General features: G+C 37.8%; 1 protein-coding gene and 1 long non-coding RNA gene across 2 annotated transcripts; one reads left to right on the top strand and one right to left on the bottom strand.

The window, feature by feature from the left end:
* Positions 1–87,692: 87,692 nt before the first annotated feature.
* Tll1 (tolloid like 1) lies at positions 87,693–260,754 on the bottom strand. Its single transcript, XM_040742235.1, is given in 22 exon segments — positions 87,693–88,917; positions 90,168–90,418; positions 96,730–96,943; positions 102,540–102,667; positions 105,022–105,147; positions 110,919–111,099; positions 113,599–113,759; positions 117,403–117,528; positions 119,306–119,501; positions 129,291–129,436; positions 130,539–130,655; positions 133,357–133,459; positions 146,854–146,969; positions 152,311–152,435; positions 156,630–156,735; positions 159,846–160,024; positions 170,943–171,060; positions 172,254–172,406; positions 173,708–173,788; positions 177,330–177,440; positions 260,220–260,322; positions 260,324–260,754. Coding segments are annotated over 22 exon segments (3,042 nt in total). The 5' UTR covers positions 260,390–260,754; the 3' UTR covers positions 87,693–88,782.
* Positions 260,755–260,957: 203 nt separating this feature from the next.
* LOC121139169 lies at positions 260,958–264,535 on the top strand. Its single transcript, XR_005876012.1, has 3 exons — positions 260,958–261,842; positions 263,372–263,495; positions 264,372–264,535. It is a non-coding gene; the product is annotated as an uncharacterized LOC121139169 (long non-coding RNA).
* The last annotated feature ends 23,823 nt before the right edge of the window (positions 264,536–288,358 follow it).

Here is a 288,358-nt window from a genome sequence, read left to right as displayed (position 1 = left end):
TTATCTTTCATGCTTCTGAATTTTAAAAAATAAAGAGCTACTTAAACAATTTTGTGCAGTGAGTCTGGTTGCCTAAATAAGAATTTTGAAATGTTATTCTGGGAAGATGGTTATAATCTCACAGCTGAGGATACAGGCACAAGAAGATCGCTAGAACAGCTAATCTTCATATCTAGCTAAATCAGCGAGCTCTGTGTTAAATCAGAGACCTTGTCTCAAAAGAACTTAGGGTAAATAGCAATTAAGGAAAATTCCTAAGCTCGACCTCTCAAAGACTTTTTCTTGCCTCCTCTAATTCCTGTTTAGATTCAGTACAGGATAGAGGTTTGAAAAGCAGAGTGTACCAGAGTTAAACGCGGGCATCAGGAAACACAAAATCGGAATTTTCAGCTGGATTGAATGTCTAATAATGAGAAATGGTAATAAGCCTGTGGAGTGTCTGGGATGGTCTTAAAGGGTTTAAATTAGAGATTTGACAGAGCACCACTGAAAGATGTGATGGGAAGAGATAAAAGTTTAGACTCCTCTATTATCCTGTTACATTTATGTGATAGGTGATATGAAATGTAATAAATCTTCCACCTGTGCTCCTTCCTGAATAAACCATACAAAACAAACCCAGAGGATAAATACAAAATTTATGTTCTCAGGCAATTGAACTCTGAAGATTTCACAGATATCATCCTCCAAATTGGTTCATCAAGTACTTTGGTTATAATGTAAGAATTCCTTTTCTAGGCTATGTCTTCAGATAATTAATATCACCATGATGGTTATTCTTTTGTAAACTTGACTACATCTGGAGTTAACTAGAAACCAGAACTGACTGAGCACACCTGTGACAGATTTCTACTTATTTTAGTCATTTAAAGTGAAAGACACTTTTAATCTGGATAAAATGAGAAGATTCACCTTTAACCCAGAACTTTTGTGGTGTGAACCTCCAACTTTTAACTGTATCACAACTTCTCTTAGCAGTCTGTATAAAGAACATGAAAGAAAGAACCTTGTACTTTTTGCCTGCTTGTCTTGCTGGCAAGTCTATTCCTTCACAGGTGTTAGAGCTTTCTTCTTTGGGGTTCTGGTATATAACAAAGAGCAGATATGATATCCAGTCCTTGTACTGAGCAACTACTGGATTCTTGGATCTTCCATTTATAGACAGCAATTGTTGGATTAGATGGACCATACCATACATGACATCCTAACACATCCTACAAATTCTGTTCCTATATAGAACCCTGCTAATGAAATTACTAATTTATTGTTAATAATATCTCATGAATGTACAAGTTTATATCCAATGTCAATAGTTCAGCTTTTAATAATCTTCCTCCTAATAGTTTGCATTTCCTGTTTACTTGGCATATGAAGTTATCAGTGTACATTCTGATAGATTTTAAGTTTTTGCATAAAGTCCTTTTAATGCAACATTAAGATTTTGTGTTATACTGAAAGAAACTGAAAAATTGTATCTGTGAATATCTGATTTACTTCAATATGATATAGGAACTATCTACCAGCTAAACCATTACAGCTTTCTTCTACCTGGTTTACTTTCATTACTATAGCAAATCTCAACAACCATGAAAGTAATTTGTAAAGGCTTCTTATTAAATTTTTATTTGTGAAATTATAACATAATTATGTAATTTTCTTCTCTCTTTCCTTCTTCCAAACTCCCACATAAGCCTGTCCATGCCTTCTCTGAAAATCACAACCTCAACCCTGTATAGAACTACAGGCAACTAAAGAATTCTGTATAAGAAATAGTCTCCCCCAAGAGAAGAGCACATCAATTGTTTATTCAATAGTGAATGGTCAATTCTGAAAACACACATATATATATGTACATATATATATTGAAAAAAGTCCATTTGTGAAGATTTACTTCATAAAAATTATTGAGAAACTGTAATAGTATGTGTCATCCTATAAGGTAAGCCTAATAATTGATGTATAAGCAGGTGATCTCATTGATTAGATTACTAATTACAAGTTAGAAATGAGAGACTGTCAACACAAAAAATACTCTCCATGCATTTCTTAACAACACCAAAAACAATTAGTCTGTCTAATGAACTGTTTCTATGAATACGTCAATATATATCTGGAATAAGTTCAAATTTTGGTTTATACTCATGAATCAACCTGAAGCCCACAAAGAAAATTCACATGTATAGTAACTTTCATAGCCAGAAAGAAAAGGATGGTAGTCATCATATAAAAATATTGTGAGACTCAATAAGAGGGATTTTAGTGGAAATTTAATAAATTTGGATTGTATCAGTTTCAGGTTGAAAACTGCTCTCAAGGGAATCAGATGCTTTTAAATGCAGTATGTATTTACTTCTTGTTGGCCAGTGTGCTCTATGAAGAACAACCGAATATGCTGGATCTCAGAAAAGCCTGATCTCACAGGGTTCTCTGCTCTTCTGAAAGACTTGGACAGGAACAGAGACTGGATTCTGACTACTGGTTAATAGAAGAAAGCAGAAGAGAGCTACAATCAGTACAAGTAGATCAAAGAAAAATAGAGACTTGAATAATTTATTATTTTTCTCATTAATGTGATCAAATGGCCAAAACATGGATTAAGGAAGAAGGGGCATATTTTGAGTAATGACTTAAGTGTAGTCAGGAGGAATGGGGATAGGGGGATAAGACACCTGGTCACTTAGCGTCATCTTTGGGGAGGCAAAGATGGGTGCTGGTGCTCAGCTGGATTCCTTTACCCATCCTGAATGTCTTTACTGCTCTTGAAATGCCCTACCTTACATGCAAATAGGTGGCTCTCCTATGGCAGTCTAAGTCAAACTGTTCAGTGGTGTGATATTCATAAGCAGATTTTAAAAAAAGACATAGTAATAGTTCTGCTTGGCAGTCAAGCTAGTCTAAACTATTCTTATTTTCCCATCAATCATATATATTTGGTTCATGAAGGTGTGACTCATTGAGTGAAGTGATTGATTAGTATTTAAAAAGCCCTAGGGTTCAATTCCAGAGCCACAGAAACCAGATGTGACTGTGCTTATCTATAACCCCCAAACACATAGAAAGGAGAGACAAGAAAATCAGAATTCATCCTAGGCTACATAATAAGTCTAATGCTGGCTTCAAATACATGGAATCCTATCTGAACACAAACAAAAATTCATTAGGATGTGTTTGTAACCCAACAGTGACACACTTCCTCCAACAAGGCCATACCTACTCTAACAAAGCCTTACCTCCTAATAGTGTGACTATATGAGTTTATGGGGACAATTATGTTCAAACTATCACATTTTACTCCATGTCTTCCATAAGCTTGTAAAAATATCACAGTAAAAATGCATTTATTCTATCTTCAAAGTCTGTCACAGTCTTAACAATGTTTAAAGTCCAAAGTTCAACCTGTTCTTAGATGTATGACAATCTCTTAACAGTAATCCCCCTTTAAAAATCACAATAAAAAGGCAGATCACATCCAACATATAATGGCACAAGATAGACATTATCATTCCAAAACTCAGGGAAGAGAGGCTAGCAAGGAAATACAAGACCATTTGGGGGGGGGGCTGGTGGAATGACAAGTACCCCATCCAGGACAGCACAGTCAGCCATACCATCTTTTTATTTCCTTTTTATTTAAATTAGAAACATGCATGATTCAAATGTCAATCCCAGCTCCCCCTTCTCCCCCTAACAGCCCCACCCCCACCCCCAGCCCAATCTGCACATCATTCCCCAGGGAGGGTGAAGCCCTCTGGAGATCTGGTGGGGATCTCCAGAGCTCTGCCATTTCATTCAGGGCAGGACCTAGGCCCTTCCCCATTTGTCCAGCCTGAGACAGCATCCCTCCATGTGGAATGGACTCCTAAAGTTCATTTGTATGCCACGGTGAACACTAATCTACTACCCAAGGTCCCAGAGATTTCTAAGGCCTCCTCACTAACACAAAATTCATGGAGTTTGGATTAGTCCCCTGTTCGTCTCGTAGTCCCCTTGTCCAGTCAGCTGTCTTTATGGGTTTTACCAGCACGGTCTTGATCCCTTTGTTCACCACTTCCTTCATTCTATTTCTTGATCCGTTTATCTCCTTGAACTCAGGATTCAGCTCCATTCCACTTTCTGGTGAACCTTTTCTCATCAAATTATACATTTTGTATTTTTCTTTCTCAGCTATCTCCCTTTCACTATAAATCTTCAATAGAGTTTTAATAACCTCACAACAGAGTCTATTTGAGGTTTTGCGATTTCTCCTACCAACAGAATTAATCCAAATCTCTACATTTGAGCCTAAGGCAGCCTCTTTAGACAACAGCAAAAAATAGCCACGGTCTTCACCAAAACATTACAAGGATAATCTAGGCAACATAATAAAACTGTTCTCCACTGAAACCTCTTGAGCCAGGCCCCACAGTTCAAATGACCCTCAGCACCAGTGTCCTCTATGCTCCTACAGTAGCGCTTAAAGCATACCACCACTTTTCTATGCAAAGGTACCAAAGCCGAAAATCCTCCAAACAAAAACATAGTCAGTCCTACCACAGCAATAGCCCAGTCTCCAGTACCAACTTCTGTTTTAGGGTTTCTATTGTGAAGAGACACACCACGATCATGGTGCCGTTTATAAAGGAAAACATTTAATTGATGTGGCTTGTTTGCAGTTCAGAGGTTTTGTTCATTATCATCATGGTGTTTTGGCAGTGTATAGGCAGACATGGTGCTGGATAAGGAGTTTAGAATTCTACATCTTGTTCTATAGGCAGTATGAAGGAAAGCTAAAGAATTGGAGACCTCAAAACTCACCCTCACAATGACACACATCCTCCAAAAAGAACATACCTATTCATACATAGCCATAAATGTCTTAATACTACCACTTTCTACAAGCTTATGGGGGCCAATTATATTCAACAACTAAGCTAATTAAAAAGAGGATAGAGAGGTAAATGGGGCAGATAGAGAGTGAATTTTATATATTTGTATATCCTCCATATTGTTCATGTTTGTCCTATGATCTTACCTCCTTGTTGATGGGCAGACAAACATAGTCCATGACTTAGATGATCTTACACAACATTTTTAAAAAGCAGCTTACCTGTGTTTAAGAACAGTCAATACAAGTATTTTATCAACAAATGAGCACATGGTGAAACAATAGAGAAATACCAATCATATTTGAATTGAATAATACAATATTTTATATTAAAAACTGTTTAGTGGAATTAAGAAAACTGGCAATAGCAACAAGAGGAAGCAAGGATGACGACAGGACAACATGTACATGCTTTGAGAAGATCAAAATTTAAAAACAACCAATAAATATAACTTTCTGAAGATGACTGAGCTTTCAAATACACACAGAGATCTGGATACACCCCACCTAAATGGGTCATCAGATAGCAGAGCTAGGTACTATATATTCCTCAAGGTGGCTTGGAACTTTGTGTTTACCTTAAAAATCAAGGATTTTGATCCCGCCATTTCTCCAAATAAGAGTATTTTAAAGGGTTTGTGAAATTTTTTACTTTCACTATTTTTATAAAAGCAATAAATTAATCATGATACTATTGATTTCTAACCAGTGAGCATAGCATTCCTCAACTTGGCAAAGCCTTGAATTTTTTTTTTGCAGAGATTTTGTACAGTGGAGCAATCCTTTCTCAGAAGTGTGTCACAAATGTATAGTAGATGTGAACTACTGCTAACTTAACAAAATGCAGCAATTGCCACTTGTTCATTCTTTTTCTGAATGATTTGTGAAAGCAAAGTTCTAGCCGAGCTAATGAGGGACTGAGAAGTTTCATAAAACGTTTCCTGAACTGCACAGCTGGGAAGGGCTAGATCCAGGACTTGCACTCCAGCAAGTCTATGTAATTTCACATATAAATGGTCTCCTAATCCCACAATAATGTTCTCTATAAATTTTCCCCAAACGATCAATGCCACTGTGAACTCTTGCAATGTTTGTGAATGTAAAAAGAGACAATCTCAACTTCTCTCAGGCACACTAATAACATCTAGGATGAGCTTGTTTTAGACAAATGTTTTCTGAGATCTCAGGGTTGACAGCTCCCCAGTTGGACATCCCAGAGAATGTTGTCAGCATGCTTTGCTGTTCATCCTGACTGTGGTATTTGCATCTTTTCCCAGGATTATCTGCCTTGGAATGACACTTAGAAGAAAACATAAAATGTTAAAAATCTTAACGTGAGACAGAACTCACATGTGATCAAAAGGAAACTAGAATAAAGATATTGATGTAAAGTATTCTTACAAAGATTGCATTGTCCTTCCAGTAGTTAACCCAATAATTTCAATACAATAACCCTAAAGATGATAATATAGATAACAGGCATCAAATCAAATTATTTATAATGATATATTTTATATCACATATGTATCATAAATTTCTGATAGTTTCTTTCCATTATTTCCTATGAGATGTTTTATCCCTTGCATATTACATACAGCTGCATATTTTCTTACCTTTCACTTTGTGTCTCATATAAAACATGAAAGAAAAAAGAATTACAACACCAAAGGTAGATTGATATTAAAACACACACACACACACACACACACACACACACACACACACACACACACACACACACTCACAAAACCAGAAAGGCCATGTCTGTTTTTATTCTGTAGCAATAGTACTTTACAGTTTCCAATGATCTACATGAGGCAAACTGTTCACAATGTGAACTACTGTGATTCAAACAAAAGGGACATAAAAATGAGGTTGATGTCAACACAGAAGCATCTCCACAGTTCCATCCTTAAAAAGGAAAATCATGACTTCTGGTGGATTCCAATCACACAATGAAGCTTCAGGTTATAGAATCTACTTCTAAATTTCAAAACTACTCAATGTGTAGATGTATGTGAAAAACTAAACATTTTTAATCAACTATTTAATATTGCCTAGTTGTAAATCTATACTTAAACTTGTTATTCTGGCTACCTTTAGTTGTCAAGCTAACACAGCCTTATATCCCTTGGGAAGAAAATGACATATAGGAAAATGTCACATTGGATAGGCCTATGGCCATGTCTAGGGGTGAATGGAATGTCTTAATTAAGTTCATTCTTCTGGGAAGGCACACAAAACTGTGAGTGGCACTATTCCCGGGCATGGGAACCTTAACTATGTAAGAGTGGAGAAATTCATCTGAGCACATCAAGGAAGCAAGTAAAAATGTGTGCACTCATTTCTATTGCCCTTGTCTGGCTGTAATGTGACTAGCTACTTCAAGTTTCTGCACTGTTGACACTCCTACAATAATGGACTGCTAGGAATTTTGAGCCAAACAAATCCTTTCTCTCCCAAATTGCCTTTTGTTGGGATATTTTAACACAGCAGCAGAATTAAAACTAGAACAAGTTATGTAAGAAATTGGGTAAAATAAAGGTGACCCTCAGAGCAAGACAGAAATGGTAGAGAAATGATCAATTGTACCCTAACAATTTTCATCTTCACCCTTCTGTAAGGACAAAGGTTTCAACAAACAAGGGAACCATTTAAGGTAACACAAAGGGACAAAGATGATAGTTGTGATTCCTGATCCTTCTATTGATTTTGTTATTGTCTTTATGTGTTTGTGTGTGTGAACACACAAGTGTGTGTTTATGTGAGCACATGAAGGCCAGAGGTCAATGTCAGGTGTCATTCCACAGAGACAGGGAAGGAGCGATTATCTTCAAGTGTTTTGTAGAACTGTAGCCTTAAAGAAAATGGTGGCTTTGCTTGTTTTGTTCAATACAGAAGCTCACACACCTAGAATACTGCATAGGGTAGAATTTAAAAGGAGCTATATTAATATAATGATGAATGAGTTTCCAAGGACAATCTCTTAATTCAGTTAAGTGAACAACAAAAACCTTAAACAACTCTGAATCATCCAGGAAGCCAATGGCAATGAAAGGTCACATACACAAGTTGGCAGCGAATGAGTGATTGTCATCAAAAGGACTGTAGAACTTTTTCCCCAGATACCCTGGTGTTCATATGGCTTCCTGTCACCGACAATACTGTTTAAGCATTTCCTTCTGATGCATAACCCCCTTAAAATTGCATTATTCTAACAAGATAATACAGACAAATATATATAAATAATTGTGCAACAGGTGCTACAGGATGGCTTCTTCTGTTGCAATGGTTTCTGCTCATTTGGTTTTCAGGACAAGGTTTTGATTGTGACCCAGGATAGTCTCAGTCTTTAGGCAATAGTGTAGTACCAGGTGGACAGATGCTACCATGTCAATCATGAGCCCAGAATGATTTCTGGAATCTTGGTAATCACTGAATACCTTCTGATTTTTCATACTACGTATCCAAAGACATTGGTGGTTTTATTTGTATTTCAAAGTGACTACTGTGAGCTGAACTACACACCATCACTAGCAAGGTTTTAATGGACATTACTTGATTCTATTTTTTATTTTAATTTCCTCTTGGCATAAGAAAAAGTGTTAAGGATAGTAACTAAGCCAATAGGCACTCAAAGAGAACTAATGGATATATGCCAAAAACTAGCTCAGTAGAAGATTCTGAGTTCAGAATTTTATGTCTGCAGAGTATTCTGAGTGGCAAGCTATGACATCATTCTCTAAACTCCCTGATTTCCGAGGAGGAAAAGGAGCAATGCTGCCACCTGGTGGTCAGAAGCTATAACATCAGGATGACGTTTTCCTTTCAGAGCGAGATTACATGAGGAAAGGAGGATAGATAACACATGGATATCACTGAGGCAGCTAGCAGTCAAAAGGCAATTGAGATACTTGTATGAAACAGATGTGTCTAATGTCTGTGCACTACTATGGAAAGTTTGATGCATTCTGCTATGGATTCTATTTATTCTATCACACAAAATGCAAGCCTTTCTTATCTCACAAATTTCTTCTTTCAGGTTTCGGTTGATATTTGTGGCTACAAACCAATTATCAAGCATGCAGACTTGCAGACTATATCATTCTGAATCAGGTAACATGATCTTAATTCTCCTTCCACATTTCTATTTAGAAATTGCTGGTGTGGTGAGGTAAAGAAAGCTCTGTTCAGGAAAAATAACATTAGTGCCACAGATATAGAAAATGTATCACTGGCAGACAATTATAAAGGTGGTTTTCAATTCACCCAATATCCTTTTCAAATAGCATGGATAATTGGGAAGCAAGTAACTGAAAATGGAGGCGTGTGCCTATGTCCCAACACATGGGAGGCCAAAACAAGAGGATGATAAATGTAAGGCTGTCCTGAACTAACAGAACAACACTACTAAAATGATCAAGAATGAGGACCAGAAGTTGGATGGAGAGGGAGAAAGCAAGGAAGGAGAAGGAAAAAGAAGAAACAAAAGCACTGACCTGAGACAGTCTTACTGGCTCAAGTTGTCATTCTACATTCCCATTGCATCACAAATATTTCACCTTGCTATGACTTGGTTATCATGCCTTCATAAAAGGTGATACTAGTGTTGGCTTCACTGCTGAGTTAGAAACAGTAGCCAATTCTTCCAACAAGTAAAAAAGGGTTATTGCTTAATATAGAAAAATTGTGTTGCCTCAATCAGAGGAATAATTCCCTCTAATGGACACTTTCGTTTAATAAAGTAAATCTTAAGGGTCAGTATATGAATACTTGGGAAAATCAACTACAGGGTAGAGAGCATTTAGGCATCTAACAGCTGCCAGGCCACTCTAATGTGTATACATTAGAAGAAATGTGTTAGGAAGGTTACCAAGACAAGAAATACAAACATATAAGCTAATATGCACATGCACACACACAACACACAGTGACAACTTGACCCAGACAGTATTCACCAGTCAGTGAAATACTGGCTCAGTGAGCATGATGACCCGAGTTCACATGCACATCATCCTCATGTGCTGAATGTGGAGGTACACACCTGTAATCCAGGACTGAGAGTATGAGCATCTCTGAGGCATAAAAATCATTGAGTGTGAGGGTCTCTGAGCCTACTCAAATTGGTGATCTACAGTTTCAGCAAGAAGCCCAGTATCAAAAAATAAGGCTAATGGTGATAAAGGAAGTTGCCAACATAAACATCTGGGCCTCCTCACCAATATGCACACAGCTACAGCCACTTCCATACACATATGTACACACATGCACACCTACTACTCACAATACAAGTATGAAAACATCTCAATGAAGGGGAGAAAATATTAAGATTAAAAATACAAAGTTAGAGTGCCTGGGAATGGCCTGGAGACTGCCACAGTGCTTCCCTTCCCGACGGGAGCCAGGCACCCCAGATCCCAGGTCTTCTCTTCCACCAACTAGACCAAGGGACCAGCAAGTCTAGGTAAACAAGGCCCCACATCCAGGCATGCTTTCCAGTACCCGGGGACTGCCTACTGACTGCCACAGAGCCTCCCATCCTGGCAGGAGCCAAGCAACCCAGATCCCAGGTCTTCTCTTCCACCAACAAGACCAGGGGGACCAGCAGGTCCAGGTAAACAAGGCCCTGCATCCAGGCCTGTGTTCCAGTGCCTGGGGACTGACACAGTGCTTCCCATCCCTGTGGGAGCCAGGCACAACAGATCCCAGGTCTTCTCTTCCACCAATGAGACCTGGAGACCATCAGGTCCAGGTAAACAAGGCCCCACATCCAGGCCTGCCTTCCAGTGACTGGGGACTGCCTACTGACTGCCAAAGAGCCTCCCATCCCAGCAGGAGCCAAGCACCCCAGATCCCAGGTCTTCTCCACCAACAGGACCAGGGGGCCAGGTGGGAGTCTATAGACCCCATATTCCTGCACTTCTTCTCCACCTATGGGATCAGGACTAGGACCAGTAATAGAAGAACTACCATGGCATTGGACTTTTTTCACCCACCGAAAGGGAACTCTGGTTCCCTAACCACCAGACTAGTAAGGGGCTCTTTCTGCACCCACTAGTAGAAGAGATGGGAAAGAGACAAAAAAAAGCACACTCAGCAACAGAAAAACAAATGTGATATCGCCAATTCTAGAGACTCCACACCAGCAAGACTCCAACATTCCAGTGTACATGAAACAGAAGAGAATGACCTTAAAAACAACTTCATGAAAATGATACAGGCCCTAAAAGAGGATATAGGAAAATCCCTCAAAGAAATCAAAGAAAAAACAAACCAAAAATGCAAGAAATGGAACAAAAAAACAAATAAAAAAGCAAGAAATGGAAGAGAAAACAAACCAAAAAATTCATAAAGTGCAACATATGGATGAAAAGACGAAGGAAATATTGCAAAAAAATTCAAACAGTGCAAGGGTTGAAAACTGAAATAGAGACAATTAAAATAAGCACAATCTGAAGAAAGGCTGGATATAGAAAAGCTGGGTAAATGGTCAAGTACTACAGATCAGATATAAGCATAACAAACAGAATACAAGAGACGGAAGAGAGACTCTGAGGTGTTGAACATATACTAGGATAAATTGATTCATCAACTAAAGAAAATCTTAAGTCCAACAAATCCCTAATAAAAAACATCCAGGAAATATGGGATAACATGAAAAGACCAAAACTAAGAATAATAGGTATAGAAGAAGGTGAAGAAAACCACATCAAAAGGGCAGGAAACATATTCAACAAAATCATAGAAGAAAACTTCCCAACATGAAAGATATGCCAATGAAAGTACAAGAAGCTTACAGAACACCAAATAGAGTGGACCACAAAAAACATCCCCTCGCCACATAATAAACAAAACCCCAAATATACAGGATAAAAAAGAATATTAAGAGTAGCTAAGGAAAAAGGCCAAAGAACATATAAAGGCAAAACAATCAAAATTATGCCTGATTTCTCCATGGAAACTCAGAAAGCCAGAAGGTCCTGGATAGATATTCTACCATCACTAAGAGACCATGGATGCCAGCCCAGACTACTATACCCGGAAAAACTCTCAATCACTATAGATAGAGAAAACAAGATATTCCATGACAAAACTAGATTCAAGCAATACATATCCACTAAACCAGCCCTAGAGAAAGTTCTGGAAGGAAAACTCCAACCCAAGGAAGTTAACTACAAGAAGAAAAACATAGGCGTTAGATAATCCCACTTTACCAACAGCCTAAAGAAAAAAAGGGGTAGAATTCCACTCAAAATTCCAACAACAACAACCATTCTAAGTCAAAGAAGAATGAGCAACCAATTGTCATTATTATCCCTCAATATTAATGGCTTTAACCCACCCATAAAAAACACAGGCTAACAGAATGGACTCAAAGACAGAATCCACCCTGCTGCATACAAGAAACACACCTCACCCTCAAAGACAGGCATTACCTGAGAGTTAAAGGTTAGGAAAGATTTTCCAATCAAATGGACTCAAGAAACAAGCAAGGGTAGCAATCCTAATATCAAACAAATTAGACTTTAAAATAAAAGCAATAAAAGGAGATGAGGAGGACATTACCTACACATCACAGGAGAAATCCATCACAATGAAGTTTCAAATCAGAACATGTATGCCCCAAATAAAAAGGCATCCACGTTAGTAAAAGAAACATTACTAAAACTCAAATCACATATAAAGCCCCACACACTTAAAGTGGGAGACTTCAACACCCCACTCTCATCACTAGGCAGGAATACCATACAGAAACTTAACAAAGAAGCAAAGGGTCTGAGAGAGGTTATGACCCAATTGGGATTAACAGACATCTATAGAACATTCCATCCACATAAAAAAGAATATACCTTCTTCTCACCACCACATGGAACTTTCTCAAAAATCGACCACATACTTGGCAACATTTCAAACCACAGCAGGTACAAAAAATTTGGAATAACTCCATGTATCTTATCAGACCACCATGCGTGAAAATTAGAATTCAACAAAAACACAAATTGCAGAAATTCTACAAACTCATGGAAATTGAATAATGTACAACTGCACAATTCCTGGGTCAAAGAAGAAATATAAAAAAAGAAACTAAAGACTTCCTAGAATTCAATGAGAATGAAGACACAACATACTCAAACCTATGGGAAACTTTGAAACCAGTGCCACGAGGGAAGTTCATAGCACTAAGTGCCCACATGAAGAAACTGGAGAATAGTTATACTAGAGAATTAACATCACAGCTGAAAGTTCTAGAACACAAAGAAGAAAACTCCCCCTGGAGGTGTAGAGCCAGGAAATAATCAAATTGAGGGCTGAAATCAATAAAGTAGAAACTAGGAAAACAATACATGGAATCAATGCAACAAAGAGTTGGTTCTTTGAGAAAATCAACAAGATAGACAAATGTTTGTCCAAACTAACCAAACAGCAAAGTGTGAACATGCAAATGAACAAAATCAGAAATGAAAAGGGGGACAGAACAACGAACTCTGAGGAAATTCAGAGAATCATCAGGTCATAATGAAAACCTGTACTCCATAAAAATTCAAAAATTTAAAGGAAATGAACAATTTTCTGGATAGCTATCACTTGCCAAAATTAAATTAAAAACAGATAAGCAATTTAAATAGACTGATAACCCCCACGGAAATAGAAGCAGTCATCAAAAGTCTGCCAACCAAAAAGGCCCAGGTCCAGATGGCCTCAGTGCAGAAATCTACCAGAAATTCAAAGAGCAGCTTATACCAATTCTTCTCAAAGAATTACACGCAATAGAAGCAGAAGGGTCTTTGCCAAACTCTTTCTATGAGGCTTCAATAACCTTGATCTCCAAGACACACAAAGACACAACTAAGAAAGAGAACTTCAGACCAATATCCCTCATGAACATTCATGCAAAAATACTCAATAAAATACTGGCAAATTGGATCAAAGAACACATCAAAACAATCATTCACTACCATCAAGTAGGTTTCATCCCAGGGATGGAGTGATGTTTCAACATATGAAAATCCATCAATGTAATCCAAAATACAAACAAGCTGAAAAAAACAAAAATCACAGGATAATCTCATTAAATAAAGAAAAAGCCTATGCCAAAATCCAAAACTCCTTCATGATAAAGGTCTAGGAGAGATCTGGGATAACAGGAACATACCTAAACATACTAAAAGCTATATACAGCAAACCAACAGCCAGCATCAAACTAAATGGACAGAAACTCAATGCAATTCCACTTAAATCAGGAACAAGGCAGGGCTGTCCACTCTCTCCATACCTCTTCAATATTGTACTTGCAGTTCTAGCCAGAGCCATAAGACAGCAAAAGGAGATTAATGGGATACAAATCGGAAAGGAAGAGGTCAAAGTTTCACTATTTGCAGATGATATGATGGTTTACATAAATGACTCAAAGAACTCTTTCAGGGAACCCTTACAGCTGATTGACACCTTCAGCAAAGTGACAGGCTACAGGATCAACTCAAGAAAATCAGTAGCCATACTATATACATATGATAAAAGAGCTGACAAAGAAATCAGAGAAACATCACCCTTTACAATAGCCACAAACAACATAAAATACCTTGGGGTTACACACAAGTGAAAGACCAGTATTGCAAGAATTTTGAGTCTTTAAAGAAATTAAGGAAGCCCTCAGAAAATGGAAAGATCTCCCATGCTTTTGAATAGGTAGGGTCAATGTAGTAAAAATGGCAATCCTGCCAAAAGCAATCTACATACTCAATGCAATCCCCATTAAAATACCAGTACAATTCTTCACAGACCTTAAAAGAACAATAATCAATTTTGTATGGAAAAACAAAATGCCCAGGATAGGCAAAACAACCTTATTCAACAAAGCAATATCTGGAGGCATCACCATCCCTGACCTCAAGCTCTATTATAGAGCTATAGTACTGAAATCAGTTTGGTATTGGCACAATAAATAGACAGGTAGGCAAATGGAATCGAACTGAACACACTGATATTAACCCATACATGTATGAACATTTGATCTTTGACAAAAAAAGCTAAAAGCATACAATGGAAAATAGAAATCATTTTTAACAAATGGTGCTGGCATAACTGGATGCTGGCATGCAGAAGAATGTGGATTGATCCATGTCTATCACCATATACAAAACTTAAGTCCAAATGGATCGAAAACTTCAACATAAATCTAGCCACAACGAACTCTTAGAAGAGAAGGTGGGTGGTACCCTTGAACGAATTGGTACAGGAGACAGCTTCCTGAGCATAACACCAGTAGCACAGACAGTGAGGTCAACAATTAATAAATGGGACCTCCTGAAACTGAGAAGCTTCTGTAAGGCAAAGGACATAGTCAGCAAGACAAATAGGCAGCCCACATAATGGGAAACGTTATTTCCTAACCCCACATCTGACAAAGGGCTGATCTCCAAAATTTACAAAGAACTTAAGAAGCAAGTCTCCAAAATACCAAATGATTCAATTAAAAAGTGGGTTAGAGAACTAAATAGAGAATTTTTAATAGAGGAGGCTAAAATGGCTGAGAGGCACTTGAGAAAGTGCTCAATATCCTTAGCCATTCGGGAAATGCAAATCAAAACAACTCTGAGATACAATCTCACTCCTGTAAGAATGGCTAAAACCAAAAACACTGAAGACTATGCTGGAGAGGTTGTGGTAAAAGGGGAACACTCCTCCATTGCTGATGGGAGTGCCAACTTGTACAGCCACTTTGGAAATCAGTATGGAGATTCCTCAGAAAAATGGGAATAAGCCTACCACAAGACCCAGCAACTCCACTCTTAGGCATGTATCCAAAAGATGCACATTCATACAGCAAGGACTTCTGTTCCACTATGTTCATAACAGCATTATTTGTAATAGCCAGAACTTGGTAGCAACCTAGATGCCCCTCAGCAGAATAGTGAATAGAGAAAATGTGGTACATTTACACAATGGAGTACTATTCAGCAGAAAAAAACAGTGGAATCTTGAGATTTGCAGGCAAATGGATGGCAGTAGAAAAACCATCCTGAGTGACATAATCCAGTCAAAATAGAGAAACGTGGTATGTACTCTCATATATGGATTTTAGACATAGATCTGGCGAGTTCCACCCTACAATCCCATCACCAGAGAGTCTGGGAAACAACCTTCATTCAGTTGCTGATGGAAGCATAGGCAGCTAAACTCTGATCTTAACTCAAGGAGCCCAGTGACCGAGAAGAAGGACTGATTAGCAAAGGGGTTAAGACTGGTCTGTTTTAACCCCCAGAAACAGCTGACCTGACAAGGGTTAGCTCTTGAATCCCAGACTGATGGCTGGGATTCCAGCATGGGATACCCCTGAACGTGGGTGTTAGTGAGGAGGCCTAGGTAATCTATTGGGCCTTGGGTAGTAGATCAGTATTTATCCCAGGTATACAAATGGACTTTGGGTGCCCATCCAACAATGAGAGATGCACTCTCACCCTAAACTCTGGAGGGAGGGTCTAGGCCCTGCCCTGGATGAAATGACAGACTATGGACACCCCCATGGAGGACCTCACCCTCCCTGGGGAAATGAGGGGATATTGGAGGGGTTGGTGGGAGAGCATGGAAGGAGGGGAGGGAAAGGAAGAGGGACCTAGAATTGATATGTGAAGCAACTTTGTCTCTAATTTAAATTGAAATTTAAAAATAAACATTAAAATTTTAAAAAAGAAAAAATACAATGTTATAAACTTCATGTGAACTATTTCCTCAGGATGCATGAGCAATAAAGTAGTCAATGTCTTAATTGATTTTATGTATAACTTCATGAAACTGGTTATGATTTCTAAAGCATGGAGCCCAGGAAGGAGGAAGAAGGACATTCCATGAGGTCTTCTTTGTACTGAGTGGATTTTTTTTTCATGAAATCAACAGAAACCTTTGCACTACCATATCAAAATGAAGCTAACCACAAAACACAAATGCAATCATAGGTTTAACCTTCCTATTTTGAAATAAGTGTTCTATGATTAAATGAGGTTTGACAGGATTAAACTAGAAATAGATGGAGACCTCAAGTTGAGTCTTTTTTTTCTGCTGAATAAAGGTCAGCACCTTTTCATGAAAAATTAACAACCTAAAAGGGTTTGAAGATATCTCTAAAATAATAAATTTAGTGATAAACTTTTAAAGTTTAAATTAAAACCTTTATATGTGAAATTCACATTTAAATAATAATATAAATTGCCTAGTATACTTTTCATATAAGGAAATTATAACAGCTCTATGCTTTATTTTCAATTGTAGGTGCAGCACTTATGTATTTTTTATACCTTCCATGGAAATAAGGTTTAAAGAATAACATGAAACACAGCAGCTTTGAAAACCCTGGGATACAAATGAGGGTTTCTGGTATGCTTAGAATTTGCCAACCAAGTCTGAATGATCTACATACATTTGCTGTAGGGGCCATAATATCTAAGCACATGTGAATTTGGGACTGTGATCACAAAAGAAATTTTCTGTTGTCTTTTGTTATAAGTTAAACTGTGTATTTTCATATATCCTGATCCCAGTAACTCTGAATACAAGTGTCTATGACAGGGAAGTAGCAGAAGTTATTAGCTGAAGTGAAGCCATACTAGTTCTGATAGACTCTTCACATTGTGCTTTTAAGTACGGCAAATTCACAAGGAACTAGAGAACAAATGTTGAGAGGTCTTGCTGCTGGCCAGAGGTTGCAGCCTATCAAGGGCTGGCAGTTTTCTTCCAAAGCTCTATGACATGGGATTCCTTCCCTCCCGAATAAAGCATCCTGCCTTTACCTGCCCTTATCTGGAGAATGGCTCTGGACCCAGAGAAATGAACTTATCTGAAATTTGTCTCTAAGCCAGATGCCTAATTTATCTTTAGCTTGAACCTAAGTGCAGATCTCTGTTACAAGCCTCCCTTGCCCCATATATGATAACTAGGATTTGTACTTGGAGCTTTATACAAATTAGGGTTTGTCCCCAGGCTTCCAAATCCTATATCCCCTATACTCTGGAATAAAGTTGAGCTGATTCACTGAAGTCTGTCTTCTGGAGGGCTGTCTCTGTCATGTTCATGGGCAACACAGGGATCACCATCATCACTTCTCCACTCTGTCCACATAGACTGATGGCCAACTGACTGTGGGGGCAAAGGTGAACCCCCCAAACCAATACACAGCCAAGGTACATGACAGATTGTAGGCAGCCAATCAGGAGTTAGCAAAAAACAAGTATGGAATCCCTCTGTGATTCAGCAATATTGTCCTAATATCTTTTTGGCTTGGGACTTTTAGCCTACAGAGCAGTGGTTCTCAACTTTCCTAATGTGGTGATTGCCAGCCATAAAATTATTTTTTGTCGCTGCTTCATACCTTTAATTTTGTTACTGTTATGACTGGTAATATAAATATCTGTGTTTTCCAATGGTCTTGGAAAGCTCCTGGGATAGCATCTTTTAACCCTTAAAGGTATTGAGACCCACAGGTTGAGAAACAGTGTCCCTAGTCTTTAGTCTTCTGAGACTCTGTAGTACTTTGAGAGGACATTGGAAGCCCCAGGATGATAGCTAGGAAAGCAGCATAGGACTGTTTCAGACTCCCTGAACATGGATGTCAGTTTGGAGGTCTGGTTAATCTATGGAGCCTCTGGTAGTGGATCGGTATTTATCTCTAGTACATGAATGGCCTTTGGGAGCCAACTCCACATAGAGGGATACTCTCTCAGCCTAAACACATAGGGGATGGTCCATGCCCTGCTCCAAACGATACGACAGACTTTCAGATTCCCCATGAAAGGCCTCACCCTCTCTGGGGTGCAGAAAGGGGATGGTATTGGGAGCTGGTGGGGGTGTAGGGGAGTAGGGGAGGGAGAGGGAACTGGTATTGGCATATAAAACAATCTTGTTCCTCATTTAAATTAAAAAAGGATTAAAAGTTTTAATACTTAGAAAATGACAAGGAACTTTCTGAATATTTATTATAATATTATCAGTTAAAATACCCACACTTAAAGAAAACAGGATTGAACTGGTGTAAGAGATTAACAACAAACATAAATATTTACTGACAAGGAGCATAAATGACTGAAATTCTACTCTAACAGAAACAATTCCATTCTGGGAACCCAGTTGTCAATTATGTATACAGCAGGACTTGAGCATCTAAGGTATTATTAACTTGTATATTTAGACATAAATTCTAAAACTTAGTTTTTCAATAACTGTATTATTTTACTTATTTTGAATATACATACAATCATACATACATGTATATATGTGTGTGTGTGTCTGTGATGGGGGATGTTCTTCTGTATATGTGTTTCTCTTTTTGCTTGATGAATTAAAAACTGATTATTGGTCAAGCAGGAAGTTCAGGCAGGGCTACAAGTGGATGGAGAAAGGAGGCAGAGGAAGGCCATGGAAGAGATGCCAGGCTGCCCAAGGAGTAATATGCCAGATCATGGGTAAGCCACAACCTCATAATAATATCTATAGATGAATAGAAATGTACTAATAATTAAGACAAAGATAGACGATAAGAAGCCCTAGCCATCAGTCAACAGTTGTATAATTAATATAGCATCTGTGTGGTTATTTGGGACAAAACAGCTTTTGGATCTGGCAGGACATAAATCTCCATCTTCATATATGTGTGCGTGTGTATATATAACTCATTCATATATATATATATATACATATATATGCCTAAAGTGTGGAAAGAATTGAAGTGGTGTTGATTTACCTAAAACACTCCCATCTTTGAATGTTATTTAACAATCTTTAATTGTAACCAGGAGACACTGTGTTCCCAAGATCCCAAATTCCACGTCATTCTCTCAACAAGTCTAACTTGTATAATACTCTGAACATCCCATTTTTTTCTAGGGCAAACTGAAGATTCAAAGAGCACTCTTCAGGTATTGCACAACTTACAAGTTCATCTGTGAGACTGGAGAATACATAATATGTGATAGCTAGGGATCACAACACAATCATTGGGCTGTTTTTACATAGCATTTCTATGGAATCCACTTTGCCCAGTCATTTGTTATAAATTATAATGCTACCAATGGAAAAGAAAAATGCCACGGTGAAGGAAAAAAAGCACTAATGAAATGCGAACTTTGCAAGACTGAAAGCTGTCCACACTTAATGAAAGAGTCTTAATGCACTATCTGAGCTTTTACATAATCAAACTGATGGAGGGGAAAGATAAGCAGTTTCTGTGTCTAACCATATTATGTGACTAATAATTTCCATCTATAATGTACCCTTTGGGACACTGGAATCAGACACAGTTGCCTTTTAATATTTGATTTCATCTATAATGGAAAAGACTTAATTAGTTAATTACTTACAAATTGATTTTTCATTTATAAAATGGGCATGTGGCCTATCATACAATACATATATACCTATAGTCAATGCATTCACTAGCATATGTGGCATGTACAGATAATGGTAGGTAGTAATTCCTGTGCTATAGACATGGTACTAAGTTCAGTAAAGGGGCAGAGAGAGAGAGAGTATATAATTCTGCAACAAGATCAATGGGAGCAGAATGTGCAAAGGCCAGCATAGTAGGTAGAGTAAAAATTTGGCTACTTATTATAGATAGATAGATAGATAGATAGATAGATAGATAGATAGATAGATGTGTGTATGTATATGTGTATATACAGACATATATGTATATATTATATGTTGTAGGTCTTTTAATACTTCTTGTTTCATTATGTTTTTGTTATTTTCTTCACTTTATCATCTTGCATTTTCCCAATACACAATCTAATAGAAAAATAGACCTCTATATATTTTTAAGATATTCATACATTGAGAAATATTTTGGCACAATATTTCTGTAAATAGAAATTTATGTCTTTGTATACAATTTACTTTCAAAAGAGGATTAAACTGCACTGATGTTTTGTTTCAATTTTCATCAAAGATGTTAAAGGAATCACTGATTTTCTTGTAGTTGCCCAGAAGAAAAACTCTCAACAACATACAAATAGATACACAAATAGATAAAATGTTAGTACTGGTAATTTATAGAAAAGAAGGTTAAATTCATTTTTCCAATACATTTTTTATTTAAATTACAAATATGTATGCTTCACATATCAATCCCAGCTCCCTCTTCCACCCCTCCCCCCTTGCCCCTCAACCAGTCCCGCAAGACCTACCCAATCCCCACACCATTCCCCAGGGAGAGTGAGGCCCTTCATGGTGGATCTCCAAAGTCTGCCATTTCATCCATGGCATGGCCTAGGTTCTCCTCCATGTGCCAGGCTGAAAGAACATCCCTCCATGTGGAAAGGGATCCCAAAGTTCATTCGTACACCATGGTAAACAATGATCTACTACTCCAGGCCCCAGAGATTGGTGAGACCTCCTCACTGACAGTATATTCATGGAGTCTGGATCAGTCCCCTGCTGGCCTCTCAGCTATCAGTCTGGGGTCCACAAGCTCCCCCTTGTCAGGTCAGCTGTCTATGTGGGTTTCACCAGCATGGTCTTGACCATTTTACTCATCACTCCTCAATCTCTGTCACTGGGTTCCAGGAGTTCAGTTCAGTGTTTAGCTGAAGGTATCTATCTCTGCTTCCATCAGTCACTGAATAAAGGTTCTAGGATGGCATATAAGGTAGTACTTGATCTCATCATCAGGGAGGAGCTGTTAAGTTAGTCTCTCCATCATTGCTTAGTTTGCCAGTTTGTTTCTTCCTTGTAGATCTCTGGAAAACTCACTAGTGCCAGATCTCCCCTCACACCTAGAATGACTTCCTCTATTATGGCGTCTCTTATGCTGCTCTCATCTGTTCTTACCCTGACTCAGTCTTCCTTCTACCCCATGTTTTCCTCCCCTCCTCTTCTTCCCCTCTTTTTTTCTGGTTTCCCCTCCCCCTTACTCAATGTTCCAAATCTAATCAGGAGATCTAGCCTCCTGAGGTACCATGCATATCTCTCTTGGCATTGGGATTGTAGGCTGACCCTCCCATGATCTATGTCTAAAATCCATATATGAGTGAGTACATACCGTGTTTGTCATTTTGTGACTGGATTACCACACTAGGGATATTTTCTTCTAGTACCATCCATTTGCCTGCAAATTTCAAGATTCCATTGTTTTCTTCCATGGAGTAATACTCCATTGTGTAAATGAACCACATTTTCTCTATCCACTCTTCAGTTGTGGGGCATCTAGGTTGCTTCCAGGATCTAGTTATTACAAATAATGCTGATATGAACATAGTGGAACAGACATCCTTGTTGGGTATATGCCTAAGAGTGGAATTGCTGGGTCTTGTGGTAGATTGAGTCTCATTTTCCAGAGGAATCTGCATACTGATTTCCAAAGTGGTTGTACGAGTTGGCACTCCCACCAGCAGTGGAGGAGTGTTCCCCTTTTTCCACATCCTAGCCAGCATAAGCTGTCATTGGTGTTTATTATTTTAGCCATTCTGACAGGAGTAAGATGATATTTCAGAGTTGTTTTCTTTTGCACTTCCCTAATGGCTAAGTATGTTGAGCACTTTCTTAAGTGTCTCTCAGCTATTGTAGACGCCTCTATTGAGATTTCTCTACTTAGTTCTGACCCTCACTTTTTAATTGGATCCTTTGGTGTTTGAAGACTTGCTTCTTGAGTTCTTTGTAAATTTTGCAGCTCTGTCAGATGTGAGGTTATTAAATATCTTTTCCCACTCTGTAGGCTGCCTTTTTTCTTGCTAACTATGTCCTTTGCCTTACAGAGGATTCTCAGTTTCAGGAAATCCCATTTATTAATGGGATCTCAGTGTCTGTGATACTGGAGTTATGCTCAGGAAGCTGTCTCCTTTAACAATCCATTCAAGGGTACCTCCCACTTTATTTCCTAAAAGGTTCAGTATGGCAGGATTTATGTTGAGGTCTTTGATCTCAACATAAGTGTTATGCATGGTGATAGACATGGATCTACCTGCAGTCTTCTACATGCCAATATCCAGTAATGCCAGCAACATTTGTTGAATATGCTTTCCATTGTTGAAAATCAGGTGTTTGTAGGTGTGTGGGTTAATATCAGGGTGTTCAGTTCCATTGGTCTACCTGTTTATTTTTGTGCCAATACCAAGCTGTTTTCAGGACTGTAGCTCCATAGTAGAGCTTGAAGTCGGGGATGGTGATGCCTCTGGATGTTGCTTTGCTTAACAGGGTTGTCTTGGCTAGCCTGGGTATTTTGTTTTTCCATTTAAAGTTGAGAATTTTTCTTTCAAGGTATATGAAGAATTGTGCTGGGATTTTGTTGGGGATTGCATTGAGTATGTAGATTGCTTTTGGCAGGCTTGTCATTTTTACTACATTGATCCTACCTATCCAAGAGCATGGGAAATCTTTTCATTTTTTGGTGTCTTCTTTAATTTCTTTCTTTAAAGACTCAAAGTTCTTGCAATACAAGTGTCTCACTTGTTTGATTAGCATTACTCCATTACTCCAAGGTATTTTATGTTATTTGTGGCTATTGTAAAGGGTGATGTTTCTCTGATTTCTTTCTCAGCCCTTTTATTGTCTGTATATAGTGGGGCTACTGATTATATTGAGTTGATCTTTTATTCAGCCACTTTGCTGAAGGTGTTTATCAGCTGCAAGAGTTCCCTTTTAGAGATATTTTTGGTCACTTATGTAAACTATACTATCATCTGCAAATAATGAAAGTTTGACCTCTTCCTTTCCAAATCATATACCCTTGATCTCCTTTTTGTTGTCTTATTATTCTTGCTAGAACATCAAGTAAAATATTGATGAGGTATGGGGAGAGGGGACAGCCTTGTCTTGTTCCTGATTTTATAGGAATTCTGTTGAGTGTGGCCTGTAGACAGGCCCTGGTCGATTTAGTCTCGTGGGTAGAGCAGGAGACTGGGATGCTTGGATGAATTGGTTCTCACCGCCGGGATTGAAGTCTCAGTGGTAGACCCAAAGCACAGGCAGCTGGCCTGGAAATGAAGAAGGTTAAATTCTTAATTCCTTGTCTTTATATATCACTGTATCAATCTAATGATGTGGTTACAAATCTTCCCTCAAAATAATCCATACTGAAAGTTCATTGTTTTAAATGCATCCCATGTTTCAATTCCTCACAATTTGCTATTGCTAGTGAAAATTAAATTGTCTCAATTTTGGCCAGTGAATAGATACTTGTAATGTCTCCTGCCATTTGAAATGGCCTTAGTGATTTCTTTGATCCTACCTTATTATCTCATTTTCCAAAATGATTCACTTTTGTCTTCTACTTTTCATATATTGTTCAACAGCAGAAAGAATACTTCTCTAAGAATTATTAGAGGTTTTATGTATTTTTAACTGAAGAATGTTTAAATCTGACAATTTCATTCAAACAATTCTGCCAATCTGTTATTTCATGTTCTTTCCAATAGACATCATTAAACAATAACCCATGAAGCCAATCAATATTCCAGCACTGAAGAAGGAGGTTCTCATAAGTCCAAAACCCTTGCTGAGCTGTTGACAGATAATTGCTTCTGAGAAAGGTAGAGTCAGTTTTCTTTGAATGTCCCCTGGTAAATGTGTCATGCCACAGCATTTGGCAATAGACACATAAGTATGTGGACAATGTCATAGTTTATTTTCTGTTGCTGTGGTTGAAAAAGTAGCATGGAGAGGGAAATGTTTATTTGGCTTCAGGGCTCTGATCAAAGTCCATCATGAAAGATCCTCAAGGCAGGAACCTGGAGACAAGAACTTAAACAGAGGCCATGGAGGAGAGATGCTTACTGGCTTTTTCTCCATGACTTGCTCCTCCTGCTTTCTTATCTCACCAAGGATCAAATTCTTCCATCAGCCTGTGCCCTCTCACGTTAATCATTAAACATGAAATGCCCTGCAGACATATCTGCAGGCATTTGGATGGGGGCATTTTTCTCAGCTGAGGTTCCTCTTTCCAGATAACTCTAGATTATGTCAAGTTGACAGAAATCTAAGCAAGACAGGCAGCATGAATCGCATCAGATCTAGTAGTTGTTAGAGAGAATAGTGATAGAATATGCTCAAAATGCATATGTATGCATAACATTTTCAGATAATTAATGAAAATATTATATTTGTATACCTGTGAGACTGTACTTATTTCTAATCCAAATTTAGCACTACAACATGCAATAAGAGCTTTAAAGCACATGTTCTGTAATATCCTCTCTCTCTCTAACTGGTACTAGCACTAAGTAAGGATCCATACTTAGAACAAAGGCAGGATGGGAAAGTACTTCAGTCAGCTAACTAGGATCTGAGTTAGGATACCCGGAACCCATGTTAAGTAAACAAATCTGCAGCAGCAAAAATCTGTAAGCTCATTGCTAGGGATCAGTGCATTGCAGAAATAAGAAAGCAGCTCAGACTCACTAGACACCTAATCTAGTCAGCAGTTTGGTCTCTGGACTCCATACACATATAAACACATATGTGCATACACAGAAAAACACAATCATACTACATAAACATACATACACACTGTGTGCATCCTCCCACACACAGAGTTTTGCATAATTCAGCTATCCTACATTCACTAGGTTGTTTTTAAATTGCAGTATATAGAGAACACACAGTTATCTTTTGCATTTTCCTTCAACTCCTCTTTATTATGTTTCCATTATCACAGTGTTTGATATCCTTTCTTACAGTGTCTCACTTCCTCCCTTATTCATCTTTAAGTCTACAGATAACTATCTAAAGAGCTCTTATAACTACTAACTACATTTGTGAGTCTTGTGTATTTTGGTTACATGAAGCTTCTCCTGTGGTATATTCCATAGAAAGGTCAAGACACCTCTAAGTATGTGCTAGTGGCACTTACCACCAGCTGTCTAACTGAATTACTGAGTAGGGGGAAATGCACCCTTGGTATTCTGAAGCTATCCAACTATGTTAGGCGAGTGAGATCATGGATCTTAGAGGAGCATCTACTACTGTCACATTCCTAAACCGTTATAGTTCCCAACTGCATTATAAATCCCCACCCTTACACTCACAGATAAAGGTAGCTCCTGCTTTTCCTCAAAGAATCTTCGGTTTTCAGGAGATGCTACAGAAAGCAACAACTGTCCAAACTGCAGAGAATAACTGACGCTGGAGTTCCCAAGTCCAATGACACATCTACGATTTAACCCCTTCCACTGAGACTCAGGAAAAAAATGACAGACATTGGGGCGAAGAACTGCGAAATCCAGAGCTCCAAGCTTTCTCCTACAAAATAGTGTTTTCTATACGTGATATGAAATCTCTGCCCATGAAATTTCACTAATGTGGTTGCCTAATTAAGGCCACCTGGACAAGGATAACACCAGGTGATATGTCAACATGGATGAGGGAAATTGCACAGGATCCTATGGTTCAAATGAAGACATTCTGGCCTTTAGTGACACCCAAGAGAAGAAGACTCAGTCTTATCCAGGGATGAAACCTTGATGATCCCAAGTGGTCAGCCCTAAACATATGTACATATGACCAATGCTAACACTCAGCAGGCTGTATTTACACACACACACACACACACACACACACACACACACACACCTTTCATTAAGAAGACAGGAATTCGAGAGGGAGTATGGAGAGCACAGATTGGTTGGTTGTGGGGGAAGGAAGGGATGGAAATGATCTATATATAATACTGACATATAAAATTCTCCAGTTTTTATTTTCAAATGGAAAGAAGATTTGTAAATATTCTTAGCTATTATTCACTAACAGTAATAATATAGAAACCCAGGTCTGGTAGTCCTGTTCTACAAGCTAATTGCCCTAGACTGCACTTTTTTTTTAATTCGAGGATTCGTTTTGTTGAGTATAAATCCTTTTTATTTTTAAAATTTTTTAAATTTAAATTAGAAACAAGCTTGCTTCATATGTCAATCCCAGCTCCCTCTCCCTCCTCACTTCCCCTCCCAGCCCCCCCCCCCAATCCTCAACCTAATCTCACCTCCACTCTCCAGGGAGGGTGAGGCGCTTCATGGAGGATCTCCAAAGTCTGTCATATCATCCCGGGGCAGGGCCTAGGCCCTCCCCCATGTGTACAGGCTGAAAGAACATCCTTCCAGTACAAAACTTTTGTTTCCATTGCCTCCACTGGGAATTGGAAAAACATGTATATCCTTTAATATCATAAAGCAATATTGTGGAAAATACTATTTTAATTGTATTTTATTTCTTTATGAATTACTTATATTTTACCCAGATACACTGAAGATACTTATTAATTTTTTCTTTCCATTCTAGTCATTTTATGGAGTCAGTTTTGGCATTAGTGTTCCATTTAATCCTGTATGATTGCAAATTTAATTTATTTTTTCAGGACAAGTTCTTTTTAACCTGATGACCATTTGTAATAGTATTTATTACTGTGATTACCTTGCCTTTTTTCCTTCAGAGATTAAATTTATCATTATCTTGGAAATTCTATTATTTTTTAAGTATTTGCTATTTTCTTTAAATCCTTAGTGATGCTGTTTTGCTGAAGCTGCTGCGGGCAATGAAACAAGAACCACAAAACTCAACAAGTGCACATGGAGTTTATTGGGAAAGGGAGCGATGGAGGGGTAGGTGTTGGCCAACTGGGAACAGAGATGGAATGGGGAAGGGAAGTGAAAAGAGGTAAAGACACACACAGAGAGAGAGAGAGAGAGAGAGAGAGAGAGAGAGAGAGAGAGAGAGAGAGAGAGAGAGAGAGAGAGAGGAGGAGAGAAGAGGGAGACGGGAAAAGTAAGGGGAACAGCAGGAAAGAGAAGAGAGTGGGAAAGAGAGAGTGGAAAGAGAGGAGTGGGAAAGAGAATAGAGCAGAAAGTGAGGAACAAGGCAAAAAGACTGTTAAGTGGGCAGAGTCTTTCTTTTAAAAGGGTCCTTTGCCTGCATTCTCCATAGAACCCTGGGCTGACCAGGGTATTGCCTGAGTTCATTCTACCAGGTGACAGGGGCAAGCCAGCATAATGCCTGAATCATACTTTATATCATTTTCATTATTTTAAAGTTCTTGGGGTTATTTTTCTATTACTAATTCCATCTTAAGTTTCTCTACAATAATTTTCTCCTTATTTTGTATTTTTCATATCCCCTGGCTTGCTCTGAAAAGGTTTTTTAAAGTTTACATTTTCAATAAAAAGTTATTTCTCCTCTTTTGACATTTTCTTATTGAAGAAACTTTAATTGGTTATGTACTGAATTTTTATATTTTATACAAAGTTCTTGTTTCTGAACTTCATATGGGTTTTGTAGCTTCATATTGTCCATATATAGAGAGTTACAAACATGAAATGCTGCTTTCTCAGTTGCTTTCCGTAGCAACATAAACTGCTCATTGGTCCTAGCCTTGACAGTTCTTATAACATTGGACTATTGGGTGAGTTTCTCCAGAGAGGAATCCACATTCAGTGGATCCAGGACTGTCCTCTTCTCAGATGCCTAGTTATTTTTCCTTGCTTCCTTTTCAGCAGAGGTTCAAAATGCAACCACTACTCGTGGGCTTCTGTTTTCCACCAATTTTAGAAAGATATCTTATCATTTAGATTTATTGCAATTATTCTCACCTGCTCCTGGGTTTTATCCACTGTGTATTTTAACATGAGAGTTCAGGAAAGTACAAAATTCTGCTACCAATAACACTATTACCAGACTCTATCATGTCTCTGTTAAACATTGTTAATGCTTGTTTGTACTCTGAACTACCTTGAGTCTATCTGTTTAGTTTTACTATACCACAGGTATTTTGCAGAAGATAAAGAATGTTTGACAAGGCTTGCACTTAAGCCGTTTAGTTAAGATAATGAATTCTCCTTAAGTATTGGGAAGTTCTTTTTTGTATTCTACCAAAACCTTGTTTTCATTAGTGGATGTGGAATTATGGATCTGAGTGGTCATTGATATACATTTCTGTATTATTGCCTTTGAATGCAATTGATAAAAATACAATAATAGATAATGTGATGTCTCTTTGCAGTATTTTTAACGATTATTGAATCATATAAAAACAGGCTTTAAGAGAAAAACCTTGCTGAACTTGAATTCTGATGGCTTTTTTTAACTTTCATGTTGATTCACCAATTGTCATTGCAAGAATTAAAATGTGAGAAATCTAACAAAGTATAGAAGGAGAAAGCATATTTGCATTACAATGATAAGAAAACAAGTAAACTAAAAATAAATCATGGCTAAGGTTTTGAAATTATGATTTCACTAGTAACAGATTGAATGCAGCATAATAAATGCTTATTCTCAACTGTAGAAACTATCAGTACCCCAATCACAATTAGATAAGCTGATATATTTAGGGCAACATTTCATCAAGGGGAAAACCATCACTTATGAAATATTTCATTTGTGTTGACCTAGAAAAGATAGGAAAACTCCATGGATTGTCCAATTTTTGCAAATATCCATAATGCCCTTCACATGCCCTCTCATTACTTTTTGTTTTGGGTTTGATATTATCTGCTTTTGGTTTCTTTTATTTCAATTCATTTACTTATTGACAAATGTTCATAAGGATATATATATATATATATATGGATATATATATATCCTTATAAGCAAGCCTTAGATGTATGTGACTTAGACTATCATTATATTTTTCATAAACACACTAACAAGATCTCTAGGGTAAAATTCTAATGCTGCTGGTATTTGAGAGATTGGGAAATTTTGAACTATATATTGTGTACCTCATTTGAAAATCATTCACCTTGACTATTTCTCTGTGATCATTTACTCTTTTCTCAGTAAGTTCCCCCTTAGTGCATTTCTCTAAGAGTTATCTTTTGGGCATCCTTACTCATTTATTGATTCTTTACAAAGCTATGTATGTTGTACTTTGTATTACAAGTTCTCTTACAGTCGATGTATGAAGGCTGCTAATTTGTGGCAGAAAGAAGCAGGGTTCAAATAACATGACAAACTGATAGAAAGCAAAATATACAAATTTAAATGCAAGCTTAAATAAAATCTCCACATTATTAAATGATTCTAGGTCATTCAATATTTTTCCCTTTATATTATACATAGTTGTGATTTGTATAGTTAAACTAGATCCGTATTTAGTTATAGTTCAAAGTTAATTATAATTTGCTCTTCTTAATTTTGTATTTGAGTCTAAATAAATGCACAGTATTTGACACAAATAAAATATTCCTGTTGCTATTTTTCTGAACTCCCATCATGCTAAACCTATCAGGCCCCTGCGTACTGTAGTTGCTCAGGACAGTATATCCTCAATTGCTATGTCTACCAATTACAGGACAGACCAAATTGAGAGAGAGGACATGTTTGGTTCACGGTTATATTTTCTGAAATAAATTTTATAATCTCAACATTTCTTGAAGCAGTTTGCTGCACATACAGATGGAAGATTTTCAATTTCTATCCATTTTGACAAATGTAGTATAGAACTATCACAGAACCTGCCGCTGAACATTGTTGGCTGTGAATTCATTCCACAGGACCTTCCACTGAACGATGCATTAGGATGACATGGCAACAAACAGTTCTACAACCTCATGGCACTCTGTATACTCCTTTAACCTCACTGCTCTTTCAGAAGCCAGAGGACTTCCTGAGGGCATGGGGTGCTGCTAGGTTTGGACACAACAGCTTCCTCCCTGGATCTGCTTCCTACCAAAGGAGCCAACTTACTGAAGAAACACTGAATATTAGGAACTGAATCGTTCATTTGCTTCATTTCTAAAATAAGCCAGGACACAGGAAATGCTTTCAATGTACTGAGAGGGAAAGTAAAATCTTAAGAATGCAAGGTTATGTCTTCCAAGTAGAAGAGGCAAAATTTGATCCAAGTTATTTTTTTAAAGACCAAAGAACACTCACTTTCACTTATTCTAAAGGAACAACTCTTTGAAGCCCAGAACAATACCCATCTCCTTCCATGTGTGAGTCCCTCACTCATATTTTTTCTCTCTCTCTCTGTCTCTCTCTCTCTTTCTCTCTCTGTTTCTCATGAGTATGTGTATTTGTCTTTTCTTTCCCTCTCTTATTTCACCTGACACTATACTTCTTTCCACCAATATCTATATTTTCATCCCAGGTTTTTTATTATTATTTATTTTTAAATTTGAATTTAAATTAGAAACAAGGTTGCTTCACAAGTCAGTTCCAGGTCCCTCCTCTACCTTTCCCTTCCTTCCTCCCGTGCCCTCCCCCCAGGCCCCCCCATTATCCCCTCTTTTCCCCAGGGAGGGTAAGGCCCTCCATGGGGGTATCCATAGTCTGTCATTTCATCCAGATAAGGGCCTAGACTCTCCTCCAAGAGTTCAGGGTGAGAGTGCATCTCACATTGTTAGATTGGAGTCCAAAGTCCATGTGTATACTCGGGATAAATACTGATCTACTGCCCAAGGCTCAATAGATTACCTAGGCCTCCTCACTGACACCCATATTCAGGGGCTCTTGATCAGACCCATGCTGGATTCCCAGGCTGATCCCTGGGATTCAAGAGCTAGCCCTTGTCAGGTCAGCTGTTTCTGGGGGTTAAACCAGCCCAGTCTTAATCCCTTTGGTAATCAGTCCTCCCTCTCTGTTACTGGCTTTCTTGAGTTCAGCTCAGTGCTTAGCCGTGGGAGTATGCCTCTTCTTCCATCAGTCACTGAATGAAGTTTCTGTTTCCCAGACTCTTTGGCCATGGAATTGTAGGCTGGCACTCCCCAGATCTATGTCTAAAATCCATATATGAGACAGTACATGCCATGTTTCTCTTTTTGTGACTGCATTACCTCACTCAGGATGGTTTCTTCTAGTGTCATCCATTTGCCTGCAAATCTCAGGATTCCACTGGTTTTTTTTCTGCTGAATAGTACTCCATTGTGTAAATGTACCACATTTTCTATACCTTTAAATATTTTCCCAACCTTTAACTCTCAGGTAATGTCTGTCTTTGAGGGTGAGGTGTGTTTTTTGTATGCAGCAGAAGGATGGGTTCTGTCTTCGAATCCATTCTGCTAGCCTGTGTCTTTCTATGGGTAAGTTAAGGCCATTAATATTGAGGGATATTAATGACCACTGATTGCTCATTCTTCTTTTTTTTGTGATCCAATCTATTAGGTATTCTGTAAGCTTCTTATACCTTCATTGGCATGTCTTTCTTAAGGTTAGGAAAGTTTCCTTCTGTGATTTTGTTGAATATGCCTTCTGCCCCTTTGAGGTGGTTTACTTCACCTTCTTCTATACCTATTATTCTCAGGTTTGGTCTTTTCATGGTGTCCCATATTTTCTGGATGCTTTGTGTTAAGGATTTGTTGGACTTAAGATTTTCTTTAGTTGATGAATCCATTTCTCCAGTGTATCTTCAACACCTAAGATTCTCTCTTCCATCTCTTGTATTCTATTGGTAATGTTTGTATCGGTAGTACCTGACCATTTGCCTAGCTTTTCTATTTCCAGCCTTTCTTCAGATTGTGTTTATTTTTTTTATTGTCTCTATTTCAGTTTTCAACCCCTGCACTGTTTGCATTGTTTCTTGCAATTTTCGGTTTATCTTTTCATCCATTTGTTGCATTTTATGAATTTTTTGGTTTGTTCTTTCTTCCATTTCTTGCATTTTTTGCTTTGTTTCTTCTTCCATTTCCTGCCTTTTTTGGTATGTTTCTTCTTCCATTTCTTTCATTTTTTGCTTTGTTTTTTCTTCCATTTTTTGCATTTTTAGTTTGTTTTTTCTTCCATTTCTTTGAGGGATTTTCCTATATCCTCTTTTAGGGCCTCTATCATTTTCATGAAGGTGGTTTTAAGGTCATTCTCTTCTGCTTCATTTGCATTGGAATGTTGGAGTCTTGCTGGTGTGGAGTCTCTAGAATCTGGTGGTGTCATATTTGTTTTTCTCTTGCTGAGTGTACTTTTGTGTTGTCTCTTTCCTATCTCTTCTACTAGTGGGTGCAGAAAGAGCCCCTTACTGGTCTGGTTGTTATGGGACAAGAGTTCCCTTTTGGTGGGTGCTAGCAAGTCCAATAATCTGGTAGTTCTTCTATTCCTCATCCTAGTTCTGGTCCCGTGGGAGGAGAAGAAGACCAGGAATCTGTGGTGCTTAGCCTCCCCCCTGGTCCCCTGGTCCCTTTGCTGGATCTGCTGGTTTCCTGGTCTCATTGGTGGAAGAGAAGACCTGGAATCTGGGGTCCTTGGCTCCTGCCGGGATTGGAAGCTCTGTGCAGTTCCCAGTCAATACTCAGGCACTGGACCACAGGTCCGAATGCAGGGCTTGTTGTACCTGGTCCCGCTGGAACAGCTGCTCCCCTTGTCTCCCTGGATCCCATCCTAGGTTTAAATCTGTTTAAATATCAGTTCCAAACCTGCTCTATTCTCTGTTCTTTTCATAATCGCATACAGGACAGCTCCCATTTTCTATACATAATCTCTTAATTTCACATATAGAATTCTCAAGAAGCCCACAGAACTGTACAATGGCCCCATAAACATCCTCTACATTGTCCTGTTGTTTCTTCAGGATGAGTGCATCATTTGTAAACAGTCTTGTCATTATGTCTTGCATACAATCAATGGCTTTGCTTCTTGTTTCACAGAGAAAAACAATCATTCCTAATAGATCGCCTCCTTGTCCATCATGTCTAGGAATTACTATTCATTCATTCACAGTGATTTAATTTCTCCCCTGCTAAGATATACATTGGGTCTAGGGAGCTAGATCAATGGTAGAAGTCCTTGCTGTGCAAGTGTGAAAAACTGACCTCAAATCCTCAGAACCTACATAAAAGTCAGACATGCAAACATAAGCATCTGTTATCCCAGTGCTCCTACGGGAAAATGGGAGATTGAGATAGGAGAAACACCAGAAACCCACAGACCAGATTGCATGCTGTACATGGTAACAACAACAACAACAAAAGATATTCTGTCTCAAACAAAATGAGATATGAGAGCCTACATCCAAGGCTGCTCTCGTCTAACATCCACATGTCAGCAGAGGAATACATACTCACCCACACATATAAGTGCTCCTCAGCCAGCAAATGTACACAGATAATAATTTTAAAACTCTTCCAGTGACAACTCATTTGATTGTGCACTGACCATCTTCCCTTACTCCTCTCAGGCACGACCCTAAGGCCTCTGTCCCTACTGTCCCATGTGCTCGGAGTCCAATGACTTCTGTCTAATTGGTTCGATTACTCCCTTCTTGGTCCTCCATTGAATCTGCACTGTCATACTGGCCCTCATTTGTGAAGGCACTTCCCTTTATATATGTATCCCACTTGTCCATTTCCCCCTTTCTCCAAGCCCACTCCCTTCTCTGAATCTTGCATGGGCACATATTTTGGGAAGAATCAGAAAGTGTTTTCAAATTTCCTATTAACACTGCATATTTGATTTTGCTCACTTATGAAGGCATGTATTTTTAGGGTTCCATATCTACTACTCAGAATTTTGGCTCAATTACAGTTCACACAAATGTTATCAGTAACAAACTGAGCATTGCTTCATCCTTAGGGATTCATTTACATTCTAGCCACAAATCGCAATACATATAAAATTGCACAGAGATGTCATTGAACTGTTGACAGACATAAATTATTCAGGTTTCAGAATATGAGGAGGAAAAAAATTCAACATTTTATGGGGGGCATAAAAAAGAAAATGCAGTCACTCTTGAGAAGAGCATGAGAAATTATATCATTTCATGAACTTACACTTCCAAGTACTTCAGTTGAAAACCCATGGGAAATACCCAGTGTCAGGGAATGAGAAAGACAGAATGAGTACAAAGGATATGAGTCCTCCTTCAAGATATTTGAAAGGATTTAAAATTCACCCCCTTTTAAATGAAAAGCATCTCCCCTATTGCACATTAGATATTCTGCCCTTACTTCTGAGACATGCCTTTTATGAGCAAGACAAAAACTCACACTTCAAAGGTCATGGCATTCCTATTTAAGAAAGTTGTTCTATTAAATTTGTGTGTAACATTTGAAAATTAAATCTGAGTTTTACCACATAGTAACATGAGAAAGATTACATGTTTTCTCCTAGTCCTCTTGGAACTTGTGTATTTCTAGCCCCTAGGAGCTGGCCTCCTTCTGAACCTGGCTGGGCAGAGCACAGTTGTGCTCTGCGGCTTGATTGCAGCCCACACACTGACACAGTGTGGATGTGTATTAAATCCATGTTTAATAACTCATTCCCAAGACAGACTCATAAGCCAAACTGGCAAAGGAGGAGCACATAATAGTGCTGAACACAGCTTCAGGCAGACTGTTTGTTCTTCAACAAAGCAAGGGCAGCGCATCATTGCTAACTTTGTTTTCTATTTGTCAGGAGAAACAATTGCTTGAGTTACATAAATATCTGGATAGGGATCATACCTGTTTAAACTATCTGTCAGGAGCTGTACAAGCCCAGGTTGCTTTCTGTTGTCATATAGATCTAACAATTAGAGGTAACTATTACACTGACCAGTTATCACACGCACATGCACACACACACGTGTGAGTGTGTGTTTTATATAAATCATGATCATGTATGTGCACATGTGTGTGTATGTGTGTGTGTGTGTGTGTGTGTGTGTGTGTGTAATTCATTAGAATGGCTTTAAGGCTGTAGTCAAGCTAATCCAACAATGGTAAGCTATGAACAAAAAGCATCCAGAAGTCGCTCAGTCTACGAGGCTGGATGTCTCAGCTGGTCTTCAGTAGATGCTGGAACCTTGAAGAAGTAGGCTCCAATACCACTGAGGAACTGGACTTGCTAACAAGGCTAGAACAAGCAGGAAAAGAGCAAAAGTTTCCTACTTCCATGTCTCTATATAGGCTGGCAGAAGAATGTGTTGTCCAGATCAAAGTCTTGTGTCTTCCTTTCTCAAAGATCTGGACTAGAAATGGATCTACCAAGCAAAATATATTTCATAGGTGTGCCCTTCATTTTCGCATTGAAGTTCATTCTAGATTTAGTCAAGCTGACAGCCAAGAATGACTATCTCAAGCACTAAGAAAGGAGGAGAAGTTATAGGGAAAATAAGCAGTTACTACTAGGACTGATTGTTTTTATACTAATATGCATGATGGTCAATTCGAAAGGGAAAGGGTTATTTCTGCTCCCAGTTTTGGATGTTTAGACCAAGATAATTGGCCTCATTGCTTTGGGACCTGTAGTGAGGCAGTGTGCTATGGTGATGGATGATGGCATGTGGCAAACTATTTACCTAATCATGTAGTGAAAGAAAATCTAGCTCCCCTATGCTCTTCAGTGGCATACCTCCATTGACCTATGCCCTCCCACGCGACCTTATGTCTTAAATATTCTACTCTCTTACCTAAGTGCCTAGTTACAGAGGAAGGCTCTAACATGTGGACTTGAGAATTGCTAGGTCAAAAGTCATCAATACTAATAATGCAATGTGTGAAAAATGATATCTCATTTTGGTTTTAGGATTCTTTCTGCCTTATAATTTTTCCATTATTCTATTGCTTTTACAATTAGCAACTATTTAATTTTCATCACTGACTTATAAGCATTCATAAAGTACTGTGAGTACTGACTTTTCTACCTCACTATGTATTAGATAATATTTCTCAGGCTTTCTGATTCTTATTATGACAGTTTTAGTGAATGACCATCTTTGTGAAAATCATCAGTTAAGTCGGTGGCAAGCTACATAATTCGGGATTTTTTTCATTAATAAAATCTTGTTGGGGCTATGAATCTAAACACACATGCATACTTAGAAATGCCAAATTTCATGTCTAATAATTAAGATATAGGTGTCTGCCTCTGCTTTCATCAGCCACCGGGTGAAGGCTCTAGTTTGGCATATAAAGTAGTCATCAATCTCATTATTTTGGAAGGTGCTTTGCAGCTAAACACTGAACTTAACTCCTGGAACCGAGTTGCAGAAAGGGAGGAGTGACAAACAAAGGGGACAAGACCAGGCTGGTGAAACCCACAGAAATAGCTGACCTGAACAAGGGGGAGTCCATGGACCCCAGACTAATGGCCGAGAGGCCAGCGTAGGACTTATCCAGACCGCCTAAGTTTGGGTGTCAGTGAGGAGGCCTTGGCAATCTATGAGGCCTTGGATATTTATTCCTAGCATACAAATGAACTTTGGGAACCCATTCCACATGGAGGGATGCTCTCTCAGCCTGGACACATTGGGAAGGACGTAGGCCGTGCCCTAGATGATATGACAGACTTTGGAGATCCACCATGGAGGGCCTCACCCTCCCTGGAGAGCAGAGTTGTAATTGGGTGGTGGTTGGGGAGGTTGGTGGGTGGTGGGGGAGGAGGGGAGGCAGTGGGAGCTGGGATTGACATGTGTAGCAAGGTTGTTCTAATTTAAATAAAAAAGCTCATTAAATAAAAAAAGAAAATAGAAAGCACATTTTTAAAATGGTTAATTTTCATTTATTCTTTTGTCTTTGAAATCAGTGCACACAATCACAAAAGAAAATTAGTGAAATTAAATAACAGTATATGTGATTGCATGTACATGTGAATAAAATAATGTTATATAGTTATGCTTTACAATTATTGTGGCAAATATTAAATGCAATGAAATCTTTCACTATAAATATCACAATATAATATATTTCTTTCTAGTTAAAAAAAACTTAAGACATGAATTCTGTATTACTGTCAATTGGCTTCTGAGTTTTTGGGTTTGTATTTTTGCCTTCAGAATTTGAGATAAGCTCATGGTTAAAGACTATGTTATGCTTATAAATGACACAATAATAAATCTAATGAAGAGAACCGAACCCTAATAACTGATGAAAACCAAAATTATACCATATTTCTGAATGACTAGAGACATTATCAACAGAATCCTGACAATCCTTTAGAAATAAACATATTATAATACATACGGGTGATTATGTTTCCAGTTTTCCATAATTGAAATAAAAAACAGGTAAAGAATGAATATTGAAATCATTAAATTAGACTCAAAGCACATAAAATCTACATACAGATAGTGATGTCAAGTGGATCATTCAAACTTATTTTAAATTAAGCCTTGCCTGTAAGCTGTTCCTATTTCACACTTCTTGCTGTTAACAAAGGAATCCAAACCCCAACCACTGTTATCTTCCAGAGTGTCCTCTTCCTCAAAAAACAAACACAGTCCTAAATTTTTCCTGTAGCTTTTCATAAACACACGTCTTTGGCTCAGTGGTTAAGAGCCCTTACTGCACCTACAAAGGTTCCTCTCTTGTATTCCTTAGTCACCTTGCAAATGACAGTTACTAGGGATCTGGCGCCCTCTTCTGGCTTCTACAGGCTCAAGCATGTATGTGGTTCACATAGATCTTTTTGAAAAAGTCGCACATATGCACCTAAATAAATAATAAATGAGAAAAATGTCCGTGGATATTACTAAATTATGTAAACAAATGTCCTGTAATAACTACATACTGAAGTGTGGCTTGGGCAGTCAGTGGATTCTCTGGCAGTGGGACCAGGATTTATCCCTAGTGCTTGAACTGGCTTTTTGGAGCTCAATCTCTTTGAAGGGATACCTTGCTCAATCTAGAAATGGGAGACTGGGTCTTGATCCTGCCTCAAAGTAAGATGACAGAGTTCTTTGATTCCCCATGGGAAGCCTTACTCACTCTGAGGAGCTGATGGTGGTCGGGGTGGGGGAAAAGTGAGTAGCATGAGGAGAGCAGGGAGTGAGAACGAGGTCAGGTATGTAAAATGAGAAAAGATTGTTTTTAAAATAAAAACTGATAAAAAAGAAAGTTCATACACAATAAATCATTTAAAAGAAAAAACAGAAAGCCCCTGTGTGTATCACTGCTTATCCTGGAAACATGACAGTGAAAAGAACGGACTCCCCATGCCCTGGGAGTCGGTTATACCAGAGAGAATTCAAGCATTTATGGCACTGATTGTCTTCAACACCTCTTTGTCCTTCTCTTAAAACTCAGTAATTCTAATAAACCTCATTCCTCCCTATTTTCTCTAAGTTCTATAAGCCATTCACTTAACTAAACCTGTACTATCATTCAAAAAATGACATTTCCCACCTTAAACCAACTCCTTATCTCATTCGCCATAACAGCCTCATGCTCATAAGCAAATAAGTATTTAAATGTGGCCTGCCCCTTTGGCAAAGGAACACTCGACAGAGTTCATTCCTACCAAAGCGTATGGCTATGCCAGGAACAGACAGAGAGAAGATGAGAATCCGCAGAGGACAGATGGCCAGGCAGAGACCTATAGGCAGAGGGACAGTTTTCCTAGATGTGATCAGAGCTCACATGTTCTGTAAGTAAAACAATGGGCGCTCCAGGTTCCTACTTGTGGTAGATGGCAGTGAGATTTTTGATACAGCACAAAAGAAACGTTAAGTTCATGAGAAGTATAAATGCATGTTTGAGTAAATTTCGCCAGCTCTAATGCTGATGAAACATCAGTTAAAAACTTAAGGAAATGGTAATACAGAAGAGTGAAATAGTTTTTGCCCAGCACTACAAAAATAGTTAAAATTGTAAAAAGTCTAATTCTTATAAGTTAACAATTGAGAAACTTTAAATAAGGCACACTTTCAACAATACAGTATGTAGAATACTAAGTTCTACAGAAATGTAGAAAAGTTCAACAAATCACTTAAAATGCCTCAAACTATGTTGAAATGAAAAAGTAATAGTACCAATTTTAATCGTGTTACTCACTGGGGACTTAGGTGGGTACAGAGGACTGGGTAAATCTTAGCCCATTTGTAGCAAGGAGAAGTTTCCCTATTGAGAGATGAAGACTACCCTTATATGTGGGTCTAAGGACAAAAGTTTGTAAACTGCTGTTAGGTATTATGCTGGCTTAGTAAAGTAGTGATTGTAAATTCTTACCAATAACAATGACCTAGCACAAGGCTCTCTAGTGCTAGGCATGATGTCTTTCTGGTTGAGCAGGTCTTAAGTACTTTTAGAGAGCTGTTGATTACATGTGTTTGTGTCATTGCTGAACCCCTAAGGTTCTCATGCTGGTTGTTGATATGATTCATAGATGTCATATTCCTGAAAATATACATCAAAATTATACAGACCTAATCTATGCATATACAGATATGTATATAATAACAATTAATAAAAAAGAGGCCATGAATTTGAAGGAGGGTGGGAAGGGATACATGGGAGAATTTATGGGGAGGGAAAAGAAGGGAGAGATTTCATGATTATAATAAAAAAGTTCTTTCCATTGCCTAAATTTAACACCATTTTCATCCTTCCAATAAATGCCAAGGTCTGAAAACTGTCTTGGGTATTGTTAGAAAGCTGTTAGGTTTGTGGCTTTTGTCTTTTTATAGATTAAAAGATGCCTTCAATTAGTAAATTGTTGCTAGCAAGGTAAGAAACTCAGTAGGTAATTAGTTCCAATTCCAGATTGTATCTCAACACTTTTCCAAGGGAAGCTCTGCTGGCCCCCAATCTTCAGGAAGTAGGACACTATGAGAGCACAGAGTCTGGGACAGTAATACACAGAGAAGATGATCCAAAAACCAGGAATTCTAAGACACAATTGTAACATTTTCTGCTTGGGTTTGACTTGATTTGAGTGTGTCTCCTCACTCTTCCTGATAGGGAAATACAGGGTGGTCAGGGACTGTCAACATTCAAGCATTTCTCTCTCCCATACAGTCTGTTCATTCTTCCACTGTTTCTTCATGCATTTCGTGAAATTGACAGAGGACTGCAGCAGCAAATACTGAGATACTTTTGGAAAAGGTCATTTTGTTACCTGCTTCATAATGTCATAAAGCCTTCAGGGCATCCTCACTGTGCTCTTTAGCATAAACAGCTATTGTATTGTTTTGCTGCTGAGAATATGCTTTGATACCTTTGCGATTTGTTCTCTCAATTATGCTTGAAGTTTGTAAAGAAACATCAACTAATAAGGCTTGAATAGTGTCTTTGTCTTTTGCATAAATAAAAAGACAAGCATCAAATTAGATAGTTCAAATCAAGTTTAGCATTTTATAAATTCTTAGAAATGAACTTTTGTAACAAATTTCACTGTTTTCTCTAACCTTCTGTTATTTTGCCAAATGGACATAATAAACTATCATCTAAGTACTTGCCTCATACCAGTAGTTTAATGTAACTTTTACTCAGAGATGTTTCTGTGTGCAGTGATTTATGGTCAATAAAGAGAACCACAACTGGTCAAACTGCACAGAATAATTTAATTAGTGGCTGTGGAGTGTTATGACATCTTTAACACATTTCCATTGCCCAGGGGCTTAGGGCTCATCATTGAAGAAGGGCTGAAAGACTGCTAGACAATGTTAGAGCAGGACTACTATGACTATTTTCTGGATATGACCAGGACATTGTACCCACAAACTCACAGAAGCTATGGTTTCATACTTACATATGATGGAACAATAAACATTTCAGTACAGGTGGGGGGACTCATTAAACTCACCCCTTGGCATTTGATGGCTTCTGGCGAGGGGATGATGTTTCTTTAGGGATGTGTCATAGTAGGCTACCTATGCTCCAGTGGACGATGGGACATACTGGTAGCAATGAATAGAATGAAAAGGTTATAAAAAAAGAGACCAAAAAGTAATAGAGGTGTAAATGAGGGGTCTCAATGGAGCCAATGTGGGGAGGATCAGGGTTGGATATAATCAAAACACATGGTATAAAGCTTTCATACCAACATGGATGAGGAAAAAAAGTCTTACATGCTCTCACCCTCAGATAAAATGCTACAGGCAACTAATTTCTGAGAGGGAGAGTCAGTCTTCACCAGGGATTCTCCTGGTGGGTATTGTAATCCCAAAAGTGGTCATCCTTAAACACATATATGTATGAGCAACTAGAAAGGGACTCAGCAAGTTATATTCATAAATTCATATGTAATATACAATAACAAAATAATGAGAGGCCATAGATGTGAGAAGGAGTGGTGAGGGACATGGGAGGAGTCCAGGGAGAAGATAAAAGAGGAAAATGCTGTAAATATAGTATTCTTAAATGAAAATCTCAAAAATACAATTAAAATAATTAAAAGGCTAGTCACAAAGTTTTAAATCATCTTTATGGTTTACTGTGCAATAAAATATTCAGAGTACAGAATAGTTCTTCAAAAGAAAGTACTGGGATCTGTTTTCCCTGAGTCACACCATGAGACAGTCAAGCATAATGGGCATCAATCACACTTGCAAATCTCGTTGCTTGGGAAAATTTCTATCATTCAGCAAAAGTTCTAAAAATAAGAGCTCAGCATGATGTGTTCTCTAATGTAAAAAGCGGGATGCCACTTTTATTTAGTTCTTTTGCCAGTCCTCACCAAGAACAAATAATCCAGGGATAAACAAAAATATACTTGTATATGATTATACTTAGACATTCAGAGTTTGGAGTGATTTTGTTTGTTTGGTTGCTTAGTTGTCTTTGTTTATATGTTTGTTTCTTCATTGGTCGGTTAGGTTGATTTTGTCTTTCAGCTTTGTTTCTTGTGTTGGCTCAACGATAGAAAAACAGGAGGGAGAGGAAGGAGGAGGAAATGGACATGAGGTCAAAGCAGAGAAACTAGCGTTGTTGTATTGCCAGTCTTTCTGATTTCTCCCTTTTGCTGAGCTCATCGAATGGAATTCCCAGAATCTCTTCCACCTCTCCTTGTGCTCATGAAAAAATAAGACCTATGAGTCAAAATTGCCAGAAACCTTAGTTACATGCTTTTGGTACGATTGGCTTTGATTCCAGATTGTTTTCTGTCACAGATTTGTTTACACAATGAGCCACAGAGCCTCACCTAGCATTGATATCCTGACACCAAACTCTGCATTCTTAAAAAGAAAGTCTTTTCAAAGAACCACAAAAGCCCGTTCAACACGTGTTGAACTCTTTCCAAGGGGCCCCGTTCTGGAATTAACTAGAAATAGTGCCTGCCCAGATGACCAGATCCGGGAGAATCCACATATTTTGAAAATGTTCAGCAACTCTTCCAAAGCCCTTTCCCCTACTGAATCCTAGGTAGCCAAGAATAATATAAAGACTGTAGACTTTATTTTCTCTGAAGCAAGAAATGAATACATGTTACAGACACAGAAGGCTTCAACTATTACAATAAAATTGTCTCTAATGTAAACAATGAGTCTGCCCCTCTTTGGATTTAGAGGGAAGAAATCAAATAAATGCCACAGTATCAGCTGGAAAGTCTCTTATACCATCTCTTGAAACTTCCATAGAAACCATGTAAATAGGGGAAGGGGGCAGGATCTAGTAAGATATGACTATAGAATCATACTACTTCCTTGTACCATACCAGCATTTCCTAGTAGGAAAGATTCAGTGCTTTTTTTTAACTCAGTTGTTGTGCCAAAAATAAAATTAAGTAAAGCCCTTCTATTGATAATGACATAGTTTTTCTGGTTATTTGACCATCAAGCATGAATTCAAATCTAAAAAAAATACACAAATTAAATTTATTGGCTTAGTACTTTAATATTTGAGATGACTATAAATCTTTACTGACATCTGCCATAACCTCACACAGGAGAATAGGATTTGAATGAAAACCAGGCTTCTAAGCTCTTGGGAAGAGATACTTTATCACATTTATTTGAGAAACACATGAAAATATAATGCCGGGCTATATTGTAATAACCATTTGCGTAAATTTATGAGCCATCTAGCAGATGGGAATAATAACATTTCCTCCATTATACTTAGAAGTATCCAGTTGTCCCATCCTTTTAAACAGTAGCAAATATTACACACTTATATAATGACTGCAAAATACTTATTTAAAACTTTGAATGCATAAAACTTAATTTTGCTGTGTGCTTATTGAAATCATTGTGTGGCTCTGCCAAGTTAATATTGTCTGGCAGGGTTAAAAGAAACCCTCACCAGCTGTGGCCCTGCCTGTGTCTATTGCCTCTCAGGGACCTTCCAAGCTTTGTGGGCCCCATATTCTCCTTAATCATTTTCTTTATGGTGTTCCCGTGAATAATAGCCTAGAAACTAACTAATCCTACATTCTTGGGTCATAGTACACTATCTTTTTGAAAAAAAAATTGCCTGCTTCTAGAATGGAAGCAATTCAATTCCTTTTCATAAGTTAAATCTTGTCTCCAAACTCCATGTTGTCACAAGTCTGAAAAGAACAATTGTTTCTCTTCAGTTTTGTTTTGTTTGTTGTCAATGTCCAGGCAGGTGCAGAAATCCTATCCGCCTTCTCGTTTATTCCAGTTTAGATGCACAGAGTCAGTTTTCTAGTGTGTTCTTTTTAATATTACACTCCATTTCTGAAGTTCCTTCAGCATTTTCTGTATGTTTCTATTTATTTGCTTTCCATGCGAAGTTGCAGAGAGTCTAACAAATAGCTTCTGAGGAAACATTGGTTAGTTTTATTTGAATAACAACCTATTTGGAATAAAATTTCAATATTAGTGTTTTGTGACAAAAGATAAACAAAAAATGTTGCTTTGACAAAGATGTCAACCAGTTTGTTAATATATATATATATATCATTTCTGTGAGCCTAGGTGGAGAGTTTGTCTAATTTAAAAATTAAAAATCTGTTTTTTTGACATAGTGTCTTTGAAAAAGAATTTAAATATGAGCATCATTTTGGGGCAACCACTTTAGAAGTCGAATCGTGTATGTTATTTGAAGAAGGAAAGAAGTATTGTGTTAGACTTAGCATGTCAAAGGTCGCACAATTAACAGCAAGCATAACAATAATAACAATAAAATACAGAGCAAAGTTAATTACTCCACCTTACTTATAGAAGGTAGTTTTAATTTATTAACTATTAATGGTGCGAAAATTTAGAGATCAATGTATGTCTGGGCAAGACAGTAAAACACAGACCTTAAGCAAATTTTGAAAATGGTTTTAACAGAAAAGATAAAGCAAATGCAAAATAGAATCATTAAGACACTGTATTGGTAGCCCTTACTCATGAGGAGGAATGTACTAGGGGTGGGCTAGGGGGAAGGTGAGGAAGTGTGGCAAGAGACCAAAGAGTTAGGTGGGAGAGAAAACTGTGGTTGGAATATGAAATGAAATTAAAAAAATAAAAAGTGATAAAAAGATACCATATTGGAAAGTTTAATGATATTGCCTCTGATGGTTGCAAATATGAACACAGGGAAGTATTTTCACCACTAAGGATAATGTTATAAAGGCATGGCTGAAATTCGAATGTGTCTAAAATATCTTGCCTTGGATTCCATGAAAATTTTCTCATTTTATTCTTCCAATACTACTGGGTTGGAAAATTGTGAGAAGTACTCCTAGTTATAAATAACAAATCTGATACCTAAGCAGTAGGTGTGGATAAATTACAGATGGCCTGACTTGATGATGCTCATACCCAATTGTCAAAATGTAGTTGAGACTAACACTTTATGGAGAGTGGACATTGGGAGTTGAGGTTAATGTTTCATTCATCAAGAGCTGCTGCTATCACTGAGGGCATTGGTGTTGCCTTGTGCTAGAGCATTCTAGCACCTAGATCATTTACATACAGTAAGAGCAGTTCTACATTTTCTTTTAATGACTTACCAAATGGAATGGAAAAATGCAAAGACCTCCCATGCTCTTGGTTAGGTAGGATCAACATAGTAAAAAATGGCAGTCTCAACCAAAGCAATCTACAGATTCAATGCAATTCCTATCAAAATCCCAGGACAATTCTTCACAGACATGAAAGGACAATTCTCAACTTTATATGGAAAAACAAAAGACCTAGGATAACCAAAACAACCCTGTACAATAAAGGAACTTCAGGAGGCATCACCATCCCTGACTTTAAGCTTTACTATAGAGCTATAGTAATGAAAACAGCTTGGTAATGGCACAAAAATAAACAGGTAGATCAATGGAATCCAATTGAAGACCCTCATGTTAACACACACACCCATGAATACCTGATCTTTGACAAAGAAGCTAAATCTATACAATGGGAAAAAGAAGCTTCTTCAACAAATTGTGCTGGCATACCTAGATGTGGACACATAGAAGACTGCAAATAGATCCATACCTATTGCCATACAGAAAATTTAAGTTCAAATGGATCAAAGGCATCAACATAAATCCAGCCACATTGAACCTCTTAGAAGTGAAAGTAGCAGTTACCCTTGAACTAATTGGAGTAGGAGACCACTTCCTGAACATAATACCAATAGCACAGACACTGAGATTGACAATTAATAAATGGGACTGCCTGAAACTGAGAAGCTTCTGTAAGGCAAAAGACACAGTCAACCAGAATAAATGGTAGCCCACGGAATGGGGAAAAGATCTTCACTAATCCTACATCAAACAGAGGGCTGATTTCCAAAATATACACAGAACTCAAGAAGTTAGTCACCAAAACACCAAATATTTCAACTAATATGTGGGGCAGAGAATTCTCAATAGAAGAATCTAAAACAGCTGAAAGATACTTAAGAAAGTGTTCAAATTCCTTAGCCATTAGTGAAAGGCAAATCAAAACAACTATAAGATACCATCTTACACCTGTTAGAATAGCTAAAATCAAAAACACTAATGACAGTTTATGCTGGAGAGTATGTAGAGAAAGGGGAACAAACACTCCTCCACTGCTGGTGGGAGTGCAAACTCATACAGACACTTTGGAAATCAAGATGGCAGTTTCCTGGAAAATGAAAACCAGTCTACCACAAGATCCAGCAATTCCACTCTTAGGCATATACCGAAAGAATGCACATTCATACAACAAGGACATCTGTTCAACCATGTTCATAGCTGCATTATTTGTAACAGCCAGAACCTGGAAGCAACCTAGATGCCCTTCAATGGAAGAATGAATACAGGAAATGTTGTACATTTACATGATGGAGTACTACTCATCAGAAAAAAAAACAAAAACAAAAAACAATGGAATCTTGAAATTTGCTGCCAAATGGATAGAACTAGAAGAAACCATCTGAAGTGAGGTAACTCAGCCACAGAAAGACATGGTAGGCACTCATTCATATATGGATTCTAGACATAGTGAAATGGATTACTAGCCTACAATTCACACCTCCAGAGAAGCTAGGAAACAAAGAGGCCCATAAGAGACACATGCATGGCCCCCCAGTGAAGCAGAAAGGCACAAGATCTCCTGAACAAATGGGGAGTATGGGGGTAAGGAGAGAGAGGTAGGAGAAAGGGGAGGGGAAAAGAGGAAGGGGACGAGAACATGAGGGATTAGGAAGATTGGGTGGTGGGGAGGAATAGAGGAGAGCAAGAAAAGAGAGGCATCAATAGTGGGAGCCACTATAGGTTTAAAGAGAAATCTGGCACTAGGTACAAGATTCACAAGAATGACCCCAACTAGGACCCTAAGCAATAGTGAAGAGGCTACCTTAAATGCCCTTCTCCTATAATGAGAATGATGACTACCTTATATGCCATCCTAGAGCCTTCATTTAGTAATTTATGGAAGTAGAAGCAGATATCCACAGCGTAGCACTGAGCTAAACTCCTGGAATCCAGTTTCAGAGAGGGAGGAGTGACGAACCACACTGGGAAAATCCACAGAAACACCTGACCTGAGTGAGTGGGAACTCATGGACCCCAATCTGACAGCTTTCAAACCAACGTAAGACCAAAGTAGGCCCCCTGAACGTGAGTGTCAGTTTGGAGCACTGGGCAGTCCATGGGACCTCTGGCAGTGGAACTAGAATGTATTCCTAGTGCAGGAACAGACTTTTGGGACCTCATTTCCCATAGAGGGAAACTCTCTTAGACTAGATACACAGGGCGGGCCCTGTCCAAAATGACTAGACAGATTTTAATGATTCCTCATGGAAGGCCTCACCCTCCCTGGGGAAGTTGATGGGAGATGGGATGGGGAGTTCATTGAGGGCGGGTATAGGAGGTTGGGAGGGAGAGGGAACTGGGATTGATATGTTAAATAAGATTGTCTCTAATTTAAATAAAATTTATATATTAAAAAAAGAAAATAATCGCTCAAATAAAGTTTTCACATTTGGAAGTGTTTTAAAATCATTTAAATATCTGTTTTAATATTTAAGGACAAAAAAGGAAAGATGAAAGCTGGTAAATGGGTACCTTTATAATGAGCTCAGAGGGACCTTGGACTATCCATTGAGAACTGTGTACAGCACTTGGCTTCTCTTTGAAATGTTCCAAGGTTTATTCAGAGATTCCCAACTGTTCAAACTGCTTAGAATAAGTGCTTGTGGTGGCTAGGCATATAAGGGCAACTTTTTCAACCTTTCAACCTCAAGTTTCAGGGCGGGAAGAAAGGAAGGGCAGGAGGAATGAGATGAAATGTTTTCTAGACGTGGCATGGCTGCTGAACATACGATTTCACGGGAGCTTTCATTGCCTGTAGAACTTCAAGATGGTTAAATTTCCAGCATGGACTAGAGAGGAACTCCCCAGAGTCCATCACTGACTGAGAAACCATTGGCAGTCTATCGAATACAGATTCATTTTTGTACACTTGTAGCTGTGGCCGTTGGCCGTTTTCCCATACCCCAGTGTTTGTCCCCTGCATATGCACATATGGACAGCATTAATTGGACTCACTGGGATATATACTCTAGATTGAAAAGAAATGAGATTTTGAATGAAAAGAAATGAATGAGAAGAGAGAGGGAGATATGCTGAAGGGTCTGCAGAATTTAAAATGGGAGCATAGGAGGTGTATATGACCAAGATACAGAATACCCATGTGCAGAAAATTTAAAGAATAAAAGTTATTAAAAACAAATGTTCATGGCTTTATTTGTTATTTAAAATGAAATGGTTGAAATGAATATTCTGCGAAGTCCCTTAGCCAGTGAAAAATGATATAATCCTAAGAAGAAATTCATTTCTGAAATATGTTTTTAATTCCTGTATAAAAAATCATTATAAATTTTGAAAGGTGACAAAAATAGAAGGCAACTACATGCTGATTAGGGTAAATTGTCCCTTACATGTTAGAAATAAAGAAGATGGACACAACCAAAATATATCTTGAACAATTAGATATAAATTAATCATTCTTCTTACACTCCCATTACAAAAATAAAATAAATTCATGTGAAGTAAAGCAACTGAAATATCATTTTTACAAACACTTTGAATGCATACTTTACTGCTGCTGTATGTGCTGACAATGAATTAAGAGTCTCTTAGAGCATGTGCCTCCCATATATACACTCTATAAAATTGAGGTACAGTGTTCATTTCAGAAAGATACATTTGGAGGAAGTCATTTCTTTTTTTTTTTTTTTTTTTGGTTTTTTGAGACAGGGTTTCTCTGTATTGTTTTGGAGGTTGTCCTGGAACTAGCTCTGTAGACCAGGCTGGCCTCGAACTCACAGAGATCCGCCTGCCTCTGCCTCCCGAGTGCTGGGATTAAAGGCGTGCGCCACCAACGTCCGGCCAGGAAGTCATTTCAATAACAAAAACTTACTGTTGTTTTCAGAACCCACACAATCCTTTTAACCTCATTTTTCTTCTTTTATTAAGCATCAATCTTCATATCTTTTAATCCCAGACATCTTACCTTTGGTCCTATATCCCTGTGTATCCTGTTTTATTTTCTTGCTTTTGTTCCTCCTTTCAGCTCTGCCTTTGAAATGGTGTCTGTACTGTTCCTATGAAGGTGACATGTATAATGTCTTCACTCTCAAATTCTTACATGGTGTCCTATAGCAAGTGAATGGATCTGCTCTGAAATGACTTAGTAGGAGATACAACTTTTAGGTCATTTTATGCATTAGAATGCCCCATTCGTTTGGAATGAGAAACTGGCTCCTGTCATGTCATAGCCACCCACTGCTTCCTCAGGTGCCTTTCGTCACTAACACAACAGAACTTACAAAGCAGCTAACACATATCATGAACAATTTCAAGTGTTGCAGACCTAGTAGTGAACACCCAGGGTATGGCTGGAGCCAGGACTGCACATCTTATTTAGGATGTCTAGGGAAACCCACCTCTACTTTCTTTCAGCCATGAAGCATACTAGAAGGTAACTAAAACCAAATAAATTTTTGCCCTTTTAAAATGGTTTCCTTTATTCAGTTTTCCTGAATAACTATATTTTCATTCCTGTAAAAATTCTATGTCTCTACTGGTGTGTTCAGTGTCTGCCTTTGAGTTTGCAGATTCACTCATTTCATTTCTGGTTAATTTGTCTGTGACATGTACTCTTCCCGCCAGCCACCTGGGGCCCGCCGCTGTCTCAGTCCCCAAATAACACAGGAGACACTATGTTATTTATGAAGCTGTTGACCATTTGCTGTAGTTTCTCATTGGCTATCTCTGACTTAATTATTAACCCATAATAATTAATATATATGTATATATATTATTTATTTACTATGTATACAGTGTTCTGAGTGTATGCTTGCACACCAGAAGAGGACACCAGATATCATTATAGATGGTTGTGAACTACCATGTGGTTGCTGGGAATTGAACTCATGACCTCTGGAAGAGCAGTCAGTGCTCTTAACCCCTGAGCCATCTCTCCAAGCCTATATATTATTTTTTTAACAAGAACTTATCTTACTGATGACATGGCCTCATGTGTCCTCTCTTCCTGATATACATGCCAACTCCCTCACTTGGCTGTATTTCTCAGAGTCCTCCTTGACTCCTAATCCCACGTATCTTGCTTCCCTATTGGTCAAGAGTACTTTATTTATCAACATATATACAGAAGAACTTCCCCCATCATTTGTCTGTACTGAATTGTCTAATATTTGCCTTAGAGAAAACAATTTTTAATATAAAATTGTGGTATCTGTCTTCCCTTCTAGGTTTGCTTCTTCCCTCTGTCTTCACTGTGATTATCTCAAGTTTTCTTTCTTTTTTTTTCATTTGTAGGAGTGTTTTGTCTGCATGCATTCTAGAGGAGTCATCCAATACCCTGGAACTAGAGTTATGAACAGCTGTAAATGTTAAGAATCAAACCAGGTCCTCTGCGAGAACAGCAGGTGCTCCTAACCACTAAGTCATTGTCCCAGTCCCTTTTCTTCTGTTTGACACTGTAGTGTTTGCTTTAAACTTATTCTCAACTTTGAGATTTTATTACATTTTCACCTTGCTATTTTAGCAGTATGCTGTTTTATCAGATCATTCCTTGTCCTACCATTCATGTGGAATTTTTTAAGCAACACATGTCAGAAGTTCTTATCTCTTGACTCTTTATTTCCTGATTTCTCAGAATTGTTCATCTTCTATTGGTGGGACAGTATGATGCAAATAGCATTGCTACAGTGGGGGTGAGCATCAGATCATGCTCATTGGGAACTAACTGGAGAGGTGAACTGATAATGCCACTGATCTGCTTTTATCCAGAGCGCATTCTTCCTGTGAGAGCCCTTCATAGTTGTTGGGTGGTGGGGGCTCTAGCATAATGTGGGTCTACCTCCATTTGGAATTCTAGAACAAACATTTCTAGTATGATGGGGAAAAGGTAAGAGTAATTTTAAAATATGGATTCAATATAAATCATTATAACTATGGTCAAGCACATCTTTATATATAGAACCACACCAATTAGCACATGCTTGCTATGGGAAATAGGTTTCTGTTTAACCTCATAGTATGAGAATACATGCTTCGGGATTAAAGGTTTTTGTATCTGATGATTGTAGAAGCATTTTCCATGGAAGAAAATTGCCTAGATTCTTGAAAAAGTGGTAATTAGTTGGTGTGTCAATGGTGGATGAGACAAAATTTTAGTCTAGCTTTTTACTTTTGAAGCACGGTTTTATGTGTGGTTGGGCGCTACCACAAAGAAGGTCTATGCCCTTCATGGTGATCAGTGCTGGCTGGTTGCTTAGAAAACATCTAATGATGTGTTTATGCTCATAGACAATTACAAATCCCAGTCTTAACTAGAGTAGTTTTTCTTTCTGGTGTACTACTGTGAACACAGAGACTTATGGCTACACAAGGTCATTAGAATTTAAGACAGTGATGGCTGAACACACAAACTTTAAAAAGACATTTACACCATCCATCCCCTTCAAGGTTCAGGGAGTACAGAGAAGGAAGATGTGTAAAAGATTTAAGAAGTAGGGGATATGGGCTGTGAAATGTCATCTAGTCCATCACAGTCATGCTGAGTATAATATTCAGTGACCAAATACGTCAGGTTCAAACTGCAACTTTTCTCTGTCATGGTGGTTTGGTATTAAATAAGCTACCAATGAGATCATAACACGAGCCAATAACACGAGCCTCTCAGGGCAGAGATAAACATATGAATACACCAAAAGACCTAAAGTGAATGCAACTCTAATGAGATTTGCCAAAGGTCAGTAAGATGTGAAGGTGATTTGCATCAAGCTAATAGGCAACTGTGATGATAAGAAAGGTGATTCTGACATAGAAATCAGTGAGTCTGACATCCGTGGTGTACCTCAGCAGTCATTCAGTTATTATTACCAGCAAGGGTATGCAGAGTGGACTCATGTAAGAGAGGAAAGGACAAAACTGGTCCTGGTTGCCTATGCAATATGAAGAGGAAGATGGCATCATATGCAATACAGAGGTTAGAACGTTATGTAATTCTTAGAGACAAAGTATGTTTTTAAAACTGTAATCCTTAGGGACAAAGAATGTTTTTAAAAAAGAATCAAGTTTAGGGAGGGAGATCTTACCCTCACATTAGACTGAATAAGAGGGGGTTTTGAAATAACAAGCGAAGAAGTCTTTTATGTTCATATCAGGAACATCATGAGACAGGACTGGTCCTATAAAAGTGGAAGTCAACAACTACAGATGAGGCTGAAGCCTGGAGAAGTGATTTTTAAGTGGAAATGGTTGGAGAACAGAGACTGTGGGCATCTCCATTAGCATTGTACCACTAATTGCAATTCTAATACAAACTAACATCCCCACCTTAACTCCTAAAACTTATCTTAACAAAAACTCAGAACAGTAGACAGATAAGCACAAACTAAAAGAACACAGAAAATTTTTCATAACCATGTATCAAAAAAGTCAATATAAAGGTTTTTAAGCATTTATGCACAATACTGAGAAATAGAGTTCTCTCAGTGAGTAATGTGGCAGTATTAGACTGACTGGTTAATGGATTCATAATTTGGTGAGTCACTAATAAAAACATATATTTTTAATTGCTTCTCTTTTTGATTACATGCACATGTAAATTTTTAAATGATTTCTGATTCCTTCAATACTTTCCCTAAGTATACACTGCATCCATTTATAAACCAACTATAATTGATCAATGAATGCCTCTTATGTGCATGTCTTTATGGATCTTCAATGGACAGCATGTTCCAAGTAACAAAAGAAAACAACTTTACGTTGAACAACCATTATAAGAAAACACCTAAAGTATACTCTATGGAAGATTCCTGATGACTAAGAATGAATATGATACTGACTACATGGTATTTTAAATGTACATTTGTACTCATGCATTTATTATGTTTGTAGAAATGCTCTTTCATTACACTGTTTGGAACATTTTGCTTTGTTTCTTTGTTTAGACTTGTATTTGTCCACTGTTCTGTGTTGCTACATATTTCTCTTCATATGAAATAAAATGATTAAAGAAGAGGAGGCTATAATCTTGACAGAGGTGGCTATGATAGATGCAGGAGGGAGAAGATGGAGGGAAATGATGCAATTATATTTTAATTAAACAAAAGAATTATACACTAAAGGCTGTGGTCATCTAATAATACTTAAAGAATATAAACAATAATAGAATCAGATCCCCTTTAAGATCAGCCTGTGCTCTTAACCACTGAGATATCTCTCCAGCCCCTGAAAGAATATAATAAACAAAAGACTGCTAATAGGGCCTAGAGAGATGGCTCAGCACTTTAGAGCACTGGCTGCTCTGCCAGAGGACTTGACTTCAATTCCCAACACCTATATTGTGGCTCACAACCATTGTAACTCTAGTTCAAGGGGATCCAGTGTCCTATTCTGATGTCCATGTGTACAAGACATACACAAGGTACGCAGACATACAGACTGGCAAAATATAGAGGAGAGCAAGAAAAGAATTACCTTAATAGAGAAAGCCATTATAGGCTTAAAGAGAAATCTAGCACTAGGGAAATGTCCAGAGATCTATAAGCATGACTCCAACTAACAATCTAAGCAATAGTAGAGAGGCTACCTTAAATGCCCTTCCCCAATAATGATTGATGACTACCTTATGTGCTATCTGAGAGCATTCATCCAGTAGCTGATGGAAGCAGAAGTATGGACCCATAGCTAAGCACTGAGCCAAATTCCTGTTGTAGAGAGGGAGGAGTGATGAGCAAATGGGTCAAGAGCAAGCTGTGGAAACCCACAGAAACAGCTGACCTGAACAAGCAGAAGTTTGTGGTCCCCAGACTTACAGCTGGGAAATCACCACAGGACCAAACCAAGCCCTCTGAAAGTGGGTATCAGTTAGGAGGCCAAGGCAGTCTATGGGGCCTCTGGTAGTGGTACAGTAATTATCCCTAGTGTATGAATGAACTTTGGGATCTCATTCCCCATAGAGGGATACTTTCTCAGCCTAGATACACTGTGTAGGGCTAGATCCTGCCCCAAATGATGTGGCAGACTTTGAAGATCCCTCATGGAAGGCCTCACCCTTCCTGGGGAGCAGAAAGAACATAGGATGAGGGGTTGGTGGGGGGCATGGGAGGATGGGAGGGACAGGAAACTGGGATTAATATGTAAAATAAGATTGTTTCTAAATAAGAAAATTTAAAAAATAGAAAAAGCATTATAATAAACTATGTGTATTCCAGCATCTAATATTAACATCAAGACCTTTTGAGTCAGGCATGTTGGCATATGCCTCCAAACCTAGCACTACAGTGGCTATTGTAAGAAAACTAGGAGTCTCAGGCCAGGTTGGGCTATACAAGGAAAACTAAAAATTCTAGGCCAGCCTGGACTACACAAGGAGAGCTTTCCCTAACCATCAAAGTAAAGTCTCTTTACCTAGAAAACTAAGATTTGAATACTATATTAAGTCATTTAAAACACTTTAAGCCCTAGTTGAATACATCCTACAATAAAAGTAGGCAGTAATTTAAAACTGTATCTACCAACTATACAGTTTTTAAAAACATTCTAAAGATTTTATTGAATCATTTGAAAAGTAACATGACTTGATAAGCCTTAGGTATCTTCTTCCAGACTGACTATGTTTCAAGATATAATTTCTAATATCTATAGACTACTGAAAAAACTAGAGGAATTGTACAGATGCAACTATGGAAAAAATAAGAAATTCAAAACTAAAAAAGCCTTTCTCTGCCCACCTTGTGCTCATCAGTTTGAACTTAGCTCTTATAGTTTTCAGGGTTAAGTTGCCTCTTTGCTGTAGTAATTACACTTCTTATTTTTCCAAGTTTCTTTTCTGAAAGCCTTTTTCATTACAAAGCACAGCTGGACTGAAATTGTCTTATAACAAGAAACAGCACTTAGCTGTGAATAGTATGCTAACAAAGGCAGTATTTCTCTGATTTCTGCTTGGTTCAGAGTCATTGTAGGTCACAAGATTAGAAAAGGTGAGGGGAAATTGAGAGCACTGGGATCTTGGCTTCATTCCTATTCTGTGTGACACCAGCATGTATTTACTACTGGGAATACTCTTTTATGAGTCCTAAGAGCAACATAAGGTAACTGTTTGCAATCAGTAGTCCAGCCAAAACCATTCTTCCACAATTTTTTAATTGATTAAATCTGAAAATTTAGCACGTTTCCATAATAATGTATTGTTCGCTCTCACTCCCATCCTCTCTCATGTCCTTCCCAGTCCTGTCACCCCACCTCCTTCTGTATTCATACATTTTTACTTTGTTATTCACTAATTTTAACCAGGGACATCCATGTGATCATGGGTTTGAATCCATCCATCGAAGCCTGGTGGGTTCATTTGTATACAACTGAATATCAGCCATTCCCTCAAAATCTGTCAGGAGATAAGTTCATCAGGGAGGATGGAGTCCATGAGTCTCCCCAATTTATAACGGGCTGCTGACACAGTCAGATTGTGCAATTCCAATAAAAGGTACCCATGGTTTCTGGGAAACCATGTTTACAAAGGCTGTACTGTTCTCCTTACCAAATTTTCCAGATCTTACATTCATCTTTACTCATTTATGCAATGTTCCCTAAGCATTAGAGAGAGTTATTTGAATCTCCTGTTTATGGCTGTTTGAGAATGGTAGTTTTGTCCCAGCAGGTCCCACCAGCCCTTCAGCCCCAAATAACCACACAGAGACATAGTAATTATTAATCTGTTGGCCAATGGCTTACACTTCTTATTGGCTAGCTCTGTCTTAACTATTAACCCATTTCTATTAATCTATGTATTGTCAGGAGGCTGTGGCTTTCCTATAATCTTGAATGTTACTCCTTCAGCAGCATGGCATTCTTTGGCATCTCTGACTCTTTCCCCACTCTTCTCTTAGTCTGGTCACCCCACCTATCCTTCCTGACCAAACAGTGTTTTATTCACCAATCAATAAGAAAAACATATATACAGAAGGACATAACTCTTCTGTGATTAAGAATGATGGTAGCATTCATCTGTATGCACATGTTCTGGTATCATAGTCAGTGTTCTTTTGCTGTGAAAAGTTACAGGACCAAGGCAACTCTTATAAATGACAGCATATAATTGGGGCCTTTCCTACATTTTCAGAGAGTCAGTCCATTATCATTATTCCAGAGAATATGGTATCAAGAATGGTATGGGAAGCCCTGCTATATACAGAAGATAAATGGGCTGAGAAAGAAATCAAAGAAACATCACCCTTTACTCAGTTGCCACAAACAACATAAAATACCTTGGGGTAACTCTAACCAAACAAGTGAAACAGTTGTATAAAAAGAATTTTGAATTTTTTTACAGAAGGAAATTAAAGAAGATATCAGAAAATGGAAAGATCTCCCATGCTTTTGGATATGAAGGAACAATGTAGTAAAAATGGAAATCTTGTCAAAAGTAATCCCCATCAAAATACTACCACAATTCTTCAAAGACTTTGAAAGAAAAATTCTCAACTTTATATGGAAAAAAAAGACTTGGGATAGCCAAAACAACCCTGTACAATAAAGGAACTTCAGGAGGCAACACCACCCCTGATTTCAAGCTCTACTATAGAGCAATAGTCCTGAAAACAGCTTTATAGTAGCAAAAAAAATTGACAGGAATCGAATTGATTCCTGACTACAAACACCTGACTTTTGAAAAAGAAGCGAAAATTATACAATGGAAAAAGAAAGCATCTTTAACAAATTGTGCTGACATAACTGGATGGTAGCATGTAGAAGACTGCAGATAGACCCATATCTATCACCACACACAAAACTTAAGTTCAAATGGATCAAAGATCTCAACATAAATCCAGCCAAAATTAACCTCTTAGAATAGAAATTAGTTGACATCTTCAAATGAATTGGTATAGGAGACAGCTTCCTGAACATAATGCCAGTAGCACAGACACTGAGATCAACAATTAATAAATGGGACCTCCTAAAACTGAAATGCTTCTGTAAGGCAAAGAACACAGTTGACAAGAAAAAATGGCAGCCCACAGAATAGGAAAAGATATTAACTAACCCCACATCTGACAGAGGGCTGATTTCCCAAATATACAAAGAACGCAAGAAGTCAGTCACCAAAACACCAAATAATCCAATTAAAATGTGAGGTACAGAACTAAATAGAGAATTCTCAATAGAGGAATCTAAAATGGCTGAAAGACACACAAGAAAGTGCTCAATATCCTTAGCCATCAGGGAAATGCAAATCAAAACTCTGAGATACCATCTTACTCCTGTCATAATCACTAAAGTAAAAAACACCTGTGACAGTTCATGCTGGAGAGGATGTGGAGAAGGAGAACACTCCTCCATTGCTAGTGGGAGTGCAAACTCATACGGTCACTTTGGAAATCATTTTGGCAATTCCTCAGGAAAATGGGAATCAGTCTACCATAAGATCCAAGAATTCCACTCTTAGGTGCATACCCAAAAGAAGAACTTTCATACAATATGTTCAACCATGTTCATGGCAGCATTATTTGTAATATCCAAAATCTAGAAGCTACCTTGATGCCCCTCAACTTAAGAATGGATGAAGAAAATTTGGTACAGTTATACAATGGAGTACTACTCAGTGGAAGAAAAAACAATGGAATCTTGAAATCCGCAGGCAAAAGGATGGAAATAGAAGAAACCATACTGAGTGAGACATCCCAGTCACAACAAGACAAACATGATATGTACTCACTCATATATGGATTTTAGACATAGAGCAAAGGATTGCTAGCCTACAATCCACACTTCCAGATAATCTAGGAAACAAGCAGGACCTTAAGAGAGACATACATGTTCCCCTGGAGAAAGGGACAGGGACATGATCTTATGAGCAAATTGGGAGTATGGGGGAGAGGAAAGAGGGAGTTAGGAGGAAGAGAAGGGGAGAAGAGGATGGGAGAGGAGGACATGAGAGAGCAGGAAAATCAAGTCAGGGGAAGAATAGAGGAGAGCAAGAAAAAGATACCATAAAAGAGAGAGCCATTATAGGTTTAAAGAGAAATCTGGCATTAGGGGAATGTCCAAAGATCTGCAAGTTTGACACCAACTAACAATCTAAGCAATAGTTGAGAGGCTACCTTAAATGCCCTCTGATAATGAGATTGATGACTACCTTACATGCTATCCTAGAGCCTTCATTCAGTAGCTGATGGAATCAGAAACAGACTCCCACAGCTAAACACTAAGCTAAACTCTGTAACACAGTTGCAGAGACAGAGGAGTGATGAGCAAAGGGGTCAAGACCAGGATGGAGAAACCCACAGAAACAGCTGACCTGAACAATGGGGAGATCATGGACTCCAGATTGGTAGTTGGAAAACCAACATAGGACTGACCCAGACACCCTGAATATGGGTGTCAGTTTGGAGGTCTGGTTAATCTATGGGGCCTCTGGTAGTGGATCCATATTTATCCCTAGTACAGAAATGGATTTTGTGAGCCCACTCCACATAGAGGCATACACTCTCAGCCTAGATAAATGTAGGAGCTTCTAGGTCCTGCTCCAAATGATATGGCAGATTTTAAAGATCCCTTATGGAAGGCATCAACCTCCCTGAGGAGAAAAAGAGGATGGGATAGGGGGTTCTTGTGGGACAGTGGAAGAGGGAAGGGAGGAAGAACTGGGATTGACATGTAAAACAAGCTTGTTTCTAATTTAAATTAAAAAAAGAAAAAAGAATGGTACTGGAACAGTAACTGAGAGCTATATTCTGATGTGCAAGCACACACACAGAGAGAGAGAGAAAAAGAGAGAGAGACAGAGAGACAGAGACAGAGAGACAGAGACAGACAGAGAGGGAGATAAAGAGAAAGATAGAGAGAGAATCTGGCAAGGACTTTTGAAAGCTCAGCACCTAACCCCTTGTGGCATACTTCCTCCAATAAGGCTATACCTACTCCAAAAAGGTAACATCTCCTAATAATTCTAATCCTTCTCAAACAGTGCCACTTTCTAATAGTTAAGAATTCAAATATATGAGTCTTTAAGGGATAGGCATTCTTATCCCAACCCTCACAGATAGTTTCACATTACTTTAATTTAAAAATTTGGATTTTTTCTGGAATTTTGCCAAATTGGAGGATGTTATCATGTCACTTTACTGTAAAAACTCAATTAGTGATCCATTTGTAATTTTCGAAAGACATAAATTACTGAAAGCAGGCTTAACAACATTAAATTTGTGCGATCTGGAGACATAACTAAACATTTAAAAGCTCTTGCTGCTCTAGAAGAAGGACTGGAGTTCAATTCCCACAGGAATATGGGTAGCCGTTTAGTTATATGAGCATATATGACTGAAAGGCAGTTGCACCGCCTAAAGCCTATTGAAGCATGGGTAACAGCTTGAGAAACTTGAAAACATGAAATTCATTGCACAAACTCCAGGTAGCTCAACTGGTTGGGAAGGGTCTCTCTCAGACAGGTTGAGACACACTACCTGTACTTTGATCTCTGCCTCTTCTATGAGGCTTATCTTGTCTCAGTCTCTTCCTGGGCATCTCTGATTAACTGAGTCACTTCTATGCACCTCAGTCGGGGTAAGAGGCTCTTTTAGCCTCTTAGTGCTTATATGTGTATGGGGAAGGAGGAGCCTAGGACGGGACTTCCTACAGTTACAGGGTTTTTTATGTGCTAACTTAAAGATCTCCCCTGCAAGGTGTAATCTTTCACCTGTTTATAGACCATCCTGTTATTTCAGCTCGCTTTTAATATTCTTTATCTTAAGGAGATTCCCTTCAGGATGGGATCAGGCCTGGGACTGACTGATACAGTATACATGTCATTCCTACAGACTGATTTACACACACACACACACACACACACACACGCACACACACACACACACACTATCCCACCCCACATACACCCCTGTTAGAACATACTATATCCTAGGGAGCTTTGTCCCAAGATGGAATGTTATCTCTCAAAAAATGTTGGCACACAACAGTATCATGCAGAACTAAAAGTTTCGAAAGTTTTGTCCCATAAAATGAGCAGATGCTTTACAGGGCACATGCAGATTAATATTGAAAAATGCCTAGCTGGTTAAATATCAATGACTGCTTTGTTGACTTAACTTTTGTTTTTAATCTTTCCAACTATAGATAAACTAACAAATTACATTAAAGTACAAGTGACAGTATGACTTATGAATACAATGTGAAATAATTACGTCATGCTAAATAGCATCCACTGTCTTAAATATTTACTTTTGTTTAGACAATGACCTTGTCTTAGTCCTTTTGAAAAGTACATTATTATTCACTATGTTCACTTCATAATGCACTGTGTTCATATTGAATAACTGTATGCTGACACCCATTGATCACGAATTCTGTATTTATTCTTCCAATTATCCTAGCCTCTAATGATTATTGTTCTATTATCTGCCTCGTTGACTTCAATTGTCTAGGATTCCACATATGATTTATAATGCATGGTGTCTTCATGTACCTAGAAGACGTCACTTGATATAATGTTTATTAGTTCAATCTACATTGTCATATTTTAAGCCCATATAACATATAGTATGTATGTATATATGTATGTATGTATGTATGTATGAATGTATGTATGTATGTATATAAAACATTTTTTGCATCCATTCATTGGTTGGTGGACACACATGTTGATTCTATAGCTTGTTTTTATTGAATAATGATAAGGTGACCATGGAACTGTAAACATGTATTTGATATTCCACTTTACACCTGTTTATTAAATAACCAGTTGTGAGTCTCTTGAATCATAGAGTCTGTTTTTAGATTCCTGAGGAAACACTATATATCTCTCTATGATGTCATAATTTATATGCCCCACCAAGTCTTCATGGGACTCTTCTCCAGATTTCTATCAACCTTTGTTATCTTTATATTTCTTCATGGTATTAACCAGTTAATCTGTGTGAAGCACCATCTCAAAGGTGATTTTAATTTAAATTCTCTATTTGTGATATGAGACTAGGTTAGGCTTAGAAGGAATGTATGTCAAAGTTCTAAACATCAGATAATAACACCCCCTGGCTAACAACATATATAATGAATAATTGAAACTCTAGCCTAAGTTTGGAACTAGGATGTTCTCTCTCACCACCTTTATGCAACAAGGCACCACAAATTCAGCTAAAATAACTGAGCCAAAAAGGGGGTTCCAAATAAAACAAGAACAACTGAAGTAAGGACTATTCACCAATTTCATAATTTTTTATATAGTAATGATCATCAAGATTTCACTAACAAAGAAAAGAAACAGATTAATAAATAAGCATGTAATGATCGAGGATACAAAATCAGTAACCAAAAAGCAATAACATGAAGATTTTCATAAAAGAAAGTGATCTTTAAAGTCAGTGCAATCTTTATCAAAATTCTAATGCTATATTGCATATGAATATGAAAAATAAAAATGGATTAGAGCTATCAGTTTTAGAACATATCACATACTCTCTCAAACCTGCTACAAAGTGACAGAGGTCTGACTAAAAGCCTGACAACAATTGGACAAGAATGAAGTACCCATAAGCAAAGCCACATCCATGTGGTCAGTTGGCTATCCACAATGGTTATAAGAATACATAATGGAAAAGGCATCATCTCTTCAACAAACCATTTCAGAGAATCCAGATGTCCACGGAGGGAAATGGACCCTTATCACATACAGGTAGAACAATCAATTCAAAATTGTTTAAAAATTTAAGCAGGCCTGGACTTCTTCTCCACCCACAGGACCAGGCAATTCAGGGCCTGCTTCTGAACCCATGTTCTAGTGCCTGGAGACCACCACTGACCCTCCCCTCTCTGCAGGAGCCTACACCCCCGAGATTCTTGGTAAACCAGACCCTGTATCCTGGCCTGCCTTCCAGTGCTTGTGGACTGCCTGGGGATTGCCACTGAAACTCCCCTCCAGGCAGGACCCTGAACCCCAGTTTCCTGGTCTTCTTCTCCACCCACAAGACAAGTTCAAGGGGACCACCATTGAACCTCCGCTCCTGGTGGGAGTCTATGCACCCCAGTTTCCTGGTCTTCTTCTCCACCCACGGGACCAGGACTAGAACCAGGAAGAGGATAACTACAAGACTATTGGACTTGCTTGCAACCACCAGGCAAGGAAGAGGCTCTTTCTGCACCGACTAGAAGAAGGGAAGGAAAGGAGACAATACAAAAACACACTCAGCAACATAAAAACAAATATGACACTGCCAGATTCTAGAGACTCCACACAAGCAAGTCTCCAACATTTCAATGCAAAGAACTCAAGAAGCAAGTCTCCAAAACATTAAAGGATCCAATTAAAAAGTGTTGTACAGAAACAGAGAATTCTCAATAAAAAAGTCTAAAATGGCTGAGAGGCACTTGTGAAAGAGCTCAATATCCCTAGCCATCGGGGAAATGCAAATCAAAACAACTCTGGGATACCATCTTACTCCTGTCAGAATGGCTAAATTCAAAAATACCAATGACAGTTTATACTGGATGGGATGTAGAGAAAGGGGAACACTCCTCTGCTGTTGGGAGTGCCAACTCATAAAGCCACTTTGGAAATCAGCCTACCACAAGATCCAGCAATTCCACTCTTAGGCGTCTACCCAAAAGATACACATTCATACAACAAGGACATCTGTTCCACTATGTTAATAGCAGCATTATTTGTAACAGCCAGAACCTGGAAGCAACCTAGATGTGCCTCAACTGAAGAGTGGATAGAGAAAATGTGGTACATTTACACAATGGAGTACTATCCAACATAAAAAAAAATCAATGGAATCTTGAAATTTGCTGGCAAATGAATGGCACTAGAAGAAACCATCCTGAGTGAGGTAACCCAGTCACAAAAAGACAAACATGGTATGTATTCACTCATAAATGGAGTGTAGACATGGATGAGGGAGTGCCAGTCTACAATCCCACTGCTAGCGAATCTGGGAAACAGAACCTTCAACCAATGACTGATGGAAGCAGAGGCAGATAGCCACAGCTAAACCGTGAGCAGAACACAAGGAACCCAGAGACAGAGAGGGAGGACTGATGAGCATAGGGGTCAAGACTGGACTTGTTTATCCCACAGAAACAGCTTACCTGAACAAGGGGCCTCACCTTCCCTGGGGAAAGGAGTGAGGATTGAGGAAGGGGGTATGGGGGGGGCTAGTGAGAAGGCATGGGAGGAGGGGAGGGAAAAGGAGAGGGACCTGGGATTGACATGTGAAGCAACCTTGTTTCTAATTTAAGTTTAAAATCAAAAAAGACATAAAAAATTTTAAGCAGAATACATAAAACTGTGAAACTTCTCCAGTAAACAGCACGGAGAAAACCATATGATATTATTAGTTTAATGAGTTGTTGTTATTATTATTACTATTATTATTATACATCAAATATTAGGCAAATATAGAAATAATAGGCAAATAGTATTGTTTTTTTTACAGCAAAGGAAACAATTAGCAGAGTAGAGTCGGTGTACATATGGGGCACCTGTGCTACAAGAAAGTCCAGGGTATCAGGAAAAGAAAGACAAGACATCCAGCTGTTTGTACTAAGAGAATGCATTGATGCCTTTATTGCCAAGATAATGTGTGTGTGTCTTCATTCCAAGTGCTAAGAGCTCTCTCTCTTGTAGGAGAGAACAGTCTTATATAAAGGCTTACAGCACACTGGAAAAACCCCAGGTGGAAGAGAGTGTTTTCCTCCTGCTAGCTGTTGATTTCAGTGGGGCAATGCCGGGGCAGTAAGCCAGAACTAGAAAACAGGATGAACCTGTGGCTATCAGCTGACAAACAACTCAGAGACCCTGTGGGGGCTAGGCCCCAATATCTCCCCCATTCTTGATATATAAATTAGCCCTCTCTCAGGTGACTAGGACGTTAATGCCAACCTTACTTGTCAATGGAGAAATCATCCAGACTGCATGACCCTCCTGTCTTAGGTTGGCTGGCATCTCCTTAGTCACCTGTCATTGGCTGCCTAATATTTCAGTAGGTTCAACCATAGTTGAGCTGAGGGATTCCCTCTGGTCCTCAAGTGACTCGAGCCTGGGCTGGTCTAGCGACGAGGCACCTTAACCAAATGAAGTATATGATAATAAGTCCTATGGCACAAGGCCCAGAGATGGGGACCCAGCCCATTCTTTGATTAAACGGCCTGCCATCTGGGATTCCCTAAAGATGATCTCTCCAGAGGATAGAGGATGGAGGAACCTTGGTCTCATTCATTCTAATAATTTGATTGACAAATTGATGAGTATAAACTTTGGCAGGGGTAACACAAATGTGTACCAAGGTAGGTGAACAGGTTTAATGGTGTAACATGCCTACCTGGACTAAGTTATTTAAGGAGCTCTGAGTGCTGAGAGCCTCTGTTACTTCCCCTGCCAGTTTATCCACTGCACCGGCTGTAGTTACAGACTGTGAGATGGCAGTCCCAGATACAATGGCTGCTGTAGCAGCAACAGCAATAGCTACAATCACCCCAGCAGTGATGCAAAACTCTCTCTTCTGCTGCATTAGGACAAGTTGCATTTCTCCAGAAAAATACACTGGCGTAGGTGCAATTCCAGGAACATGAACCACCAAGGCTGATATTTCAAGTGGCCATGTCCTGTTCAAATCCTGAAAAGGGGCTTTTGTCACTCATCACAGTACATACCAGTGTCCAATTGTTTGAAATGGGTCCTTTTTTCCCCAAAAGGATAAACTGGCAAAATGAATTCTGTGTCTCAAGGTGTGTCAAGGGCAAACAGCTAATGTTCCAGTTCTTCGTCAGCTCTGGGATGAAAATTCATGGATCTCAGATATTGATGCAGCAGGTCTGTTAAGAACCTGGAAATCTCCAACTGACTGTTTTCTTTCTTTTTCGGGCTATAGATTCAATGACATCAAGGGTCAGAAACACTGTTTTAAGAGATCTTACTCAACCTGGCTTGGGCAGGCTCCCATGGTCTCAGGTCCAGTTTTTATATGCTGCATGAATCTCACCAAATATTTTGGCAGCCACTGAGCTTTATTATTTTCCTGCAAAAAAATACAAACATGCCCTCTACCCCAAATTAGGGCAGAAATAGTTCTTCTCCACTGTCTAGCGTCTGGATGTCTCTATTTGACCTGAGCAAAAGTCACTCAAGTTCCACCATGCCAGAATTTGTCTGCAGCAGATTGCTCACTGGCACCCACATTTAAAATTTTAAAATGAGGAGTGCATGATTTAATTAATCATGTGGAGACTGGGGACATTACTCCCCCTTCTTTATTTTGTTTTTGAAATTTTATTTGAACTGTTTGCTACTCTATAGACTCTTCCATATAGATTTCTTGGCTCTCAGACCATGTTGTAGGCATTTGCTATTTTTCCACTGACAGGCTCTGAGGACTCATTTCCTGTTAACACATTGACTGGCTGGATGCTCTTTTTTGCTATATCCAAAGCAATTTAGGTAGCTTTTTAAACTATAACCAAAGCAACTTAAGTATCCTTTTAATTATATCAAAGGAAATTTAAGCAGTTCACAATCACATTTCATACATACAGGTGTGGCCACACCATTCATTCAGAACATACATCCATCATTCAGTCATCCTTTTTCCATAGGTCATGATTAGTTTGTGGAAATGAAACTTCCTTAATTGAAATCTCTATGACAGAACAACTCCAGCCAATCCTTCAATTAAACAAAAGGTTGAAAAAGTCCTATGTGTCCCTCATCATCCCTCCATTTGAGAAGTTCTGAGCTATACTCAGGGGCTACAACCATACCCACTCCTTGTAATTCTGTAGATGCAGGGTGGAAAGGCCAGGCTTTTGGCCAAAAGATTTTAGAGATAACTCACAAAATTCACCTTAAATTTGTATCAATAACCAACCCTGTATAAATGAAAACAAACATTTATAAACAATATTTGGGAATGTAGGTGTCGTTCTTTCCAAACTACTTCCTGCTGCTAGGGGTCGCTGAAATACCAGGGGGGATCATGACAAAAAAACAGAAACCTGTTGAAGTCCTTGTTTTTGTGGTTTGCAAGCCTGCATCATCTCAGCTGTTTTAGATGTTGAATCACCTGGGCTACTGTTTCAGGTGGTCTTGCTTCATCAAACCATATTATTCAAAAGGAACCCACAGCTTTTCATTTTCTGTGGGAAAAAAAGAAATTCTTTTCCCAAGTAAACAGTCCTTATATTTAAATTTAGAAGTCAAAGCATTTTCAAATATATAAGTTGGATTAATTCAGCAGCATTGATAATCAAATGTCTTTTAGCAGTTATTGTTCCTTCCTTAGCAATTAAACAATTCAAAGGAAACACAACAGCACACAGTATCCAGACTCTCCTGAAAAACCTCAATACACCCCCCTTTTTTGAGACTCAGAAGGTCACCTCAGTGGAAAATTCCCCAAGGTCCCCTAGACAGGGAACAAGGTCAGATTGAAAAGAACATCTGGTCCAGAGTTCTGATGCAGGACACCGGCAGGCTGTTAAGATAAGTTTAATTTTGACCTTGTGGTTTCTCCAGGAAGGATGCCCGCTTTTTACAATACCCCTATTGCTTGCCCAGATCTGCACCTGCTGTGGCTCCGCTTTTTACAATACCCCTATTGCTTTGCTTGCCAAGATTATGTATATAAAAAGAAAACTGTCCTAAAGCCCAGCGCGCTCAGCTAGCTAAGGCTGCTGAAACACCCACAGATGCCTGTGTAATCAATAAACCTCTTGCAGTTTGCATCCAACTGTCTGGTTATTGAGCTCAGGACATCATGGGGTATTCAGCCTGATTACTTCAGGTCTTTCACTCCATGTATTTTCCATTCCATATACTTTTATCTTTTCCTTTTCTTTCACTTAATACAGTACCTCATTTACCAACTGTTACCAATTTTCAATTCACCAATTTTCAATACACCCTCCAACCGAGGATGATCCCTCAGGGAAAAGCCTGAATATTTACTCAACCCATCCTCCAACTGAGGGTGATCTCTCGGGTTCCCCCTTCTTTCCCAACCTTGGTGTTGGGCAAAGGCCTTGAGATTTAAGCTGGTACCCCTAATTGGTGCCCCTTTCCAATACACCTTCATAGCCTTACTTGCTGGCCAGTCTTTGAGGGCAATCTCTCAGTTTCCCTTTACTTTCCTGATCTCAGTGGATCAGGCAAAAGGCTGGAGATTAATTCATTACACCTTCTCTTTATAAGGTGATCTCTCAGGCAAAAGCCTGGAGATTTTACCATTCAATTTTACTGTTAGAAGTTGAAGTACATGTTTTTAAATCTTTTCATTTTCGAGTCTCTCCTCTCCCGAGTCTTCTTTCTGGCCAATCTTTCCCAGTCTTTACAAGTCTCTCTGAATCTCAGTGGAAGCTCCAATTGTGGCACCAGTGCCACAAGCAAGTCCAAGGTATCAGGAAAAGAAAGAAAAGATGTGTAGCTGTTTGTACTAAAGAGAATGCATGTACTGCCTTTATTGCCAGGAGTGTGTGTGTGTGTGTGTGTGTGTGTGTGTGTGTTCATTGCAAGTGCTAAGAGCTCTCTCTCTTGTAGGAGGGAGCAGTCTTATATAATGGCTTACAGCACAGTGAAAAAACTCCAGGTGCATGAGAGTGTGTTTTCCTCCTGCTAAATGTTGATGTCAGTGGGGCAATGCGGGGACAGTAAGCCAGGACTAGAAAACAGGATGCACTTGTGGCTATCAGCGGACAAACAACCCAGAGACCCTGTGGGGGCTAGGCCCCAACATACATATATTATGAAAAATCTTGGAAGCTATTTGTCTAAAAAGGAACTGACATAAAAGATACATAAGAAGTTGGATTCTATGGAGGTAATAGTGGTCTTGTTGAAAAATGGACCTTAATGTACATTTGTTAAAGGAAGCATATAATAGCTGTTTAACTTTTTATGATGGGCATATAAATGGCCAGCTCCATTGATATTGTAACACACAGATAATTTGGTCAAACTGATAGTGTCCACTTGGTGTTAAAGTGTTACTGCTTCTAAGTTACCAAGTCTTTCCATTTCCAGACATTATTTTAGTTCTGTCTTTTCATTAGAGTCCAGGGAGCCTGAGAATCCCCTGATACTATTTAAAAGAGGTGGACAAATGCTCTAACATCTATAACAAAGTCATTTCTGGTCTTTTAAAGTTAGAGTAACAATTATTTTTTAAGAACTCAATGTTCTGGTCTTTCCAGATGTTCAGACTTCAGATTTCCCCCGGGATCTTAACCCAATTATTTCCAGGAATAAAATGAATAATTACAAAAGCAAAATGCTTTGGAGCCAAAAACATAAACAAACCTGCAAATTCTGGCTTGTACCTCTGGTTGGCCTGGAATTCTCTGTGTTGTCTACAGGTGGAAGGTGCAGGTGGGAGGAGCCAAATCCTGCCATGATCCTCCTGCCTCTGAATATGGAGACTCTAGGCATGCATATTAAATCCATCCGCAAAAGATTAAATTTTGCAAAAAATATGTATAACTTTAATATCACTCATTGCTAACATCTTGCCAGATCCACAGAGATGCCAGAGTTCCAGATAGCCAGGACTACAATGGAACAACCAGCTACTCCAGATGTGGCAACACTCTAGTTTTTTCAAGTTCTCTCAAAGATGGAAAACACCCCCCAGGTCAGTAGGAAGCAGTCTTAAGAACTCAACGTCCTTGATCCTGAACCTGCCACGTCTAACACCCCCACCTCTTTTTAATCATAAATAAAGGTGGGAATGAAAGGTTCAGGCATTACGCTGGCCTGCCCTGTTACCTGGCAAGATACACTCAGGCAGCACTCTGGCCAGCCCAGAGTTCTGTGAGAACCATGCAGGTGCAAAGGACCCCTTTAAAGGACTGACCCCTGCCCGCTTATGCTCTCTTTACTCTTGTCTTCCTCTCCATCTCATCTTCTCTCTCTCTCTCTCTCTCTCTCTCTCTCTCTCTCTCTCTCTCTCTCTCTCTCTCTCTCATATCTTATCTCCCTCTCCTCTCTCAGCTCTGCATGATTTGGTTACCTCTCACCACCCCCCTTCCTTCCCTGTCAACCAATAAAGCTCCATGTGGGATTGTTGAGTCTCAGTTTGTGTCTCGTTACTGGATAAACCTAGACATTTTAACAACACTCATCTTTTTTTCTTTATGAAATGCTGTAATATTTAGTGGTTATTGGCATAAGCAAGAAACTATGTTAAAAAGTTTGAAAATTCAGCAGTTAAGAATGCTTTCTACAAGTGAGAATGCTAGTTTTCCAAACGATCACCTGGGACAGCTTTTATCAATGTATCTTATAAACTTGTCCTTTTAAAAAGAAATCTAAAAACCAATGACATGACTAGAAAGGACAGAAGTCTCTTCACTTTTAAACAAGATTTCACACCACTGTAGTATAATTAATTAATGAGGTATGGAGCTAGAGGAATAACAGAATCGATCTTTTTTTTTTTTTTTTTTTTTTTTTTTTCATTTTTTTTTTTTTTGTATTTATTTTTTTTTTATTTTAATTTTAAATAGCTTGTTTCACATGTCAATCCCAGTTCCCTCTCCCTCCCCTCCTCCCGCACTCCCCTTCCACCCTCCCTCCCACCCTATTGCCAAATCCCTCCACATAGGGGATGTCTAGAGTCTATCATTTCACTCTTGGTAGGGTCAAGGCACTCCCCTAAGAGTCCAGGCTGAGAGAGCATCTCTCTTTGTGCCATAGGCACATGAAGACAGATTGTATACCAGGGATAGACACTGATCCACAGCTCAGAGCCCCATAGGTTGCCCAGGCCTTCTCACTGACACTCACATTTGGGGGGTCCAGATCAGTCCCATTCTGGCCTCCCCACTGTCGGTCTGGGGTCCAAGAGCACTCCCCTGTTCAGATCAGCCGTCTCTGCTGGTTTTGCCAGCCCATTCCTTGCCAATTTGCTCATCACTCCTCTCTCTCTGTCACTGGGTTCCTTGGGTTCAGTTCAGTGCTTAGTTGTGTGTTTGCCTCTGCTTCCATCAGTCCCAGGATGAAGGCTCCCGGATAGTTATAGACATCAAGTTCATTATCAGGAATGGGCATTCGAGGTGGTCCTTCCACTATTGCTTAGCTTGCCAATTGATGTTATACCTTTAGATCACTCGAGGTCACTCTGGTGCCTGATCTGTCTTCGATCCTATGATTCCCTCTTCCCCCTATTTTACCCCCACCCCCTCAACTTCCTGTTCCCCCATGACCAACTCCCTTCCTCTTTACCCCCTCTACTCTTCCCAGGTCCCACTACCCCCCTCGCCCTGTTCCCCATCCATTCAGAGGATCTTGTCTCCATCCTCTTCTCTTGGGTACTATGCATATATGCATATCTTTTAGGTTCTTTCCTGTTTCCCAGACTCTCTATCTGTGGAAGTGCAGACTGGCACTATCCTGATCCATATTTAAAATCCATATATGAGTGAGTACATACCATGTTTGTCTTTTTGCGACTGGGTTACCTCACTCAGGATGGTTTCTTCCAGTGCTATCCATTTCCCTGCGAATTTCAAGATTCCATTGTTTTTTTCTGCTGAGTAATACTCCATTGTGTAAATGTACCACATTTTCTCTATCCACTCTTCAGTTGAGGGGCATCTAGGTTGCTTCCAGGTTCTGGCTATTACAAACAATGCTGCTATGAACATAGTGGAGCAGATGCCCTTGTTGTATGAACCTGCCTCATTTGGATAAATGCCTAAGAGTGGAATTGCTGGGTCTAGTGGTAGATTAATTCCCATTTTCCTGAGGAATCTCCATACTGATTTCCAAAGAGGCTGTATGAGTCGGCATTCCCACCAGCAATGGAGGAGTGATCCTCTCTCTCCACATCCTCTCCAGCATAAATTGTCTTCGGTGTTTTTGATTCTAGCCATTCTGACAGGAGTAAGATGGTATCTCAGAGTTGTTTTGATTTGCATTTCCCTGATGGCTAAGGATGTTGAGCACTTTCTTAAGTGTCTCTTGGCCATTTTAGCCTCCTCTACTGAGAATTCTCTATTTAGCTCTGTACCCCACCTTTCAAGTGGATCCTTTGGTGTTTTGGAGACTTGTTTCTTGAGTTCTTTGTAAATTTTGGAGATTAGCCCTCTGTCAGATGTAGGGTTAGTGAATATCTTTTCCCATTCTGTGGCCTGCCTTTTTGTCTTTTTGATTGTGTCCTTTGCCTTACAAAAGCTTTTTAGTTTCAGAAGGTCCCATTTGTTAATTGTTGATCTCAGTGCCTGTGCCACTGGTGTTATGTTTAGGAAGTGGTCTCCTGTACCAACTCGTTGAAGAGTATCTCCCACTTTCTCTTCTAAAAGTTTCAGTGTGGCTGGATGTATGTTGAGATCTTTGATCCATTTGGACTTAAGTTTTGTACAAGGCGATAAACATGGATCTATCTGCAGTCTTCTGCATACCATTACCCAGTTATGCCAGCACCATTTGTTGAAGATGCTTTCTTTTTTCCACTGTACAGTTTTAGCTTCTTTGTCAAAAATCAGGTGTTCATAGGTGTGTGGGTTAAAATTAGGGCTTTCGATTCGGTTCCATTGGTCTACCTGCCTATTTTTGTGCCAATACCAAGCTGTTTTCAGGACTATAGCTCTATAATAGAGCTTGAAATCAGGTATGGTGATGCCTCCTGAAGTTCCTTTATTGTATAGGGATGTTTTGGCTATCCTGGGCCTTTTGTTTTTCCATATAAAGTTGATTAATGATCTTTCCAGGTCCTTGAAGAATTGTGATGGAATTTTGATAGGGATTGCATTGAATCTATAGACTGCTTTTGGCAAGATTGCCATTTTTATTATGTTGATCCTACCAATCCAAGAGCATGGGAGATCTTTCCATTTTCTGGTATCTTCTTTGATTTCTTTCTTCAAAGACACAAAGTTTTTGATATACAGGTCTTTCACTTCCTTGGTTAACATTATCCCCAGATATTTGATGCTGTTTTTGGCTATTGTAAAAGGTGATGTTTCTCTGATTTCTTTCTCAGTCACTTCATCATCTGTATATAATAGGGCCACTGATTTTTTTGAGTTTACCTTGTATCCTGCCACTTTGCTGAAGCTGTTTATCAGCTCTAGGAGTAACCTTGCGGAGTTTTTTGGGTCACATATGTAAACTATCATATCATCTGCAAATAATGAAAGCTTGACTTCTTCTTTTCCTATTTGTATCCCCTTTATCTCCTTTTGTTGTCTTATTGCTGTAGCTAGAACTTCAAGTACAATATTGAAGAGATATGGAGAGAGTGGACAGCCTTGTCTTGTTCCTGATTTTAGAGGAATTGCTTTGAGTTTCTCTCCATTTAGTTTGATGTTAGCTGTTGGTTTACTGTATATTGCTTTTATTATGTTCAGGTACGTTCCTGTTATCCCTGATCTCTCTAGGACCTTTATCATGAAGGGGTGCTGGATTTTGTCAAAGGCTTTTTCAGCATCTAGTGAGATAATCATGTGGTTTTTCTTTCGCAGATTGTTAATATGGTGGATTACATTGATAGATTTTCTAATGTTGAACCATCCCTGCATTCCTGGAATGAAGCCTACTTGATCATGGTGGATGATTTTTCTGATGTGTTCTTGAATCCGGTTTGCAAGTATTTTATTGAGTATTTTTGCATCAATGTTCATGAGGGAAATTGGTCTATAGTTCTCTTTCTTAGTTGTGTCTTTGTGTGGCTTGGGTATCAAGGTAATTGTAGCCTCATAGAAAGAGTTTGGCAGTGAGCCTCCTGCTTCTATAGTGTGGAATACTTTGACGAGTATTGGAATGAGCTCTTCTTTGAATTTCTGGTAGAATTCTGCACTGAAGCCATCTGGGCCTGGGCTTTTTTTGTTTGGGAGACTTTTGATGACTGCTTCTATTTCATTAGGGGTTATAGGTCTGTTTAGATTATTTATCTGTTCTTGATTTAGTTTTGGCAAGTGATATCTATCCAGGAAATTGTCCATTTCCTTTAAATTTTCAAATTTTGTGGAGTACAGATTTTCAAAGTATGCCCTGATGATTCTCTTGATTTCCTCAGAGTCCGTTGTTATGTCCCCTTTCTCATCCCTGATTTTGTTAATTAGCATGTTCTCTCTCTGTCTTTTGGTTAGTTTGGACAGAGGTTTGTCTATTTTGTTGATTTTCTCAAAGAACCAACTCTTTGTTTCATTGATTCTTCTCAATGTTTTCCTGGTTTCTACTTGATTGATTTCAGCCCTCAATTTGATTATTTCCTGGCGTCTGCTCCTCCTGGGGGAGTTTGCTTCTTTTTGTTCTAGAACATTCAGCTGTGCTATTAATTCTCTAGTATGACTGTTCTCCAGTTTTTTCATGTGGGCACTTAGTGCTATAAACTTTCCTCTCAGCACTGCTTTCAAAGTGTCCCATAAGTTTGTGTATGTTGTGTCTTCATTCTCATTGAAATCGAGGAAGTCTTTAATTTCTTTTTTTATTTGTTCCTTTACCCAGGGATGGTGCAATTGTGCATTGTTCAATCTCCATGAGTTTGTAGGGTTTCTGCGATTTGTGTTATTGTTGAATTCTAATGTTAATGCATGGTGGTCTGATAAGATGCAGGGGGTTATTCCAATTTTTTTGTATCTGTGGAGATTTGCTATGTTTCCTATTATGTGGTCAATTTTAGAGAAGGTTCCATGTGGTGCCGAGAAGAAGGTATATCCCTTTGTATTTGGGTGGAATGTTCTATAGATGTCTGTTAAACCCAGTTGGGTCATAACTTCTATTAATTCTTTTGTTTCTTTGTTAAGTTTCTGTCTGGAGGTCCTATCTAGCGGTGAGAGCGGAGTGTTGAAGTCTCCTACTATTAGTGTGTGAGATTTTATGTGCATTTTGAGCTTTAGTAATGTTTCTTTCACGAATGTAGGTGCCTTTGTATTTGGGGCGTAGATATTTAAAATCGAGACTTCGTCTTGATGTATTTTTCCTTTGATGAATATGAAGTGCCCTTCTTCATCTCTTTTGATTGATTTTAATTTGAAGTCTAATTTGTTAGATATTAGGATTGCTACGCCCGCTTGTTTCTTGGGGCCGTTTGATTGGAAGATCTTTTCCCAGCCCTTTACTCTGAGATAACGTCTGTCTTTGGTGTTGAGATGTGTTTCTTGTATGCAGCAGAAGGAAGGGTTCTGTCTTCGTATCCATTCTGCTAGTCTGTGTCTTTTTATAGGTAAGTTGAGGCCATTGACATTGAGGGATATTAATGACCATTGATTGGTGATCCTTGTTTGCGCTTGATTTATTGTTAGTGAAGTTATTTTGTGTAGTTTCTCCTCCCTTTTTCTTTTAGTGTTTTGTAAAGTATGATTCTATATTGCCTGTGTCTTTGTGAATGTAGTTATCTTCCTTGGCTCTAGGTTTTCCTTCTAGCATTTTCTGTAGAGCTGGATTCATGGATACGTATTGTTTAAATCTGGCTTTGTCATGGAATATTTTGTTTTCTCCATCTATGGTAATTGAGAGCTTTGCTGGATATAGTAGTCTGGGCTGGCATCCTTGTTCCCTTAGCGTTTGTAGGACATCTGACCAGGATCTTCTGGCTTTCATCGTTTCCATTGAGAAGTCAGGTGTAATTCGGATAGGTCTGCCTTTGTATGTTACTTGGCCTTTTTCTTTAGCTGCTCTTAATATTTTCTCTTTGCTCTGTAGGTTTGATGTTTTGATTATTATATGGCGAGGTGACTTCTTCTTCTGGTCAAGCCTATTTGGTGTTCTGTAAGATTCTTGTACTTTCATAGGCATATCTTTCTTTAGGTTAGGGAAGTTTTCTTCTATGATTTTGTTGAATATGTTTTCTGTACCTTTAAGTTGAAGTTCTTCACCTTCTTCTATACCTATTATTCTCAGGTTTGGCTTCTTCACGGTGTCCCATATTTCCTGGATATTTTGTGTTAAGGATTTGTTGGTTTTGAGATTTTCTTTGGTTGACGATGCTATGTCCTCTAATGAGTCTTCAACACCTGAGATTCTCTCTTCTATCTCTTGTATTCTATTGGTGATGCTTGCATCTGTGATTCCAGACCGTTTACCGAGCTTTTCTATTTCCAGCATCCCTTCATTCTGTGTTTTCTTTATCGTTTCTATTTCAGCTTTCAATCCTTCAACTGTTTGAGCTGTTTCCTTAATTTTCTTGGTTGTTTTTTCTTGGTGCTCTTTAGATTCTTTGAGAGATTTGTTTATTTCTTGAATTTTTCCCCCATTTCATGGATTTTTTTGTTTGTTTTTTCTTCTATTTCTTTAAGGGATTTCCTCGTTTCTTCCTTGAGGCTCTCCATCATCTTCATGAAATAATTTTTAAGGTCTGTCTCCTCTTCTTCATCTATGTAGTGCTTTTCAGGTCTTGCTGGTGTTGGATCCCTGGATTCTGGTGGGGTCGTGTTGGTGTTTCTATTGCTGAGTGATCTCTTATTCTGTCTTCTTCCCATCTCTTCTTCCAGTGGGTGCTGGTGGGGGCTTTCTGTCTCCACTGGTCTCCTTCTTTACTGCAGCTGAAGCTGAAGCTGGCCTCGCTGGGGTTGGGGTCTTGGAGGGGCTGATCTCTTTCCTGTGTGGGTGGCTCTTCTGAAGCTGGGCTCGCTGGGTTGGGGTCTTGGAGGAGCTGATCTCTTTCCTGTGTGGGCGGCTCTTCTGGAAGCCGGGAGCGGCCCCGAAGATGGAGGGGATGGGTGATGGGCGGGTGGTCCCAGCCAGAGACCCAATCTCACCTGAAGCTGGGCTCGCTGGGTTGGGGTCTTGGAGGAGCTGATCTCTTTCCTGTGTGGGCGGCTCTTCTGGAAGCCGGGAGCGGCCCCGAAGATGGAGGGGGATGGGTGATGGGCGGGTGGTCCCAGCCAGAGACCCAATCTCACCTGAAGCTGGGCTCGCTGGGTTGGGGTCTTGGAGGAGCTGATCTCTTTCCTGTGTGGGCGGCTCTTCTGGAAGCCGGGAGCGGCCCCGAAGATGGAGGGGGATGGGTGGTGGGCGGGTGGTCCCAGCCGGGGACCCAATCTCACCTGAAGCTGGGCTCACTGGGTTGGGGTCTTGGAGGAGCTGATCTCTTTCCTGTGTGGGCGGCTCTTCTGGAAGCCGGGAGCGGCCCCGAAGATGGAGGGGGATGGGTGGTGGGCGGGTGGTCCCAGCCAGAGACCCAATCTCACCTGAAGCTGGACTCGCTGGGTTGGGGTCTTGGGGAGCTGATCTCTTTCCTGTGTGGGCGGCTCTTCTGGAAGCCGGGAGCGGCCCCGAAGATGGAGGGGGATGGGTGATGGGCGGGTGGTCCCAGCCAGGGACCCAATCTCACCTGAAGCTGGGCTCGCTGGGTTGGGGTCTTGGAGGAGCTGATCTCTTTCCTGTGTGGGCGGCTCTTCTGGAAGCCGGGAGCGGCCCCGAAGATGGAGGGGATGGGTGGTGGGCGGGTGGTCCCAGCCAGAGACCCAATCTCACCTGAAGCTGGGCTCGCTGGGTTGGGGTCTTGGAGGAGCTGATCTCTTTCCTGTGTGGGCGGCTCTTCTGGAAGCCGGGAGCGGCCCCGAAGATGGAGGGGGATGGGTGGTGGGCGGGTGGTCCCAGCCGGGGACCCAATCTCACCTGAAGCTGGACTCGCTGGGTTGGGGTCTTGGGGAGCTGATCTCTTTCCTGTGTGGGCGGCTCTTCTGGAAGCCGGGAGCGGCCCCGAAGATGGAGGGGGATGGGTGATGGGCGGGTGGTCCCAGCCGGGGACCCAATCTCACCTGAAGCTGGGCTCACTGGGTTGGGGTCTTGGAGGAGCTGATCTCTTTCCTGTGTGGGCGGCTCTTCTGGAAGCCGGGAGCGGCCCCGAAGATGGAGGGGGATGGGTGATGGGCGGGTGGTCCCAGCCGGGGACCCAATCTCACCTGAAGCTGGGCTCACTGGGTTGGGGTCTTGGAGGAGCTGATCTCTTTCCTCGAATCGATCTTATTATAAATAGTTGGTCTCTTCCCATACTAGTCACATCATCTATTAAATTTATGTCAGTGTTATTCAGAAAATACCATAGCTCACATTGGTAATCAGGACTTTATAGGTAACATTTTCTAAAAGGATGATTTTCAATTTATTAAGCTAGTGAAATTCAGTATAATTGAAACCCATTGCATTGTAACTTGACTCGATTCAGTCAGTGTGTTCTATTGTATCTTCTATTCATGAGATTCTTCTGTCTTTTGCATTCTGTTGGTTATGCTTGCCTTTGTAGTTCTGGTTCACATTTCTAAATTTTATATTCCCATTTTCAGGTCTTGAAATTTTGTATTCATTTCCTTCATTTGTTTGTTTTTTCTTAGCTTTTTAAAGGGAAATTAATCATTTCCTTCAGTTTTTTGTCTTTTCCTTGATTTCTGTACAGGACTTATTCAGTTCCTCTTTCAGGGCTTCTATCATCTTCATAAAGTTGGTTTTAAGGTCCTTTTCATGTGCCTCTGCTGTGTTGGAGTGAATATTAAGGGTTTGCAATTGTAGGATAGTGTGGGCCTGATGGTGACACACTGTCCTGTTCCTTGATGACTGTGCTCTTATGATGGTGTCTAGGCATCTGACATTGGGGTAATTATAGGTTTATGTACTGATTTCTAAGTTTGTCTTTGTTGGATGGGAGTTTTCCCCCTTAGTTTCTTTTTTTCTCTGGTCTTCTGACCTTTGTAACCTGAGGTTCTGGTGGCCTCTATGTCCTCTGGTCCAGAAGAATTTCTCTGCCATGATTCTGGTGGCTTGAGAAACCTGGGTGTCAGCATGGCCTCTGCTAAAGCATGGGACTAATGCCAGAGTTGTGGAATGAGAAACAATGACAAGGAGAGGATGCTGTTGGAAGGCTGTGTGTGCTCTGAGCAAGTATTGGTAATCTCTACGTGGGGTCTTACTTGGGTTTGAAAATTATCTGTAGTGCACCACTCACTGTGTTTCAGTTTGTGTACCACAGTTTACATTTCTTAAAATTGCAAAGTATTGGCATAAAAACAGACAGGATGATTAATGGAATATAATTGAAGACCCAGACATGAATTCATATACCAGTGGACACCTGATTTTTTTGATAACGAAGCTATAAATACACAATGGCAAAAATGGACCTTCAGGAAATGATGTTGGTCTAACTGAATGCCAGCATGTAGAAGAATGTAAATTAATCTATATCTGTCACCCTGCCTGCACAAAATTGAAGTCTATGTGAATAAAATGCCTCAACAGAAAACCAGATACACTGAATTTGTTAGAAGTCAAAATGGGGAATATCTTTGGATGCCTTGTACAGGAATCAATTTCCTGAACAGAACACCAATAGTGCAGACATTGAGATCAACAATTGATAAATGTGAGGTCATGAACCTGAAAAGCTTCCGGAAAACAAAGTATACCACCAACAAGACAAAGCAGAAGTCTACAGAAAGTGAAAAAAAAAAGATTTTCATCAATTCTACATCCAACAGAGGCCTAATATGCAAAATATATAGAGAATTCAAGACACTACACATTAACAAATTGAATAATCTGGTTAAAATATTGGGCAAAATCTGGACAGACAATTCTTAACAGGGGAATCTCAAATGGCTGAGGCATACTAAAACAAATGTTCAACATCCTTAGCCATCATGGGAATGCAAATTGAAACTACTTTGAGATTACATCTTATACCTGTCAGAATGCCTAGATAGATAACACAAGTGACAGGTCATGGTGACAAGGATGTGGTGTGAGGAGTCCATTTCTTCATTGCTGGTAGGAGTACAAACTTGTACAGACCCTATGGAAATCAATATGGCAATTTCTCAGAAAATTGGGAATTGATTAACCTCAAGACCCAGCTATAACATTTTGGAGTATATACCTAATAATGCCCCATCCTATAACAAAGACGCTTGTTCAAACATGTTCGTTGCAGCCTTATTCATAAAAGCAAGGAACTTGAAACAACATGGATATCCCTCAGCCAAAGGATGGACAAAGAAAATGTACATTTACACAATGGAGTATTATGCAGCTGTTAAAATATTGACAAGAAGTTTTCAGGCATATGGATGATTCTAGGAAAAAAACATTCTGAATGAGGTAACCCAGACACAGAAAGACAAACATAGTGAGTACTCACTCATAAGTGGGGCATTAGCTATTAAGTAAAGGTCAGTTATGCTGTAATCCACACACTCAGATAGCCTAAGTAACAAAGAGGACTGAAGGAGGGACATATGGATCTCCCTGGGATTGTGAAATGGAATATACTTTGCAGGTAATCGGGAAGCATATGGGAATGGGAACAGGAAAGATCAAGCAGAGGGACTTGGAGGGACATGGGGGTGAGGATACTGGCTGGGAAAGACAACTGGAACTAAGGGGAGACACTTGAGGTTTCTACTTGATGTAGAAACCTAGTTCAGGGGAAACTCTCTGGAATCTACAAGAATGAATCTACAGAAGTCTCCTAGCAATGGGGTATACAGAACACCAACTTACCATCATTTATAACAAGGAAGTCTCCTAGCAGTGGGACTGGGACATCAACCCCATCACAAAATCTTCCACCTGCATTCTGTTCTGGCTGCAATATGGGCTGGGAAAATAATGGAGCAGAGCTTGTAGGTGTGGCCATCCCATGACTGATCTAACTTGAGGCCCAAGCCAGGAGAGTTAGCCTGACACTGCCTGGATGGCCAGGAACCAGAGGCTGGATAGCCCAGAGACTCAAGACAGAACCAAATGCAACTGACAAAAAATAATCAATGAAATGATTTCTCATGATATTCTTATTTGCTCATAAATTGTCTTCAAAGGGGTGTCACCCAGAAATTGTTGGGAGCAGATGCAGAGACCCACATCTAAATTCTAGTTGGAGCCAGTGAAACACTACAGAAGAGAGGGAGGAGAGTTTGTAAGAGTCAGAGAGGTTGTGCACAACATGAGAACATGTGTCACCAAATGAATTAAACAGTGCTCATAGGGACTCACAGAGACTGCAGTGAGAAGCACAGACCCTGTGTGGGCCTGAGCTAGGTCTGCTTTACACACTTTATAGTGTGTAGCTTGGAGTTCTTGTGAGACTCCCAACAATGAGAGTGGGGGTGTCTCTGACTCTTTGCCTGTGCTTGAGACCCTTTTTCTCCTACTGGGTTGACTTATCCAGCTTTGATATGAGTGTTTGTGCCCAGTCTTATTGTATCTTGTTTGGACATATTCAGTGAATATATCCCACGGAGGCCTGCTATATTTTTAAAGAGAAATTAAAGAAGAATTGATCTGAGGGAGAGAAGAGGTAGGGAGGCAGACTGGACTGAGTGGAAGGATGGGACACTGTGGTCAGGATGTAATGTATGAAAGAAAAAATGTTAAAAGCTAAAAACAAATAAAAAGCTGATCTATCATTCTTTGAAAAGCAAAACGGCAGCATAAAATATGCCTTATCTGTGTTCTATTTGGACAAGAGCTAATGAAGTGCTTCATAATTCCTGCTGTCTGGGATGCTTTTCTCTTGTCTTATCCAATATCATCTTGATCTCATTAAGAGTCAATGGAGCAGAAAAATACACATGGGAAAAGAGTGATCCTTAAAATTGTTGTTTTGGTAATACTGTTTCCTGGAAATTTGCACAACTCTGTTTCTTAAAAAAACTGCAACTTGCAATAATTTAAATAGAGTTTAAATTCTGAGTTTTCATCCCTTTTGATGCATAGTTTGCTGACTTCACTAGAGTAGAGCTGCCACATGTTGTCATTGTCAGTCCTCTTCCACAACAATTATAATGGGTCTTCTATTATTTATTCTTAATTTGTTTCTTAGTAACTGTATAACTGTCTTTTTTATTTAAGTAATATTAATATCTTCAGTTTACAAGTTAATTACAATGTACTCAAAAGAGATTTGTTTCAAAATTTCCAACTTCTCTACAGTTGTCACTTTGTAAGTAAGAATTTAAATAAGTCATGGATTTAACACATTGAACTCAAGTGAAGTTTGGGTGGAATCTATCATATTTTGGGTGGAATCTATCAAATTATCAGAAATCTACTGTATCATAATTTTGATGTGGAATGTTCATCTGTGTATATGTTTCTCTTATTGGTTAATGAGTAAAACACTGATTGGCTGATTGGCCAGACAGGAAGTGATGTGGCTGGGTCAAAACAAGATATAAGCTAGGACAAGCAGGAATCACTCTCTTCCCTGCAGAGACACTGAGCAATTATCATGTAGCAGGCAAAGGAGTTGCAGATTGGCATTCCCCCAGTAAGATAAGACCCACGTAGAAATACATGGATTAATAGAAATGGGTTAATTAAGACAGAGGTAGCCAATAAGCAACCATAGCCAACGGCCAACGGTATTATAAATACTACAACATCTGTGTGCTTTTGGGGGCAGAAAAGGGCTGCAGGGCGTGCCAGGCTAGAAAACTCATGCTACATAATTTAAAATAAAAATTCAAACTTTTTAGTCAAATTTTATATCAAAATTCAAAATCAGTTAGTTAATGTAAAATAATTGATTTTGCTTTAATCTTGAACATTTATATTTACATCACGAGTTTCAATATCAAAATTTAAACTTATGGTTATATTTCTATGCTTATATTAAGTTTATATTTAAATTATGTGTAATAATTCTTTGAAAATATCATATACTGTATTTTGATAATATTCACACAGCTCCACCTAGACCTACCCCCTATTCCATAACCACTTTTTAAATTCAATGTGTAAATTGTGATTCTATTCCACTTAAGATGGACTTTCTTCATCACATACACCTTGAGATCTTAGGATCCTAACCCTACTCTATATTTCAGGACACTATCTATAAAATTATAAAAATGTTTATCTCACAAGTCTAGGGCATGTGAAATGCAAGTCTACACAGGTACATATTCTCAAGCAACTGCCTTGTTTAGGGATCCACCAAAACATGGTTTGTAAGTAACAAACCAAAATTCCAGGCTAGAAGATAGAATTGCATCCTTTTTCTTCCCACCTGTTTTGCTTAGTTTTATGATCAACTGACAGGCACAGCTGGAGGTATCGGTGAAGAGGGAACCAGGACTGAGATAATGTCCGTATTAACTTGACCTACAGTCATGTCAGTGGGGTCATTTTCTTGATTGTTAATTGATGTGGAAAGACAGTCCACTGTAAGCAATGCCATCCTTGGATGGGTGGGCCCGTGCCGTGTAAGGAAGCAAACTGATCAAGCCAGAAGGACCAAGCCAGTGATCCATGCCTTCCTGATCTCTGCTTCAGTTCCTGCCCTGACTTTCTTCCCTAACTTCTTTTCACTGCAACTAGAAGCTGAAACAAGCCCTTTTTTACCCCATTTTGCTTTTTGTCATGGTGTTTATCACAATAGTTGAAACCATAGTAAGACATCACCTTAGGTTTTTCTACTTGCAATGTTGGATCCTGTTACTTACAAACCATGTTCTGGTGGATCCCTAAACAAGGCAGATGCTTGAGAATATGTCCCTGCTTAGAATTGCATTTCACATGCCCTAGACTTGTGAGATAAACATATTTATAATTTTATAGATAGTGTCCTGAAATATAGAGTAGGGTTAAGATCCTAAGATCTCAAGGTCATTATAATTTCAATCATCTAAATTGTTTATTCTCAAGCTGGAAAATAGGTGACCTTTGTAAATATAAATCAAAAGTAATGGTGTATAGACTATTGCTCCTGGAATGTTTTCACTAAGATGGGTAATTCTGGTGATTGAAAGTATAATGATTGAAGTGACAATAACTATTTCTGTATGTTAACTGAATTTGGTTAAATGCTTCATTGTAAAATCAAAGCCAAGGAAAGAATACATATATTAATGACGGTCTGCAAATAGGTACCACATTAATTTTGAAATATCACTAAAATGGTAGTAGGGAACACACATAAGTTTTATTCTTTATAATTTTCACCTTGGGCTATTACTTTGTAACAAACACATGTGTCTCTAATTAAAATTTAACTTTGTCAGAGGAAGAATTACAACTTACTTTACCCAAAATAGAAGTAGTCTGTTTAGTGCTTGGCACAGCAGCAAGCATTTAACAAATATTTTTGACCATAAGTAAATAGAAAATATATGAGAAAACAAATATGTGATGTATACATGCCTTTTGTTGTGGAAACAATGTGATTTATTATGCATGATCATTGAATCTCACGAAATTAAAACAGCTAATGAATTAACAGCACAAAAATGTGCTTAGCGTATTAATTAGAACCCTGAAAAAAAACTTTCCTGAAAAGCATTTAAGGTTTTATTGTAGGCCTCCAAGAAATGCCATTCACTCATTTTTAGTTTCTTATTTTTTACAGAGGTAAGGTTTATTGTCTATGATTCTTTCACTTTGCTCGTTTCTAAGCAATCATCCCACTTAGATAGACCTGAAGAAATGTCTTCGTCTTATTAAACCCCTTAAGCCCTCTGGCTTCTGATTTTGTTAAGAATTCATCCTAATATAAAACTACTATGAAGGAGCATACATTCATTTTCTCATCTTTATTGAAAAGGTTCTTTAATTTTCTACAGTTGTTTAGCCAAAACCATTCTAATAGCACTTGGACAGATCCAGTCTTAGATTAGATATGGGGCTAATAATCAATATAATCATCCTTTCAACCAGAGCACCACAAAATGGCTTTTAAAATATGATATACGAAATATACTGAAGGTTGAACATATGCTTAAATTAGTGAATGCCAGTGTGGAATGACCAGCTGTTATTTTTATTTAAGATGAGTATAGACTGAAACTTTGGAATATTAAAACAAATGAAGCTCCCAGTTGTACGGACATTACTGGTAGAGAGAGCAGGGTGAGGTCAGAAAGACTGGAAAAGTCATAACTTGCATTTGTATAAAAATGACACATAACACAAATAATTCCACCACCACACTGTACCCCAGCACCAGAAGGACCATGGTGAGGATTGCATAGCTACATGATCCATTTTGTGCACTGAAATCTTTAGGACAATTTCTTAGGTTCAATTAACTTTAAATTCGCATATATTTCCACAAGTCTTCTAAAGTGATAGATCAGCATATGTCCTGTTCTGTTCATTTCTACTTGAATTATTGAATGAGGGATAGGTTATATTTAGGGCACTATACTCAGAGCCCCATGACTGATTTGAATGTCATGTCTTAGGTCCTGAAGTAGGATATGCCTGGGTCATGATTACCATGGGTTCAGGATCAGTAAATTGGAGGTAAATGAATAATTGCCAGGTTGAAGGAGAGAAGTGAAAACAGTTAGATGCAAGAGAACCCTTAGAGACTATGATATTTCACAGTGCACCAGAGTTAGCCTTCCTAGCATTTGCTCTTATGCTAATGACAAAGTTTCTAAATTATACATAATGATAATCAAAGACCAAAGGTTAATATCTTTGGGAACCATTTACCCTGACTTAAAAAATGAAGGGGTCCCAATAATACATTAGCAGAGCTCTTGTCTTTGTGATAAATTTAGGTTACATATTTGTTGTGGTAAAATAGAAGGAATTTCCACACTTTACTTTGTAAATATTTCGGAGGGAATACATTGTCCTGTTTTCCTTTTTCCCATACTCTTTTAAAAGCAGAACCAAAGGTATTTAAAATTTCCAAATCTTTTCATAACCAATTTGGGTACAAGTTATTGTAATGTAATATGTAGATGTAATAAATAAAAATAAAATTTAGTAGAGATTTTAAAAGTAACTTTCAACATCATGAAAAATAAAATTATTAGACACTATAGAGATTTCTACACAGCAGAAAAACTGACATTTGAAGTTTACTGTAAAATATCCCACAATTAAAATACTCATTAAAACAGAACAAGTTGTTTTTCTAAGAACAAATGTGAACAAAATTTTAATGTAACACCATGCTACATTAAAAGTTGGTACGGGATAGTGCAAAGTCAGCCAGTAGAGGTATAGATACAGAGTTCCTGGCTCTTGTCTATTTATTGCTCTAAAAGTTTTGTAAATATTTATTTATTTGTGTGTGTGCATGTGTGTGTGCGTATTTGTTCATGCATGTGTGCACATATGGGTCCACCCATGATGACGTGTGTGCATGGTGTTAGAGAACAACTCCCAGGACTCATTTTTCTCCTTCTTCCATGTCGTCCTCAGAAGCCAACTCACATCCTCAGTTTTGGTGTCCAGCAATGCTTCCTGCTGACTTATCTGATTAGCCCTCTTTTATTTCTTTTGAAATGTTTTGTGCAATTATTTGAAGTCATGGTTGGATTTCTCTTCTTAATATACATAATAAAATAATATTTTAAAAGGTGATTTTCTTCTGTGTACAATGACAATTATAAGGTATTCAGAACCTTGGAAAATATAAAGCACAACCAACAGCCAGGCGGTGGTGACGCACGCCTTTAATCCCAACACTCGGGAGGCAGAGGCAGGCGGATCTCTGTGAGTTCGAGGCTAGGCTGGACCAATAGCCTCCAAAACAATACAGAGAAACCCTATCTCAAAAAATCAAAAAAAAAAGCACAACCAACATATGGTAGAGGTATAAAATAATTTACAAAATTAATTTAATAAATATCTAAGACAATAATACTTATGAGAAAAACAACAATGATGGTGTCTCTATTTTCATTTAACAAATCATTTAAGGCAAATGTTAAGTTACTTAAAAATATGTGGTATTGTCTTAATTTCTGAAACAAGATACAATAAAAATTAACATATATGCCAATGATCTAAATTATGACAACACAAATTCTATAATTCCTAGTTGTCTCAGCTTAGTTCATTGTGGTTTAGTGGATACCAACTGGAGCTTCTGGGCTATTTCTTAAAATAGCTCTGCTTTCCCCACCATGACACTTAAAATAATATAATATATTCATTTTAATAAAAAACTCACTAACACCAAACTATAGGGTTGTCTTAACTTTTAGTAGTATTTGTGGTTCAGAAGGATGTCTATGTGCAGTTGACGACATTCCAATATTCATGCTGCTGCTTAAAGGGACACACTGCCATCAACTAATATCTATCTAATCATTCCCAAAATTTGCTTGTCATGGAAACTCTTCATAATTTAAAAATTCTATCATTCACTTGTTTTGGGTTTGAGTCTACAGAATGCTGTAGAATAAGCACAGATTTCTGATGGCACACAGACTGAGTTTCTACATCTAACTTCATCTGTTACCCTGGGAAGCCACCTATCAATATTTCTCATTTTCAGCACTTCCTGGTCTAATTTAGCAGTCACTGGAGTGTACCACACATGGCATTGAGGAGCTAATTCACACCTACACAAGGCTCTGAGCAGGGCAAATACTTTTAGGTTGAGTGCCTTCTTTGCTCTCCCTCATTCTGGGCATATCTCGGCTAGTTGAGGATGAGTGACAAAATGCGGTAAGAAGTTACTAGAGCAAGTCATTTCCACTGAGTGGCTCATCTACATTGCGGCTAGCACATATATACATTGAAGGTAATGTTCAATGAGATCCAAACATTGGTTCAAAAACTGTATTTACCCTTTGCAAGTCATAAGTAGAGAAAGATCATTCAAGGGAAAATTGAGAAAAGGAATGAATTGCTATATTTAGATGTAGAGTTTAATTTTGTAAAAATAAAGAAATATAATTCCCTTTTATTTCCCAGACAATGAGTGTTTCTGGGTGATTAAGAGCAAAAAAAAAGCTTCTTTGCACACAGCAACTCATGTTAATATAAAAAAAATTCAAAATCAATTGTCTAAGGGAAAGTGCCTTTCCTTGATGGGGTTGATGATCATTAGATCTCTCCTTTATAAGTCCATGGAACTTCAGTAGGGTAGTACTTCAAACATGGTTCTAGCACAGCTTGGCATGCAAAATTAAACTTGTCAGCCACGCATAGTGCCTCACCTTCTAGCAGACACACTCACTCAAAGTCTCTCATATACATATATTAATATTAAAAACACACAGGGCTATAAAGCAAAAATTCATCCTAAAATTACATTTTCTACAAAAAAAGCATGTTGGGATATACACATGTATATGTATATGTATATGTATATGTCCAATGTCTCTGCTATGGAAATGGATTTTCTTCTTGGACTTGCTGATTAATGTACACTAAGATGGCCAACATCTTAAGAGGCATGTCTTTAAGCAGATTTGTTTGATTATGTGCAATAATTCTAAGGCATTGGAAGGAGTTGTTCCACAGGACAAGCTTTGCCCTTGCTGTGGTACACTCTTGATATATTTAACAAGTCTTCAGTCTTCTTTGCCAGCCACATACAGGGAGGCATTCATAGTATACAGGCATTTGGCTCAAAGGTCAGAAACTTGTTGTTGTTGCTGTTTTGATGTGTATGGAATAGCACCATAGGAAATATTTCAGAAACAAATCTTTTGCCATCCAATATTGTATTTTTTAAAACTGAATCTCCAAATGAGAACAAAAAAGATGTCATGTCTCCCAAACTCTGCTTCCACTTCATGTCATGACCTTTAAATACAGTAACAATATCAATAACAATAACCATAAAAATAATACATCAACACATTAATAATAAAAGAAATATCATAGCAGCAGTAGTAGTAACTGGAGTAAGAACCATCCAGGAAGTCATTTGGAAGACGACTGCACACACCTTGTGAGAGATTTTTTGTAAATGTTCATAAGACATAACGAGTTTTTTTTTACTTGGTGTGACTGTTCAGCACTTTCTCAAAGAGAAATGAATTTACTAGTGAACCTGGTGTTACCCGGTAATTAAATATGATATCAAGGAATTAACTGCACTACAGACATTACAGATATTTCGGGCTTCTCCAGATATAGATTCAATGAAGTGGTCTCAAAATAGTTTATGTGAGGAGGTTAAGCTGGCCTGTACTTGAAAATAATGAAGATGAATATTCCAGTTTCCAAATATAAACACGTACATGTACACACTTACACACTTACACACACACACACACACACACACCTACATTTAAAAGACAAACAACGTTCCAAAGACCATTCACTATTCCACATTACCTTATATGGATTTGGTTACACTGGGTCTGACCTACAAAGTCTAAGCAAACATGCTAAGACACAAGAAGTAGGTGGTTTCCAAGTTATGATCAGTCTGATCATTATATGTCCCCAGATGTTGAAATAAAAAAGTAGTCAAGAAATCACTCCAGAGAATCATAGCCCCTGAAGTAAGCTGTCCAAAGTGTGAAGAATATATTTCAAGCTGATAATCTTCTTTGAAGCATATGGTAGCCTTCCACCACCGTTATTAATCACCAAGCATGAGATTCAAGCATCCTTACAATGTCAATCTGGTTTTCTGAAAAGTTCACTTTCATTCCAGAGAAAACAGGAGCCTTGCTGTTCTCTTCTGTCCAAACTCGTTATATAAAACATTTTAGTAGTATTGTCAATTTTTAAAATGTCTTCTTTCCATGTGCACATTCCTTTCTGTTCTGAAGGAAGGTCTTCATTATTTCTCAGCATGCATGGTTTCTGGGTACCTTATACTTTTATATCTTATATAAAATCCTTTCTTGTTGATAGTATCATCAGTGTGAAAATGAATTAGAACTGAGTCTCCAATTGAATAGATTTCTTCTGGGGGCTGCAAGAAAAAGCAAAGGAAACAGAAACTAAATAAGCAGTAGACTAAGCTACTTTTTCATCAATATCATGTGCATGCCTTCAATCCACTCAATAACCTAGGAAAGAGGTAATGTTGGATTTCTCATCATAAAGATGAGAAAACACGAGATTTAGGGAAGAAATGCAATACTGAAGATCTCATAAAAATATTTTAGTCTACTTATAATTCCAGAATTTTCAATAAGCCTTGGTCTTTTTTTTCTTTCAAAGCCATAATCCAGATTCCTTTGATTTATATGTAAACAAAGGAGATTACAAAACAGTAAAGAGGAGCCGAGCATTGGTGGCGCACGTCTTTAATCCTAGCACTTGGGAGGCAGAGGCAGGCGGATCTCTGTGAGTTCGAGACAAGCCCGGTCTACAAGAGCAAGTTCCAGGACAGCCTCTAAAACAATAGAGAGAAACCCTGTCTCAAAAAAAAACAGTAAAGAGATTCTCATTTCTTCAGTGGTTATTCTGAATTGAGCCATTGTAGAATCTATAACTTCCATTTCTCCCTCTTTTAATAATCAAAAACATTCCAAGAAGTCCCTTTGTTTCAAGTTTTACTTGCATAGACATTTGATATTATTATTTAATTCATAGGTAAATGTTAACAGTCAGAAAGTTGGGGCTATTGTCATCTCACACAAAATAATCATTCAGAATTAATTTCGATTTCAATATAGTGAGACTTGTGGGAAATAAAGAAAACCAGAAGCATTTCTTATTCTAGTTTATCATGTGGTCTTGCCACTGTCTGTCTCTGAACTCCACCTAGGCATGTGTAGTATCATTCGACATGGCTGGGTCCGAGTGAGTACCTGGCCCTGGTTCTCTGACCAGAGTGATCCTTAAGAGGAGAATGCAAACTGGAACTATGGATTTTCTTTTCTCTTATGCTTTGAGTTAGGAAGGAACAACTTTGGCAAGGCCGTGTATTTGGATATATTCTTATCAAATTAGTAAGCATTTAAATATTTACTGCACAATGAAAAGGTAGAATATGGAAAGTGACAAGGAACTAGAACTATGAATCATAATGTAACTTACTAGAAGTGGAGAAATAAAATAGAAGACTCATGTTTATTTCTGTCAAGCCACTGATATCAATGTAGCATGAACATTTTTTCAAGAATGTTTCTAATTCATAAATATTATAACCACAAACCACTAATTAATAGGAATTCAAATTGATTGACTACGGAATCCTGTTGGTGATGTACTTACCCCAGATCCACAGAATCTCCCAAGACCCACAGCTTTTGAATTGAGACCATCAAAGATTTCAACATAATCATAGCCACAGTCGGCCTCTTCTTCTACTTCAAACATCTGGAAGGACAACTCAAGTCTCGAGCCTCGTTCTGACACCAACAGCCATTCACAGTCAACTTGTCCTGGGTAGTTATTATCCCCAAACTGAGCGTGGGAATACAAGTCTCTGGGTTTGGGCTCTGCCTTCAATCGGCCACCACACTCTGCCCAAGAAAAGAAAAAGGAAATGTGTAAGCTTGGTGAGCTTCCACATTCCAGCCTCCATTTCAGTGGGGTCTAACCAACATACCAACATCCAACTCCTGTTTCCACATGCAGTATCTGGGATGTGGTTGTGACTGGGGAGCCAGGAAGTGTCATGTGTACAGGCAGGGGTGCCACACACAGTCAGTCTTGTTTACAAACTCTGCTTAAACATCTAACCAGCTAGGAGACTATGGGCAAACAAGGTCGTACCTCTGACCCTCATTTTTCCCAACAAAATACATATGACAATGGCAACAGTTTCGTGAGTTATCAAGATGTAATACAGGAAAGTCACCTGGAATTTGCTCAGTGGAATTACAGGAGATACAGCTAATACAGTTTTTATTTTCAAATCATTCTTTTTTTACTTAGAATTCTTAGAACTTAGTAACTAAAGGAATAAAAATAGCTTGGAAAAAATAGCAAAACATATAAAACTCATGAGTGTGTTTTTGTATATAGCACTGAACACTATATAATAGTATTGGAAACATCCAATAGTATTTGAGTAGGAATACTATCTCACTTGATCAGCAAAGGAAAGTACAATTCATCATAGAAGCTTTCCAGTTCTGAGCAGTGTATTTGCTATAATAGATTTTAGCTTCATGCTTGAGAGAAATACAAATCGGGTCTTCTGTGTACTACCATCTTCACACATGGAAAATAATCAATGAAATAGAGCTGTGAGAACAAAATCTCCTAGCTTGTCTAACTGAACGAAAGGGTTGTTGTTCTCAAAACTTTTTACTGGTTTATTACTGTCAGAACCCCAAGTTCATTATAATGATGTTAAACAGAAGCATCAGGAGGTTAAAGCGACCTCACAACACATTGATCTGTAAGCACAGTGATAGAGAATGAGGTTGAAAAGGTTGGGGGAAAGCAACGTGTTTGCCAACACCTGAGAGGTTCTCCATCACCCTCAAAGCTAAGAATTTCAAAGCCAAGGCTGGGAAACTAAGCAGAAAACACAGTTTTCTAAGGCATTGGGAATGAAGACACATTCATAACACTGTCATCATTAGTCATAAGATAACCCATATTGAAGATGGACTGGGCAGCAGAAAGGCTTACCATTGGGGTTTTCAGACTAGTGTTGCTTAAAACACAGTGTGCTTTGGCACTTTCATTTTTTTTTTGCCCTTTTTGTTAATTTTTAATTTTAAATTAGAAACAAGGTTGCTTCACATGTCAATCCCAGATCCCTCTTCCTTTCCCTCCTCTCCTCCCACCAACTCTCCCCAATGCCCCCTTATTTCCCCAGGAAGAGTGAGGCCCTCTATGGGGGTGTCCATAGTCTGTCATTTCATCCAGGGCAGGGCCTATACCTTCCCCCAAGAGTCCAGGGTGAGAATTCATCTCTCATTGTGGGATGGGTACCCAAGATCCATTTGTATATGAGGGATAAACACTGATCTACTACCCAAGGCCCCATAGATTGCCTAGGCCTTCTCACTGACACCCACATCAGGGGGTCTTGATCAGTCAGTCCCATGCTGGATTCCCAGCCATCAGTCTGGAATTCAAGAGCTACCCCTTGTCAGGTCAGCTGTTTCTGGATGTTAAATTTTTTATTCACTTTATTTGTATGTGTGAGAAGATGCATGTATGCACACAGCATGGAAGTCAGAGGCAGACACCAGGTGTCTTTCTCAAACATTCTCTGAGTCCTTTTATTCACACAGGGTCTCTCACTGAGCCTGGATCTCGCAATGACTCTATGTCAGGAAGAATTGAGTCACTGGTGGCAGGAGGCATGGAAGTCCTCGGTCACCCTTAGTTTGGAAGGAGAGTTAAGGTAAGAGTGAAATATTAGGACAAAATGTACAAAGGCACTTAAAGGCTTAGGAAACTAAACATAACAAAGTAGTCAACGCCTGTTTGTACTGGAAGTCATATGACTAGGTCTGAGAACAGTCTAGAATACTACAAAATGGATTCATTCTTTCTCAGCAGGGTTAATCATTCCTAAATAAATCTGTCTATACTAATAAGTATAAAAATAATGTTCTTATCATTAAAACCATAGAGGAAAATATGTTCACCAGGTAATAGTTTTAAAATAGACATTGGATAATGTGTATACCAGTGGTGTGAAATTTATATGCCCTGAGAGAAATCCCACATCATAAAATCATATGTAAAATGAGAAAAATTCATTGCTTTTTAAGTTCTCCTGGTTATTCAAACTGAAGCCAACATAGTATTTCACAATTTTGTAGAAAAGACAATTTGTATAGGAAAAATATTATCAATAAATAATTTTTCAATAATTTAAAAAATGTATCAAGCCAAAATATATAAAACCAGTCTCCAGCATGCCAGTATATTTAACAGTACTTATAGGGTTCCAACACTTTATCTATGTTTCTGAGAAATTGAAAATGGAGCTGAGTAAAAGTTAGGAAGAGATATTATGGGGTAGACTTCATTTAAATTTGCAAGGCACATTTGTATGTTTCCTGGTAAGCATTAAATTCCAGAAGACATCCTGTAATTTGACCTTTAAATGCTTTTATTAACACATTCTAATTCAGTTGACCTTGATGTAAATAACTTTCTCTGGAAAGAGGATGATAACATATTATTGGAATTTCAAATGTCACCACCAAACTATAAAATACTTGATACTAGAGAAAAATTATACAAAAAGGTAAAACCATGATTTAATACCATCCTTTCTCTTTTTGGAGACACACAATCTGATAGAAGAAATTTTTTTCTGCAGGTTTGTTTCTTTCAATTACCCGATAAAAGCAAATCAAACTTGAACCAAGTGTCATAGGAAAAGAAATTTATATTCCCAGAAAAGTTCACATCTAAATGGATAGCATCATTTAACAAAACAAAACAAAGGAACATTACAGCAACATTGCTATTGGCTTTTTGACAAACTATTTTGGAAACAAAATTAACATGGTGTATAAAAAATCAGTTTGCTTAGTCAAATTAAAATGGTTAGTTGAGGCCACAAACCTGTGGCATTTGTTTTAGAAAGTGGTAAGCAATACAAAATAAAATGTTTTTACAATATATGAACTTAGCAACGTTATCCTGGCTTGGGCTTCAGTTTAACCTACAATGTGAGCCGTTAACAGAGGGGACTTCCACTCCCTTTCCTCATAAATTCCCCAGGTTGTTTTTTGTTTGTTTGTTTTGTTTTCCTAAAGAATACTAGCCCACCACATTGTTGTGAACAAAGGCTAAACCAAAGCGTTGATGGAAATTTCTGGAACAACTGAAGTAAATGGAGCTGATGCGGCCAGAGGAGATGCACACTGCAGGTGGGTCACGAGGCTAGTTTGTGGATGGTGCAATTCTACAGCAGCACCGAGGAAATACAGCCAGGGAGTGCCACGACCACTCGTTACTTGAAAGTCTAAGTTTGTGAGTAACAGGGAAAGCAAACGTGCACACGCTAGCAGACGTGTTGATCAGAGTAGATGAGCAGAAGTAGGGATTCTAATGACAGCGGCCGCTAACTTCTGTGCTACCTCAATCAGCATTTCACTGTCAGCTCCAGATTTCTCATGTTTGAAGTGACAGGGCCAAATGAGTAATATGCAAAATCCATTTTCTCTCTGATATTTTGAATGAGGTTAGTTGCTGGGATATATGTGCCATCCTATGTGAACTGACAAGAGGAAATAAAGCAGGCCTGCCACTACACTTACATAATTTAAACACCATATTCAGTCTTTAGCTAGCGCTTCAAGCAGTGATGACAGTTCTCATTCATTTCTGTGCTAATTGCAGAGTTTTGAAATGACAAAAATGTCCTATAAGGGAATATATTAGCTTTGGAGATGGTCAAAATGGGAGTGAATCCATGATTGAACGATGTGTTGCAAACCTTTGTAAGTTAATCATCCGCAAAACCAGTTTCTTCTGCACAATGTAGACAATATTGCTAATCTCAGATAGTTTGAGAGATTCAATGAAAATCACATGCATGATAAACAATAAGTAAATAGGGCAAAAGTCACAAACTACACTAGGAGTGCAAGTGTGTGTGTGTGTGTGTGTGTGTGTATACGCACACACTCGCATGTTCCTGTATGTGTGTATGTGTTTAAAACCCACAAACTTCATCATGAAGAAAATTCTAAAGAGGTAATGAGATACCAATTTTGCCACTCCTTGAATATTCAGCAAGTTCACAGGAATATAGCTAAAAGAGTAAATGTGGAGGAAATGTCTATAGTTTGATTTTTCTAAAACCATAATATTAATAACTGTGGGGAAAAACTGAATAGTATTATTGGTAGCAGTCAAATAGCTAATAGTGCATAGCATACCACTGTTTCACCAATGCCCGCTTCTTCACAGGCTAAAGTACAAATCAATTTGCAGTAAACACAGAGTAAAAATTATTGCCCAATGAAGTAGTTAGCACACATAGATTGGTAAAATAAAACTAAATAAAACCAAAGCAATTACCAAGAAAGCATGGCAATATTGCCTTACAATTTTTTCAGGAATATACTCTTACATTGCCCTATGCAGACTTCGGGATTGCCACAAGGTGTCAGCATAAGCTTAGTGAGTTTACAAATAGCTATGATTAACTTTTTTTCCCTAAACTCTAAAAGGAAAAAAGTAATATTCCTTAGATTGTTTTATAGGCTATATATATATATATATAGTCTATATATATATATTTGGCACTATAGTATAAATAATTTAATCTTATCATTTTAACTTTACATATTTATACTTTTCTAAGGTAAACTTTTCCCTAAACAGCTAAAATTCAGAATTAGGGAAAAGAATCATATTGCATATCAAATACAAGTTATGGGGAAGTGGCAATCTGTTGAACAAAGAATAAATCCTAAATTCCCTAACAAAACATCTACTAAGGCAAAAGCTAGGTTAAAAAACAGCTTAGTAGATGAAGTAAAGGTTTTTAATATCAAGATTTAGCCTATTCCTACGTTCTCATTTTACACTGATAACAAACCAAATTGAAGTTTACCATAGTTTTCTTATTGCTGTTGCTTTCTATTTCTTTCACGAATCATCAACTACTACAAAGGCATCAAGGTAGACACTGCGTACTTTATGAACATTCCATAGAACACAGTTCAATGAGATCTTGCTAGCTGTGATGTTTACTTTTTGTTTGTTTGTTTTTGGAGACAGGGGTTTCTCTGTGTAGCTTTGGAGCCTATCCTGGCACTTGCTCTGTAGCCCAGGCTGTCATCAAACTCACAGAGATTCGCCTGTCTCTGCCTCCAGAGTGCTGGGATTAAAGGCATGGGCCACCAACGCCTGGCTGATGTTTAGTTTTAATTGGCAATCTGATGCAAAGTTGAATCACCTGGAAGGGAATCTCAGCTCAGCAAGGGACTCTCTAGATCAAGTTGACTCCTTAGTCTGTCTGTGGGGGATTTCTTGATTACACTAATGAATATGGGAAAACCCAGCCCCTGTAGTTGTACCATAATCTAGATAGGGGATCCTGGCCTGACTAACTGCCGAGAAGAGGTTGTAGGAGAATAATTACTTGTGAATTTATTCTCTCTTTTCTTGAGTGGGAATGTAAGTAGTTACTTCAAGCTCTTGCCTTGACTTCTTAGTATTGATGGACTGCCACCTGGTACTGTGGGCCCAAGTTCTTTCTCATCAAAGTTACTTTTTTTTGTCAAAGCATTTCATCACAGCAACAGAAATGAAGCTAGGGCACCATCTATACTTGTAACATCATGTCATTCTATTCATCAATCACATCTACACACCCAACACAAAAGAGTAATAAAACAGCAAAATATAGTAGTGTGTGCATGTGTGTGGGTGCTCAAACATGTGTACTGAAAATCATTAGCTTATATGCAAATTTAAAAATTAATTTTATCCAGTATTTATTCCTAGTGCAGGAATGGACTTTGGGAGCCTATTCCCCCATGCAGGGATACTCTCACAGCCTAAATACATGGGGGAGGCCCTAGACCCTGCCCCAATTAGGTGACAGATTTTGATGATTTTCCCAAAGAAGGCCTCACCCTCCCTGGGGAGTGGATGTGGGTGTCAGTGGGGGTGGGTGTGGGAAAACGAAAGGGAAAGTCAACTGGGATTAATATGAATATGTAAAATAAGATTGTTTCTAATTTAAATAAAAAATAAGAATCAACTGTGAAATGAAATATCTGCCTTGTTTAAAAAATTCTAAATAAATATAAATCAGTGGTGTGATTCTTCTATTAAAAGATTAGTTCAATAAAAGTATTTTCTTGCAAGGGAAGCATGAAGGCAAACTGCTGACCTGTGGAGTGGGTGGCTTGAAAGCCTCTTCTTTGAACAGAGGCATCAGAAATAAACCTAATAAACATTAGGTTGCCTGTAGCCAGGAGCGGATCTGGTATCTTGCTGCCACATAGTCGGCCAAGGATTGGTGACTTCTCTGTGGCTCCATCAAAAACTTCCAAGTGATCGTAGGCACATTCTTGATGTTGCTCAACCTCAAACTCACTGAAGGCCTATTTAAGAAGAAGAAAACATTTTACTGGCAGCAAGTCATTCAGAAATGTCTTGAAAGGACAAATTGCCTAACAATAAAGTATGTCCATGACAAACACAGGAATTAATCCAGAGAGCTCAGAGTTGAAAAGAGAGGTCACATGGTTCTGACCTACTATAAAAGCATAAGGATAAGCACAAGATGTTCCTGTAATTGCTATGCTGTCCAGAGCTCAGGTATCCTGCAACGGCTTATGTCACAGGTTTTACCCCAGAGACAAAAAATTAGTCTGTGGTGGAGATACTGAAAGATGTTATTCAATGGATGACTTTATGACATTTAGAGACATATAGTTCCTTCACTCCCTCCTGACACATGTTCTTTAAGACCACCATATACCCTTGAATCTTGAACTCCTATCATGAACTTCTCTGTCACAAGCCAAATAATAGAGCAAGTCAGACATGGACTCACACCTCAGTAACCATGGACCAAAACAAACCTTTATCTTTATAAGTTCATTACTCAGTCTTCTGTTAGGGTATGGATAGATGAACCACATGATATGAAATTACTAAACAGGCTAGCAACATATTAAACAACTGTAAATGTTTTTAATTTTAAGAACTTACATAATCAACTTGCAAATAAATAAATAAAAATATCACACTTCAAAAATAACCAGAATAGGAAGTCAGCATGGAAGCTGTGGAGCTTCACATTAAATCTTATTTTTTTCAGTATTGAAGCAGTTTAATAATCTTACTCACCATCACAAACAAACACTCTATGGCAGAATTAGAACTTGAAAAACCATTAACTTTACATCCTTTTTATAACTTGTGACCATTGCCTGCATTTTGTGCTTCTATATCCCTATGTGTTTTCCCCTTTCCTCATTTTATATTTTACCCACATATATATTCTGCAAATACATATGTTATTGACTAGATTCTACATAGAAGAAAGGATGTGTTTTTTTTTCCTTTCTAAGGTTCCGTGATATAGCTTAAATATCCTACACTATACTAGATTCCATTTTCTGCCTTTAGAAGAGAAAATATGAAAGAAGCAATTATATGGAGCAAGAAGTAAAAGAAAGGAATGAAGTTCCTAATAAGATCAATACGAGAAGAGAAGGGGTAATCTTTCTATATGTTATCCCATTGCACCCTGTTGAAAGATTAATAAAAATATGGATGAAACATTACTTGCTATGACCACTATGAGTCAAGACCAGTGTTAACTGCAACCAAAAGCTGGAGAAAATACAAAAATAAAGATTTACTATAATGTAAAAAATCTCACTCGAAATCAGAACCATGTAGGAAAACGTAGTGAGCCAGGAGTCAGTAGCAGAAATTATTTATCCTGGAATGCAGCAAGCAAAGCAGTGAGTCACCGTGAGGGGACATGCTATGCTACGAATTGAACTTAGCAATTTCTATTTCCAGGACTTGAGTACAATAAAGTAGACATAGTGTATTGGATGCAGAACAGCCTCAGTTGGTGTCTAGATGCTTGATTACATCTGTCATTTCGTTCATCTAACCACCATCTCGTGTTTATAGACAATCACACCCTGAAATTCTTTGTTGATGCAGCCAATCATACTTTCTGATTTCATGCCTCTCATGAGACATTATTTAATCAGCATGTTACAACTGGGCAAAGCTACATTTTTAGTATAGGCGTAGAACTGGTAAAAACCACTAAGAGAGAAATTGGCTCAACTATATCCAGATTTTTTATTAAGTGGGAAACTAAGTCTTTGAATTACAAGAACAATGTTACTATAAGAAAATAAAACATTATTTAGAGAAATCGGTGTGTGAAAACCATTCTACTTTGCACTGCTTACTTTTATGTCAACTTGACATAAGCTAAAGTGATTTTAGAAGGACTCTCATTTGAGAAAATGCCTGCATATGACTTCTGGTTTCTTGATTTATGGTCAAGAGATCAGCTTGCCTTGCCTCCTGAATGGTTGGGTTAAAGATGTACTCCATCACCACCCAGATCAACTTACTTTTTATGATGTCAATAACACATAATAAAGCAATTAGCTTCTCTGATATATGATGCCTTAAAAAAGTGAATATGTGCCGGGCAGTGGTGGCGCCTGTCTTTAATCCCAGCACTTGGGAGGCAGAGGCAGGCGGATCGCTGTGAGTTTGAGGCTGGGCTGGACTGACAGCCTCCAAAACAATACAGAGAAACCCTGTCTCATAAAACCAAAAAAAAAAACCCCAAAACTGAATATGTGCATGGACATAGAAACTAAGCCTGTATCTTATTCCAGATACACACACACTCACACACACACACACACATACTGGATCAAAACCAATATAGATTAAATGGATTAACCTGGAACAAAATACAGGAGAAAAAATCCCATGGTAAGTGACATTTTCTCTGGAATTAAGCCAGGTTTGGCAATTTATAGAAAGGACATTTTAAAGTTCACATATCTGGGGTTGACTGAATTTGTAACTTGAATGCTAATAGCCAAAACACACATAAAAGCCAGATGCAGTGACACACACATTATCCTCATGGGGATACAGGAGGCAGAAGCAACACAGTCTCCTGCACCTTGCTTGCCAGCTAGTTCAGCACATATGGCAGCTACGAGCGTCTGTCTCAAAGAAAGCATACAGGCAAAGACCCATAGGTGGTGCTCTGATCTTCACATATGACCTGTGTGGCACACACGCAAATCCATCTCCAAACATGGACAAGCACATACATGTTGTAACAGCACACCAGATATATTATACACACACACACACACACACACACACACACAAACTGTAGCAACAAAAATGTGTGAGGACACATATAAAAAAGGTAGGCATTTGAAAGACAAGAAGACAGGTCAACGAGACACCCACTAGTAGGGTGCCAATTTGACTTTGGACTTTAAGTCTTCATAACTTTGAAGAAATTACATTAATTTTCTATATCTTAAGTTATCTGGTCTGTATTTCATTAGGGCAACCCTACAGAGTAATAGAGATACAAACCACAGTCACCATGAAATATGAGTGCTACAAAAAGTAGGAAAGCAAAGACATAATGCTTAACAATCTTTTCAATAGATCCAGGAGAAATGAAGAAACTATTACTGAAAGTGAGGCTAGCTCAATAGAAATCATTCACACTATACTTATAGGTCAGGGTCTTGCTCAACCATTATCAGAGAGTTTCTCTCTTGCAGTAGATGGGGAAAAATACAGAGATACACAGCTAGAGAGTGTGGACAGAGTGAGAGAACTTGAAGACTTCTCAGTACCCCATGACGTGTCTCTATCAAATCCCTCCCCTCAGGGCTTAGAGAAGACTGAAGAAGAGAAGACACAAAGATTGTAAAAGCTAGAGGGCATGGAGGGCACCAAGGAAGTGAGGCCTTTTAAACAGGACCAACGCACCTGTGATCATGCAGAGACTACAGCAGGATGCACAAGGTCTATACAGGCCTGGGACACATGGGTTCAACCCTGGAGGGAGTGTGGATACATGCCCTGCATCCCTAACCCAGAAGCTATCTCCACTTAACAACTGCTCATAGAGTCTCACTGGCTACTCAAACCATTCTTAAGGGAAGGCTCTTTGCCCAGACAAGGACTAGACTGTCAACACCAAAGTGAATCAGTGGCATTTTGGAGGTTCTTTGTCTCATAATACTTTGTCAAGGCATTTTTTAACTTTACAGGTCTTTTGCATAGATACTATAGTTTCTGGTTCTGTGTTTTTATGGGATCTTCATGTGTGGTAACATGTGTATCTCTACTCCTATATGTGTTGCTTGTGATTTTTTTCCTTTGGTTCCTTTTCTTGTTTGTTTTGTCCCATTCTGGTTTGTTTGTTTGTTTTGGGTTTATCTTATTTTATTGTTATTATTAAATGTCCATTTGTTTTCCACTGAGAAAGGGAAAGGAGCAGTGGATTTGGATTGGAAGGTAAGTCGGAAAAGGTGGAGAAGAGAAAACCATAATCAGAATATATTGTGAAAATATACATTTCCAAGAAAAGAAAAACTATCATTCAAGCTGAAATGTAAAACCAATTAAGCACCAAAAATTCAGGGCATAGAGTGTTGTGGGATAATTTAAATTGTGTCATTTCAACCCCACATAAGGAAACATGGCATTGCAGAAGAGTTAAGTGAATATGAGTGTTTGAATTAAGTGTCAGATGCCACAATGCAGATGAAGAAAATTCAGAGAAATTTGTAGAAGAATAAACACCAAAATATAATACTATTAAACACACTCAAGCAAGATTAGGCATAGTATTTCCAAATTTTTTACTTAGATGAGAACATTTTGAAGGTAACCACAGGAAAAAAAATAGAATTGACAGTTGACCTAGAACTCTATGTCCAACAAAATGTCTTGCAAAGTGAAGCTACATGTATTCTTTGCACAACATGCAACAAGGCAGTTCACAGAGAAAGGTTACCATATCAGAAATAAGAAACAAACATTTGATTTCTATAAATAAATTTTATAAAAAAAAAGCTATATCCCCAACACCGCTAACTGAATGGCTTTCTATGAAGCCCATCTGTGTTCCAAGAAGCATTCTGTCAATCAGCACCTTGGACAGGAGTAGAACACAGTGCTGTGCCATGCTCAGCATCTAGCATCCTTCAATGGAGTGACTGAGGAGTGATTTTTCTGGAAGTTCTCTCATTAGCATGGCAAGTGGAAAGAGCTCCACGATAGGAATATGACTCTTTTGTCAGAGTCTTTGCTTTCATTACAGTGACACAAATCAATAAGGTCATTTTATAGAACACAAAATAGAAAAATACTCATTGACTGCAAGTGTATAAAGAGGTGAGTCCTACAATAAACATTTGGGCTGGATTGGTCTTGTGAGCCATTTCAGATCAGTAGTCTCTTTTGCTTTTTAACCTAGCACCTCCTATATGCGCATGTGTAGGCAGATATTTACACTACCATATACTTCAGTTCTTAGTTTCTGAGTGTTTAGAATATACAGAACTGTATACTATTTCTAAAACATAGCATGTGCTCTCATCAGGTGACCAAGCAAGACTGGAAGAAAACTGGCTAGAAGAGTAACTTACAGTCATTTTTGGTCATACAGAGCAATATTTGATACAATTAAAAAGATAATATAAGATCTAGGAATTCTGTCAAAAGTTAAAGATTGTGTAAATTAATATTCTACAAACTACAAGGCAAAATTAATTTTATTTCTAAAAAGTATTCTTTGTGAAGCAAATAGAATTAATACACTCAGAAGAAACACATTATATGATTTTAGGTAAAAGATGAGCCTAATGATTTCCAGAAGAATTTCTTATTTTTATTCCTTCGTTAATTTTCCCACTTGTAAATATAATTACCAGCAACATTAGGATGCAAACTCTAAAGTTTATAGCAGTTTTAATACCACCTTTTGGGAGAACATGGCTTTCACCTTGACCTGGGAAATCAAACATTTATTTTCTGTAAGTACTAAGGAAAGCCTGGGAAATTAACGCAATTCAGATAAATAAAACATTATTCCTCCCTCTCAGTGGGCTAGCCAGGAAAGACATGGACAATCGGTTGAATAAAAGGAAAGGGGTTACTTACTAATTTGATGCGGTGGCCAGGAATGGCACTGATTTCCCAGGTGCACTCTTTCCTGCTTGGATACTTGTCTGGCCAGTTGGGACTGGTGATGAGGCCACTTGGGCTGTGGATTTTCTGTTCACATTCAGCTGTGCCAAGAACAACAGTGTCAGTTGGTATGGGAATCCAGTGCAGGATTAGACCAGAAAACAAGCAGCTTATTTGTCCCATGCTCTGCTAAAAGAATTCCCCACATGCTAGCAACCATCACACCAATCACTGTTGCCATTTTCATCTGCTTTGGAAAATCTGTTGCTGAACATAAGCAGGCAGTGTATGTAGTTTGAATCACTGGAATTATATGTTTGCCACAAACCACCCAAGTGCCTAGACAAAATGAACTTCTATTTTTTTAAGTACGGGATCAGAAATTTCAGGCTTCAGTAAAGCAAACTACATTCTGGGTCAAAAAATATGTAGTTTGTCACAATAAAGAAAAGTCGATGGACTGTGTCATTTCAGAAACATCACTTATAGATATACTCAACATTATTAAACAGCTCTATGACTCATGCATTTATATTCTGTCTCTCTTCTATAGTTAAATATATACTTGAGTGTCTACACTACCGTTTTAGCTGACAAAATTAATTAACCCCATCATCATTTGGTAGAATGAAGACTAAGGTGAAAAATAAACAAACTGCTGGTAAGCCAAAGGGAGCTTCTAAAGTAACTCTAATAATTGTCTCAGTAAATTTCCATGATATGACAGACATTATGTTTCTCACAACCGGTGTCACATTAGATCAGATCACTTGATATTGGTGAGATTCTTTCTACATAGGTAATACACCTGTGTCTCTGTAGGGCTGTCCTAGAGTCTATCCCCATACTGAATTAAGATAATTTCTGTTGCTGTCATGACAGTTTCCTTCCATCCTAAAAGACCTTGTTCTAGATTACTGTATGTTATCACAGGAAGATTTTGAATTTCAACAGAAGGAGAGAGAGAGAGAGAAAGAGAGAGAGAGACAGAGAGACAGACAGAGACAGAGACAGAGAGAGACAGAGAGAGATGAGGGAGGGAGGGAGAGAGAGAGCAGGCATTATGTAGCAAGAAGGAAGCTTTAACACATTAATGGTAAAGAACATATCTAGCATGCATAAGGCCCATAACTACAAAAAGGTAAGGTTCATGACTGAACCCTCGCTTCTATTGCCCATTTTGAGCCTTGCCCTACGAAGCATGGCATCTGCAGGATCTACAACTGCCCATGGCAAACTTGTATTCTCCCTGCTAAGCAATGTGAGGTGTATATTGTACAGCAAAAGCAGAGGAAAACTCAGCCCCTGTCCAGGCAATACAAAGAACTACAATGGGGGAGTATCTGGAAACCATTCTGGCTAACAGGAAGTTTTCTATAAAATCAGTTCCAGAAAGCTACTGTCAGGATCAGATCTGAACACAGACTCCACACATAATCTGTAAAAGCTGTTTTCCTTTCTTTGAGTTACTTTACATGTCTACAAAAACCACTGGGCCTTTTGTCTCAGTCTTTGATTTAGTAGCATACCCCCACCAAGTTATAAACATCCTGTGCATAATGTGGAGAGCAAAAATCCACATATAATTGCTTGCATGTAATTCTGCACAATGTCTTTATCTTAAAGAAAAAGAAGAAAATATCCCTGATATGTGATTCTGCCTGAAAGGAAGGCCCATACCAATATTAGGTGTGATTCTATATGGTATACAAAAACCTCCTCACGGGACTGTGATTTTAGACAGAATTTTCCAACCTGCACATACTGATGATGACAGTTATAAAAACTGACTTAATAATTTTCCTTTCAAGAGAAGCTGGCTTCTGAGCTAAGTAGCAAATTCCACACCAAAGCCTCTAAGAAGAAAGAAGAACTATATAACTGTCTCTTGTTGCCACTTAACTCACAGTAGCCAAATTAAAATCTTTTAACAAAATCTTAGCGACAAAGAATCTAGTGCAGTATTGTCATACTAGCATGCTCTCCCTCATAACCGCTTGCTTAAAACTACAAATAGCATGGAACCTCCTTCTGATATTTAGAGGAGCATCACTCACATAACAAATGTGTGACATTCAGGGAGGAATATCACACCAAATGTAAACTATTTGGAGGGGTTTAATATGCAGACATTGTAATGAAGTCTCTCTCCAAAAACTTGGAACCATGCGGTGCAATTCTGTCTAGCAGATGGCACTTTAGTAGCTTCTCTATTATATAAAGTTAAATCCAATATCATCTGTGTGTGAGGTGCAAAATTTTGGGGTTATTTAATGAGGCGTCCAATAGCATCATCCTGTGAATCTCTAAACACCACACAGAATTCCTTAGTTGTATTTTTTTTAAACTTGGGGTAATTAGCAGCAAATGATATGACTGACAGCATAGAAGCCGGGCTTTACTCAACCCACATGAGATCTGAGGTGTTGTCAAGGGAGATTATTTCTTCCCATACCTTCCTTGCAATCGTGTTTGTTCTCATGCAATACAAATCCATTCCGGCACTGACACATGTAGCTTCCCATCGTGTTGACACACTCATGCTGACAACCGCCATTATCCTTCGAGCACTCATCTTTATCTACGAAGAAATAAAGCCCACTTTAGGAAGAAGTTTTTGAAACACCAACGCAGATTCAGTTACTTGTGGTGAACTCTGACAAAAAATAAAATGAGCTACACATTTCCTGGTTTCCGACATAAACACAAATACAAATTGATGGCGCCTTAGCTTAACTTATTCCTTGTTTAGCTTGAAGACTTGGGCTATGGACTATGTTTTTGAAACTCCCGGTGCAGGGCATGGACTGAAGTTCACCCTCCCTGGGGAGCAGAGGGGGAATGGAGTGGGGGGTTGGGAGGTTGGAGGGTACAGGTAAGAGAGCTGGGATTGACACATCAAGCAGGCTTGTTTCTAATTTAAATTAAATTAAAAAATGGAAAACAATTGGTCAGTATATCTAAGGTGGTTGTTTTGTTTTCACGAATATATCTATAATTAATTACTTTGTATAATTCATAAAATTCGAAGACAGAAAAAGGCATCCTTAGTCCATTCTAAACAGTGACTAAATTTATGTATTTTAAACAGAGTGCTCTGGCAGATCCATTTACTAATAAGTCATCCTGTAAAGGGATTTTGGGCATGTGAGAAGAAAAACAAAGTTTAGAGTAGAAATGAACAGAAACTTTTAGAAATGGCCGGCACATTCACTGCCGGGAATTAAGCCAAACAGGATTAGCAGGCAGTCAAGGCAGTGAGAGTAGCAGCTATCACAGGGTGTGACTTAGCTGTCATTCCAGGCCCAGCTTATCCATTAAAGTCAAACTGAAAGGTGGTTCCTGACACATCAATAATGACATGTCATCAGATGCTCCTTCCACACATGAGAATAAGAAAGGCACAAAGCACTGTAGTCTCAGGTCAGGCTGAATCCAAAATCTACACTGAGGGCTGCTATTTCCAGCAAGAGCTAGTGAGCTTATGGTAGTGTATACAAGATTCTAGTTTTTCTGGTTTCAGTCTGATCAGTAATTTTTCCTGAAGAAATGGCTGAGAGGAAATGTATTTGTTAATAATCTGAGGGATATTTTAAAATACTTCATTTAATATTCATATACGCATGTACCATTTGGATCAGATGCACCCCATTCCATCCCCTCTTGTTTCTCCTATATCCGATCACCACTTTTCATTCCCAACTTCCTTTGTTCCCTCTCTCTTTTTAAATGCCCTCTGAATCTGCTCAATACCACCAGTGTCTGCATACATCTGCTGGAGTATGGGCAGTCTACCAGGGGCCACACCCTTAAGAAAAGCTGGCTTTCCTTCTCTAGCAGTCATCAGCTGCCAAATGCTCCCTCAAGAGGTGGGGCTTTGGAACCTGCACCCTCCTCTGTGCTGGGACTTTGTCTAGATTGAATTTATACGAGTCTTGTGCACGCTGTCACAGCTGCTGTGAGCTCTGATGGGCAAAGGCACTGCTGTGTGCAGAAAACAGTTTTGCTTAGTTCTGCACTGCCTCTGACTCTGACATGTCCACTCCTTCTTCCTGGATGATCTCTGATCACTGGTGTAGGTGATACAATATAGATGTCTCATGGAAATCAGGAAAGGAGTAAGGACCATGGACATGTGGTTATCTAAGGAAGGGGAGTTAGAATGAAGGTTGCATAAAGAGTGGGGATGGGGAACAATGAGGCAAGAAACTGTAAGTGGGGCGTGAGATGGGAAGGCAGAGTAGAGGAGTGAGTATGAGAAGAGATAATTAATACTAAAGACCCTCGTAAAAGACACAGAAAATCCACTACTATAGACATTTTCTAAAATACGTACACACACACACACAGACACACACACACACAAAAGCAGTTCAAATGGAATTATGCTATAATGGGAAACAATGGCTTTTCTAGACATGCATAGATTTATCAGAGAATATCCATTAACTTACAATTTTTTGTAACTAATTTCTCATAATTACCTAGAATTGATATGTGAAAATGTATTAATTTCTCTAATTTAGCAGTGTCAGAAATCATGGTTGTTAATTTCTCTGGTAAGATTTCTTTATAAAACATACCTTTTATCCTTCACCTTCCATATAAAAGTACACATTTAAAAGCTATGAGTGAAAAGAACTAGAATATCTGTGATTATTTTATTAGGTATATCAGAACTAATATTATGCATGCACTATTTCGCTGCATACATTAAAATTTGAATACATTTGTTACTCTTTACTCCTGATGGATCACTTCTTGCAAGAGAACTAAATTTTTATATTTATATTTATATTTAATTTATATGCATTTATATTTTATTTATATTTGTATTATTCCTTTCTAAAAAGTAAAGAACAACTATTAAAATTTATTTCTCTAGCAACTGTTATTATAAACATAAAAAATAAATGCATATATTATATTCTTGATTAGAATTTCACAATTAAATAACAACTAGTTTTTAAAAGTTTTTTTTAGACTTTGGTGTCTTAGATGTCTTTTTGTATTTTTTTTATTTAAATTAGAAACATGCATGCTTCAAATGTCTATCCCGGCTCCCCCATTCTCCCTCCACTAGCCACACCCCCACTCCCCACCCCCAGCCCAATCCCCACAACATTCCCCAGGGAGGGTAAGGCCCTCCATGGGGGGATCTCCAGAGTCTGTCATTTCATCCAGGGCCAGACCTAGGCCCTTCCCCATGTGTCCAGAGTGGGAGAGCATCCCTCCATGTGGAATGGGCTCCCAAAGTTTTAAGAATAAAAATTTCAAACTAAGCCTTGATAAAAATAACTATCAATATGTATATTAGAGTAGCACACATATTCAATTCCTGTAATTCAAAATTAGTCCAATTATATTTTCATCTTATATCCATATTCAACTAATTAAAGTCTATATAAATAATAAAGTTCTTTCAATTTCAAAAAATTGATATAATACTTTACATATTTAGAAACATTTTGAGTACAGAAGAAATATGTGATTCAAGAGTTTCTCTTCTGACAGTTTTTTTATATTTAATTCAGAGAAATGTTCTATAAGGAAAATTAACAACTTTCAGATCAAAAACTCATTATACAACTTGGGGATACAAAAGATTCAATAATGCACAATTGCTGTCACTTATTTATACTTTATATTATCATACAATTATCTCCATAATGCTACTGTGAATTTTTTTCTAGTTTTGAGATAGTTCATAAAACTGTCTCAACACTGAGGCTTCTGAAACAGAATGTTTTCAATGATTTGATTCCTACAGTCAATTTTTTTCTACAGTATTTGTGAAATTAGTCCAGGGCTATGCTTTAGCAAACCCCTAAATAATGGATTTTCAAATTAAAAGAACTTGCAATTTTATAGAAAGTACAGTATGTCTGTGGTTTTCATACTTATTTTCAATAAATTTCTTGATACTGAAACACTTTACACCATTATATAGTGTGGTAGGTAATGTGCTCAAGACACTATGGGAAATCCAGATATTTTAATGCAAATGCACAGCTATTAAAATGGGCAAGCTCCCATACTTTATAACTCTGCAAGGAAATCAGTCGTCCTTTCATCCCCCTAAATCTTCATCTTCTGCCTTCTCTGATTTGCACCTTATGATAGCAACTATGTCAAATACATCTTTAACTTCCTTCCTGGAACAAACATACTTACTCAGCTAACAGAAAGACTGGAGAATTTAGGTGCACAGTAAATCCAATCATACATAAAAATCCAAAATACATTAAACCCATATCTGACAGATTTATAAGACCTTTCAATGAATCCAAAAGAGAACTTTGGTACATTATTCTCTCTAACAATTATTGAACTTTACCAAGTGGGAACCTATTGAAGAAAATCAAGTGTGTTTTTTCCTTATGCCCTAAAGATGCTTAGTGTAACACATTATCAATGCCAAATGCCAAGGTCATGGCTGACTCTTATGGTCAAGCAAATGGCTGGCAGACGAAGATCAAGTAAGGAGTCAATTCACTGTCACATGGAGTAATGTAATTAACTCCTCAGATGTCTCAATTCACAAATGAACACAATAGCAGAGTTGGCACTTTGGTTGCCTTTTGATCTTAATTATTCAGCACATTTAGCAACACCACTCGGCATAATAATCTTGTATAAACTTTTATCAAAGTTAAGTAAAGTCATATAATTTATATATGCTGTTTTTCACCAGAGGAGTGGCATAAATACTAATATCAGAGTTACTTCCTGAACATGATTGTATTAAGGAATTACTTTATGGCGAATTACTGATTATGGATGCTGCCAAGGGATGCGACCATGTCCCTAAGCTCACAGAGCAAACATATTTGCCTGATCTTGCCCTGTGTGACTTCTTACATCCATGTGGGTAGGGTGAAACAGTGAGATTTTACACGCCAATGCTACTGTTCAGCAGTATAGCTCTCCAATTCACAAAGCATGGCCCGGTCCAAAGTAACATAGTGAATTTTAAACTTACTGAAAATCTGTAGAATTAAAGATACTTTGGAGTCAGGATTTGTTTAATAAATCTTTTAAACAATTTTAGATAAAATGTACATCTAAAGTGATATAAAAGATTGTGGTTGTTTTGGATGGTTTATATAATGCATTTGTTTCATAAATTTGACTTTTAAACTAAATATTTAGACAACACTAAGGCAGGCAGGGTTATCCCACCTAACCACTAGATAACTTACAAACTTCAATATATACAACATTTACTAAATAGATAGGTCTGAAATGTCTTCCTTTTATTAGACTAGAAAATTTAAGTTACACTTTGAATAATATAAATCTTAAATGAATGATTCAAAAATAACATTTAAAAGGTAATTAAATCTGAGTGCGAGGAGGGAAAAAGAACAAGGGAGAAATGATCCCTTGACTTTTGAGTTCACTCTATCTGACTTGGAACTCAATGGAGCTCATAAACCATTAACTTCAGTTACACCGAAAACTACAAGCAAACCCCAGACATTGTAGATCTCATTAATTTTAAGCAGAGAAAAGGTGACATAAATAGACTCAATCCAAATTACCTAATGTTAAAACATAATTGGGTTTCAGTTATGTTAATTTGGTTATTAGCTACATAGGCAGAATAGATTTCTATGGTAAAGTGTATTACAATCTATTTTTGAAGGTCAGAAGAATAGTTATATAAAAAATGAGACTGCAACTGAGAAAATAAGATTCACTCATATATATATGCATAAAGTAAAGCATATTTTTATATTTCAGTTTTTTATATGAAAATGTACTTTTAATTAATTTCAAAGTCTACTCACAGTGACAAACCATAGAATATTAGGTAATGTTATGTCTATATAAAACATAATTTTGATTACATTTCCATATTTCATTTGAAAGCTATATAAAATATATAATATAAATTCATTTTCTATACTTACTATAATGATTTATGTATTAACAAGACAAAACATGACATTGATTTGGGCCTACTATATGAAAGAAATATAAAACAGGGGAAAATTTAGTGCTCAAATGAGATCACATTTTCTCATGCAATAAATATTATTTGGAAAATCTGCCAGTTTAGGCAAGTCTGGTGTCGTTATTAGCAAGCAAACTTAGGAAATAGTATATGAAAATATTGTAGCCCTTGTACCAGTCTTTTATATAATATTTAAACATATATATGATCTACTATTTGGAAACAGCATTTAATCCAAGTCTTTATTATGAAAATACTACTATTTGCATTAATCAAGCTGCTAAACCTAACTCAGACATTTCACATATGCCAACTTACAGGAAGAGAGAGCATTTAAAATCAGTACACACTGAAAGACAGAAATTCACATACAAACATGTCCATATTTATACCTGAGAAAAAATGTGCTTTAAAGCCCTTCTTGGATACAGTGTTGTCCGATTTGAACTCAATCCTCATGTTGTTGAACTGGGAAGTGATCACCTCTGGTATGTCAGCGCCACAGAATTTGCCATGCAGTTTAGACTCGGAGGAAAGACCACTCCAGATTTCCACATAATCATATTTGCAAACCTGAAGAAACACGGTCATGATCACCAATTAGACAGAACCAGAAGATTGACATTTTTGTTAGAGAAACCTGACATGGTTTTTATTCGGTAGTCCTATGGTAGTCCTACTGGGATTGACACAAAAATAAAAAACAAATCCAGCAGTAATCAACTATGAGCAGAAGGTATGAAAGTTCAGGAAGTTTACTGTGGAAACTCTCCTTGAGTGGCACACGCCTGCATCAATTTATTTGTGAGATTCATATCATATATCTTTTTTTTAAAAATACTAAAACATGAGGAAAATTAAGATGAACTTTTGTTCAAAGATATTATCTATGGGAAGAAGATAAGCTATGATTGCTACCTTTGTTTTATTTTTATTTTAAATTTCTGGATGAATTGTGACCGCATTTGCCATGTCTTATCTAACACCGATGACAAAAATCATAAAAATCCATGCTATATTTGTCCTGGAATGACCCCTAACCACAGAAGTCTTCCTTTCCATTTTGGTGAGGAAAATAAAAGCAAAACAACAACAACAACAAAAAAAAACCTATGTTCAGAATATTTTATAAAACATGTACAAAGGTGAACTTATCACATACATGTGCTTGTGGTGGGCTAACAGCCCAGAGTTGTGTTTAGACCAGTGTTGCATCCTGTAATCATGACACTACATATCAAACAGCAACCATGTAACTCCAAGGAATAGATAGACAATGATGTGTCGTAATAAAGTCCTGTATCTAAAGTGTATTAGAAGGCTCCGGTTTCTTCATTTCCTTCAGGGTTAGGTACTGTAAGTTACTCTGTAGGACTTCTATGGGATTGTAAACAAATGCTAAATCTCTTCAGTGGAATAAGCCATGGTTTTGTAACAAAATGAAGTAAGATCATGATTTATTTACCTGGCATCAGGAAAATGCAAGGACCAAACCAAATGCCAAGTATTCTTAAGCAATTTTATGGCCACTAGCAGATGTTTCCACAGTACATTTTTCCCAAACTCTAACAGAGAATATTCTGCAGAATGCATCTTGCATGAACAACTTTACTGTATAAACTTGTAATTAGCAAGGCTTAACAATGCATACGATTGAACCCTGGGGCATGATCTGTACCTTGAAATATGTCAACTCCAATCACTGTTTTTAGGGGGGATATTAATTAGGTGCTAAATAAACAAACTGCTACTGAGAAGAATGAAGTAATTTTTCTGAACACTTTGTTAGACTGTGACATTTGTTGTGAGAGAATCCCATTCTAAAAGAATGCTTCAGATTCTGAAGAGTTTTATTATTGACTTTCTCCTGGGATCTAAGTAGAGAGAATAAAATAATGAAGTTTTGACTAACTTTAATATTCTCTAAGTCAATGTTTTTCTTGGGCCTTTTATTGTAAACAGTTAAGCTATCAAACTATGAAAACACAAAATGCTGATACAGCTTTCCACACAGTAACACCATTTTAAGTCTAAGAACTCTGGCATATGTTAACACGTTTACAGCCAGATGTTCTGTGAATAGTGGCCAATACAATGAGAATAAGGCTTTCTAGAACACAAAGCTGCATTGTATAAAACCACCTCTGCTCCTTCCTCCTTCACACAGCTCCTTTTCTTCTCATACCATGAGTCAATTCAAATGTGTCTCCTAACACAACTGATAACTGCAGCAATAATTATGATAGTAGTAGGGCTAATTCAACACACAATCAATTCCAAGTCTCAGAGTGGGAGAGAAATCTCATTTCTTAAAGTGTGGATCATGTTCAGTTAAATATAAATGCAGAAATAAAAGAAGAAACGAATAAAAAAGGACTTGAATAGAAAAAATGAGACATCAGGCACTTATAAACTTGTCCTTAAAATAACCCAGTGAAACCAAAACTCCAGCTGAGATTTTCTGGCCATCATTCCTAAGCACTGAATTCTACCTGAAACTGGTGTTTGTGCATCACCCACAGACATTTCCAAATAAGTGATTTCACAATTGTCAATGTGGTCATATGTCCAAAACCTGAGCCTTCAGTTCAGCAAGCTATATTTTGAAAAGAAACAATAAGGTCACATAAGTTTGTATTTTCTTAGATTAAAATTAATACTTTGGTATGAAAACCATCAGCACAATTCACAATGAAAAACTACATGCATTTGAAAATACATCAATTTCCAAAAGTGGATTATACTGCATTCTCGTAAGTGGATATTTTTGTTCTGATTCAATTATTGTTTGTTTTTCACTTGTTAAATATGTAAGCATATCCCAAACACTCTATATTTATTTATTGAATTGTGAGAATATAAGATATTATGAAAACCCCTCAGGTAATTTTCAATCTCCCAGACACTTCATCCACCAGCAGTATTATAAGTACTTGACAGAAGGAGCAATGGAGTACAAAAGAGGACATTTACATGAATGCGTCACATTCTTCTTCTTCTGTGAAAATTGCCAGATTGCCTTTGGGGGGATCTCAGAACATGATAAAGATGCTGGAGACCATGCTCACTTACTTCATTGCCTTCCAATTCGAAAAACTCAAACTTCACAGAGATTCTGTACTGACTTGGAGCGATCACTTGCCACACACAGTTTTTGTTTGGAGGGTATTCTTTGGGCCAGCCAGGAGTGGTGATGGTGCCATTGAGCTTTGTCAGAAGTCCTCCACAAGCCGCTGGAAGGGAAGAGGAAACAGTCCCTCTTAATGAAGGTGCCCCCCAAGCGCATCCCCTTCAACACCCACCATATCAGAATTGAATGTGAAACAGCTCCTAGCTATCAACTCAAGAAGACTCATTCTCTGTTTTTAAGTTTTTAGCAAAAGAATTTTATCATCAAATCCCATCCACATGTTGTTACTCAGTGGCTTGGGAATGAAGAAAATTATGGCTGAAGTACATTTAAAATCCCTTCAGAGTTTGAGTGAATAATATGAAACCAGGTCCAAGTTTTCTTCTCTTCTAAATGCATGTAAAATATCTTACAACATCTTATTGATACTGTAAGATGAAAAGTTCAAATAAAATTATTTTTATGATTCCAGGAGTATGACTCAGTGCTTAGCTGTGAGTGCCTGTTTCTGCTTCCATCAGCTACTGGATAAAGGCTGTCCAAGGGACCTGATTTGGTCCAATGTTGGTTCCCCAGCTGTCAGACTGGAGTCCATGATTTCTCACTTTCTCTGGTCCACTGTCTATGCAGGTTTTTCCAGCGTGGTCTTGACCCTTTGTTGGTTACTCCTCCCTCTCTGAAACTGAATTCCAGGAGTTTGGCTCAGTGCTTAGCTGTGGATCTCTGCTTCTGCCTCCATTAGCTACTGAATGAAGGCTCTAATACGGCATTTATGGTAGTCATAATTCTCATTACAGGGGAAGTGCATTTGAGGTAGCCTCTCAGCTATTGCTTAGGTTCCTATCTGGGGTCATCCTTGTGGACCTCTGTACAATTCCCTAGTGCCAGATTACTCTTTAAATCTATAGTGGCACCCACTATTAAGGTCTCTCTTTTCTTGCTCTACTCTATTCCTCTCCCCACTTGCTCTTCCTGATCCCTCATGTTCTCCTCCCCCCTTCCCTTTCTCCTACCTCCTCCCCCTCCCCTTATGCTCCCAATTTGTTCATGGGTTCTTGTCTTTTCCACTTAACTGGGGGACAGTGTATGTCACTCTTATGTTCCTCCTTGTATCCTTGCTTCTCTGGAGGTCATTGGACTGAATGTGGGTGCCAGCAAGGAGGCCTGGGCAGGCTATGGGACCTCTAAGAGTGGAACCAGTATTTATTCCTAGTGCACAAATGGACTTTGGGAGTCCATTCCCCATGGAGGGATACGATATCAGCCCAGATACATGGAGGAGGGCCTAGGCCATGGGAGGATGGAAGGAAGAGGGAATGGGAATGGGAGGGTTGATATGCAAAATGATTGTTTCCAAATTAAAAATGGAAAAATTGTTATTATGAAGTTAATAAAATTGTGGAAACTAAGAAAATATACAGAGACAGATGAGAGATAACTGGTTGATGACAGCTGAGTAGATAACAATAAATAGATGATTGAGAGATCTTTGAAAGATATACACACACGTATACATACACATATAGATACACAGGTGACTGTAAAACAATGATGATAGATGACAGATACTTAGATATAGATATGTAGATAGGTGATAGATAAGTAGATACATAGATAAATAGATGATGGATAGATAGATAGATGAGAGATAAAGAGATGATAGATTTATAGAGAGATATATAGATGATAGTAAGATACAGATAATAGACAGTTAGGTGATAGAGAGATAACATAAAATATTCAGATAAAATAAGACCAAACCCATATTTTAATTTTCCACAATTTTGCCTAAGACAAACAAGACCATTTAACCTAAACTAAAAGAAGTATTAAAAAAGAGAACATATTATTCCAAAGCATTTCATTTAACAAATTATTTTCTTTGATATTTAATTATTTTTTAGAACAGGCACAGTTTATATTTCCTTTCTAGGGTCTGAATGAAATTACCAATGTCAGAGTATCACAAGGCAAGTTGAATAAAGCAAGCACACACTATACATAACTCATAAATGCCCAATAGTTGCCTGAATTAACTGTTTTGTTTACATGCTAATGTAAACATAGGTATGTGTGTATTTGATACCATATTAGTAAATACTTGAAGTGACTGGTTCACTAAATTTACTGTGTTTTTGATTAATGACTACTAAGGAAAATATTTATTTCTAGGAGGAACATGTAAGGAGTAGTCTGGTTAATCTTGGTGACAAAATTAGTGGTACAGCACCTGGCTATGACATGCAGGATTTTGGCTTGAAGTTGCAGATAACAATAAGAATACTTAAATGTCATTTTCCTTCAGGATTGGTATATAATGGTGATCCTTTAAAATACTTCACTCTCTTCTTAACTATATTATTTCCATTTCTGTATCTAGTGCAGAGAGGAGGTTGGGTTAAATATGTAAGATGGAAACTTGAAAGCCAAGTCTGAATTCAGACTATTAAGAAATAAGAAGGCAGTAAATTTAAAAAATTAAGCCAGCAGGGGGCACAGCATCAAACATAAAGCAAGTAGTTTTGCCAGCTTTTGCACTTATATATAATCACAGCCAATAACAAAGGACTCACTTTCAGAAGACTTACATTTTGGCAGTGAAACTCTCAGTTACATGAATATAAATTGTAAATATCTGTGAAGATGAAACTGTGGGGATCTTGAAAGAGAAATGGACTGCAGGGAAGATCAACCAATACACTCTGCATTTACACTGAGGGATGAGGCCTCAGTGAAATGGAGGAAGGGACTTGAGAAATTATTCAGTGCTTAGAGAGCTTATTGCTCTTGCAGAGGACATAGATTGAGTTCCCAGCACTGAGATGGTAGCTCATGATCATGTAAGTCCAGTACCCGAAGACCCAGCTTTCTCATCCATCTGCTGAGGGCACCAGGTATTCATGCAGTGCATATATAAGTATGGAGACAAATATGTACACACATACTATAAAACATTTTTAAATGTAATGAAGAAAGAGGAATTAAAACAAAGCAGCTTTAAGTAACGAAGCAGAGGCTATAGTTCCTGGTAACATAAATCCCCATATGAGATTTCAATGAGTAAATGTTGGTAGCCAGGACAAAATACCATTCCATAAAAAATGTTAACTCATAAAATATATGTTTAGCTTTATGTTAAATGCTTATGTCTGTACCAGGCTGTGAAGATGTGGAGAAGTTCTAGCAAGTGAGCAAGGGTGATCTGTGCATAAAGTATGTGATTAGAAGTCAACACATAGAGAAATGTGTGGCTGAAGATATGTGGGAAGGAGTGAAGCATGTGCAGACACGGGGAGGGCTGAAGAGACAGTTGAGGGGATGATGAGGTTGTGGGTGGAAGGACGCATACAGAGCAAGACATAGGCGAAAGTAGAGTTGGAAACACATGCAGGACCCACAACCAAAGGAGGAATGGGTAGATGCTAGTAACCAGAGACCACATGAGGTTTGTGTCAGCTGTGGTCACTGAAGGAGAAAAGGAAAGCAGACACAGAGACACAGAGAAAGAGTGAGAGACAGAGGTCAGAGGCAGAATGAGAGAGAGAGAGACAGACAGACAGACAGACAGACTCAGAGAGGCAGAGGAGAGAGACAGAGAGATTGAGACAGACAGGAAGAGAAGGAGAGACAGAGAGAGAGAGACAGAGAGAGAGAGAGAGACAGAGAGAGAGAGAGAGAGAGAGAGAGAGAGAGAGAGAGAGAGAGAGAGAGAGAGAGAGAGAGAGAGAGAGAGAAAAGTGTCCCACCTTCACAACTTCTTCTGTCTGGCCCCAGTTCATAGCCAGGCTCACAGGCACACTGGTAGCTGCCCAGTGTGTTGAGGCACCTCTGCTCACAGCCTCCTTGGTCAGGCTTGGCACACTCATCTTCTTCTATAAAGTGAAGAGAGATACAAAACAATTAGAGTGTTTAGTCTCTGTTCATGAGAATGTAAAACCTTTTAAAATACTGTGGTGAATAATGGCTCTGAATAAAACAGACAACTCATTCCTCAACAAAGGGGTTCTATTGAATAAGCCTTTACTGTGTGACCTGTAGAATGCATTGTGTGGCAACCATAAAATAAGACAGAGACTTGAGAGACTAGAAACAAACCTGCTTCAACTAGAGGTCATCTTATCTCACACATAATGTGTACATGTGAATGCGTGTGTGTGTGTGTGTGTGTGTGTGTGTGTGTGTGTGTGTGTGTGTTATTTCTGAACTTAAGGGCAAGTGGAGATTACTAAATCCCAGAGACATTTAGGAATTAAGTTGAAAAAGTGCAGCATCACTTACTGATTTCACAGTATAATTTGTTAAATATACCTCAAAACATGCTTTTAGAAGCTGGAGACACACACAGCTGAATGGCAGAATATGTGATTTGCATATGAGAAACCCTGGGTTTAATTACCAGCACAAGTGCACACACTCACACTCTGTACACACATATACCCCGTGTGTATACACAGCATGCACACAAACACACACCACACAAATGCATTAAACAAATACCAACAATAATAGATTGAAATGATTAGAAATAAAAAATGAACCTTAATAGATGTCCAGATCTTTTAATACTTTGGTGTTTTTTCTATAGATATTAAACTCCAGTCCAATTTTTCTCAGACTCAGATATATATACACATTATTTTAAAATGTACACAGAAAAAAGACAAGGTACTCCATAGTTTTATCCGAATGAAAAAATTTTACTGTGGATTATGCAAATACAAGCACCTTATGGAGACTTGTATCAGCAAAATATTAAGCACTTTGACAACTTAATGCATAATCACAAGAAATAATATGTTTCTAACACTGTGACATATGACAAAGCCAGAAAAAATTTAAGCATGTCAATATATATTTTAATAATAGCTGAAGTGATGCCTTTCTCTGCCTTTCAATTTGCATAGTGAATTTCTGAGTAACTCTTGTTGCTATCAAATAAGACTTCTGTGCATTGTGTGGATATATGTCGCTATGATTGGATTAATAAACAAGCTGACTTGTCAATAACTGAACAGGATGCATTTAGGCAGGAAAGTCAGACAGACTGAGAATGATGGGATAAGGAAGGGCAGGGTCAAGAGTTGCCAGCAAGATGGAGAATGTGTTGGACACACAAAATGGGTTAGAGGTAAAATCCATGAGACTCATGGCAGCACAAAGATTAGTAGAAATGGGTTAAGTTGTAAGAGCTAGTTAATAATAAACCTGAGCTATTGACCAAGTATTTACAATTAATATTAAGTTTCTCAAGAAAACTCTATCTACATCTTGTTGAAAATGAACTGCGCTGTTTAAATAATGAAAACACTTATATACCTATTGGTAAATTTTGGCATATGTAAATTAGGTAATTTATCTTATAAAAGGCATGCAGAGAAAAATTTGTTCATTCTTCCTACTAAAAATTCTTATTCAAATATGATACACTTCAAATAAGTGCCTATAAAATTCCTACATATGAATTTGACGTTACTTTTTGCACTAAAATTAGCTTTCATTTTTCCTAATAATACATGTTAGCTATATAACATGAGAACATACTTCATCTTTCAATTTAATCTTGGCCAGACTCAAAGTTTAACGTCACATCTACCCCTGAGCAACAATAAAACATCAACAAATCTCACATTTGTAAGATTTACAAGTTACCTTTAAAAAAGTTAGCAGCAAACCCTGCCTTGTTCACAGTCCCATCAGAAACAAACTTCATCCACAGAGTGTTGGAAGTAGATCTTATGTCTTCAGGTTTATCATAACCACAGAACCGTCCTATCAAAGGGCTGTTTTCACTGGATCCATCTCGAACTTCTAGGTGGTCATAGGCACAGCTGTCATGTCTTTCAATCTACAATGGGGAATTTATAAAAATAATCTGCTCATTAATACAAATTAGTAAGATATGTGCAATGAGATGGTTAGTCATGTATTCTTCCTGGCACAGCACTGACTTGGTAATATAAAAAGTGACACAATAAAGATACATGAATACAACAACCTAACAGATATACTACAGTTACACTACACACTAAGGAACACAATCTTTTTTTTTAAGTCTATGGATTAGTGCATCAACATAAGCCAGAGGTAACAGAGTTAAATTCATTGACTGACTGACTGACTTACTGATTGGTTGAGTCACACAACCCAGGTTATCTTGGAACTATGCATTCTACTCTGTCCTCAAATTCAACATCCTCATTGCTTCATATTAACAGTCACATAGGTTAAAACTTAGTAAGTTTAAACACAAAGAATTTAATGCTATATTGGCTACTCTTCTCAATATCATAGTACTAACCAGTATGAAAGCAACAGAGGCACTATTGAAATTTTAAAAATAATTGTTTCAGTGCTTAAGAAACAATAATTGATTTTACAATGTTCTTTTAACTTCATATTATAAATTGCTGAATTTTTTGTTTTATAGAAAATTTCCTGTTTTCTTAATTGCAATTGGAAGTTTAAATACTTCTATGTACAAAAGTATATTTCCTGAAAAATGCATAAAATCAATAATTTTATGAAATTCTGATTAGTAATTACTTAAAGATCTGACATTATCTATATATTAAATAATAGGTACCTGGTACTGGCAAATAATCTAGAAATATAAATTGCATTCACACATTGTAAATGTTTGCAGTTGAACTGCTTAGCAAATGGAGTGTTCCTCGTGTATATAAATCTACAGTGTTCAGAAATGCTTCCTCCCTTCCCATCACCAATCTGAGAGACATTATCAGTGAAGGGAATGCTGGTGTTTACATAACATAAATCTGCGTGTAATGCCCATTCAATGAATCTTGTCCACCAATGTTAATTACAACGATACTTCATCAACTTGGGGTAGTAACAACATCAAGGGCAAATGGAAATGCAAAATTTTCCATTTATATCACACATTCAAGATTTTCCAACTCTAAAGGATTATTTTACTGGCTGTTATTTGGGAAGGGTATAAATATGGCCAAAGTTAAAAGTTGAATTAAGAAGATGGAGAGGTGACTCAATGATTAAAAGCACTTGCTGCTCTTGAAAAGAACTCTGGTTCAGCTCCCAGCACCCACACAGTAGTTCACAACTGTCTGTAACTCCAGTTCCAGGGCACTCCAACTCTCATTTTCTAACTGACGTAGGCTCCCACAATCGTGTGGTATACATATATTCACAGGGTCACCACATACATATAAATATCTAAGTCAACTCTACGTATGTTAAACTAATATGTATAAGTTCCTTGAGAGAAGAAAGTCAAGAGGAGGGATGACCAAAGGAAACAAGATCAGGCTGGCAAACCCACAGAGGCAGCTGACCTAAACAAGGGGCAACACATGGACCCCAGACTGATGACTGAGAGGCCAGCATGGGACTGATCTAGACCTCCCTCCCACCGAACCTGGGTGACAGAGAGGAGGACTTGACAATCTGTGGGACCTTGGAGAGTAGAGCAGCATTTATTCCTGGCATACAGATTGACTCTGGGAACCCATACCACATGGAGGGATGCTCTCTCATCCTGGACACATGGGGAAGAACCTAGGCCCTTCCAGGGATGATGTGATGGACTCTGAAAATCCCTCATGGAAGCGCTTGCCCTCCCTGGGGAGCAGAAGGGGGATGGAGTGGGGGTGAAGGGTTGGGAGGATTGAGGAATGGGGGAGGAGAGGAGGGAGAGGGAATAATTATGTCTGTATATTTTCAGGGCTGAATGCTGCATCTAAAATGATTATGGGGGTGAATGTTATATTGTATATATTTTATTATAGTAAAAATATCTCATAAATGTAATAAGTAATTCAAGGTCTAAATATTAGTTCAATGCAATATAATTAAGACTGTTAGTATTTAGGCATTTGTACTGGCCTGCCTTTGGAGTTCTGACAGGATACACCCTCAGTTGTTGCCACTAAGAGTACTATCCTTGCCTATTCACTATGTTCCCTTTTAAAAGGGCACTTCCATTTCTCTCTCTCTCCCTGTCTCCCTGCCTCTCTCTGTCTCTGTCTCTGTCTGTCTCTGTCTCCTCTCTCTTCCTTTCCCACTCCCCACCTCCCTGACTCTGTTTCCTCTCTCCCACTGATATTGTACATGGGGGCCACTCTCCTCCCGCCCTTTCCCTTTTTACATATCTTTTCCCTTAATAAAAACAGCCCTCCACTTTAACTCTGTCCCATGGCGTCTTTCTCTGTCGATCTGCATCTTTTTAAATTACAGCAAACACAACCAAATATTAGTATTGCAATCGAAATGATAAAGTATTATAGACAATATAACATAATGGTATATACTTGGCAAAACATTAAAAGCATTTTTGCTTTTGAGAAACATGGTAAAGAAATCTATGATTGATAATTGGCCAGTTTATATTCTTAATGGAACATCCCCAAAGCAGTAAGCAAATGATAAAAAACATAATCTAATTAACACCTTCCTATCCTGGGTTATAGGTACATTCACAAAGCATTTCTATTTATTGTAAATTAATGAAAAATATTTAAAGAGACAAAATGATTGCTTTCTTCCAGGCACAACAGCAAGGCAAAAACTCACACATACAGTTAAGAATGCTGAAGCTTACTGCAAGGATGGTCAAGCTGTTAAACGTCTGTGGATTACATAAGGACAGTATCAGCCAGCCAGGCTGTAGAGCCATGCTGACAAGTTCCTCAAACTTAATCCCACTTGAATTAATGCATGTGGGGATTTCAATCTAAACAAAGCAAAGCTTGGAGTTTATTTTACTTCTTTCTTTTTTGTTGGCATTTCTTTGAAGCTGTTTCTGTAAACATTTCCAGTCTCCCAATTTATTCCCTGCTATAGTGCTACATGCCAAAAGTTCTCAAATAAAACAGTGCTCAAAGATCTTATACTGATAATACGGCTGACAAAAGGAGTTTAAGTGGTACAAATGAATCCCATATCACATATGAACTTAGTTTATTATGTTGATGTTATGAGGAGCAGTAGCAGAAGAGAAAATTTCCAGTGTTGGTCCATACATATTTTTTAAAAAATATCCACAGACCACAGACTGAGTGTCTGCCTCTTAGACATCAGAACTGTGTTTCTCTTGTGTCTGGAGGCTGACAAGCTCACAATTAAGAAACTGACAGATGCATCAACTGTGATGATGCTCTTCTTAGAGGGTGTGTCCTCACTGAGTCCTCTTCTTACACCTCACTAACAACTCCACTCATGAGATGCCACCCAATCACTCCTAATTACCCCATATTAATATCAACATGGAAGGGATTTCAAGAAGTGTATTCTGAGAGTACAAGCTTACAGAACAGAACACTCACCAAATGGTATGACTCTTGTAAATGGAGTTCTTACCTGGTCTAGATAATAAAAACCCAGAGTCAGATATAGATGGAAATGTTGAGACATTAGAGACAGGGAGCAAGCCACAGCCACACCTTAACTCTTTAGCATCTCAGCAGACAAGAGAGCAAGGTATCACCACAGACCCTCTAACTAACATCTTATTGCAGATTGCTATGTAAAGTTCATTAATAAAGAAACATGCCTAATTGTCTTCTGCATTTACATAATAATAAAGTAGCAAATTGAACACTAAAGTTACGGCACAAATTCACTCCAAAGTACAAATGATGGCCAATTAGTGAGTGCTTTATAGCAGATTTCAATCAAATGTGGCATCATTTTATCTCAACAGGTTTTTATCTGAAGGAAAATTTTTCCATAGATAATGGAACTACAAAACCAGCAGCACTTTTGAAAAGAGGTAAAAGCTAAAGCTAAATGAATTTTAAAATGATTCATAGGACATAACAGCAACAGAAAGTTCAGAACCGATAAGTTTGTTTTCCACCATTACACATTTTCAATATAAAAGACATAATATTTATTGGAAAGTAGAGGAGATAATGAGCAGTCCTGTCTGGTTCCTGATTTTAGTTGGACTGACTTAAGCGTTTCTCTGTTTAAAATGATATTATCTGTTTCACATGCAGCATTACTATGTTGAGGTACATTCCTTCGGATCCAATTCCCTCTAGGAGTTTTATTGGATATTGGAAAAGGTGGTTTCTATATCTATTGAAATGAATGTGTGATTTTTTTGTCTTTAAATACATTTATGTGATTTATTACATTTAGTAACAGTTATATCAAACTTTATCTGCAACTCTTGGATAAGGTCAATTTTTCCTGATACTTATACATGAATTTGATTAATATAGTGTGTATGCATTTTACAGAGGATCTTTGAATCTTTACACATCAGAGATATTGGCCTGCAGTTTTCTCTTTTTTAGTTGGGAGGCAGGTAGAAAAGAAAATACTGAGGTCGAAGAAGATAAGAGTTTGAAAAAAAACATAGGGAAGCATTTATGAGTTTACTTTAGATACATTGTAGATATGCATACATACATGTGCATTGTGTATAAGTTATGTTATATAATATGAAGTTATGGTACTTCTCCCAAACAATATGAACTATTGCCATTGTCCCTGGTTGCCTTTCTGAACCTGAAGTTGAGAGCATATTGCTGAAGACAACACACACTCAGGACTTGAAGGAACTGAACTGAGACTGACTTGAAAGCCTCCTCCTCCTAGAGGACTGTTTTGTTGTTGTTGTTGTTGTTGTTGTTTTGGTTTTTCGAGACAGGGTTTCTCTGTGGCTTTGGAGGCTGTCCTGGAACTTGCTTTTGTAGACCAGGCTGGTCTCGAACTCACAAAGATCCGCCTGCCTCTGCCTCCCAAGTGCTGGGATTAAAGGTGTGTACCACCACCACTCGGTGGAGGACTGGCTCTTATAATCTCAGAGTGTGCTATGCAAGCTACTGACAGAAAGTAATAATCAATATAACAATAATAATAATGCCAGCAAGAAATTCTCAATGGTATCATAGTGGCACTTTTATCTCAGAACAACCAGAAGCCTTCTAGTTGCATTTAAGATCCACTCAATAGAAGGGTATTTAGGCCAGAACCTGTAAAGCTATCCAACTATCTGACTGGAGGGGTCATTATCTTGAGAGGAGAATTGAATACTGTCATATTCCTTAAATCAATACAGTTTCTTAATATATTCTAAATATTTATCTTTATACCCATAGGTAATTGTAGATCTTAGCCCTCATCAAGATTTCTTTTTGCCACGGATAGAGAAAATTACAGAAATCCATAACTGGTCAAAATGCAAAGAACAAGTGATTATGGGGTGCCCAAGTCTAACCTTGATAGTTCAGAATGCAGCCACTACACCTAAGACTAGGAGATTTTACAGAAGAAGAAACAGAAAGATCCTAAGGTCAGAATCCTAGGGTGCCTGTTGCTAGATAGTGTATTTAATACTACAGAAAGAAATCACAACAATTTGGTTATGTAACCAAGACCAGCATAATGACAACACCAGTTGATATGCCAACATGGAAAGGGGACACTCTACATGGTCCCAACCCTTAATGAAGACTATGGTGGCCAATGACAGCTAAGAGAGGAGAATCAGTTTCCTCAAGGGTTGAACTCCCACATAGGTGGCCCAATCCCAAATAGTTATGAAGGGACACATGTTCTTGCAATCAATGCTAAATACCCCTAGAAGGTTGTGTACACATGTGTGCAAATATGTTTGTGTGTGTGTGTGGTGCAACAATAATAATTAAATAAAGATCATGAACGAGGGAGAGAGAAGGAAGAACATTGGAGTAGCTGGGACAAAGAAATGTAGGCATGATATAGCTAGAGTATGAATGAAGTCTTCAAAAACGGAAATGAAATGAATAAAAATTGAAAATAAAAGATATAATCTTTATACTGGAAACATAGTATTTAACTTTTTCCATTTTAAATTTATTTATTTTTGTTTGATGTCATAACTGTTTGCATGTATATAGGACCACATGCATGCCCAGTGCCTGTGGGACTCAGAAATCTGGGGTCCTAGAAAGCTATGATCTACCATGTGGAGTCTACAAACCAAACCGATGTCTAAACTCCATCCCCATAGAAATAATGTTGACATAGCCGGGTGGTGGTGGCACACGCCTTTAATCCCAGCACTCGGGAGGCAGAGGCAGGCGGATCTCTGTGAGTTCGAGGCCGGGCTGGACCGACAGCCTCGAAAACAATACAGAGAAACCCTGCCTCGTAAAAATCAAAAAAAAAAAAAGAAAGAATGTTGACACAAAAATATATCCATACAAATGGGTAATAAGAAAAATTAAACTAAATACCTTCCAGAACAGGTAAGGAAAACATGTACAGTTGATCTTTTTATACTCACAGTATTGTAATTACTTATATTCTATAAAGTTGTTGAAAATATGTGAATTTAAAGTACAGATTGTTCCTTGGCAAATATGGTGTTAGGCTTCTGTGAGATTCTAGTCAAATAATGTTGTATCAACAAATCATTGCACAACCTTGTTTTAAGTGTATTTCTATTTCAGGATACTTTAATTTATATTGCCAATTCATTAACACTGAACTCACAGCCAACAATGCTATGACTCATGTCTAAATGAGGCTTATCTAACACACATTCTCTTAGTAAGGCATATCACTTGTAATGTGCCTTCAAGGTGCTGAGTATGTGCCTGTAAATGATCTAAATAGAATACTGATTAGGGGCTTCCATAATTTTTACTGAGTAGGAAAACTAATAAGTAAATCCCAAATCAACTGTGAGTCAACACCAATGCTGGTCTCATTTTAATAGGTACAGAACTCAGTGAACCCAGGCTTGGGCTCTTCCCCTAGGAGACATGGGGTTTAGCAAGACACTTAAGTCTTTGCCATTTCTGAATGTCTTAGAACTTGAGGTGTCTGGTCTAACTTCAGCCAGAAAGCACACCAAGTCCTCCATAGTCTAAATTTAACTTAGGTATTTATTATTGGGGCCTGTGAACTGAAACTCATGCACTTCTTAAAAAAAACCAAAAAGGTCTATCATTTTAAACCACTGAACACCAGGTACTCACACACTTATATCCATACTTTACATTATCACAGAGCCTTTGGTATTGAAGATGCAGTGACTCATATCACAGGCAAGACCTCTGCTCTTGGTGATATTTTAATGAGAAATATAAAGCAAACCCATAAACATATACAGATTCTTAGGTTAAATTCAACTAGTCATAATCTCAATGAACAAAATTTTGTGATAGTTTAAAGATAAATGTGTGTAAGAGAATGGTTTACACTGAACTGACAGGAATATATATTTTAAGGAAAGAAATAAACAGAGATCTAGATAAAGTGAGAGGGTATAAAGAGGAATGTCTAAAGTGAGAGAATCAGAGGAACACTAAAAGCAAAAGCTGTCATATGGGGAAAAAGTTTCGTATTTGTGTGAAAGGTGAGGAAGATACTGTGATTGACAGGGAAGGAGTGAGAAGGAATAAAGGCATGAAAAGGGAAGGAGGTTGGATCACAGCAACTGAATCCAGATTTTATTTTAGATTCAAAATCCTTTAGTTAAATATAAGTGATGTTACAACCTTACACTGCAGAGTGTAAACCTGATGCTTTCACCAATACTTCCGAGCAAAGAATCATTATGCATTACTGTCTAAGTGAAAGAGTAGAGTTGAAGCCGGGCGGTGGTGGCGCACGCCTTTAATCCCAGCACTCGGGAGGCAGAGGCAGGCGGATCTCTGTGAGTTCGAGGCCAGGCTGGACCGACAGCCTCCAAAACAATACAGAGAAACCCTGTCTTGAAATACCAAAAAAAAAAAAAAAGAGTAGAGTTGAATGTATTATTTGGATGAGTGTTGATATCAAGTGTTGAAATGAATAAGAAAAAAGAGTGGGTTTAGTATGTAATCAAAGTAGCCAGGGGTTTCTGGTTTAGTCACCTAACCTGAGAATTTTATCACATATTTAAATGTGTTTAGCACATAAAAAGGGCTAGAAACAACAGAAATAAGGCAACATGAAGAAAATCATTAGAGATTGATGGGGGAAGTCCTTCTGTGTACCTGTGGCCTTTTTGGTTGAATAAATAAAGCACTGTTGGCCAATAGGGAAGGAAGATAGGTGGGACTAAGAGTCAAGGAGGATTCTGAGAAAGCGGCATGGTCAGTCACGATGTAGGAGGCAGGAGAGGTGAGTGTTCGGGACCCTTTCTCCGCTAAGAGAAGATCACATGGAAATATTCAGATTGCCAGTTATGGGATAATAATTAAGTCAGAGCAAGCCAATAAGAAACCAAGCAAACAGCCAATTTCTTAATAATTAATATAGTATCTTGTGTGTTATTTGGGGGCTGAGACAGCTTGGTCCCAGGCAGCTGTGAGAAGACTACACGTTACAAGAGATAGTAATAAAATGTTATATCACCCAAACTGCTTCTCAAAAGCACACATTGCATTATTCCTCCAATCAACAATAATTGAATGGTAAATGTTGTGAATGCCTGCAATGAGACCATTTATCTTTATACCATCTTTGTTTTGAAGAGTTGGTACTACTAAATTGATACATCATTTAATTGACAAAAATATAAACTCAGAAGAGCTAAGCCACGCACTATCCCCAGATAATCTGTTTTTAGACATAATGTCTGCAATAAGACATTATGCATTATTAATTTCATTAAACACATTGAATTACATGTTTAGTGGCTGTTCATCTCTTAGTACTCAATATATCAGAAAATGGCAATAGGACTCTTATGTATATAATTTGTTTAAGATTCTTTTTAATTTTATGTAGTTCCGAGTTATATATTAACCATCTTTGATTGATAATTCTGACTGGTCTTCAGCATATTCTAAACCTTTACTTTGGGATACAATAATGCTGCTGATGATCTCACTCGAAATTTTTTGCATGTGTATGCATGTGTGGTGTGTATGTTTATCTGTATATGTGTGCACATGTGGATGGACACTTGTGTGTGTTGTGGTGTAGAGGACAGAAGTGTATGACAGTGTCCTTCCCAATGATCTTTTCCACTTTATTTACTGAGGCAGAATCTCTTGCTAATCAGGACTTTAGGGATTCCGGATAGTCCATCGAACCAATATTGTTGGTAGATAATCTCTCTCCTCCAGGAGTGCTGGGATCACAAGTGGCCTCAACACCTGCCTAGCTTTTGTGGGGGTTCTGGTGATCAGAACTCTTGTCCTCAGGCAGATGCTTTATCCAATGAGATATAAGTATTGACAAATAGTTTTTGATGAAGTTAAAAGGTCCTAAAAATGTTTAAATTTTTATGTTTGATATAAATAAGGTTTGTAATCATATAAAAGCAAAAATCATTTTCTCTTTCCTAAAGTAAAAAGAGATCTCTAGAGGGGAAATAAAGGTTCAATGATTTAATGGACCCTCCAAGAAGTCTTACAATAGAAGCGCATGCATTTTCTTAAAAAAAAAATAAAAAGGCTTCAAAAGCTATTGTCAACACTTCAAACATTCTAATCCAAATAGCACAGTTAATGTAAACTCACTTTCATCTTCTTGCAAATGTCTGTAACAAGTGAAAAGGAAAAAAAACTTTTATGCTTGATCTTACATTTTATAGTCTACTCTCTGCTTCTACACTGATTAAAAGGCTGATTCTCTGCTTCTACGCTGACTTAATGAGGAGTCCCGTAAATTCTGCCATCATTTATAGAGCATATGCCCCGTGCAGTTCACTGTAAAGACTTTTTACCTCAAAGGCCTGAAAGGTCAATCCAACATGGTAACCCTCGGACACCATTATTTTCCACACACACTCTTTCATTGGCCGATAGTCATCCGGATAATTGGGAGACTGAATCTGTCCTTCATTTTTCCGTATCTCACCTCCACAGATAGCTGAAGAGAGTAAAAACGAACATGGAAATAAACCTGGACATGCCATTTTATTTCACTTTTCATCAAAGCCAGCATTCAAGGTCAGTTCCTATAAGAAAGTGAGGAGCATGTCATAAAAGAAAAGCAAATCTGGACAGCTGTAGTGTTGTACAGATTAGGGGATAAACGCTGTCACTTGACTGTACTCAGGAGAGGATAACCAGACAAGGAGTTGAGAAGTGATGTCATAATCAGAATTAAAATCAATTGTATTTGTTTTTACTTGTAGGATCATTATGAGTGTTGTCTGAGTTGGCTATGTGATTCCCTGAGACACTTGCTTGGGTTTTCAAACACAAGTAAAACAGCTGATTACCAAAGAAACTTTACTCTAGGCAGAACCCCTGGGGCCTCTGACACCAGCATATGTGCCGTGTGTGCAACATTCGTGGTTCTGCCCAATAATCCTCTCCTCCCCAGCCAGGAGGGGAATCTTTGAAACAAAGTCTTCCCATTGACTTAATGTTTTAAGTGGAGTAGGGACCTCCTGCCCTGAAAACTACTTGATCCCCTGTAGTGGGAAGGGGCTTATCCACCCACATGCTGCCCAGAAAGGCTGTTTTATGGCCTGGAAGCACAGATGCAGGCTCATTGTCTTCAAGAAAACTAGAACAAAGCATGTAATAAATTCTTCCTCACTTGCTGACTCTCCCATTTAAACAAAGCATGCTTTACAACTGTGCACAATCACTCTCTGTGCAATTTCCTAGAATGGAGTGTTTCACAAGGGTCAAACAGATTTTTTTTAAAAATCAGTACAAAGAAAAATACTAATTTTTCTCAACATTTCATAGCATCATAAGCAAACTTCACAATCCCTCCTTGTTTTGTCTCGCCTGTCTCACTACCATTATCACTTACCCTAGAAAACCTGTTGTTCCTGCCTTTTAAATGCATGGAGTTATCTTTATTAAAATCATCCTGTGAACATTAACATATCGGTTCAGAAGATTATGTAACGGAAATATAAGCTTTCCATATTGTTCTCATGAAGCCAAAGAAAGCAGCATTTCTGTTGAGAGGCTAGGGAGTGAAATGATGGCTTAGATTTTATGTGACTTGCCTTCATAGACAGCTGCAAACCCTTTTCCTACCCAGTTACTGCTGCTACGAAACTCAATCCACATTCTGCTGTCTGTAGACGTAAGGACTCCAGCCACTTTGTCTCCACAGAATCTACCTAAAAGAAATAAAAGGGTAAAGAGAAGCTCCTAAATATGAATATACACTCTACTGTATTTGTGCTCCACATGCACGTAAATAGATATACATACATATGTGTGTATATATATATGCATATATACACATACATACGAATGCATTTGGCTCTTATCTCTCGCAATCAAGAGCCACAATTTGACCTAATAAAGTTGAAGAAATAAAGCAGTCTCTTCAGACCCACTTGAAAACCTTTAGGCAACTGACACCAGTATCATTATCGTATAAAGAATTCGCAGTGAAGCCCCAAGATTCATACAAGATCACAGGATGCAAGGAGGCAGTGCGGTGACTCCAAGGGAACCAGAAAAGTTCACAAGCTGTCCTGAGAAATTAGAGCACTTACTATGCTGATCACTCCGACAAGGGCACAGTTTGCTCCAGACACAAAGAAGTTTTTCCCCCTCATCCACATAATGATTCTATCTCAGAACACACAGTGTGAGATGCGCCTGGTGTCTTATATTAACAGACGTTGCATCTCAGATAAAGCTATGATAGTCCATGGTGCTATAAGCAGAAAAGCATTATCGAATTTATTTTGAATGCTGATCATATTCTATATGCACATACATGAGTTATTAAGGAAAAATGAGTAAAATAACAGAACTAGCTCTTCCTTTCCACAAAATCATTGCTCAATTTTTGCTAACTCTGAGATTTTAACATGTTACATAGTAAAATTCTATAATTATACTCTGTTATCACACTAAGTATATTGCAGCTCTATAATCATACTATACTGGACTCCATTCTGATTATTTTTATTGTTAAATTAGCATACAACTATTAAATATCATCATGGAACTTTTGAATATATTGTGTTTAGTAGGTTGCCCTTCTGTCTCACCTTACTCGATCTTACTTGATTTTCCCATATAACCACACTCCCATGTGAGATAGAAGCATATGTTAATGTAACATACCAGAAGCATCTCACACTGTGTGTTCTAAGATATTATCATTACTTTGAGGAGGGGAAAAGCTTCTCTTTGTGTCTGAAGCAAATTGTACCCTTGTAGGAGTGATTAGATTGGTAATTGCTCTTTCTCATAATCTCTGTGTCTTCTGTGCCAAACCCTGTTCTCTTCGATTATCTAGTTTTACCTCCTATTGCTCTCTTTTCTAGTTTCTTAGGCTTTCCTCGTATTTATAACTACAATGTGTAAACATGGATTCACTGTAGGCTGCATAAATACATGAGAAAGTAAAGAAGCTCTCAGCATTGCTATGCATGTTTATATACTAATCATATGTGTAAATTTAAATTTAAAAACTCATAGATATTTTCAAAAAAGAAAATTCATCGTAAGGGCGAATCAGTAAAGGAATATCTTCCATAAGGGCCCATTAAATTTGAAGGATGAGGCAAAGGACAGTACTGTATAAGCTGTCATATGCATGTGAAGTACCAACAAATCTGTTCAAATGTATCCTCCGACTTGAGTTTCTACAAATGTATCCTGACAATCTGACTTTCTACAATTCTAACTCCTTTCCTGTGAGTTCAGTGCTGTCAATCTGAGCTACTCCATTCAGAGTTAAGCCTTTTAAGGAATATTATGGAGAGATTTTGGCAGGTTCTCCAAGTCTCACTGAGTTTGTCTGGTGGAACACTCTGCACTGAGCCAGTGACACAGGGGGTGCCATCACATGAAGTGCTTTTCAGGATGGAGATTCAGATCTGATTCTCCATTGTGAAGCCACTGATGTGCTTTCTGGGATTTCAATGATACATGCAACCATTATTTCATCTGGGTTGAGAAACTAGATGTAGAAAACAGATGTTCTCCTCAACTTAAAGTATCACATCAGTTCAATTCTATTTGATTCTTCTTTTGAATTATTCCAAAGAAGGCTCAGACTTACTCAGGCTGCTTCCATTGTAAGTAAAGCAATGCCGATTTGGCAGGTTTTGGATGTTAATGATCAGTCCTTGATTAAAGCTCAACTGAGCAATGCTATGACTAAAAGTGAAGGAACTGCCACAACTTTCACAACTTTAGAAAAGAAGGAGATGAAGGCTGAGGAGCTGCTGGCCTGTAGTGGGGCCCACAGCACCTCTCATCTCTGAGTAGAAGTTCAGTACTGGGGGCAGACATTCATGAACACCAATCTGAGCTGCAGTTTCAGACTCAAACTCCAAAGGCCTCTTCTTAATCTCAGAAAGATTCTCCAAGAAACAAGTCTGAGATATCAATAGTAGAAGCACATTTTTCTGTCATAATTAAGTAATCTAACAAGCATGTACCTGATGAGTCACTCTGCTGCATTAGGAAAGAGACCACACACACACACACACACACACACACACACCCCACATCCATATGCAATCTATCAAAACTTTTATTCTTAAATTTCAAATGCATAAATAAGTGCTGTGTTGAATCATAAGAAGCATAATCTTTGGGAAGCCACGCTCAATCATTGTTTTCAGATCCAATAATCTATTCCATATTTAAGTTACTGCAAATCAGTCACTCAATCTATTCATCCATTTGTCCTTGAGCAGTTTTGGGTATGATTGAAAAAAAAGTTAAAAATACAAACAAGTACATTCATATGGATTCAAACTCTCAGATAACTCTTGCAAACACCATCTGCCTCTACTCTGGATGAAATATAAATGTAGCCACAGAGGAGATGAGTCATTCGTCTCTTACCAAGGAGAGGTGACTTCCGCCAGTAACCATCTCTTACTTCAATGTAGTCATACCAGCACAAACTGCTCTTGTATAGGTCCATTGTGGTAAAATTTAAGACAATCTGCAAAACACATAGAGTAAAGGTGACTTTTAGTACACAGCTCTTTGATTCCAGGAGATGCAAGGCAATGAGAATAGATTGCAGGCGTGATGACTTTGTCTGAAAGTGCACTCAACTTTGTAGTCTATAAGTCTGAAGTAAAGTGACCACTTTAACAAGCAAGCCATCATCCAGCTGCCTTCCTATCAATATGTAATAACAGCAACAGCAACTCAATGTTAATCTCTGGGAATAGTAAGCATTTCAACAATTAACCTGAAATCCACATCAATTTGAGCAGTCCTAAAACAAATAGAAACATTTGTTCAAAAAGCTTATTTTGAATTTTTCCTAAGATAGATGATTTGAACCATGAATAATTTCAATTTTTTCCACGAATGACTTCTTTTTAATAATTTATTTCAAAGACAACCATCAAGACAACTATAATTACGTTAAAAATAAACATCATGTGTTATATTCCCAGAACATAATATCTTTGTGTGTGTTGAAATGTTTAAATACAGCCCTAACATTCGGATGTATTCCTCTGAGTGTAATTAAAGGCAGATGGCATGGCGGTTCTCCAGATCCAGGAACATACATGCAAACGCTTCTGAGCTGGACGATCTTGTGCATGACCCTTTATTCTCCTCTTTGTTTGGAACGATGTTGCTCTTTATAAGGATAATTGAAGAACAATTCTTGAAAAGATTTTTTTTATTATGGCTTCATAAGAGACTCCAATTTTCAAATCAGATCACCACGTCTTTATTTTCACTTGGTTACATGAAAGGTAGAATGGAATTGACAGGAGACATGTTCTTCCAGGACGCCAAATTCATTTGGAAATCATCTTATATACTCAAAAGCTCGTTTCAACCCTCTTGCACTTTAAATATATCTAATTGGTTTAAGGGTCATACTAATTTTGTCCTTTAGAGACTGAAATGGATGTTGGCCAAAAGCAATAAATTATAAATATTTGAAATGTCTTAGTATAAAACTATGATCTGTAACAATATTCAAAGAACCTTTTAGTGATGGTGGAAAAGCTGCATACAAGAAGATAGGGAAAGAAGAGGAGTAAGAGAGAGAGAGAGAGAGAGAGAGAGAGAGAGAGAGAGAGAGAGAGAGAGAGAGAGAGAGAGATTAACCTTCCTGCATCCATACCTCAGAGCAGCCTGCCAACTCTGAAGAAAGTACATGTGCCTCTCTTTCTGTATGACTATTATTATTAATATTTTAGATGTCTGTTGTACTCTGATGAGAGAGAAAGGGAAAGGTGTGGATATGGGTGGACAGGGAAGTGGCTAGGGTTGGAGAGCTTGACGGAGGAAAAACTTATCAGAATCAATTGTATTTTAAAATCTAATGTCAGTAAAAATAAATAAATATTAGAAATAATAAATAGCAATAATCATCCAAGAAATGCAAATTAAAACCACAGTGAGTTACTGCTTCACACATATTGGAATGATATTTGAGAAAGACAGAAAGATCAAAAGAACAGGTTTGAATGTGGCAAAAAGGAGTCTTTGTATCCTGTAAGTTGCTACAAACATTATGGAAAGTAATAACACTTTCTACAGAAATTGAAATTTGAATGGATCATATTCAAAAATCTTACTTCTGTATATTCAAAGGCAATAAAAATCATTGTTTTCAACAGAAAGAAATAAAGAAAAAATGGAAGAAGTTTGCTCACTGGCCTAGGGGGAATAGCATAGTGCATGAAGGACTTGTATTGAAATTTGGACCCCTGTTCACATTGAATGCCAGGTACTCATGGCAACCCAGCTGTCATGTTATGATTCCCGGGATACAAACACATAGAACATTTTGAACACGCTGACTAGTAAGATTATGCAACTGGTAATCTAGAGAACAATGGAGGAAGACACTTAACATTAACCTTTGGCTTCCACATTCCTGTGCACATATGCATATGCACATGCCTGTTTTCTTGAATATGTGGACACAAATGCACACACCCATACACATTACAAACACAACAAAAAAAAGGAAACACAGAACTACTTACTGTAAGACCCATCCAAGCTCAGACCTTTACTGTGTGAAGGAACAAGGTCCTGCTAAATAAATCTCATGCATCTTATATCTAGGGACCATAATGATCACTGGGGGGGGGAGATTTTACTTCTAAATTGGTTTCAGTTGTCTATGTAGCTAATTTTTGTTGATTAAGCAATAAAGATTGGGGTGGTGGAAACTTGTTTTAAAGCTGTAATCAGTTTTCTGGCATAATTGGCTTTAATAAACCCACCCCTTGTTTTCTAGCCTTCCCAGTTTGTACTTTGCCTCCTTTCCTTCGTTATGCTTTTCCTTTAATCAGTTTTATTATCCCAAGTATTTTAAAAAATACTTTTTAAATTTTTCCAAATGTCAAAGAGCAAAGTCCTGATCATTCTTGTCTTTCTTTCTCAGTTCCGTATTTGATTATAAAATTTCGTTTCTGAAATATAGCAACTTCCCAAATCATTTTCTACACCTACACAGCTTTAGACTAACCTTCAGATACAACTGGAGACTAATTTCTGGATTTTTCACCTTAATTTGTGTTTTTTTTGTGCCTACTAAGAAAATGAGAGCTGACCAATAATTTCATTCTGTTTTATATACAGCAGCCAGCATGGCTTCAATTCGGGTGGTTCATGTGTCAACTCCTCAATGAGGGCAGAGGCAGCAGAAGTAGAATGAAGCCACAAAAGAGATAATGAATGTTCCTGTGTGTGGCCTCTCTTAAATTTAATAGGAAATTTTCTAATCATGTGCAAATAGTTTCAGTTCCCTCCTAGATGAGGAAAACAAATCGGCTAAATTGGAAATACATTTATCATTTGCTTTCACTCCAAATTGATAATAATATGCCTGGACCGTTAACAAACATTTAATACATGAAATTTTAGGACACCCTGTCCCCGCTCCCCCAACACACACATACAGAGCTGGACAGGGGATAATTCCCAACAGAAGAGTTTCCTATCTTGATTTAAATCTTCTAGTTTAAGCGCCAAGCACCGTGGAGGAACAAAACAGGCCTGACTCTAATTTGAAACACAGAATCTTTTAGAAGTAGAAAATGCAATAAAGATAGGTTTTCTAAAATCAAATCTTAGGGCTATGACCATAGAAGTAAAATCTGGGCTTTTGACGAATGCTGCTAGAAGAATCCATGGTAGAATTGCAGAGCAAAAGCACTTGGTAAATAGTGGTTTGTTTTGCATTATGCTAGTTTATGTAAACATATTGCATCCTTCAAAGGATGATAAATGAGTGCTGAATTAGAATAGCTATTTCACTCCTTATGGTAATAAGCATCAATTTGAAATTAATCATAGCTCTGTAGGAACACAGGATGGAGGGAGAAAACCAGAGGAAGTTCTCAGGTTTCCGGGTCTGTGAGGAGTTTCAGTTGCAAAGTTAACACAATACACTTGCAGCTGAGTTTGCTCACTGAAGACTGTGTTTGACAGTGCTGTGGAGTGAAGTCTTGAAGAAAGGCAGATGAGCTGTTCTAGGGTCTTGGTATCTGCGAGTCTCCAGAGCAAGAATGAACGAATTCAGCACACACAAGGCAACACTGACCACTTACACAAATTCCACAACACTGTTAAAAAGCCAATTACAATAGCATGTATACCTTTGAGAGATAAGAAGAGGGAACCTAGCCCATTTGACTGACGTTACTAAATGGCTTTTTGGAGAAAGATATTAGAATCGAAAGCAATGGGATAAAATAGATTACTGAACTCTGGCCAGAGGAAGTCAGGGGAAATCTAATGAATTGTGCTTGTTGACTGCAAGATTTTTCTTAACAATAAAATTCAGAAATCACAGATCAAGTCAATAAACTGTTTTCTATAGGCAATTTCTGTCTGCTGCTTATTTTCATAAATAAATAAACAAATGTAACCATTCTCTACAGTATTATCTGTATCACCTTGGGCACTGTATTGTCAGAAGTGAAAAGTACAACTATCTACTGCATGCCCTTTGTAATTTCAGAAGCTATTGGCCATTAAGATTAAATTCAGAACAAAACTGGCTTTATACTACAGACAGAGGAAAACATTCTTTCTCCTGAAATTAGAAGCTATTCTTCATAGTACTTCAAGTTCAAGGCATTGATTCTCAGATTTTCAGTTTTCATAGTTACAAAGTGTTGAATAAATCTTTTGAATAGGATGTCATCATATCAAATTTGCATTACCATAATTAAATTGCAAAGTTTTAATCGGATGTTGTGAAGGAAAAAGCAACTAGGAAACCCTAAAACACTGTGAAATGTTCATGAGTATAATCATCATCACTGTGAATATCCAAGCAACCATGCTAGCATAAGCTTTCAATATAAGGGTAGAATCAAACACAACTGTTCTAAATAAATACCAATTAAATTATTCCTAATGATATACTGCTATACTCATAGATTGGTAAATTGTTGACTTTGCCTACGTTGTCATCAGAAAGGCTTCCCTCCCTTAGTAGGTGGGAGAGGATGCAAAGATCCACATCCCAAGAGAGAGTCCAAACTGGAGGTCTCCATCAGGTTCTTTCCTTTGGAGATCTGGGAAAGTCAATGAAGTTAGATGAGAAAGATTGCAGCAGTCAGAGCAGATTTAGGACACCAGGAGAATGTATCTCATCAAAGTAAATAAGCAGGGTACATAGGATCTCACAGAGAATGAAGTGGCAAGCACAGGGCCTGCAGGAGTCTTTACCTTGTCTTCTGTGTATAGGCTACTAAAGTGGTGTAGGAGCCATTGTGTCTTTGACTCTTTTGCCTGTTCTTAGGACTCTTTTCCTTCTGTTGGGTTGTCTTGTCCAGACTTGGTGTACATGCTTTTACCCAGTCTTATTGTATTTGTGTGTGTGTGTGTGTGTGTGTGTGTGAGAGAGAGAGAGAGAGAGAGAGACAGAGAGAGACAGAGAGAGACAGAGAGAGAGAGACAGAGAGAGAGAGAGAGAGACAGAGACAGAGACAGAGAAAGAGATGGTTGGTTGTTGTCTCTTGGATACCTATTGATTTCTGAAGAGAGATGGAGGGGAACTAGACCCAGGAGAGAGGGGAATTGCCAGGAGCTGGAAGGATAGTGGGATGGGAAATTGAGGTTGAGATGTATTGTATGAGAAAAGAATCTAATTTCAATAAAAAGAAATGAAGTATAAATAAAGAAAAGTATCAATTCATTCATCATAAACCAACTATACTGAGACTTTTTTTAAAGCATTAATTTTAAAGATTCATAAGAAAACTAACCAGCCGGCGGTGGTGGTGCACGCCTTTAATCCCAGCACTCAGGTGGCAGAGGCAGGCGGATCTCTCTGAGTTCGAGGCTGGGCTGGACCCACAGCCTCGAAAACAATAAAGAGAACCCCACCCCCCTGCGTAAAGCCTCGAACTCACAGAGATCCGCCTGCCTCTGCCTCCCGAGTGCTGGGATTAAAGGCGTGCGCCACCAACGCCCGGCTACTTCAACCTTTTACATGGAAAAATGTTACTCTTTTTTTCCTACTTGACACAGTAGCTTCAGACTTGGATGCCCTTTGGCTTTTACTTTGATGTTTCTCCAGTACTTCCTGTACTCTGTGGCCACATACATTTTAGATAGTCTGACTGCCATCAGTTCATGAGTGTCAGGCATTCAAGATCTTTGATGTCCTTGCTACCTTATATTTATACCTAACCAAAGACATACTGGTTATTAGTAACTTTTGTCCCTGAAAAAGCTGCCCTGTGTTAGCATCCATTCCTCAGAGCACACACAGGTCTCCCTAGATTCCTCTTGCTGCCTCCCATTCCTTGAAAATCTCCCTATCCCTAGTCTTTATGAAAACCTGGCATTGATAAAGTCACCTTCAGACCTCCAATGAAATCTGAGTGCTGCTGTATTCCCACCATAAGTTGCATTTGCTTCGCTCTGTTGTTTTCCAAAATTTATCAATGATATTACTGGGCTACAAGATTTATTGACAGCGAACTTTATTTTACATGCCGTAATATACATCTATTTGAATAGAGTCATAAATGGATGTATATGCAGTCACTAACATTATACGATACCCTTGGCAATATAAATGCTGGATTGTAAATTGTCGTGATGTATAAACCATTAATGAATGGTTAAAAATAAATGTTCGCAAAAAATGGAACGTTGGAATGACAGCTTTTAAATGAGTTATATGGAAAAGGGGGAGACTATTCTAACTCTATTTGAGACATAAGCAATCTGCCCTTGTCCAAAGGTCAATCAATTGTAAGTGACAGACAGATCAATACAATCTTCTGCCTGGTCACCACAGCTACATTCTGAACTCTACATGCTTAACTGTTAAAACACCAAGAATCACCTTAGGCTGCATGGGAATCTCTTTACATGAGGAGACTGGATCCTTAAAACACATAGTTGTGAACTGACGGCATTTGGCTTTTGATTGATGTAAAATGCACATGAAATAATAAAATACAACTTCCCTGAGAATTCTCTTTCATTGTTCTCCCTCTCTGTCCCTCCCTGAACTCTGTCTTTTTGATTCCTGATGTTCCCATCCCACATCCCCTCTCAGGAATCAACAAGGATGACCTCAGCTAAGACCCCTAGCAGTAGTGGAGAGGGTGTCTGAATGGGCCTTCCCATTAATCAGATTAGTGACTACCCTAATTGTCATCATAGATCCTAGATCTAGTAATTGATGGAAGCAGATGCAATGACCCACGGCCAAGCACTGGGCAGAGCTCCTGGAGTTCAGTTGAAGAAGGGAGAAGAGAGATCATATGAACAAGACGGGGTCAAGATCATGATGGGGACACAGAGAGACAGCTGATACGGGCTACTGGGAGCTCATGGACTATGGGCCTGACAGCTGGGGAACCTGCATGGAACTGAATGAGAGTGACAGTCATGTGGTTAGTCTTCTGGCGTGAGGACCCTGACAGTGGCACCAGAGCCTATCCCTGGTGCATGAAGTGGCTTTTTAGAGTCACTTACTCTGTATGCTGGGATACATTGCTTAACACTGATACATTGGGGAGGGGCTTGGTCCTGCCTCAACTTGTTATGCCAGACTTGGTTGACTAAAAAGAAAAGTCTTACCTCCTTTGAGGAGTAAATGGAGAGTGGGATGGGGTTGAGGCAGTAGGGGCAGAAGGAGATGAAGGGGGAACTAAGATTGGTAAGTAAAATGACAAATTATTCCTTAAATAATACACCAACATCAGGTGTGGAGTAAATTTAAAAAAATTTCTTGCAAGGAAAAATACAACTTGCCATCGTACCCACTTTAAGTGTATAATCCTATAATATCATCTTCATATTCTTTCATAATTATGACCTTATTTTAAAATGAATATTTTCCCATTAAAAATGAATGTATAATGTAGAAAACTAAGAAAGGACAAAATAGAATCTATTTATGAGGTCATGTAAAAATACCCATCAGTCTGACAGATATCCATCTATAATGTTTCTGGAGCATGTGATTTAAAAGTTAAGCCATTTAGTTATATGGTGCTCAACTTGGGATTTAATTTTCTCATTAGATTATAAATGTTTTTTTCAAACTCATGTTTTCTTGTTTTATTCCGTTTCTACAGTTTTGCTACCAGAATGCATATAGACCAGAGTCCCAAGCTTTTTTTTATTATGGATAACGCAGGTAATGCATCTTTTAGAATGCAGTACAAGTTGTCAAATATCCCCATAGACATTACTTCAGCTACTTTTTTCTAGAATTTTAACCCTGTCAATGAGTTGATAACACATTCACTCCTATCTGTGACAGTTTGAGAGGTGAGGTGCAAGCCACCACTGTGGGTTCAAAGAGCATTTTCTTCATAGAGTGGCAGCCAGTGAGTTCATTGGATGTGCACAGAGAACTGCAAGTGGAACTCAGAATGCTTTCTGCTGCTTCTGTGGGTTTTAAACAGATTTTACGTCTGAATAACAGTAACATTCTCTTGAGCTCCTGGACTACAAGAGTTCACTTTAATTGATATATATATTCCTTTTTTAAAATTTTTTAATTCAAGTGCTTGATACTTTTCATTTAGAGAATTATATTTTCTTCATAAGAGTGATACATGAGACTGTATAAAATCTTTTTATGCATTCTTATAAATCATTTAAGGGTTATTTATTGAAAAAAATTGAAATTCACTTAAGCATGTTTTTTACTATTATCTATATCATAAATAATCAATGTCATCAGGTATAACTCTGAACTTGTTATTAGTGCATTGATACCACGGGCTCACTTGGCAATGCCAAAAACTCTAGATTCCTGAAGCTTCCTCGTGTTTGTCTGCGAGATTCAGATGCAATTTACTCAGCATCAGTAACACTTTGGCCAGTGTTGACTTGCCTAAGCCTACATTTCACATCTTAAATAAACTTTTAGGCAAAACACTTGGTACCGTTAGCAAACAAAAATCTATTGAAAACCTATTTGGAAATTATTTCACATTTTTACATGAATCTGGAGAAAACTGTACATTTTCAGCCCTTCAGCACCTCACCCTGAACAACTCTGCCCTTCTATTTACTTGAGGTGCATAGCAAGGTCTTATGTTTCTAAATTTAATTACATATTAATAACATTGTAGTTTGAACACCTCCGGAGTTCTGCTTTAATTATTGCCCGATTCTTTTGGATTTTTCTTTAACATGAGAAAAAAGCAGGTATGAGAATATTAAAAGCAGAGCATATACAATGGGACCTAACTGGAAAGAGAGAGTCGTGGCTGGAGAAGAAGAGATCACATGTTATTTAAATCTAATCTTGTAAAGAAAAGAAGGCCAGTGGAATGAAGGTAAGGAATAACAGAATATGGATTTTTAACACTCAAAGCTCTGAGGAGGAAAACCATACAATTCATGTATAAGAAGGAAAAAGAAAGAAAAGAAAAATGGGAGAACACACACATGAGCAGGTAAAGTATGATATCAAAAACAAAAGTATAACTGTAATTAGAATTGCAGGTAAGAGGCAAAAGGTTTATGTGATGGGGGGAGGAGAGAGGCAGCTAGAAGAGAGAGTAGGGGAAAAGAGGAGGGGAGGGGACTACATGAGGAAGCAGGAAGGTTGAGTCGGGGAAGAATAGAGGAGAGCAAGATAAGAGATACCATAATAGAAGGAGCCATTATAGGTTTAAAGAGAAATATGGCACTAGGGAAATTCCCAGAAAACTACAAGGACGGCACCAACTAACAATCTTAGCAATAGTGGAGAGGCTACCTTAAATGCCCTTCACTAGTAATGAGATTGATGACTACCTTATATACCATTCTAGAGCCTTCATCCAGTAGCTGATGGAAGCAGAAGCAGATACCCACAGCTAAACACAGAACTGAACTCTGGGATCCAGTTGCAGAGAGGGAAGAGTGATGAGAAAATGGGTAATGACCAGGCTGGAGAAACACACAAAACAGCTGACCTGAACAAGGGGGACATTAAGAACTACAGTTTGACAGCTGGGAAATGAGCATAGGACCAAACCAGAACCCCTGAGTGTGGGTGTCAGTAAGGAGGCCTACGCAATCTATGGGGCCTCTGGTAATAGATCAGTATTTATCCCTAGCTTAAGAATGGACTCTGGGGGCCAGGCGTTGGTGGTGCATGCCTTTAATCCCAGCATTTGGGAGGCAGAGGCAGGTGGATCTCTGGGAGTTCGAGACTAGGCTGGTCTACAGAATGTGTTCCAGGACAGCCTCCACAACAATACAGAGAAACCCTGTCTTGAAAAACCAAAAAAATAAAAAAATAAAAATAAAAACAGAGAAAGAATGGACTTGGGGAGCCCATTCCACATAGAAGGATACTCTCTCAGCCTAGACACATGAGAGAGGTCCTAGTCCCTTCTCCAAATGATATGAAAGACTTTGAAGACCTCACATGGGAGGCCTCACCCTCCCTCAGAAGAAGAAAGGGGATGGGATAGGGTGTTAGTGGGGACAAGGGAGGAAGGGGGGAGAGGAAACTGTCATTGACATATAAAACAAGCTTGTTTCTAATTTAAATAAAAATAATAATTGCTGTATTTACAAAATGATTGACTACATAAAGCAATACATGTTAATACCAGCAATTAATCAAAAGAACGCATCTGTGTATCAGTATATGACAAGAGGGTTTAAAAATTCTATTTGTTTATTTGTTTGTTTACTTTTTTATTTGGGTTTTGAGACAGGGTATCTTTTTATAACCTGGGCTATCTTAGTACCCAATATGTAGACTAGGTTGGCGTTGATCTCTGCCTCCTAATGCTCGGGTTAAAGTATGCATCATTGTGCCTTATTTCATACAGTTTTAGTAAAATGAGACAAATCTATCACAAAGATATAATCATAAGCATGCATTAGTCTATATATATGTATAATAGTATAACCAAAACATATTCAATAAAAAAATTTGAAATTACTTCACTGGAAGCAAATGAAATAGTAAAAGTTTAAAGTGCAATTAAGACAATTCGAAACAATGATAGAAACTGGCATGACTCATTATTATCAAATATGCTAAAAAAACAAAACCTGTAGAACGTTAGCCATAAGATTTAAAAGACAGATGAATCAAAAATTTTGCATTCATCATCAAACAGAATGTATTTTAAAGCAGAGATTACACTTTATAAATATTTGAGTTGCCCAAAGGCACACCAACAAGAAACTATTCCATTCAATGAAGAATAAAGGAGAAAGTAATAAGAAAAGGATGCCAAAATCATATTTATAAGTAGAAGGAAAATGCTGCATAAAAATTAGGTTGATAAAAATAATGTAGAATTAAGATGATGTAGGTTTGAGAGACACTACAGTCTCCATTGTTTGTACTCAAAAAATATATTCTCAAAATAAATTCCGTTCAGAAAGTGTAAAATTATATATTGTAAGAAAATAGGTATACAAGGTCTGAAAATGAATTAACACTCTTCATTGTCCATTTATGACAATTTAATGTATATAATAATCTTTATAAATAGCATAAAGAAGAATAAGGTATTAGAAATACATTTGTTGGTTTCTCTTGAACATTTTTGAACAATATTATTTTTGGTATTAATGCAAGAACATTGAGTTACTTTTGAGTAATAGTGGCATGAAACCTTTCAACAGGATTTGAGAGGGAAAATGCCAGTTATTCATTATTGTAATTTGATTAATTTTATTACTCTTTTCCAAAACTTCTCAAATTCTATAAGATCTTTTTAAAAACTATAGTCAGTTTGAACACTCGGACACATAATTTCAGCATTTGGGAGATAGAAGAAAGAGGGTTACCATGACGTCAAGTCTAGTCTGTGCTACACAGTGAATGCCAGGCCAGCATAGCTACTTGGCAAAACTATCCCCCAAACCACAAAGAAAATAATTGAAAGCATGTTTTTTTATGACATGGAATGGGGCTTATTAGAATAAAATATACAGAAAATGACCAAAACATATACTCATATTACAACAAACATGTTATTCTTAGAGGACAAATAACTATATGAACTCTGAGTACATTCATGTAACCAATCAGGAACTTTTGTGAGTAAAAATTATTTTAATTCCTTAAGTACTTTTTCAAAGAATTTTTGCTGTTAACTATCACAAGCACCTGGACAGCCCCAAATCCATGTAATTCCTTAAAATTACCAGACATCTCTAGGAAAAACAAAATTTCAACAGTGTTACACTAAAGCAAATGGGATGTTTAAGCAATTTCATGTAAATTAATATTAATTATTATGACAATTATATGCAAGAAGATTTTTTTAACAAATGATCCAGGAATCAATAGGCTCATTGATTCCATTTCTTTCCTATTTTCTAATTTGATGACTTAACAAAGTGAATATAACAAAGAACAATTGTTTTCTTTTTGATTTTTATATACTTATTTTCATTCTTTTGCCTTATTATGCAGGCTATATTTTCCCATTTTTAAAGAAATGGAAGTAAACTATATTTCCATTTTTAACTTATCCAAAAAGAAATAATTATTAAATTTTCTTAATAAGAATGGAATTTACAATAATTAGAAAGTATATTCTCTGCTTTCTTCAGTTGGGATTTACTCTTGATTTAAATTCATTAATAGAATTATTCCTTGGGTCAAGTACACATTTAGCAGGTTGTATCTGCAGAGACGCACAAGTACATATATGTACACACACAAGCATCTGAGTTTGTTTTGGTAACTACAGTGGGACTTTTATACTCTGGTTTCATGTGACTTGGGAGAATGTGAATCCCTTTCTTCACTGTCCATATTAATATTGATGTAAAGGGTTTCCTCCCATGTAGACAGGATATTTTCTTTATCTGTCCTCTGAAAATAACTAGTTGGAGGTTCACAGATGAAGGCCATTTCAACCTAAGGTTTCTTTGTTTAAAAACATAATAAAAGCAATATAAAAATAATCATATTTATACAATTTAAGTATGAATATGAAGTTCCAAATACACATATATGATCATCTTGTTGCCAAATGATGCTTTTATGATAATCTATTTTAAAAGTATTAACCAGTTGTGTTTCTCCATTATCAATTTTTCTTCATCTCTTTCTGTCTATTATCCTTTAAAAAAGCAATCTGTTACTGTTTGGAGATCTGTTCATACTTTCTTCCATTTTATTTTTAATGTTTTCTGTTTCTTTTCTTTCCTTCTCTAATTAAGTTTATTTTATTCTACTTCTCCTTTTCTATACTTTTTTCTAAAGATATTGAGCTGGTTGTATCATGGCTATTCCATTTCCTCTTACAAATATCTAAGCCTGATAACATCCTGCTAATTATTGCATAGGTCCCTTTTCCATGCTTGCTAGCCAGGATCTTTATTAGACTGCAGTTTCAAAAAGTTTCTTGTTTTATTTGCAAGTTCTTTTTGACTAACTTGGACTCTTACAATTTTTTTACATTGTAAACTACAGGAATTAAATTGTCATAGTTTTCAAGTCAATTTCATTGTATTCTGATTATATGACTCATTATATAAACCATTCTAAAGCATTCCTAATACTTTAAATTAAGGTTTTCAAAAGCTTCAAATTTGAGCTATTTCCATTTTAATTGAATATTTGAAAAATGAAGCAAAAATAAAACCAGGCCTGATAATGCAATCCCAGTTGTAATTCAAGCTGTGTGACTGGCTAAAGGCAGCCTGGGCTACAGAGTGAACGTAAAGACAGGTTAGGCAACTTACAAATACCTGGCTCAAAGTCAAACACAAGTCATAGCCTCCCCTCATTGCTAAAGTGTGTGCCTAGCAAGGTTGAGGCTCTGGTAAATAAAATAATAATAATAATAAGCAATAATAGTAAATAAACACAAGCAAAACATAGTTGAAGCCTTGTGAAATGCTTTACTTGGAGGAGACTCAAGGGGAACTCCTGAGGGTATCAACTACCTTTTCTCCCGGTGTCACAGACACTCTCCAGATGCAGTGTGTATAAGAAGGGTAGCCATTTGGGAATCCTGGGGAGGAAAGGTTGCCACTGGACTCTTGTAGGGTTTCTCCACATGCTGAAGGGGAAAAGGCATGAAATTATTTACTAATCATTATAAAAGCCATGAACACAATAAGTAGAGTGTCAGATAGTAATATGTATTTTTCTTTCTTTTCTTTTACTTTCTTATTTCCTTTCTGTAACCAGTGCTGATCTCTAACTCCATTTCTTCACAAACTATAGCCTCCTGAGCCCTGGGAGTTCAGAAATGTGTCACCATGCCCAGATCCAGACTGACTACCCTACTAAATGAATTTCTTTCTCTGTCTCATTTAGAGAACTTCAGTGTGCTCATTGGTGTCACTAAAGATTCCCATAAAACAAGACAAGGGTGATAAATAATTTAGCATATGTGAAGTTGCCTTCATGGGAAACTTTCTTATTTGTTCTTGTGGCAGACAGTTTCAAGGGCATCCATATAAATCAGGCTGGAGAAGATGTACTTCTGTAAGAAAATTTCCATTAATATATTCAATGTGAATGAAGTCTATATTTAACAAAGAAGTGTAGAAATTTAAATAGCAATTACATAGTGAAATTATGTACTGTTATTATTTAAAAATTTTTAAATGAAAACTAATAAATATCTACTAAGGATAACATAAAATTTCATATTTAATAATTCATATTAAAAAAGAATAATATTATGAAGAGGCAGGTAATTAAGTAATTAAGAACACTTGCTACTCTTGCAAAGAACCTAGGCTTAAGCCCCACCACACACACTGTGTGGTTCACAGTCCTCTGAACTCCAGACCAGGGGATCTGATGCCTGAGTACCATGAACTCATACGCATGAACATATATGTGAGCAAAACACTCATACAACTAAAATAAAAATAAATACATCTTTAAGCACCTTTATGAAAAATACCCATTTTCTAGAATGTTCTATACATATTGTTTCTCTGTTTCATTTTTCTTTTTTCACTAACATGTAACTATTTCTAGAAGAGAGACTATATAGTTTTCTCTTTCTAACTTTATATTATTCTTTGGAAATAAGCTATCAATCACTTGAAATTGCATGTTGCCAGCTACATGGTTTTAAGGCTAGCTGTAGGTCAATGAAACAATTCTGTTAGTTTTCCCACAAGTTTTGTAAGGGGCATGCAATGCACGCTGTGATTCTGGGTGGACTTGATGAACTCTTTAAGAATTTCTTCCCCACATCAGCTGGTCATCTTCACAACCTTCATTCAAAAATCTTAGAACACAGGGTCTTCCCTGTGAAGGATACTGCACTCAAAACTGGGAGACATTCCTTGGATCTAAGGCATAACCCTCAGCATGTGAATTCTCATCTCATCAAATACTCAATAAATTATAAATGACTCTGCATATCTTGTGTTAAATAAAGAAAGATAATGACTCTGAAAATGTAAAACAGAACTATGAAAACAGTCCGAGATAACATAAATATTTATATCATGAGCAAAACAGACACAAAGTTTGCACAACAAAGTAGGAGTAAGCAATGCTTATTCTGACGAACAAGACAGATAAAGAGATCATAGAATAAAATGAAAATGTTCAAGGTCAGACGCACATAATTTAACACAGTTACTGAGTGGCTTAGGTTCCTTGAAACATGCCATCTGTTAGCATTACAAGATGTGTTTCTAAGAAAGATGTGTTTATTTGTTAAGTAATAACTGGAGAGTTGAATGTGTTTTATGAAAAAAATAGATTTCTCCACAATTTTATGAAGAAATTCCATGACTAATCAAAGCCTCTCCTAGCCAAATGAAATTGAGGCTGTGTTTTCTACAGTAGGATTAAAATAATAAAATAGCTGATTCACAAATCTACATGAACTATACTCTTCTGACAAGAACTAGCTTTTCCTAAATTAGAAACCAAATTATAGCATAATTTAAAAATTATCACTCTATAAATATGGTCTGATTACAACATAAAAATGTAAAAGCCTTTCAATGGAAGCTTCACTCAGCAATTTGAATTTTTTTTCAATAAGCAGCGCTGTCTCCTGCTCACAGACTCAACCTACCACACCCTTGATTGATTTATGCTCAAATATAAAAATCAAACTTTGGCTGAGTATGGTAGCTCACATCTGCAATCTCAGCTCTCTCTAGCTTAAGGCAGAAAAAGTACCTTGGGTTGGAGGCCAGCCTAAGCTACAGAGTAGGAACTGGGGAGAAAAAAAAACAACAATGACAGATGGCAGGATATACTCATATACTTGTCCACAAATAGCAAATGCAGGGATGAGAGGGCAATTTTAATTACAATCCTGTGCTTAGTAACCTCAAAATAACGCAAATTTCAAAAGCTTTTGATCAGTTTTGTTGACTGAAAAACACCTACTTTGTTAATCAAATTCCATGCTGTTGTTTCATTAGGGTCAAGGATAATGACATGGCATCGAATATCTCAGTAATAGTTTGGAAAATGAAAGCAATTAACTTATCACGAGATAAGTTCTTGTTTGTAGTGCTGTGGCGTGAACTTGGGACATACAAGGCAAACACTCATACCAACGAATGTGCCCTACTTGAGCAGAGAAGTCAAACACTCTTCTAACTTCACTATGTCATTTGGCGCTGTTTCAGAGTACAGTATTTTCTCAAAGGCCCATATGGCAAAGGGTTTACATAGTAATCCAACTAGAAAATGGATCCTGAAGAAGTAAGTCCTCACAGAATTGGGACCCACACCCCTTCTCAGGGCAGTAAGTATGCTCTGTCACACACTTTTGCTAGAAGGAGCTGTCCTGCCACTGTCTCAAAAGCAATGATGCCAATTGACCATGGACTGGAACTTCAATGTATATGTTAGATATTTAATCTTCATTAAATGATTATTTCAAGAGCTTGTTATAGTAACAGAAAGTTCAAACACTTCACAGACTTAAATGAGAAAAATTCTCTGAGAAAATATTAGTGTTAATATTGGTGTAAATGCAAAGTACTTATAGACAACATAGTTACAGAATTATAGAAATAAATGAAGAAAAAATGCATGCAAAGAACAGTGCCTGTAACAGAAAATTTCAATTAATAATTTTAGAAATAAAATAAAATAACCTTAACATTAAAGAAACTAAGATAATATTTCTGAAAATAGGAGAATTGTAAGGCGAGGGATTCAGAATGAGAAACAATTAGAAAATGATGGACAATTTACTAAGATCCGGTATGCTGTAAACCACTTCCCTTATGGATTAATTAGTAAGCACTGGGATAAAGGTAGGATGAAGATTAGCCACAGTGACCCATTTGTTCACCTCCAAGTGAGCAATTTTTATCCTGACAGTTTAGAAGATATAAGGAACAATAATAGTAGTCAACATTATTAGGTGTTCAGTGGATGAGGGTGGGATGGGTAAATGTGGGGAATGGGAGAAGGGGAGAGACGTGGAACTGTGGTTGGTATGAAAATGAAAAAGAAATTAAATAAAAATGTAAAAACAAAAATAATAGGTTATTAGAAAAATAGCAAGCCATCAGGACTTTGGATGGCAAGAGTTCAGATATCTCCCAATCACAGTAGTAATTAGCCCTACACTCCTGTCTCAGGAACCTTATCAGGCTCTATAATATGGCCGAATATAGTGTATTATTTCAGCAGAGTTCCTCGGCTACAAAGAATCACCTTTATTCTTACCATAATACACAAAGAAGATTTTTCACCTGGTTCTAAAACTAAGAGCAAGAAATTTAAGTGAAAGCAATTCAAAACTCTAAGAAACACATCTTTTTAATAGCACCTTAAAAATCAAATTCTGCTATTACATTAAACTTTTCCATGATGAAGAGTCAATGGCTGTAATAGGTAACTGAAGTGTCATGTATTTGTGTGTGTGTGTGTGTGTGTGTGTGTGTGTGTGTGTCTAAATATACATTATAAGGCATGGATTAATATATATTCCTATATATAGTTAATAGTAATTTGAAGAATTTAACAATATATACACTGTGTATACTATTTGAATATTTTAAGCTATTTTCTGTATTCCTAAGAGTTATCACAGGTCTTTGCAGCCAGCTCACTATTAACATGTCCTTTTGGAAGATGGTACTATTATCACAGACAATAAAAGCCACAGTCTGTGTATCCAACTACCCCCATTACCTGATTAATGCTCACTTCAAATTTTTTTAAACTCAAAATTGTTCTATAACATATACACAGACCTAAGAGGTCATTGGAGATAACTGAATGGAAAAAATGTTGGCATAAAAAGTAGCCAGATCATTTTTTATTGGCTTTATTCACCAACACAATTTTAGCCAAAGACTGAGAATAAGCAAATTTGGTAGGATTCTGCAATTTGACACATGTCTTGTCCCTTGTGATGCAAGAGCTGTAAAGAGCAACTCACATTCCACACTACCTTAAAAACCCACAATAGCTTTCTCATGGATCACGAGCGTGCATAAACAATTGACCTTACTTCATTAATAAAAACTATCAGTTATGGCACATAGTGAACTCATAAGAGTGGAAGCTACATCATATTATAATTCATATGAAGTATATGTGAAAATTTGATACACAGACACAAATTATATTTAAAAATATTAGTTTTCTTTCAATGTTGAATAATTAGCATGCATAGGTTTTAAGTACGGCATTAAATTGTAACTATATAAATCTCTTGAACATTTAGTAGGCTTATATTTTAAGAAATCTATTACAATAAAATTTGAAGAAACATTCTTAAAATTTTCCTCTAGAAAATTTGATTTTTACAAATGAATCCTTTCGGCTTAGAAAAGGTCCAATAAAATCTACGATCTCAAATCAGTGAATTAATGTCATCATCTGTACTGAATTATGAACTTTCTAGCCATTCCCTGGGATTATTCAGCCATTTCACTTTTGTACTCTAGATTTATTCACCTTTAATTGTACGCTAGTTTATAATCTCTTCAAAATGTCTATGCTATATGCCCATGACCACATTTTAATTTTTGCAAATGAACCAACTTGCACTCTCTTAAAGAAAATATCCATGACCAACTCCAGAAGTTATGACAGATTTCATGTAAGAGTCCCCCAGTAATTTAGTAATGAATAGTTTTTAAGTAAGTGCCATCTTAAAATTTTGATAGCATATCAAATATGGACAACATCCTCAATTTTCTGCAAAAACTTTTACCATAGAAGGGAACTGAAATTTCTCTAGCTCTGTGACCATTTATGAGTTTAATTCTCAATTCAGTTTCCAGCTAGCCATATTCTAAAGTTCTCTTTATCCTCATTTAAATTGCTGAATTTGATACAGGCAAACATAAAAACAGACAAGAAAACAGTTAAGGAAATCAAGGTCTCATTTTCTGGAGAAGTTCAGGGACACATACAAGTCTTCTGTGTTTATTGTGCAGTACCTGGACAGCGATACAGCTTTCTTGCTTGTGCTATATCTCCTTTGCTTAAACGGGTCCTTTGACCAATTGCAGGACGGATGCCATTATCATCACGGGAAGGGAGAATTGTGTCCAGAAACATCCCCCTGGAAATGCAGAAGTAAACCATACCTAAGTCATCAAATTATAAGTTACATAGTCATAACAAGTATAAGAGTCACTTTTCCTGGAGTCAATCGGCAGTTATAGTAGGCTGAAATTAAGGCAGGATACTAGGCATTCAAAACACTCTCATCAGAGCAAGGATAGGGGGTATAAAGTGTATAAACATGTTTAACTTCCAGAAAGTGAGGAGTAAGTTTTTTCTTAAATGTGTGTGTGTGTTGTTATGTTTTTTAAAATAGGTTTATTTGACAATAACCCACAAAGGGCACTGTGGCTTTTGTTTTATTCCCCCATATTGATCTAAGAATTCCTTAGATCCATCAAATTGCAAAGTAATTCTTACAAAGGAAGAAAAATAAGCACTTGTGCAGGCAATTTTGAGTTTATTAAAAAATGAAAGAGCCAAAAGTTAAGTAAAATTTTAGTTAAACTAACTGAAGCTAGCTGTGCTCGGTTTCCAAATAGTACTGCCAATCATGTTGGAAAAATAAGAGTAAACAGAGTAACCAATTATACTTGACAATATTAACCAAATTCAGGCATTATTTAATTTATTAGGATAAAATCAATAACTGATAAAAAGTTACTGATGGCTTATTAAGCATTAGCCACAGATAGACTTCTTTTAGACTCCAGATTGTGGTATGAACTTGCTATTTTCCTAATATACATAATTTAAAATTCTGACTGCAATGCACTAAAAATAATTCTAACTTTGCAATGCAAATCAAACATTCAGAAGAAATGTTGAATGGACTGGAAAAGTCTTCAAAGGGATAGAAGTCTGGAGTGTATACATGAACTCTTAAGGAAAGAATGAAAAAGAATAGAAGATTTTGCACTTTGTATAAAATCTCTTAAATTAATTAAGGAAAATATAAAATATTTTAAATTGAGATAAGCAAACAGATACTCTATTACAAAATATGAAACTGAACATATTGCATCTGGATTGCTGGTCATAGATTAGCATTTTCAGCTCCACTTATACCTTCTGTTGAAAAAATTTACTAAACACAGTTCTAGGCCTCAATTTATAACAGTAAATTAAACAAACTGGACTTCCACCCTTTGTAAAACAATTCTAGTGAGAGAGGGATGTAAATAAAAATCACAACATAGTGTCCTCACAACCTTGATTAGATTCTTTTTTTTGTTTTTTGTTTGTTTTTTTGTTTTGTTTTACAAGACAGGGTTTCTCTGTATTGTTTTGGAGGCTGTCGGTCCATCCTGGCCTCGAACTCACAGAGATCCACCTGCCTCTGCCTCCCAAGTGCTGGGATTAAAGTCGTGCGCCACCACTGCCGGCTTGATTCTTACTATTAAGACAACACAAACCAAAAGGCACTTGGAAGGCCTTAGAGGATGGAAGTCCGTGCCCACTTGTTGGGACCACACAATGTTGGAAATGAAAAACTTAGATCATACTAATATGTGAACTTGCATGCCAGTTTCTTGGGATAACAGAGAAAGCAATGGAAAGCAACACCTCTCCTATGTATCTGTGTATCCTGTTCATCCCAATGCTACTTAGGTCACCTGAAAATGGGAGAAATTCCAGTGACTAGCAGCCCAACTGTCAACTGATGTGTATGTCTGTGTTCACGCACGCACACACACACACACATACACACAATCACATGGGTACATTCACACACAAACACACAGAGAGATACACATATACACACAATACACATGCAAGCATGTGTACACACAGACACATTCAGAGATACACATGCATATGCACACACACACACAACACACACACACGATAATATCCTTCATCAGCATCATAGAAATGAATCATGCTATGATGAGTGATAAGGAAATAATCCCAAGTGCAACATGCCAGTCACAAATGGAAAATATGTGTGATTTCAATCACAGAAAGTATACAAAATTGTTGAAGTCATAGAATTTGGAAATAAAAGGATACTGAGGGTGCTGGGGAATGAACACAATAAAGAAGCAGAGCTGTCTAATAGGTATGCTCTTTCCATTTTGAAACATAAAATATTCAGGGGATGTGTTTTATAACAATGAATACATTATTAAATCTAGGGAAGCAAACAGCATAAAATGGTAAACATGATAAAATTTTATTTATGTAGTTTTGACATATTAAAAACAGGAACTACAAATACTTTTGAGGTGGCAAATCTGTCATCATCTATAATTATTTGTTTAAATATAGCATTAAGCAAACTCTTTACAGATTCAAACTAAAATATTATGAGTTAATCAACCAGATAACTATCTTTTAATGGCTATATATGTAATATTAAAATGTAGATGTTTAATGAAAATGTATAGAATGGATTTGTTTGAGAATTACATATATGTGTATAATGAGTTTTGACCAATCCCATACCCATTCCCTACCCTCCTATTCCTCTAATACCTTTCCCCACTACACTATTTTTCCTTCTCAATTTCAAGTTCTCAGTACATTCAGTTAATACTCTCAGAATGAATATGGGTTTAGGGCCATTTCTTGTACTAAAAACAACTTATCAGATGCCTCACTCCTGGAGAAAACATGACCATCTTCTCCTAGTAACTATTAGTTGTCAATAGCTCCTCAGGAGTGATAGGATTCCCCTCCATTCCATGCTGGGAATTGGGCTTCTTTGACCTTGTGCAAGTGTGCATACAGTCAAGCGGTTGGGAGATGAATAGATAGTTTTAGTACAGTAAGAATTTCCAAGGCTGATAGACTAAGACAATGTGGGACAAACAGATTGCAGGCAGCGAGAATGTGCTGATTCATGGTGACAGTTTCAAATAATGCATAAAGGACAGACTAAAGGGAGACAGACAATTCAAACTTAAGACACCATCTATGATGACTAGAAAGAGCTTTTGTCCTTTTGGCTTCTCTTCAGTACCTCCCATTTTCCAAAGAACTAAACCTCAGGTTAATTCTAAATAATTCAGAGCCATGACAGAAAAGTCTTGTCTGAAATGAGACCCACACATTAATTCTTACATATTTCTATGGAAAACTTAATTCAATTCCAAGTTCTAACCTAACAATAAAATTTTATAGCTCTAATTGCAGTCCAGATTTCTGGGTGTATTTTTACTGAAACTTAAATTGCAATTCCAGGAACAATAACCATTTGAATGTTGCCCTGTTTGAATAGATATATCTGTGAATAAATGTGTCTATTGTATGTACTTTTAAAAAGAACTATTTTCAAAGGCCTGTTAACACTTGACACCTTTTAAAGTTTAATTTTTTTAAATATAGGCAGCTTTAAAATGTATCCACGTTTTAAGGGATCATCAGCAAACTGCCATTTGAATTTTCATTAAAAAGTGAACCTAGGAATAAAATTGACTTTGTTCTTTCTTTATGACTCTGATTTTTAAAAAACATAAATAGATGCAAATGAAACAGACAAAGGTGAACAACAACAATTTCACAAAACGTGAGTAAATTGGCATTCAATTTCAAAATGAGCATCAGTGACTTGAAAAGGAGATGGTGGAACATGGTGTTTGAATTCCAACTTCCTCACTTGAGATCTACTGACTTGGTAGAATTTTGAGGATGAAAGAGATCAAAACTCCAACTTATAACAATTCAAAATAAGACATTAGTGATTACGGTCACAATCTTATATTGATAAATGGAGTGTAAATATAAATTTTAAACCACATGAAAATAAAATATCTTCCTGAAATAGCCTTTCAGATTTCATCTACTTAAATCAAGTCGCTGGTGTAAGTGATTCATAAAGGGAGTGTACCCAAACAAAAACATAATTCGAGCATATGACATGGAACTTCCATGCAACACAAATCACATATTTGACCTGGGAATTCTCAATTTGTATTAAATAATTCTTTGCCAGTTTAGCATGCTGAGTGGTTAGATAATTGCTTTCCCTGAATATTTAATAACTTGAGGCTATAAAATTGCTTAATCTCTAGCATTCTCAATATCACTTTCAGTTTATACTTTTAATAGGGATGTAAAATTTTTAAATATCTTTTACATGAATATATGCTGTTGGTATGAGTGTTCACCACTGTTTCTTTGCTCCATTTTTTTGCCCAATGCAGTAATATTTGAAAGTGGCTCTCGTTCTAAAGATAAACACAGCTTTTTGGGGAGTCACAAGAAAAAAAGGAATGAAAAGACAAAAGGTATAACCTGAGACTCCAACCTTGAGAAGGTGTTCCTGGCATAGTGCATGATACTGTCAAAATCATATCTTTCCCCGAGAGAGTTCACTTCTCCAGGCTCCATCTTCAGAAAATTGTACTCTTGACCTAAAAGTTCAGGAAAAACAACATCAGAGAAGTCTTGTAAATGAAAGAAAAGGCAACAGAAAGCTGGGACCTACCTCCTTTTTGGGATTTACTAAGTGAACAATGTTATTATTGCTTGTTTTCATACACACATCTATTCATATGTAAAAAACAAAACCATATGTCCTCACTCTAATGTCTAATTGGAACATAATACTCGAGTGGAACAATGACCTAATTTCTACAGAAGGAGATAAAGAAATCCATGCTGTTCTTCTGCATACTATTTATCCATCTCATGGTAGTCTTTAAATTTATATATATATATATATTCATTATATATATGTGTATATATGTGTGTTATATTACATGAATAATGATAATTTAAAATACATATTCACAACTATGGTCTAGCATAAATTCAAATAACCAGGTCTTCACACAAATTTTATTTTTATCATAGTCAAATACTTAATGTGTAAATTTAAAGCCCGAGTTTGTGTGTTTCAGACATTACACTTGAAAAGCCACCTACTCTCAAGCTTCTGAGGCACAACAAGTCATAAATGCACAAACAATTAACCTGAAATGTGGATATTTTCAGTCTGGAATCTTTCCACTGTGGTAGTTCCAGTCAATCAGGAAACTTCATCCAGTAACTGTTCTTTTTCCTGTTAGTCTGAATGTTTAATCAAAAGCAGTATTCAAAGGTATACTTTTCCTATTACTGTTTATATCTCTATTTTGAATCAGAAATACACTCAGGAGAAGAGGCCATTTTCTAATATTGCCTCCCTTATAAGTTTGTTTTGTTTTCTTGGTCCACATGAAAAAACTGATTGACAGACAAAGGACAATACAAAGATGGTAAACAGCAAATCTCTCATGTACTTGGTGCTTGAAAGGAGCTTCAGAAATATCACCTTCTCTTCGTTTTACTCTTAATGTATAATTTTAAGATGAACACTGGAAACTGTTCAAGATCCTAGATATTCCACCTAGCCATATGAATTTTCTTTGGTTTTGGTCTACTGATTATATCATTCAAGAAAAATGATTTGTTCGTTCAGCTTGGATACCATATTCCACTAACTTTGCTCTCATTTCATAGATGTTCCTGCAGTATTTCAGAAGACATTCTCTAAATGTCGTTGAAGTATTGTTGCTGTCCATCTTGTGTATGCAACCTTTTTTGCTGTTCCTCGGATTAAATAGTCAAATACACTACTAAATGTTTACTTCTAGATTCCTCAAAATCCATTCTTATCACTCTTTTGCTACCAAGAAAGATTATCACAGGATTTTCCAATCCAGAATTAGACTAAAAGAAATTAGCATTTGTCTTTTTATTTGTTTTTGTTTATTAGTGTTTGTCCTGTTTATTCCTATTCCACGTTTCTTGTTCCATTTGATAGTGCCATGTTCGTATTGTTGCCTGGAATAAAACTTCTGAAGACTCCCACTCATGGTGCCCTAAAGCCTTGTTGAGACTGCATATCTTCTTCTTGCCCTTTCCTGCTCAAATACTGAGAATCTATTCATCCCACAGAAACTATTTATGCTTCTTCTCCAGGACTTTAACTTCATCTTCCCCACCCCAAGTTAAAGGTCCTACAGCAGATAGAGTTTTTCAAATCTGAGCTGTGTTTACAATCCATGATAGTTTAAATGAGAATGGACCCCATAGGCTCTTACACTTGAACACTTGGTGCTCAGTTAATGGAACTGTTAGAAGAAGTGTGTCATTTGGGGCGGTTTTGGAGGTTCTAAAAGTCTATATCTGTCCCATTTATCTCTTTCTTTTGCCTACTTGCAGATCAAGATGTAAGCTCTCAGCTACAGCTCCATTGCAGTGCCCTTCTGCCTGAAGTCATGCTCTCTGTCATGGCAATCATGTACTACAACTCCAACCCTCTAAAACATTAAGACCCAAATAAACTCTTCTGTAACTCACCTTGGTCAGGATGTCTTACCACAGTGATATAACAGTAATGAGGACAAAATCTTTTAATTATTTCCCAGTATGTGGCTAAACATAAATTCCCTAGACCTATAGAGATGAATCCTATTCTTGGTGATCTAACTTCCCTGGGCAATTAATAATTAATAACCAATTCCCTATTTATAAGTTATCATAAGCAGTAAGACAGAGCTAAAAATTGTTATGAGAGCTGCAGCCTAAATATCCCATCATAATTTTAATTCATTGCTTACTTCATTTCATCTAAAATTTTCTTAATTCTAATTTTTGCCAAAGTAATATTTGCTATGCTTTTCTTAGACTCCATGGTGTTACCAAAGAAGGCCTATTATTCCTTTTTCACACATGCTTATCTGGGTCTATGCACATAATTCATACTAAGCCTAAGCTTTCCATTTTTATAGCAGTTTTCCACAACTAGTGCTGTGGCAACTAGGATGAAGTAGATGAGAATCCAACAAGGATATAAATGGTATTTATTACAGAATATCCTAAGAAATTCAACACAGTCCTTTAATTGGCTATGAATTAAAAAGAGACCCCCTTTGATTTTGTTTGTGCTTAAAATACATACTACACCAAAATGCCAAACAAGACTTGGGAATTTCCTCAAATGAAATATACTCGTATTTCTGAATATGAGAGTTGAAAGAAATACAAAAATTTTACAATAAGTATATTATCTATCACAAGACTCTAAGACAAAATTGTAATTTTCCATAAACTATATTTAAACTAGTGAAAAACATTCTTAAAAATATATCTTAAGTAGAGTCAAGTGTAAGAAGAAAAATCTTCAGGAAACTATTAAGAGTGTCTTGGGAAGGACTCAACTGGAGTTTGCTCCAGAAATTATACCTGACAGCATTGACACCTATACTTATAGTACACAGTGGCAAACCCTGAACCCCTTTAAGTCTATACAGCATGAACCAAAGAACTATGTATAAAAAAGGTTTACTGTCAGCTTATTGCTCAAGATTTCATGCCCATACATGAAATGCATCCATATTTAAAATAAAAGAACTACATCTTAGGAAAGAAAGCCTAGAAATAGCAAGTTTTAATACATTAAAATGTTGACTATACTACACGAAGAAAGGATTGCCTGGTGTAGAAAGGTTAGTTTGCAGGCTCCCAAAGCTCTCACCTGGCTGGATATTCTCTCTTATAATGGTGACATGGTTGTCTCGATCTGGGCGGGTGTGTTCATGCCAAAAGCCTATCACATGGCCCAGTTCATGAACAACGATTCCAAACTTGTCACAGTTCTTCCCAATAGAGATGGCTTGAGGGCCATTCCCACGTCGACCAACATAGGAGCAGCATCTGTAGAAAGTGGACATCAGAGAAAGAACTTGTGAAGGGCAGACAACTGGATATGCCAGCATGGAATTCCCAGAAAACAAGTGACCAACCACAGAGCCCAATACATCCTAAGTCAGGATGAGTTTTAAGTTCATGTATGATCAAAGTCTCTCAGTAGTTAAATGCTTGGCAATTACCCTTATATTAGAAAGTAAGACTCGCCACGTTTTATTGCTTATCCCTCAATATCTGCATCTATAATCACTACATTATCAGTGTAGTTATCTGCCAATAACCCAATACTACTTTACTTTAAGTAATAATTTGCTTTTATCTTTTGGAGAAAGAGAAAATATATCCATCTGTGACAGACATTTGATAATCAAAATATAAATTAATCTTCTTAACAAATGAATAATTCTAAAGCAGAGAAAATGCTTTTCAAAAGTTGATTAAGGGGAAGGGAACGTGGCTTAGGGGTTAAGTATATGTCACTGCAGATGCAAGGGCCAAAGGGCAGATTCTTCGACCCCATGGAAATGTCATGGGCCTGGAAACCCTTGTAAGTCCAGGCTTTGATGGCAAACATTAGGAAGTCACCAAAGCAAGCAGACAGAGACAGATTATCCAGTGGGTGACTCTGATCAAAAACAAGGTAGAAAGAGCCATTGAGGACAGTTCCCAACATCAATCCAGACCTCCATATTCACACACACACACACACACACACACACACACACACACACACACAGATGAATGTAGAGAAAAATGTTAATTGAGACAAAAAGAGGATTCACTCTGAAAAGTTGCTATCTGATCTCCATCTGTGTGCCATGGCATATATCCTCACACAGATTAGCATACACCTGCTCTCAAAAACAAATACATGCAATATTACAACACTTAAATAAAGGTGAATGTCTATAGTTAGTAACTGACAGGAAGAAGAGGTTCAATCTCAATGTTCCCCCAAAATTCATAAGTCAAAATAAGACTCCCACCGTGGGATCTTGTTTAGAGTGTGGCTTTGAAAACAATGAGTTGGTCATGAGTACAGATTCCTCATTGGTAAGCTCAGAGCCCTTTAAAAGAAAGCTGCCTTCAGCCTTTCCATCATACTTCTCAAAACTCAAAATCTGCTTCATTTAGAAGGTAACATCAGAGCACAGTATGAGCATGTTCATTTAACATCCAAGGAGTGTCCTTACTGACAGAAATCCAGAAAATTCTCAGTGTATACACTAACTAGACCATAGTGCTCAGTGATGTAGCACTGAGTGAACTGTGACAACTTATAAAGGAAAATCACCAACTGATATTAGACTTTTATGGCATGTGACTATGGATCAGTTACTTAATATTAGAGTGTAGTACTTTTTACAGCTGTTCAAGGAGGCTGCTTGATGGTCAGAAAGAATGCCAAGCACTTCAGAACAACTTGCTGCTCATTTCCTTCATTTTACTAACACTTGTACATACTTGATGTTTTTCACACAAAATACAGGATCCATGTAACAATTTATGTGGATCATGCATGTACATGTGTATAGGTGTGTGACAGAGAATATTGCATACCCTTACAAGAGTAAGCACACATAAGTATCTACTTAAAGGTAAGCTTTAAATAGTATAATTTGATTGTGGTCCTAAGTGCAAATAAATTTCATCTGAAGCATTAATAAAGTTTACATGTGAATAGTTTCTTGAACTATCCTCCAAGACACCAATAGCCAGAAACCAATAGTTGTTCTTGAAGTTGGGAATCATAAGACACCAGACACTGGCAAAGACCTTTGATGTATTAACTTTTAAATACAATAAAATAATTGCTCAAATGAGGTAAAGAAATTTTACACTTTCAATTTTACTCTTTTCTGTTTGACAGTCTTGTTAACTTTCCACAAATTTAGATACTTTTTGTCATCCCTTTTCCCTATTCTTTCATATTTAATTTAGTGATTTTCAAATATCTGTACTTTTTTATGCATGCTATGCCAATTTGAGATGCTAATTTATACTCATTATTTGTAAGTGCTATATCAACTAATTAATATTAATATGTCAGTAACAGAATTCTTGGATAACTGGTAGAGAAGAAGTGATTATTAATGAATTCTCTCCTTTACCCCATTTTTGTTTTATAAGTAATACATGAAATCCACACAGATACATGCTACATACTAAAAAGTAACTCATCAGATACTCACAACTTACTTCATTTAAAAACCATTGGGATTTTTGCAAACTTTGGAGATTTAAACTAAAATATTTGCTATTTTAAAGCAACTGTAAGAAGACAGAAATATCTGATGATTATATAGCAATTAAACTACCCACGTTGAGTCATTCTAGCTGGTTATATTCAGCACTTTACAAATGGAATTCTGAGGGGCAGAAAGACTGTCTATTTATTTAATCCTAAAACACTCTTTTTGGCATAATTGAACCCAGAGCAATTTCCCATAATAAGATGGGTTTCAGAGTGGAAAGGAAAAACAGATTCACAGTGCCTGTTTCATAGAGCTATTATTTTCAATGGTCCTGGAAATAAGAAAAATGTGGCACTTTGATCCTTGACTGACTAAAGGTCTGAGGAACAGGAGAATTCTAGACATTAAGATTCCTTCAATATATGCTTACAGAAAGTATCAGGCATATGATGACAAGGTAACATGGAATTCAAAAACACATGACTTAATTAAAACCCTGTCTTAGTTTCTAGTGAAATCAAGTTTGATGCTATTTTCTTCTTGAAATTTCATGTCTAACTTATTTGTTGTTACTACAGTGAGATACATCAAAGGTTAACTTGCCCTCTCAGAAAAATGATTTCCACATATAAAATAGTTTCATTTCACCTTAAATTATAGAAAGTAATCAAAAGCTCCTGTACCTGGCTTTCATTTAAGATTTACAGACCAAAATACCATAAAAAGTTTTCTTTTGCTCAATCCGTAACTTAGGGTTGCTTTTTACCTTTCTGTGATTCCATTTTAAATTACTTCCTATTATTTCATTTAATCACTATATTATCTTCACTAAAAAGATTTAGTTCTTTAGTCAGCTTCTATTTTTAGAAAGTCCTAGACCACAGATATCAAGTGTCCCATCAGACTGTCAAATACAAGAAGGCAGGAGTTTCTGCTTCTTTTACTCACTGACCTGGCATATACATCCAAGGCAATGTGCTTACAGGAGACTATTGAAGAGCTTGTTCACACACCACCTGCCTTCCTTAGCTTCTTTACATCAACCAATAGTAAGTATCTCACCGAATGTCTCCCCCGTTTAGTTCTCACTAAATGGAAGAATAATAAATAAATCACCTCCCCACACAGACTAACTCATCCTGGGGAAAACTGATGGCAACTTTAATCTTCCTTTGGCTTCAAATACTACCTCAGAAGCCTCCCTTTCTCTCCAAGTTGACTAGACCTTTAATCTAAGCCCAGAATCCTGCAGTGTTGCCCTTTTCTTTTTTTAGATTTCAGAAACAATCTTCTTTTACATATCAATCCCACCATTCCCTTGCCCTCAGATACTCCCATGCCTCCCACCGACTCCCCCAACCCATCCCCCACCCACTCCCCAAGGATTGGGAGGTCTTCCATGGGGGATCCTCAAAGTCTGTCACATCATTTGAGCCCTCTTCCATGAACATTTCTCATGCAGAGTGTTGGGTTGTTCACTATTTTTTTTCCTGTTCTCTCTTGCCTCACTATCCCAGTATTTCCTTAACATCATGATGGTTTATAAATGTCAAGTTGGATTATGGCATTATTCAGCAACTCTGTGGCAAATTGTGTAAATGTTCAAAAATACTCATTCCCCATCTCTGGCTGATGATTCCAAGTACCCATTCCACTAATGTTGGGTTTTGTTACATGGCTTGCTCTGGACAATACCACAGAAGCCCAAACTGTCATTTCTAGAGAGCCAACATGTGGCTGATTATGTGGTTACTGTTTGGTGTGACATAAGAAGAGCTATGGCCAGAGCAGGGCATCTCCATGAGACTGTACACAATACTTAGGTGGCCACATGCTAGTTAGTAAACAGCGTTTGTTGCTCCAAGTAGATGAGATAGAGTTGATGTCTTCTAAATGATCTTCATACTCTTAAATCTTACCACATACAGCTCGCCTCTCACCAACGCCCTTGTTATCACTTCACTCTGCCTTGAACAGGGAATGAACTCATGCCTCATCCACCTTTTCGGTCTATCCCATCAGAAACTCAAACTTCCAAAATACCGTAGTGACTCTCTTCTATACCTTCTTCAAATCTTTGCACAAATTTGGCCCCCAATCTTCCCCGTTTACCTTTCCTCTAAGAATTTGTTGTGTTATTTTTTTTTCAGTTATTTTGCTTGTTCTTTTCTGTCTTTCCTAGCAAATTAGCATTTTAGGAGACAGGACTCCCCAATAGATCTAGCCCCCATACCATAGTCTCATATATGGCACAGCCCCCACAAATATTTCAAGGAGGATGAGGTCCTCTAGATGAGAGAGGGGAGATAAAACTTCAGTGGTGACAGCAGGTATAGCAAGGGTTGAAGAGATCCTGTCTGAGATTCAACCCTCAACCTGGATCTCCAGTTTTTCCATAGTATAATTCAAGAATTTATTTTAAACCCCCTAATAAATTGTTTTACATTAAATTAACTTGTCTCTGTTGCTTGCATACAAGAATCTTGGCTAGTACATTTTCTAACTGGAATTCTCTTGCAGAAAAAAAAAACCAAACCTTTTGTTCGATGTTACAACCCAAAATACAGTATGAACACAGCACAAAATAGTGGGGTCACAAAGCAAGTATAAAATAATCTCGCTGTTATCTTAATGCAAACAGGCAAAATTCAAACATGGAAACAAAACCTAGAAAACAGCCAAATAAATTAACTTGTTAGCTGGTCTTTTACGAGCAGTTAAAGAGTATTAGGTAGACAAATACTACTGATGATGCTAATGGAATGACAGAAGTAGAAGAGATAAAGTACATTAGAATAAAGTAATAGCTTTTGTGACAAACATCTCTCACAAAAACAAATCAAATATTTCCATTTAAATCACATTTTATTGGTAATTTTCTTATAATAATACTGCTATTATAACAGTCATTCATTGAAAATATTAATTTCTCAGCTGAAAATTTTTGAAATATAAAGCAGAAATTAAATTATATATCCTATTGAAAAGGGATCAAAGATAACATGTATGTACGTTTTTATAAAAAGAAACATTTTGGTAAACATTTATGAATATTTTTAACCTAAAACCATGAAACACACTTAGACTAAATGACAAAATAATCTGATTAATGTATTTTAATATTTATTTATTGTTTTGTTGCATTTCATTACTTTTCTCCCTGCTACTAATCTGTCATGAAGCAAGACTCTCCTTAATAAAATGAAAGAAAATATAATGTTTTGAAGGTACTGGAAGTTTCATATTCAATAGCCTTCCCTGTGAGGGTGGAGACCTTTTTCAGTTCCTAGTTTTAGAAATTCTAAAAGTTAAAAATTGCCTTATAGGCAATGTGACTAAGGTAAAATGTGTTCCTTTACTGTATTAACGTTAGAAATAGAACTGATTGGGGTTGAAGAGATGGGTCAGTGCCCTGCAGCTGTTCTACAGGTGTCAAATTCTAGTCTCATCATCCACTTGGTGCCCACAGATGACTCTATCCAGGTCTAAGGGATCCTGTGCCCTGTTTTGGCTTCTTCAGGTAACAGGCACATACATGGTACAGATATATGCACTGTCAAAATGCCCATACATATAAAATAAATATATTTAAAAGAAAATAAAAGAGAAATGGAGCTGATAGACATGGCCATCAATGCAATTGCACCGTGATACAGGCACACCACAATCCATAGTGAGTCAAATTATATGTATATAAATGCTATACATTTTATGCCTCAGTACATAAAACATAATAAACCCAGCACTGAAGTCCAGGAGAGGTGATGAGCATTTGCCTTGGTATATTCTAGTAGGCCCTAAATATTTATGCAACAACAATCCCAAGCTCTTTTAAACTTGAGATTAGTTTTTGAGATGTACAAGCAGCATTATCATAACAAAAATGATGACATAACTCTATCATTAGTCCTGAAGCAAATTTAGAAGTCACAATATAATCAAAATGATCAGAAGTCAATGAGTTAGTTCCACTGAAAAGCATTATTACAATTGCTGAAAATATAATATATGGCAAACAAGAAAATGTGAAATGATACTCCCCAAATCACCAAAATGCACCACTTCTACTATAACACTGACAAATGTATTATATATGGCACTTAAAAGTCTGATTTTCGGCCGGGCGGTGGTGGCACACGTCTTTAATCCCAGCACTCGGGAGGCAGAGGCAGGTAGATCTCTGTAAGTTCTCGACCAGCCTGGTCTACCGAGTGAGTTCCAGGACAGGCTCCAAAACAATACAGAGAAACCCTATCTCGAAAAAAAAGTCTGATTTTCACATGAGCAACATATGGACTCAACAGGTTGTAATAGGACTATACATGTATATACATATACGTATATATCTATATATGCACTAACACTTAATGAAAAAAGAGGCTATGAATTTGAAGGCAAGTAGGGAAGGGCATATGGAGAATTTGGATGGAGGAAATGAAAGGGAGAAATATGATTAAATTTCACTCTAAAATAAAAATATTTTTAAATGTAAAAAGTCTGACTTCTAGGAATGCAGATGAGTTTTAATCATCTCTGGGTTAGTTGTAACTCTAAATTATTTTGGTTATAAAAGATAAACTCTCAAAGTGTTTATTGTTTAAGAAATTTATGAGACTGAAATAATGTTGAAATTGTCTATACTTTCTTTTTAATAATAATTTTTATTTAACTTTCTACACATGTTACTCCCAGCTCCCTTTCCCTCCTCTTCTCTCCCTCCCCCCCAATCCCAACACCTCACTCCATCCCCACTCTGTTCCTCAGTTTTACTTGCTTATGTGCTAATTGGATGGTTAGGAATAAAACCCAGTACCTTGGGCATGCAAGGCAAATGGTTTGCAACTGACAGACTTTATTATCTTCTGATTATTTCATTGACAAATGGGAGAGTGGGTTAGTTTGGACTCATTTTCCCAGGTTTATTCTGTGGCATTTCTAGGAGGATTTACCTTCAACTACTCCCTTTTTCTCTTCTTTTCTTTACTGAAACAAATATCTGATCTTATGTTTTGATCATGTTTTCCTTTCCTACAATTCCTCTCAGATCATCCCTCGCTACATCCTTACCCACTCAACTCTGCTCTTTCTCTTTCTTTAAAACAGAAGAAGGAAAACCAAAGCAACAAAGAAACACACACACACACACACACACACACACACACTACCCATATGAAAATCAAAATACCAAGCAAGAGACCAATATGAAAAAAAAATCCCAAATAATCAGAGACAAAAAGTCTAAAAAAAAATACCCTTGAGTTCATTTTGTGGAGAGGGGAGATGAAGTCTCTTGCTGCAATTGATACCCATTGGAAGAGGCGAAAAATGAGTCTTCTCTAGTGGAATCTCACTGCCTATATTAACTCCATCTCAGAACAGACCTCATGGCCAGGAACATTTGTCCATTATAGTCTCCCTTTTGACTTCTCCCGACCATCACTGTCTGCTTTGTCATAGGAATGAATAGTCTTGTGTTGAGAAACTTTTCACATTGTTCAATCTCTTTTCTTACATTCTAAACACAGCATCCATCTACCTCATAAAGGCATTAAACAAAATACTATAAACAAAAGTAAATCAGTGGCAAATGAGGAAAACTTGTCTGATGGGACGAACGTGAAATGAGGGGCATCAAAGTGAAAATAAAATGAATATAAATATCAATGTATTGCAAACAAAAACAGACCTATGGTTTGTAAAATTAAAGAGTGGGAGGGAAGAAAGATGTGTTTATCCAAGCATGCCTATTTAGAAATATATAAACTGAGCTGTAATTGTTAAAATTAGATAATCAGAAGGAAGCCCAGAGATCTGGATATTTAAAATATTAAACGGATACAAGAACTAGAAGGTATTTCAAATTAACTGAAAATTACACAACCAAAATTTGAGTAATTTGAAGGAAATGTTACTCAATTATTGAACAATGAACAATACTTTATGGCACTATCCAAAAATATCTGGAGACAATGATGTTTAACTTTCTTTAACGTCATTCAGGTCAGACCAAAGTTGAAATCTCCTACTTTTTAAAGTAAATCATCTAGAAAAATATGGGGAAAGCAAACATAATGTGATGGGTCCATTCCTATACTCACAGATATTATGTATGTTTCCATTAAATAGAAAAGGGGGCATGATAGAGCAAGAAGTGTTTTCTCCAAAAGAATTAAGCAACCATTTTGACTTCTATATATGAACACAGAGTACTTAGATAGCTATAGCAGTTGGATCAATTCTTGTGTCAAGAAGAGCTTCAGGTAATAAATTTAAAATAAATAAAGTAACATTAATAAACCAACATTTTTGTTGAGTGCCTACCCATTAACAGATATTTATTATTATCTTTTAGATCATAGTTTAATGACAGAGAGCAAAGAAAGCTGTGGATCCAGGTAGGAGAGGAAGTAGAGAGGATCTGGGAGAAATACAGGAAAGGAGAAGTCTCAATCAGATTATATTGTGTGAAAAAAAATATATTTTCGATTATAAAAATTGCATAAAAAATAAAAGAAATCCAGATGCACTGAAGTTATTTAACTATCAACGGCCATAATCAAGGTTCTTTTGTTCAATAAAAGGACAGAAGTTTCCAAATTAAAATACAGAACAAAGAAAAGTCAACATTCATAATGGTGTGGATGTTTATGATGATTAGGTCTGGCTGCCATCTCATCTCTCTACTGACTGCCAAAAACATCATAAATGAGGAAGTCCAACCAAGTGTGCCTTTTGGTGAGAGGAAAGAGAAAACAGAGGGAACCACTACCAAATTCTGCTAGAAAAGAAATCATGCAGCTTCTAGATAGAAATGTAAACTGAATCCAAACACAGGAGAGAAGTTTGAAGATTTCCATAAGAGGACTTTTTAGGATTATATTTTATTCATTGCTTCTTTAATTACGTGTCTGTGTGGGGGTGGGGCATGCACATGAGAGCAGGTGGTGCCAGAGCCCACAGCCATTGCATCCCCTGGAACCGGAGTTACACGCATTTACAGGTTGGTCCAATGTGTATGCTGGAGACAAACCTGGGTTCCCTTGGAAGAGCAGTGACTTCCCTGAACCAGTGGGCCATTTCTCCAGTCCAAAAAAAAAGGACTTTGAAAGTATTTGTTGCTTCTTGGACAGCTGCTACAACCGTAACTTGCAATATTATGAGATTTAGTGGGAGACGTGGTGTCAAAGACAGTTTCCTTGATTCTTATCTAAATTTAAACTGGAAAATAAAATTTAAAAAAAAAGTTAAAAAAAAAAAAAGAAAAGTAAAAAAAAAAAAAAAAAAGACAGTTTATGTGGCCATTAATGTAAGTCCCTAAGTTTCTTGAAGAAAGCTGGATTTTTTTTCAAGTCAGGCCTGCATAAAATGTTCTTGGATATAAATGAATATTCGCTTCTAAAAGGGAAGAGTGTTAGTTTTCCTTTTATGTAAGTTTAGAAAACTCATTCAATTAGTTAAATACCAATTATGGCTGTTGATAATTCTGCTGTAGAAGTGGCTACTAAAATATAATCTCAATATTTACACAGTATTTTTTTATATTTTTTATTTTTAAATTTAAATAAGAAAAAAGGTTGCTTCACATGTCAATTCCAAGTCTCTCTCCCTTTCCCTCCCTTCCTCCCACCCCTCCCACCAACCCCTCCAATATCCCCTCACTTCCTCAGGGAGGGTGAGGCCCTCCATGAGGGTGTCCATAGTCTATCATTTCATCCAGGGCAAGGCCTAGACCCTCCCCCAAGAGTCCAAGGTGAGAGTGCATCTCTCTTTGTTGGATGGGAGTCCAAAGTCCATGTGTATACTCTGGATAAATACTAGGCTCAATAGATTACCTAGGCCTCCTCACTAACATCCAAATCTTTTGCCTTTTACAGAATATTTTAATTGAAAAAATGTTCACATTTATTATTCATTGTGTCTGGGAGGAACTCCACATGACTTGATAAACACACAGAGATAAGAGGTCAACTTGTAGGAGTTGATCCCTGCCTATACCATGTGGCTTTCAGAGACCACTTAGGCAAATCAGATATGTTTGCAAGCACATTTCCTCTCTGGGACATCTTTTCACCTTCCTAAAATTATTATCTATTTCAATGTAATACTCTATGATAATTTCATATATGCATGTAAATTAGTCATATTCACCTCCCACTCCCTCCCCAACTCCTGAATCCCTGCACCTTCCTCTCTAAATGCCATGTCCTCCTTTTATTTTTTTTTATTTATTGTCTTGTAACAACATTTGGAAAACACTATTATAAGAGAAAACCCGGAAGAACTTAGGAAGTAAGTATAAAATTTCGCTCTCACCAGTACTCTTGGAAGGCAATTGCTTGTGGAAGAAACTTAGTAGATTAAAATGAGAGAGTGGGTAGACTGGCCTAAAAGTCAGAGATGCTTCAGGAGAGGAATTGAGTTCCAGCATAGAACGGCGTAGACCAAATGGCATGATGGGTAACTGTACTGAAAACCAACTGCTTAGATTTCCCAGGGAGACTACTAAATCCAGACAGCAGAGTTCTTGGGAAACTGCTGCAGTAAGAGAAACCACCTACAAATGGGCACAAAGACCAGTGATCATAACTTACATTTGTCTGAATACAAATTTTCTTAAGCAAAACTCAGCCTGTCCCTTGGTCGAAGTACTATGCAAATAGGAAGAAAGGAATCCTATCTCCAATCTTTCCCCTTTTAGCCTTCAAAACTGAAGTTCATTCTCTACTTACCCACAAGGCCTATAAGTGAACACAATGTAACTCTCTTCATCACTTCTCTCAGTGAAAGTCACACATGTGTGCTTTTCCCAGTGTCTCATGGCCTGCTTGAACATGGCTCGCTGGCTGCCTGGAAAAATTCATGACTTTAATAAAACAGTGTGGGCTTTCAGGGAGGTGTGTTTTGTGCTGGCTCCCCCATCCTGGCTGGCAGTTCAGGATGCTAGCCGACACTGTCATCAATCGTGCCTGGTTCACTGCACCACAAATGAGTCATTGCTCAGAATTCACACTCACTTTCTAGCCAGAGAGTTAAAGCCCACTAGTTCTACAGCTATGGGTGTACAAGACTCCGAGGATGGTGTATGCATTCATCTCGTCAGAGAAGAGAAGCTGTCTCACACAGTAAATTTGAAACCGTATAAATCCAGCACAATACTGTAGACCCTATTTTACTTCAAATTCGGAATGTTTTAAATTAGCAACCCAGGTTAATTGAGCATTTTATTACATTTGATTGGACAGTGTATGTTCTGTAACGATAATCTATAAAACACATGACATAACAGATTTCCTTAAACACACACACACACACAAAAGCATGCATGCACACACATGCACCCAGGCACACACACACAAGCACACACACACATGTACACAGGCACACATACATGCACACACACATGCTCACATGCACACACGTATATGCACACACACATGCACATGCGTGCTTACACACACAAGCACACATGCACACACAAGCACACATTCACACACAAGCACACACATGCACACACGCACACAAGCATACATGCACATACATGCAAACACATGCACTCAGGCACACACATGCACAAACACACGCACACACACATGCACACACACACGCACACATACATACACACACATACGCACATGCACACACACATACACACACATACACACATGCACACCCGCACATGCACACACATGCACCCAGGCACACACACACAAGCATACACACACCTGAACACAGGCACACATACATGCACACACATGCACACAAGCACACACACGTGCACACACATACATGCACCCAGGCACACAAACATGCACACACACATGCACATACATACACACATGCACACGTGCACACACATGCGCACAGGCACACACACATGCACACATGCGTGCACACACACAGGCACACAGGCACACACACATGCACACATGCGTGTGCACACACATGCACATACACATGCATACACACATACTCACACATGCACACGTATGTGCGCACACACAGAAACACACACACACACAGGCACACTGGGACTACCTTACCAGTGAAGTTGCCTCCTATGACATAAGGAATGACACCTCCAGGCCATATTCTTTCTGTTCTTGATGTAGCAGCTCTGGGAACTCGATTTTTCTCATTTTGCTCTGAGAATTTTGGGGGTGCTTTTCCTTTAGTGGTCTTATTTTGCTCCAAGCCTGAAGGGACATTTAAAACATCTGTCAAGCATAATCATGTCCCTCTTAAAGGACGAAAGTTCAAATATCTTATGTATGTATTTGTGTAAATATGCCCAAACTGCATTAAAGGAAACTGGCAGTCATTTTACATGCTTATGAAATACATAGAAATATTTAAGTATTTTAAGCCCCCATATCATTTCTCAGTGTCCTACAGATGAATCATGATGGATTTTCTTGTTTCAGACACTAGGCTCTAAAAGTATGAAAAGAGTAGAAGTCATGGAGAAGTTGTCATATACTGCCTATCTTATCTGCCCAGGAGCCATTCACCACAGTTGATGAGACAGAGGCTGTTTACAAAAAGGTTTCAGAATCTTTGAATGTTAATAAGAATATTATATGTATGAATAATTATGAAACCAGAATAAAGTTTTTGCGAAATATATCCATGCATAATTAAACATTTTTATTTGATTTTGGTTGCTTTTAAATGTGTTTATTTTCATATATGTGGTTTTCTGCTTGCACGTATATCTGTCACTACATATCTCCCTAATACCTACAGAGGCAAGAAAAGAGTATCAGGTACGCTGGGACTGAATTTAATTGTGAACTGCAGCACTGGTGCTGGGAATTGAACTGAGGTCCTCTGCTGAAGCTTCCAGTGCTCTTAAGCACTTAGCCAGTGCTCTGGTTTTGTCTTTTGTTTGATTGTGGCTTGTTTTTATTTTTTGATCTATTTGTACTTACATTTGTCATTTGTTTGTTTTGAATCAGAGTCTCAAGTATTCCTAAAATCTACAGTGTACCTCTGGCCGCTCTAACTTATGGAAACACAACTTAGCCAACCTACACAGTGGTATAGATTACAGGCCTGAACAAACATTCCTGGTCCAGTTCTTTTCTAAACTGAAATATTCTTTTGTCAAATTAATAAAAATGGCTTTCATTTAGAAACAAATACTGTTGTGATTTTTTCATTTGATAAAAATACTTTATGAAATGGTATATAAAATATTTTCCTATAGTACTTAATGAACTGGAAATAAATATCAACAATTAATTAATACCTAAAACATTTTATGTAAGGAAAAGCTCAAACTAAGTAAAAAGAACATTTCAATTTTCTCCAACTTAAGCTTTAAAAACCAGACATGAGATATAAATCAACAAAATACAAAAGGGATTTTTTCTCAGTATACCATTTACCTACTTTAAAAATAGTGGCACACTGATCTTAATAAACTGAATTTCTAGTGGGTATCATTTTTACTGTACATCAAGTCAAGTGTATGCAACATTAAACATTGATATACCAGAGCCAAGTCTTCTTATCCTGTCTATAAGTTGATAGAGAGCCCCTCGTTTCTTTGGAATGCCATGGTCTCCAAATCCACCTAAAGAATAAAAGAAAAATATTGTCTAATACTGTCAGCCCTTTCAGATAAACAATAGTAATAATTCTGGCTTCTCCTTGGTTGGGGTTTTTATGTGAAATTAATTCATTAGGAATTATTATTCATGAATCTTTGTAGATGGTATAGTTTCTATTGGAACACATGCTAGTAACTGAAAATAAGGAGGTAGGAGGAATGCAGAAAGCAACCTAAATGACTTTATTTGGGCATCATGACAATTGAGTTATCTGCTGATAATCTGAAACATTTTTCTTCTCAGTGACCTTGATACCACCTGTTGCTACATAACTATGCTATGAAGAATGTCAGGAAGTCACGGGGCCCTATTGATTGCTTCCCAGCTACTTCCTCTGTGTAAACTGAGTCTGTTCAAACGTCTTGCCAGGAAGTGGAAATCCAAACACTAGAAGAGCAAGCTTGCAGGGCAAGTTTTGTTCCTAAACTTTGAAATTTCATGTCAGGTTTTATGATACATTCAGATACATATTGAAAGTTATTTTCCCTAATTTATACAATCAGGAAAATTTCACAGTGTAAGTACACCAAAGGATGTTCAACTACAAAATGTGTTATGTTACATTATAAGATTTGCAAAAATTTTTTAAAAATAACAATAACATACCCTCAAAGGATGTTTCAGACCGTAAGGAAGAAAAGAGGAGAATATTAAAGAAACCTAACCTCTTAAAGAAGTCAAATGTCCTTATAAGGCAAACAGTGGGAGCATGGGCTAGTAGTCTGTTTAATTATTTGCATTACATGGTCATATTTTCACTGTGCATCTTGAGAAAAATTTTTGAAATTTTTGCATCAGACATTTCAGAAAGATGAGGTCACACTCAAATGTACTCATTCCTAAGCAGCTACTTGAAACCCCTTTTAAACTATGGGCTCTATGTTTTAAATGATCATTATATGGAAACTTTAGTTATATTAGATGGAGCCAAAATACTTATCAAAAAGAAAGAAATGTATGGTTGCTATCAAGATAGTTCTATGGATGGGAAAGGTAAGTGTGTTAGGAAGAATATTTTAGTAATTTTGAATAACATTTGGAATAAATGAAGTAATGTTTGGCATGGATGCCTCACTAAACTTTAACAGGGGTATAGTTGTCACTTGTTCCAGAACACAATGGAAATATACAAATTGTGTTTATTTATTTGTAAATACAGCCCATACATTTTGAAATTAGAAAAAGAGGAAAACGAGAACTCTATATAAACAAATTCCCAGGAAAGGGAAAGTGGAATAGAATAATAAAATATAGGACACTTAAGTTATTTGAAATTCACCTGTAGAGTGCCGAGTTACAACTGAGCCTTTCTGATCTGTGCGCTTGTCAGTCACAGATTAATAATGTTTATATTTTCAAAGCTATACTGTGTCCCATACTATATACTTAAAGAGATGTTTTTCCTCCAACTATATTCTCTCAGAGCCTACATCTAAATGAAATAGCAGCATTAAATGATAGCGTTAAGATTTTTAATCACAGAAAATCAATGGCTCTAAAATAGTATAGAAAGCGAGGCCTAAGAAATGACCTAAATAACACTTATGGCAAAGGGTAACTTTAACAGAAATTCAAAATGCAGTTTAACATACACAATGTTTTGCCAAGTGGTGTCAGTTCTTTATTGTCCAGAATAAACTGTCCTCATAAAATCTGGAGGAAGAAGCATACTGTAGAGGAAGGTGCTGTCCAATTTCCATTCTAAGCCTAGCAGAGACAGCTTGGAAAGAAGGCCAACTATGACTAAGTAGATATGAAAATGTCATGAGGAAATCTGCACCTTTGCTTGTGTGTGTATAAGAGATTAAATAAAATTCATGGCTTTGAAAATCTGAGTCCACAGAGAAAATTCTGTGGCCTTTAGTTGTTCAGTGCTTGGAATGCACAACCCAGAGGATGGAATATACCAATCATATATAGCTTTCAAGACATTATAGAATATGTGTTAATAAATGTTAAGTATAACATCATCTATATATTTATATTTTTTTAACCCAGAGGATGGAATATACCAATCATATATAGCTTTCAAGACATTATAGAATATGTGTTAATAAATGTTAAGTATAACATCATCTATATACTTATATTTTTAACCCAGAGGATGGAATATACCAATCATATATAGCTTTCAAGACATTATAGAATATGTGTTAATAAATGTAAAGTATAACATCATCTATATATTTATATTTGCAATGTATATACAATGGTCCGGGTCTCAGGAAAGATTGTCACTATATGTAATAAAGGCCAAACATATTATTTTTTTAGTAATTCCTTAGATTTTACCTTTTATATTCCTCCTGCAAAGAATTTTCTTTCTGTGAGAATGAAATTTTAACTGGATAAGTCAATGCTCTTATTTTAGAAACTGTTCGATTAAGTGTACAAAATGAACATGTGATGTTGCATTTAACACATATTTTATGTAATTTATTTCAAAGTGTTTTCACACATGTATATATGCGTGTCTGCGCACACACAACTATTAACATCTGTCACTTTTAGGAACCATCCCACTGGCATCCTCTGCATTAGCATACAACTTTTCCGTGTTTGGATTTTGCTGAAACAAAAGGGATACTAAAACGAATGAGTTAGACAAAGAAATATTAACGCACAGTAAAAAGTCTTAACTCTAAGACAGATTTATTTTCTGGATAGCAGAAAGGAATCATATGCATATTTAATATTACTTAGGAAAAGACAGTGGTTCTCAGCTTCCTAATGCTGCGGCCATTTAGCACAGTTCCTTATGTTGTGGTGACCCCCAACCAAAAAATTATATTTCCATTGCTACTTCCAACTGAAATTTTGCTACTGTTACAAATCATAATGTAAAGATCTGATATGCAACCCCTCTGAAAGGGCCATTTGTCTCTCACAGGTTGAGAATCACTGTGATAAGTAAGAAAGGGAAGGTCAACCTAGAGGAGGGAGGAATTATATAAGATAAAAGGAATGTATCAAATCAATGTTTTAATGCCGGGCACGGTAGCATATGATTACAGCAGAGCTTGGGAAGTGAAGGTAGGAGGATCAGAAGTTTGAGGCCAGCATGGACTGTGTAGCAAGGTTGAAGTTAGTCCAGGCTACATGAGACACTGTCTCAAAAATAAGTAATAAAAAATAAATAAATGATATTTTTAAGCTATAAGTAAAAAACAAAAATTCATCCTTTAAGTTTTGCAATCTTGCCTCTAAAATAGAACTCATTGTTTCCCTATAGGCATATTTCAAACATGATCAAAACACAGAAAATTGAAATCACCTCCAGAGGTTTTCATAAAAGCTATCTGTGCAGAGGCAGGCATGGAGCTTAAGTATAAAATGGCTGTTAAATGAATTACAAATGAAAGCTATGATAAGAACCTAAACTTTAAACTATGCTTATTCCTTTGTACAAAGTCACTTTTGATGTGGGTTTTTAAGAGTATTCACAGAATTTCAATTATATTTTCCCAAAAACAATTATAAATATGTTCAAATAGTCAGCCATACCTGTGTTATGTCCAAGTTTTCCAAAGGGGCTCTGAGTCAGGTCAATTGTCCTGTCTATTTGAAAGATATTTAAGTCTTCATCATCTAAGGCAATGTCACCCCAAAACACAGCTAGAAGAAAAAAATGGGATTAAAATGTAACAAATGTCAGAGTAAAATCAATGCAGATAAAGTTACCTATAGACCATTATGAAATGGCTGGGGGCCTGGCTCAGAGGTTAAGAGCACACACTACATTTGTTTCCAGAAAATACCTCAGGTGCCTTAGGTACACCTATAACCCCATTTGCATGGCCATTGCACTCATGTGCATCACCCCCACCCACTCATATAAACATATAATTAAAAATGAACCATTTTTTAAAAGCACATTTTAAAGATAATCTTATCAGGGGTAAATTAGACATGTGAGAGTTTAGGTACACCCCTCCCCAACATTGGTATTTTGACAGAAAGGAAGGAGTATTTTGTTTGAAGGCGCTGATCTAAAGGGAGAGACTGGTGCCATGATTTAATCTGCAAATCTAAGAAAATTAAATATGAATGTTTGCATTTTCTATGGGTGCCTGTGACCCTGTGCAAGCCTTCACCAAAAGGTGGAAACTGTAACAAGGAAAAGATATACTAAGAGAACTCAATTCAGGAGGATTCAATTCAAACTAGAAAGGCTATATGCGGGCAGCCACTCACCCAGCACTCTCTGTTGCTTCTAAGGCATGTCTAAAAGACCAAACTGCCTCTGTGTATTTAGAAATGGATGCACAACTTTAAAAGCTAAGTTTTCAGTCAATATTTATTTAGGCAACAACTATGTGCTGTGCTGTTCATATTTAATGACTAATAAGTCACGTTTATCACTTAGGGAACTTCAGAATTATTCAATAATCCAGAACACACAGATTCTATCCAAGGCTTTATGCTACTTAAAAAAAGCAAAGGTCTATAATCCATTGTGAAAGAATGGGTCTAATTCATAACTAGCACATAAATTTACCTTTTAGATAATAAATACTAACATAATAAGGAAATAGAAGCCTTGTTCAAATTGAAACTAAGCCTTTGATTACTTTGTAGCAAAATATGTAAAAGTACCCTAGCTTCAGGGTACCCGGCAGAGAGGATGCATTTATCATGAGACAATAAGTCTCTGAAAAACACTTAGAACTTCCAAGATTATTTTTCATTTTGTTCTTTTTTCTTTCTTTTCCTTTTAATACTGGTTTACAAATACTCTTTTTGTTTAAAATTAACTTCATATTTTCTTCTGTAAAACAAAAAAGTGAAGTATAAAAAATGAAGATTGATGAAGTAATAAAAATCATCCTTTTAAAATGTATGTCTTTTATTGGACTATAATTTTTATCTTTATGAATTTTAGCACTATAAACAACTAGTTGATAAAAAGTAGTGAACTCACAAAATTTAAACTCCAGTTCTAAAGGTTATGAACTGTTTAGAGCTTTCATCAAAGGGTAGGCATATTATATAATTAATTTAATTAACTGGCGAGTTTGGATTCTTCACACAAAACTTAAATGTGAGTAGGTCAGATTGATGTACAACTGAAGACGGGAAGAAAACAGAACTAGCTTCTAGTTAGGTTATCAGTGAAAAACATGGATAATACTTTCTTTTTAATTTAAATTAGAAACAAGCTTGCTTCACATGTCAATCACAGATGCCACTCTCTTCACTCTTCCCCTGCCCCTCCAACCTGGCTCCCCACAAACCCCCACTCTGATCCCCAGGAAGGGTGAGGCCCTCCATGAAGGATTTCCAGAGTCTGTCATTTCATTCAGGGAAGGGCCTAGGCCCTCCCACAAGAGTAATTCCAGCCTGGGAGAGCACCTCTCATTGTAGATTGGGCACTTAAAGTCCATTTGTATGCCAGGGATTAATACTGATCTATTACCCAAAGCCCCATAGATTGCTTAGACCTCATCACTGACACCCACATTCAGGGGTCTGGATCAGTTCCATCCTGGCCTCCCATCCATCAGTCTGGGGTCCAAGAGCACCCCCTTGTTCAGGTCAGCTGTTTCTGTGGGTTAAACCAGGCCAGTCCTGACCCCTTTGCTCATAGTACTTTAACTTCAGACTCCCCTCTCAGTTGCTTTCTCATTGACAGCAATGCTGAACGCGGTCAGCTGAAGGGCAATCTAATCACCATAGAGAGAGGCTTACTGTCACTTATGATCATAAAAACAAAGTCACAGAGACAGAAAAGTTTATAATACTCAAAGCTTTGATGCCCAAAATTAAATCCAGACTCTAAAATTGAATTGCACTTCATACACATGCCACAGGAAACATAAAGGCTCTCAACACCCTTAAAGCCATTCGTCCCATGAAAGAGACAGTCCACCTTAATTTATTATTTTATTCATCACAACAAAAGAATTATGGAGTCTCATTAAAATAAATTTCAAAAACTTCAGGTAAATGCAAGTTTACTATTCTTTAAAATACTACCATTATATGTATGATTGAGACAATAGTTGTAACCACAGGCAAAGTCAGGCCATCTCTTCCTTAAGGCTGTAGTCCTGCAGACAATGAGAGCCTAAAGCCGATCTTCTCTAATGTTGAACAAGAATCAGAGAACCCACTTAAAACAAAAACTCAGTATTCAGTGGGTCTGGAGATGAATCTCAGATTCCTACATTTAATAAACTCCCAGTTACTGGGAATAGCTATCAATATCATTGGCTTTAAAACTATTCATTTTTTATTTCAGACTGGCTAGAAAATCTAAGGCATTGCACTGCTGAAATATCAGTTTGTCATATCTACATTTTATATAATAAATAAAGGTTCAGTAAATTGAAATCTGAGTGTGTTCTGGATTTTTATTTTTTTGTATGACGTTTCATAAGAGTTGGCACAAATGCCGTGACGTGTTACACCAAACACAGTCAACAAACTGTATTAGACATGTAACCAAAGCCAAAAACATTACTTCAAGAGAGAAGAGAGAAAAGAAAGCATGAGGCCAGATGATATTTAATTAGAGACAAAACAGTTCTGGAGGAAAGAAACCCATTTTATTTATCATCTTTTGTTCTAACTCACAGCTTCAGATACAGCTTGGCCGGCAGTTCTGAATGCTCCATAAACTGGTCCAGGAGAAGATTATGCACTTTATCGGAAGTAGTGAGTGAGGAAGCCAACCCACTTATGTGCTCTCAAAATGCCTGTTAGTCCCCATATATCTTCAAATTCAGTTTAACAACACACACACACACACACACACACACACACACTTTCACAATACATAAAATGTCTGATTTCTCCATATTGCACACATTTTGGGTTTTCTTATGGCATCTCTTGTTAAATCTAAGTGTTGCTTTTCTGCATGCTAAAATAGTCTGTGCAAGTCTTGGTCCCCCAAGCTAGAGAGTGATACTTCATACTGTTTATTCAGCTTCTTCATTACAATATGCTATAGATTTGGTACTTAGGGGCAAAGATGTTGAGAATTCTATTCTAACTAGGTAAAGACATGTTACATTTGTTTATACTGCGGAATATTACTTTAACTATGTGAAGGTGTGTTACATTCGTTTCTGCTATATTTGTTTAATTATGTAAAGATGTGATGCATTTGTTTCACCTTGCCTGCCTAAGGCAACTGATTAGTTTAATAGAGAGATGAATGACCAATAGCTAGGACAGTGATGGATAGGTGGGGCTGGCAGGCAGAGAGAGAATACTTAGGGGGAAGATGTAAGCTTGAGAAAGAAAAGAATCAGGGAGAAAGAGAGGGACACACCTGGGGCCAGAAACCAGGTAGCCACCAGCCAAACATGGACAAATAGTGAAAGTAAGATATACAGAAGGAAAACAGATTAAAAAAAAACCCGAGTCAAAACATCGATAAAGACAAACAGATTAAAATAAGAGCTAAGATACAGCAGAGTATTCATAATTAATAGTAAATCTACATGTTATGATTTGGGAGCTGGTTAATGCCCCAAAAGAAAGTCTGGTACACAAATAAATACATGGGATTCTACTGTGGAAATTTTTTTCTTCCTTTTTTCTATTTTAATCTTGTGATCTCGATTTTAAAACATCAAAAAATAAAGACTAAAAGTATCAATTATTACTAATTTGGCCTATTTAATACAATGATTTGGCACTGATGAGATTAGAGCTGGGAAGGTACAGGAAGCTGGTCTATGGGATACACTATAAAATAAGGGCTCAATGGGATTAAAGTACTTCCTATCTTTCTGGAATTCTGTTGAGATTCCTGTGGCCAAAAGGGAACTGGAGCTAACTTGTAGGCCAAAATGAAATGTTGAATGGGCAATTTTGAAACTACATGCAAAACCACAGGTTTTATTTTTCACCTAAAGGTCATTTGTCTTCAATATCCTACAAAATTGGGGGTGGCAGAAGACCAGGACTTCTATGGTACACAGAATGAATATGCTTTATAAAACCATTGTTGTATGGTGAGACCGTACAATCTAAACTGGGACTCTCCACACTCCCTGTAAAGTATGTGAAGTCACACAGCATAAACGACAGAGCCTTGAGTCCTTATTGCCAGAGAAATATAAAGAGAGGAGATTTACAATGCATTAAAACTGAGAATTGGAAGCTGAAGAGATATTTCAGTCTATAAAGATCTTGCTGCAATGGCATGAAAAAATGAGCCTGAACCAGGAAGCAAAGTAAAATGCCAGGCATGATGGCACACATTTGCAATGGCTGTGCTGGAGAGTTAAGGCAAAAAGAGACAGGAAGGTTCTGGGCAATGGCTAGCAAGTAAGCTAGCCCTTCTCCCTAAATCCCAGGCCTGAGAGACCCTGTCTCTGTTAAACAAGATAGACATCTCCTAAGAATTATGTGGTAGTTTGAGTGTATTTGGCCCCATAAGCTCATGGGGAGGCGCACTATTAGATGTGGCTTTGTTGGATTATGTATGGCCTTGTAAGAGGAAATGTGTTATTGTGGTATGGGTTTTGAGGTGCTCAAGATCGGCCCAGAGTCTCAGTTCAGTTCCTGTTGCTTGTGGATCATGATGTACAATTCTCACCTCTAGTCCCATATCTATATGTACACCACAATGTCCTGCCATGATGATAATGGACTAAACCTCAGAACTATAAGCCACCCAGGTTAAATATTTTCCTTTATAAGAGTTGCTGTGTTCATGGTGTCTCTTTACAGAAATGGAAATCCTAAGACAAACAATAAGTCCTAGAATTGTACAGGACACACACACATGTGCATGCAGTATAGGCAATACATGGTCATATACATATGTATAAACCACTCCCATATGTGTATATACATACATACAAGCATATTCATATCACATATACAGAATCAAACACATATGCATATAACACAGGTTAGATAGAAATTTCACTAAAAAGTGGGCTAGATATGTTAAATAATTGACAAATTTGTCTTACACAAAAAATAGCTATTTAACCATTCCCAAAAAATAAACATTTCAAATTTGTTCAGAATAAAGTACATTATTGACGTATGTTTTTAATCTACTTTTAAGGCGTCTGTCTTCCTTTCGATTTCTACAAGATACATAATGAAATATAGTTATGGACTATGTGGCACTGTTCTTCTAACTATCCCACTTACAGACTTATGAAATACATGAGTGTCCTAGACTTTGGTGACCATGAAATGCTTGAGATATAGAGAGAATGCTCTAAGGTACAAGGATAGCCAAAAGCACATCCTTGCTCAGTACTCATCCTCCATCTGTGTGTAAACATTTAGTTGTAATTGATCCTGTAGGGGGGAGGTAGGATAACATCTTATAAGGAGCTGACGAGACTCTTTGACTCATAATGAAAGCCTAATGGATATTTCCTCAGACAAAGGCAACAGTAAAGTTGCCTAAGTCAACTGTTGTTACATGATTGGCAAAGGCTGCAAACTACCAAGAAAAAGTAAGATTTTGGAAATGATCAAATACGTGTTTTAGAGACAAGGTTAGAAGTAAAAATAATTTTCTGCAAGCATTTTGTAGGCCCAGAAAAAGTTTTCCTCAAATAACATCCATGGAATTTAATATAAACTCCCAATAGGTAAAACAATTATCTCATTTTTGTTGCTTGTTTGCAACAGGGTCTTCTAAAGCTAGAGTAATCTTGATTCCCTTCTTAGCCATGAATAGCCTTGAACTCCTGATCCTCTCACCTCTTTGAACCCAATAATTATCTAAACAATTTTACTTGATAGAGTAAACCAAATAAAATATTTTATATCAACTCGCAGAAATGTGCTAAAATTAAGGACAGGAAAATTTTCCAGGTAACATGTGAGTTACTTAAGTCACCAGAAATAAAAAGGGGCATCCCATTCCATGTTTTACTTAAAACCATTTTTGTGTCATGGGGGTCACATACCTCTGACCTGAGTACTCAGGATTCTGGGAGGCAAGATCACAAGTTCAAAGCTATCATTGACTAATTTGCAAAAGTCTGTCTCAAGATAAAATAAAAAGTATCCATAGATTTTTCAAAATCAGCATATAAACTTTCATTATGTATTCTCACATAAACTCAACAAAATCATCTAATATTTAATTTTTAGGAAAGTTCTATGCTTATGTGTTAATACTGAAATATTTACTCAGTCTTTCTTTATAAATGGGACTGGAATATGAATCCATGGATTTCATACGGCCAATATGTCTTCCTCTATCAAAGGTAGAGAATTTTTTGGGTGTAAGGTGGTGGAGGCACAACATAAAAAAATAAGTTACATTATGGATTATTGATTACAGAAGAGACAGAAACTATTCAAACATATTCTGATGTTTGAAATCCCTCCAGATAACATTGATTTCAATTATTCATTAAGTTGGGAAGTTAAAAATAACAAATGTAAAAGCAGATGTTATGCCAGAAAGGTGAAACAAAGGTATTAGCAACTACACGTATGTGTACATCTATAGATAGAGGATAGACAGATATATAGAAGATTGATAGATGGTAGATACAGACAGATGGATGGATAGATAGATAGACAGACAGACAGACAGATAGATATATAGTTGGATGAATCTTCCCTGTCAACAAGGATTACATGGTAACATTTGAAATAATCAGCATTTCTCATGCTAAATATCTGTAGCAGGGAGAGTTTGCATTGCTCCCATTAATCTAAAGACAGAACACCTGAAGAAAGCTGAATTTCCTTCTCAAATCAATATTCTCCTTTTCCACGTCATTTTTCATTATGAATATGATCAAATGCTACATTTTCAAATAAGCATCTTTCTTTTTTTTTAAGTCAGAAAAAATTTTCCCATAACAAAAGATCCATTGAAACTGCCTGTCAATCTGCATTTATAATCCACAATGCCCATGAAAGGGGATTCTCAGGAAATTTTTAAAATATCACCCATACCACAAATATTCATTGGGAACTCTCTGTCTCAAAACAGAAAAAACAACTGTCTGAAAGTGCTTTGATCAAATAAATGTAAAATAAATATTGAGACTTTTGTGTGTGTGTATGGCCTAATATTTTCTCTCACAAGCCTTAAGAAAATAAATCACTGCAGCTCACAAGTTCTGTAAATCTATCATTTTTGCACTGTTCAAACACAAAGCTCATAATCAACCACTAACAAGAGTAGATTTATTTGTTTTTCCCACATCATACATCTGGTAAGTACAAAGCAAACACTGTTTTTTTTTCCTTGCCCACATATTGTGATTGTTGACATTTATAGGCAATGCATGATCAACCCTGATACTTCTTTTTAAATTAAATCTGTTTATTTTCTAAATACTGACACTAGTTCATGAAGTAAATGTTAGTCTATATTCCTGGATGTAAAACCAGCTTACGCAGGTTTGCTGTGATCTATATACTAGATTTGCTTATTTACTAACTCACTCTCTTACTACAAAGAGAAGTATTTTTTGTTTTTTACCTTGTTTTTCTCATTCCACTTAGCTTATATTACAGTAATAATTTGTGAAAATGTTTACTTTTAATCCTTCTGGCTATTATTCTCACATAAAATGATTTCCTTAGGGTGTAGGGCATAGGCTGGAGAACTTTCTTTGGTTAATATCACACATTGCACAGATACAAAACAATTCACACTCAGTGAAGCAATCGTCTGAAATTTAAAAGGGCCTAGACACTCTGAGAACCTGATTCTACACACTGAATTTCATTTATTCTCTTCTTACAAATGGAATTTTAAAAATCTGTAATATAACTGAAGATATTTGAATTCAGATAAAAAGAAGAAAAATTTAAAAAGATCTGGAAAATTTTTTCTGCATCATTTTCAATGTTTTACGAATTTAAAAGTGTTCCATAGCGGATAAATTTAGCAACTTTGAAATGTGTAGTGCTTAATATTCAGAGCCTAATCTTACCTGATATAATGACCTTTGAGTACTAGAGTATTCTGACATTTATTAATATTGCTAACACTTAAAAGGTCCCTACATTAACAAACAACCAGGTAGGTTTGATCACCCGGGGCAACAGTGGTACAGCTGCTATTGGAGCAGGTCTCCATTTAGAATCAAGGCCTGTTTTGTAGGACGGAATTCATGTCTGCTTCAGAGAATGAGTGAAAGGACCCATGGCCTTGGGGGATACAGCCACTAAGAGGGAACATAATACTGTAGTTTAAGTGGATTAGACATGTTTCCAAACTGCCTTCTAAATACTTAATACTCGTAGACAAGTGATACTCTCAGAACTAATCAGAGCAGCTTTACTTTCAACTAAGGGCAGTGAATACAGATCTGCCCATGGCTGCTACAAATAAGTGACAATTGAGTGTTCAGCCATAAACAAAACATTTATACTGTCCTGAGCCCTAAGGCTCAGATAACATCACTAGCAAGACTGAAAGAACATAAGAGAGAACATAAGAGCCAGAAAATAAGAAGGGCTACAAATACAATCTTATGGGCATGAACCTGCTATTGTGATCATGATCTTACAGCAGAACTGGTGACTTGTCTGCACTAGGCCTACACATGTCCTGTCAACAGCCAGTCACGGATAGGGGAGGGGATGAGGAGTAACCCAGGCACCATTCATTACTTCCATACCCATGGTAACCCAACAGTTTAGCAAATTAGTGGGTCCTAAGCAAAACACAAAGGCATGACCATTAGAAAAGGCCTTTAGAAAAGAAGTAGAGTTCAGTTGGGCGGGGAAAAAAGAGCATTTGGGAAGTGAGGGAAACAAGAACCTTTGATATTGTCAAAGAAAAAATTCATCAATGTTTTTAAAGGTCAGAGATATGGCTCTGCATGTTATTATTACTAAATTTTAAGACCTGGATTCGAGCACCAGAAGCTACTTGATAAAGAGAGAGAAGCAAGTCTTACATGTTGTCCTCTGACCCACACATTCAAGCCATGAGACATATACACAGAAACTAGTTAATTAGTTGAAAATGTGGAAAAAATAAACTAAAAATACACCCCAATCTCTTTTTGCTTATTAGATGATAGGCCCAGCCTTGATCTGGTCAAGGTAAGTTTTTTTTCTCTCTCTCCCAGAGTAGACACGCCATTTCTTAAATTTACGTATATCTTAATTGGAAGCTTGACCTGTCAAACTTTGCACTGGAAGTTATCACATAAAGTGTTTAAGACACAGAAGATTCTTATGTGCAGTTGATGGAAAAGATGGCTACTGCCTTTGTCAGACTTCAGACACAGGAACGCTGCACACATTGACATGTGGAGATGATTTTTATTGGAAAATGGAAGCTAGCTACAAAAAAAAGGTCTTGGATAAAAAGTAATGCATTTAATCATAACTTTAGCCCATGATGATAAAAGCACCCAAGACCCTACCTATGATCTAAATGTGACTGTTAACACTGGTTTAATAATCTGTAAGCACTCTTTCAAGCCTTGTCTAGGATTAAAAGGGGGGAAAGTAAATGTTAACATCCCAAAATAAAAATGTCTCCTAAGTAGATCTTTCAAAAAATCATAATCCTTAAGATGCCATTCTAAAAATTTACATATTTTGATCTGTGGTAGTAACTTTTAGTTACCAAATACACAAATTGAAAATTTGATTTATCAACTCCTGTAATCTCACTGCAGTATTGCTTACTAATTAATGTTAACTACACCCTTTGACTCAAAGCTTATCAGTCCTTTAAATCTGAGGGCTAAAACTGGAACTGTAATTTTCATCTTATATGATTCACAACACAGCTTGCTAAAAGAATCCTCCAGTGTTCTTTAGAAAACTTTTGTATGTTTGCCTCATTTTCCTGGTAAAATACCACATCTAAAACATTTCAACATTTTTCTTGAGGGGGAGGAGCACATGCACTAAGGAAATATCTTCTTAATTGAGAAAAAGATTCCTCCCTCATTTTGTCTTCCCTCTCACTCTGTATGTGTTTGTGCTCACGTGTACACAATGAATGCCTACATCTGTGGGGCCTGTGAGCCCATGTGCATGTTCTGAAGCCAGATACCAATATTAAGCATCCTGACCTACCCATGATTTCCTTCAACGCTGATAACGGCAATAACACTATCTGAAAGAAAATGAAGTTAGACTGGCATATACCAAGTCATAGTGATGCTCTTGTCTCAGACCTTATAGCACTGAGCTTACAGACATGAAAATAGCCTTATCCTGCTTTTTAAATAGATTAGCGCAATGGTTCTCAATCTGTTGTTTGGAACTGTTTTGGAGGTTAAATGACCCTTTCACAATTTCACATACATTGAAATTCATCACAATAGCACAATTACAATTATGAAGTAGCAACAAAATAATTTTATGGTTGAGGTCACCACGGCATGAGGAACTGTATTAAAGTGTGGTATCATTAGGAAGGCTGAGAACCACTGGGTTAAGGGGATTTGAACTTGGGTTTCCACTTCCATACAGCAAGCCCTTTTATCTTCCTAGTCATCTCCTAGACTCTTTATATTCTCCTTTTAAATAGACAATTAGATGGGAAAGGCACAATAGATAATGAAGGCATTATTTGCTTATACAGTTACTTGACTTCCAATGCTCTATAGCCATTACTCTCTTTATAAATCTTTCAGTTATGTTTTACCACGCAGTCCCAAACATTTTAAAAGTTCACTTATATATATTCACTATAGTAATCATTTGCAGCTTAGGCATGCTTTACCAGCAGCCATTTAGTCAGTCTTGAATGTACCACTTGGTCTCCTACTCGTCATTCAGAAAATCTTAGCCGAGGTTCTTGAAGCCTATGTTGAATCATTACAAGGAACATCAAAAAATAAACTACAGTGACACATTAGTCATACCACCCAGCAAACGCTCACTGGGTAGGTGGTTTTGCCAGTTCTGTCCTTTCCGTGTTAGTTGCATAGCATCTGGAGTATTTCTGTACAAATGCTGATGCACTTGAGTTGGCTATTTTTCTCTGAGTCTGTCACTCTGTCAGCTTTCACTTGCCATATGGCAAGAACTAAGGAAGAATATGGCATAGAAGACAGGGACATTTTCTGAATGGAATAACTGAATTAATATCTATTGTTGATGACTTAATTGAAGTTAAGGGAAAGTTAGAAGCACTATTTTGTGTGTGGGGTCCATGCCTCATGATCCTCTGTACATGTGAAAGCACAGACAACCTTGGGAAATCTCATGAGATGTTGAAATCATGAAAACAAAAATTCTACTTCATAAGAAGGACAATTGTGAAATGGAATGAGCATCAGGATATTTCTCCACCACATATCTAAAATACATACATAAGTACTAAAAACAGAGTGAGGGAAGTCAGTCCGTATATGTCAATGAAACAATGTTGGCCAATAGGGAAGCAAGATAGGTGGGACTAAGATTCTAGGAGGATTCTTGGAAACGTAGTGAAGAGGGTGGTCACCATGTGATCTCCCAGGAGCAATGAGCTCAGGAGTGCATCCTTAAAAAGATAGGTCCTTATAAAATATATATTAGTAATTATGGGTTAATAATCAAGTCAGAGCTAGCTGATGAGAAACCAATCAAACAGCCAACAGCTTCATAATTAATATAGTCTCTTGTGTGTTATTTGGGGGCTAAAAGCGGCAATAGAACCCAGGCAGCAGGCAGGAAGACCAAACGTTACAACAGAGCTATACGCAGAAAGGCACCTTCTAATTATGGAAATTTTTAGTGGAATTAATCCATTTGATATTTGAGGAAGCCACCCCCACATGTACTTTCAATAATGGCTTGGGACTGTGTTTTCCTAAACTGTGAATCTCATCTTCTATGACTGACACATCATTTTAATCCCAGAACTCAGAGGGCAGAGGTAGGCAGATCTCTGTGAGTCAAGCCAGCCTGGTCTACAGAGCCATATCCAAGACAGGCTCCAAAACTACACAGAGAAATCATGGATCAAAATACAAAAAGAAAGAAAAAGAAATCATGTCATATTTTTAACTGTACAGAAAAATGAGCCATTTGATGAGGCTTTGCAAATGTGTGAAGGTTTTTTTTATAAAATTTTCTTTGAATTTGTAGTATTAGGATAACAAATGTATTCTTCTAATTCCTTTAATACGTTGCTCTCCAAAGTAAGCGGCATCATGTGTACAATATTTTTCATACCAGTGTCTGCTTCCTTTATTCTGTGACTCTGGTGCGGATCTAGCAAAAATTATAGTACTGATTCCTCTCTATGATTTAAAGGTCTGTCCAAATAACATCAAACGATGTATTTTATAACAGGATTATCTGCTCTGTAGCAAATACATAGTCTGGTCATGATAAAATTTGACTATATATTCAATTTCAATACTTGTCATTGGATTTTATATCATAAACTTAATGATTTTTCCCTTAGATTATACTGTTTTTTGAATTTTGTTACTTTGCTTTTTGAAAAATATTTTTCTCATGCAACATATATTGTTTACTTTACCTTCCACCAATTTCTCCCCAATCCTCTTCACCTCCTTACCCACCCCACTTTATGTTCCTTTTGTTCCTTTCTCTCTTTCAAACAAACAAAAACAGGAAGAAAAAAAGAAGAAACTAGAAACACATGCAAACATGCACATACACACAAAAAAGTCAAAATCAAAACAAGCAAAACACTTACAAAACAAAAAAGTACCAAAACAAGTAAAATGAAACAAATGTCTATAAAAATACCATTGAGGTTTTGTGTTAGTCAACTATTCTTGGGCAGGGGGTGTTGATACACCCAGTGAAACTCCTTTGGAGAAGAACTGATTTCCCCTTTGCCAAAGGTATCAATTACAGATAGCTTCTTGGCTGTAGTGGCATCTTGTGTATTGTATTCTTTGAGTAATGTTTAAGCAATATTATCTTTCTTGAAATCATAGTTTCTTGAATCTCCTAAAATCATATATATAATATATATTATATGCATATATATATGTATTGTGTGTGTGTGTGCGTGTGAGTGTGCATATGCATGTTACTGTCTATGTACCCATAGACATTGGAAGGAAATGTGAAATCCCTTGTGGCTAGATTTATAGGTGTTTGTGTTTGTGAGCCTCCTAATGTGGGTGCTAGGATATGAACTCATGCCCTCTGATAAAGTGATCTCCAGCCCCTCTCCCAAAGTTTTTTGTTGCACCTTTCTTTTTATTTATTTATTTATTTATTTATTTATTTATTTATTTTTCAGTTTAAATTTAGATAAGAAACAAGGTTGCTTCACAAGTGAGTTCCAGGGCCCTCTCCCTTTCCCTCCCCTCCTCCCGTGCCCTCTCCCCAACCTTCCCCATTATCCCCATTTCCCCAGGGAGGGTGAGGCCCTCCATTGTGGTGTCCATAGTCTGTCATTTCATATAGGGCAGGGCCTAGACCCTTCCCCAAGAGTTCAGGGTGAGAGTGCACCTCACATTGTTGGATGGGAGCCCAAAATCCGTGTGTATACTTGGGATGGGTACTGATCTGCTGCCCAAGGCTCAATAGATTACCTAGGCCACCTCACTGACACTCACATTCAGGGGGTCTTGATCAGTCCCATGCTGGATTCCCAGGCTGATGCCTGGGATTCAAGAGTTAACCTTTGTCAGGTCAGCTGTTTCTGGGGTGTAAACCAGCCCAGTCTTAATCCCTTTTGTCATCAGTCCTCCCTCTCTGTTACTGGCTTTCTTGAGTTCAGCTCAGTACTTAACCGAGATATCTTTAGATTGCAATGAGCTTTTAATATTTAGTGACAAGCATTTCTTCTACATGAATAACTCTCTGCCTCATACTAAGAATATGTATCTTTCTCTCAGATACTTATGATATCAACTCTATCACCCACATATACACATAAAGCATTAATTAGCTCTTTATGACTGTTTCGTTATACCCAAGATAAACAACTTAATAGAAAGAGGATACTTTGGCCTACAATTTTAGAGTTTTCAGTTCATGATCACTGAACCAAATTTCTTTGGAGCCACATTACATCCAGAAGGAACCCTGGGGCAAAGAAAGCCACTTGCCTCTAGACAACTATGAAGCAGAGACAATGACAGGCAGGGACTAGGGACTCAATACCCCTTCCACAGGTATGCACCCATTGGCATAACTTCTCTCCATTAGTTCCCACTTCCTAAAGAATTCAACACCCCCAAAAGTATCTTAAATGCCAACAAAACCTCTATTACATGAGCATTTTGTCACACTTCAGAATAACACTATGACACTTGTAATTAGGAAACAGTCAAGTACAAGAAAGATATCTGGATTGTGATTAGAATTGCATTGATCCTATAAATGAACTCATATGTAGTTATTTTAATGTTATTTGATACTCATAGCCATGATTATATTCAATCTAATTTGGGTTTATTTAGACCTTACTCTATAAAGTTTTAAATTTCTTCCCAAAATCCATACATATGCCATTATTGAATTTATTTCTCAATAAAAACCTGGATTTTGTGACCATATTTAATACTATCATTTTATGTTTTTTAAATGTTACATGTATGTTAAAATGAGATTTTGTTTTGCTCTTGTGTTCAGAGACATTGAATTAGTTTTAATACACCTGCTGCCATTCAATGAAAGCAATTTTCCCAACTGAAAGTAGTGTTGTGTTCATACATTCCAGTTCTGGCACTTAGTATGAGGGCATACATACACCATATTGGCTGCTTTGTTTAACAAACTTTCTAAAACCTTGACATTCAACATAAATGCTGGTAGAAGAAATATTAATTTTACAACTTTATAATTTTGGATGAGAAGACTTCTGATATTTTGTATCTTTACCTAAAAGGTTTGGCAGAAGTGTTATCTCATGTAACATTTGGATTTATAAAAGGAATCAGCCATGGTAAGTTTCTCATGACTACCTTATTTTTTAAAAATTGGAATCAATGTGATACCAATCTCATAAAATAAGCTGGCAGGCATTATTCTGTTTTCAGTCACTCATATAATTTGTATATGAATGGGAATTTTTCTTAAGCAATTGGCAGAGGGTGTTGTAAATCTGTCTGGGCATGACATTCTACTTAAGGGCAGACATTTTTCCTTCTACAATAGCCTATATGTTCTATATTTCCAAAGTTTCTAGAAATGTGGAGAGGGAGGAAGTCAGATTATGACTGCGAGAGTCTTTTCCATGGTCTGCTTCAAAGGATGCTTTGATGGATTGCCGGACACAAACTCAGGATTGAAGTATTTATCTCCAGATTCTGGGAAGGCTGTTGACTGAGAGGCTTTAATTGTCAGGCTTCTTGACTGAAATGCTGGTTCATCCATATACAAATCATTTCCTATAGTTATTCAGCATCCAAAGAGTTGTCAAAAGTGTCTCTGTACTACCTCCACCTATGGTGGAGAATCTTCAATGAGCTACCCAAGCATCAGAGCTTTGAACTTGTCTGAGACTTTCCCTGAGCCCATTGTTGCTCAATATCTTCTTCAGTCTAACTCTGATTCCTTTATTTACCATTTATAAATGGTTGCCTTGAAAAGTCTGATAGATACCTATCGTGTTTACTGTTATTGTAGAGTCTCCGTTCTGAGTGTACCAAAGCCCAATAGTTGCTACCAATATAGGTACACATAAGACAATGCTGTTATATTTTAACAATGGAGAGTTCAAAGTGTCTACAAAAGAAAACTAAGAATGAGGTCTAGGACTTAATTCTAAAAGTTAACAGAATGCCATGTAAGAGCTAGCTCTGTAAATTCACATTAACAACTGTGACAAGGTCTGATCTAACTTGAGAAATAAAAGGATGATAAAGTCATGAATCTCCAGATCTCTTTTGATTCTGAGTCTGAAGAAGCCTGCCTCCTGATTCAAGAATCATGTCCTTCCCATTTATACCAAGTACAGTGCTTCTTTCTTGATAGAAATTATGTATCTGTAAAGACTTGTCCTCATTGCCCTTTCTAGACACTACACCAATAGCTAGTGTTAAGTTGTATCATAAACTGGACAAAGTCAATCCTGAAACATGAAACAAGATACTGTGTTTAAAAAGTATCTACAAAAACCTATATATTGTACCTATAGGGAATTTGAGAATATTCCAGGACTCAGTTGTATAAGCAAAGCATGAGTTGGTTTAGGGGAGATTTTCCTGGTATATCACTATCCCAGATCAAAGATGAAAAATCTTTAAGAAGATACTGTATGGTCAAACAAATGGCCTGTTTGGATAGTGCCTATAAGAACTGATAAAGCATTGGTCCTTATCAAGGAGAAATTTGTTAACTCTTCTCCCACCTAGTGTCACAGGAATTAAAAGGATTAGGGGGTTATGTATATTCCATTTAGCTTACAAAGTAAAAGTTTCCTTGTAACATTCATATACATCACCTATGGGATATTTTCTGTCTCCTAGCCTCCGTGCCATTATTCCTTCTCTCCCACTGTAGCATTTTGCTTCAGTATTCTAACTTCAGTTTTATTATTTCATGTGATCTGTCATCATTTCTCCACACATTTCCTTTAAAAAGCTAGGAGATATTATATTAAGCAAGATAACTCCAGCCAAGAAAGGCAAATACTCTTTCTTTCATATGTCAGTCCTAACCTCTAACTTTAGAATATGTGTATGTAGGTGGAAGCAAAGAAACTAGAAATGATAAATATTAGACCACAATTGATCTAATTTCACACATACACTTAATGACATGCTTATTACATGAGCAGAATACTCAAGAAAGGAACATTGAATAACAAAAATGTCAAGACAAATATTCTTACTAATAAAATGTGTGTGTGTGTGTGTGTGTGTGTAATAGCATTCTCATGGCTTCTATGAAAAAAATAAAATCAGTATCATCTGCCATCATTTATTTGCCAGGAAAGAATAAGCACTGAGAATGAAAAGAGATACTCTTTAATACCATTTAAATATACCTTAAATATCTCAAAGGAATTTCCTGCTGAAGTATATTGCATATGGTCATATTTCAGTTAAACACTGGAGAAGATTCTCAAGAATCATTTTTGAAAACCTCTGCCAATATGAATATTCATTTTCCTTCTTCAATACAGTAGAACATCAAGGAATGAAAACACCCTTGAAACAATGGCAATGTTTAGCAGTTTTAGTTTTTGCTGCATTCAAAGTGAAGTCTCTGTAAACACCAGACTACATATAAATGTTAATAGGCAAGTTTATGTCAAAAGTAGCTTTCTATGCTCTCAGAACAGTCATCAAAAGGAGAAGTTCTAAACCCTCCAATATCTGAATGGAAGCCTACTTTCCATAAAATTGTACTTACAATAGAAAGCATGAAAGTATAATTAGGAATAATAACTTAGCAGCGTAATGTGATAAGAATGTGTCCCCTTGATAGCAACAAGCTATCCCCAGTGATGTCCCCATGACAACACAAAAGCAAGAGCCCTCACAGGAACACTTAGTATTTTGCAGCATTTCGATATGAAAGGACTCACTGAAGTATAGTGATTAGTAATTCTGAATTTTGCTCTATTGTTTATTTTCATGACATCCAGAATGTCCTGAAAGAGACTGAAAAGCAGACCTTGAGTAATTTGTTTTATGTCATCCCTAAAATAATACAGGCACACATACACCAAATTATGATCTTCTCTGCTACTCTGATATCATAAATTGCACTGATAAGTCATCCCTAAAATAATATTAACAAGCACACAACACACACACACACACACACACACATACACACACACACATGACCCTCACTGCTACAACAACTTTCATTCACTTACAGAAAGTCAGGACATTCCCATGATGTTTACTTACTAGCTTATCTTAGATCTGCAAAAGATGACTTTGGAGACCATTTAATTGTACACAACACGTATGCAACATTTAATGTGTGCACACAGTACTTAGCATTTTATGTACTCTATCACCACTAAATAAGATGTGTACCCTCTACTGATACTCAACAGTTCAGAATCATGGACTTTCCACGTGAAAGCCCATTAACACATTTAAAGGGAAACTGAATAGCCAATGATAACACGCTGATTAAGAATTTCAGTATAATTAAACACAGACTTATGAGGAGTGGCTGAAGATATTTGGCCAACTATCAGGGCACAAATTAAAAAAATTAAACTGAACTCAGTTTTCTGGACTAGAATACAATTTAATATTGGCAAGGCAAATTTTCTAGGTTCAAAGGAAAAGGTCCATGATTATCATAAATGTCTTCTAAAATATTGGAATGGAATAAGAAACAAAAATAATATGACTTAAAATACCCAGAGGTATAAACTTAGGGAAGAAGGCAGTTTTCAAAGTATGTTTTGAGTTTTGCTACACACAAAATTTCTCAATGTGAACTTGTGTTTTGCCAAACTAAAAACACTTCCAGGTTCCCAAGTCTTAACACATAGGCATTGATATTCATGCTTTTCACCACCCAGGCAGCAGTGAAAACAGCTTTCCAAAAACACGAGGGGTGTTTTTTCACCCAAGGTATTGCACTCCTCAGATGATGTCATGTTGTGCATTGCCAAAATCACACATAGGGAGAGACTGACTTTTCACATCAAACATGAACTACTACAACAATTTGAGCTCTGGGGCTGAAGTGACAATTTGGTAGGATTCCTGATCACCAAATCTTACTTCTTAATAGAAAACTGATATGCCATATGTCACATCTTCCATGCTAACAAACCTTATCTCCTCTCTTAGACCATAAATGTGGAAGAATCAGCTTAGTATTTTCCCCCTTTGGGGAAGACCCAATGATTTCATGTTCATTATAACACTTAAATATGAAATAAAAAATAAAAAGTATTTTGAAAAGAAAAGGGTCCTTGTTCTCAAGAGAATGAAGACTGAGCAAGAAACTAATAGCTTTTCCCTTAGTCACTTGTTTTGTGACTCTTGTTATTCTGAGAACAGGCGGTGTGAACTGAGGACTAGAACTGAGCTGAGAGGTGAAATTTGGAGCCATTGGGCTAGAAGCACTTTGTTTACAAGAATTTCAACTCTTTCTGTACACACTGCAATAGTTACTGCTGTAATATTTCTTTGTGAAAAAGAAATGCTGAAAACAGACTCATAAATTTACATCTACGCTTCCCATTTAGATATGTGTTGCGGAAGAATGTGCACAAAGATAATTTTGTTCCCATGGCCAGAATTTTGAAAGTAACATGAAGCAAGGCACAAACCCAGAGCTTTGCCCTGAGTACATCTGTTCTGAGTCCTCTGAGAAGAAACCGCTCCACCCCTCACAGATAAGATAACTAAAACTCAGTGATACAAGGGAATTTGTCAGAGACAGAAAGAGGCGAAATTCAGCAGATGATACTTATGGAAGAAACTACCTTCATTATAATCATACAAAGGACAATGCAATATAAAATATATGTGTTGTATTTAATGCACCTGTTTTCCAGAGATAACTGGATATCCTTCCTTGTCATTGCTTTATCCTTCTCTGGCCCCTAGTCAGTGAGAATCATTCAGGTTTGCTGGCCTGCCTTCCCCCACCCCTCATGTGTTTCATCTTCTCGAAGGCTCCTTTCAGCATGATTTAACAGCTCTCAGCACCTCCTGCCTGGGCTAATCAGTAGCTATCATGTTGGCCTCTAGAATGACTCTCCACCTAAGTTATCTTTCAGGAATATTCTCGGTATTGCTAAGAAAAATCTACCACATACTTTTATCTTCACTGGTACTGTTTCTCAAAGTGTACACCTTGAATAACATGCATTAGAATTCACTGAATAGTCAGGGGGGGAAATGCTGACCCCCATAATGTAACACCGATTTACTTGAATATATTCTGTGTAGCTAGAAACAAAAGTACAGTTATTTTCATTAGTCGGCTGGGTGATTACTACAGGCCTTACAGCAGAGAAATACCAGCCTATACACACACGTACACACACACATTACAGTCTTGATTTTTTCCTATGTCTTTCTCTTCTCAGCCTTCTCATTGACCTATGACCACAATCTTTTCTTTATCTTCCTTTTGTTCATGGACCTCCCAAGTTCAAACCCACAGTTTAGTTTTCATGGGCTACTATATTGACAGAGGCACATCTTAAGAGCCTGGGTAAGTGGACATTTCACATGAATTCTAAGATGGAAATACTATAGAATCGAGTGCAGTGCCCAGTTGCCTGTATTCATGAAGAGTACACAGAATTCTTTCTTAGTGACTCACAGTAGGAAATGTGAGTTCATTTGGGAACTATAGGAGCACACATCCATGATGACATTAAGGACACCGTCATTCTGCTTTGTGGGTCATTTTCTCTCCTAGTAATTGTCTTCCAAAGTCTCTTACGACTGCTTTCCTCATTCTCAGATGCAACAGGATATGGGTCAATAAAGCTAGTATGTGAGTTTAAGTATGTTATACTAAGAACTGGCAGAAACTCAAAGGAATAAAGTGACCTACTTAACACATGGCTTGATGACAGAGACTTGTGAGATGCTTGACTTTCCACTTTTTATAGGATTTGAATTTCTTCTCTATGGTGTTGAAATAGCCACGAATCTAACTTCAGGTTCAGTGTATTGGTATAACCTTCTATGAACATTCTTGATAGGTAGAGGTTATTTTAAAATAAATATCTTGTCAAAAGTCATGCAAACATTTCTACAGAGAAATACATCTTGATCAGCCATACAACTATGGATTTCAATTACTCTAATCTATAACAGCAAAGTTAAAAACAAAGTGAAAATATAACTCGGGAATTTGAATAACTTGAACATAACCAGATATGTATATATCAACATAATATCACATATTAAGAATAAAGAATATAAGTACTCAAATTACACAATGATAATTATAATGGACAGATTTATTCATTGTTGATTGTGCTGTTAGGGTCTCTTTAAAATACACACCACAACCCCTAGAGGTATGAATTGCAACATGAGAATGAAAACATGTAATGACTCGCAAGAGTCACAACTCAGGAGCTTCCAGGCAGGACCAGAGCTGAAACCTGTGGGATAATATTCAAGCCAGAACTCTTCTCTTGATTGTGCCTGAACACACACACACACACACACACACACACACACACACACACACCGAAGTGTAAACCCTAGCCCTTGTATATCACCATTCTGCTTTTCACAGTCTAGTTGTGATTAGCCTCACAAACAAACCTGCTGTATGCAATAAGCATCGACATCAGTAGGGTACAACTATTTTTATACAAATATCCACTGAGTAGGCCAGTTACATTTCCAAGATGGTTTTTTAATGATGATGCAAATGAGCCTAAGAAAAATTGAACCACTAAATCACAGAACATAATCAAACACAGTTGGACTGCAAAGCTGGAATACTTAGCTATGGCTACTTTTCTAATATCCTTCTCCTTATAACACTAATTCACTTATTTTTACATACTAAGATACATTTCCCCACTAAGTGGAAAAGTGATAATGTTGTGATTTGTATGAGAAATGTGCCTTACAGTCTCACAGCTTTGATCATTTGTTCCTTAGCAAGTGCTACTGTGTAAGAAAGCTGTGGAACCTTTAATCTGTGACCGTCAGTGTAGGAAGTGGGTCATGGGGGACAGTGCTGTGTAACCAAGCTCTACTTCCTGCAGTCTGCTTCTTCTTCAGTATAGAATGCAATGTGATCTGCAAATTTCCTACTCTTGCCTGCTGCTGTGACCTTCCCATCATGAGGGGCTGTTCACTTTGGAACTGAAAGTGTAGGCTAAAATAAACTCTCTTTTACATTGCTTTTTTCAGAATATCTCATCTTAGCAACAAGAAATTAATTATTGCATACTCTGCCATATTCAGCTTAACTTCTTGGCATAGATTATGATGCACTAAAGAGGTCCAGTAGAACTTAGTACAACTCAAGGAAAATATACTTGAAGCGTGAGAGGCTGCTGATATTTTTAATTGTTTGATGATAGGCATGCTTCCCCATCTAAACTGTTACATCTCATCGGAATCATTGTGTACCCACGCAGAGTTGACATGACTCTGCCAGCCACTGAACCATTGTCATGGAGAGACATCCTCTCCTATCTTGGCTCCATGCACAGTCTTATCTATTGAGTTTACACTGTACTTCTCACAGTCCATGACTAACTTTAGACTCAAGATCATTACAGGCTTCCAGTCACATATGTTTCTTTTGCGCACCTGAATTGTTGTTGCTAGTTTATTATTTCTCCAACCTCATTACAAATATTTTAGCATGTACAGAATAAAACCACAATTGACCTCAAGTTATGAGGCAAATACAATTTTCCCAGCCAGCCTTTGCAGAGAAAGTAAATGTGAAACACGGCAAATAGGAGATGACAACATAAGAGAGTGAAAACACAAGCCTGTTGTGTGTATCGCATATTCCTGGAATATATCTTATAGTCTCACTGAATAGTCTGAGCTGATTCAGTATACCTTTTGTTGCCTGTGATGGCCATGGATTCACATTCCTGCCTCCAGGGCCCAAGTGCTGACAATTCCCCTTCTGCCTCCTAAATACTGAGTTAATGGTTCTGTTCTACCACAGCCAGCTTGGAATCATGAGTCTTAATTCTTCAGTGTTTAAGTTCATTGAGTCCTTTCTTTTGCTGCCACACTATGACTAGCTAGGGTTTCCCCTCAGTTTTAGTATTAATTTCAGGGTCATATTTTTCCATTTATCTCTTTATAAGAACATCCATATTTTCCAAAATATTAAAATATCTTCTTTGGATGGAATCAACTTGTTCAATATAAATATGTTATCCTTCTGCTCTTCTCAAATGTACAAATATTCTGAGTATTTGGGACAAATAGTTACTCTCACACAAGCATGCTTAAAATTTGCCTCTCCCATATCTGTTACCTCTCCCCATATCTGTACCTCTCCCATTATTTCTGGGGATTTCTTGTGATCCTTTGAAAGTTTCTCATTCAAATACAATTGGTGAATATTGGAAAGAAGCCAGTCATTACTAGATAATTGAATAAAGATTTAAACTAAAAGATAGGGAAAAAATTAACTTACATTTGAGAGTCAAAATAAATGTTTAAATTAGGCTTGCCAGCCACTGGAGTGAAACTTGAAACAGATAAATTAGCCAAACAACCGAGGGTTATTAGCAAATATGTCTTCAAGAAAAGTAAAAATTTGAGAAAAGATCATCTCTATTTCAGGTGTCTTGCTGCAGGATGACTTATTCCCTGCTGGCTTTTATAATTCTCCAGAATAACTAGCTTCAATTATTTATAAAAGCCACTTCACTTCAGAAATATTTTTCCTTCACAAAAACTGTAAAAAGATAAAATCAGAAGAAGGAGTTTTCTAATGTTAAGGTCTCCAAATGGCATTGTGTCCTTGTCTAAACTGAAATAAATAGAGTACTCATGTGTGAAATTCTCAAAGATCTTAAGAATTTGAACAAAAATAGAAACTCTGCATACTCATTGTTTCTAAATTAAGGAACAAATGGAGGCCCCCTCTCAAAAATGTTTTAAGGAGGAACAATTACCACTGCAGTCAACATCTCTGCAAATGGAAAACAACAACAAGCCAGCTGGATCCAGCAGCATGAGGTGGTGTATAAATAGACGTTCCATGGAGAGAACACAGCCTGGAGAGGCAGGTAGAAGCTAGCTTCTGGTGCTGCAGAGCTGGCAAAGCAAACCAGACTCCAGATGGAGAAGGGAAGCATGGGGGAACCCAAGTGTGTGAATCCATCTGGCCTGACCTCACGGTTCTTGAAAAAAACTGCATGTTGGTTGAAAAAGCTGTTCCGAACAATGACAATTAGAAACAAAGGACTATGTACACCCCCCACCTTGATCTTCTAACATCCAAAGCCACGGTGCAGTGTCATGACGTTTAAGTCATTCTTCCTTTCTCCACAGGACTGTGACAACATGATGTCAGGCTAGTACTCACTGCTGTGCATCACAACACAACAATTGCTTCTGAAACATTTTATTCTGACCACTTTGGCTTTGTATCTTAAGATCTGAGAAACATTCCCCTAAAAGGAAAATCTACTAGCATTATAATTAAGTAATCCTAAATTAGAAAAGTTGGCTATTAAGACAAAATCGTAAGTATTAAAATCTATGTATGTAGTATCCACTTTTCTCTGGTTGCCTCAAGCTAACCCTGCACTCGAAGGTTGACACAGTCTTTGGACTACAATCCGAAAGATGAACATACTCTTCTTGTCTGTTTGCTTTTGTTTTTTGCTGTAAATTACAAGTTCTTTTGGCTTTTGAGTGACAACAATATTAATAGTAAGAGGATAACACAGGAATATTGACACAATCAAATCCAGCCCTACACAATGTACTACAAGGAAAACTCCAACCCAAGGAAGTTAGCTGCACCTGAGTGACAACAATATTAATAGTAAGAGGATAACACAGGAATATTGACACAATCAAATCCAGCCCTACACAATGTACTACAAGGAAAACTCCAACCCAAGGAAGTTAGCTGCACCCATGAAAACAAGGCAACAAATAACTACATACCAGCAAACCCCCAAAAAGTGAAATACACAACACTACCTATCACCACCATCATCAAAACCAAATATAACAGGAATTAACAATCACTGATCACTAATCACTCAATGTCAATGGACTCTATTCACCTTTAAAAAGACAGATTAACACAACGGATATGAAAACAGGACTCAATCATCTGCTGCATACAAGAAACACGCCTCAATCCCAAAGATAGATATTACCTCAGAGTAAAGTTTTGAGGAAATTTTTTCCATTCAAATGACCCTAAGAAACAAGTGGGTATAGCTATCTTAATATCTAACAAAATAGAATTCAAGCTAAAATTAATCAAAAGAGCCAGAGAAAGACATTTCATATTCATCACAGGGAAAACCCATCAAGATGGAGTATCAATTCTAAAAATTTATGCCCCTAATACAAAGGTACCAACATTCATAAAAGAAACATTACTAAGGCTTAAATCACATATCAAACCCCACACTTTAATAGTGGGAGATTTCAACACCCCAGTGTCGCCATTGGGCAGGTCTACCAGACAAAAGCTTAACAGAAAAATAAGAAAACTAACAGATGTTATGACTCAATGGACTTAACACACATCTATAGAACATTCTGCCCAAACACAAAAGAATGTACCTTCCTCTCAGCACCTTCTCTAAAACTGATTGCATACTCAGTAATAAAGCAAACCTCAACAGATACAAAAAAAATTGAATAATACCCTGTATCTTATGGGATCACCATGAATTAAAATAAGAATTCAACAACAGCACTAATTTCAGAAAGTTCACACGTTCATGAAAATTGAAAAGTTGTTAACTGAATCATCACTGGGTCAAGGAACAAGTAAATAAAAAATTAAAGACTACCTAGAATTCAGCAAAAATGAAAGCACAACACACCCAAACTTATGGGACAGTATGAAAACAGGCCTAAGAGGAAAGTTCACAGCACTAAGTTCCTACATAAAGAACCTGGAGAAATATCACATTAGTAGCTTTAAGCACACCTGAAAGCTCTAGAACAAAATGAAGCAAACTCACCCAGGAGGAGTAGATGACAGGAAATAATCAAGTTGAGGGCTGAAATCATAAAATAGAAACAAAAAAAACAATACAAGAAATCAGTGAAACAAAGAGTTGGTTCTTTGAGAAAATCTACTAGATAGTCAAACTTTTATTCAAACTAACCAAAAGTCAGAGAGAGAATATCCAATTTAACAAAATGAGAAATAAAAAAGGGACCTAAAAACAGACTCTGAGGAAATCCAGAGAATCATTACTTCATACTTCAAAAACCTGTACTCCACAAAATTAGAAAATTTAAAAGAAATTGTCAATTTTTGGGATGCCAAAAATTATCAAGACCAGATAAACAATTTAAATAGACCTGTAACCCACAAGGAAATGAAAGCAGTCATCAAAAATCTCCAAACCAAAAAATGCCCAGGGCCAGATGGTTTCAATGCAGAATTCTACCAAAATATCAAAGAAAACCTAATACCCACATTCCTCAAGTTTTTCCACACAATGATAACAGAAGGAACATTGCCAAAGTCTTTTTGCAATACTACAGTTACCTTGATACCCAAACTACACAAAGATACAATTAAGAGATAATTACAGGCCAATAATGAAATGTTCAATAACGTACTGGCAAATCAAATCAAAGAACACATAAAAAAAATCATCCACCATGATCAAATAGGCTTCATTCCAGAGATGCAGATATGGTTCAACATACAAAAATCGGTCAATACAATCCATGATATAAATACATTGAAGAGAATAAAACACATTATCATCTCATTAGATGTTGAAAAAGCATTTGACAAAATCCAACATGGTAAAGGACTTGGAGAGTTCAGGGATACAAGGAACATACCTAAACATGATAAAGGCAATATACTGTAAGCCAATAGCCAACATCAAACTAAATGGAGAGAAACTCAAAGTGATCTCACTAAAATCAGGAACAAGACAAGGATTTCTACTTTCTCAAAATCTATACAATATAGTACTTGGAGTTCTAGCTGGAGCAATAAGACAACAAAAGGAGATCAGGGGATATAAATTGGAAAGGATGGAGTCTAACTTTCACTATTTGCAGATGATAAGATAGTTTACATAAGTGACCCCAAAAATTCTACCAGGGAACTCCTACAGCCGATAAGAATTTCATCTAAACTGTATCTGTTCAAACATCCACAGTTAGTTCCAGTAGAACAGTGGTTCTCAACCTTTGGGTCACAATCCCCTTGGGAATCACATATCAAAAATCCCACATATCAGATAATTACATTACAACTCATATCAGTAGCAAAATTATGGTTATAAGTGGCAATAAAATAATTTTATGGTAGGGGATCACCAAACCATGAGGAACTGTTTAAAGGGTCACAGCATTAGGAATGTTGAGAACCACTGCAGTTAGTAGAAGGCAATGAAAGATGAAACAAAGTCAACGGTCCAAAATCATTTCAATACTGAAGTGGACAAAAAAAAGTGTTAGTTCAAGGCCCCAGAAAAGTCTCCTGTGGCCACTGGACCTTTCCTCTGTGCTCTAAGGAGCTCACTACTTTATCTTCCTCTTTTGTGAAAGTTGTCACTTGATTGTGTCTGAGTATGTTTGTATAATTTTTACCTATTAGGAGAATTGCAGATATCAAAAGCTTATACTGCTTTTCATGATTTTTCCATTTCTCTCTAATATGTTATTTTTATTGGAATAAAGTTCTCATGAATTGTGTGAGTTTTACATTAAGGCCACAGGGTTGCATTGTATTTGACATGAAGCTTCTCTGTTGAGTCTTCTTTGATAATCTTTTCTCCATTTGATATTGAGACCATCCATTTGACACCACTCAAATTTCTAGAAGCACCATGTATTCAGTGTCAAGAGTTGTGACTCATATCCCTGATCACTCAGAGTGGTCATGTACCTGGTCCCGTGATCACTTGATGCTTCTGAGATTTCTGGGAAGAGTCACACACTTAGCATGTTTTACAAAGCATCCTTTACTGACAGTGCATCTTTAATTTTACAGTCTCTTATCTCTTATCATCTGGGTAAGCTGGTAACTTCTGAAATAATTGGCTTCTCTCTTTCTTTTTGCTTCATAGGATGCTACACATGTCTACTTCTGAAAATAAAACCAAGAACTTGTGGTTTGGAAACCCAGAGGGCCCAGGTGTGAGTCTACTACGACTATTCTATTAAACTGGCACCATGCTGTTTATCTCTGCAACCATATATTAGTACCACTCTCAAACCTCATCAAATGTTTTTGTGTGGCAGAGGCTGGTTAACCCAGAATTTTATAACTGGTCAAAGTGTCAGTGTAATGCTCAGCTACAAACAGTGCATCCATACACTCCCTGCCCAAGTCTCAGAGACTATCCTGGAAGAGGAGATAAAAACACTGTGAAAGCCAGAGGTGGGGAAGGAATGGAGACAAAAAACGAACAGAACAGGACCACTGTACCCAGAAAATCACAGCAGCTGTAGTTACTTACATAAAAACTGCACAAGATGAATTCAGGCAACATTCTTGCATGGAAGAGGCTCGGCAATCTCTATCCCTAACTAAGGAGCTATTAACACTGTCAGGAAGAAGGATAATCAATTTTCTTTATGAGTGTGACCCCTAAGATGTCCACCATGTTCTAGGAGATGACTGTACTCTGGAGCGTACAGCCCAAATCCAATTCAATGAATTACTAAAAAAATATTTAAAGAAGAGACAAAGTTGAGAAGTGTGGGTGGATCCAGGCGAAGTTAGGGTGAGAAGTAACGGATGAATATCATCAAAAATACATTATGAAAACCTCAATGAATTAATAAAAACTAGCATATTATTTTAGAAAGAAAAAGAAGTCCAGAGAGATCCCTGCCTCAATCATTTAACCATACATAAAAGAAGTCCTATGAGCACACAGAGAGATGGTGCTACCTCCAACCAAAGGAAAAAAGTCATAGAATAAATGTTTCCCGCTCCATATTTTTACTTGATTTCTTCACCTCCAGATCCCTGGAAATTATATTTGATGAACAATTTATCTTGCCGATATTTTGTGATAGTATCTGAGGAGATTAGGACCCTAGTGTACCATGTAACAAAAGGCCCCTTTATCATTTATATGGGTACCTGAAATAAAAATTAATTGCACTGCAAAGATTTGCTGCATTATTCATTGAGTAGACTCAGCATATGCACAATGATTTGCTAGCCCGTGTAATTGCTTAAAATCATTATTCTCTTTTATAATCTATTTAGAAAGAGGAATAGATATGGCACTGCAGGGTTTTGTGTTTTACCTCCTGAATTTTGCAATTGATTTGATCCAATCATTTCTTGCTATGCCACAATTATTATATTTTCAAACAGGAATATTTATCCCATGTCATTTATGTTGGAAGGGCTAGTGTTTTGTTTTTGATTGGAGCTCACAGTAAAGAAAGGGTCTCCAGTTTCAAATGAAAATGTATTTGGGATTTTTAAATTTTGAAACATTAATGAGCATGAGGACTTTTGAAGTTGGGTTGTTTTTGTATCATGAGAAAAACATAAGACTTGATTTATGATCAGTAAAATGTTATAATTTGAAGTGAGGCGTTTGGATGTAAAGTTATCCAAGGTAGAATTGTGATTGTTAACCTCAGTTTTCAGTTTGATGACATCTAGATATTAGGAGATGTTAATTGATATGGGAGAACCCTTCCTATACTGAAATTCTAGACTATATGTATAAGAAGCAAGTGAACTGATTCATTTCTTCCTCCTGACTATTATTGATACAGTGTGACTAGCTCCTTAAAGCTTCTGCTACCTTATTGACCCACCATGACATATTGTACCTCAAAATGTTAGACAAGTTAATCCTACCATCCATAAGTTGCTTTTTATCAGACCATTTGGTCACAGTATTAGGAAAGTAGCTAATATATATGTGTGCATACTTACATACATTCTTTTTTATTTTTAAATTTAAATTAGAAACAAGGTTGCTTCACATGTCAATCCCAGATTCCAATCCCTTTTCCTCCTCTCCTCCCACACCCTCCTTCTACCTCCCACCCATATCCCCTAGTTTCCTCAGGGAGAGTGAGGCCCTCCATGAGGGTGTCCATAGTCTGTCATTTCATCCAGGGCAGGACCTAGACTCTCCTGCAAGAGTCCAGGGTGAGAGTGCATCTCTCATTGTGGGATGAGCACCAAAAGCCCATTTGTATGCCATGGATAAATACTGATCTACTACCTAAGGCCCCATAGATTACCTAGGCCTCCTCAATGACACCCACATTCAGGGTGTCTTGACCAGTCTTATGATGGATTCCCAGTCATCAGTCTGGGATTCAAGATTACCGCTTATTCAGGTCATCTGTTTCTGGGGGTTAAAGCAGCCCAGTCTTAACCCCTTTGCTTATCAGTCCTCCCTCTCTGTCACTAGGTTCCTTGAGTTCAGCTCAGTCTTTAGCTGTGTGAGTCTCCCTCCGCTTCCACAGTCATTGGATGAAGATTCTGTTTCCCAGACTCTCTGGCCGTGGGATTGTAGGTAGGCACTCCCCCAATCTATGTCTAAAATTCATATATGAGAGGGTTCATACCATGTTTGTCTTTTTGTGACTGGGTTACCTCACTCAGAATGGTTTCTTCTAGTGCCATCCATTTGCCTGCAAATTTCAGGATTCCATTGTTTTTCTCTGCAGAATAGTACTCCATTGTGTAAATGGAGTACTCCATTATGTAAATGTACCACATTTTCTCTATCCACTCTTCAGTTGAGGGGCATCTAGTGGTACCCTTGAACGAATTGGTACAGAAGACTGCTTCCTGAACATAACACCAGTAGCACAAACACTGAGGTCAACAATTAATACATGGGTCCTCCTGAAACTGAGAAGCTTCTGTAAGGCAAAGGACACAGGCAACAAGGCAAAAAGTCAGCCCACATAATGGGAAAAGTTATTCACCAACCCTACATCTGACAGAGGGCTGATCTCCAAAATTTACAAAGAATTCAAGAAGTAAGTCTCCAAAACACCAAAGGATCCAATTAAAAAGTGGGCTACAGAACTAAATAGAGGAGACTAAAATGGCTGTGAGGCACTTGAGAAAGTGTTCAACATCCATAACCACCAGGGAAATGCAAAATCAAGGCAACTCTGAGATACCATCTTACTCCTGTCCAAATGGCTAAAATCAGCCGGGCAGTGGTGGCACACGCCTTAAATCCCAGCACTCAGGAGGCAGAGGCAGGCTGATCTCTGTGAGTTCGAGGCTGGGCTGGACCAACAGCCTCCAAAACAATACAGAGAAACCCTGTCTCGTGAAAACAAAAAAAATGACTAACATCAAAAACACTGATGACAGTTTATGCTGGAGAGGATGTGGAGAAAGGAAAACACTCCACCACTGCTGATGGGAGTGCCAACTCACAGAGCCACTTTGGAAATCAGTATGGAGATTCCTCAGAAAAATGGGAATCAGCCTACCACAAGACTCTTAGGAATATATCCAAAAGATGCACATTAATACAACGGGGACATCTGTTCCACTATGTTCATAGCAGCATTATTTGTAATAGCCAGAACTTGGGAGCAACTTATATACATTCTTATAAATTTTATATATGCATAATCAAGTAAATAAATATATCATAACATATCATACAGGAGTGAGTTATTTAGGGTTGATAGAGAAAGCTTAAAGAAATTATTATTTAAACTAAGAAATGAATGGTAAGAATGAGTAAGTAAATGAGCCAACAGCATTCAAACAAAGAAATGTAAAGTCCCTACAATAAGATTAGAGACCTACAATTTATTAAATGATAAGGAATAAATAAGCAGAGATTTGAAGGTCAGATGAGGAACTTGAATAACTATAAGTTCACTGGACATACAATTTCTAAGTAAGAGAGACAAAATGATATATAAAACTAATTTTAATAAAATACACTTTAGAACCTCTCCGCTTGTAATGTAGCCCAGAATCAACTGTTGAGGTTACCAAAAAGAACATCTCCAAATACAAAATAAGCCTCCAAAGGAGTATGTAAATCTTTATTACATAGACATATCAGAAGGTAGCTTATTTCCAGAAAGTTGAATCCATGAAGACAGAAGCAAACATTTATTTGAAAATATTAAATTAAGCACAGACAGGTACAAAAGGGTCAACTCTCAAGAGGCAAGTATACTAGCTGAACTTCATAATGTGATGGGCAGACACATCCAATAGCAATAAAACATTTCTAAGTGTAAATATGCTATTCCAAATAAAATATACTAGCAAAGTCAGAGATAAAAAGTTACTCCAATCTGCTTGTTCCTTATTTATATAGCATATGCATTTTTCATGGCTTTAGATAGTAAAATGAGTAATATTTTGCTTCACTTTTTCCAAAGGATAAATGTGACTTATAGAGACTAAAAGAAACAGTTTCCAAGTAACCTCAGCCAGAACTTAAAGCCATGATTGACTTAATACTTCTAGAGAAGATTAAATTTTTAAGGCAATAAGCAATTTCATTTTAAAGGGACATTACAGGAATTTAATCTATTCTTAAATAAAGCTATAACAGAAGAATAAAACAATAAAATAGTGAAATGTCACCAAGAGAAAATAATTGGTATGCTTTCAAAATTTAGCACTCCCACACTATATGGGGATTTCTGGAATCATAAAGAAAACTAATGTTAATATATGTCTATACATATATATATGTTACTAATAAGAATTTTCTTTTTTAGGGGGTTACTTCTAAGAAACTTAATAATCTCTTTTTATTATGAAAGCTTAAATTCCTTGTTTTGAATATTAGTTTTTAGAGTTGCTCAATAGATTATAGAAGAAAATAATGCTTTTAAGCAACTGTATCACTGGAAAATCATTGCATATATGCTGGATAGTCAATGGATAATGCAGCTATCTTTGTGGTGCAATTTATTTTTTTTCCAGGTACCCAGACATAACAATAAAAAGACCTAGGATGTCCTACTCACCTTTAATACCTGAACAATTATTTTCCTATTACATTCAAACTTTAAAGTAAATTACTGACAGTGAAAATACCTTCCCAAAATGAAATTACTGTTGTTGAGGAGCTACACTTCTTGATTTCCTGATAAAATTGACAGAGTAGATGAGAAATCTAAGCTGCTAATGAAATCACAACATAATTCTCAATATTCAGTAAGCTGATGATGGTGTGAATATGCTCATCACAAATTATGCCAGGAGAATGAAACAATACTGAACTCTGCCTAGCTTTATCACTGAAAAAGTACTTTGTCATTCAATTTTCAAATTATATTTGTAACTGTGTGTGTGTGTGTTCTTGTGATCACTGCCTTATTTCAATGTCAAGTTGCCCAGCTAGACTTATTTTAATGTAAAGTTGCCCAGCTAGATTAGGTTCTGTGACACAAGGAGAAATAGGATGTAACTTGAGTCTCAGTGCAGTCATGGAGATTGACTGATTAGGAGGTAACTTTCAGACAAATAGTGTTGATAAAACAAAGTATTCCAAGAAGGACAGTTTAAGTGATGATAGTGTTCAAGAAAAGCCTTGAATAATAAAGAATTAGCTAGAAGAAGAAGAGAAACTAGAAGGAGGCTCTGCAGAAAAGCAGAAAGAGAAAACAGATTTGTGACATGGCTGGATTTCTGTCACACTTACAAGTGCCAAAGTTATCATAGTCATGAGACTTGTGAGGAGATATGACTGCAAAGACATATGGAATTCCATCCACAGATGTTTCTAGTGGAGAAATAGAACTTACTGGCTCTTAAGAAAGTGACCTTAACCATCTGTAAAAGGGATTATATAGATAGATATAGATATAGATATGTATACATATAAATAGATAGATATAGATAGATAGATATGTAGATATATATTCCTAAGAGGAATAAATGAGTCAATTACTTAAAGTAAAAAAAAATGGCCAACTTGGTATACGCCCATCACATGCATTATGTTCATTAAAAGGAGAAAGAAAGGAAAAAAACTAGATGTGGAGCATACAGCTGTGCTCTGGCCAGGACCTTAACTCAACACTGGAAGAAATAATCTCAATAATCATATCATATTATGCAGAAAAAACAAGAAATTAAATATTTAATAATTAATGCATGTAGGTGCTGATTTATAAAATTACTTAATATTTATAGATTGTTTTAAATGTATTTTAACACATTTTTAGGATAACATTCATCTATAAAACTCCTAATAATTTTTTTAGGTAAGATTAAAATACCTTAGCAACAATGAATTCTGAAAACACATCTCCTCATCCATTCAGGAGCCTTATCTTAGGCTCTCTACTTGTGAATTTTAAGCCTTTCTGTAATCATTTGTACTTTAGCTTCACAATTCATTTCTTTGTGCTCCAAAATGGCATCACTCGTCCTTTTAGCTCTCATCTTCTCTAAATTCAAAGTCTTCCCTTCCTAACAGAACAAGAGCAATTTTTCTTGAAAGGCATCAGAAGTGTCTTTATCAATAAAGATAGATCCTGCCTCTGCTTTATCAAACAGCGAAATCTCTTGAGTGAATGTCTTGTATGTAGAAGACACTAGAACATGAGTCATAATTAGAAAACCAATTACAGTTTTTAAGCTAAAGTACCAAGAAGGCATCCATTTTTCAGTTTTATGTAACCTGGACATAATTGCAAAGAGATAAATGTACAGAAAATATACACTGAATACGTGTCCTCTCAGATATCTCTCGTGTAACAAAATCATGTCAAGTGCTGAGTTAATGTGTTCATGGAGTTAATAAAACAAGTCTTCCCAAGAAACAGGATTGAACAAATTATGACATATTCAGCTGAATAGCAGGATACAGAACACCAGGAAGATGACCCCAAAATGGTGACTGCTGATAGAACACAAGCAAGCTTTCCTTTACTCAGTACTACTCTTGGTCGGGAAACTAGATAACAAAGGTTGGCCATGTGCATTTTGCTCTTTAATGAAATAGACAGCAGAAGAAAACGAAAAGGTCACATGTCCACCTCATGTCTTTCCTAACCAAAACACAGGCAGGAACAACTCAGAAAGGAAGGGAAATCTCATGATATTTTGCTTGGAACTATGTCTACTGTGGACATTTTTATATTAATGAACAACTTTATTTCATGGAACAAAGTAAGAAATGAACTTCTTTTTATACCACAAACTCAACCATCATAAAATTACGAATCTCTGAGAAGTCTATGGCTGCCTGGCATATGCCTGCATTTATATGCATATTATGTTGTATATATTCAAAAAATATAATTCCTAATATCTCCATAAAAATAATGTAGCAAATACATTGGACACATCGATAAAAATATATAATTATACACATAATTTTACATTTTTGGAATTTCAAATTGTTTTAGTATACAGATGGTTTAACTGGATTCTTGCTGAGGAAAAGTAAATACTGAATGAAATCACCTACAATATTGAAGAACAAAAACTGGTTGGTCTAACTACCAATTACATATGCATTCTGTAGCAAATGGTAATTCTAAAAGATCTACTTTTCACAGGATAGTTATGGCATGGTGGCAATAGACAAAGGTGAAGAGAAGCTGATTTGGTGAGAAACACAGCTTTGCCTTTATGGTCTGCTGTGTGTGGATATGAGAACAACACGGAAATGGGGGAGTGGGGTCTAGCATGAAGACGAATGCATGAAGCTGCAGCTGGGCAGAGCGGGCTGTCGAGATTAGTACGCACATGTTTAGAAAGGCAGTGGAGAGACACTGATAAAAACCTGAATCCTATCCATTGCGACAGTCGCATGGATGAAAACCAGCACAGTGAATGTAGACTAAAGAGAAGAGAGTTCAAGGGAAGGAGAGAAAAGGAAACCATGGGGCGTCAGAGAAGAGGAAACTCTAGCAGACATCTGGTGACAACAGCATATTTGATGATCGAAACAAAACTTTAACACCGTCTTTGATAACTACGACTGTGACATTTGAAAGTGGGCAAGGATACAGGTCTAGGTAGTAGTAAAGCTCCCATTCTTCCTTCAGTGCAGTGAAACAAAGTTTACTGTATCGTGTTGCATGTACATGGTGTAAGAGGCAGTGCAAAAGCTAGGAACTCTACGCAAAGCAACACAGTCAGAATTGCCATAAGTAAAGCAAGATTGATTCCTAATTATTTTGACTATGGATTTAAACATGTCAAATATTGTAAAATTACTCAGTTCATAATGATACTTAAAATACTAATCAGGGGGCAGGAGAGATGTTTCAGCAGTTAAGAGAAAGGAACAAAGTACAGTTGCCAGCATGCGTGTTGGGCAGGTCACAACTGCCTGCAAATCCAGCTCCACGAAATCTGGAGCCACTTTCTGCCATTCCTGAAGCACCAAAATGCCAATACACAAACATGCTTGTAACAAAAAAATCTTGAAAATTAAGCTGGAAGGCCAGCATGGGACCGTTCCTGACCCCCCTGAATGTGAGAGTCAGTGAGGAGGCATGGGCTACCTATGGGGTCCTGAGCAGTGGATCACTGTTTATCCCTCAAATACTAACAGATATCGTGTGTCCATAACACAAAGAGGGTTGCTCTCTTTGCCTGGACTCTTAGGGGAGTGCCTGGACCCTACCCTGAGTGAAATGACAGACTCTAGATATCCCCTATGTGGAAGGAATTGGCAATAGGGTGGGAGGATGGGGGGGGACTGTGGGGGGTGCGGGAGGAGGAGAGGGAGAGGGAACTGGGATTGACATGTAAATCAAGCTATTTAAAATTAAAATAATAAAAAATATTTTAAAAACAGAAAATTAAAAAATACTAACCTTTGCTTTTAAACAATGAGAGTGAATAAAACTTGCTTTTTAAATTATGTGAAATGAAAGAAAAATCATTTATCTTACCTTTCCAGCATGAAGATTTCCTCTGGGGAACCAAAGAGTAGAAGATGGAAAATACCTCAGCAAAATTATTTAATATAAATTAAAATCAATGATAGAATACTATTCCCCAATATTGATAGAATTAATAGTTCTAAGCATTAAGCACAGGTAGCTGATAACATTTTTAAAATGCCAAGACCAGACATTATGTATGTCCTCTCTAGATTGCATACCACCACCCAAGAATTTATAGAGTTTGAGTACATATGTATACCCAACTGGCCACTGCAGGAGACACCCAGGGCATAATGCCAAGTGCACCAAGCACCAAACACCATGGATTATGATTTCTCAATTTAAAGACAGATTATAATCTCTCCCTTGGGCTGATTATAAAGAAGTATACTGGAAGCTAGGAAAAACATTCTTTATACTTAAAGATTTTGAGACTGGAATTTTAAATGAGCCAAGCTAACCTGAAGTATCTAGGACACTAGAACACAAAGAAGTTATAAAAACAAAGACAGTGGGTACATGTGGGAGGATGGGAGAAACCATTGACCAGGACAGGGTAGCTTTTGAGCCCCCATAACTTTTCCTTGTTTTATTGTTGAGAAGTGAACTTAAAGCCTCATGCCTGCTAGACAAGCACTCTATCACTGAGCTATGGTGTCAGCTATGTAAACACTCTTGATTTGGGTGGTAGTTCCACAAGTACTCATCTGACAATCCACTCATCTGTTGTTTTACTTGATTTCCTACATCTGAATTTTATTATCTAATGCTAAAGTTTAACAGAATAAACATAGATCATGGACACTTAGTATCCCATTAAATTTCTATACTGCTACAGCCACAGAGTGACACCAGACGAATAGCATTTATTCCTTCAGCACAGCTTCCCCAGTCTGTTCCTAAGGTAACGAAACATTAAACAATTTCTATTTACTGTAGGATTTTGGCATCAAGTTATTTATACTGTGATCTATATAATGAATCAACTTGAAAGGCATGTGCGCCAACCTCAGACAGGCCTAAATTCTAATCCCAGCTACTTCTTTTAGTTTTGAAACTATCCTCTCTGATTTTCAGTTTCTATATCTTAAAAAGGCAGAAAACACAACTGGATAATGTTGCTTTTATAATAAGAAATGTTTTATGTTAAGTGTCTAAGAGTATGTTAGGCATCCAAGAACCATTACCCGCTATTTTTACTACATAAAAATAGTTTTAAACTCTAAGATTCACTTAACCAAAATAAAATCCCAAATACTGGTTATCTCCACGGGTGACTAATCTATAGCAAAGGACATATTAAGCCTCTTAACATTTTCCACTTTCTTCTGTTGGTGTATGCACATTTGAAACTAATAAAATAATACAATCTCCCATCCAGGCCCGACCCTGCTTAGCTTCCAAGATCAGCACGTTCAGGTTGGTATAAAGGGCGGGATAGGGAGATGGTAGGGTGGAATGGGAGGACAGGATGGGAAGGGAACTGGGACTGGTGTATAAAATAAGATTGGTTTCAATTTAAATAAAAATTAATAAAGAATACAATCATCTTCTCAATATAGAAGATGAACAAAGTGCCAAGGGAATCACCGGCTACTGTAACGTGGATAACCCTTAATTACCTCTGACAACTGCTGTCAAAGGGACCTCTCTGTCCAGTGCTCTCAGGCCACCTGGATGTCCTCCTAACCCTGATCATGAGATTGTTATGTCTATTTTATAAGTAATGCATTGCGTATTTTAGAAGTCATGGAACCCCCTTCCCCTACTGTCTATTTACCAGGATCGAGTCATTGCAAGTCATACATCACATGACAGCAGAATAATTTGTGGGAAATATTGGGATTTTTAAGAAAATATACTCTTACAAAGAGTATTTCCCAGAAGTCCTCTGCACTTAGATGGGGAAGGTGAATCTACCATAAGAAGGAGTTGTATGTAACCCACAGGAATTTCCAGTAATATACATAGAAGAACAAATCAAAGATGCCCATTGCAGCATGGAGGATGACGGGAGGAGCAGGGAAACAGTCAAGTGTCCCAACTCTCACACTGTGTTCAGAGTTCATGGTTGGGGCAAGGAAGTTGTTGAGACATAGCAAAGAGAAAAAGGGAGGATAAAGCAGCAGGGAGGGCAGCTAGGATCTGTGGGAGTGAAGGGGCTGTAGAGGGGCCTGCTCCATTGGGGTGCTGCTCCCTCAGAATAAACAGCACCACAAATCTAGGTAGGCAGAAATCCATATTAGCACTTCCAAGCCAAGTGTTCCCTCAACTCCTGAGTCAGAAAAGGCACTCAGTAACTTGTCTATGACCTACACAGGATAGTAAATATTTTTCCAGCTTTGGTTGCAACTGCGAAAATGTCATTTTGCCACAAAGAATCACAAACTACATGGAATGAATGAGTTCAGCTGTGTTTCAGTAAAAATTTTCCTCTTGAGTAATTTATTTTTTTCACTTTGAAAGTAAAATCTAATAAACAATAAAAGAAATAAATTTGCCCCTAGTACATAAAGACCAATCTGTAGGAACCCAATGTTAATCTCATGTATCAAGAGGAAATGGCTTATCTGTTCATCTGTACTAGACCTCTACTGCTGCTCCTCTTCAGGCACAAGGGACAAAGGTGGCCTTGAATGCATTTAATTAGCACTCCCTTTGCTCACTCAAAATGGAGATAAGCAGCTGAGCTACAGTGATTTCTGGGAGAATGCATCGAGGCTATGATTTCTAACATCCCTCCCCCTGCCCCCCAGCTCAATCCAGCTTAAAATAGTGCTGGCTTCATTTCATGGCCAAATGAGTAAAGCTGCACTGATTCAACTCCAGCCAAGTCTGCTCTTTTCTGGGATATTTACTAGGATAACTAGAGCTGTGACAAATGCATAATGAACAGTTAATGAGGAAATTTTACTTTCTGTTGGGAGAAAAATTCAGGTTGCCAAATGTTGAACCCCTCAGATTTTAATCACATCAATGGAATAAACTGCCTTCCATGGGTGAAAGGTTTTTCTCTGCTCACGCGGCTTTCCTTACCTTCTTTGCAGACATTACTTCATAAGCCCTGAGCTAAGAACGGTAGATATTCTTAGATTTATTTCTAGAAAGAGTTCAGACATCAAGAATAGTGTGTCATGGGAATAGAGGCTAGATTTCCTGAACTTTCCTGAAGCTACCATGATAGGTGTTATATAATTGCTCATTGTATCTGGATAATTCCAAATGAAAACACAGGAAGTACAGTCCCACATAAAGTCTCTTGCCCTAAGGAGCATCAGGAGGACTAAGGGGAAACCCATACAACAGTTACCTACTTCTTTGCGGCCAATAGAATATTAATTGCACTCTGAAGAATGTTTTCATTCCTTGGCACAAATTGAGGAAAGAATCTGATTTTGTGAGCTACAAGACAAATCTGAATATAGTGGTGACTGAGGTTACACTAACTGCCACAGGCTCTACAGTTCTGGACAAAAGTAGGTTCTACCTGCTGTTAATTTATCACACAAGTCTTGGCACTATTTCCATCATTGTGTTCTCTATTTTAGAAAGTATATAGTATGGTATTACTTTCAGTTCATATGAACTGTGAATTATTCAGCAAATTTAAGGACTCAAAACTACTGTGTCAAGTGGGGTTATTAAAATTCAGTAATATTTCAAGGTACCTTGATAAGAAAATGGCAGGTTTTTATTTTTCTAAATTGGATGTGTTGTACTTGAGTTTTCTACAAGTAAGTCCCAGTATTAATAATGAAATTGCACATTAAGCAAAGGTTTAGGCATAGAAGTAGAAGTGACAGAGCTAAGGGAACCTGGGATGGTAACTAAAGCTGGGTACTCCTGAGGGTGGCAAAACCAATATGTTTTGAGATTCTTGTGATACATTTGATATTCTAGGAAAATACAAGAAGAGAACTGTTTTGAAGCAAGATCTCATGTAGACAAGACTGTCCTCCAAGAAACCTGGAAGCTAAGGGTGACCTTGAATTTCCTATCTCCAAAGTGCTGGACAAGTGTTCCACCAACTGAACCTTATCCCCAGTCCTCTAAGGGAGTATTTTTATTCAGAGATGTTCATGTTTCTAGCATACTAAAGACATTCAACATGACTAAGCATCGCCTTTGTTCTTCATGTACTCATTGCTTTCCTTTCTGTTCCCTTTCCATATGAAAAGCTTGTTCTGACTTTTGTCTTACAATCCCATCCTTATCCCCATATCCAAGTAACATATGTGTTCTCTGAGAGTACCCAAAACACCTTCAGATGACAATGACTGGCCTGTCTGTATACTAGAGAACTGTAGCCATGTTTTTATGGAACACCCATCAGGAAACATGGTCCCTTCTGACCTGACCTTCTCCCCAGTAAAATCACAAGCAACAAGAAATCAGAACTACCACCTTGTTATCGTTTCACTCAGAGCCTGTAGTCTGACCCAGAAGATGCTGGAGTTGAATAGGTTCGATGATGATATTGCAATTGTTTGGACTAAAGAAACATTAGACCTTTCCTAACTCTGATTTTTAATGCTAGATAGAAGACAGAACAGCATGGCAGAGGTCATACATCTACAATGCGAACCTCAGTTCTGTGTTTACTCTATGCTACATCACACCTTGAGAACTGACTCTGAGAATATCACATTAAGCATGAAACAAAGCCACTTGCTCATCTGCGAACCAAGAGCCACAAACTGCTGAAGAAAAAAGAAGGGAATGAAGGCTGAAATCAAATAGTAAAATCTGTTATATTAGGTTTTCACAACTCCAAAACATATGATATTTCAGGTGAGATAATTGTTTGTTGTACAGAATTTTCCAGAGTATTGTGAGATGTAGATCTTTAGCCCCTGCTTGCTAGATGCTTGTAGAAACTTTCCACCTTTAGTAATCACAAATGAAAATATCTTCAAACATTGACCTGTGTTGCCTGTGTGTAAAATTGTTTCTAAGAACTACAGCCCCTGTTGAACCATCAGTCACAAGTGAGGCAATCTTTGTATTACTTCAAACAACCCATCAATCAATTAGCATGTATGGCACACTGGCTCCAAACCAATATTCTTTTATTAAATATAGAAGCCAAAGCCTGAAAGGCTTAATCCTCTTATGATTTTATTAATCCTTTTAATTAAAAACAATGATGTTGTCACTTGGCCTATGGCTATGAATGAAACAGCCAGAGGAGAAAAAGAAAACCTAAATGTAAATCTTCCAGTTTTAGAGAAATAAAACAAAGAATTAAAAAAATAGCACACTTCACAAGTTTTAAATATAAGGCTAATACTTTTTACTTAGCTTTACTTCGGACTTGATTAAAGCTCCTTTATGAATATTAAACATAAGAATTATGAGTTCAATGTTAGAATGAGTGTAAGAAAATAAAAAAGACTGTACGCAAATTTCTTTCCTTGACTTTGGCTTATAAATTACAAAGCCTGTTTTCTTTTGTTTCAAAGGAAAATTTTACACATTTCTTTGCTTTGGAGTTTGGGATTTACCTCCATCTTTCTCATTCTGATTTATGTTTCAGTTACTTTGTTGTTGTTTGTTTGTTTTGTTTTGTTTTCATTGTCTTTATTTTTCAGTTCTGGCCTTCACTTCCAGAGTTCTGTCCCTGCAATTGATTTTACAAAGCCATCATCACAAGCATGCCTATTCAATGGCCAAAATGACAACTTCTGATTTTTGATAAAGAAGTTAAAATTCATAAAACATTTTTGATTGTGAGTCTAGCCTTTAATGGCTCCAGCCCCACACTGATAAAAATAAAGTAGCAAAACCCTAGTACACATCACCATTTGGTACAATAAGACTTTATTATGACATAGTAGGTAGAAACCAAAGCTGCTGGGGGCCATATTTTTTTTAATGTTATGTTAAGGAAAAGATAGGGCAGCGCAGGAAAATTAGTGAGCTCGGTGTTCTTACAGTCTGCTTTCCAGGTCCTAGTTCTTTCGTGATGCCCTGGATAGCAGTTCTTCATAGTCAGTTAAGAACGAATGGCAAAAGTACATGGTGATTGTGTCATCTATGAGATCCAGCAAACCGAGAGACCTGTGATACCATGGTGGGTCCCTGGACTTAGGTAATACCATTGTGCTGCCGTTTTTATTTCAACTTGAGGCAAACTACAGTTAACTAAAAGGAAGGAACCTGAACTGAGAAAATGCCTCCGCAAAAGTAGGCTGAGCAAGCCGGAAGGAACAAACAGCCCAGTAAGCCCCACCCCTTCATAGCAGGCATCAGCTCCTGTCTTGACTTCCTTCAATGAGAGATTACAACGTGTAAGGCAAATAAGCCCTTTCCTGCCCAGGTTGCTTTTGGTCAAGGTATTTTGCCACAGCAATAGAAACCTTAATGAGACAGCCATAACCAGGTGACAAACAACAAAGAAACAAAAAGCAGATGTCAAAGGTTTGACTTCCTGAAAGCATAGCTCCCTGTATCCTACCCGACCACCTTTCTAAGATAAAGCATTTAGAGCAGGAGTGTAAATAAGTACAAATCATATCACATCCATATACCAAATGTCTGTGTCATCTGAATACAGTTACTTGTGGTTTAAAATTCATTTAAGAGGAACTCATTATGTTCAAGTATGACAATGGGGCCAGAAATCTTTCCCACGCTGATTGCTACAGCTTCAGTGCAGTGTTAACCTTGAATTCATGTGTGAAAAAATGAAAAGAGCAATGAGAAAGTGAGAGAGAGGCACATAAGTTCAAAATTTGTCCAAGAATCTGAAGTTCTGTGGTACCAAGCCTGGCAACGCACATCTAAAGTCACCAACTTATTGGTCTTCGTATGAATGATCTGTTTTTACTTAAATTACATTGTTTAGTGCTGCCCCGATGATATCAACTATCATTGAAATAACCCTTATGTTGATGAGTCATATTTATAATAATTAACTTTGCATGAGTAAATGTTTATTTATTTGAAACTGAAAACATCACAGGCAAAACATTGATAATCTTAATTCCAAATATCTGTATTACCAAAGACTATGAAAATACTACTGCTGTACCTTGTAAGCCTGCTATTTTATAAATAATCACCATGTGGGGTAAATATTCCCGTTTTCCCAGAGCTACCACCTGTGATTGTACTATTGATCACATACATAGCTCTAGGAGGCAGTGTAAGTGTTTACTCCAAGGGCAATTCCAAAGCCCAGACAAGCCTGGAAGGGAAGGTGCCTTGCTATAATGCTCGGCCTCATGAAGGATACTTCAATGATAATTTATGCAAAGACACATGCAGGATAGGTGTCCTGCGTGAAGGCAGAGGAACACAGTGCCTCTCAGTCAGTGTTTGAAGGTGGAAAAAGCAGAGGAAGTGAGCAAAGGCCAGAACTTTTAGATGTTGTCCTGGCAACCAGATCCTGAGAAAAAAAAGCAGTCGATATATACAAACCATCCCGTGTTCCCAAAGTTTCAGTGTTCACATACATTAAAAAAAACTGTACAGTCAGCCTGTGGATGGAGCATCATGGTACAGCATATGCCTGGTGAACACAGCAACCAGCTTCAACACCCACCACTTTGAAATAGAAGATAATTTATAAAAGTTTAGGATAATGGCCACAAATAACTCTCAAATTAATGACCGACCATTCCTTTTCTGATTATATTGGTCTTTTTGCATTGACAGAAACTTCAAAATTCAATGTTCAAAATCCCTGAATATCCTAGTGACTCAGAGTGAGGTGTGGCTGGTGCTTCAGAGGGAAAATCTTTCTGAAATATCGCTTGGCCATGTGAGCACTTAGAAGTCTAAGTAAGTCATAGCAAATAGTGGAAAGAAGAGGAGAAGACAAGGAAGAGAAGAAAGAAAAGAGACACATGAGACAAACATCACGATTCGTATTTTCTTAAATGGGAAGGGGGAATTCGAGAATAAAAACCAACCATCCCAGGTTTTAGCTTTTGGGGAATTAGAGAATATTGAACAATTCTCACACAAACACCAAGCTTTCTACACCTCTCTCTACACTGTAGGTTTCCAAAAGAGCCAGCCAATTACAAAGAATGCTGGCACGTAAAATGACTTAGAAATCATCTTAAATTATATATCCCTCTTGAATTTATGATATTTAAACTGTTAACAGCAAGATAAACATATTCTGTGCCTCCTGTTACATATTCGCTTTTATCTTTTCCCCCAGCCCAGTGTTCTTGGCGTGGGTCTGTTGGAGTGTACTCTTTCCTGGCGACCAGAGTGACGGTCAGCATTTTTTAAATCAGTCCTGACAAGCCACAGCAGAAATAAACGAGGGGTTTTTTTGCCTTTCTCATGCAACATCCTTTTTCACCTAAAAAGTCTTCTCTGTTGGTGCTCTTTCTTTTTTTTTTTCAATGTAGATCTCTATGTATTTTTTTCCCTCACACTGTTTGGTTTCTTTTCATACATTTCTTTCTATGTATGCTTCTGTTCTCCTCTGAGTTACTTCATGTGAAACATGGTGGTGTGGCTTTAAAAAGCTAATTCAAAGTGTGGCAAGCTCAGCCAGGGATTTAAACCACAGAACCACCTCAGCTGAAGTGTGACCATACCCACCTGTCAGCACTACCTGAGGTTTCATTGCTCACTGGGGATCAATGACAGCTCTCCTTTTTTTCTGGTCCAGCAGCTCAGAACTTCACCTTGTCTCACAATAAACTACCAAAGGAAAGATGTCAAAATTGCTTTGCAAGAAAGCCTGCCAGAGGGATATGGAAGTAACATGATACTAATAAAGGATTCCTAGGGTAAAAATGTGAGATCCAAAAACAACGTGGAAAATTCAACCAACGTTGAGAAACAGTGAAAAGTCAAAGGAATGGAGCAGACAAAGGGACAGAGGAAGTTAGAGAGCAAACTAAGAATCTAGAGCTTGATGCTGGGACCTGCCATAGTAACCAAAGTTGCTTTGCATTCTGGGACCTGTCGTAGTAACTAAAGTTGCTTTGTATACATAATCTGATGCCACTCCATGCATTCTGTAGAGTACATCACTATATGTGAGTTACCTTTTATCCTCAATGAGTTTTTAAATGAAACCATATAAAGAGGATAACTGTATCTCTAAAATAACTGGATAAAATACACAGATAATTTTACTTTTCTGTAAGTATCATGTCAAAGGATTAACAACAACAACAAAAACCAATCATCAGGTTTACAGTTAGCAAAAATTCGTTCACAGATGCATTCTCATTTGACCCCACAAAAGCCCAGCATGGTTCAAAAGGGAACATCTTCAAGATAATGCCTAAGAGGTGTAGAGACATGAACCCTGAAGTGTATCGGAACATATTAGTGTAAGTTGTCTACCATGCCCAGTGCTTTTTTTTCTTTAACATATCACTTGACAGGTTCATTAAGGAAAGAAGACATGAGTAAAATGTTCATTTGTTTCACACTAGCATCTCAAATCTGTTTAAAAGTCAGATCCAAGTAATTAGAAGAGATGAAACTGAAGCTAATGTATTCATTTTTTGCAGAATTTTGTTTTCCTTTCATGCAGTCAAAATGCCTGATGTTATACACACAAAAAAAACCTGGAGTTGAACTGCATGAGAGAACATGTTACCAGATTACTTACAAATAGTTACAAGATCATTTGCAGAGAGACTTGGAGTCTTGGGACTTGAAAATAAAACTTGATGGTATTCTAATATTTCCTCTTCTAGCTCTGTTTTCAGTGAAAATTATAATTAAATGTAAACATCACAGCTTAATTAGTTTTTCTACAGGAAACACCTTAATTCTGGCCCCATGCAATTAATTTCAAGCAAACATCTTTTCCACTGAGCTATTCCTTATTTATTTTGACAGTGCTAGGGACGGAATCCAAGGCCTTTACACATGCTAGTCAAATGCTCTACTACATTCCCAGCCCTGATTTCATGTAGAACATCAGTCTCACCAAGTTGCCCTAGACCTGATGAACTCACTCTGCAGCCCAGGCAGAGCTTGGGCTGTTTTAACTTTGGGAAGACCTTTCACGATTCAGACTTTATTGACTACCTTCCTTGCAGACACCTAAAACTGAATTGAGCAATGCTTAGACAACTTATGCCAGTTGCTGTGAAATTTGGAAGTAACCTAAAAGCTAAAACTTTCTCACGTTTGTCCTTCCAGTCATCAGAAAAGTGAAATAACACAAAGGGAAATATAAACAAAGCGTGTCCTGTCTTTGAACTACACTTTTCAGCAGAGAAACAGGTCTGAAACTCAGGCCAATGGTTATTTGTCCGGGAATGATAATGACATTAAACACACAGAGAATGACCAGTTCTATGGCTAATGTAGTACAAACGTCGGCCACTGCAGGGATTTAGCACCCCCCCCCAATTAGGAAGTCACTTACATTGCCTCTGACATCCCATCATGAGAAGTCCAGGTGTTCTTTCTTGAACGTCAAGGGCTCGAGTGCCCCAAGCATTGGCCCACCACTGCTTAAAGCAGGGGTCAGCCTGGAATTAAGGAAGCACAGGGGTGTTCCAGAGTGAGTGTTTTCAACAAGGCCTTCCGGACGCACTAACTCTGCAGCCATGTCTGGCCACTTGCCATTTGAGACCACATCATCATCCCACCACATATGGAGTGGTCAAGGTTGACTAGACTAAATCACACTTTTTCCAAAGGATGAGTTGTAACTGGGTTATAGACTCATTCTTTATGAAGCCATCTGATTTGGCAGTTAACTTTTATGGACAGGATATATATCCCTGAATTAAACATGCTACTGGATTATATAGAAAGTCAGTTGGTTGTTTATGTAATATGAATTCTGAATCCTATAGATAACATTAGAATTAAATAATATAGTGTAGGTGATTGAAAAACTTCCAATTAGAATATATTGATTTTTGTTTATTCTGTTGTGTCTTTTTTAAAATCTAATATATGATGATAGCTAAACTGGTTTAATGTCAACATGCTAGTGTACAGTAGAATAAATAGAGTAGAATATAATAGAATAAATACAGACCGCTTAAAGCTTGGAGCAACCAATTAGAAGTATGAGTGTGAGTCTCCTCAACTCTAGTTACAGCTGTCTGACTAGTCTAGTTCTAGGATGCTAGAGATACACATATTTAATAGTTACTTTCAAGTATGCCAGAAAATATGAATTCATGCTCAATATTACATCTTGTGTGTGTGTGTGTGTGTGTGTGTGTGTGTGTGTGTGTGTCAGGTGTTCAAGGAGGGCATTGGACCTTCTAAAACTAGAGTCACAGCTTGTCAGTGGCTATGAGCCACTATGTGGTTGCTATGAGCTAACTGATAAACTGGTGTCCTTTGCAAGAGCAGCAAGCATTCTGAACCTCTGACCTCTCTTTCCAGTACCAGGAAATAAATGCCTTGATACCTTTGAGACTCATCCAGCAACACAAGCTTTGATTCCACATCGTATGCTAACCCCAGCAGTTTGGGGAAGCCACACACACTCAAGACACCAACTGGGGAAAATGAAGCAAAACCACAGGTTTAGGAAAGCAAGACACTAAGTTCAGAGATTTAACCCCATGAGTTCACAAGTTCTACCACAACGCTGTCACCTCTTTAAATTGCTTCACTGGGTAAGTGATTCTTAAACATGCTAAACTCATACATTAGTAATTGGTTAACTTCCTCAAACCATTTTGTTATCCAAGAATTAAAAACTCCCTGCTTGAAAACCTTAAAAAGTTAGGACTAGGAAAAGGCTAACTTCCTTTTCTTTCTTTCTAACATTTTCTTTCAAAGACTAGCCAAAGTCTGTGTTTGTACCCATTATCTCTGGGTCTTCTCACTCTTCTGAAACTTATCCAGACTTCAGTCATGTGGTTGCTTGAATGTCACTGCTGGAGCTGCCTGCCTTCTAGGACCCAAACTTAAAAGGCATGAATGTTTGTCCTTTCTGCATCTCCCTCCATTGCTTTTCTATGCAACCTAAATAAAATCTGTCCTTGAGCATCAAAAACAGTGCAAGAATAAAAGAGAAATCATTTTTAGGCAATCTTTTACCACACCATGCTAAGCACACTACAAAAGAAAGGCTGTTTAATTTCTCTGTTCTTGCAAAAAAACAGTGGGAGAGTCTGTACTATGTTCATGGACCTTTTCTAGAGCTACATCCTGCATTTCTATGCTATGAAATCAACACATTCAAGACATGCCTAGACATTTAGGTCTTTGTAAGTAAAAACACAAGGAAGCATTGCCCCTTACATTCCATACAGCATACAAAATCACAAGCATTTCTAGTACATTACACTAGAGGAAATGCAAACCAAACAAACAAAAAGCTTTAGTAACTCCAGAGTAAGAAATAAGACAAAATAAAAAAGTAGTAGGAATATCCTCACAAAAACAGAGGTGCCAATAATATTGTTGCCTTCTGTTTTCCTTTAATAATACTCCTATATTTTGTTGTTGTGACACTAGGTCTACTATATAGACTTGACCAGCCTGTCACCTCCTACGTAGACAAGGCTGGCCTTGAACTTATCAAACTCTACCTGCCTATGTCCCACAGGTGCTGGGATTAAGGCATGTGCCACACTTGCAGTCTAGTCTCCGACGTTTAGACACCTGTGTGATGATCGCTTGGATGAAGGCTCAGATGTGAATGTGACAGCAAGCAGCGGGGCCGAGGACCTGAAGCTCATCGGTGGGTCCCACTTCTCACTCTGCAGATGGCTTTAATCGCATTCTGCCTCAACCTCCCTTTCTTTAGCTATCAAAAACCCCACCAAAATTTTGTTTAATTTTTCTCAATAATTTGTTTTGAAATTGAAATAATTGTGAAAAGTTGAAAGAATTATCCCAATAATCCACATGTTCCCACACACACACACACATTTTACCCCAGCATGTTTCCCCATTGGCTTCATTGTGTATGTGTTTTATGTGTATCAATCCATCTTGGTTTGGGCACATTCAAAGTAAATCACAGCAGCGTACCTCCAAAATATTCCAGCATGTTGTCTGCCATTCGTTAAAATCCTCCTTTTTCCTACATTATGTAATCTTCAAGCATTTAAAACACACAGGCCAAACTCTGTGTCAGCATCCCCAGCTTCAGCTGCAGGAAGGAAGGAGACCAGTGGAGACGGAAAGACCCCACCAGCACCCACTGAAAGAAGAGATGGGAAGAAGACAGAATAAGAGATCACTCAGCAATAGAAACACCAACATGACCCCACCAGAATCCAGGGATCCAACACCAGCAAGACCCGAAAAGTACTATATAGACGAAGAAGAGGAGACAGACCTTAAAAATTATTTCATGAAGATGATGGACACCCTCAAAGAAGAAACGAGGAAATCCCTTAAAGAAATAGAAGAAAAAACAAACAAAAAAATCCATGAAATGCGGGAAAAAATTCAAGAAATAAACAAATCTCTCAAAGAATCTAAAGAGCACCAAGAAAGAACAACCAAAAAAATTAAGGAAACAACTCAAACAGTTGAAGGATTGAAAGCTGAAATAGAAACGATAAAGAAAACACAGAATGAAGGGATGCTGGAAATCGAAAAGCTGGGTAAACGATCAGGAACTACAGATGCAAGTATCACCAACAGAATACAAGAGATAGAAGAGAGAATCTCAGGTGTTAAAGACTCATTAGAGGATATACAGTCGTCAACCAAAGAAAATCTCAAAACCAACAAATCCTTAACACAAAATATCCAGGAAATATGGGACACCGTGAAGAAGCCAAACCTGAGAATAATAGGTATAGAAGAAGGTGAAGAAATTCAACTTAAAGGTACAGAAAACATATTCAACAAAATCATAGAAGAAAACTTCCCTAACCTAAAGAAAGATATGCCTATGAAAGTACAAGAATCTTACAGAACACCAAATAGGCTCGACCAGAAAAAGAAGTCACCTCGCCATATAATAATCAAAGCATCAAACCTACAGAGTAAAGAGAAAATATTAAGAGCAGCTAAAGAAAAAGGCCAAGTAACATACAAAGGCAGACCTATCCGAATTACACCTGACTTCTCAATGGAAACGATGAAAGCCAGAAGATCCTGGGCAGATGTCCTACAAACGCTAAGGGAACAAGGATGCCAGTCCAGACTACTATATCCAGCAAAGCTCTCAATTACCATAGATGGAGAAAACAAAATATTACATGACAAAGCCAGATTTAAACAATACGTATCCATGAATCCAGCTCTACAGAAAATGCTAGAAGGAAAACCTAGAGCCAAGGAAGATAACTACATTCACAAAGACACAGGCAATATATAATCACACTTTACAAAACACCAAAAGAAAAAAGGAGGAGAAACTACAAAAATAACTTCACTAACAATAAATCAAGCACAAACAAGGATCACCAATCAAAGGTCATTAATATTCCTCAATGTCAACGGCCTCAACTTGCCTATAAAAAGACACAGACTAGCAGAATGGATACGAAGACAGAACCCTTCATTCTGCTGCATACAAGAAACACATCTCAACATCAAAGACAGACGTTATCTCAGAGTAAAGGGTTGGGAAAAGATCTTCCAATCAAACGGTCCCAAGAAACAAGCGGGTGTAGCAATCCTAATATCTAACAAATTAGACTTCAAATTAAAATCAATCAAAAGAGATGAAGAAGGACACTTCATATTCATCAAAGGAAAAATACATCAAGACTAAGTCTCAATTTTAAACATCTACGCCCCAAATACAAAGGCACCTACATTCGTGAAAGAAACATTACTAAAGCTCAAAATGCACATAAAATCTCACACACTAATAGTAGGAGACTTCAACACTCTGCTCTCACCGCTAGACAGGACCTCCAGACAGAAACTTAACAAAGAAACAAAAGAACTAATAGAAGTTATGACCCAACTGGGTTTAACAGACATCTATAGAACTTTCCACCCAAATACAAAGGGATATACCTTCTTCTCGGCACCACATGGAACCTTCTCTAAAATTGACCACATAATAGGAAACATAGCAAATCTCCACAGATACAAAAAAATTGGAATAACCCCCTGCATCTTATCAGACCACCATGCATTAACATTAGAATTCAACAATAACACAAATCGCAGAAACCCTACAAACTCATGGAGATTGAACAATGCACAATTGCACCATCCCTGGGTAAAGGAACAAATAAAAAAAGAAATTAAAGACTTCCTCGATTTCAATGAGAATGAAGACACAACATACACAAACTTATGGAACACTTTGAAAGCAGTGCTGAGAGGAAAGTTTATAGCACTAAGTGCCCACATGAAAAAACTGGAGAACAGTCATACTAGAGAATTAATAGCACAGCTGAAAGTTCTAGAACAAAAAGAAGCAAACTACTGCAGGAGGAGCAGACACCAGGAAATAATCAAATTGAGGGCTGAAATCAATCAAGTAGAAACCAGGAAAACACTGAGAAGAATCAATGAAACAAAGAGTTGGTTCTTTGAGAAAATCAACAAAATAGATAAACCTCTGTCCAAACTAACCAAAAGACAGAGGGAGAGCATGCTAATTAACAAAATCAGGGATGAAAAGGGGGACATAACAACAGACTCTGAGGAAATCCAGAGAATCATCAGGGCATACTTTGAAAATCTGTACTCCACAAAATTTGAAAATTTAAAGGAAATGGACAATTTCCTGGATAGATATCACTTGCCAAAACTAAATCAAGAACAGATAAACAATCTAAACAGACCTATAACCCCTAATGAAATAGAAGCAGTCATCAAAAGTCTCCCAAACAAAAAAAGGCCAGGCCCAGATGGCTTCAGTGCAGAATTCTACCAGAAATTCAAAGAAGAGCTAATTCCAATACTCCTCAAAGTATTCCACACAATAGAAGCAGGAGGCTCACTGCCAAACTCTTTCTACGAGGCTACAATTACCTTGATACCCAAGCCACACAAAGACACAACTAAGAAAGAGAACTATAGACCAATTTCCCTCATGAACATTGATGCAAAAATACTCAATAAAATACTCGCAAACCGGATTCAAGAACACATCAGAAAAATCATCCACCATGATCAAGTAGGCTTCATCCCAGGAATGCAGGGATGGTTCAACATTAGAAAATTTATCAATGTAATCCACCATATTAACAATCTGCGAAAGAAAAACCACATGATCATCTCACTAGATGCTGAAAAAGCCTTTGACAAAATCCAGCACCCCTTCATGATAAAGGTCCTAGAGAGATCAGGGATAACAGGAACGTACCTGAATATAATAAAAGCAATATACAGTAAACCAACAGCTAACATCAAACTAAATGGAGAGAAACTCAAAGCAATTCCTCTAAAATCAGGAACAAGACAAGGCTGTCCACTCTCTCCATATCTCTTCAATATTGTACTTGAAGTTCTAGCTACAGCAATAAGACAACAAAAGGAGATAAAGGGGATACAAATAGGAAAAGAAGAAGTCAAACTTTCACTATTTGCAGATGATATGATAGTTTACATAAGTGACCCAAAAAACTCCTCAAAGTTACTCCTAGAGCTGATAAACACCTTCAGCAATGTGGCAGGATACAAGGTAAACTCAAAAAAATCAGTGTCCCTATTATATACAAATGATGAAGTGACTGAGAAAGAAATCAGAGAAACATCACCCTTTACAATAGCCAAAAACAGCATCAAATATCTGGGGATAATGTTAACCAAGGAAATTAAAGACCTGTATATCAAGAACTTTGTGTCTTCAAAGAAAGAAATCAAAGAAGATACCAGAAAATGGAAAGATCTCCCATGCTCTTGGATTGGTAGGATCAACATAATAAAAATGGCAATCTTGCCAAAAGCAGTCTACAGATTCAATGCAATCCCTATCAAAATTCCATCACAATTCTTCAAGAACCTGGAAAGAACATTAATCAACTTTATATGGAAAAACAAAAGGCCCAGGATAGCAAAAACATCCCTATACAATAAAGGAACTTCAGGAGGCATCACCATACCTGACTTCAAGCTCTATTATAGAGCTATAGTCCTGAAAACAGCTTGGTATTGGCACAAAAATAGGCAGGTAGACCAATGGAACCAAATCGAAAGCTCTAATTTTAACCCACACACCTATGAACACTTGATTTTTGACAAAGAAGCTAAAACTGTACAATGGAAAAAAGAAAGCATCCTCAACAAATGGTGCTGGCATAACTGGGTACTGGTATGCAGAAGACTGCAGATAGATCCATGTGTATCGCCTTGTACAAAACTTAAGTCCAAATGGATCAAAGATCTCAACATAAATCCAGCCACACTGAAACTGTTAGAAGAGAAAGTGGGAGATACTCTTCAACGAGTTGGTACAGGAGACCACTTCCTAAACATAACACCAGTGGCACAAACACTGAGATCGACAATTAACAAATGGGACCTTCTGAAACTAAAAGGCTTCTGTAAGGCAAAGGACACAGTCAAAAAGACAAAAAGGCAGGCCACAGAATGGGAAAAGATATTCACTAACCCTACATCTGACAGAAGGCTAATCTCCAAAATTTACAAAGAACTCAAGAAACAAGTCTCCAAAACACCAAAGGATCCAATTAAAAGGTGGGGTACAGAGCTAAATAGAGAATTCTCAGTAGAGGAGGCTAAAATGGCCAAGAGACACTTAAGAAAGTGCTCAACATCCTTAGCCATCAGGGAAATGCAAATCAAAACAACTCTGAGCTACCATCTTACTCCTGTCAGAATGGCTAAAATCAAAAACACCGAAGACAATTTATGCTGGAGAGGATGTGGAGAGAGCAGAACACTCCTCCACTGCTGGTGGGAGTGCCGACTCATACAGCCTCTTTGGAAATCAGTATGGAGATTCCTCAGGAAAATGGGAATTAATATACCACTAGACCCAGCAATTCCACTCTTAGGCATATATCCAAATGAGGCAAGTTCATACAACAAGGGCATCTGCTCCACTATGTTCATAGCAGCATTATTTGTAATAGCCAGAACCTGGAAGCAACCTAGATGCCCCTCAACTGAAGAGTGGATAGAGAAAATGTGGTACATTTACACAATGGAGTATAACTCAGCAGAAAAAAACAATGGAATCTTGAAATTCGCAGGGAAATGGATAGCACTGGAAGAAACCATCCTGAGTGAGGTAACCCAGTCGCAAAAAGACAAACATGGTATGTACTCACTCATATATGGATTTTAGACATGGATCAGGATAGTGCCAGTCTGCACTTCCACTGATAGAGAGTCTGGGAAACAGGAAAGAACCTTAAAGATATGCATATATGCATAGTATCCAAGAGAAGAGGATTGAGACAAGATCCCCTGAATGGATGGGGAACACGGCGAGGGGTGGGGGTGAGTGGGACCTGGGAAGAAGAGACGGGGTGAAGAGGAAGAGAGTTAGTCATGGGGGAACAGGAAGTTGAGGGGGTGGGGTTAGAATAGGGGGAAGAGGGAATCATAGGTTCGAATACAGATCAGGCACCAGAGCGTCCTCGAGTGATCTAAAGGGATAACACCAATTGGCAAGCTAAGCAATAGTGGAGAGACCACCTCGAATGCCCATTCCTGATAATGAACTTGATGTCTATAACCATCTGGGAGCCTTCATCCTGTGACTGATGGAAGCAGAGGCAAACACACAATTAATCACTGAACTGAACCCAAGGAACCCAGTGACAGAGATAGAGGAGTGATGAGCAAATTGGCAAAGAATGGGCTGGCAAAACCAGCAGAGACAGCTGATCTTAACAGGGGAGAGCTCTTGGACCCCAGACCGACAGTGGGGAGGCCAGCATGGGACTGATCTGGACCCCCCAAATGTGAGTGTCAGCGAGAAGGCCTGGGCAACCTATGGGGCCCTGAGCTGTCGATCAGTGTCTATCCCTGGTATACAAACAGTCTTCGTGTGCCTATAGCACAAAGAAGGATGCTCTCTCAGCCTGGACTCTTAGGGGAGTGCCTGGACCCAACCCAGAGTAAAATGACAGACTCTAGATATCCCCTATGTGGAAGGATTTGGCAATAGGGTGGGAGGGTGGGGGGAAGGGGAGTGCGGGAGGAGGGGAGGGAGAGGGAACTGGGATTGACATATAAAACAAGCTATCTAAAATTAAAATAAAAAATGATAAAAAAAAACACACAGGCATTCAATGTGCATTTTCTTACTCTTAGTTGTTTTCCAAACAACAGAGGCCAAGATGGTACACAAGTCACAGGAGAACAGATGTATTTCAAATAGGGAAGGTGAAGTCCTTTGCTTTCAGAGAGTCCCCTTGACCTGGGAAGGTTCCTGAGCTTGCAGCTTCTTAAATTGTGTGTGTGGGTGACACAACACCATCCTGGTTGATGCTCTCTAGGACCCCAAGGCCAAAGCATGTCTGTGATGTGAGTGACTGAATCACTGTGCCTCTCACCACACAGGAAACTAGGCCAATTCCCCAAAACTATTTCAGAGAACACATTGTCTGAATTGTATGTTAATCTAAAGCCACAATAAAATTAATTATGAAATATATTTATATAAGTCTTTGTGTGAGTTCCAAGACAGCCTCCAAAACAATACAGAGAAACCCTGTCCCTAAAAACCAAAAAAAAAAAAACCAAACAAACAAAAAAATGAAACAAACAAAAACCATTAGTGAGATCAAAGCTTTTCCATGTATGCCCAAGTAAAATGTCAATAAGTAGAATCTTTGGTTTTTTGGAATACAAAGAAAAAATAACCCTATGTAACATTGTACATATACCAACAGATTAAAAACACAGACAAAATATCATCTAATGAAACTAGTGAATACAAAAGGTAATTAGGCATTTTTGAAGTCTACATATAATTTCTCACTGCTGCAATAAACTATTAAGTATGATGGAGAACTGTGAAGATTTAACGTGCTGGTTTTCTTGTCATTTGGTAATTTATCCATTGATGTCATAAATTGGAGATAAACTGAAATATAAATTCTGTATATAATACTCCAGTTTAATTGGCTACCAAGAGACAGCTGTCATTTTTGCTGACTGCAAATTAAGGGTGAGATGCAGGGTGGATTGGGCTTAGTAAAATGACATAGACTCTGGGAACACAGTATTAAAATATTTTCAGCTAGACCTTCATGCCTAAGCAAGATCTGCTTTGACCTGTGCGTTTCTCAGGTGAGGAAATTATATATCATTTTATATGCTTTTAGGAGCTCTCTGTAATTAAGCCAATAGTTCTAAAGTAATCTACATAGGCTGTCTAGGAGAGGGAAATCACATTAAGAGGCACACAAGTAAATACAGTTTTCAAAAGGTCCTCATCCACTGCCAACATAAGTAGGAGCATGAAGGCACACACTGTTTCTCTAGCATCTAAATGATATTTATGATATATAGACATTTATTAAATATCTACTACATAAGCTAATATAACTAACTTTAATTTCATGGAATATTTTCATCCCAGCAAACACTGAATACTATTTTTTAATAATTTCAATTTCTTATTCAAATAAGGCATATATCTAGTGGGAAATTTGGCTAAATCTCTTTCCTAGTTCAGAAATTGTTTGGAACGGACATGTAGTTGTTTCACACTGTGTGTGGCATCATGATGATTTGAATAAAAGTTCTGCTTGTGGACTATGAAGTAATTAAAGTAGTTCATTGATTAGAGAAGGAAATGAGCAGAACTCAGCCCAAAAAGCTTTTATTTATTTTATGGTAAGATGAGGACCACTGTGGGACATATAATTCTAAATCTAATTAACTATGATGTCCTTCCACAACTGTAAATATAAACAGATACTCTCTCTGGCATTCACACTGTATTCTTGTTATAATCTATCCTCAATACCAAAGTTTCTAAGCAAAGTATCATAATGAAATAGTACACAATAATTTAATATATGATACTATTTTGCTTAGTCCTTTCTTCTCAACCTCCTAGACCATTGAATTAAGAAAATGTCTACATGAGAGCTTTCTTCAGGAAAAGTAAAATTCCTGGAGTAGTTAGGCACAAAAGCATTCCTTTCAACATTGATCTCCATGCCCAATCCAGACAGGAAGTCCTGCACTCTGATCTATGCTTCGGAGCCTACCACTTTTAAGAAGCTCCTCCTGGCAGATTTAAAACCATGCACATGGGTTACAGAGCCTGGGTGGCTAACAAGAGGAGGAAGAAAAGCCATTCAAGTTCTGGAATGAGAAGTGTAAAGCAAGAAAGGACCGGGACAGAACTACAGGCCTCCCAGAGAGATAATTGGAGGAGAAACTGAAGTCAGAGTTTCAAGTCCAGCAATCTAAATAAGATGATACATTAGGACCAGAAAACCCTCAGGAAACTCGATATTTGGACTCATAAATTATTAAGCCACGGAAAAGGTGTCTCTACCAGAAAGACTATTGTTTTGTTTTTTGTCTATGGAAAAAAAATGTAGTGTTTAAGGACTCTTAGACTTGAATGTCTCTATAGAAAAAAAGAAATACTGTCAAACAGGTCCTTGCATTACAGTACATTTGAGACCCAGGGCAATGAAGGTGAAGTAATACATCATACAGAAGAATACAAGGGTGGGTTATTTTACATGAGGCATGGGTGGGGCACAGAGTTGAACCATTACCTTGAAAAGAAAGACACCATGATTCAGAAAAGAGGGAGCTTGACAAAAGTCAAACTGACCCTGGTTTCTATCTCTGAAGGACCAAAGTGAATCACCAAATGTCAGAGAAGGTGTATGCAGCATCAAAACACAAAAAGCACATGTATTCAGTGGTTAAATGGGAGGTGTGGTCTAGAGAGATGGCTCAGTGCAAAAATTGCAATTCTACTCTTGCCAATGATCCTAGCTTGATTCCAGCACCCATGTTGTACAGGTCCAGGTCCAGAGGACTAGGACACATCTAGCCAGCGTGGGCACTGAACTCAACTGCATATATGCACACACATAATTAAAAGCAATAAAATGAATCTTGAAGTATTTTGTGTTCTATCAGACAGCAGCTACACAGTCATGGGGATTTTCATTAAGCTGGACAAGTACCAAAGTCATCATAGGTAAAATTAGAAAAATGAGTAATAAATAACAAGAACTATTTCAAGTGACTGATTATTTTGAAAGGATATTTTATTAAATAACTTATGACTGAGCTGCATTATAATGTAGCAGTAGGGTGCATCGTGGAATTTGAGTTACCTGATTTCCTTGAACACATTACTACAAACATTTGTTTTTTATATTTTAGATTAAAAAGGTCCCACATCTTGGAATGTGGAGCACCATTGAGAATCACAGGGTATAAATGTTATTTTTTTTAGAAAGTCTGATGAACATTATAAAAGGAGAACATAAAATTTAGAGACCAAATAGATAGCAGCTGAATCTTTCTACTGGAGTCTAGAAAGGTCTTAAGTGAAATTTGACTTTGAGTATTTCCCATTTTCAATTTTGCTATGAAATTAAAGGAAGTAATATGTGCTAACCATAAACAACCCAAGTGGGCTGCAAGATCTGTTTTTCCTCCTGCTCTTAGCTTAACCTGGACCCTATAGTAACTCCTGCATCTGTGTGCCCTCTCAGATGTGTTATTGAGCGTGCAAATCCTTTCCTTGTGAAAGTCATGTGCCTAGCAATGCTAATCTTGAGTAACCTAAGCAGACAGGACTAGCACACCATGCTTTCTCTCAGCTAATGTTTGCAGCCTATGATTGTTTTCTGTCCTTATAGACCACACCAGCATTGCGTCCTACACACTCTGCTGCTGTTTTCCCTACTGTCAGTACTTTCTCTACTTTATTACCACCTCTGATTATATACACTGTAAAAATTTATTGAGACCTTTGTCAGCATGGACTAGAGCATGTGGTATTAGCATGAAGGATGTGATGCTGCTGTAAAATCACAAGCAACCCTTCCACTTTTTTCTGTCTCAGTTTCTTCGTGCAAAAGGAGGAGCAGGATGAGGATGGGGAAGAAGAGGAGGAGGGGGGGAAGAGGGGAAGATAAGGGGGAAGGAGGTGGTTACCATTATTTGTCTCTCATTGTTATTATAAAAACCAAGTTAACATTGTTCCATACAAGAAGTGAAAGTGTTTATCAATGTGGTACACAGAAAAGTTGGGATTTGCTTATGTGTATCAATGTTTGTTATAGCGAGAGGCCCAGGTAAATGCCTCAGGAAAGGCTTGCCTATATTTTATCATAGTTCTACAGCTTTTCCCATTCCAACTGGCTTATTTTTAAACAATCTTAATAATATCAGCCTCTTTATTGGCTCCTCCTCATCTTCAAAATCCAAAAGATTGTCGTATTCCAGAAGTGAGATCCTGGACCACTTCTCTTTAGCGGCAACCACCCTTCCCCTAAAAAGTCTAATATCACCACTGTAAGTGCCTAAATTCTGAAGCCCAGATTCCCCTATGAACTTTAAACTCAAATGTCCGATAGCCTACCTAACACCAGCATTACCATGTATGAATCCCCTTTTTAAAACCCTCATTCATATGCTCAGGTGTTTGTAACTCCCCTTTTCAAAGCCCTACACTGCGGCTCATTAATATGTTCAGGTGTTTCTGCCTTCAAGGCATATATGTAGGATCTGAGTGGTTACTCTAGCTCTGTTACTGATGTTCTAATATGTACCATGCCAGTGTGCTATCTACTCACACAGCCTTTCTTGCCCCTTCCCTACCACACATATATCCACTGACTCATATGGAGCTCCAGAACTAGCCCTTCTCAGTCACATCTAATTTGCAACCTTCTTTATCTGATTCCATTACAATTGACATTAGCTGGTGCCTCTTCTCTTCCCTTTAAAAGATGATACAGTATGAAAAGTAGGTGTTGCAAACTGGGAAGTTCTGGTGTATCCAAGTTATTTTGCTTCTTTAAAACTAATATCTTTTAAGCAAGAATAACATTTCTCCTAAAAGGCTGAAATTTGTACTTGATACATGAAAGTTCTTTGGCAAATTTGAATTACTAGAGAAACACTTATTGTTCATTGTAGCCCAATCATTTCTAACTACTCAAAGACAGCTCATACCGGTATTTACAACACACACACACACACACACACACACACACACACACACACACACATACACAGAGTATTCAAAACTGAAATTGTCACAAGAAAATTATCCTGCCACAGAATTTCTGAGCATTTTTTTATGATTTAGCTGTAAGCAATTGCTGAAATGAATGTTTGCTGGTTCCTCATGAAAACTTCTTGTTCTAGAACAACTTTAAGGCAGACTCATAGCTATAAAACTGAAAATTTAGAAGTGATTCTGACTCTTTGATGGAACCATTCCATGGAAAGGATAATAGTGGGGAAAGGGAGAATTACAGAAAATCACAAAAATGACTCTGTCACCTCCCTGTACTTTATACTAGAATTTGCACCTGATTGGGAATGTACTAAGTCCAAAATATTACGAATTGACTTATTATAGTCCTTTCATTGAGGAGTTACAATAATTAAATAAAAAGTAATATTTAAAATACCTTAACCTCTTCCTTGCAATTTAAACAGTACTTCGCTTTTCTTCTAAATCATTTAGTTTCCCACAAAAAAATTTATCAAACATCAGATATGCTCTATTTTAAAAACTTTTTTTCAGATCATAATAAAATCACATCATTCCCTCATTCTCTTTCATTTCTAGAATGCAAAACAAATTAAATCCAAAGCAGTATATTGTTCTTACTTCTCCTACCCTTTGTAACATTGTTGCCATCTTTTGTAACTTTACAATGCATTGGGTTTGGTTTGCTTTACACACTCAAGAACACTCTAAGATCTATTGGTTTCATTACAATCAGAGCTTCCTTGCTAGTCTGGCTCTATAAATATGTGTCTACATAATGTGTATATGCCTGCATAAAAATGAACACACACAGGCACACACCTGTATGTGTGGAAAAGGCATGCACATATCAAAACCTATAAAAATCACTGTGGTTATTATCAGTTCATGTGCATATCTCATGTTTATAATTAGAATCTAAGCACTTATTCAAATGAACAATCCCATGCTACAATTTTGCATTATAAAATAATTAATAATTAATATTTCCACAGTCTTTATTATTTTTTTCTTACGAAGTTTAAGTTGATGGTTGTATGGTAGTGCATGCCTTTAATACTAACAGTAGAGAGGCAGAGGCAGGCGGATCTCTGTGAGTTTGAGGCCAGCCTGGTCTACAAAGTGAGTTTTAGGACAGCTAGGGCTGTTGTTACACAGAGAAATCCTATTTCAGAAAAAAAATTGTTAAAAAAGTTTGCAGTAGTTTATTCTCACCTCTCCAAAGTTATCAAAGGTCCCGACGGCTCTAATTCCTTTCTCTATTTCTTTCTTTATCATCAAGTGAACAACATAAGATATTGTGAAATATAAACTACTCAGTCTGTATAATGCTATTGTATACATGTTTTCATGACAAAATAGATGCAGAAAACCTCATGAGGCCTCAACCCTACCCAAAGAACTACAGGCAACAAAGAATGCTGAGTGGGAGAAATAGTCTTCCCCAAGGAAGAGCTCACCAATTGGTTATCCAACTCAAAATAACTAATGTTTAAAATATCTAACCTATGCTCTCTCCTAAAAATGTAACTATTTCCCTCATGTTGAACAATGCTAGTGATTCTAGGCTTTTGCCTTTAAAATGATGCTGATTGAACATAAGATGAATGGATATACATTCTTTTTTTAATTTTTTTCTTTTTTATTTAATTTAAATTAGAAACAAGTTTGCTTCACAGGTCAATCCCAGCTCCCTCTCCCTTCCTCTTCAGCCCCCCTTCAGCCCTCCCCCAACCTCCCCTCAGCCCCACTCCACTCTCCAAGGAGGGTGAGGCCCTTTATGGGGGATCTCCAAAGTCTGTCATATGATCCAGGGCAGGGCCTAGGCCCTCCCCCATGTGTCCAGGTGGAGACAGCATTCCTCCACATGGAATGGGCTCCCAAAGTCCATCTGGATGGCAGGGCTAAATGCTCATCTATTGCCCGAGGCCCCAAAGAATGCTGAGGCCTCCTCACTAACACCCACGTTCAGGGGTTCTGGATTAATCCCATGCTGGCCTCTCAGCTATCTGTCTGGGGTCTAGGAGCTCCCCCTTGTTCAGTTCAGCTGTTTCTGTGGGTTTCACCTGCCAAGTCTTAGCCCATTTGCTTATCACTCCTCCCTCTCTGCAACTAGGTTCCAGGAATTCAGTTCAGTGTTTAGTTGTGGGTGTCTGCCTCTGCTTCCTTCAGCCACTGGATGAAGGCTCTAGGATGGCACACAAGGAAGTTGTCAATCACATTATCAAGGAAGGTCATTTAAGGTAGCCTCTCCACTATTGATTAGATTGCCAGTTGATGTCATCCTTGTAGATCTCTGGACATCTCACTAGTGCCAGATCTTTCTTCAAGCCTATAATGGCTCCTTCTTTTGTGATATCTGTCATCCTTCTCTCCTCTATTCTTCTAATAATTCGAGATTTGATATGGAAAGCCACTGGACCAATTTGTATCCTTTAGCTGTGGTTTTTCTTTATAACTTGTTTAAATTTAGCTTATAGAATAGTAAGTTTCAATGTGTCTTCTTGCATCCTTATTTGTGGTTAACTCCTTCCCTTATTTAAACTACACCACCATAGTACACCCTCACTCCACAATCATTTCACTTGAGTTCCACTATTGTTTTGTTTTGCTAGTGGGTAGAGAAGAAAAATCCCTAGAGAAAAATATAACAAACTCCAAATCAATGGCCACACAAAGTTTGGCCCCATGTTATACACAGGCAACAATAGAGGAGACATAAAAATTTAAGGACAAGAGCATCAGCACCTTTGGGGCACACCAAGCAAAGCAAGCTAGTTTCCTCCAGGGCTCCTTTTCCAACATCCTGCTTCCTGAGGACATGGATGAACAGATTTGATCTTTCATGTTCAGGACCCATGTTCAACCAGAAAAGAACATTTGTGTTTCAAAAGAAAAGAGAGAGAGAACAATCTTAATTGAAAGAAACCACAATGGACTACTTCACAGGGCACTGTAATTAATGCCTGAAGAGCAGAGTGTGGGTCAGTGGGTGACCTTTCTAATCAACCCCTATTCATGTACACAAGTCACTGCCACTAACTCCGCCTATTTGCATAATCTGCTTCAAATAGGTTGAATATGATAATTGACATTATTTTAAGAATTCAGAATAGCATTATTCTATGAGGCCTTGAGGGCTATAATCCCTTAACCGAACATTCACAGCTACATTTCCATAAACTAAAAGAATGAAATGGTCTTTGAGGAAATGTAAGTGAAAGACGATGTTGAAAACTGTGACCAATTCTACAACTTAGTTGAGGTTGGAGTAATATTACCAACAGGCATGGAGGCACAAGAAATCCCAGCACCTTAGAGGCTAAGGCCAAATATCACAAGTTCCCAAAGTAAGCTTGCATTGTAGAATGAGATTCTGTCAAAAAGTAAAATTAAAATTAAAGTTCAAACTGGTGGCTGATGAGATGTCTCAGCTCAGACTGAGCACAGGAGTTTGGATCTCTAGAACCCATGTGTAAGTGTCTGGGAAGCATGGCTGCTGTCCTGCCATTACAGCATCAGAAGGCAAAGACAGATCCATGAAACAAGCTGAATAACTAGAATATCTGTGTGAACAAGCTCTCACTTTGATTGAGAGGCCCTATGTCAAAGAATAAGGTAAAAGAGCAATAAAGGATATTTCTGACATGCCGTCCAGCCTCCACATACACACATACAGCTCACGTACCCATACATGCTGACCTTCTCAAACAACAATGTTAGATATACTAGTTTATAAACTCCCAGAATGATCAATCAGTCCATGAGTTTTAAAAACAGACATGTGAAATAGTGTACATATTTAATACATATCCACATATAATATGACTTTAGTTATAAGATATGGCTGATAGGTGAATTGGAAACAAAAGAATAAAGCCAGTTTTAAATTAAAGACCTTACTACTACATGGTTCATATAATTATTGAGTTCTGTTGTCTTCTGGGACTCAAAGGACAAAAAAAAAAAAAACAGAGAATGAGGCACACGACAACTGGAAATCCTGAGGGAACAAACCCACATAAATTAGGAACTAAAATGCAGAATGAAGAATGGAAACTAAATTCATGCTATCACCTGGTAACAGCACAAAGTATGATTTTTCTAGAAGCATGAAGCTAAGTATAGGAAGTGAAAGCAAATGTCACTTGAGACCACAGGCAAAAACTGCTCACAAACTAGGTGTGTGCTGGAATGATGATGATTTAGTGGCTTGGAATGTGGATTGGCTTTAAAGTGGTTCTTGATATTATTGTGCTCAGATCCAACAGAAGCAACAAAAAGCTTCAGAATTCAGAAAAAAAATGGACAGATACTCAAAGAAAATTCCCTAAGTGTCTGAAGGAGAGGATACTCAAACAGGTTCATCCCAGGAGTGCAGAATATTGATAAATAAGTTGTAATTATACATACTAAGTGAAATCACATGCAGTCTAAAACTGCAAATTAAAAACCTGCAGTGTTGTTTAACCTGATAAATATCACCTATAGTTGAAAAGAAATAATATGTGCTATCTGATAAGTGACTGAAAGCTCCTCTTTAAAACTGAAGAGGGCAAGCCAGAATCACTTCCATACCGTGGGAGAATGCCAGCCCAGCAAGAAAGTAATAAACTAAATGACTGTGGGACTTAAAGAAGAAGCAAGACTACATGCCTCCAACAAGCTGATTACCTATGTGAAATGTATAGAGATAAACCATTGAAATTAAAGAGAGGAATTGGGAACCCACCTCTAACCCAAGTACCTGGGGAGTAGCAGCAGGAGAATCTGAATTAAAGACCTTACTCAGATACATGGAGCAAACAGAGCCAACCTGGATTAAGAAGGCTCTGTCTCAAAATAGAGATTTGTCTTTTATCTAACTTTTTATACATGTTACTCTCAGTTCCCTCCTCCCCAGGCCCGCAATCCTCACAATCCCCCATCCCATTCCATTCCCCCTCGGCTCCCCAGTGATGGCAAGGGCTTCCATGAGGGATTTCCAGAGTGCGTCATATCATCCAGGGCAGGGCCTAGGTCCCCCTCCCCCATGTGTCCATGATGAGAGAGCGTCCCTCCATGTGGAATGCACTCCCAGAGTCTATTTGTATGCAAAGAATAAATACTGCTGTACTTTCCAAGGTCGCATAGATTACAGAGGCCTCTTCTCTGACACCCAGGTTCTAGGGGAGGGTGTCGTCTGGATCAGTCCCATGCTGGCTCCAGGCTGGCAAAAACCACAGCGGCAGCTGACCTACACAGGGGGGAACGCATGGACCTCAAAATAGAGATTTTAAAGAACAAAATGTCAAAGAAGAAATTGCAGTTCAGGCTAGAGAGATAGAAATGGAGCAGTGTTTAAAAGAAGTTGCTGCTTTTTCGGAAGAACCGTGTTTACCTTCCAACACCTGCACTGGGCAGCTCACAACCAACTCTCTGGGAGAATCATCCCTTCGCCTGAATTCTGTATGTACCTCCACTCACATATACAACTACCCCACACACAGACAAACACATGTATATGCACACAGTTAAAAACAGAATAAATCTTACATAAAGTCAAATATATTTCTACATAGCAACAATAGTTTAAAAGACAAAAAAGAGACGTATAACAAAAAGTTAATAAGTCTAGCCTGGCATTGATGCACACACTTTTAATCCCAGCACTCAGGAGGCAGAGGCAGGGGGATCTCTGTGAGTTTCAGACCAGCCTGGTCTACAGAGAGAGTTCCAGGACAGCCTCCAAAACAATACAGAGAAACCCTGTCTTGAAAAACCAAAAAAAAATGTTAAGTCTAACAAAACTTACAAATGTGGGGGCTGGAGAGATGGCTCAGAGGTCAAGAGCACTGGCTGCTCTTCCAGATGTCCTGACCTCTATTCCCGGCACCCACATGGTGGCTCACAACCATCTGAGATGAGATCTGGTGCCCTCTTCTGGCCTGCAGTGACACATGCAGGAGGAAACATGCATAGATAATAAATAAATTTTTAAAAACTTACAAATGTAGTAGCTAAACTACTTTTTTTAAATGTGTGTATAGATTACGGGCATGTTCATTTGCTTGTTAACATGCATGCAAAGTTACTGAACCATGTATATGTACCTGTGTGTGGAGGATAGTGTTCAACGTCTTCCTGGCAACCTTCTTTTTAGAGACAAGCTCTTTCTCACTGAACTAGAACCTCGTCCACTTGGTGAAGTCAGCTAGCTAGTGAACTTCAGGGACACATGCAGCTGTTTCTACTTCCAAACTCACCCACTCCAGGGACTTCATGTGAGTGCTGGGCATCCAAATTCAGTTTGTACAGAAGGCACATTATCAACTGAACCATCTCCTCATCCCCTTAAAACTTACTAAATAGCCTTATAGAAGGCATGAACAAATACCAATTATATACACTACTCATGTATTAAAAGATTATCTTGATAATAATTCTTTCTAAATTAACCAATAATAATGTGACCCCAGCCAACTGTAAAGAGTTTTCAAGATTCTCTCAAAGTTAATATGGAATATAGAAGTCCATATAGGTCCAATATAGTCCTGAACATAAAGGGGCCAAGTAAGAGCAACTGTGAAGGATTGTGTGCAAGTCAAAGGGATCTTAAAATCAAATTTCCTTTCAAAACAAGACATTGGGTTTTAGATTGTTTCTTACTCTGCTTATCTTGCTCCACCCCATCTCCTTTTCAACCCTGTCTTTTTTGTTTTGTTTTTTTTTTTTTGGAGTACATATGGGTATGTCTATGTGTACGTATGTGTGTACATATGTATGAGTATGTGTGCATGTATGTGTGGAAAGCACATTGGGTTGACTGGCTTTCCATTGACCCTCAGGCATCTGCCTGTCTCTGCTTGCCCAGCATTGGGATTATCAGGGGGTGCCATCACACTGCTTTGCATATAGGTACTGACAATGGAATCCAGGTCTTCATGCTTGGAAGAACTCTTCTGACTGAGACAGGCCCAGAGCCCAGATCGTTTGCTTTGACTCTGATGATCTTCACACTGTCATCCTCTATGACGCCGCTGGTCTCTTAAATCCAGGCTTTCTCTACTAAGACTCGTAGCACTACCCAATGCCAGCTTGCTTAGTGTGTCCCTGCTGTTTCACTTAGCCTACAGCCATGCTGCTCCCACTTGTCCTGCGACTTCTACGCCAGACCATTTACATTCTCATGTGTCTTCATGCGATCAAGCCAGCAATCTGCTTCAAATCCTCAGTAAGCCCTTCCTCACTACAAACAGGATCAAGTTCAAAGTCTGGGTGTAAAGGATCCTTGACACTGTATTATCCAGAATTGTGTCTTGCCAAAGCATAAACTTTTACACACCCTCTGTTCCATTCACATTGAACTAATTCCCACTTCCCGTACTTTCATAAAATCATGAACTTTCACAGCTCCAGCTTTTATCTTAGTTACTTGGCTCTAAGTTATTGCTCCACCTTTTCACACAGCTTCAAGATCCAGCTCAAATGTCACCTTTCATGAGAAGCCTTCTTTATGGCAGATGTAGAGAATTCTGTCCTTAGCGCTAACACAATATTTTGCTTATAACATTCTGATATTTACAGTTGAAAAGTTTAGTGTCCCATTCCCCAGGTATGTAATGCAATCCTGCGGGAAGGGAATGGAACTGTTTTAAATCCACCAAACCCATTCCTGGAACATATCAGGTACAATATATTGCTTGTGTTCATATACATCACACAGCCTACCAGCTTACACAGACCTTGTATATTTAATCCATACCTGTTTTATGAACTAGATATTACTCTCCCCATGTTACAACTAAAATGACTGGCTTCAAAAGCATTGTAAGTAGATCAAGTTAATATGATTAAACACCAAGAGCTATGATTTGTACTCATATCTCCTACATGATACCTAGTGCTCTTTATATTAAATTACACTACCTATGTTCCTGTTGCTAATTTGTATTGTACTCCTTTATTTACTGTTATTAAAAGTGTCAAGAATAAAACCTCCTTTGACAACAGTTTAAAAACTGTCTGCTTCATCTTGAAGCTTTACATAAATAAGTAACAACAGAAAGTAACTCTTTGGTAGACAATTTGGATAAGATGAAGGCTTATGAACTGCAGTTTCATAGAGGTAATTTAAAATATATGCTGGTGATATGTTGAAATTTTTCATGTATATATACAAGTAATTAATTAAAGAGTATATGTTTTAGCCAGGTGTAGACCACCACACCTATAATCTTAGCAATTGGGAGGTAAGACAGGAAGATTAAGGCCAGCCTTAGCCACACAGTAAATTCAGATCAGCCAGGGTTACGTGAGACTCTGTCTGAAAAGCAAAAACACTAATATATATTTTAATATGCCCCATAGTTTGTAAAATGCTTTAAGGTAAGAAAACCTTCTTAATTTCTCCACCTATACCTCTTATTTACTTGGTTTTGAAAACTGACATTAAATTGAGAACATCTGATGTTGACCTTTTTCTGGCCACACAGTCTATTCACACCATCTTTCGCATGAACCAAATCCACAAGGATGACCTTCCAGTCTGACAGTCACATGGCACCAACACTTTCAGAGAAATAGCATTCCTTGCTATTCTTTGGGCAGGTAAGCAATTATTAATGGACTTAAGTAGAAAAAGGAGGATGGAAAATTAGGCACAAGTTATTTTCAAGTCCATCATTTTTGTGAGATAGTGTCTTATGATGTAACTCTAGCTAGTCTGCATCTAGTTTTATAGACCAGAGTGGTCTCAAATTCATAGATTTCCACCTACCTTTGCCTCCTGAGTGCTGGGTTTAATGGTGTGTGCCACCATGCCTGGCTTACAGGACTATTGTCAGATAAAGAGAGGGAAGCTGTAGGGCTTATGACCAAGGTAGCCCGGTGACCACCACAGTTAGGCTGGAACATTGAACCCTGGGCCTCACCAACAGTGACTCAGAAGTGGCATCCTTTTCTTTCTGTTCAATTTACAGGGCCTATCCATCCTCTAGCTTTCTGAATCCATTGCAAAGAGGCTCCTTGCAATTTCAAGAACACTAGATTTCAGGATGCCTTAGGGCTCAAATCGTCTTAGACCAACAAAACCAAGAGGTATCCTCTACATGGCACATGGCTGCAGTGGCATAGCCAATCCTTGTGTACACATTCTTGGACAACCAGACCAGTTTGTTTGCTAGTTACTAAATATCAATCCAGATGAGTTTACATAAAGAAAGCAACAATTACGTTTATTTTGCAAAGTCACAGTAGAACAGATACCAAATCAAAGGAACAGCCTTTCATTTCTTTTATTTTATCGCTTTTCTGCTTTTCTCTTTGTAAACAAAGAAAATGTGAACCATGTGCCTTTAAAGCTACGTAATAAGAACATGGTGTTGAGTACAGAAATTTGCTTTATCTATTTGATAATATGGGGAAGGGGCATGTGACAAGCTCAAGATAAAGTAATAGAAATCAAGATTGGCTAATAGAGGCTATCCCCAAATAATTGCATAAGTAATTACTAGTTGCATCGCAGTATACTGCCAAAGTTCACAGGGTACTTAAAGTGAGTATTCCTGTCAGAGCTCTATTCTTCATGCAAAGAAAAAATCCTCCCAAAATGTACAAGGTCATAAATTCTGGTTGTTATAATTTATGATAGTATCCATTTTCAGAAGCTAAATTGAAATAACTTTAGCATGCAATTATGTTACTATTACATACTTAAGATATATTTATAATGCAGTTATGCTATTAGTGCATAACCATGTACATAAACTTTGTCTATTTGCAAAAATTAAAGTGAGGAGGTTGGGGAGATGGCTCAATCAGTAAATCACTTGCCACAAAAATATGAGGAACTGAGTTCAGTCCTTAGCACCTATGTTAAAACATGCAAAGCTCTGGGCATGTTCTGGTAATCCTAGTATAATTCCAGGGAGGTGAAGTCAGGAGGATTACTAGGGCTTCATAGTCAGCCCATCTACCCAGTCACTGAAATCCAGGTTCAGTGAGAGGCGATATCTAAAAAATTAGGGTGGAGTGGTGGAGACATGATTGAAGAAAACAATTGATGATATTGAACACTGGCCTCCACACACATACTTGCAGAAAGACACACAGAGACACCCCCACAATGCGCACACACACACACACACACACACACACACACACACACACACACACACACGGTAAAGTGCTGACCCCAGAATTCTATTTTACTTCCTGCTTCATTCATGCTAAATATTTAGTCAATGTTGAATGAAGTGATGAACATTTGTAGCTGAGACCCATGTGCTCAAACTTAGCTCTTTTTAAACATGGGATTGTGAATAGTTAAATTCAAGTAAATCCAGATGGCAAATAAAATCCAAATCAGAAACTACTGGGAGACTACGTAGCCAAGACTACATTCAAAATAGTCAATGTTAATTGAAAGTTGCCAATATATATGAGACTCACGAGCATTTATGTTGGCATTTGTTTCTTCTCACACCTTTCTGATGTGGGATGCCCCTCTGTATTCTATGAATACGTTTTATTACCATTGGTTAATCAAGAAGTTGATTTGATTAATAGCCAGGCAAATTATTAGCCAGGTGGGAAATCCAAACAGTGATACAGAGAGAAGGAAAGCAGAGTCAGGGATACTCCACATAGCTACCAGGAGAGTAAGATGCCAAAACATTGCCAGTAAGCTGCAGCTATGTGGCGATTGACAGATTAGTAGAAATGGGTTAATTTAATTGTGAGAGCTAGACAGTCATATAACTGAGCCAATGGCCAAACAATTATAATTAATATTGAGCCTCAGAGTGGTTTTTTGAGAACTGGAGGGTGGGAGAGAAACATCTGGTTACAATTTTCCAAACAAAAACGTCTTTGGGGGTAAGGGCTTTAACTTTTCAAGAAGCAAAGTTTAGAATACTTGGGAATGAACATAGTTCCCTACACAGCAAGAAAAAAGGCTTTCATCTCACTAATATTTTTATCACCTCCATTTTATATATCAGAAAATTAAGAGTAACAGAGTTGATAACCAAACTGCAAAAATCATAGTTGCTGTAGAAGGTTCAGTATTGGAGTACATTTGTATCTAATCTAAAGTCTCCCTCCTTCACTTCCTCCCCCTTTCTCCCCCCTCCTCTATCTGCATTATTTAGTATGCTTGTGAGCCCCTGTAGAGGTCAGAGAACAACTCTCAGTAGCTAGTTTCCTCCTTCCACTATGTGGGATCTAGGGGTTAAACTTAAGTCATCAAGTGTGATGGTCACCATAGGCACACAGGTCACCAGGGAGTTGTGGCCAGTGTTGGAGAAAGTGAGTAAGATTTCAAAAAGCCCAGTCCAAGCCCAGAGTCTTTCTTCCTACTGCCTGCAGATCCTGAGGTAGAACTCTTAGCTGCCACTTCTCCAGCTCCCTGCCTGCCTGCATGTCTCAATACTTCCTGTCATGATGACAAGAGACTCATCCTCTGAAACTGTAAGCCAGCCCCAAGCAAATGCTTTCCTTTATAAGTCCAGGGTGTTTCTTCATAGTGATAGAACACTGACTAAGACATCAGGCTAGAGGCCAGGTGTTGGTGGCTCATGTCTTTAATCCCAGCACTCAGGAGGCAGAGGCAGGCAAATCTCTGAATTCGAGGCCAGCCTGGTCTACAGAGCCAGTGCCAGGACAGCCTCCAAAACAATACAGAAAACCCTGTCTTGAAAAGCCAAAAACAAAAAAGAAAAATTTCTATGTAGGAGTGAACCCCACAAAGCTATCCACCCAACAGGGCGGGGTCAAGGTAGAGATAAAAGGAAGTAAAAGGAAAAGGGGCTTCCCTTTTTTCTCCTGGAAGCCAGCCACGCTTCTAACTCCTGGTCTGTGCGACTCTCTCTCTCTCTCTCTCTCTCTCTCTCTCTCTCTCTCTGGTAAATAAATATATTGTTTTCCCTATATAGCATTGAGTATCGTTATATATCTACATAAAATAAGAGAAGGAAATGGAAGTGGAAGCAGACAAAATGGTCGTCCAGACTTCAGGATTCAATTCTTGTCCATCACAGTGTGATGTGGGGTATCTTATCTTTAAATGCTTAGTTATCTATGTCAATAAAAAAATAGGTATGCAATGCATTGTTTGTTTTCTAATACATTGTTTTCTAAGTTAGAGATTTATTTGTATTTGAATTTTATGTTATTTTGCTCTGAATTTTTTAATATCTATTAAAGATTTGTTATTACTGTGAATATTTAAAACCTAGAATTCCATGAAGGTGCTCTCAGTAATCAATATCTTTCACTGTGTTGACTATTGGTGACTACCTTAACCAGCTGACTGCTCATAAATGCCATTCCAAACATTCATTTAAAGCAAGGCAAACTCCCAAGCTAGTCCATTATTCCCACTCTTCATATTCCAACCCCTAACTAATTGCTTTTTTGGCGACATTTCACCCAGGCTCAGATACATACAAAATGTTCTTCTGGATTGAAAAGAATACTTATAAAGGACAAACACCTTTCAGTTTTGGGTTTCAAATGAATTCAACAGTGAAAAGACTGTTGTTGTTTTTTTTTTTTTTACCAGATTTGCCCTAACCACTTACTTACTAAAACAAATGCAAACAGGAATTCTTCCTAGAAACCATGATAATTTGGTAAAGATAACATGCTTATTTTCTTGGAAAAAGAATCATCAACATAACATATAGGACACACATCAACTTTCTCAGACATTGGACCAGGATTCCAAGCAGTTTATACATGAGTTTACTATTCCTTAAACTTTACAAGCATGCAATCTTAGGTCTTTTAGATATCAGGTATGAAAAATATCACGTATTTTTTAAAAAATACCTTTACATAGCTTATTCATTTCCTCAAAGAAATTCACACACAATCTGTATATATTAAATGGTATGAATCATTTTCATGAATGGCCAGCATTTGAAAGGATAATCTTCACATTCATTAAGGTTGCATAGTCATGAGTTCAGTGAACATTCAGGGAAAAAGTCTCAATGGTGAAGCCATGAGAAATATCAGCACCTTCATGACCAGAAGCTGGCCACTAGTGACTTAATTCTACCCAAACCCACTCAAACTGACCCCAAGGACATAGTAAACCTGCTGCCACAATTTATTATAAAAATGTTAAGTTTCCACGCCTTTAATCCCAGCACTCCAGAGGCAGAGGCAGGTGGATCTCTGTGAGTTAGAGGCCGGGCTGGACCGACAGCCTCCAAAACAATACAGAGAAACTCTGTCTCATAAAAAACAAAAAATATATGTTAAGTTTCACAAGTACAATGCTGGAGATTAAACCCAGGACTTTGTCCATGCTTGGCAAGTGCTCCTTTACAATTTAAATATAGACAAAAAAAAAACACAACAGTGTCTTCATCACACTCAAATATTTAGCTCTATAAATACTAGTCATATACATTTTAGTTACATTATGCATGATGGAGGCATTCCATTTCTAGCTTCTCACACACAGAGAATATTCTCTCAAACAAGCTAGGGCCTTCATTCTAATCCACACAAGTGCAAAGTGTTCTTACTCTGGAAGTGGAGTGCAAGGCCTTTACGATTCAAAAACACTGAAGAAAAGATGGAAACTTGTGACAGCAAATGACAGCAGACAGATTCCCGTGGTAGAGTCATCAACTCCTTATTAGGTTTGTGTTGACTGGAATTCCAGAATATGGAGCAAGAGAAAAGGAAAGGAAGGCAACTAAAATGTAGAAACCTAAGCTCATTTCTCATCGTTCCCTAACCCTGTGACAATCTAGACCAACAGTGAGTCCTTCCTGGGTCTTAGTTTCCATAAGTGATTATGATGTTCATATGATTGATGAGGACTACTTCCACAAAACAGTGAACTTTAGACTTTTTTGTTCACTTGCTTGTTTGCTTGTTTGTTTGTTTTTAAGACTAAGTCTTACTATAAAGCCTTGGGTGACCTGGAGTTCACAATGTAGACCAAGATGGCCTTGAACTCACAGAGATCATCTTTATCCTGCCTCCTGTCTTCTGGGATTAGGTGTGTGTGCTGCCCCATCTAGCTAGACTTTGATGATTGTTTTATTTAGAATTCTTCAGTTTTAGTATGTTATTATGGTATGTGTCATGAAGATACATACAGAGATACTTAACTTCTACTCATTTGACTATGTTCTACTTACTCATTGTTCCTTCTTGAAGCATCTTAAAGATTTTTATACCTATGCCATGAAGTGTAGTCATATGCTGCCCAACAAGAGGATGCAGTTTAATAAATGTGTCCTTCAGCAATGTGACTGGTATATAACATTATGTAGAGACTCGAGGTGGCTACAACCTCACTAGGTAACAGCATCTTACGTGACTACTGTTATATGAAGTCTGTTAATTAATTAAATAGTACATATATATGTATATACAACATTATATTCATGGAAGTACATATGACCACATATACCTGTCTTATAATACAATACTTACTAGAAAACACACACAAACACAAATACCTTCGATTGCTAAGAATTTGCTATCTCAATACAGATTGAGGAAGAGGAACAGAATTGCGTCTTCCAGAGTAGTCAATCAACTGACCTGATGCCACAGAGGCTCCCAGCACAGCACAAGAACCAGCAATTATCCCAATAAACACTTCACATTCAGTCAAAGCCAAAGAAGGAGTTCAAAGAACACTGATAGGAGCAAGCAGGCCAGGGACTACTGGAGGTGGCTCTGCAGTGCGCAATCCACATGCTGACAGCTCAACATCGATGAGAAATGCAAGGAATGAGTAAACCGTTACACCCTGGTGTCCTCCACCTCTGCCTCCCCATCACACCAATTAAATGACATCAACAGAAACGTCAGTAGCACAGCAAATATCAAATGCTGATAGTAAATATATATGTTTTTATATCAGGCTCTGTCAGGACTCCTTTCATTGGTAAAATACCAAAGTGTTAAACATTGTTCCAGTCTTTTTTGAACTTTGATTTGAATGCTTTGCACACTATACTGACACACACCGTTCGATTTTGTTTGGAAGTACTTTTGACCTCATTATGGGTATTCAAGGAATTTTTTAAGTGTGACTGGCAGCAAATATTTAGCTGAAACTATTAATGTAAATTGTAAGAGAAAGGGCTGGATAAAACAAACTCTGCCTAGGGTTCACTCTCTGGATTTCAATTAGCACCTAATTTACATTGCTTCTTTGTACAAATATGCAGCGGAGCTCTCCAGAGTGACCTGATAGGATAAGCACATGTTTTGCAAGAAGCCAGTGAAACAAGCAATCCATTAGGCTAAGATGCCTCAAAGCCAATAGTCAATACCCAGTTTTCAGGACCGAAAATGGCAAGAACTAAATAAACAAATGAGAGGTCCCTTCTGGCATTCTGGAGAAGCATATTACTCTGTGAAATTCATTTCATAGCACTGAGGTTAGAAACAATTTTTAAATATTTTCCTCTCAAAGTGATATTATTCAATAGAAAACTAAAGGAAACAAACTACCTAAATCCTATTGCTAAATAATTCTGTTATAACTAAACTTGGGGAGAGTATTCTCCACTTGTCAAATTTTGAAAATTCTACAATTCATTCCCAGTGCTGGAATATGAAAGAATTGTAAGTGACTTCAAATACCTCCCAGAAAATTAAATCGTGCATCCCCTGGAATCTTTCTGGTCACCGGAGCACCGACCTAGCCTTGTTCTGAGCATGCAGAAGGCATTCCTAGAGTGTGTAGGGAGGTGGTAACGGAGCCCCCACTAGCACCATCACCACATCTCTGACACCAGAAGTTTCCACCAGGATGTACCATGCCTCATTTTAATGGCTATCCATCTTTGTTTTTTAACATTTCTTAAAAATGCTTATGAGAGGCCCTAGTTTAAAACATTTTAGCAGAGGGACTAGGGCACAATTAAAGCAATAGATAGATAATATCCTAAAATGAATAATGGTTAACCTCCGTGTCTGGATGGGAGTCTCCATGTCAGTGTCATGAAGACCAACAGGCCTCCAGGACATTTTCTGTGACGGTTGGTTGTGAGTTTCATCTTTACATGAGTCATGTTTGCTGAGCTACTCAAACGTAGGTGCATACAATAAAGGAGGATGACTTGGTTTCACTAGAAGAAATTATGGTCATATTAGATTGTCATAGAAAAGTGAGCCATCATTATGGGGCAAGAGTTGGTTTTATACAAAATCATTTTTTTTCAAGATGTCTTTTCTAAGTTCTTACACACTCTTAATTATATTTAAGAGGAATCCTAAATATAGAGAACTACATATGACCCTTCTTGAAGAGACACCATAAAAAGCCATGAACCATCACAGGAAGAAGCTAGGGAGGGGTGCAGAGATAAATAAAATGTAAAATCACTGATGAGAGAGAGTGCCTGGTGGCATAGCTTAGTGGTTCAGAGCACTTGCTGCTTCTCCGGAGTACTTGAGTTTGATTCCCAGAACCTACATGAAAGTTCACACCCATCTGTAACTCTACTTTCAGGTATCTGCCACTCCTCACTGGCCTTTTCAGATGCTGGGCAGATGTATGGTGCACAGATTTACATGCAGCCAATGAGAAACATACCCGTGATCACACAAACAGACACACACATACAACTATAACAACAAACTAATGAGGGAAACTGAAAGGGCACAAATAAATTAAAAGTTGCAAGAATATTGCTAAAATGCGTGTATTACGCAAAGAGATTTAGACACTTAAATCAAAATATTGAAGTCTTACTTCACTGAAGTAAGGAAATAATGCTTCAGTTTTGTAGAAAACCACAAAAGACGTGGAATAGCCAATTCAGTCTTCATCCAAGAGAAGAGCTGGAAACATCACACTACCTCATTCCCAAATACACCACAAAGTTCTAATAATTAGTCCAGCATGGCACTGGCATAAAAATAGATATACAAAGCAATAGAAGAAAACAGGACACAGAAGTAGTCTCGGGCATTTGGAGCCAAAAGACATCCAACAGAAGCTTCCAAAACACATGGGAAACAAGGTCCCATTTAACCTAAACCGAGGCCTAACTTACTGTGCATACTAAGTATGCAAGGACCACCTTTAATTCCTGATGCCCCTTCCCCCAACTGGCATGTGATGAGATATCAGACATGTACCTTCCACCTGCCAAAAGACATGGTTAAATAAACAATATTAGGAAAGCTATGTCCACATTAAGAATGAACAGGACCTGCATATTTTATAAAATCAGCCTAAGGTAGGTTAAAGACAGAACTATCAAACCTCCACATTGTAAAACTACTGGGAGAATGAAGAGCCTCTGTGTACCATTGATCCAAGCAAGGATTATTTTAGCCAAGGACGCAAAAATGCAGGCAACAAAGGAAAAAGTAGACAAGTAAGATTATGTGAAACTAGAAGTATTCCTAACTGTAAGGAAGAAAAGCTGAGTGGAGAGACGAGTTACAGAAGTGGAGAAATACTCACAAACTTCATCTCACAAGTAGTTAGCATCGAGAATATGTGAGGAAACCAACAACACGAAACCAAAACTATCCAACTGAATTTTGAATTTTCCAGTCACACTGTACGGAGACAAAAGTGTGATGAGTTCAGGACACCCTACAACTCAACACCCTACAAGGAATGGGTAGGGAAAGAAAGGGATCGAGAGAAGGGAAAGGAGGGGAAGATGGGAAGGGAAAACCAGACTTTAGAAACAAGTTACTTGATCTAAGAAAATATGTTCAAAAAAATAATTTTTCTTTCCCATACATACTTCCAGTAACTGTTGCTTGTGAACTAGAACACCCACTGGCCCACCGGACGACAGTGAAATAGGTGCTCCCAGCAAATGAAGAGTAGAATTCAAGTATACGCCTTATTCAGCCATTTTGCAAACCTTATTTTGGCCATTTCTATGTTGGCTGGTGCCAGAAGCAAAAAAAGAGAAAAAAATATATATTTTCAAGATCTCAGCCATGAAAACTAAGACAGAAGTGACTGGCTAAAGCAGCAGCCCCTGGACATGGGTTTTCAAATGAGAGCTTGGCAGTCTAAAGAGCTGCCAACTTCAGGGTAAATGTTTGGATATTTCAAATTGTGATGGAATAAAGTAGATGTGGAATTGAGCAAGTTCTGAAATGCTGTACCTAAGAGGATGCCAGTCCAGCCAGAAAATACAACACCAAGAACAACAAAAAACAACTTGTCTAGAAATTAGAAATTTTTGAAAATTTCCCCAAGACCTAGTACACACAGAAACCAGGGCCTTGGTCAGAAGGGAAAGCAGAAAGGAGTATTCGGGATGCCGAAGGCTTATTTCTCCATGCTGATGCTCAGGGTGCTTCCAAAGTGCAAGCTCAACCTCTCACCTCACTGACCTCTAGAAAAAGCAAAAGTACCATCTCCTCATGAATTTCAAGGTAGAAAACTGTTTCATGTGAAGCTCACATGTGTGCAAAGGGAGAAGGAACTTACTGACAAATATTGGATTTTACCTGTCAATCTTCTAAGTTTCCATTCATCATACAAAACACAATTTAGTCAGTCTTTGTATTTTCAGTTGCCTGATCATCCTCAATACCATCTTAAATATAGAGAAATGAACATAAGGAAGAGTTGGATGGAGAAGGCAGGGAAGTGGGGGGAGGAGGGAGGGAGATGTTTTAGTCCAATTATCTCATCAGTCTCTGCTTTTACACATCATTTCTACACAACTCTGGCAGATAAGCTTGGAAACTGGATTTTCCCAGACACTTTACAGATGTCAGGTTTCAGGTTAACACTTACTGGGGTAGCACTGTGAAAGGAGACACGGAGACACGTCATCCCCTGCTTTAAGACAAGCTCGCACAGCCTGGGGCTCCCCGTGCCTCTGGAGACCCCTTTCCACTCCAGAGAATGAGAGCAACCGCATTGCACATTAAGAGGAGCGGATGGCCTACCAGTGCAGTGAAGTGGTCAGCCAGACAGCCCTTGGTGGTGTTCTATCTGCAGCTCTGTGAAAAGACATGCGCGGAAGGAAGTACCCACCATCCATCGGGCCAATTTCATCCATGAGCACGCTTGAAGTCATGGGGCCCTACACCATACATTTTTATTTATACCAGAAATGTCTTGATCAACCCACCCAAATGACTATAAGCTTCCTGTCTCTCCCACAGTCTTTCCAGTCTTGAAATCAGAACCCTCATAGACGAACAATTGCATTCAACTTCCTGGATGAATTGAGGATGGAATCACTTCTAACAAGTTATAACTGAGAATATTTTTCCGTGGGTACCATGGTTTTTTTAATCTTATTTGAAATAAAACTTTACAGCTGAGACCATTAATAGTCTTGCATTGAAAATGTACTAGATTCCTGGGGGTGGATCTGGCAATATGCTTGTGATAAATATTTAAACTGTTTATGACCTCTGACTTCCAGGACTTAGATTTAAAATAAATGAAACTAAATTCTCGGTCAGGTCACTCACATGTGATATAAGAGTACTTTCCTCTATACCAATCAGGATTACAGGAAAGCCTGGGCTTATTTCTGTGGTTGGTGTTTGTTGTTTGTTTGTTTGTGTTTCAAAGAAAGGCTTAGAAAGGAAAACTAAAAAAATGAAGCCAGGATGGAGCTCCTGGGTGATAGGACATACGTTTTTAATGTCATTCAGTCTCCGTTTTCCTGTCTGTATGATTGCAAGATTAACAAACACCAGCAGGGATGCTGTGACCCCAGCTAGAACCATGTACTCAGCAATTCAAAGCCATAAGGCTGTTTGTCACTGTACCATCAAGCCACCTCACAATGCAAGGAATATCGGGATGCATACTAGTGAAGTTCAGAAAGGACTTGCTTCTCAATCCTAGACCAGGCCCTGGAATCCACTACGTGAAGACAGAAAAGGTGGTCTAGACCTAAAAAGTTCCTCTTTTGACTTTGCATGGCTTTTTTCCCACTGGTCTGCATCCTTTTCTTCTTTTTTTTTTTTTCCAGCAACCTTCTTTTGACTCTTGCATGGGTCATGTTCACGTATTCATGTTCTCTCAGGGTGTTTTAACTCTATAACTTACAGAGTACTAACAAAAGGGAATAATTTCATCACTCTCCAGGCAGATGGCTCAGTTAAAGTCTTTTGTCTCGGTGTGCTAAAGAGAGAACGCACGAAAAGACACCCCAGAACCTGTTCATTCTTTACATCCTACACTGGCCATTCTTTCTGAACATATGCAAACAGACACGCATGCTGACAGACTCACGCTCAAAAATAAGTGAAAAATAACAGCAATAGCCATTCTGTCATTATTTTCTCTTTCAACGCCAAAATTCATATTCAAAAATAATGCTATAGTGAAGGGGAAACAAAACGTCAGTATTACTCAAGTTGTCTTTTTCCCTTTCATTCTGTGTTTATTTGCCAAAAAAAAATAAACAGCCATGCTTAAGTTGTACAGAAGCACACAGCACAGACAGACACCTTACCTTGGTAGCTGGTAAATCTTTCACACGAAAGAGTGTCACAACAGATAATTCTCTTACAATGTTATAAACTTTGGGCCTTGCCCATACCTGAGGACAAGCCGGAAATGCACACTTTCCACGTGACAGCATTATTGCAAACGCTCCATCTACCAAAAGTTACATTTGGGAAGTTGCTTAATCTTTAGTCATCACTATAGCAGATGAATTTCTTGGACCAAACCCTCAAGACCGAGGAACATGGGAAAAGTATTAACGGCACCGAGTGAATTTATTAACACAGAACATAATCAGAATTCTGGGTTCAAGACAGATATCCCCGAAACCACTCTGAGTTTTGAAGGAGAACCGGCATAAAATGTTCACCAGGAAAGATCTGACAGCTTGCAAGCACTGAAAGACCACGTGTCATCACCGGTAAGAATTAAGGAGGGAATTTTCAGCATGTTGCTTTGATTGTGCACAGGTCTCCTTCAGACCCAAGAAGGTTCGACTCCTGGGGATCACTTACCTATGGAAAACAGGAAATCCAACCGCAGACCTACCAATCAGTCTTGGTATCTGAATATGCTTAGGTTTATTTGCTATCAGGCCCACCCTTTCTCTCTGCCCCTTTTCTGGAAGACCACACCTCTTGACTTGGGACAGACCTTGCCTTCTGTTTCCCAAAGAATACCATTGCTTTAGCCTGTTATAGTAACCTTCCCAAAGTTAGTCATGAGTCCAGGCTGACCTGAGATTGCCTCAGCCACAATCCAACAGAACCTAGGATAGGGAATCTCCAGTCCTTGACTGGTGTTTCAGCCAATGTTGAGCTCCCTGGGGCACTGAGCTCACGTGGTCCCTAAAAGCTGCACACATGGGGCTCCTGCCACAGGCAAGACAGAAGCCCTTGGCACTTGGAAGAGAAGGGCTAGACCTGGGGGTTCCCGGACCCCGCAGGGTGAGCCCCGGACTTCAGACATTGCCACTCCCACTGCTGTCTGAGAGTGTTTTCAGGAAGGAAGATGCAAACTTAAATGGGACAGTAACTTGGCATAAATATTTTTAGAATTATTTTAAACTTGAAAAATAAAACGGGAATCTTATCTAGAATTGAGTTCTTCTAAGGTTGCCACAACATCCTCTGGCCTGAAACTCACACTTAAAACTCCCGTTAAAACAAAGAGTGAAGATGCCCTGAGGTAGTGATGCCATCCCCACCCACCTTTTGGAAAATCCTGCCCCATTGGTCTTGAACAGCCGTTGGGGAATCGCGTCCTGGAACAGGGGAGGTCTTGTCCTCTCTGGACGCATTGAACCCGCTGCGTGCTGGCATTTAAAACCCACAGAAGCCAGCTGTGTTTATGACTTGTTTAATTTCACAGTGGTTGGGGGAGGGATCCGAAACTCCGGGACGGGACGTTTGCCTTAAACGAGTGCTTGGCATCGGATCCTACTAGCACAGAACTCCAGGGAACTTGGGCCACGCAGGGTGGGGAGGGGGAAGGGGAAAAAAGGAGGAGGAGGGAGGAGGGGCGGCGGAGGGGCTAGGGAGGGAGAGAAGGAAACAGGTGATCTCCCCAGTGCTTCCAGTAGGAGATTCCAACACCTTGGTCCCCAGCGGCGCGCCAAGGTCCCAACTTAAACAGTCACTTACCAGCTTTGCACGGGTCCTTGTAATCTATAGGCTCCGTTTTGTCCTCTTCGTTCGCATCAAAAGTGTAATCGTAATCGAGGCTAGTGCAGACCCACAGCTCCCGGGAAAAAAACAATACCCGAGACCACTAACCACAGGGGCATCCTCCGGGAGAGCCCTTGCAAACCCATCCTCCTCCCCCAGGGGAAAAGGAGGGGACCAGACCCTGAGGGCCGCGTGGATCTGCGGGACTCAGGGGACAGTGCTCTTCTCCCCACTGGGAGACTCCTCGGAAAGACCTGAGTGTTCAGGTGTCCGGAGACATGCGGGTGTCTTCGGGACCGTAGAGAGGGCAAGCACTGCCTGGCTCGCCCGGGTGCTGGGGAACTTGGCTGGGGGCCCGTGGGTGGGCAGAGGGCAGGTGAGGAGCTCGGCCGGGGCAGCTGCAGGCAACCCGGCTCGGTCCAGGTCCTCTTCCAGCGGCCGAACTTCCCGCGATCGCGGCCGCGGCGACAGGCGCACCGCTGGCTCAGCTGCTACCAGAGCTCGGGCTCCCGCGCCGCCGCGCCCCCGCCGCTGTCAGGACCCCGCGGCCGAGCGCGAGCTGCAGCCGCCTGCGCCCGCCGCCGCCGCCGCCGCCGCCACCGCCGCCGCTGCTCGGAGAAGATGAATCCGGTCTGCACATCAGCACTTCTGAACTGAAAGGGGAGACCGAGGAAGGGGGTGGGAGGCAGGCATTTCTACGCTACCAGACCTTAAAAAGCCTGCAGAAGCCAGGGAAGCTCCTCACTGCCCGCAGAGCAAAGGGGTGTGAGGATTTGGAGTGCCTCTTTCCCCGCTCCGAGCTGTCTTTTTTACCCTCTTCCTAACTTGAAAAAAAAATCTTCGCAGCATCTAACCCAATCACTCGCATCCTGCTTACTTATTCATACAATCAGGGTCAGGATCCGGGCCACAGCCTCCTCTCTGACTTCGTTTGATAGCCTTATACAAACAAACAGACACGAGCGCGCTGACATTTCCATTTCTATTTTGCTAAAGATAAAAACGAATGTATTCCTCATCTGCCCTCCATGAACAGCAATTAATAGATGAGGTACGTGTCGATGCACAGCGCCAGACCGGGGGTGGCGCGAGGGATCGTGACAACTTCACTGCAAATCTCCCCATGCTGCCCCCACCCCGCCCCCAGATAAACAGGCAGTGTGTTTCTTTGCATGACTGCTGTGTAACCTTCCTACCGCCTGAGAGTGGAAGTATCTGACCCCCCCTGTCTGTTTTAGGTAAGAAAATAGAGTTCTGTTCAAAGTCAGTCTCCCAACCAACAAAGTTTTACTAAGAACTGGAAAAATCAATTAAAAAAATAATAATCGAGTTCCAGATCGCACCAGCAGGAAACTCTAAGTAAGCCCTCGGTGATGGGCTGGCGCGAGGGCTCACGTGGGCGCGGGACGGGAAGTTGGAAGTAATACTCGCCACGCACATTTTCTGACAGATCTGGCGCCCGTGCCCAGCGCCTCCTAGTACCCTTCGGCTTCACCGCTTCGCTTGTTTGACTTCCTCCCTAGGACAGGGTGTAAGAGTCCGCAGCTGGATCAGAGACGTAAACCACACATCAGCCGAGCAGACTCAAGACAAACACAGGTTGCGGGAAATTGGGGAAGGGGGGGGAGGTGGGAGTCAGAGGAAATCTCTGCAAAAACCCCTGGTGTGAGCAATTCCGAGGTTTCCCCACATCTGTAAGTAGTTTCCAAAATAGGTGAGACGACTTTCCCCCACCCCCAAGCTTCCGGGGGCCTGGCAAGCTAAGCTTTCCTTTTCTAACAGGATCCTTTACTGTCATTTTAGCAGGGACTTATAGTCTTCCGTGGCCTTGTATCTTTATTTGAGGAACTGCCCCTGTTCCAAGTTGCCACATAAGCAAAAGTAAGGAGCCAGGCGCCCCCACGCCCCCAGTCACCTACCGCTTGGGATAGGGAGAGACAGCCTTTGGTTTGGAGATGTGGCAAGTTCTATGTGCTTGCAGCTCAAGAGCAAACAGATAATCTTGCAGATTTTCTACTTGAAGCCAAAGGCTAGGAGGATCCATGGGTACCGGAGGTGGGAGGTGACTGCTTCCCCTTGGCAAAGTTGGAGTTTCTCAAAGACCACTACAGTCATGACCTCTTTTCTTAAATACTATCTAACCTCTTCATGTAACAGACTGCAGGTTTAAAAAAAAAAAAAAAAACCAAAAAGATCGATTAAGAAGGTAAAGACACCGCTTTTGAAATTTCTTGCTGAGTCATGCTCAACATTTTTTAAACCCAACCAGAAAGGCCGTTTGTATAATTAATGCTGGTGTTGTTCCTGTAGGGCTAAAAAAAATAAAAATAAAAATAAAAGAAGAAGTGATCCTATATATCCCACTTCAGAACCAGATGCCAATTTTCTCTAGAAGACCTTTGCCTTTGAACCGCTGTGTCCGAATTTCCTGCCCTGGACCCACTAAATGCCTAGAAACATTTATCACATATTGGCTTTTCAGAGTCTGTACCTCGAGTGCACATCCTTGGCAAGAATGAACATGTTTCATCATTTATTGGGAGAGAAAATGGTACCATATGGGGACATCTGCCTTATTATTAATAGACAGTGATGTCTGTTAGATCTTCCTCACAGAGCTGTCACTGCTCAGTTTAAAATCTTTATACATTTGGACTGGGAAGGTAACTCAATTGATAGAGTGCTTGCTTAGCATGTACAACCCACTGGGCCAGAGCCTCATTATCACATAAAACAAAATGTAAACCTAGTGAAGGACCAGTAGTTCAAGGTCATTCTCAACTACATAAGGAGTTTAAGGCCAGCCTGCAATACAAGAGACCCGGTTTCAAAAACTGAAAATAAAATAATTAATAAAATTGTAATGTACTTATAACCCTGAGAAGTGGTGTATAACGTATTAGAACATCAGATCTTAGTGTGGAAATGTTTATTTATGGTTAAAGTGCTTGCAGGGAATATTGGCTTGCATCACAATACCCTGGGTGTCTCATATCCTGATGAGCTTTATTTATTTAATGTGTGTATGTAGGTAAAGTGACAACTTTAAGGAGTGTGTGTGTGTGTGTGTGTGTGTGTAGATAGGTAGGTAAGAGGACAGCTTTCAGGAATTTTTCCTTGCTTTCCAGGTTCTGCCTGTCCACCTTGGAGACAGAGTTCCTTGTCTCCCGAGCTGCTGGTCTACAAGGTTCTGTAACTTCTCTGATTTCTGCCTCCTGCCTTGCTTCAGGAATGCTGAACTTACAGATGTGTGTCAGTATCTATCTTTTTATGTCGGATTTGGGAATTGAACTCAGGTCGTAAGACTTGTTTGGGAAATACTTTCACCAGCCAAGTCATCTGCCTAGTTTTTGAGATTTTTAAACTTAGACTTAGCTCTATCTGCAACAAATCATCTCGGTTTAAGCACCATTTATATGTAAGATCTGAAAGCAGCTTTTTGTCCTGAACATGTAAAATGATCAATCTGGAAAAAATAGGGCTGTGATTGAGAAGCTGAATCTGAGTGTAGCTGCAGACATGTGCAGTATCTGAATTCAATCTCTTCAGGAAGATGAAAAGGAGAAATCGATTTCAGGGAAACTTGCTGATGTTACCCTGGCATCTAGCCGGTGGCTGCCCTTGACCACCATGCTACCTGCAACAACACCCAACCCTTTGCAATAGGAGAAGTAACCGTGGAAAAAGAGGCAAACTCCATAGCAAAATGTCATATTTGTTTTGCTATCATAGGAGTTAAAAACTAAACTCTATGGAGATAATGCCAACTAAATTTGTCTGTATTATAATCTAGCCAACAAATGTGACTATTTATGATACTAAGTAACATATGAGTACATTATCTTCCTGTGTCTTGTAAAAAAAAGTATACAAAATAATCATCTTATTTAAAACAAGAAAATGGAACATATAATTCCTGCAAAAATACATGATGTCAAGGAAAACTTAATGAACAAAAATTTTCAAACTTTATTATGGAATGAAATGTGGGTTTCCCTCCCACTCATCTGAGTTAAAAATCATTATACTAAACTAGGGAGTTCCCATAATGATAGATTCCTAGGAAGCTGTCATAGATGTGGGTCAAACATAGCCAATAATGGCATTTTATGTTGCTTCAAATTTTAGAAAAAGAATACTTCGTGTTGATAGCATTTTCTGGATGAAATGTAAATACTTCAATCAAATACATTTCCATGAGAAGAAACTCCTCAGACCTCCATGGAATTTAACCTCTACACTTTTTTCCCTAAAAATTGTAAACAATGGCTTTAAAAAAGTATTAATTTTCATTTTGTGTGTTTAGTGTTTTGCTTGTATGTATACCTGTGTACCATGCACATTCCTGGTACCTGAGAAGGCCAGAAGAGAGCACCAGATCGCCAGGGAGCTGAAGGTATTTCCATGGAAGTGCTGTGAATGGAACCAGGGTCCTTGGAAGGAGCAGAACAAACTCCTAACTAAAGCTGAGTCACCTTTCCAGGCCCAGTGCTGTGACTTTTATGTCATATTGCTTTACATGCCATCATTACAGAATTACCCAACCCCTTTGAATTCTGTTTTAGTTTATTCTTGGCCACACATGTTTTTAGAGCTTCTTTTATGAAGTTCCTTCATGATAGAAAGAAATTAAAAACAGAACCTCGGCAAGCCAGGTGTGTATTCTACCAGTGAGCCATAGCCCCAGCCCCCCAGCTATAACTGACTAGAGAGGTCCTCCATTCAGTCCAGATCTACCCATGCTGCTGATAACAAATGACTGACATCAATATAGTGTCAACTGAGAAAGAAAGGAGCATATGGCAATATCTGCACCAGACTGAAAGTTCATATTTGTTAAGGAAATGGCTTGCACCTTCCTGGGGCAGAAAGAAAAAAAAAAAAAAGAGGGTTCTTGCTTCAGTGAATTCTGGATATTTGTTTGTTTTTCCCTAATTTTTCCTTTATTTAAAATAGATATTTTTCTCACATAATATATCCCAATTACAGTCCCCCCCTCTCTGCTCCTCAGAGTTCCTCCCCACCTCCCCTCCGATCCTGCTCCATTTACGTTCTGTCTCTTAGAAAACAAACAGGCTTCTAAGGGATAATAGCAAAGCAGAGTAAGATATAATAGGATGAAACAAAAACTAACACATTGGAATTAGACATAAAATAAAACAAAAACAAGCAAACCAGAAGGAAAAGAGCCCAAGAGAAGGCACAAGATCCACTTGTTTGCAGAGTCAGGGGTCCCATAAAAACACGAAACTGGAAGGCACAATGAATACAGAGGACCTGGTGCAGCCCCGTACAGACTTTGCCCACAGTCTCCGTGAGTTCATATGAGCTGTGATCATGCTGACCTTGAGGGCCTGTGTCCTTCCTCCCCACGGCTTTTACATTCTTTCTGCCCATCTTTCACTGGGTTCCCCAGGACCTTATGGCAAGGATTTGATGGGTGACATCCCATTTAGGGCTGAATGCTCAAAGGTCTCACTCTACTTAATGTCTGACTGTGATCTCTGTATTTGTTCCCATCTGCTGCAGGAGGAAGCATCTCTGATGATGGCTGAGCAAGGCACTGATCTATGAGTATAGCATGGTGTCATTAAGAGTCATTCTATTGCAAGGTTTTATATATATATATATATATATATGTATATATATATATGTTAAACTAACAATAGTGTTAGGTTTTATCTTAAGTCCCTAGGCTCTCTAGTCTTGGGTTCTTGGTCACCCAAGCAATATCAGGTATTGGGCTCCATATTATAGAGTGGGTCTTAAGTCAAATAAGATATTAGTTCTTTTTTCTTTTAAGGTTTATGCCTCCATTGCACTAGCATAAATTGCAGGCAAGACACTATTGCTGACCAAAGGGTTTGTGGCTGGGCTATCATACAGAGCATCTTCCTGTATCAAAGACCATAGAACATAGGGGTGAAGGTTCTATGTAGGCAACAGTTCAACCTCTCCATGTTCAATGAGTTATATAGTCTTCAACAACAGGGCCTTGCTGTAGGTGTGTGGAGAGCAATCTGTAGTCTTGGAAACACCCTATGTTGTTTGTGGATTCCCATATGACCCCTTTGGTCAACAACTCAGTTTGATGTAACCCAGTCCTGGGACTGGAAGCTTCATTTGGTGACAAGAGATGACCAGTTGGGGCTCTGTCTGCCACATTATTTGGCTATTTAGTTTACATCACCTTCATACATGTATATATGTATTTAAGGAGAGATGTCTACTGCATTCACTTTCTGTACTACCCATCATATGACCCTTTTTAAAGCTGTCTTTCCCTGGATTCCCTTCATCCTCTTTTCATTCCCCTCCCAAATCAAACCTCCTATTCTACACCCCCAACCATCCATTACTATCTATTCCTTTTCCTCTTCCTAGTAGAGCTACCTGTCCCTCCGGTCCCTTACTCTATACCTAACCACGGTGATTTGGCAGATTTTTACCTCAGTTATCCTCAACTTAACAGCTAATATTTCAATGTAAAAAATACACACTATATTTATGGTTTTGGATCTGGGATACTTCACTCAGGATGTTTTTTTTTTAGTTCCATTCATTTACCTGTGAATTTCATGTGGGGCATAGTTAAGTCACTTCACATAGAGTCAACACGTGAAAGCACAATTGCAATGACATCATCACCTATTTTCCTATTCCTAAATGAAGCCTCTTTGCAAGGGTACCAATAATCAATTCAGACTCTGAAGGCAAGTTTGTAGTCAGTACTTATGAACAAATTGTCAAAAGCAAATTTTTATTTATCAAATAAAAAGAAATACTGAGTGAAGGTTGAAATCTAAAAATACTTAGAACAATAATAGATTCATTCATTCATTTCAGAATATCATCTCCCCATCCATTTCCTACTCATAGATAATAGTAATTCTATTGTTAATTTCACTGGTTTACTTTTCCAAATTAAATCTCTGACATCTTGGATTTCTCAATTGAAACAGCTTTTGATACTTTGTAAATAAATACACAGTATCTTAAAAGGAAGGAAAGTCTAGAAACTGGCATTGTTTACTAGCCTCCTAAATAAGTCGTTGCATAATTGCTTACTATATATTTAAAACTTGTATGACTTTGTTTTTTATGATGCATTGTAAAATCACCAAGTTATTTTATAGTTGATTTAACTCTATTCATTATACACAGCTGCACTTGGACGCTGGTTTTTCTAAACTCTCCATTATGTTCCTGGCTCAGTTCTGTGTGTGTCCCAGCCATATTTATTTTGTAAACTGCACTGGGCTTTTAGGTGGCAACAAATAACGACCTTGGTCTTCATCTTCAGGCATTGTAACTCATTTGGGAGTGGCTTTTCCAACCACTAAAACACTAATTTTGCAGTATAAAAAACCAAACCAGTACAGTATGTCTGAAGTGTGCTGGTTTATATAACTCTTGCTTTTCATCTTCAGGGCACTTTAACAACATTAATTTAAGGTCCCTAGAATGGCTGGATAGCATTTATTCTGAAGCAGCAAGGATAGCTCTAAAAACCAGAGACATCAAGAGCATCCCCTCGCCACTTGCAAAAAGGCTCCATTCAGATTTACTCTGTGTTTGACAATCCAAGGTGGAAAAGAAGCCTCCTAAACTGAGAAAAGCATATTGGGAGAGCAATCCACTGATGTCACAGAAGTCCCGATCCTCACCAGAGTCAGGAGAGCTACCCATGGTGCTTTGCCAGCATGCACAGGAGAGATGTGCTGTCAAGCACTAATTGCCCAGCCAAGGTTTTGATCCTCAATTATCTAGCTATTTCAGAAGGGCGTGGTGGTTGGAATTTTTTTTCCCTAGGGGGAAAGTGCTGACATTTCTGGACGGTTTCCATAGTTTCGTAGTTTAGTTTGCACATTTTCAGTAAAAAGTTATAGCTAGTGTTTTCTAGTCAGTATCACTCCTATGAAATGCCATCATTTGGGGTGCTGAGCCCATCATCTGGCATTAAATAAGCTGGTGGGGACAATGTCAGAGCTCTAACCCCCATCTCTGTCTCCTCTCCCTGTCTCTGTCTCTCTCTGATCTTCAGAATTCAGAAGGATTTGAAAAAGTCTATTTATTAATGTTTCAACATTTAGATTAAAATGAATTCAATCCTGTTGCTACAACAATTTCTGAGTGCATCTGCCTTTGAAAAAATGAAATACTAATAATACCAAGAAGGAACAACAAGATTTGAATATTTCTAGAGAACTTATTGAAGGAGCCAATTCTATTTGCTTTCTTTGTCTGTAACAACAAATGCTATGAGGAATGGAAATTGTCATGCATTCGGCTTTAACATTAATGCAAGGTTTATGGCTTACTCTGAGAATGGTTAGACCACATGGAGACAAACTGAAGCTGTGTGCTCGTAATTACTAGTAAAACAGGAAAACAATTAGTAGTGCAATTAATTCAGTATGTACAGGGAGAGTTTGTTAGGCATCTTTATTCTCATGCCTTTGTGTGTAGATGCCTTAGTTCTTAGGACATACCCTAAAGGAAAAATTAAATGGGCATGAAACAAAAACTTATACATGAAATAGAGAATATGAATGCCACTCGTTCCCAATTATTGATTCTAGCTGTCCCAAAGCATAATGAATCAGTTTCTAATGAATTGTGTTTTTCTTAACCTGTACATCACCTTGCTTTTAAGTCAAAATACTGCTTTGGGCTCACACTCAGCTGTTTCTACTGTATCTTTCCAAATCATAAACCTCAAAGTGAATAATATGAAGATAAACTTTAATCTAAGTACAGCTTATAGTAAGATTAATTGTATTTTTCTTTCAAGTATCAACCACCGTGGGTTCTGTGATGGCTACTGTGTGTACATAAGGTGCCTTCTGGCTTTCGAAAATTTACCAAAGGCAATCTTGGTTTTTCTCAACTTTCATAAATGTATTTTTTCATGACAGTAATTGTATCACTATGTTGTTATTCCTTTCAAGGTAAATTCACGAGAGGATTTAAAATTTTTTAAATTCTCCAGATTATTCGCAATGTACAGTTTCGTGAGAGGAATATTTATATGTGTTCTCAGCATTGGTTTATTTTCTTAGCCATCTACTTAAGACAAGTGAAGAATAACTTTGCAAGTTCCACTTTGGATTTCAACCACTGGGAGACCTGGAGAAACTGCCTGAAGATGGAATTTGAGGAGCAAGATCAGCAAAGAAATACAAACACACACAGAGAAAATAGAGACACTTTTCAGGACAGCAGACTATTAGCCAATTTTCTAGCAAAACGCTTAAAGGTCTTAAGTACTGATTTTGCATGTGCTGATCTCCTAGAGGAGTGATTGTGATATTCATGAAATATCTCTAATCTTCCCTAAAAGAAAAAAGATGTGATCATGATCATAACGGAAGCTATCAGGCGCAAGTGTAAGGCGACCTCTGCTCAGAAGGCTAGACCTCCCTTCATTCTCTCTAAGTTCTTTACAAGCAGCAATATCCTGAAAAATCTGTCTCTCTCTCTCTCTCTCTCTCTCTCTCTCTCTCTCTCTCTCTCTCTCTCTCTCTCTCTCTCTCTCTGTGTGTGTGTGTGTGTGTGTGTGGTTGTGTCTGTCTGTCTGTCTGTCTGTCTCTGTATCTCAAATGCCCTGAAACTTAATTTCAGACACAGAAACAGCGCCAGAGTCAGGCACTAAGTGGCACTACTGTTTTGTGGAGCTGGGGTTGTGGCTTTCTAGTTGGCCCACTGTCTGAGGCATTCCCCAGACACACAGAGTATGCTTACACAGAGAAGTGTCAGCAGCTGTGTCCTTGTCCGCTGGTCAGGGATTTGTTTTTGTTTTTGTTTTTTAACAACCTGCAGCCTCTAGTGAGAAGCATTTGTCAGCCAACATAAATTTCTTTACCCATTCTGAGTTCTTATAGGAACTATGGGAAAAAGACAGGGAAAAGAAAAAATCTCAGCTACACTCAGAATACCTTTGCTTCCTTTTTCTTGATTAGATTTTGAGACCATATACATATTTTTAAACGTTTTGTAGAAATTCCATAACTCCGTGGTGTATTTTCTGTTACTAAAGAATAAAAAAAATGAATGGAACAGGGTGGAAATCTAAATGGCAATATGAAATCGATTCCAATAAAAGCAAAGGTACATCTTCCTTATACACTGATAGTAAAAGCTAGTCAGCTGATGTATGTTTCATAGGTTACATGCTCAAGCTACAGAATGATTGAATTATACTATAAGGCTTGATGAGTTTTGTAAAACATATGGTTCTCTCAAATTGAAATACTAATGAAGTAAATACATTTCCATTTAAAATACAATGAATAAAAAGTTGCAAAAAGAATAAGCAAAAATATCATAATTTTAAACTCCAAAGCACAGAATTTCTGATATGTCACTACTCATTCTGAAAACCTACTTGTGGTAACTATAATTTTCAGAGTGGTTCTCAGTCAGTTATGTTCAACAAACCCTTTCCCACAATATCAGCAAATTGTGTGCATACACATACACATACATGATGGGGGAAGTCCTGTGTATATGTCAATAAAGCACTGTTGGCCAATAGGGAACCAAGATAGGTGGGACTAGGAGCCCAGGAGGACTCTGGGTAGGAGAAACACAGGGAGTCAAGATGTAGCTGCCATAGGGATAAGAAGCCCGGAAACTTTGCTCCGGTAAGAGAAATACTTAGATTAACAATTATGGGGCAAATACTTAAGTCAGCGCTAGCCAGTAAGAAAAGGCAAGGCCAACAGCTGCATAATTAATATAGCCTCCTGTGTGTTCATTTGGGACTGATGCGGCTCTGGAACCAGGCTGGCGGGAAGGCTTCACTTTACATAATGGTGATCAGGAGTGGGATCATGAATTTCCACGTAGAACGACAAAAGCTTTAAAGGAGTTTTAGAAACAAAAGAACGGAGAAAAGCATGGGTTCTTGGTAGCAGCATTTTTCTCAGGTGGGCTCTATTTTGCTAACAACAAGCAAAGATTCACACGGCTTGCTTAAGGGAGTCTTCCTGACTCAGCATAAAATAAAAAAACAACAAAAAGTTTCTTTTAAGAGGCTCTGCTAATGATTGAAAGGTGTGTACGTACAGCTGGAAGTGGCAGTGACCACATCTCTAGGCCGGCAGCTTTTGCTAGATGTCAGCATGGACTGAGGCAGTAAGCTGGAGTCACACTTACACCCACCATCTTGGAAAAACTGCAGTTTAAACAGCCGCGGTTTTAACAGATAAGACACGTGGCCAGAAAAACAGAGATTTACAGTAAAGTCAGACTTTGATGAAGAAAAACCTCTAAATGTTTACAGTGTGTTTAAAAATGTGTGTAAGACTGAGACAGAAAAACAAATGACATAGTGGTAAATAAATAGAGAAGCCGGCTGTGGTGGCACACGCAGGTAGGATTTGCTGCAGAGGCAGAAGCAGGTGGATTTCCAAAGAGAAACCCTGTCTCAGAGAAAACTAAATAAAAGAAATAGAATAATAATAATAGATAAATAAATAAGCCATGTAAAGATGGAAAATACACAGAAAGTCTGGATACTGTATGCTATTGTGTTTTTCAGTTTTTTGATTGCTCAGGAAAGAACAGCTGCTAAAGTACACTTGATTATAAATGCTGCTGAATTAAGTCAACTTATATCTTTTGAAAATGCCTTGACTTCAAAATTTAAGTATAAGTTACTTGGAAAAGGAGTTTTTATTTATGTTTCTACAGAAAATGAAAAGCTGAGGATTCCTTCCAGGCTTCTGTGGTTTGATGAACCAAGACCCCCGAAAGCAGTGGAACAAGTGTTCCAACAACTAAAAGAGCTAAGATGATGCAGTCTTACAGACCCTGAAAATACGGACTTTTACAGGTTTCTGAGTTTTGTCATGATCCCCATGGTATGAACAGCGCCCCCTTCAAGCATGAAGCAGTTTGGAATGAGCAATGTCCTAATTCCCATATTGTTTATAAATCTTTGTTTTCATTTAAATGTGATTGTTTATAATTGGTTAATGATCACAACCAATCTCTTTTTAATGGTAAAAAGGGGAATTATGGTATGGGTATGGTTTTTCATTTACTGATACAAATTCAAGGTCAATTTTGTGATGTGTATATTTCTCCTCTTGATTAAGTATTGTGCTTATATTGATCTTTTAAAAAATAATGCATAATGAAATATAGACTATAGATACTCATAATAGTCAGAACTTATAGTTAGGTAAGTTAGGTTTTCTAGATATACACAAATATATTTGAGATAGTCTTCAAACCTTTCAAAGACCTTCAGAAAATGGCATTTTAAATGGTTTAGGGTTTTTCTTGACAATGAGAAATGTCTGTTCCTGGCATCACCAATTATGTCTGAGAGGAAGATGGGCATCCGAGAAACTCATTATGGAGTTTGCTTTCAACATGGCAAGATTAGCCATTTGGGCAAGAAACTGCTCTTGCCTAGACTATTTGACTGTTGCTGTATAAACTGGACATGCAGGACCCACAGGAAAGTGACTGCTGAACTCAAACAGTCCTACAGGGTTGCTGCTTCATGGAAGAGTCTATGATACTTTCTACAGGACACAGAAAAATGACTGACAGACTGCCAATGCAGATGGACAATTTGAAATTTCCTGCTTTGCTGAGAAGTCTTCCAAATACACTGTGGCCTATGGGCTGAAAATGGATGCCCCAACATTACAGAAAAACTTCAGGTGACTGTCCAGTCAGCAATATATCTCTGTCAATCCTAGTGTTTATATATTATCTTTCTGTGGTCTTTGATGGAGTTGAAGACAGATAGTTATAGTTATAGTTTTCCTTAGTTATGATAAAAGATAAGCTACATATAGAACTTTGGACTCACAAGGATGGGATGGATATTTTCTTTAAATCTTGCTAAAATATTGTAACTGTGTTCTTACTTGATAACTCTTCTGTTATATATAATTTGACTATGTTTAAGTTAAGACCTTTCTTTTTGTTTAGACAGAAAAGAGGAGATGATGGGGGAAGTCCTGTTTATATGTCAATAAAGCACTGTTGGCCAATAGGGAAGCAAGATAGGTGGGACTAGGAGTCGAGGAGGACTCTGGGTAGGAGAAACACAGGAGTCAAGATGTAGCTGCCATAGGGTTAAGAAGCCTGGAAACTTTGCTCTGGTAAGAGAAATACTTAGATTAACAATTATGGGGCAAATACTTAAGTCAGAGCTAGCCAGTAAGAAAAAGCAAGGCCAACAGCTTCATAATTAATACAGTGTCTTGTGTGTTATTGCAGCAGAGCCCATGAGACTGGCGGGTGATAAACCAAAGCGGCTAGGAAGGAAAAGCCTCTCTTTACACATACACATGTATGCATATGAATAAGTAATCAGTAAATATATCCACAAGAAAGATGAATGCTCATTCTGAAGATGTATGGTCTAGCAGGGTGGACAGTGGGTATTGCTAAATGTGATGAGGACTTACATGGGGGATCAGTAAGATATTGAAGATATTTGAGACAATAACTTTCACTTCAGAAAAGGAGAGGATTGATAGAGGAGGTGTGCCATCTATTAGACCTCAGTAGAAGCTGAGACAGGAAACTGCTGTGAGAGCAACAACCATTTCTGTTTCCTTAGATATCCTGTGAATTTCTCCCCTCTCTACAGCATTATTGCCCATCATGTCATAATGTCATTTAAGACAAATGTGAAAAATATTCTCTTTAAATCATAACTGAACACTAATATTAGACACATACCCCCTCACAGTTTGCCTCTACTATGAAATCCTCTGTATTTTAAGAATTATGGAGTTAATAAATGGACATGTTGATGTACTGTATGTGGGAGAACATTTGTTATAAAGAACACTCATTACAAATAGGATTTATAATTGAATATTTGTACATATTTTTCCAATGTCTTAGAATTACCAATGTGTGCAAATTGCAAATTTTATCTATCCTTAAGTTGGAATGCTCTCATCTTCCATGCTAATGCTGCAAAACGCCAACCCAATGAGTTTTATAAAAATAAATAAATAAAAAACCTTTGGAAAAGATATTATTCCTTGATCAAATAATGTTTATTTGGAGATTTATAATATACACACACATGTATAAGATGCATATTGCACAAGCATGTTTTCCAAAGTAAATGCATCTAATAGAATTAAATCTCAAACTTTTGACAATTTAAAGAATTTCTGCTCAGATGTCAATTTCTGAGGAAAAATAGCCACTAATTGCTATGCACAGTGATATTATATACGCTCATGAATGCACAATGATTAATGATCTTAGGAGAAATTTGATGTGTACATATATATAATTATTGATCAGAGTGTGTTTTTCGTATATATGAGCATTAGGGTAATTTTATTACATTTTAAGTGTTCATTAGATAAATTCAATCTGATTTTTCCTTTTCCTCCTTTATTTAAAATTAGAAACAATCTCGCTTTACATGCCAATCCCAGTTCCCTCTCCCTCCCCTCCTCCCCTGCCCCCCACCAACACCCTATCCCATCCCATTTCTGCTCCCCAGAGAGGGCAAGTGCAATGTACATTCTTCTGGCCAGCCTGGTCCCAGAGCCGCATCAGTCCTAAATGAACATGCAGGATGCTATATTAATTATAAATATTTTGGTCGTTTGCTATGGTTTATTGATGGCTAATTATTAATCCATAATTAGTAATATATATTTTATAAGGTCTTATCTTACCAAGGACACAGCCTCAAGTGTCCTTTCTTCCTGGGATCACATGGCAACTCCTACTCTTTACTACATTTCCCAGAATACTCCTTGACTCCTAGTCCCACTTTTCTTACTTCCCTATTGGCCAACAGTGCTTTATTCATCAACCAATAAGACAGATATATACACAAAAGGACTTCCCCCATCAGATGAGGCCTTCCATGAGGGATCATCAACATCTGTCACATCATTTGCAGCAGGGCTTAGGCCTTCTCCTGTGTGTCTAGGCTGAGAGAGTATCCCTCTAGGTGGAAGGGGCTCCCAAAGTCCATACATACATTAGGGATAAATATACTACCAGAGCCTCCATAGACTGCCCAGGCCACCTAACTCACACCTAAGTTCAGGAGACCTGGGTTGGTCCTATGCTGGGTTTTGAGTTAATCTTGTGTCCTGACACTTTGCTGAAGGTGTTTTACCAGGAGTTCCCTGGTAGAATTTTTTGGGTCACTTATGTAAACTAACATACCAACTGCAAATACTGAAAGTTTGCCTTCTTCCTTTCCAATTTGTTTACTTGATCTCAATTTATTGGCTTATTGCTCTGACTAGGACTTCAAGAATAATATTGAAGAGATATGGAGAAAGTGGACAGCCTTGTCTTGTTCCTGATTTTAGAGGAATTACATTGAGTTTTGCTCCATTTAGTTTTATGTTGGCTGTTGGTTTGCTGTATATTGCTTTTATTATGTTTAGGTATGTTCTGTTATTCCTGAGCTCTCCAGGACCTTTATCATGAAGATGTGGTGGATTTTCTCAAAGGCTTTTCCAGCATCTAGTGAGATGACCATGTGTTTTTTGTTTTTCAGTTTGTTTTTATGGTGGATTACATTGACGGATTTTCCTATGTTGAGTCATCCCTTCATCCCTGGGATGAAGCCTATTTGATCATTGTGGATGACTTTTCTTATGTGTCCTTGGATTTGATTTGCCAGTATTTTGTTGACTATTTTTGCATCCAGGTTCATGAGGGATATTTGTCTGTAGTTCTCTATCTTAGTTGTGTTTTTGTGTGATTAGGGTAGAAAGATAAATGTAACCTCGTAAAAAGAGTCTAGCAATGCCCTTTCTGCTTCTATTACGTGGAACAATTTGAGGAGTATTGGAATTAGCTCTTTTTTGAATTTCTGCATCTGGCCCTGAGCTTTTTTTGGTTGGGAGACTTTTGATGACTGCTTCTATTTCTTTAAGGGTTATATGCCTATTTAAATTGCTTATCTGTTCTTGATTTAATTTTGGTAAGTGATATCTATCCAGAAAATTGTCCATTTCCTTTAAATTTTTAATTTTGTGGAGTACAGGTTTTCAAAGTATGAACTGGTGATTCTCTGGATTTCCTCAATGTCTATTGTTATGTCCCCCTTTTCATTTCTGATTTTGTTAATTCTCATAAAGGTTTTTCTAACTGGTTGATTGTTTTGAAGAATCAACTCTGTTTCATTGATTCTTTGTATTGTATTCTTTGTTTCTACTTTATTGATTTCAGCCCTCAATTTGATTATTTCCTGGCATCTACTCTTCCGGGATGAGTTTGCTTCTTTTTGTTCTAGAACTTTCATGTGGGCTGTAAATTCTCTAGTCTGCCTATTCTCAAGTTTCTTTCTGTGGGCACCTAGTGCTATGAACTTTCCTCTTAGCACTGTTTTCAAAATGTCCCATAAATTTGGGTATGTTTTGTCCTTATTTTCATTGAATTCTAGGAAGTCTAATTTCTTTGTTATTTCTTCCTTATAATAACAAAATAGTTTTATTTATTTTAAATTTATGCAAACAGTGGTTTTCTTGCTTTGTCTTATTTTTCTTATCTTTCCCTCTCTCTCTGTCCTGCCCTTTCCTTTTCCTCTGTCACAGCTTCCTTTTCTTCCTTTTGTCCATCCTTTTTGTTTTAAATGAGGAATTTTATCTAAGTAGCGCTGGATCTACAGTTATGGATACAGTTTCCTAATGTACTTAATTCATTTATAATTGAACAGAAATATGAAAAATGAAACAATCTGTACCCCCATCATATTGATAAATAAAGTTATATTCTTTAATTTTGTAATTAGATATTTTGAAAAGTAATTTTAAGCAATTGATATATATGTATATTAAATGCACTACACAGAATGAAGAAATTCATATTAATCTTTAAATCTGTTGTTTGAATTTTCATACTACTTTGTTAGCGTAAATCATCACAATAAAAGTGATAGTGCAACAACATCCTATTCCCTTATATCTAGGAGTAGCTACACTGTCTTAATCCTTTGTAGTTCTGCAAGACTGGCATGTAGCTGTAGGTATCTCAGCTATATTCCTGTATTTTGGCTTTTCCAAGTTTCAAGGTCACAATCTGAACTCAGTGAATGAGTTTTCATTTCTCAAAAGTTCTTTATAAGAAGCAAATCTTAAAGGCCTGAGGCCCAGCACAGCCTGACATGAGATTGTAGAATTCTACATTGTTGTAGAATATTAATTTAACTGGACAAAGATTGTTACATATGTTTATACTGGGGAATATTACTCTATGTGAAAGTGTGTTATATTTGTTTTTGCTGCCTTTGTTAATGAGGTAAAGATTTATTACATTTGTTTCTGCTACGTTTGTTTAATTATGTAGATGTGTTGCATTTGTTTCACCTTGCCTGCATAAGGTATCTGATTAGTCTAATAAAGAGCTGAACAGCCAGTGGTTAGGCTGGAGCAGGATGGGCAGAGCTGGTAGGCAGAGAGAATGAGTGGGAGGAGAAATCTAGCTCAGAGACAGAAGAAGAGGATGAAGTAAAAAGAGAGGGACATGACTGGGACCAGAAGCCAGGCAGCTGCCAGCCAGACATACAAAAGAAGCAGTGAATGTAGAACCTATAGAAAGAATGATTAAAAAGCCCCAAGGAAAAATGTAGATAGATAATTAGACACAGATTAGAATAAGAGCTAAGCTAAGGCTGAGCAGTCAATAAGTCTCTGTGTCATGATTTGGGAGATGGTTGGTAGCCCACAAGAAAAAGCCTGCTACACAACATTGCTTAGCTGTACACCATGCACAAAGAGGACAGATGAAGGCACTGCCTTCAGATAATGGGGCACTAAACAACAGCATCTACTAAGGTCCAAGAAGCATTGTTTCATACCATCTGGCTTTCTCATGTTGAGCATAGAGAGAAATTCTTAACAGGTTAAATGCTGTTCAAATGTGTGATGGCACTTGCTTGCTGTTTGTTGTTTTACCGTTCTCTGGAGGACCCGACTCACAAAGTCAAACACCTTAACAAAGCCAACTCAATCATATCGTTTCTAACTCAATTCTCATAGCACTTTGACAATAAAGGAAAATGAAATTAGGAAAACAAATGGATATGAAAATATTATACTAAGTAAGATAACACACACTAACACACACTTCAAAAACCCAAACAGCATATGTTGTTTCTCACACACAGATCCTAGGTTTTAATGTGTGTGTGTGTGTGTGTGTGTGTGTGTGTATGATATAGGTCATGGGTGTTTTATATATATATATATGCTGAGGAAAGAGAAAGAGTAAATAGGAAATGCTATATGAAAGTAGCAAAAGGCTGCTCTGAATTGAAGAACAGAAGGAGGGACAAAGAGTTGAGGGAGAAGGGAGCTGGAATCAGTAAAAGCAATTAAGGTTAAAATGTCTGTATGCTAATTTAAAAACATATACAAATATGTAATATATGTATGCATATACATATATATATATAAGATCATGGGCTATAATCTGAGAAAATATGAACCTTTATAATCTAGAAATAGTCATCCTTTAGATAATTGACTAGCCTAGAACTCCAAAATCGGCTACGTCATCACAAAATGACAAGTAAAATTGTATAGGTAGTTCATTCATAAAGCACTTGCCTAGTGTGATGGCCCATCATCATTGTCAACTAGACTATATTTAAAACCAAGTAGGAAGAAGACCTTTGGGCATCTGTGAAGGCATGTCCAGAGAGATTTAGCTGAGACAGTGAAGCATATCACATATGTAGGTATCATCATCCCTTCCAGTAGAGAGAAAGGAAAGAAATAAGGAAGAAAGGAAGGAAAAATGGAAGGAAGGAGGGTGAATTGGTACAATCTAAACACAGTTCAATAGTTCCTATCTCTCTTTTATCCTATTCATCTTTTTATTCATACAGTTTTGGTAAAGATGAAGTTTATGTGTGACTCCTTCACAATCAAAGGATAGTTAATGAATGTTAGCATATACTTCAGAAATCATATGCATGACATGCTATATCCTTTCTTGATTAACTTCATCATCTGCTTTTTCAGTTGGTTGAATGGAAAGATATACACAGCCTGCAATGCCAGCAAGCTGAACAAAGAAGGACTTCCTTCTATCTGTCCGCCAAGCACTATTCATCTAAACGCATTTGCCCTTTTGCCCTATCTGTCACTTACCCAAGCTGTGGCAAGGCAGGCCAAATATCAGCATAATAGGTTTTAACATTCAAAATCACAAGGGTTTCCTACCGCCTTCAGGAGTATTTCTAAGCGTTAAGAGCACTAACTGCTGAGGCAAGCAAACAGTATGGAGTACAGCCAACCTAAACTCTAATCTCATCTCTATCCAAAAGTGTTTTGTTATTTCCATCTTACACCTCTGAATTGGGGAAATCGGAAGAGAGTGAGTTCTCTATCTGTGTGAAACTTCTTTCTTATACAAAGATGATACTCTGTGATCTCATGAGCTTTATTTTTTATAAATATTTGTATTTTCTCCTTATCATGAATCAAATTTGATCATTTTGATCATTTTTTTTAGAAATTCAGACTTCCTTTCATTTAGTTTACCTAAATGTTCTGATTTATGAAGATTTATGTGCAATACAGTATTTTGATATATTTACTTTTGCCTGATTCTATCCAGGTTTTGAGTTTCCAGTTTTTTAGACAAGCCAAATTATTTTCTGACTTAATTTATCATTTTCTAAATCCCTTCTTTAACATAAGCTTATTTCAACCCTGGCTTCCATTTTGGTAGGAGTAAGAAGCTTTGTGGTGATGTTGCAAACTTCTGGATTTCCATTGCAGGAAACAAATGGCATTTTCTTTAAGCAGAAAGAGGTTTACTGAGACTAGATGCTTAGAAACACCTTTCAAGGCCTTAAGTAGCCTTGATTCCAATACAAGAAGGACGCCAGTAAAGCACACCAAAACTGATTTACCAAGAACCAAAATTTGATATAACTAAGGTAGAATTGGATGTCAGTGCTATAAATCTTAACTACAAGGGCACATGCCTGAGCTCCCAGGCCCAGATCTGGGAAGTCCTTGCTTCCACACCATCACTGAACATGGCTGTAGAAACTGTTTATATCAGCTGAAAAGACAAGAGTCCCTGAACAAATTGGGAGCATGGAGGAAGGGGGGAGGGAGTTAGGAGAAAGAGGAGGAGAGAGGAAGACATGAGAGATCAGGAAGATTGAGTGGACAGAGGAATAGAGGAGAGCAAGAAAAGAGACACATCAATAGAAGGAGCCACTATAAGTTTAAAGAGAAATCTGACCTTAGCAAATTGTACAGAGATCCACAAGGTTGACCCCAGTTAGGAACCTAAGCAATAGTGGAGAGGCTACCTTAAATACCCTTCCCCTATAATGAGACTGATGACTGCCTTAAATGCTATCACAGAGCCTTCATCCAATAGCAGATGGAAGAAGAAGCAGAGATCCACAGGTAAGCATTGAGCCAAACTTCTGGAATCCAGTTTCAGAGAGGGAGGAGTGACAAAGGGGTCAAGACCAAGCTGGAAAAACCCACAGGAACAGCTGATCTGAGGAAGTGGGAACTCATGGATCCCATTCTGACAGCTGGGGAACCAACATAGGACCAGACCAGGCCCCCGGAACACGAGTGTCAATTAGGAGCACTTGGCAGTATATCGGGCCCCTGGCAGTGGAACCAGGATGTATCCCTATGCATGAATGGACTTCGGGTACCCACTTCCCATTGACCGACACTCTCTTAGCCTAGATACACAGAGGAGGGCCTAGGCCCTGCCCAAAATGACTGGACAGATTTTGATGATCCCTCATGGAAGGCCTCACCCTCCCTGGGAAGTGGATGGGTGATGGGATGGGGAGTCATAGGGAGTATGAGAGGATGGGAGGGAGAGAGACCTGGGATTGATATGTAAAATAAGATTGTTTCTAATTTAAATACAATTCATAAAATAAAGAAACTGTTCATATCAGGAGAAGCCACATCAACAGTGGGAAAATGCTTTTCCAATCTTCATTTTCCAGAACTCTGCTGCCCAACATGGCAGCCATTGACCACATATAGCTGTTGAGCACAGGAAATGTGACTGATCCAAAAGGAAAAACCTGGGTGTAAGTTTGTAATGCACAGTTTTAAAGTATCATAATAATGATAGAATTATGCTTTTGATATATATAAATATGAATATATATATAGTGTTAAAACATTGGGTAAAATAAATATACCATTAGTAGTTTTAGCTTGTATCTTTGTATTGTTTGTGATATAACTATTAGGAGATTGTTTTTACATGATTTTTAAATACGAGTTCTCCCCATGTATCCCATGATCCTCCTGCCTTAGCCTCCAAAGAGGTAAGATTGTAAGTATGTGCCACCACAATAGCTTCGCTATGAAGAGATTAAACATTGCATAAGACGGTACTAGGGCACTGCTATAATATATATATATATATATGACAATTTCATATATGTGAATACACAATCTATTGTAAACATATTCCCAGGTCCCTTGTTACCCTCCCTTATCCCTCTCCCCTTCTTCTGATGCCTCCTTCTCAACCAGTCTCTTTCCCACTTTCATAGTTTATTTTGTGTGTGTGCTCATGGATCTTATGCAGGTAGCCATTGTTATTATGTGTTCATAAATACACCATCCATGTCACATCCAGAGAGCAGAATTCTACAGGAATTCTCCCAGCATATCTCTTAACCAGGCCAGTTTCACACCCAAAGGATCATGAGTTCCTAGAAAGTAGGTTCAAGCTTCCTGCCATTCAGGGGGCTCTTCGTGACAGCGGCAACTGATCTCAACCACACTGAACCACTAGAGATTCTGATCAATAGTTCTCTTTTTTTTTCTAAGTAAGTTGTTTCCATGTTAAAAATACATCTTTAAAAGTGAATGGTTCTAACACTGCTTTGGGGAAAATTATCAAGAACATCCTCATCTATATTTTTCCTATATTTTTAATTTTTATTGAAGATGCATTATTCTTTCATACAATACATCCTGCCCACAATTTTCCCTCCCTCCCAATTCCAGCTGTCTCTTGCTGCACTTTCAGTATCCATCCCATCATAACCTGATCCTTCCCATTCTTGTTCCTAACCACCCCAGTATACCCCAACATTCATTCTATTTCCACTTTCCAGGGATATCCACAAGTCCTCTGCTTTACCTAACCTCTCTGGTCTGTGGATTGTAGCCTGATTATCACTTACTTAACAGCTAATATTAAGTTGTAAGTGAGTACATACCATGTTTGTTTTTAATGGGTCTGGGTGACCTGAGTCAGGATACTTTTTTTCCTAGCTGCATCCATTTGCCTGCAAATTTCATGATGTTATTTTTAATAGCCCGGTAATACTCTATTGTGTAAATGTGCCATCTTTTCTTAACCATTCTTCAACTGAGGGACATCTAGGTTGTTTCCAGTTTCTGGCTATTATAAATAAAGCTGCTGTGAACATGGTTGGGAAAATGTCCTTGTGGTACCATGGAGCATCCTTTGGGTATATGCCCAACGGGGTATAGCTGGTCTTGAGGTCGATTTTTATTCTCAATTTCCTGAGAAACTGCCACATTGATTTCCAAAGTAAAATCAATATGTGATTTTGCACTCTCACCAGCAATGGAAAAGTGTTTCCCTTTCCCCATATACTTGCCAGCATAAGGGGTCATTTGTTATTGATCTTAGTCATTCTGACAGATGTAAGATGGAATCACAGTGTCTTTTTTTGTTGTTTTTTTTTTTGCATTTCTCTGATGGATAAAGTGTTTCTCAGTCATTGGAGATTTGTCTGTAGAGAGTTCTGTTTATATCTGTAGCACATTATGTAATTGGATTGTTTGTTTTATTTTGTATTTTTTGAAATTTAGTTTCTTGAGTTCTTATGTATTTTGGAGATTAGTCCTCTACTGAATGTGGGTTTGATAAAAATCTTTTCCCATTCTGAGGCTGCTGTTTTATCTTATTGATGGTGTCCTTTATCTTACAGAAGATTCTCAGTTTCATAAAGTCCCATTTATACTAGATCTTAATCCCTGGTCTGTAGTGCTGTGCTTAGACAGTTGTATCCTGTGCCAATGTGTTCAAGACAGTCCCCCACTTTCTCTTCTAACAGTTTCAGTGTGTCTTGTTTTATATTGTTTAAGGAAGGATGTTTTATGGAAAGAGGGCATTGGAGACAAGGTTTCACTTAATAATAGCCTATCTATACTGGCCTGGCCTCAGCAATCCTCCTGCCCCATCCTCTTCAGTACTGGGATTAAAAGGATAATCCTCCCATACCCAACTAAGTTGTTTTTCCCCCTTTCAATTGTGTCCAACTTTATTTAGATTATTTTTGTGTACATTTTTATGTTTGCCATATATTAGGGTTGCCTTTGTGGCTAAAATAAAAACTATTCCAAAGCCCCTTAAACATGATACAGAACCAGGTTTTCTGTGCTTCAGGCAAAGAACTTTAACTTGTATATGTGTTAATATGGCTATTTGTATCAAACTCTCACTGCTCTTGTTGTCTTCCTTTGTTGCTGTTGTTTTGTTTTGCTTTGCACTTAGCTACTTCACTAATGTCACAATTTATTATGAACACATGTGTGATATGGTGTTACAACGCTTGGGAGCAAATGCATGTAGCATAGGTTTGCTACATTGCAGTGAGAACTACTATCAATGGCTTCCTGGAATATGAGATAAACTTGGAAAGAAAAGTCATGTCGAACAATATTTCTATTATTCATTTAATGCATAATGCAATTCTTTTCTATTTAAATTAGAAATAAGCTTGTTTGACATGTCAATCCCAATTTCCTATCCCTCCCCTCCTCCCCTGGCCCAAACAGACCCCCTATCCCACCCCCTTTTCTGCTCCCCAGGGAGGGTGAGGCATTCCATGGGACAATCTTCAAACTCTGTCATATCATTTGGAGCAGAGCCTAAGCCCACCCCCATGGGAATAGGCTGAAAGAGTAACACTTTATGTGTAGTGGGCTCCCAAAGTCCATTCATGTACTAGGGATAAATACTGATCCACTACCAGAGGCCCCATAGATTGCCCAGACCTCCAAACTGATATCCATATTCAGAGGGTTTGGATAAGTCCTATGCTGGTTTGCCAGCTATCAGTCTGGGGTCCTTGAGCTCCCCCTTGTTAAGTTCTCTCTTAAGGTTCTCCTTGTTTCCTAGCGTCTCTGGAGTTATGAATTGTACACTGGTAGTCCTTTGCTCTATTTCTAAAATCCATATATTAGTGAGTACATACCATGTTTGTCTTTTGTGACTAGGTTACCTCACTCAGGATGGTTTCTTCTAGTTCTATACATTTGCCCGCGAATTTCAAGATTACATTATTTTATTTTTTCTACTGAGTAGTACTCTATTGCAAAAATGTACCCCCTTTCCTTTATCCATTCTTCAGTTGAGGAGCATCTATGTTACTTCCAGGTTCTGGCTGCTACAAATAATGCTGCTATGAACATAGTTGGACAGATGTCCTTGTTGTATGAATGTGCCACTTTGGGTATATGTCTAAGAGTGGAATTGCTGGATCTTGTGGTAAACTGATTCCCATTTTCCTGAGGAACTGCCATACTGATTTCTGAAGTGGTTTTGTGAGTTTGCACTCCCACCAGCAGTGGAGGAGTGTTCCCCTTTCTCTACATCCTCTCCAGCATAAACTATCATTGGTGTTTTTGATTTTAGCCATTCTGACAGGAGTAGGATGGTATCTCAGAGTTGTTTTGATTTGCATTTCCCTTATGGTTAAGGATGTTGAGCACTTTCTTAAGTGTCTTTCAGCCATTTTAGATTGCTCTATTGAGCATTCTCCACTTAGTTCTGTACCAGACTTTTTAATTATATTATTTTGGTGTTTATGTGACTAGCTTCTTGAGTTCTTTGTATATTTTGGAAATCAGCCCTCTGTCGGATGAATAGCTTTTCCTATTCCATGGGCTGCTGTTTTGTTTTATTGACAGTGTCCTTTGTCTTACAGAAGCTTCTCAGTTTCAGGAGGTCCCATTTATTAATTGTAGATCTCAGTGTCTGTGATACTGATGTTATGTTCAGAAAACAGTCTCCCTCACCAATTTCTTGGCCGGTACCTCCTACTTTCTCTTTTAAGAGGTTCAGTGTGGCTGGATTTATGTTGAGGTCTTTGATCCATTTGGACTTAAGTTTTTTGCATGACAATATATATGGATCTGCAGTCTTCGACAAGGCATCATCCAATTATGCCAGCACCATTTCTTGAAAGTACTTTGTTTTCCTTTGTATAATTTTAGCTTCTTTGTCAAAAATCAGGTGTTCTTAAGTGTGTGGATCCATCAGGGTTTCCAATTCCATTCCATTGGTCTATCTGTATATTTTTGTGTCACTACCAAGCTGTTTTCAGGATTATACCTATAATAGAGCTTGAAATCAGGGATGGTGATGCCTCCAGATGTTCCTGTAACATACAAGGTTGTTTTGACTATCCTGGGTGTTTTGTTTTTTCATATAAAGTTGAGTATTGTTCTTTCAATATCTGTGAAGAATTGTGCTGGGTTTTGATGGGGATTGTATTGAATATGCAGATTGCTTTTGGCAAGATTGCCATTTTTACTATATTGATCCTCCCTATCCAAGAGCATGGGAGATCTTCCCACTTTCTGGTATTTTCTTTAATTTCTTTCTTTAAAGACTCACAGTTCTTGTTATACAAGTCTTTCACTTGTTTGTTTGACGTTACCCCATGGTATTTGATGTTGTTTGTGGCAATTGTATTGGGTGATGTTTCTGGGATTTCTTTGTCAGCCCATAAACACATTTAATTATTTTAGAAATGCACTCTCATCCTGGACCCTTGGGGGAGGGTCTAGGCCTTGCCCTGGGTGAAATGAAAGACTTTGAACACTCCATGGAGGGCCTCACCCTCCCTGGGAAATGAGTGGGTACTGAGTGGGTTGGTGGGAGGGCACAGGAGGAGGGAAGGGAAAGAGAGAGGGACCTGGGATTGACATGTGAAGCAACCTTATTTCTAATTTAAAATTAAAATTAAAAAAAGAAATGACCTTTGATAATTTTGCCTTATTTTCAACTGGATGTTTTGTGATTTTCATTAAGATGCTATATTTTTATAACCACTGTGTCTTCTCACATTTCCTGCTTACTTTTTTATCTGTGTGATCGTTTTTACATTCAAAAATTCCTGTTTTTCTGGTCTCCTATCAGTCAGTCTGCACTGTATGAGCTCTTTTCACGTTGGTTTGTTCACATGTAAGATCAGAGGATGAAATATTTCACTGTCTGCATTCCTCTGGTCTTCCTAACTGCGTGAACAGAGAAATCAGTTTTTCTAAAAGTCACATTAAATATTCTTCATTTCCCAGTGATTCAAGTCTACTTCTAAGTGACCCATCTGAATCTTTAAGATGTGTATCTATATAGTGCAGGCTCCATGTGTTCTCATTCTTTTGTCTTCATGTCACACACGATTAATATGTCACATATTACTAATACTGGAATATGCTTTTACTAACTTCTACTTTAGTATCATTTTATTAGTCTTCATGTCAAAATACTCTTAATTGGTGTGCCCATGAGCATCTAAAACAGTGGGGAAAAGACTCTCAGGAAAACTTTCTAGAATGATTTATGGAATTATGTTAATCTACAGACTGAAATACTTACTCAAGGGCATATCTCTGCATCCATGTATGTTCAGTTACCTAAGGTTAGGTGACTATTTTTATTACTGAATCTGCTTTTAAGTGTAATAACACTGACCTCAGTGTCAACTTGATACATCTGGGAAAGGGAATTGTCAGTTGAGGAGCTGCCTCCTTCAGACTGGTCAGTGGGCCTGTCTGTCAAGCATTTTCTTCATTGCTGCTAATAGATGAGAGAGGGCCAACTCACTATAGGTGGTGCCACTTCTGGGCAGGTAGACATGGGTTGTTAGACAGGAAGATTAGCTGTGGAGAGGTAGAAGGAGAGCAGTTGTCCATCACAATTGCTGCTTCAGTTCCTGCTCCCAGGTTCCTACCGTGAATTCCTGCCCTGGCTTCCCTCAGTGATGGAATGTATTTTACAAGCTGAAACAAACAATTTCCTCCCTGAGTTGCTTTGATCCTGTTCTTTTTCACAACCATAGAAATCAAACTAGAATGGGTTTATTTTATTGAAATATTTTCTAACAACTGCTGATAATATGTTCAAATTTAAATTCCAGTCAGTGGACTCTGACTTCTCTTCATTTATAGTCATCATTAAATGAAGAATTAGGCTCTAATACTCATTATCCAATGGACTGGGATTATACACCCTCTTGAGAGTAGAGTTTGTATGAAGTTGTTAGTACTTTTTCTTGACACCTAGATATATGTTCTGTAACATTTGACCATAGCACCACCAGAGAAAAGAAGATAGATCTTTTCTGACAAGGAATGTGACCCATTTACTGGGAAAGAATAAACATCTTGTTTGTTTCTCACTATGTTGATATACCCATCTTTGATTCATATTAGCAGATGGGACCACCGTAATGTTGCTAAGCAAGGTAATCTTCACTCTTGACTGACAGAATACTGACAGTCAAATTATAATGTTGCAGCAATGGCGTTTGCTGAAAGGGTGATAAAGTAAGACATTTCATAGCAAATGACATGCCTTTTAAAAATACAACACCTCAAATTTAAGTTGTCTTCCTTGGGGGCTAATCAAACATTTGTAATTTAAAGCATTAGTAGCAGTCAATAGGGTATATACCAATTAAAGTTGGGCATTTGCATACATTTTCTGTAGGTGTCAGCATTGCTTTGGAAGAGTCCTATGCCAAGAGCTGTATTTTATCAGGTCATAGGATGCATTTTTTATGCTAAATGCAGGGTCAAAGTAGGATATCTCCTGGAATATTACTTAAAAATAACAAATTGCATCTAAATTATTAAATGTGAATTTGTGATAATATGGATATTTATTTTCTTATTTGGGTATGAGTATCTTCATTGTCTTATATGGCATTGTCTGCATTGAAAAGTAAGATATTTTGAAAATGTATCCAACAAGACTTCCAGAGCCTGATCCTACCTGCCATCCTTACTTGCAAGTGATTCTGCATGATTTGTTCCTGAGAGAAAGTTAATAGTCATTTTATGGGGTGATTTAGATTGCCAAACCCTGTG

Source organism: Mesocricetus auratus, unplaced genomic scaffold, assembly GCF_017639785.1.
Source record: "Mesocricetus auratus isolate SY011 unplaced genomic scaffold, BCM_Maur_2.0 Super-Scaffold_6731, whole genome shotgun sequence".
NCBI classification, from domain to species: Eukaryota; Metazoa; Chordata; class Mammalia; order Rodentia; family Cricetidae; genus Mesocricetus; species Mesocricetus auratus.
This window is presented reverse-complemented; position numbering and strand designations above follow the sequence as displayed.